This window comes from Mastigoproctus giganteus, chromosome 4 (genome assembly GCF_048544385.1).
Source record: "Mastigoproctus giganteus isolate SK-2022 chromosome 4, ASM4854438v1, whole genome shotgun sequence".
In the NCBI taxonomy this organism is placed as follows: Eukaryota; Metazoa; Arthropoda; class Arachnida; order Uropygi; family Thelyphonidae; genus Mastigoproctus; species Mastigoproctus giganteus.
The window spans coordinates 62,339,383-62,627,740 of record NC_143578.1 but is presented as its reverse complement, the minus strand read 5'-3'; the positions used below and the strand labels follow the sequence as shown (position 1 = coordinate 62,627,740).

General features: G+C 39.6%; 2 protein-coding genes across 2 annotated transcripts in view; both read left to right on the top strand.

Moving 5' to 3' along the window:
- Window positions 1-66,503: 66,503 nt before the first annotated feature.
- Window positions 66,504-238,981, top strand: PQBP1 (poly-glutamine tract binding protein 1). Its single transcript, XM_090372746.1, has 7 exons — window positions 66,504-66,893; window positions 89,415-89,703; window positions 104,691-104,791; window positions 119,052-119,128; window positions 129,112-129,214; window positions 213,143-213,209; window positions 238,762-238,981. Exons 1-7 carry the CDS (start codon window positions 66,824-66,826, stop codon window positions 238,928-238,930), a joined length of 876 nt encoding a protein of 291 aa, XP_090228872.1. The 5' UTR covers window positions 66,504-66,823; the 3' UTR covers window positions 238,931-238,981.
- A 26,339-nt stretch (window positions 238,982-265,320) lies between these two features.
- Window positions 265,321-288,358, top strand: part of LOC150086782 (putative protein-lysine deacylase ABHD14B) — a 56,214-nt gene continuing 33,176 nt past the window's right edge. Inside the window, exon 1 of the mRNA XM_090371574.1 lies at window positions 265,321-265,712. Coding sequence (XP_090227700.1) covers window positions 265,494-265,712 — 219 coding nt within the window. The 5' untranslated portion in view covers window positions 265,321-265,493. The remainder of the gene's footprint in view (window positions 265,713-288,358) is intronic.

The following is a 288,358-nucleotide window of genomic DNA, read 5'->3' as shown; positions in this document are numbered from 1 at the left end:
CAAAAATCACGAGTGTATAAAAATACTAGGCTGGAGACTAGGCACCTGCGCGGTGATCTGATTGAACAAGTGGATGGGATCCTTCCACTTGGTCAGATTACGAACCTAAGGGGGCATAAATTCAAATTAAGAAAAGACAGATGTAGAATAGATGTGCGGAAATTTGTCTTTAGCCAGCGGGTGGTTAATTGCTGGAACAAACTTCCATCTGTCGTTGTGGAAGTTGATAGGTTAAATAAATTTAAGGAGGAACTGGACAGGCATTTGGAGGGAATGGTGTGATTTTTTTTTTGGCGGGGGGGGGGGGGTTAAGGCTGCATAAGCTCATATACACTTGCTTTCTTGCAAGTGTATGAGCTACTACTACTACTACTACTACTACTACTGCCCTTGTGGCTAACACAGTGGATTCGATCTCTCCACTCCCACACCATATGGAAAGTTATGTAGTTCAAATACTACAGCAACTACAAGAATTTTTTTCCCCATATCCTAGTGTGTTTATTTGCTGTCATGAGTGGATTGTATGATTTGTTCAAGAGGAAATTCCTGGCTTTTCATCTTCCAAGAGAGAAAACGAAGCTATAGCAAGAAGGCTGTAGAGATTTACAGACTGCTGGACTGATACTTCACGGCCTTAATTTCTTAACCGAAAATATTAAGCAAACATAAAAGAAATTGCAAAAACGAAACAAAATTAATGCACAAAAATGTAATTAACTGCGTGATAGGCAGAAACGATCAAACTTTCAAAATCCTGTCGTATAAAGTTAAACCGAGATCTACTTTATGAAGTTAACTTCACCTTTCGTTAGTGGTTACTCAAATTGATTGATTGGCTAAAGAAGCTCCCTGTTTTTATTTTTATAAAGTTGGTTTATTTATAAGGATTTACCTAATGCTATAGAAAATGTATATTATTGTGGTACGGATAGTGTATAACATCATTTCGGACAGAGCTATCACAATTAAAAGCAAAACGATTGTGCAAAAGTAACGCTTCTACCTCAAAAATATTAGTTATTTTCAATATGAGAGTAAGGCAACTCGTTGTGAAACGTTTCATAAAATTTGTTATATTATAAGCCAAGCTTAAATCTGTATACATGTATCAGAATTTTCATGAATACAAATCGCGATATATCAGCTCATACAAAGTGTTGAAATGTTTCTCTCGTTGATACATTTTGTACATGGGGTAAAGGCATGTACACGATTTTACCATGTACATGAAAGTAGCAGTACTGGAGCGTGCGTAGTTTCCACATTTAATCAGCTTTCTCCAAAACAAAACGGAACTCTGTTTTTTGTTTTGCTTCGTGTTTTTGCAGTAATTGCGATAAACAGCTGGATATATATTTATACTAAAATCTCTCTAATTCAAAGTGCTGTGTGTTTGTTTTAAAAATCGAATTATTCGTATTTATTTGATATTCTTTGTGTTCTCTTTAATTAAAGTCATTGTACTCCATTCTGTTTTGGATATAAACAATTTCATTAATTTTTTACCATAATTGTTTTGTTCATATCTCTCTCTTTGTTGCGGCTTGTACATTTTCCTTTTTAATAAAGGGAAATCATCCGAATATTTTATCTATTTATTTATTTTTCTGTCTTATTCATAAAATAATTGCGATTAGTGTAGATAACGCTTGCTAAAAATATCGAATAGTGAAAGATAATAAAAAAATATTGCAATGTAAGCGATGAAATCATCATTACAAACTAATGAAAAAAAATGAACTGTTTGTATTGCAGTATTTATTTAAATCCTATAAATAAGGTTAATGTGACCAATTTCCGCCTTCAGCAAAAAGCAGAATGCAAGTAATGGATGGTTGAGGGCAGAGTTCTAAATGCACGGATAACCAGGATCTAATTTGTAACGTATCTTAGATTCGGTCAGCCGTAAAAGTTTACTTTAGTAAAAAAAAAAGAGAAAAAAAATCCTTTCTTTTCCGTATCCTCATTACAAATTAGCCATTCAAACAAAAATCGCGTATTTTTAGCATTCAAATGAGTAGGTGGTAATTATAAAGGCCGAACATTCTAAATGAAAAAAAGTGGAGAATTTCTATTAAGCTAGATACTCAAATAAGAATGATGTACTCAAGTGTGAAAAAGACTAAAGTTTGTATTCGCAAATGAAGAAAATTCAATGAGCAATAAGGATAAAAATTCAATGAGTAATAGAGAGTATAAAATACAAAATGGGACTTTGAAGACGCTCATTAAACATCCTTTTGTCAATTTATCAAGTCTTAAAAATAAAAATAAAAAAACAAATAAGGAAAGTTAGTTTTCGAGAGCCTGGCTCGTCCAGGAACTAGACATTCCTGTTAATAAAAAAAATAATAAATAAATAAAATAAAATCTTAATTAGTTTTTGTTTTTCCTGAAGGGGATTTATAACAGATTTGTGATACGACTCTTTTTAACAATAAAATCTCACTAACTCGAATTAGTTGATAAAAAAAGAGCTTATATTTTCATTGTAACGGTTTTATTGCAATCTGTATCAGCTCATGAACGATGATTTTTGTGACAGAGCTCAAAATTAAGAGGAAAATCATCGTTGTTTTAACATTCTTGCCTGAATGGTAAAAGAAAATGTAAATGACAAAAACCTTTTTCAAAATTTACAAATTTTGAGGATTTATCTCTCTTTCCCTCCCGTGACGAAACTACCATACGTCCAGGTCACTGTGAGACGGGGGGCCAGACGATTGCATTGGATTAATTGTAGAGAGGAGCCCGTTCATGAATTTCACTCGGGAGTCTGTAGACTCTCTCCCTCTCTCTCTCTTTCAATCTTATGTCCTTTGGTGCCAAGCGATTACAGCGAACACTACAATTTTGAAATAAAAGTTAAGGATACATAAATAAAAACAACATTTTAATACTGAATAATAATTAACAATGATGATAAGCCTAATAAAAGAAATACATTAATTTGTTTCTGTTCTGTTCCCAAAATTATAGTCATTACCACACCACGCCGCCTCCACTTGGAGGTCAATGACATTGGAATAGAAAGAGATACTTCCATGGCTTAATATGTGAATCTTCTTTGCTGGCCCAATGAAACCAGACATCTGACAAGAGAGAGAGAGAGAAACTAAGAATATTTTGTCTCACTTTCTTGAATCTTGAGCAACCACTCGTAAGATAGTCCAATACCTTAATGAACTAGGTAAAATGACAGAGAGAGTGTCATTCTGTTTAAATGAAAAATTATGATGGTAAAATAACAGAGAGAGAGTGTCACCCCTGAGAAGTGAATGAAAATTCGCTCATTCATCCTAATTCAGGGGCGGCAACCTTTTTCAATATGAGACTAATTAAATAACTTTTGATCTAATTAAAAAAAAGAGAGAGAGAGAATCCGAAGAGCTGCACAAGGGGGGGAGGGTTAAGAAATGGAATAGAGTGGAAAGGTGTTTTACTAAAAATATATATTTTTTGAAATATTATTTATTAATAATATTTCTAATTAGTGTGACTTTTGCTGCTGAACTTCTTGAGCGAGTCTCTCAACATCATGGAAGTATGCTGTAATTTTCATCTTTAAGGGAAGCCTTTTGCCTCTCCAAATTCTCAATTTCAGTTTTATGGAATTTCAGTCTTGCACCTTCACATGTCCTTGATTTTTAAGTCCTCTAACTCCATTTCAAACTTTGCTCTTCATATCGGCTAAAAGTTAAAGAGCCGCAGTTACACGCTCAAAGAGCCGCATGTGGCCCGCGAACCACAAAGAATCTGACAAAATTTTCATATCAATTATATCAATTTGTCCATAACAATTCAACGTATTTTTCCTCGACTTTGATGGAAGCGGCTTGTTTTTTTAAAAAAAAATCTCTCTCGACTAATGGAATCTCGTACACTAAAGCAGTTTATAGTTGAAATAAATCTATATCATTTATTCACGACTAATGTAATTTTGAAAGTAAAATAATAAGAATGGTTTCTATAACTGGTTGTTGTTGTTGTTTAAGATATGCAACAAGATAACAAAAAGCACTGAGACGCCAGCGTATTGTAACTACAAATTGAATGTACCCAATGGTCAGTTTATCTGCTTTTTGGAAGAAAGATCCACTTTTCAGGAAAGAAGAAACCGTGCTGCCCTCACCTCTCTGTCTTTGAAATGATTGCCAATGATAGTATCACAATATTGTTTAGTAGTAATTCTTTAAACTGTATTGTTGAGTCATCGATTATGTATAAATAAATGCATTAAATATCTTTAACTGTGAGATTCGATCAGGTATGTAATAAAACGGTAATGGTGGCCAGGCCACATTGTACAGGATATAATTCTTTCGTTTTTTTAAAGTATAAATAGTAATTATAATGACTGCAGTACATATATATAAATAATTTACTTCCTGCAATCGGATTGTAAATATTCCCAAATCTTGCTCTGTTGTTTATATTTCCTGCTCAAACAATAGAAGTTTTTAGTGGACGTCCTTTAGGGTAAATTGTCATATTTCAATGTGCATTAACATAATCCTTCTAAAATTATTGAAACATAACTTACTAGGGATTAAAATGTTTATTGCATTTAGGATTGTGGAGTTCGATTTTTAGATCCACATTCTTAAAATTAACAGAAACACCTGGGAGTAATTGTGCAGTCAGATATGAAGTTTTCTGAAAATGCAGAAGGCTGCCAGAGCAGGTCATGGGATATTGTCAATGATATACAGGAATTTTGCTAGCAGGAATACAGGAATCGTCTCCTTTTCCCTGCTAGCAGGGAAAATGAGATGATTATCCCTTTGTATAAGGCAATGGTCAGGCCACGCCTTGAGTACTGCGCACAGGTCTGGAGACCTATTTTAGGAAAGACGTAGAGTTTCTTGAGCGAGTACAGAGTAGGGCAACAAGATTGGTGAGGGGAACGAAGGCGTGGTCATACCAAGAAAGGCTTGAGTTCTGCAAATTGCAGCGTCAGGAGACTAGGCACCTGCGAGGTGATCTGATTGAGGTGACTCTTTCACAGCGTATGGAAAAGGACAAAGTTCAAATCAACGGGATTGACGGGATTCCAACTCAGGCCTTTTCCACTCAATGTAGGGAAGATTATGATTATACTAACCTTGCTACCCACGAGGGCTTCGAATCAGTGAAACTGGAAGGAACTTTTACGGCCTTTTTTTAAGCCATGGTAGAGGTAGGCCGTCTCGATAAAGAGGTTCATGGTTTTTCATCCTCAAAACAGATTAGATTGACATATAATACAAAAAATTGGAAACATAGCATACCGATGCCATTCTAATACAAAACCTAATTAAATAAAATCATTGCCTACACGAAAAATCGTCATAAAATAAGCTGATATTCTAAATTAAACTGTATGTTATTTTGTTATCGTACTGTGTAAATTGAAATTTAAGGTGGCAACATCTATACCAAATTTAAATTTATCTTTCTCGTTTTAGATACAACATTCTTGAACTATCTATTCGCAGTACAGCAGGCGTAGTATCAAGAAAAAGCACACTCATGACCACTGAGAGGAATCACGTTAGTCCTGAGATTATAATATTAGGAAATGAGCTACCAGAGTTGCTCGCTGAGGAACTGGGATCGCCCACTCCATTCGATGTAACGAAGAACGATGCTCTTTGCGGCGAAACAAGTTCTGCATTTTCTTCAAACAATGTCCTCTTTTTAAAACTTAAATGTGGTACAATAAAGAAAACAATTGTACATTCTGGTGCCCATTTAAATGACTCACGTTCGCGATTTGTTTATAATCGTTCTAAACAGGACTATAGCAAGGGTTTTCAGAGCTCTAACAACAAACAAAATTGTTCCTCGGTAAACTTAAGAATCCCTAAAGAGTTACAGTGCATGTTGTGTTGGCAACTAGTCGAGGATGCCTTGCTAAGTCGTTGCTGTGAAAGCAGTTTTTGCGACAAATGCATACAAAAAGGAATGGAAAGAAGTAGTGGACTACAATGTCCATACTGTGAAGAAGAGATTATTCATAAAAGGACATTCATTCCTAATATAAACTTACGGATGGTCGTATCAAGATTTAAACGTGAATGTGGCTTAGAATCGCAGCTTAATTCTGACGACAGTAGTGACTGTGAACAAAGACAGTCCAGAGAAACAGAGGAAGTCACAGCAACTGATTGCAACATTAACAATTCTGTCACTGACTTAACTGGCTATAATACTGACAGTTATCAAGAATATCCACCGTCCCCAGCCACCATCGCTGATAGAGCAGTACTTAACATTGTGAATGGACAGCCCCAATCTCTTTTAGCCAATTATTGTTGTAAATCTCCACAAAACAATGAAATGGAGTGCTCGCCGTATAACAACCACGATTATTCGAATCATTCATTACCTTATACAGATAGTATTTGGCCACCTGATTATAATAATTACTACGGGCCAATTGACGAAAATATCAGCGGATCTAATTACTACGATCACCATATGTGTAAGTACGGGCCGGACACGTTTTCTGTGGGAGAATCAGTAACCTCATTGCATTATAATTCTTTGCAGATAAGGAGAAATTCCGGTAAGAGTTCGTCAGAGAGAGGAAACTGCCCTGAAATTAAGGACATCAGACATTCAAGTAATAAGAGGCCAAGACTTGATAAGGACAATTGCACTGCACTGATATAAGCAGAGCAAGCTGTGAATCAAAAATATTTAAAATACAAATGGTGCCACCTTCCAGTGAATATATTTTTTTAATTAAATGCAATGTGATAAATCGTACTATTTAAGTCTATATTCAATTATTTTTATTATTTTTTTTGTAAATTTTTTGTTTGGTTTAATTTACATACGCAGATTTAGTTTTGTAAAATAACACTTTATTTGTAAATTTCCTTTGTGAATTTAAATAAAAACTTTTTTTATCTCGCTGGTACCAAAGATTATTTGTGATCAGCTGTTCGACATCAACTTATTGCATTGCTTTTGCTTGAAATACATTTTCCTTATTAGCATTAATTAATAACACTTGCTAATACTTAATGAAACTTACCATCCAGTCGATGACCTGGCGACTCCTGCTTTCCCATTGCGAGGTTGTCTTTGGTGGCAGCATTGGTTATATAATCAGTTTCTTCCCACTGGTAGAGGCTTGAGTTCGAAACTCGTGAGGAACTTTTATGTGATTTTTTTAACAGGTGAAGTGGTAAGGGTCTCCAACGAGGGTAGTAAGGTTTTTCTTTCACAATTTTGAGTTTTTCATCAAGAAAATAGACATGACCACCGCATATCCCCGGCGCAATATGGCCTTAGTTGCTAATTCTCCTAAAAACCAAATAAAAACAAAAACAATACCGATGTTCAATACTCCAAACTTACCAAAAACTGTTAAAGCTGGTTATCTAAATTGCCATATCTGCCCCTATATACCAAATCCAATACGGTGTTATAAGTGTCAGAAGTTCGGACACTCTCAGACGACATGGCGAGGAAACACAGTATGCCCAAAATGTGGATCCCAGGATCACACTGAAACAACTGTAACATCTCTGGTTTGCCCTAGTTGCAAGATCATCCTGCATATTCTAAAAATTGTGAGTTATGGAAACTTGGGGAAAAAAATGCAGAAATTTAAAGTTGAACACAAAGTGACCTATCAGGAAGCGAAACGACAAATACTGAAAGATACTCCTGCACGCATATATACATATGTCACAAAGAAATATCGTTGGTTGCTACAGAAACCAATGACTCAGTTCTACCTAACATATCGCTTTCTGAATGGGCTAGGGCTCAGTTTTCAGTTCCTCAGACATCTCTGCAGCAAAATAAGAAAGACCAGACTTGCAATACCCCAATTGCCATCCCCTGTACTAGAGGTATAAAGTCCCAAAGTTAGACCAAGATGGCAAAAGCTGAATCTTTTACTAAGAGCCAAATTAATACTGCAGAAATGGATACAGATGACAAAACTCAAGAAGAACCTTTATTAGAAATGTATGCTGAAGACGATACCAGCACTCGAATACTACCTTTCCTAAAAAAGATAAAATTAAAATAGATCGCTATAAGCCTACTGCCTCTAAAAAGCAACCGAATCATGCTACCACGAAAACTAAATGATGCAGTGCGTTTTACAATGAAATTGTCGAGGACTACGTACTAATACAGATGAGCTTAAAGACATAATCTGAGATTTCAATCCAGCAGGCATTCGTTTACAGGAGACATTTTTAACTCCACAAGTTATTCCCTCAATAAAGAAATATAATTTGCAGGAATGCAGCATCTGTAGCTCATGGAGGTGTAGCGGTTTTGGTATCCGTCTAGACAAATCCCCTTAAAAAATAATTTAGAAGTCGTTGCTGTAAGAATATAACTTGGAATAATTTTATCTCTTGTTTCTATTTATCTTCCACAGAACTAAACGTACTGAGAGACTTTGATGAGCTCCTTGCCCGGATACCACCTCCTATTTGTTTGACGGGTGGTGACTTTAATGGACACCACCCATTATGGGGAAGTCTACATATGGATAAAAAGAGGGAAGCTAATAGAAACATTACAGGACACACAGAATTTAACTCTGCCTAACACCAGGCACTTACTCACGTGCACTTCCCACAGGAAATATTTCTGCCCTAGATTTGTCTACCTGCTCCCCAGCTCTGTACCAAAGTGTACATTGGGCAGTATTGGATAATCCGCGCAATAGCGATCATCTTCCAATTACTTGTAAATTCCAAACTGCCTCCCCCTATCCTGAAACTCACAATGGCAAACTGGATAAAAATTTCCTTAAGTACAGTTTTAGATAAAAACTTCATTCTGAACCAGTCAATAGATGAAGCTAATGACGATATCACTAAATAGACACTAGCAGCAGGTGACAAAGCTATTCCTCAGCCGTCGACTCATCCATGCAGATGCAAAAACTACTAGTGTTATGACGAATGTAATAGAGCAAAAAAGAAAAGAATAAAGCTTGGAATATTTTCCGCAAGCATCCCATTACTATTAACCTTATAAATTACAAAAAAAAAAAAAAAAAAAAAAAAAAAACAATGCTAAAGCACGACAAATAAGAAGGAAAGCCATAAACGATACTTGGATACAGTTCGCCTCCACTATCACCAAAAACACTGATACTAGATTAATCTGGAGGAAAATCTAACATCTAAATGGCAAATATCCATTGTCATCCTCCTCTACATTGATCTGTAATGCACAGGAACTGTCTTCCCTCAAAGATATAGCAAACGCTTTTTCTGAAACGTTTGCAAAAATATCAGCAGCAAATTCATATGACGCTCCATTCCAATAAATTAAGTGGGTAGCAGAAAGGCATAAGTTAAATTTCAACACCGGTCTATCTCTTCCATATAATCAGCCTTTTTCAATCTCCGAATTAACGGAATCTCTTAAGAGAGCACTCAATAGTGCAGCTGGCCCTGATGGTATATTTTATATTATGCTAAAGCATTGAATGATACTGCCTTACAAACTCTTTTAATATTTTTAACAGAATTTTTCAGGAACATATTTATCCTCGCTCTTGAAGACATTCACTTGTATTAGCCATCCCCACCCCAAACCAGAAAAAGACCTCTATAATCCAGGAAGACCCCGGGTACCAAGCGATTATTGTGCGTATTTTTCACCAGAGACTGAGTTTTTCTCTGTTTTCTCTTGAATTTACTAAAATTTTCTTTAAGTAGCTCTGATTTCTTAAAAGAAATAAAAAGAGAGCCCAGAAGAAGGAAAGGACCTTTTTTCTTTAATTTAGCTTTCTAACCTCTACGCTTGGCCAAAAAGCAGCACTGCTCCTGCCTTACTCTGGCGGGGTCGGTAACCTGGGTGGTAGAGAGAAACAACCAGGAATAAAAGGAGCCAGTATGGATAAAAATAATTATCCATCCTTAGAGCCTTCAAGCTCAAGACCTGAAACCTACATTGACTATGACTTCAGTCATTACTTAGGTAATGACAATCCAAAGAGACAGAAGACTAATGAGATGGAGCAACCCTGCCCATCATTTTTAATTTTCCACTCCCTCACTGGTCAGCCTATGAGCAAATTGTCTCTCTTCGTAATACAAAAACATCTGGAAGGTATTGCAGCATGTCCTAAGACTGTCAAAGAGACTCAATCAGGAGACTTATTTGTGCACACTACGAACCACAGGCATTCGGAGAAACTTTTACACAGCAGGTTATTTATTTTTCCGCATCCGCCCCTATATTCCCAACCCATTACGATGTTATAAATGCCAAAAGTATGATCCCTCACAAACTGTATGCAGAGGAATTCCTGCCTGCTCTAACTGTAAGTCCTCAGATTATATACAAAAATGACCTGCCCAAATTGCAAAGGTGATCATCCTGCATATTCCAAAACTGTGATAAATGGAAAACTGAGAAAAAAAATAGCAAAATACAAGGTTGAGAACAAAGTAAGTTACCAAGAAGCGAGACAACTAGTTGTACCTCCTATAAACAAAAATGTAATCTATGTCAATGGCGTAAAAAAAGGATCAAACAGTCTCCACTCAAACCGATGTCACAGTTCCCACTAATTATCCTCTCTGAGCAACAACCAAGTATACGTAAGAAACAACCCAAACTCTTAGATCAGGCAAATAATACTTCTCTGACAATACCAGCGGCATCTCCTTCTCCAAAGAGTGCTACCACATCCCATATTACAAACTAAAATGCAATGAAAAATATCCAGGACACAACCATGGACACAGATGGCACATCTATATAGGAAAATCCTATTTTAGAAATCTATGCTGAAGAAGAAATGGACACTGGTCGGACAGTTTTAAAAAGATAAACAAAAATTGGACATAATAAGCCAGTCACCTTCAAAAAGCAGTCATATACAGCTCCATGAATTAAACACAAATAATGCCTTGGATTTAAAAATGGAACTGCAGAGGTTTTTGTTGCAACACAGATGACATCCATAATCTAATTAACCGATATTCTCCAGTTTCCCTTTGTCTTCAGGAAACTTACCTAACCTTGCAGATTTCTCCTTCAATAAAGAACAATTGCCTTTATCGAAGAGATCATAATACAGCTAATGCTGCCCATGGTGATGTGGCAATCCTAATAAATTCAAAGATCCCAACTAAACATATTCCACTTCAAACTGAAATAGAAGCTGTTTCTGTTCATATATCTCTCCATATTGCAATAACACTAGTTTCAATCCACTTACAACCAAACCATACTTACTGTTTAAAAGATCTCGAAGACCTCTTCATATAGATACCTCCACCTCTCTGTATATTAGGGGAATTTAATGGGCACAACCCTTTATGGGGCGCTTCTAAATTAGATAGACAGGGTCGACTCATTGAAAGCTTTTAAGAGGCACTTAATCTCGTCATACTCAATACTGGCGCACACACTCACATTCAGCTCCCAATTGGACAATAGATCTCCATTTGTTCTCCAGCACTGGTCTCGACCATAGAGTGGTATGTTGTTAATGATCCTATGGACAGTGATCACTTCCCAATTGTATGCAACATATTAATAGCACAGATTCCTCTAGCTCACCCCTGCAGGATATGGAAATTTGTCCGAGCAAACTGGGCAAAATTCCAGTCATCAATATCTTTTGATGAGGAAAAAAATCAGTCTCCAGCCTATTGATTATGTGACAGATTACATCATGTCGAATCTCCTAAATGTGGACAAAGAGACAATACCACTATCAAATCCCTCGGGCCGAAAGCACAATTATTGGTGGAATGAGGAATGCACAACAGCAAACAAAAACCAAAAAATAAAGCCTGGAATTTGTTTTAGCAGTATCCAATCACAACCAATCTGATAAATTATAAGGAATTGAGGGCAAAAGCACGTTTCATACAAAGGCAAACCAAGAAAGAATCCTGGACCCGTTTTGCGTCCAGCATCAACAGAAACACCGACAGCAAAATAATTTGGAAAAAAATTAGACAGCTATCTGGTAAGTTTCCAACCATACCATCTCCAGACCTCTCTTGATTTGTTTGTTTGTTTGTTATTTGGATTTTAGGAGCATTAGCAACTAAGGCCATATTGCTCCGGGGATATGCGGTGGTCATTCCCTGACCTTTCCGCATCCTCCGTATTTGGTGGTCACAACCCCAGTCTAATCAAGAAGCGTCTGCTACGCACTACTGCTCCTGCCCACCTGGCTACGGAGGCGCCTCCTCTCCTGGAATGAGCGAGATCTATCAAGTCCCTTGGATATAGCAAATGCTTGGGAAGTACCTTTTCTGAAATATCAACAGCATCAGCTTATACTACATCTTTCCAGCTAATTAAAAACAGTAAAGAACAGCATACTATTAACTTCCAAACTACTCTCACTCTACCATATGGACAGGCCGCCGTAGCCTAGTGGTCAGGCGCGCGGGTGCATAAGTACACGTGCCTTGAGTGACCGGGGTTCCAGCCCGTGACTGCTGAATATGGTGCTGTTTCTTGTATTCTGTCTATCTTGTTAACTCCTTTGACTGTTTGGTCGTCCCGGAGTATAAACAGAAAATTTATTTATTATTATTATATAACAAACTGCTGTAATATTCTGAAATTTTGCATGCCTTTAGAACAGCCCACAATGGTGCTGCCAGACCAGATGGGATCTATTATGTCATGCTGCAACATCTTGATGACAAAGCTTTGCACCTCCTTCTGCTCTTTTACAACCGTATTTTTTTAGAAAATGTTTATCCAGATTCTTGGCGTCTTTCTATTGTTTTGGCGTTCCTTAAAACGTGGAAAAGATCCATCCAACTCCCATAGCTATAGACCAATATCTCTCTCAAGCTGCTTCAGCAAAATCCTTGAAAAAGTTTTCACACTAGACTCGTCTGGATCATTGAGTCAGAACATCTAATGAGCCATAGTCAACACGGCTTTTGAAAAAACAGGTCATGCTTGGATCTCATGGTTAATGCTGAATTTTCCATTCGGAATGCCTTCGTTAAACTTGAACATCTAGTAATGGTTTCAATAGATATAGAGAAGGCGTTTGACAACACATGGCGGCATGACATACTTAGTGACCTTTACGCTCTCGGTTAACGGGGAAACCTTCCCAAATTTGTTCACAATTTTCTACATTCTACATCGTTCCAAGTGCCATACCAATATGCCCTCTCTGCAACTTTCATTCAGGAAGAAGGTGTTCCACAGGGATCAGTGTTGAGTGCCACTCATTTTTGCTCTTAGAATCGATTCTATCACTAAACAGCTTCCAAACACAGTTGAGACTTACCTTTATGCAGATGACTTTTCCATCTCCTTCCATTCCCAAAACTTGAGATCTATTGAGAGGCAGCTTCAGATATCGCTAAACAAAATACAACAATGGGCCAGCCTCAACAACTATCGATTCTCTCAGCAGAAAACAGTTACTATTCATTTTTGTAGACAACGAAAACTTCATCCGGATCCTGAACTTCAAATTTCAATGTTTTCATACAAGAACTGAAGGTTGGCAGGTACGTACTTTATTTCTTTCTAAATTGATTTCGAATTTATTTTCTTTAAATTAATAAAGTAAATCAATTTAGAATTTATTTCTTTCTAAACTGATTTAGAAGTTATTTTCCTTCTGAAATTTTTAACTTTTTTTTTTTTTTTAGAATTTGGCGTGATATTGGTATTTCAAAGCAATTTTCATTTTAAAAGTGGAACTTTATAATTAAATTTGCCTTTATTGAATTTCTTGTAGTTTTTTATAGAATAAAATAATTATAGTAGACATTCTGGTTGTGCAAAAAGACTTTCATTCCTAATGTAAATTTATGTTCCGTGGTATTATGATTTAGAAGCCAAAACGGTTTCTAATTAGAACTTTATTCTATCGGCAGTAGCGACTGTGAAGAGAAACAGGCAGGCAAAAGAGAGGAAATCAAATCCACTGGAATACTCTGACTAAATAAAAGCAGAAGAAACAGCAAGTTCTGTTTTGTTGGATCCCTATTCACGTGGAATTTCCGGAAACGAACAGGCCGACCTAGCTGCCAAAACTGCTACTGATCCTTTAGATCAATCCTTCACTACACCTGCATCTGACTACAAGTACTTTATAAAGAAACGATGCTTTGAACAATAGCAACACATCTGGCAGAGTCAAGACAACAATAAACTACTTCGTATAAAAAACAAAAGATCTAAAACCATGAAGATCTAGTATACGTGAGAACCGACACGAAGAAGTCGTAACAGCCCGATTACGGATAGACCACACGCACCTGACGCATCTTTGTTTGCTTGAGGCCCCTGACCCACCACAGTGAGCAAACTGCAGCACTCATCTTACAGTCCAGCATATACTCATTGATTGCCCCATTTCCAACTGTGAACGACAAACTCTCTTAGCCTCATTCTCAGCTACGAACACTCTGAGTATAGCTCATCTCCTAGCAGATACACCACAGGTGGACAAAATCTTTATTTTCCTAAAACAGATACAAATCTATAATGCACTCTAAACTTTAACCGTAATCCATATTGGTAAAAAACCAGTACTGAACTCGACCATAGTTAGGCGCATTATAGCCATGTTGCCCCTGCGCCGTAAAGCCCATAAACAAACAAACTGTTACTAAAAAGATAAATACCAGATTAATATGGAAGAAACTCAATTGAATGGAAAATACCCACCGAATCCTCCTGATTTTTAGTTGGAACCAGCAGGGCATATAGTATTCAACCCTCCCCACTTCTGGAAAATCAATGCCCGTGGAGGAATATTCTATAATATATCATCAATAATAATGTATAACCAATCTTTCAAACATAAAACGTTATCCGAGAGATGTAAAATAAACTTTAACGCCAACTTGTCTCCTGATATAGCTAACCTCTCAGAATAATTGAACTTAAAGAATCTCTAGTCATAGCATCCAACAGTGCTACAGATAGGATATGTAACATGTTAAAATTTAAACGAAATAGCCTTAAATTGGCTGCTGACTTTTAATAATCGAATCTTATTGAAAAATTCACACTACAATTCTTGCAACCATCTTTAGTCATAACTTGCCCCAAATCAGGAAAGTATTAATTGATCCTGAGAAACTATGGAACAATATCACTCATCTGCTGGTTAGACAAGCATTTGTAAAAAATGGTACATGAGTGGCTCACGTAGTGTATATAAACTGGAAATCTAATGCACGAAAATCAGTATCGATTTAGGCACAGCAGATTCACTCTTGACTTGAGGATCACAGCTGAATCAAATATCACTAATGCATTTATCAAAAACGAACGTGTAAGTATGGTGAGTCCTGATTGAGACACGCTTTAGATACCATGTGGTTATTTGGTAACCTACAAGATCTTGTCTAAGAACTTGATAATAGTAGATTAATTCGTTCCCTCATAAACCGACAAACCGAATCAACCCTGGGCTCTCGGAATATCCTCCTGTGAGGACTACTTTTAACTTTCAGAAAAAATTACTTTGCGACCCACAACCTGTGCTAACATGTGCTCCCCAAATTCCAAGCCTTATCTAGTTATCAGGCAATTGCTCTGTGATTTTAATTAAATTCTTCAGTAGAGAGAATACCTCACATTATATTTTGCAGCCAGTTCTCTACTGTGTGTACTCAATTGCATATTTAGCTTGTCCTCTACTTCTCAAGAATGGATTTGAAAATATTGGGATGGCAAAATGAAATGCACTAGCAACACAACTCCCTGATGTAATACCGCCCTTAGGCTATACTACTGAGATTATTGCGGTGTTAGAGGCTAGCAGGCTATGGGATGAAAGGCATAAATTTTTGGCACGTGACGTCATAGGTTTCGACCATCCAGTGGAGTCATACATTTCGACCAATCAAAAAGGTCATGTAAATTCCTGATCTTGTTAAGCCGTTCAGTTACTGAATTCAGACCATTTTTAGAGCTGCTCTAGTCTGGGTTGTCGTTCGTACAAGAACTGAAGGTTGACAGGTATGTGCTTAATTTCTTTCTAAATATTTTAGAATATTTCTTTCTAAATATTTTAGAAATTATTATATAATATAATACCAGTTATTATATTTTATTGTTTATTATATTATTTTTATTATATTGTATTGTTTCTTCTTATAGGTATCGTACTTTTGACGGAGAACCGAAATAAGCAGACAGATATTCTGTTCAATCAGATATATACCGAGAGCAACACGATGTCGGAGGTATCTCTCTTAGCAGAACTACTTGACGAGGATGTGGGATCTGCCATTCCATTTGTAGAAATGAAAGTGGATCACCTGAACGTTGGAACATGTCCACAAATTTCACAGAAGCCGAATCTTATTTTAAAGCTTAAAAGTGGTGTTATTAAGAAAACCGCTGCACGGAATTCTGCTTGTACAAGGGATTCCCGTTCCCGCTATCATATTAACATTCACAAAGAGGGCAGAGACAAAAAAACGTATTGCAATTCATCGCAGTCATCAATTCCTAACGAACTTCAGTGCATGATCTGTGAATATCTAGTGAAAGATGCAGTGCTCAGTCGTTGCTGTGAAGGTAGTTTTTGTAAAAAATGCATTGAAACAGGATTAGCAAGAAATGGAGGATTGAAGTGCCCATTCTGTGAAGAGGAGTTTATTCACAAAAAGACTTTCATTCCTAATGTAAATTTACGTTCCGTGGTATTGAGATTTAGAAGCGAAAACGGTTTCGAATTAGAACTTGATTCTAACGGCAGTAGCGACTGTGAAGAGAAACAGTCAAGCGAAAGAGAGGAAATCAAATCTACTGATTCCGAAATTGACGGTTTTAAATCTGGTGTGTCAACTTCAAACGCTTCCAAATTGACACAGCATAATAACGTCAATCAGCAAGAATACTCATTGTCTTATGCGACTCCGAATATAGCACAGTGGAGTTCTACATATGGGCATGCGCAATCTACTTTAGCATACGATTATTGGAAAACTCCAGAAAGCACCGCCGATGAATGGTCCCTGAACCAGAGCCAAAGTGTTTTTTCGAATAATTCTTATTCTCAATACGCCGAATATTCTTGGTATTCTTCTCAACCATCGTTATCGAATAAATCATATACTGAATACGCCGATTATTCTTGGTATTCTACTCAACCATCTTTATCACCTAATGTTCCAGAAAACACATGTGTTTGGAATCGTTCTTTACAGAATCCTCATGGAACAGGTAACGATATTTATTCGAATACTTCATTACCAAATCCACATTGGGCAGATATGACTTGCCATGAAAATTTAAGTAGGTCCAATTTGTCAATGCGCAATAAATTTTATCGTCATTCTTCTGGTGGACAAACGGCAGACACATTGCAATGCACTTTTTCTCAAAGCATTGGGAATAACAGTATGTATTATTCTAAGAGATCAAAAAGTAAGTATTATTCTAAGAGCAGGAGTGTAACTAAGAAGGAAAGATGTTCCAAGCGAAAGTGGTCAACTGATGATAAGCGAGAACGTCATCAGAGGTATAAGCAGAGGAAATACTATTAATAATAATAACGTTATAGACCGTGCCACCCTGCTTATTCAAGGTATTCTGGTTTGCAGTTTGTTCTCGACAGACTACCAATAGGATTGAAATAGGAATCCGCAAAAATCATGCATGATTGAAAAATTATCCCCCGCTACAGATTCCGAGTAATGATTTTTATACAATTTACAATATAATCAAGGTACGTTCATTGTACACCTTCCAGGTCTTATCGCTCATTTTGAGATCCGATGTTTTGTTTTATGTAATGTTTGATATTTCAAGGATCTATTGAGACGTCCTAATTATATGATCACCTATTATTACAGCATCACATGATAATTACTAACACTAAATATCTATGCCAAGTTTTTTCTTTTCCTTGCCAGAGAACAGAGCAACAATTCCGTCATCATTATACTTATCAATATTTGACTATGTGTTTTTGGTTTGAAAAGCTTTGTGACAAAGATGTATTCGAAAATCGGCTATGTGAAAATCTCATTTAGACTCTACGCAGAAGATTTTGAAGGATCTCTCCGAATCTGGTTTCGTTGACGCCGCCGTTTAGTTTGAAATGGCCAAGCTCTCTTTCAGTTTAAATTAAAATAATGGGAAATACATTTCTGTAGCTACTTTACATTAACTGTAATCTATAATTATTGTTTTTTGTTTGCTTAACAAAATTTCTGTTGCTACGTAAAGTTGCAACAGAAACTTAACTTTAGCCCACGAAGTGGCTATGACATCTGCCACATGTGCGGAGTATCCGACCTCCTCGTGGTGTGGGCTGGGCAGACTTGTCTGGCGAAAGTGATACACGCTTTTTGGCTAATCGGGGCTGCCAGCCCTGATTATTTGCCTGAATCTCTGTGAATAAATTTTTCAGAGTAATGTCATCGATTCTATCACTTGTACAGAATCATCCTGGTCCACCATAGTCTGCTTTGGCAATCACAAGTGAGGTAGATGTTGACCCTCAGAGTGTGCTTCATGGAAGTCACTGCTTACGTAAGATATGCCATAGAGCCTTTACCACCAAATCAGGCCTCAGTTTGCACTTTTGTAGAGAACACCGAATGGAGCGTCGTTCAAATACGAACAGGGTTAAAACCCGGTGTAGTGAAGAAGCGGGCGTCATTTTGGCACAAGCAGCTTAATATGGGGGAAGGGACCCCCCCCTAGAAATATTAACAATTTCTTCAGATGGCTTTTCGGTGTAAGTGATTAGGGGTTGAAGGCATTTGAGCACTTTCTCCGTGCTACTACTGAAACAGCTCTCTTTGGTGAGAGATCGAGTTTTGAGGGGTGGAATGATCCGTTTAATTTGGTTAGGATGCTTTATTTATCCCCTAATGCCGGATTTATCGTTTCCTAGGGTTGATGCGGTTGACGCTGGTGCAAGCTGCACCCATCCCTTGCTAGTAGAAGGAGTTTGGAGAGAACCATATTCGTAATCAGAGCGAAGGAGCTCTATGTGATGTTATAATAAACACGTTGACGGATCTCTTTCACAGGAAGCTTATAATTATCAGGTCTTTAAAGTCTCTTAGCGGAAGCTTTAGATAATCGGCTCGATTTTAAAATTTTCATTTTTAATAGAATAGAATCTTTAATTGCAGCATAATATACAAATGATATTTTGTCCTTCATTGTGGCATTAAGCGACTTCATAAGATCTTGTATAGAAGTATAACAATTTTTGTACCCTTTGACCATCGTTATAGAGCTCGTGTACATCAGATGGCTGTGCAGGGAATGTGTTTCTGCCATCAGCTCTGCTTCATGACTCCTGAAAAGAGCTAAGATACCTTGCTGCCACGGACCTTTAGACAGCATTTTACCAGGAGTCATTCCAAGCGACTAAAGAGGCGAGAAGCCCTGCTGCGAAAAGGCTTTCCTCAGACTTTCATTAATTATATTTTCTTGCAAGACAATTCCTTTATCGCGCTGTAAATCAACATTCTATCGGGCCTACTAGCGGGTGCGACAAGTAGACCCCCCCTCTTAATATTCTCATTCAACGCGGTCATTGACTTAGTAATAGTATTCGACATATAGTTCAAGGAAGCCACAGGCAGGCTTTAGCTGCAATGGCAAAAAGAAAAAAAAAAATAGTAGATGAGAAAATACAAATTATGTTTTCATCTCATGTATGTAACTATCCAGTTGACCTTTGAATTCATTCAAACTGTGAGCCCCGACTACTTCAGAAGACAACTTGTTACAACAAGTTGTCTTCGACTTACTTTTGCAAGAGTTACCAAACTTACTTTGGTAACTCTTACTTTTGCAAGAGTTACCAAACTGTGTTTGCTTTGAGTTACGAGCATTTAATATCGATGATATGGACTTCTCACAAGATTCAATCCTTATGGCTTCTACAAAGTTCGATTTTTAGCGGCTGTTGGACCGTTCTAACGGATTCTTCCGGAAGTGAGGTCTGTTGATTAATCTAGCAATATCATAGACTTTATCCTTTGCCCCTTCTGGTTGAAATAAAAAGATAAAGGTGCAACAAGTCAAGTTTTTCTGGAGTTTTCTTCTGAGGAGCAGATCAAAGTGAGATGTGATCTGGTCAGAAGTCTAGAGAAAGTAGATAGACTTCGGATGGTTCCACAGAAACAGCAATGTCTTTTCATTTTGAAAATGTACCTTATTCTTCTGTACATCACTGTCGATTAGGATTTTAAAGGTTGACAGGTATATATTTTATTTCTTTCTAAACTGATTTCGAATTCATTTTCGTACTAAAACTTTTAGCTGTTTCTAGAATTTGATGCTATTGTGTATTGGTATTTCAAAACAATTTAAAATGGAACTTTTTAATTATATTTTCCTTTATTGAGTTTCGTGTAGTATTCTTGAATAAAATACCCATAGCAGAGTCAGCTTATAAACCTGTTTTTGGTACGTTGAAAGAATGAAAGGAAAGAAAGAAAGTTGATCGTTGAAAGGATGTCAGCACAACATCAAGAATTGCACAGGATAGTTTTCATGCTCTAAACGTAACGAACTAAGCAACAGCGACCATCACATCAGTGTGTACAAGATGAAACATACACAACCACCGAGATCTTAGTAGGTCTAAGGGGATTGTGCACAGGAGGAAGCATCAGCAGACACTACATTCACGTTTGAGGCAGCACCATAATCTGCACACATAGTTTGTTGCTAATTGAAGACATGAGCAAGACGTTTGTTCCATGTTAGCTGCAGCCATACTTGGGGAGAGATTATTGAAATGAGTCATCAGATATTATATGCAGAAGTATGTCCTATCCGAAAAGTAGGCGAAGGTTAGGGCATTTCGCCCACAGGGTGTGCTCCCACTGTAATTAGAACGGACATCTCCCATTCTACACTTACCCATTTTGATACAAATCAAAAATCTAATGTCACAAACATAAAATGATCCGGTCGGAAATTAGATTATCTTGCATTTAACCTGTGTGTTCCTGTAATTGACAACCACACAAGTTGTAAACTCACTAAGGAAGGGAAGTTAACACTTCGAAGAAACCTGCACAACGCCAGGAATTGCACAGTATAGCTGTCACGAAGAAATGCCGAAATCGTTACGCCCTCAGCAACTAGAATCACTACATTACTGTGTACAAAAAACATATTCAAAACCCGAAGAACTTAGTACTACCTAAAAGGCTACTGAACTGTACAGGAAAACCCTCACAAACAGACACCATATTCACATTGAACTGCTGACATAATTTGTTTCTAACTGAACACAAGAGCAAAGTGTTTATTACATATTAGCAGCAATGATTCTTGTCGAGAGTTTAATGAAATTCACACTCATTGGCTCATCAAATACTGCATGCAGGAAACATGTCCTGGCAACCAGAATATGTGCTGGCTAGTTTTCATTCCTACCTCGAGAAGTCTTCATCAATTCACATGCTATATCAGGGTTAGCTAAGGTCTAGCCAAGGTCATAAACCAGGAATGCTCATGAACATATAGAAAATGAGCGGAGGAAGATAGGGAGGGAGGGCAGGCTTATAGAATAGAGAGAGAAGATGAAAAGAGTCTTTCTCCTAACAATAGGGAAAAGAAGAGATGAACTATAAAGAGTGTGGTCAATTGTCTATTACAGGAACGTAACAAGATCCTAGCGTTGGCAAAACGACAGCTGTCATGATGAGAAAACATGCAGCGAGTGGAGTTAGCAGAGAAGATATCACGTTGTGGAAAAGTGTTTCATACCGTTAGCAGTAATAAGATCCTGCACAAGCGAATAGTTGCCAGTTTCAGCAAAAGGAGCGATCCTGCGTTGTAGAAGAGTTTTCCATGCCATCAGCATTAGCCAAATCACTTATTAGCGACATTGTCAGCATGACGAGTGATGCCCTCTTTATCTGGGACTAACACTCACCCACAGTCTCTATATAATCAACATCCAATCGAAAAAATATGAGATCGAATTCCGTCACCGGCGCAAGGAATTTTTACCGGTCCTTTTCTCCAACATGTCTGAGTTAGTCGATCTCAGGCGAGGGTACCATGGTTTTTTTGTCCAGCAAATCGACAACAGAATACACGCAATTTATAGACATAATATTTATAGCGCAATACGGCCTGTACGCCTAAAACCTAAAAGCTCATAGGAGAGATTAATCGTATTGAACATAGCTTCCAATTTATAAGGCATATCTTAGAAAATTAACTTCTGTGGATAATATAAGGGCCACATAATGATCAATATTTTAATGAAAATGAATTTCCTAAAAGCTTTGTCAACAATAGCTTGTGGTGCAGATAGAACAAAGCTGCATGGACCAAATTGGACTATGGTATATGATTGGGACCTAGTGCCTTGAGTAGCTCTACCTGGTACATCATTGTGGTTCTGAAAAGCACTAGTAGGGCACCCGTGCAGAGTCTGTATGCCGAACATCATCAACCACCCATAGAGATCAGAAGACAAAACCTGTTATGGTCCTACAGATCCAAAACAAAATCCCTTCCGGATCATCCTTTGTGGGAAATGCTATCAACTGCTGAATGGGAGCAATACTATCAATTCGAAACCACGAATCAACAGACCAGCAAGACTAATTTTAAAAGATCTTCTACGAGTTCGCTAAGTTTAATATTGTCCCCTTGACAAAACAATACACCCACCTATGTCACTTCTCTTTCCACAGATGGGGAAAACAAATACTCCTCCACACAAACTGTCAACAGTTGCATGCTACATACAAGAAGTAATTTTAAAATCATTTCCTATGTACTCAAAAATAGAATTCATATGGGAGCAGCTCTCTACTTTCCAGACATCATTTAGTCCAAAAATTGCTGAACAACTGCAGCATTTATACCGATAATCCAAAATATTATGATCAGCAAGTCATTATGCAAATCGAAGGAAATGCTGGTGAACTACGGCAGGTTGGAGGGTTGGGATATGGTATAAAAAACACCTGATACTGAGCTCCGTTAATCATTGTTACTCTTGTTCTTCAGATGGAAAAGGCAGTGGACATAGGCGAGTTTGACAACGGCCAAATTGTAATGGCCAGACGACAGGGTCAGAGCATATCCGAAACGGCACGGCGGTAGGATGTTCACGGTCATTCGCCGTGACTAGTACCTACCGAAAGTGGTCCGACGAGGGAAAAACCCGAAACCGCACACAGGGTTTTAAACGATCACGGCTCATTGAAGCTCGAGGTGAACGAAGGCTCTCTCGGATGGTACGTGGCAACAGAAGGGCGACTATTGCGCAAATAGCCGGTAATTGGAATGCAGGTGACGGTAGTAATGTGTCACAACACACAGTACATCGAACCCTGCTGAAAATCGGACTGCGTTGTAATAATTTCTACCCACATGAAATCATGATTGTCATAACTAAGCCTGGTCACACGCATTCTTTTCCTTCCTGCAGAACAGAGCAAATAATTGCATTACTTTTATATTTACCAATAGTTGTCCCTCTATTGTTCAATTGCAAAGGTTTGCAGAAATATAACTTTTTCTCAGTAAAAGAAGTTATCGATTTTAAAAAACCTATATTTTGAAAATTTTAAATTACTATATCTTTTTCAAGTTCCAGTAAGTTCCGAATCATCCAATCGAAAATGGTCAACTTGCAACTGTCATTAAATTCAAATTGCATTTAGTTATAAATATTTTCTACTGAAATAACTTAACGTAACCATAAAATCAGAGTGGCTAGAAACAAAATCTGCTTCTCTATTGTTTCTATTCTAAGGCTGCTGACCAACCTAGCCCTCAGAGCAATTGCATATTTGGTTCCTCTTCTACTTCCCAAGCATGGATTTGGAAACATTGAGTCGGCTAGAATGAAATTCACTAACACCACTGCTCCCGGATGTTATAAACGCCTTAGGGTAAAACTACTGGAATTATTTTAATGTGAGAGGCTAGATTGCCATGGGATGAAAGTAATATATTTATAAGGCATGATGAGACCAACTAGAGACAAAATCTACCTTTCTATTGTTTCTATCTTAACTCTACTGACTAACCTAGCGTGTACAAAAATTGCATATTTAACTTGTCCTCTACTTCTCAAGAATGGATTTGAAAATATTGGGATGGCAAAATGAAATGAACTGGCAACACAACTCCCTGATGTAATACCGCCCTTAGGCTATACTACTGAGATTATTGTGGTGTTAGAGGCTAGCAGGCTATGGGATGAAAGGCATTAAATTTTTGACATGTGACGTCATAGGTTTTGACCATTCAGTGGAGTCATACGTTTCGACCAATCAAAAGGTCATGTTAATTCCTGATCTTGTTCAGCTGCTCAATTCCTGAATTCAGACCATTTTTAGAGCTGGTCTAGTCTAGTGCCTTTCGTACAAGAACTGAAGGTTGACAGGTATGTGCTTAATTTCTTTCTAAATATTTTAGAAAGAAATTTTTGATTTATAATTTATTTTCATTAAATTAATAAAGTAAATAAATTTAGAATTTATTTTAATTCCGATATTTTTAACTTTTTTTTAGTATTTTGATATTAGTATTTCAAAGCAATTTGCATTTTAAAAGTGGAACTTTATAATTATATTTGCCTTTATTGAATGAAATAATTACAGTAGACATTCTCTTTGTGTTTTTAGTACTTTTACAATTTATTATATTTTATGATTCGGTCATTAATTGAAAATTATTGTTTCTTCTTATAGGTATCGTACTTTTGAGGGAGCACCGAAGTAAGCAGACAGATATTCTGTTCAATCAGATTTATACCGAGAGCAACACGATGTCGGAGGTATCTCTCTTAGCAGAACTACTTGACGAGGATGTGGGATCTGCCATTCCATTTGTAGAAATGAAAGTGGATCACCTGAACGTTGGAACATGTCCACAAATTTCACAGAAGCCGAATCTTATTTTAAAGCTTAAAAGTGGTGTTATTAAGAAAACCGCTGCACGGAATTCTGCTTGTACAAGGGATTCCCGTTCCCGCTATCATGTTAACATTCACAAAGAGGGCAGAGACAAAAAAACGTATTGCAATTCATCGCAGTCATCAATTCCTAACGAACTTCAGTGCATGATCTGTGAATATCTAGTGAAAGATGCAGTGCTCAGTCGTTGCTGTGAAGGTAGTTTTTGTAAAAAATGCATTGAAACAGGATTAGCAAGAAATGGAGGATTGAAGTGCCCATTCTGTGAAGAGGAGTTTATTCACAAAAAGACTTTCATTCCTAATGTAAATTTACGTTCCGTGGTATTGAGATTTAGAAGCGAAAACGGTTTCGAATTAGAACTTGATTCTAACGGCATTAGCGACTGTGAAGAGAAACAGTCAAGCGAAAGAGAGGAAATCAAATCTACTGATTCCGAAACTGCTGGTTTTAAATCTGATGTGTCAACTTCAAACGCTTCCAAATTGACACAGCATAATAACGTCAATCAGCAAGAATACTCGTTGTCTTATGCGACTCCGAATATAGCACAGTGGAGTTCTACATATGGACATACGCAATCTACTTTAGCATACGATTATTGGAAAACTCCAGAAAGCACCGCCGATGAATGGTCCCTGAACCAGAGCCAAAGTGTTTTTTCGAATAATTCATATTCTCAATACGCCGATTATTCTTGGTATTCTTCTCAACCATCGTTATCGAATAAATCATATTCTGAATACGCCGATTATTCTTGGTATTCTACTCAACCATCGTTATCACCTAATGTTCCAGAAAACACATGTGTTTGGAATCGTTCTTTACAGAATCCTCATGGAACAGGTAACGATATTTATTCGAATACTTCATTACCAAATCCACATTGGGCAGATATGACTTGCCATGAAAATTTAAGTAGGTCCAATTTGTCAATGCGCAATAAATTTTATCGTCATTCTTCTGGTGGACAAACGGCAGACACATTGCAATGCACTTTTTCTCAAAGCATTGGAAATAACAGTAAGTATTATTCTAAGAGATCAAAAAGTAAGTATTATTCTAAGAGCAGGAGTGTAACTAAGAACGAAAGATGTTCCAAGCGAAAGTGGTCAACTGATGATAAGCGAGAACGTCATCAGAGGTATAAGCAGAGGAAATACTATTAATAATAATAACGTTATAGACCGTGCCACACTGCTTATTCAAGGTATTCTGGTTTGCAGTTTGTTCTCGACAGACTACCAATAGGATTGAAATAGGAATTCGCAAAAATCATGCAAGATTGAAAAATTATCCCCCGCTACAGATTCCGAGTAATGATTTTTATACAATTTACAATATAATCAAGGTACGTTCATTGTACACCTTCCAGGTCTTATCGCTCATTTTGAGATCCGATGTTTTGTTTTATGTAATGTTTTATATTTCAAGGATCTATTGAGACGTCCTAATTATATGATCACCTATTATTACAGCATCACATGATAATTACTAACACTAAATGTTTATGCCAAGTCTTTTCTTTTCCTTGCCAGAGAACAGAACAACAATTCCGTCATCATTATACTTATTAATATTTGACTCTGTGTTTTTGGTTTCAAAAGCTTTCTGAGACACAAGTTCCTTTCTGACAAAGATGTATTCGAAAATCGGCTATGTGAAAATCTCATTTAGACTCTACGCAGAAGGTTTTGAAGCATCTCTCCGAATCTGGTCTCGTTTACGCCGCCGTTTAGTATAAAATGGCCCAGCTCCCTTTCAGTTTCAATTATAATAATGTGAAATATATTTCTGTAGCTACTTTACATTAACTGTAATGTATAATTATTGTTTTTGTTGTTTGCTTAACAAAATTTCTGTTCATACGTAAAGTTGCAACAGAAACTTTAGCCCACGAAGTGGCTATGCCATCTGCCACATGTGCGGAGTATCCGACCTCCTCGTGGTGTGGGCTGGGCAGACTTGTCTGGCGAAAGTGATACACGCTTTTAGGCTAATCGGGGCTGCCAGCCCTGATTATTAGCCTGAATCTCTGTGAATAAATTGTTCAGTGTAATGTCATCGCCTCTAGGAATCACAAGTGAGGTTGATGTTGACCCTCAGAGTATGCTTCATGGAAGTCACTGGTTACGTAATATATGCCATAGGGCTTTTACCACCAAATCAAACCTCAGTTTGCACTTTTGTAGAGAACACCCAATGGAGCGTCATATAAATACGAACAGAGTTAAAACCCGGTGGAGTGAAGAAGCGATCGTAGTCTTGGCACAAGCCGCTTAAGTTTAGGAAAGCGACCCCTAGAAATATTGACAACTTCTTCAAATGTCTTTTCGTCGTCGCTCGGTGTAGGCGATTAGGGGTTGGAGGCAGTTGAGCACTTTCTCGGTGCTACTACTGAAACAGCTCTCTTTGGTGAGAGATCGAGTTTTGAGGGGTTGAATGACCCGTTTCATTTTGTTAGGATGCTTTATTTATCCCCCAATGCCGGATTTATCGTTTCCCAGGGTTGATGCGATTGAGGTTGTTGCGAGCTGCATCTATCCCTTGCTGGAAGAAGGAGTTTGGAGAGAATCCTATTGGTAATCAGACCGAAGGAGCTCTATATAATGTTATAATAAACACGTTGACGGATCTCTTCCACAGGAAGCTTTGGATAATCAGCTCGATTTAAAATTTTCATTTTTAATAGAATAGAATCTTTAATTGCAGTATGATATACAAATGATATTTTGTCCTTCATTGTGGCATTAAGCGACTTCATAAGATCTTGTATAGAAGAATAATGATTTTTGTACTCTTTGACCATCGTTAGAGAGCTCGTGTACATCAGATGGCTGTGCAGGGAATGTGTTTCTTCCATCAGCTCTGCTTCATGACTCCTGAAAAGAGCTAAGATCCTCATACCTTGCTGCCACGGACCTTTAGACAGCATTTTACCAGGAGTCATTCCAAGCGAGAAACCCTGCTGCGAAAAGGCTTTCCTCAGACGTTCATTAATTATATTTTCTTGCAAGACAATTCCTTTATCGCGCTGTAAATCAACATTCCATCCGGCCTACTAGGGGGTGCGACAAGGAGACCCCCCTCTTAAACCCCTCGACGTGGGCACCTGTACGTGGTGAGGGGACCTCCCAGTGACGCTGCTGGACTTCCAGACTAGCATCACTGGGATCCAACGCCCACGGCCTAGGTTCCAGGCTTACATCAATGGAATCCGGCGTGTTTGCCGTGCGCTGCGACCCGTGGAAATTCGGAAAGGGGGATCCTGGTGGTTGAGGGGCCCAGCTTCAATACACCACTTTGGCCCCTGCTTCGACAAGACGGGTGGTCCTGGAAGGCCCGGCTAGGATCAATCGGCTAGTAGGCTCGCCTGCGAGGGTCAACCGTGTCAATGCCACGCCCCTACCCTCATGGTCCGAGGGACAGGATTCAGGCTGGCGGCGGTGCGGGTATAGTGTCTGGGTAGCCCTGGCGTCCCACTCCCGAGCGCATTTCTTGCATGCCGGGTAGTGGGCGTCCCTTTGGGCTCCGTGGTGGGTGGGGAGCCCGGGCACTGAACAACTAAAAAATCTCTATGAATCCTGATAAACTTACTCCTTCAGGGGCCCCAACCCGGTCCCTATCTGAAAATTTAGACAGTGAAGCAGATAGCATTATTGCTACAAAGAGGCAGCGAACAGAAATATCATCAGGGCCTGTTCCAAGATTTTTAATAATTCATTCTACCACAGAAAAACCGATTGGCAAAATGTCGCCCTTCTTCATACAGAAAGGGTTAGATGGGTTGGTAGGTTCACCCAAGTCAGTTAAGAGGCTCCGTTCTGGAGACCTCTTAATCGAAACCAAAACTGACAGGCAATCTGAGCAGCTACTCCGTGCAACATCAATCGGAGGAATACCCATAACAGTAACACCACATAGAACACTAAACTCATCGAGAGGTGTTATTTCAGAATGGGACCTTCTCGACGTAACCGAGGAGGAAATCTGCTTGGAACTGAAACCTCAGGGAGTTATAGCCGTCAAGAGAATTAGTGCGCGTAGGGATGGGAAACTTGTTAAAACCAGGAGTGTTATCCTGACTTTTAACTCTCCCAAACCTCCTGATGAGATTAAAGCTGGCTACATCAACTGTCCAGTGCGTCCATATGTTCCAAACCCTTTACGGTGTTTTAAATGCCAGAAATATGGACATTCTCAAATGGCCTGCCGCGGAGTCCTTGCATGCGCCCGATGTGGCGCAAAGGACCACGATACAACATCATGTTCAGCCGCAAAACCCACCTGTATTAATTGTGAAGGCGAACATCCGGCCTATTCACGAGCATGCCAGAGGTGGAAAGAAGAAAAAGAAATTCAACGGCTGAAGGCAGAGCTAAACATATCGTATCAGGAGGCAAGGAAAGCAGTGAAACCTCTCAACATCAAAAAACCTACCTACGCCCAGAAGGTAGCAGGGAGATGTTCCGTCGGAACTCAGACGGACATGTCCATCCCCCCAAAAGAATCATTTACCCCTATCGCACGTTATCTCTTAAGCTCCCAAAAACCTGCACCAAAGGACCAATCAGCTGCCACTCCTATATCAGTACCTCCTACTGCTCCACAAATAACAAAAGCAATCACGAAAGAAAAGAATAAGAAAGGTGAAATACCACCTACAACCCAAGAAAACATGGATGTGGAGCAGAAGGAGGTACAAGAAGACTCAGTCTTGGAGCTCTTTGCTGGGGAGGAAATGGACACTGGACAGCGTCCGTACTTCCCCAGGGAGGATAAATCCAGGACTGAAAAAGGTAAGCCCTCAGCACCTCGGAAGCCGCCTGATGGACCCACCAAGCCAAAATAATGGCTAAATTCCTACAGTGGAACTGTCGTGGATTCCGGCGAAACAATGATGACATCAAGGCCCTTCTGCAAAAGCATGAGCCAGTCGGCTTTTGCTTACAAGAGACATACCTGAAGGCAAATGAAAACGCTTCGCTTCGTAACACCACTATCATTCGAAAAGACAGAAGTGACGATGGACCTGCTCATGGGGGTGTTGCTATAATTCTGGGCAACCATACCCCATATCAAACTATTGCGCTCACCACCAACATAGAAGCGGTAGCGGTTCGCCTTACGGTAGGTTTTTTAATAACAGTCTGCTCAGTTTATTTACCACCAGGGGCTGATATCTCCCAGACGGACCTTGATGATCTCATTGTGCAGCTGCCTACTCCTGTATTACTCCTGGGCGATTTTAATGGACATAACACCCTGTGGGGTAGTGCAAATGTTAACAGAAGGGGACGTGTCATAGAGCATATGCTCAATGACAATGACCTATCCCTCCTAAATGTGGGAAGTAACACCTTTTTCCACATGCCTACCCGTACGTTCTCTGCTATCGACCTGTCTATATGCTCCCCCTCTCTCCTTCCTTCGATCAACTGGGAGGTAGAGGAGAATCTTTATGGAAGTGATCACTTCCCCGTGATAACCAGCTTACTTAAAGGGATGCCATGCTCACCTTTTAGGTTACCGCGATGGAAGATTGATCAGGCTGACTGGAACACCTTTCAACACCTGGTAGACTTTAACATCAGTACAGTCAGTCGGGAGTCTATCAATGATGCAGTGGCGTACATCACAGAAAGAATTGTCCATGCAGCTGCAGCTACAATTCCGAAAACATCTAACCGGTTTCCACCATTTCCAAAACCTTGGTGGAATACTGAATGCACAGCAGCAAAAAAGGCACAAAATAAAGCTTGGGGGATATTCCGACGATATCCTACCACAGCCAATCTCTTAGCCTTCAAACGTGCACGCGCGAAAGCGCGATATATTCGTCGTCAGAGCCAAAAGGAATCGTGGGTCCGCTTTACATCCACCATTTCCCAGTCAACCAGCAGTAAAGCTATATGGGACAAAATCCGGAAAATGAAGGGTAAATATACATCGCACCCTTCATCGGTCCTGGAGTATAATGGATGCGTTATTGCAGATCCAACTGCAATAGCCAATGCACTTGGGGAGACCTTTTCTGCCATCTCGTCAACATCTGGTTACTCCTCAGAATTTCTGGTCTGGAAAGATAAATGCGAAAAACAGCCAATAAACTTTAAATCAAGAAGGTCTCATCCCTATAACGGGCCCTTTACCACGGAAGAGTTAGAAACAGCTCTAACTCTTACCAAGGCAAGTGCTGCCGGACCAGATCTTATCCATTATGATATGATCAAACATCTGTCTGCAAAATCCATGGACCAACTGCTTTTTCTATATAACAGAATATTTAAAGAAGAGCAGTTTCCGGATTCCTGGCATAAGGCAATCGTGCTAGCCTTTCCTAAACCAGGAAAGGATCCCAAAATCCCAACGAACTACCGTCCTATTGCTCTGACTAGCTGTCTGTGCAAAATTCTGGAGAGAATGGTCAATGCCCGCCTTATCTGGTATTTGGAGTCTAATGGGTTTCTCTCCAGATTTCAGTGCGGCTTCCGTAGGAATAGGTCAACTTTGGACCACTTAATCAGGCTCGAAACTTCCATTCGAGATGCCTTTTTAAAACGAGAACACCTGGTGTCAGTGTTCTTCGATATGGAAAAAGCTTATGACACAACTTGGAGATTTGGAATTTTAAAAGACATCTACAGCATCGGCCTTAGAGGTAATCTCCCCAATTTTATTAAAAACTTTTTATGTCACCGATCTTTCCAAGTCCGTGTAGGATCTACTCTCTCTCGCTCTTTTATCCAAGAGGAGGGAGTACCTCAAGGATCCGTTTTAAGTGTTACGCTTTTTGCCATTAAAGTGAATTCCGTCACAGAACAACTTCCTCCAACTGTAAACTGTGCCCTCTATGTTGACGATTTTAGCGTATTCTGTCATTCCTGCAACATGAGGGTAATTGAGAGGCAACTGCAACGTACCATTGACCATTTGAACTCATGGGCAACGAATAACGGGTTCAGGTTCTCTGCACAAAAGACTGTTTGCATGCATTTTTGCAGAAAGCGCAATCTTCACCCTGAACCTGAACTGAGGCTTGGACAAAATGCAATCCCAGTAGTACCTGAGACTAGATTTTTGGGGCTTATATTCGATAAAAAGCTGACCTTTCTGGAACACATCCGTCAACTACGTGCGAAGTGCACGAGAGGTTTGAACATCCTACGTGCAATCTCCTCACATTCTTGGGGCGCTGACCGGTGTACCCTTTTGCGCCTCTATCGTGCACTCGTACGATCTAAGTTAGATTACGGGTGCCAGGTATACGCATCCTCTAGACTCAGCGTACTCCGATGGCTGGATCCCATCCACCATCAGGCTATCCGTATTGCTACAGGAGCATTTCGAACTTCTCCTGTCCATAGCCTCTATGTCGAAGCGAATGAGCCCTCGTTATCGCTTCGTAGGAAACAGTTGTCTCTACAGTATGCTTTGAAACTGAAATCCCTGCCAGACCATCCGACGTGGACATCCGTTTTTGAGCCACGTTGGGAAAATCTGTATAACATTCGCCAGACTGCCAATCAACCATTCGGTATTCGTATCCAAAGGCTTCTCAACGATTTGAACATCACGTTAGACAATGTTGCCCCATCACCAGGGCAACCTTTTCCACCCTGGCATGCTCGTGTCCCAAACTGCAACTTCTCCCTTAACAACTGGAGAAAGGACAATACTTCGTCCACCGTCTACCTGCAGCTCTTTTTAGCTGATCGCTCTGAACATGCTGACTTCTTGCCCATCTACACAGATGGCTCGAGGTCAGAAATGTCTGTTGGATCTGCAGCTGTTTTCCCAGATGCCACGGTATCTGAGCAGATCTCCAACGAATGCAGTGTGTTCACTGCAGAGCTGCATGCGGTTGAGCTAGCCTTAGATCGCATACGAACCACCCACCACAAAAAATATATTATATATACCGATTCTCTGAGTTCATTGCAGGCTTTATCATCGATGAGGTTTAACCCTCATCCTGTCCTCACTCGGATACAGCAGAAGCTGCACTTCCTTGTACAATCTCGATTTGATGTTCGTTTCTGCTGGATCCCAGGCCACATTGGGATCTCAGGAAATGATCTGGCAGACACTGCAGCCAAATCAGCAAACCTATTTAACTCTTGCCTGTTAGTCCCCTATACAGACTACAGGTCGGTAATTCGAAAGAAACTTGTATCCCAATGGCAACACTCATGGCATGGACAGATTACAAACAAGTTATATGAGATTAAGCCTGTAATTGAACATTGGCAGTCTAGTCTGCGCAGGAACCGAAAAGAGGAAGTTGTTCTATCTCGACTCCGCATAGGACATTGTCACTTGACACACTGCTATTTGCTGAGGGCAGACGATCGTCCTATGTGCAGAAATTGTGACACCATTTTAACAGTCCGTCATATTTTAATTGAATGTCCGTCCTTTTATAATGACCGCCGTTTATGTTTTAGCCATCTGTCTGAACCTTATACACTCAGACAGGTTTTATCGGACAATGACAACGTGTCAGCTATTTTTAAGTTTTTACAACTTATTAATCTAAATAATTCTATCTAAAATATTTTTATTGTTTTATGCTATATGAACGATTTATGTCGTATATTATTTTACAATAATATACAAATAATTTTAATATTATAGTTTTATATTCTACAACCTTTTGACTTGGCGCATTATAGCCTTAGATGCTAATGCGCCATAAAACCCTAAAACAAACAAACAAACAAACAAACAAACAAACAAACCCCCCTCTTAATATTCTCATTCAACGCGGTCATTGACTTAGTAATAGTATTCGACATATAATGCAAGAAAGCCACAGGCAGGCTTTAGCTGCAATGGCCAAAAAGGGAAAAAAAATAGTAGATGAGAAAATACAAATTATGTGTTTTAATCTTATGTATGTAACTATCCAGTTGGCGTTTAATCTTATGTATGTAACTATCCAGTTGGCGTTTAATCTTATGTATGTAACTATCCAGTTGGCAGCTTGTTACAGGCTAAAGTTTCTGTAACTTTACAGAAAAGTTACTTCTGTAACTTTACAGAAGTCGTCGGGATTCAAACTGTGAATCCCGACTACTTCTGAAGGCAGCTTGTTACAGCAATCAACGACTTACTTTTGCAATAGTTACCAAACTGTGTTTGATTTGAGTTACGAGCATTTAATATCGATGATATGGTTTTCTCACGCGATTCAATCCTTGTCGCTTCTACAAAGTTCGATTTTTAGCGGCTGTTGGACCGTTCTAACGGATTCTTCCCGAATTGAGGTCTGTTGATTAATGTAGCAATATCATAGACTTTGTCCTTTGCCCTTTCTGGTTGAAATAAAAAGATAAAGGTGCAATAATCAAGTTTTTCTGCAGTTTTCTCCTGAGGAGCAGATTAATTCGAGATGTGATCTGGGCAGTAGTCTAGAGAAAGTAGATAGACTACGGATGGTTCCACAGAAACAGCAATGTCTTTTCATTTTGAAAATGTACCTTATTCTTCGGTACATCACTTTCGAACAGGATTTTAAAGTTGACAGGTATATGACAGAAACGTCACATGGCTGCCCCCCCCCCAAATCTGAACACAGTGGGGGTTAGCCCAAATTTTTGCTGACGAACTGCTCAGCCCCTATTTCACTTAGAAATTCGCGACAGATGTCAACCTCCGCCGAGCTACGGGCTCTATAACAGGAAACTCACGAAACCTCGCTAAACAGGACGGTCTCGAAAATCAGGATTTTACTCAACATGAAGGCAAAGCCTGAATACCAACGATGACTCCATTATCACAGAGAACCAGGATGAAGCGGCGGACCGTGGCACTGGAGCCCCACAGACTGGCAAGAGGAAATATAAAGTCAACAACAGTGCTCAAGTTGGAGCGGGTGACGCGCTCTCAAAACGAACCGAAAGAAATCCAAGGTAACCGGCCAAGAGAGAGAGAGAGAGATGCCAGCGATGAAAAACAACCGGAACCCCCCTCTGGACCCGTCCCTCCCGGTGGGCACCGTTCCTGAGAAGGCAATGTACCTCAAGGCCGCTCTTGAAACCCTGTTCAAGGAACAGACCAACCGGATAACTACAGCTCTCAGAGGGCAAATTGTCAATCTCTGGAACAAGCTAGATACACTCCTAACAGAAACATACATTAAGAGCAACAGCCAAGCTCCAGGCACATATTGAATGTGGTGAAAAACAAATGCAACAGCGTGCACCCACGTATGCAGAAACGCTGAGGAATTCCTCCAATGTACCCGGCAATATACAAACCAAAAACCAACCTGCCAAAAGTAAAACCTGCAGAAGTCCCTTCCAAATACCAACATGAAAGAACACGGTCACACCGAGATATGCGATTAAACCCATGACAGGAAACTCCAAGAACTGGGTCGTGGAACTTAGCCGTGCAGAATGGCAAGTCCTTGCCAAGAAAACAAGGATCTTTGTAAACTGGAGCAGCCACAGATTTCATGAACACATCGTGATCTCCAAATGTTATAGGTGCTGCAAGTTTGGCCACACCACCCATATTTCCAGCCAAACAGTCCAGACATGTGGCCACTCTGCCGAAAAAGGCCACGACTACAAAGACTGCCCTAAGAAAGATGAACAACTAATATGCGCCAACTGCAATGACCAAAAACTCGACGCAGTGCACTCAGTAAGAAATAACAAATGTCCCGTCTACATAAAAATCAAGAGTTTGAACCAATCCAGAATCGACTATGGCAGCACACCCTAAGCAACATGACACCACGATTGTCAAATTCTTCCAACACAATGCACAAAGGGCAAGGGCCGTAACAGACCAAATCAGGATTAAAGCGGATGAAGTAAATGCTGACTAACTGTTAACAAAACAGAACAATGGACCTATTAAACGTCAGGAGCTCAGACGAATTGGAAAGGACGATCACAGATATCATCACCGACGCCTCCAAAGCTGCAAAAGAAAGAAAACGACCTACACCTGCGCTATGCCGTGGTGGACCCATGAGTTGCAACGACCCTGGAAAGAAGTCCAAAACAGGAGGAAAAACTTCCAAACAGCGAGACGGACTTGTCCCACACAGGAAGTGGAGACATTCAGGGAACTCTATAGAGAGGCACGGAACTCATACACCGCTCTCATATGGAAAAAAAAAAAAACAAGAATCATGGGAACGACTTGTGACTAACATGGGGAATACAGACCCCTGGGGCACCGTCTATAAAATCGTCACGAACAAACTCCACAGGGGGGGAGTTTGTTCGTGGAGGTAATAACAACCACGATCACATCAGAAGGTGTTGCAACGCATCAACAAATAACATCATGGATACTGCCTTCCATCCTCGTTTGGACCCAAAAACAGAGGAACAGGTTAGGACATGTCGGGAAAACGACGCTTATCAAAGTGACGATGTGGAGCCACAGTTTTCTATAGAGGAGCTCTTGAAGGTTCATCACATATAACTGCTAGAAAATGCCCGGGCCCGGATCTCCTGGAGCCGAAGATCATTAAGAAGGTCACTGAAATTGACCCTGATCTATTGCTCCAACTGTTCAACCGATGCATGCTAGACAGATCCTTCCCACTCGACTGGAAAATAACCAATGTAAAATTAATAATCAAAAATCCGAAAAAACCACCTGAACATCCATCTTCATACAGACCAATCGCCCTTCTCACCGTCTGCCGTAAACTTTTTGAAAGATTACTACTAATAAGAATCCAACACTATTACCAACTAGTAAACCTACCTTCACCCGACCAATATGGATTCCGACAAGGTCGCTCCACTGTTGACGCCCTTCAAAGCTTAATCACAAAAGCACAGGAGATGGATAAAAAATACCTACGGGCTCTTTCCATTGATTTTGCCAGGGAGTTCGACACCCTATGCTGGCCGAGTGTCCTGGGCCGGCTCCGGGAGGCCAGGGTCCCCGGTAACCTGTACAACGTTATCCAGAGCTACCTCACCGACAGAACGATCATCGTCAACGCCCTCTACAAGGCAATACAGAGACAAATCCACAGAGGCTGCCCACAAAGCTCTGTGCTGGGACCAACTATGTGGAACTTGCTGATGGATGAGTTCCTGAACAAGGACCTGGAGGAAATTCGTTCACAGGCTTTCGCGGACGACCTTGTCTTGACAATTGCAGCCAACTCCAAACTACAGCTGGAGACCTAGGCAAACCCCACCATACAAACCCTCCAAAACTGGATTGGATTTCACTTTCTCCAAATCTCTCACACTGAAACTAACTCCATACTCTTCAAGGGAACGCTGGATATAAGCAGACCTCCCCAGATAAAAATAAGCAATACAACTATCCGATTCAGCAAGAACTGAAATATCTGGGAGTCATACTGGACACGCAACTATCGTTCAAACTACACCTGAGAAGGAAGATACACTTCTGCACTGCCCTGGTTAAAAGAATCGCCCGGCGAGACTGGGACTTAAACCAACGCACAGTGAAGCTGTACTACAAGGCAGCAGGTGCCAAACGAATGTGATCGAGCGTTTTCTCTGTGCTTAAAAAGTGATTATCTAAAAGCGATTTAAAGTTATATTAAATTCCTGTCCTTAAGGAATTTATTTTTTATATCAGCTACTGTCACAAAAAGTACTTGTACAGAGCAAGAAAGAAAAGCTACCTTTCTTTATTTTTCATACTTCTTTTACTAACACTTAATACTCTACGCTTGGTCACACCGGGCACTGCTCCTGCCTCCCCGTGGCGGGGCCGGAAATCTTGGCAGAAAAGCTAATCTGCCAAGGGCTAAAAGGAGCAAACATGGATCAACATGCCTTTCCGCCTCTCGAGCCGACAAGCTCTCGGCCAGAGTTAGACAATGAGCATAACACGTCGCAACCCAAGAGGTTGAAAACCACTTCCTCAGCGACAAATTGTCCTGCATTTCTAATAATGCACTCTCTTGGAGATCAGCCTCTCAGTAAGCTCTCTCCATTTGTTATCCAAAAACACCTGGAAAGTCTGGCAGGATCGCCTAAGAGTCAAGAGACTGCAATCAGGCGACCTACTAGTGGAGACAATAAACCATGGACATTCGCAGAAACTACTAAACCTTGCCAACTTTGCTGGAATTCCAGTAAAGGTTTCTCCCCATGCTACCCTAAATACATCCAAAGGGATTATATCCAGCTGGGATCTTTTGAATGTCACGGAGGAGGAGATAATGCAAGAACTTCAAGACCAAAATGTCATTGCAGTCAAAAGGATTACGACTAAAAAAGACAATATACTTGCACCTACAAGGAACATTATTCTCACTTTCAATACGCCAAATCTACCAACATCGATAAAAGCAGGCTATCTACTTTGTCGCATTAGGCCCTACATCCCTAATCCTTTGAGATGTTTTAAGTGCCAAAAGTATGGCCACTCTCAAATGGCATGCAGAGGAAATCAAGTTTGCCCCAATTGTGGGTCCTCTGAACACACTCAAAGTGATTGCTCAGCAAAAGAAATGGCCTGCCCCAACTGTAAAGGCAACCATCCTGCTTATTCCAGGTCATGCGAGAAATGGAAAACTGAAGAGAAAGGCCCCGAGTGCCAAGCGTTTCTAGTGATCAGGCGATATCTCTGCGATTATAAAGCAATTTCTAAAGTGATAGTGATACACGTTTATAGAGTTTAAAGAAAATTCTCTATTGTACATATATATATATAGTTGCTGAAAAGTACCAGCAAAAAGAATCCTAAGAAAGGAAAGACACCTTTCTTTTATTTATTTTCTAGTTTACTAACTACTAATCAACTTCCGCTTGGTCACTAGGTGGCACCGCTCCTGCCTCCCCGTGGCGGGGCCGGAAACCTGGGAGGAAAAGCTCTCACTCCCAGGGCTAAAAGGAGCAAACATGAATGATCCAAACATCACAACCACAGATCCCAAAGATCCGACTCCTTTGAGTCGGAAAAATGAGGATAATGAGACAAATGTTACCAAAAGACAAAAAAAGGAGATAACATCGCTTCATGCACCTACCTTTCTAGTCCTCCACTCAACATCAGAACAGCCATTGGGAAAACTGTCGCCATTTGTAATACAAAAATGCCTAGAAAGTGTAGCTGGAACACCAAAAAATGTCAAGAGACTGAAATCAGGCGACATTTTAGTCGAGACAGCCAGTGCCAAACATGCAGAAAGACTGCTTCAGATGAGAACTTTTGGAGGGATCCCAGTAGCAGTCTCTCCCCATAACAGCCTAAACACATCAAAAGGAGTAATTTCTGAATGGGACCTTATTAGTGTCTCAGAAGAAGAAATTAAAAATGAGCTAGAAGATCAAGGCGTCATTGCGGTGAGAAGGATTAATGTTACTAGAGATGGTATACTTACTCCAACTAGAAATTTGATACTGACCTTTAACACTCCCAAACCACCTACATCGGTAAAGGCCGGATATCTAAATTGTAACATCAGACCATACATTCCGAATCCTCTCCGCTGCTTTAAATGCCAAAAGTATGGTCATTCACAAATGGCATGCCGTGGAGTTCCTATCTGTTCCAACTGTGGATCTCAAGATCATACCAATCAGAACTGTCCAGCCGAGCAACCAAAGTGTCCAAATTGTAAGGGGGATCATTCCGCCTATTCTAAGAACTGCGAATTCTGGAAAAGAGAAAAGCAGATTCAACGATATAAAGTAGAACACTCCGTAACATACCAAGAAGCTAAGAGAACTGTACTCCCGACTATTTTAAACAGACCTTCCTATGCACAGGTCATAAAGAAATGGCGTACAATAGAGACACAAACAGATTTCACGATTCCCCCAAAGAAGTCTATTTCAGACTGGGCACGAGGTCTACTTCTCACATCCCAGCCAAAACAAAAAGAGAAAGTCACAAACACACCACTATCTGTACCTCCGAATGCAAAACACACAGAAACAAAAGCCACAGAAAAACTTAATGTCATAAGCCAGAAGCCAACAGAACAAATGGATACAGAATTGGCCAATCAAGCAGAGGAATCAGTACTAGAGATTTTTGCGGAAGAAGAGATGGATACCGGCAAACCATATTTTCCAAAGGAAAAACATAAACTTGAAAAGCTTAAAGCAACAGCTAAGAAACAGTCTGACACTTTCTCGAAAACCAAATAATGGGGATTATAATCCAATGGAACTGCAGAGGTTTCCGCACTAATATACATGATATATATGATCTGATTGCACAGCATACCCCGCTGTGTCTTTGCCTGCAAGAAACGTATCTCAGACCTCAAGACTCTCCCACAGTAAAGAACTATATCACATACCGTAAAGACAGAGTAACAGGTGGCACGACCCATGGTGGTGTGGCAATTTTGGTAAAATCACACATTCCTTCCCAAGTTCTTCCACTAAACACAACCCTTGAGGCGGTTGCAGTACGCATAGCCATTAAATTTCTCATAACCATTATAACAATTTACGTTCCCCCAAACCAAGAATTACAACAACAAGACTTGGAAGATATATTAACTCAGTTACCGCCACCCTACTGTATACTGGGAGACCTCAATGGACACAGTCCTATGTGGGGAAACACAGCCATAGACCGGAGAGGAAAACAGATCGAAAAATGGATAGAACAGAATGACTTAACCCTGTTGAATGATGGCACACATACATACACGCATCTTCCATCGGGAAACAGCACAGCTATTGACCTATCATTATGCTCTCCAACATTATTTCCAATACTTGATTGGTCTGTACACAGAGATCCTCTCAGCAGCGATCACTATCCAATAATCATTTCCATGATATCAGGAACCACATGTCAGTCACGTAGAAATCCCAAATGGAAAGTAAATGAAGCAGATTGGGAACAGTATAAATCCATTGTAAAATTAGATGCAGATATTATCAAGCAAAAGCCTTTAGATGCAGCAGTACAATATGTAACAAATAAACTAATCCAAGCTGCTGAGCAGACTATTCCAAAAACATCACCACACCTTCCAAGACATCCAAAACCATGGTGGAATGAAGAATGTTCACACGCTAAAAGAGAGAGAATTAAAACCTGGAATAATTTCCGAAGATGTCCCACTACAGAGAACCTAGTATTATTCAAAAAGGCACGAGCGCGAGCCAGGTACGTTAGAAGAGCCAGTAGCAAAGCAGCCTGGATAAAATTTGCATCCACTTTAACAAGTCCCACACCATCTCAAACTGTCTGGAATAAAATCAGAAAAATGAATGGCAGATACCAGATTAATCCACCCCCAATCCTAAACTGGAATGGACAAATCACCGCACAGCCTTCAGAAATAGCCAATGCACTGGGTGAAACCTTTGCCAAAACATCAGCAACCACATCATATACTCCTAATTTTCAAACATACAAGGCAAGAATAGAAAAACACAAACTGAATTTTTCCACAAGAAATGACGAACAGTACAACCTTCCGTTAACTTTCCATGAATTAAAAACAGCTCTGTCGCAGACAAAGCAAAGCGCTGTAGGACCAGACCAAATTCACTACATGATGATAAAGGAACTTGACCACCAATCCCAAATGGCATTACTTGAACTGTTCAACAAAATCTTTCTAGAAAACCAGTTTCCACATAGTTGGCATCATGCAATAATTCTGGCCTTCCCAAAACCGGGAAAGGATCTTTCCAATCCACGCAACTACCGTCCAATTGCTTTAACAAGTTGCCTAGGCAAAGTTATGGAAAAAATCATCAACGCTCGTTTAATGTGGTATCTGAACAGTAATAATCTTCTCGACCCGGCACAGCATGGTTTCAGGAAAAATCGCTCAACACTAGACCTACTTATAAAACTAGAAAACAGTATACGGAATGCCTTCATCCGCAAGGAACATCACGTCATGATCTGCTTTGATATAGAAAAAGCTTACGATACGGCATGGCGTTATGGAATCCTACAAAACCTACACCTCCTTGGTTTACGTGGACATCTTCCTAAATATATCCAAAATTTCTTGCAACACAGGACATTCCAAGTTAGGCTGCAGACAATCCTTTCAAAGGTTTTCATCCAAGAAGAAGGAGTGCCTCAGGGGTCTGTGCTTAGCACTACCCTGTTCGCTATTAAAATAAATACAATAACCGAGCACATTCCAAGAATCGTTGACGCTGCTTTATACGTTGACGATTTCAGCATTTCCTATCACTCTCAGAATATGCGAAGTATAGAACGTCAGCTACAAGGAACAATAAACAAAATAAGCAAATGGGCTCAAACAAATGGCTTCCGGATTTCCACACAAAAAACTGCGTGTATACACTTCTGTAGAAAACGAAACCTACACCCTGATCCCGAATTGAAACTTGACGGACATATTATCCCAGTAATACCAAGCATAAGATTCTTAGGACTTCTTTTGGATAAGAAACTAACATTCCTTGATCACATTAAACAACTCAGGCTTTCTTGCTTAAAGAAATTAAACATTCTCAAAGTTCTTTCCGCAACAACTTGGGGAGCAGATCGATATACACTTCTCAAACTTTATCGATCTATAGTTCGTGCTAAACTAGATTATGGAGCAGCTGTTTACGACTCGGCTAAACCAAGTGCTTTGAGATGGTTAGACCCCATACACCACAGTGCACTCCGTATAGCACTCGGCGCTTTTCGAACTTCACCTGTACAAAGCCTTTATGCTGAAGCCCATGAACCTTCATTACAGCTTAGACGACAGAACTTGTTATTGCACTATGCCGTCAAGATAAAATCTATCAGTGATCATCCAAATAGAGATTTTCTGTTTTCATATAACTGGGAAAACATATACCAAGCCCATCCACGGATGAATCGACCTGCCAACATCCGTCTGAAAGATTTACTGCTAAGCCGAGAGCTTGATTATGACAACGTGGCTACTGCAATTGCACAGACCATTCCACCATGGTGCATAGTTCAACCCATATATGATATGTATTTTCAAACCTGGGGGAAAAACACTCTATCCAGAAAAAACTACCAGCAGTTATATGCAGCATACAAAGAACAATATCCAAATCACACTTTCATATATACAGATGGGTCTAAATCAGAGACTTGTGTAGGAGCTGCAATTCATTTTGAGGATCGTACCTTCATCCAACAACTCCCAAAAGAATGCAGTATTTTTACTGCTGAATTACAAGCCATTTCAATGGCTATAAACCACATCAAACATAAACAGATAGCAAACAGCATTATTTTCACGGACTCGCTTAGCTCTGTTACTGCCTTGCAGAACGCAAATACCAAAGGACATCCAATCCTACAACATATCCAATTTTCAGTATCAAAGGTATTACAAAGAAAGCACAATATCAGATTCTGCTGGATCCCAGGCCACACAGGAATAACTGGAAACGAAAGAGCAGACAAAGCAGCAAAAGAAGCTTCCACATCTGATTATGCCTTTCATACAATGCCATATACAGATTACAAATCCTTGATCCACCAAAGCAGTATAAAACAATGGCAAAAACACTGGCTAGATCAGACTAACAACAAACTTCGCCTAATAAAAGAAACACTTCGACCATGGTCTACTAGCTTCCGATCGAATAGACAGGAAGAAGTGATCCTCGCTCGATTGCGAATCGGGCATACACATATGACACACTGTTACCTACTCAGAGGTGAAGATCCCCCTCAATGCCAAAACTGTCAAGTTCCGCTGACTATACATCACTTCATGGTGAACTGCCCAAAATTTCATAGAGAACGTCAAAGAGCCTTTCAATCAATAATGAATAAACAAAACAATCTCATGCTTAAAACAATTTTAGATGACCGGCCAAATATAACCGAAGTTTTCTCCTTCCTCAAGTTAACTGGATACTTTCAAAACATATAAAATTAAAAGTACACCTTTTATAGAGAAACTACACAATATATATAGCAAAGTATTGGTTCTGCCATAAACCACAAGTAAAGTGAAAAAAATGCTGATATACAAAACTCTCCTACCTAGGCTAGGCGCATTATAGCCTAAGCTGCTCTTGCGCCAACAGCTTTCAAATAACTAACTAACTAACTAACTGAAGAGAAAATTGTGACATATAAGATTGAAAATAAAGTAACTTTTCAAGAAGCAAGGAAAGTAATTGCTCTCAGTATGACTAAGCGTACATACGCCAGTATTGCGCAAAAGTATCAATCAGTGGGCACCCAAACCGATGTTACAGTACCTACAAACACTTCAATCTCTGACTGGGCTCGGGCTGTTCTCTCCCAGCAACAGTCCAATACCCCTAAGCATATGAACCAGGAAAATAATACTGCAATTATAGTACCAGCAACAACTCCTTCTCCTCCCACAGAGATTGCTTCTACATCAAATAATCGGAGCTCACATTTAAAAAAGAATATCCAAGCAACATCTATGGATACATTCGACTCATCTAGACAAGAAACTATATTAGAATTACATGCGGAATAAGAAATGGACACCGGTCAACCATTCTTCTCCAAAAAAGACAAACCAAAGCCTGAACGTCACAAGCCAACCACATTAGAAAAGCAGTCAGATACAGCTTCTTCTACTAAACAACAATAATGCCTTATATTCTACAATGGAATTGCAGAGGATATCGTAGCAACCTTAATGATATTCAAGTCCTAATTCATCGCTATTCTCCAGTTGGTTTCTGTCTACAGGAAACCTACCTAACTCCACAAATTTCCACCAACATAAAGAACAATGCAATCTATCGACAAGATCGTAATACTTCAAATGCTGCCCGTGGAGGTGTGGCCATCTTCATCAGCTCAAAGATCCCGACCAAACAAATTGTTTTGCAAACTGATATTGAAGTTGTTGCCGTACGTTTGATAACCCAGATTGCGTTAACACTAGCATCAGTCTATCTCACACCAAGTCATACTTTCTCTTACCAAGATCTTGAAAACCTACTAATGCAATTGCCACCCCCGGTCTGTCTGTTGGGTGATTTCAATAGCCACCATCCCTTATGGGGATGAACAAAAGTAGATACACATGGCCGACTAATTGAAACATTTCTAGACAAACAAAACCTTACTGTTCTTAATACCGGTGCACCCACTCAATTACCAACTGGACGGCCCCGGGTGCCAAGCGTTTCCGTGGCCAAGCGATTCTTGCGAGTTTATAAAGCGTTTTTCCTCCAAGTGACAGAGTTTTCCTTGTTTTTCTCTTAGAATTAATATTTTCTGTTAAGTAGCTCTACTTACTTAAAAACACTAAGAAGAGAGCCCAGAAGAAGGCAAGTACCTTTTTCTTTAATTTTGCTAGCTGTACTAACTTACTAACTCTACGCTTGGCCACCAAGCGGCACTGCTCCTGCCTCCCCGTGGCGGGGCCGGTAACCTGGGAGGTAAAGGCAAACCCCCAGGGCAAAAAGGAGCGATCATGGATAAAAATCATTATCCAAACTTAGAGCCTTTGAGCTCAAGAGCGGAAGATTCTAAACCTGACCATGACTCAAGTCAACCTAAAAGACTGCGAAGAGAAGCAGAATGTCATGACGATTGCCCAAACTTCCTGGTGATTCATTCCCTATCTGCCCAACCTGTGGGTAAGTTGTCACCATTCTTAATTCAGAAAATCTTGGAGTCAATTGCTGGATCACCAAAAATGGTTAAAAGACTGCAATCCGGAGACCTTCTGATAGAAACAGCCACCTCAAAACATTCTGAGCGGCTCTTAAAAACAACAACATTTGGTGGGTTGACAGTAGAAATTACTCCCCACAAAACACTAAATTCATCAAAAGGTGTCATCAGCGAGTGGGACCTAATTACAGTCTCCGAAGAAGAACTACTCCAAGAACTCAGCAGTCAGAAAGTAGTAAATGTAAAACGGATCATGACGAAAAAAGATGGAAATCTTACTCCAACAAGATCCATCATTCTGACATTTAGCACTCCAGACTTACCATCCTCTATTAAAGCTGGTTATTTAAACTGCCGGATTCGACCATACATCCCGAATCCTGTTCGTTGCTTTAAATGTCAGAAATACGGCCATTCCCAGCAGGCTTGTCGCGGGGAAGCCACATGTCCCATCTGTGGCTCTAAAGATCACACCCAAGCGGATTGTTCAGTCAAAACTCCTGTTTGTCCAAATTGCAAAGGAAGCCATCCAGCCTTTTCCAAAACTTGTGAGCTATGGATAACAGGAAAGAAAATACAAAAATACAAAATTGAAAATAAAGTCACGTTTCCTGAGGCACGTAGACAAGTTATGTCGACCATGCCTAGTGGTCGTTCTTATGCAGCTCGAACTAGAAACTTTGTTTCTACTGCAGCTCAAACGGATGTATCAGTTCCGCCTAATACCTCTCTAGCGAATTGGCTTAAAGTTACACTTTCAACCTCTAAAAAAGATAATCCTCCGAAAAAAACTAGCGAAGCCACAAATACTCCAATCAGTATTCCTACTCATACCCCATTAGTCTCAGTTGAAAAAGAACAATTAAAATCTCACTCAGTCTCAAAAAAAATGGAATCGCCTACCAATAATATGGATGTAGATGAGCTGCTAAGTAACGAGGAGCCCATTCTAGAACTCCATGCAGATGACACCATGGATATTGGACGCCCCACATTCCCAAAAAAAGACCGGAAGAAATGTCCCACGAACAAAAAACAGTCAGACGAATCATCCTCAGCTAAATCTAAATAATGTATAACATCATACAATGGAACTGCAGAGGACTAAGTAGTCATTCTGATGACTTAAGGGATTTACTAGCTCAATTCAATCCCATAGGTGTATGCCTACAGGAAACTTTCTTGTCACCCCAAATTTCACCAAAATTTTCAAATTATGTGATGTACAGACGAGATAGGAGTTCAAACTCTCCTGCTCGTGGCGGAGTAGCTATTCTTGTTAACTCCGACATTCCATCCAGGCCGATCCAATTGAGAACCACTTTAGAAGTTGTCGCAGCTCGTATTGCAGTTGGTATTTCAGTTACCCTTGTTTCCATCTATATTTCACCATCTCTACCATTTCCGCATTCAGAACTTGACAGCCTGATTTCACAACTCCCAACTCCAATTTGTCTCTTTGGTGACTTTAATGGACATCATCCATTGTGGGGGTCTACTACAATGGATAGAAGAGGCAAATTGATGGAGGAATTCATGAACAATAATGATCTTAATTTATTAAATTCTGGATCTCCTACTTACATACACCTAGCAACAGGATCTGTTTCTGCAATAGACTTGTCAATTTGTTCACCATCTATCTTTCCAATCATGACATGGTCAGTTTTAACCGATCCCTTTAACAGTGATCACTTTCCAATTATTTGCTCACTACAAACAAGAGTAACTCCGAATCCTGTTCAACGATCCAACTGGCAGTTTAAAAAGGCAAACTGGGGAGGGTATTCTGCAAAAATACTCTTAGACAGATGTTATGTTCAAAGGCAACATATTGATGAAGTAAATACTTATATAATCAATCAGATTCTCACTGCAGCTAATGGTTCCATTCCAAAATCCACGCTTTATCACAAACACAGAAATAACTGGTGGAATACAGAGTGTTCAATTGCCAAACAGGAAAAAAACCGTGCTTGGAATAATTTCCGCAAGTATCCCACCACTAGTAACCTAATTGCTTATAAAAAACTCAAAGCGAAAGCTAGACAAGTTAGGCGGAAAGCGAAACGGGATTCTTGGATTGCTTTTGCCTCAACCATTACCAAAGACACGGATACACGAGTCATCTGGAAAAGAATACAGGCATTAAATGGCAAATTTACTCGGCTGCCCTCTCCGATACTTCATTGGAGAGGGAAAGACATTTCTACTCCTGAAGAAGTTGCAAATGCATTAGCAGAATCATTTGCAAAAATATCAGCTTCTGCCACCTATGCGTCCACCTTCCAGAACATCAAAGCAGGTGCGGAACGATATAAAATCAACTTCTTCACGCGCCGCTCACTGCCGTACAACCAACCGTTTACATTAATAGAACTTCAAGAATCATTAAACAGATCTTCCAATAGCGCTGCAGGTCCAGATGGAGTTCATTACATTATGCTAAAGCATTTACTTGATGAAGACTTGAGAACTCTATTAATTTTTTATAATCGGATCTTCACCGAAAATGCCTATCCTTCTTCATGGCGCCATTCGTTCGTTATCGCCTTACCAAAACCAGGAAAAGATCCTTCCTGTGTTGAAAATTACAGGCCAATATCTCTTACGAGCTGCATGGGAAAAATTTTCGAAAGGATGGTTCATACTAGGCTCACCTACATCCTGGAGTCAGAGAATCTCCTTCCAGAACAACAATATGGCTTTCGGAAAAATAGATCAACACTGGACGTGCTTATCAAAGCCGAATCTCATATCCGCAATGCCTTTGTCATGAAACAACATCTAGTCATGGTCAATTTAGATCTTGAAAAGGCATTTGATACAACATGGCGTCATGGTATTATTAGGGACCTTTACCATCTGGGGCTTCGGGGCCATTTGCCGGAAACAATTCAAAATTTCCTGCAATTGCGCTCTTTTCAAGTCCGATACAAAAACGTCCTCTCTACATCTCACATACAGGAAGAGGGAGTTCCGCAGGGATCAATACTCAGTCCAACACTGTTTTCAATCCGAGTTAGCACAATGACACGAGATATCCCAAAAACTGTTCAAACTTATATGTATGCAGATGATCTTACCATTTCCTGTCAATCTCAAAGTATGAATACCATTGAACGGCAGCTACAACTAGCCATAACCAAAATAGAGGCCTGGACTTCACGGAACGGTTACAGATTGTCAGAAAAGAAATGCACTGTCACTCACTTTTGCAAGAAGCGAGCTCTCCATCCGGAACCTGAACTACAAATAAACAATACTCCAATCCCAATTGTTAATACCGTTAAATTTCTTGGACTATTACTAGACCGCAAACTAAATTTCCAAGCTCACATCAGTTATTTGAGAACTTCTTGTTTAAAGCATTTAAATATACTTCGTTCGGTCTCATCTATGTCATGGGGAGCTGATCGCTGTACTTTGTTGCATCTTTATAGAAGTTTAATCCGTTCACGATTAGATTATGGTTGTCCAGTGTACGACTCTGCCAGGAGCACTACTTTAAAACGGCTAAATATGATCCACCACAGTGCTCTGAGGACTGCGCTGGGAGCTTTCAGGACTTCTCCTATCCAAAGTCTATATATTGAAGCGCATGATCCCCCATTACATCTGCGTAGAAAAACACTATTGCTTCGCTACGCTGCTAAGATCCAGAGTCTACCATCGCACCCAAGTTGGGAGTATCTCTATAATACTCATTGGGACGCCTTCTATGAGAGCAAACCAAATGAAAATAGACCCGCATCTATCAGGATAAAAGAGATTGTTCAGACTTGGAATATCAATTTAAATGAAATTTTCCAAGACACAACTACACCTGTTGCTCCTTGGACATATGTGTCTGTCTCTCAAGATACATACTTCCTCCAGTGGGGGAAAAATATACCTTCCTGCAATATCAAACAGTTACATTCAGCTCATGCTATGAACAACCATGCCTGTAAAATTTATACGGATGGTTCCAAAACTGAGAGTACGGTAGGTGCTGCTGCAGTTTTCCCTTTATGTACAATTTCAGCCACACTACCGCTTGCCTGCAGCGTCTTCACAGCCGAATTATATGCCATTAAGTTAGCGCTTAGTAAGATAATTGAGCTTTCCATCTCATCTGCCATAATTTACACAGATTCTCTTAGTGCTGTCTCTGCCATAAGGAAGAATTCCTCCATTTCTCACCCTACATTGCAACAGATTCATTCCCAGCTATTCGTTTGCAGTGTGTCCAATCAGTCAGTCAGATTTTGCTGGATCCCTGGCCACTCAGGCATTCCGGGAAATGAAAGTGCTGACTTTGCCGCTAAACATCCGGAAACCGCTCTCTCACAACATCCTCAGGTTCCTTTCTCTGATTTTAAGTCTGTCATACGCAAAGCCTGCTACAATAAATGGTCACAGACCTGGAAAAGTGACAAAAACAATAAACTATACCAAATAAAAGAAGACCCAAAGCTGTGGCTGTCTGGCTTCCGAAGAAACAGACGAGAGGAAGTAGTACTGGCAAGACTGAGAATTGGACACACTCACCATACTCATCTCTTCCTATTATTGGGAGAAAGTCCACCACAGTGCTCATCCTGTCAGACGCAACTTACAGTCCGTCATTTTCTGGTTGATTGTCCCTTGCATTCAACCATCCGGTCAAACACTTTTCAGTCTCTCTCTAAATTGAATATATCACCTGATTTATCTCGCATCTTAGGAAATGAAGCAAATATTGAAGAACTTTTATTATATCTAAAACATATTGGTTTGTACAGAAGTATATAATTTAATCTCTCTAGCAATACGTTTTTTGTAAATTAACGATTAGGAGACACAATTTGGCCGTAGTAGCCCTTGTGTCGTTAAACCGAACAACAACAACAACAACCAACTGGACAAACTTCTGCAATCGCTCTATCAGTATGTTCCCCGATTCTGTTTCCAATCATAGAATGGTCTGTTTTAGATGACCCCTTGGGCAGTGATCATTTTCCGATTATTTGTGATCTGCTCACTGCACAACCACCATTAGTCAATCCCTGCACGAAATGGAAGTTCTCTCAAGCCAACTGGGTCAAATTTCAATCTTTTGTCACCCTGGATGAGCAATATATACGTACACAGTCGATAGATGAAGCCACAGATTATATCACTTCACACATACTATCTGCAGCTAAGTGTTCAATTCCATTGTCGAATCCTCGGTCCCGACGGCACCATAACTATTGGTGGAATGAAGACTGCACTAAAGCAAAGAAATTAAAAAATAAAGCATGGAATTTATTTCTCAGATCACCAACCACGACTAATTTTATCAATTACAAGAAGCTAAGAGCGAAAGCACGTCTCATTCAAAGGCAAGCCAAGAAGAATTCTTGGATTCATTTTGCATCTACCAGAAACAGAAACACTAACTCCAGGTTAATATGGAAGAAAATCAGACAAATTTCTGGAAAATTCCCTACAACCCCTTCACCAATTCTTTCATGGAATGGGCAGGAACTCTCTGCTCCTGAGGACATAGCAAATGCTTTGGGCAAAACGTTTGCTAAAGTTTCAGCGGCCTCAAATTATTCTGCGGATTTTCAGAAAATAAAGACTAAGATCGAAGAACGAGCGATAAACTTTCGAACCTCAGTTTTCCTTCCGTATAACCAGCCTCTTCAATATCACGAACTTCTACATGCCATGAAAACGACACACAACGGTGCTGCTGGGCCAGATGGAATATCTTATATCATGTTACAAAACCTTGGAGACAAAAATTTACAAATACTACTGGTCTACTATAACAGAATATTTATGGAAAACATTTATCCCATCTCTTGGCATCATGCCACAGTTCTTGCCTTTTTGAAACCTGGAAAAGACCCTACAAGGCCATACAATTACCGACCAATTTCCCTTTCCAGTTGCCTCGGTAAATTACTTGAAAAAATTATTCATAATCGACTTGTTTGGACCATCGAAACATAACACCTAATGAGTAATAATCAGCATGGCTTTCGTAAGAACAGGTCCTCCTTAGATCTCATGATTAAGGCAGAGTCTGCAATTGGCAATGCCTTCTTAAAAAATGAACATCTCGTTTTGGTTTCCATTGACATAGAGAAGGCATTTGACACTACCTGGCGTCATGGCATACTCAGCGACCTCCATGCCCTTGGTCTACGTGGCAACCTTCCTATATTCATCAGAAACTTTCTCCAGAATCGTTCGTTCCAAGTTCGATACCACAACTCGCTTTCTATGACATTTTTACAGGAAGAAGGAGTGCCACAAGGTTCTGTATTGAGTGGAACCCTCTTCGCCCTTAAAATTGATTCTATAACAAAAGAACTTCCAAATACAGTTGAGACCTATCTTTATGCGGATGATCTCTCCATTTCTTGCCATTCTCAGAATATGAGATCCATTGAACGGCAACTGCAGTTATCCTTGAATAAGGTGCAAAGGCGGGCAGGACTCAATGGCTATCGTCTATCTCAGCAGAAAACTGTTGCAGTCCACTTTTGTAATCTACGAAAAATGCATACAGATCCTGAACTTCAGATGTCAAATTTTGCCATTCCAGTGACCAAAAATATCAGATTCTTGGGATTAATCCTTGACAGAAAATTAAATTTCTTTGAGCACATTAAATCGCTACGTACTTCCTGCCTTAAAAAACTGAACATACTCAGAGCTTTATCTGCAATGTCTTGGGGAGCAGACCGTACATCTTTGCTTCTGCTATATAGAGCATTGATCAGATCCCGTTTGGATTATGGTGCTCCAATCTACGATTCTGCCCGAAAGAGTACACTACGCTGGTTGGACCCTATACAGCATAGTGCACTGCGGATTGCCCTTGGCGCATTCAGGACATCCCCTACCCAAAGTTTATATATTGAAGCACATGAGCCACCTCTTTGTCTCCGCAGGAAAACACTACTTCTTAAGTATGCAGCCCGAATACAAAACTGCTGTCAGCATCCTATTGGGCCGTATCTCTTTAATCCACCACTGCAAAACCTTTATAGAAATAAACCCAGTAAAATAAGACCGGCAGGCTTACGCCTAATTGAAATAACACAGAGTTGGAATATTCCTAATGTCAACAGGCTAGACGTAGTGAAATGCTTTCACCCACCTTGGACACCTCCTCCACAATTAACTTGTGATACTTATCTTAAAAAATGGGGAAAGAATCTTCTACCGTCACTCAACGTGAAACAACTCCATGCAAGCCATATTCAGAAATATGCTAGTTTATTGCCAGTATATACTGATGGCTCCAAATCACACTCAGATGTTGGAGCAGCAGCAGTATTTCCCTCTACAATCATTTCTGCTTCCCTTCCTCCTGAGTATATATACTGATGGCTCCAAATCACACTCAGCTGTTGGAACAGCAGCAGTATTTCCCTCTACAATCATTTCTGCTTCCCTTCCCCCTGAGTATAGCAGCTTCTCTGCAGAACTTCATGCAATAAAGTTAGCTACAGAAAACCTGAATCTCTACCCATCTCTAAAATATATTGTATACACTGACTCTCTAAGCTCAATTACAGCAATACAAAACTTGTCTTATAAGGTTCATCCTATATTAAACCAAATCAGAAGCCTATTATTAAAAATTGAGGAACATCATCAATCAGTGACCTTTTGCTGGATCCCAGCCCATTCGGGGATAAAAGGGAATGAACTCGCTGACAAAAGTGCCAAAAATCCATCAACTTATGATTTAACCCTTGCTCCTATTCCAATCTATGACTATAATCATATCATACAAACAACATATCTTGTGATGTGCGAAGAGTTATGGCACACCCAAAGCAATAATAAATTTTATCAGTTGAAACAGGATCCACAGCTTTGGCGCTCTAGCACCAAAACAGTACGAAGAGAAGAAGTAGTAGTGCTTGCACGAGCACGGATAGGACATACATATCTGACTCACCTTCACCTACTTGCAGGAGAGGATCCTCCTCATCGTCCACACTGTTCCTCGCACTTATCAGTCAAACACATTCTCGTTGACTGCCCTCACTATGATCAGGACAGAATATCCATCCTCCTTTCCCTAAAAAATCTTCCGGAACCGAAGACATTAAAAAATATTATAGGTGACGATGCAAACATCAACGAATTCTTCTCTTTTTTGAAAAAAATTGGATTGTATCATAAATTTTAAACATCACTCTATTAAACCATAAATTGATTCTATCTGAAATTTGATTTTTATTATTTTCCTATGAATAGGCGCACTATAGCCCCAGCAGCTCGTGCGCCATTAGACCCCCATCAGAACAACAACAACAACTACAAGGCAGCACTTCTGCCAATAGCAACATATGCAGCGGGTGCATGGTATAAAAAAGCAGGCACTGCTGTCAACCTAAGGATCCTGGATTCCACCCACAGAACTATGCTATTGTCCGCTACCCGCGCCTGCAGCGCGGTGAGCACACTCGCACTACAGATTATCGGCCCCGAGTGCCAAGCGATAGTGACAAGCGATTTCCTCTGAGATATATAGTGTGCTATTTCTAAGCGACAAAGTTCAATTTTATTTCTAGTGTCGTTTTCTCTTTTGTTTAGCTAAAGTGGTTCTGTGCTTCAAGCGTTAAAGTAAGAACCAAGAAAGGAAAACTACCTTTCTTTTTTCAGAGTATATATATTAATTACTAACAAGCTACTAAACTTTACAACCGCTTGGTCACTGGTGGCACCGCTCCTGCCTCCACGTGGCGGGGCCGGTAACCTGGGAGAAGAAAGCCACTCTCCCGGGGCGAAAAGGAGCAAACATGGAATTTGACAATTTCCCTCCAATTGAGCCTCGGCGCTCATGTCCTAAATCAAATGATAATGACCATGACACATCACAGTCGAAAAGACTAAGGACTGACACAGAGCATAAGGAATGTCCATCTTTCCTTATATTCCACTCCTTGTCAAACAAATGCATGAGTACACTCTCCCCGTTTCTGATACAGAAATGTTTGGAAAATACAGCAGGTTCACCTAAAATGGTCAAAAGACTTAGATCAGGTGATTTACTAATTGAAAGTGTGAGCCGTCAGCAATCAGAGACTCTGCTGAACCTCTCAGCCTTTGGTGGTTTTCCCGTGCAAGTTACCCCACATGCGACGCTAAATGCATCCAAAGGGGTCATCACTGAGTGGGATTTGATTAACGTCACAGAAGACGAATTAGTCGAAGAATTAAAAGAACAAAAAGTCACACATGCTAAGCGCATCATGATCAAAAAAGATGGCCAGCTGGTTCCAACGCGGAACATCATCCTTACGTTTGGCACACCAAATTTACCATCTAGTGTTAAAGCCGGCTATCTCAATTGCCGTATAAGACCCTACATTCCTAATCCCATCAGATGTTATAAGTGCCAAAAGTTTGGACACTCTCAGACCGTCTGTCGAGGGGATGCTGTGTGTCCAAACTGTGGTTCAAAATCCCACGCACAAACGGAATGTGATGCGGAAACACCACATTGTTCAAACTGTCAAGGCCAACACCCTGCCTACTCAAAGTCCTGTGAACTGTGGAAAACAGGAAAAAAGATCCAACAATATAAAGTAGAGCGGAAAGTCACATACCAAGAAGCAAAGAAGCAGATTATGCTTACTACAACTAAACACACCTACGCAGCAGCAACAAAGAAATATCAGTCAGCAGCCACTCAAACTGACGTGTCAGTTCCCCCATCCATGTCTATTGCAGACTGGGCTAGAGAAATACTCTCAAAATCAAGGCAAACTACTATGGAACAGCATGTGAATGACAGTGCCAATAACACACCAATTACAGTACCGCCAACGGCTTTGCAGTCTTCCTCAGAAACTATAAAAACTAAAACAGCAGTCCCAAGGCAGAAAAGTCAGCAAAATACAACAAATATGGATACTAATGAAAACATCAGCCCGGATGAGCCAATCTTAGAGCTGTACGCAGATGATGACATGGACACAGCGCGTCCTATCTTTTCGAAAAAAGAGAGAATAAAATTTGAGAGACAAAAACAGACTGGACCTAAAAAACAGACTGAATCAAACACAACCGCCAAAATCAAATAATGGATCACATAATACAGTGGAACTGTAGAGGTCTACGTAGTAATATCGATGATATCCATGACCTAATCCAACAGTACAGTCCAGTAAGCATATGTTTGCAAGAAACTAATTTACCTCCGCAAGTAATTCCAAAAATCAAGAACTATACTATATATCAACATAATAGAAATAATAATACCACCGTGCGTGGAGGTGTGGCCATTCTAGTAAACTCAAGAGTCCCTACTAAACACATTCCACTGCAAACTTCCTTAGAAGCAGTAGCAGTGCGTGTCTCCTTAGGAATCATGTTAACAGTAGTTTCAATCTACCTATCACCAAACAAAGAATATACTTATAATGACCTAGAAGTACTTCTACTACAGATCCCTCCTCCATTTTGTTTATTTGGAGATTTCAATGCACACCACCTGATCTGGGGCTCCCCACATACAGACAGACGAGGTAAAGTACTGGAGTCGCTGCTTGACAAACACAATCTAACACTGTTGAATACTGGTGCTGATACCTACATCCATTTCTCTACTAGAACAACGACAGCTATAGACTTGACAATCTGCTCTCCAACATTATATCCACTCATCCGCTGGACAATTCTGGACAATCCGCTAAACAGTGACCATCATTTTCCAATAATTTGCGAATTCCAAATAGCTAGAATCCCTCAGGTAAATAATTCCCGCTTAAAATGGAAATTTTCCAAGGCCGATTGGAAGTTATTTGCTCTCAGTATCTCATTCAATGATGAAATTATCAATTTCCAATCCATTGATGATGCCACACAGCACATCACATCTGAGATTCTGAATGCCGCGACCAAGGCCATACCAAAAATGCGTACTGGTTCGTTTAAACATGCCAATATTTGGTGGAGTGAAGCATGCCAACTTGCAAAAAAAGAGAAAAACAGGGCATGGAACCTGTTTCGTAAAAACCCAACTACCGAGAATCTTATAAATTTCAAAAAACTGAAAGCAAAAGCGCGATTCGTAAGGAAAAAGGCAAAAAGAGATTCTTGGATCCAGTTTGCCTCTACTATAACAAAGAACACAAACAGCAGAATAATCTGGAATAAAATAAAAAAACTAAATGGTAGATTTCTCCCAGCATCTTCTCCAATACTGAGATGGAATGGACAAGATTTATCATCTCCAGTTGAAATAGCTAATGCTCTAGCAGAAAACTTTGCCAATATCTCAGATACAGCTGCATATGAACCATCTTTTCAGCAACTTAAAAGAAGGACTGAGCAAAGCAAATTAAACTTCAGTACAAGAATAGAGCTCCCATATAATCAACCCTTTACAATGTTGGAGCTGCAGGTTGCTCTAAACAAATCAAGAAATGGGGCATCAGGACCTGATGGTCTTTATTACGTCATGATACAACACCTAGACAAAAAGGCTCTAAATTCCCTATTGCTTTTTCTGAATCGGGTCTTCTCCGAAAGCTATTATCCTCGCTCATGGTGTCATTCAACAGTGCTAGCTTTTCCCAAACCTGGGAAAGATCAGACGAATCCCTGCAACTATAGACCGATATCCCTTACCAGCTGCTTAGGCAAGACATTGGAAAAGATGGTACACGATAGACTTGTATGGTACATAGAATCCCACTCAGTCATCAGTAGTAATCAATACGGCTTTCGCAAAAACCGATCCACATTAGACCTTATGGTGAAAGCTGAGTGTAACATACGGAACGCCTTTATTCGGAAAGAACATCTTGTCATGGTGTGCCTGGATATTGAAAAAGCCTTTGACACCACCTGGCGCTATGGTATTCTGCAAGACCTATATGCTATAGGACTCAGAGGTCGACTCCCAATGATCATAGAGAGTTACCTTAAGATTAGAACCTTTCAAGTGAGTTATCGTAATGCTGTTTCGCAAGCTCTAATCCAAAGAGAAGGTGTACCACAGGGATCGGTACTCAGCGCTACCCTCTTTGCTCTTAGGATAAACAATCTAGCGCAGAACATCTTGAGTAACGTAGAAATCTATCTTTATGCTGATGATCTTGCGATATCTTGCCATTCACAGAATATGCGTTCAATTGAACGACATTTGCAGCTTGCAATAAACAAAATAATGTCGTGGACTTCACGTAATGGTTACCGTCTATCAGCAACCAAAACTGCAGCCATTCACTTTTGTAAAAAACGCCAACTACATCCAGAACCTGAATTATCACTGGAAAAACAACCGATACCAATTACCAGCAATATCCGATTCTTGGGCATAACTCTTGACACTAAACTGACATTCCAGAAACACATACTACAAACGCGAACTGTCTGTATGAAAAAGCTGAATATACTTAAAGTCATCTCATCTATGACATGGGGAGCTGATCGCTATACTCTACTCCACCTATACCGGGCCTTAATCAGATCTCGATTAGATTATGGTGCTCCTGTTTATGACTCCGCCCGAAAGACTCTGTTAGCCTGTCTCAACACAATACAACATAGTGCGCTCAGGATTGCTCTTGGGGCGTTCAGGACTTCGCCGGTCCAAAGCTTATATATAGAGGCCAATGAACCTCCACTCCACCTTCGGAGAAAGATGCTGCTCCTCAATTATGCAGTTAAAATATATAGCCTTCCATCTCATCCTATCTGGCCATACCTCTATGATCCACAATGGGTAAACCTTTTCAGAAATAAGCCTCTTGAAAACAAACCTACAGGAATCCGTCTACGAGAACTGATTCAGCAGTGGAATATGCAGTTGGACAATTTACATCAAGACAGAGAAATTGTACAGTCTCCATGGAAAGTGTGTATACCTTCGTGTGATGACTATTTCCGACGTTGGGGGAAACACTCCCTGAACAATTCAACCATTCAGAAACTACATGCAGCTCACTCTTTGGCAAATGCAGACACTTTGCAAATTTATACTGATGGCTCTAAAAATGACACAGCTGTGGGAGCTGCTGTGGTGCTACCAACATCAACAGTGTCTGTTTCATTACCACAAGAATGCAGCATTTTCACTGCAGAACTCTATGCCATTAAGATGGGTTTGACCTTGCTTGCTCATGTTTTCACTCCGAAGACTATTATCTATACAGACTCCTTGAGTGCAGTGACAGCCCTCCAAGGCAATTCTCGCTCTCCACATCCACTAATAAATCAAATAAGAACTCAAATATCCGAATTGCATAACAATAGGCAGACTGTCACATTCTGTTGGATTCCAGGGCACACTGGAATACCAGGAAATGAGAGTGCAGATAAAGCAGCAAGAAACCCCACCGATAATAATCACATCCGGATTCCTTACACAGACTACAAATCAATCATACGCCGCATTTGCAATGAAAAATGGCGAGAAATATGGCATAATCAGGAAAATAACAAGTTACGAAATATAAAACAGAATCCACAGCTATGGAAATCTAGTTTCCGTTCAAACAGACATGAAGAGGTAGTGCTTGCTAGAGCACGTATAGGTCATACCCAACTTACACATCACTATTTATTGCGAGGAAATAATCCACCACTGTGCTTCCACTGTAATTCAACGCTAACCGTAAAACATATCCTTATAGAGTGCACTCACTATCAGTTTGCCAGAAACACATCATTCCGATCCCTATCAAATTTAAATGAACCTCTTCAAATTAGACATATGATTGGAGACAACTCCAATTTACCTGAGTTTTTCCACTATCTAAAACAGATTAATATATTTATGCTCCTATAAACCCTTTTTTATTAATCATTACTGTGTCTCTCGACTAGAACAGGCGCAATATGGCCAAAGTAGCTCTTGCGCCAAAAAACCCAACAACAACTACAGATTATCGCAGGAGCCCTCCCCCACGACCTTCAGGTGGTCAAAAGAGGAATGCACTATAAGTTTACCAGGGGTACACCCTGAACACACCAGGATTTCAATGGAAACCTAGCAAACAACCATGCTGCAGAAAAAAATCCAGACTCATCTGCTGCAGGTGTGGCAGGTGCGCTGGGATGCCTCCACAAAGGGACAAATCACCAAAAATTCCTCCCAAAAGTTGACAGATTTCAGCCGAAAACACCGACCTGGTATTCACGACCTACCTATTAACAGGACATGGTGCCATTAAGGCCAAGAATTCCAGTCGATCTCAACTGTACCTGCGACGAGCAAAAAACCTGGCAGCACCTTATGTATGGCTGCCACCAATATGATGACCTTCGCTGCCAAATGGGGCCCCGGGTGCCAAGCGAATGTGATCGAGCGTTTTCTCTGTGCTTAAAAAGTGATTATATAAAAGCGATTTAAAGTTATATTAAGTTACTGCCCTTAAGAAATTTATTTTTTATATCAGCTACTGTCACAAAAAGTACTTGTACAGAGCAAGAAAGAAAAGCTACCTTTCTTTATTTTTCATACTTCTTTTACTAACACTTAATACTCTACGCTTGGTCACACCGGGCACTGCTCCTGCCTCCTCGTGGCGGGGCCGGAAGTCTTGGCAGAAAAGCTCATCTGCCAAGGACTAAAAGGAGCAAACATGGATCAACATGCCTTTCCGCCTCTCGAGCCGACAAGCTCTCGGCCAGAGTTAGACCCTGACCATAATACGTCGCAACCCAAGAGGTTGAAAACCACTTCCTCAGCGACAAATTGTCCTGCATTTCTTATAATGCACTCTCTTGCAGATCAGCCTCTCAGTAAGCTCTCTCCGTTCCTTATCCAGAAACAACTGGAAAGTTTGGCAGGATCTCCTAAGACAGTCAGGAGATTACAATCAGGCGACCTGCTATTGGAAACAGCGAACAGTAGACATTCAGAGAAACTGCTAAAACTTACAAGTTTTGCTGGAATTCCAGTAAAGGTTTCTCCCCATGCCACCCTAAATACATCTAAGGGTGTTATATCCAGCTGGGATCTATTGAATGTCACGGAGGAGGAGTTAACACAAGAGCTTCAAGATCAAAATGTCACTGCTGTGAAAAGAATTATGGTGAAAAGAGAAAATATACTCACACCTACAAGGAATATTATTCTAACTTTTAACACGCCAAATCTACCACCATCGATAAAAGCAGGCTACCTACTCTGCCGCATTAGACCATATATTCCTAACCCATTGAGATGTTTTAAGTGCCAGAAGTATGGCCACTCTCAAACGGCATGCAGAGGAAACCAGGTTTGTCCTAATTGTGGGTCCGCTGACCACACCCAAACTGACTGCTTGGCAAAAGAAATGACTTGTCCCAACTGTAAGGGAAACCATCCTGCCTACTCAAGGACGTGCGATAGATGGAAAACTGAAAAGCAAATCGTTAAATATAAGATTGAAAATAAAGTGAGCTTTCAGGAAGCACGGAAATTAATTGCTCCCAGTATGAATAAACGTACGTACGCCAATATTACGCAAAAATATCAATCAGTAGCCACTCAAACTGATGTTACAGTCCCTTCTACCACCTCAATCTCTGACTGGGCTCGGACTGTTCTCTCTCAGCAACAGTCCAATGTCCCGAAACAGTTGAACCAGGCAAGTAATACTGCACTTACAGTACCAGCTAAAACTTCTTCTCCTTCCCCAGTGATTTCTTCTATACCGAATAATCGCAACTCAAATTTAAAAAAGAATATCCAAGAAACGTCTATGGATACTATTGACTCATCCAGACAGGAAGAACCGATCTTAGAAATATATGCGGAAGAAGAAATGGACACCGGTCGACCATTATTCCCAAAAAAAGATAAACCAAGGCCTGAACGTCACAAGACAGTCACATTAAAAAAACAGTCAGAAGCAGCTTCTTCTACTAAACATCAGTAATGCCTTACATTCTACAATGGAATTGTAGAGGATTTCGTAGCAACCTTAACGATATTCAAGTCTTAATTAACCGCTACTCTCCAGTTGGTTTCTGTCTACAGGAAACCTATCTAACTCCGCAAATTTCCACCAACATAAAGAACTATGTAATCTATCGGCACGATCGTAATAATTCAAATACTGCCCGTGGGGGTGTGGCCATCTTAGTCAGCTCAAATATCCCGACCAAGCAAATTTTTTTGCAAACTACAATTGAAGTTGTCGCCGTACGTTTGATAACCCAGATTGCTTTAACACTGGTATCAGTCTATCTCCCACCAAGTCATACCTTCTATTACCAAGACCTTGAAAACCTGCTAATGCAACTAGAACCCCCTGTCTGTCTCTTGGGTGATTTCAGTGGCCACAACCCCTTATGGGGATCGACAAAATTAGATATCCATGGCCGCTTAATTGAAACCTTTCTGGATAAGGAAAACCTTACTGTTCTTAATACTGGTGCACCTACTCACATACAACTACCAACTGGACAAATCTCTGCAATCGATCTATCAATATGTTCCCCGATTCTGTATCCAATTATAGAATGGTCTGTTATAGACGATCCCATGGGCAGCGACCATTTTCCGATTATTTGCGACCTGCTCACTGCACAACCACCATTAATCATACCCTGCAGGAAATGGAAGTTCTCTCAAGCCAACTGGGTCAAATTTCAATCAGTTGTCACCCTGGATGAACAATATATACAAACACAGTCGATAGATGAAGCCACAGAGTATATCACTTCACATATAATATCTGCAGCTAAATGTTCGATTCCATTGTCGAATCCCCAGTCCCGACGGCACCTTAACTATTGGTGGAATCAAGAATGCACAATAGCTAAGAAGTTAAAAAATAAAGCGTGGAATTTATTTCGTAGATCCCCAACCACAGCTAATCTTATCAATTACAAGAAACTAAGAGCAAAAGCACGTCGCACTCAAAGAGAAGCAAAGAAGAATTCTTGGATTCGGTTTGCATCCACCATAAACAGAAACACTAACTCCAGGTTAATATGGAAGAAAATCAGGCAGATTTCTGGAAAATTTCCAACCACCCCTTCACCAATTCTTTCATGGAATGGGCAAGAACTATCTGCTCCTCAAGACATTGCAAATGCCTTGGCTAAAACTTTTGCCGAAGTTTCTGCGGCATCAAATTATTCTCCGGATTTCCAGAAAATAAAGACCCAGACTGAACAAAGAGCCATCAACTTTCGAACTTCAGTTTTCTTTCCATATAATCAGCCTCTGCAATATCATGAACTCATACATGTCATTAAAACAACACGCAACAGTGCCGCTGGACCAGATGGAATCTCTTACATTATGTTACAACACCTTGGTGAGAGAAATTTACAAATACTGCTGGTCTATTATAACCGGATATTTATGGAAAACATTTATCCCAGCTCTTGGCATCATGCCGCAGTTCTTGCCTTTTTGAAACCCGGTAAAGATCCTACCAGTCCTAACAGTTATAGACCTATTTCTCTATCCAGTTGCCTCGGTAAATTACTTGAAAAAATGATCCATAATCGCCTTGTTTGGATCATCGAAACGCAACAACTAATTAGCAATAATCAGCATGGCTTTCGAAAGAACAGGTCCTCCTTAGATCTCATGATCAAAGCTGAGTTTGCAATTCGTAATGCCTTTGTGAAAAACGAACATCTTGTTATGGTTTCCATAGACATAGAAAAGGCATTTGATACTACCTGGCGTCGTGGCATTCTCAGTGACCTCCATGCTCTAGGTCTACGAGGCAACCTTCCTATATTCATCAGGAACTTTCTCAGGACTCGTTCGTTCCAAGTTCAATACCGCAACTCGCTTTCTATGACATTTTTACAGGAAGAAGGAGTGCCACAAGGGTCCATACTTAGTGCAACCCTGTTTGCCCTAAGAATCGATTCCATCACAAAAGATCTTCCAAATACTGTTGAGACCTACCTTTATGCCGATGATCTCTCTATTTCTTGCCATTCTCTGAATATGAGATCCATTGAACGGCAGCTGCAGATATGTTTAAATAAAGTCCAAAGGTGGGCAGAGTTAAATGGCTATCATCTATCACAGCAGAAAACTGTTGCAATCCACTTTTGTAATCAACGGAAAATGCATACAGATCCCGAACTTCAGATGCAAAACTTTACTGTTCCAGTGACTAACAGCATCAAATTCTTGGGCTTAATCCTTGACAGGAAACTGAATTTCCTTGAGCACATTAAATCTGCGCGTATATCCTGCCTCAAAAAGCTGAACATACTAAGAGCTTTATCTGCCTTGTCTTGGGGAGCAGATCGTACATCTTTGTTGCTCTTATATAGAGCATTGATCAGATCCCGATTGGATTATGGTGCTCCTCTTTATGATTCCGCCCGTAAGAGTACATTGAAATGGCTGGATCCTATACAGCATAGCGCATTGCGGATTGCACTTGGTGCTTTCAGGACATCTCCTACTCATAGCTTGTACATTGAAGCTGATGAGCCCCCCCTTCACCTCCGCAGAAAAACGCTGCTTCTAAAGTATGCAGCCCGAATACAAAATTGTGGTCATCATCCTGTTCAGCCATACCTCTTTAATCCACCACTTCAAAACCTCTATAGAAATAAACCCAGTAAAATAAGACCAGCAGGCTTACGCCTCATTGAGTTAATGCAGAGTTGGAATATTCAGATTTTCAACAGGCAACATTTAATGAATTACTCCCAACCGCCATGGATTCCGCCTCCTCAGTTATATTTCGATACTTATCTTGACAAATGGGGAAAGAATCGTCTACCAACACTCAATATGAAGCAACTCCATGCAAGCCATATTCAGAAATACGTTGATTTTTTGCCCATATATACTGATGGCTCCAAATCACATTCAGCCGTTGGAGCAGCGGCAGTATTTCCCTCTACTATCATCTCAGCTGCCCTTCCACCTGAGTACAGCAGCTTCTCCGCAGAACTTCATGCAATAAAATTAGCTTTAGAAAACCTGAATCTCAACCCATCTGTAAAATACGTTGTATACACAGACTCTCTCAGCTCAATAACTGCAATGCAAAACTCCTCCTACAAGGCTCATCCTGTGTTAAATCAAATCAGAAGACTCCTATTACAAATTGAAGAACGTCATCAATCAGTGACCTTTTGCTGGATCCCAGCACATTCGGGGATAAAGGGTAACGAACTTGCTGATGAAAATGCTAAAAATCCGTCAACCTTTGATTTAACCTCCAGTCCGGTTCCAGCCTCTGACTACTGTCACATCATACGAACAGCAGGTTTCGCGAAGTGGAAAGAGCTATGGCACACACAAAAGAATAATAAACTCTATCAGCTGAAACAGGATCCAAAGCATTGGCGCTCTAGCACCAAAACAGTGCGAAGAGAAGAAGTGGTTCTTGCACGGGCACGTATTGGACACACATATCTGACCCACCTCCATCTGCTCAGAGGCGAAGATCCTCCTCAATGTCCATACTGTTCAGAAAATTTAACAGTAAAACATATTCTGATAGACTGCCCTCAATATCAACAGGACAGAACATCCGTCCTCTGTTCCCTGAGAAATCTACGAGAACCAATGACATTGCAACATATTATTGGAGATGATGCAAACATCAACGAGTTTTTCTCTTATCTGAAAATAATTGGACTTTATGATAAATTCTAAAGTATCTCTGTAAACGCAACCAAGCTGTTATGCCTAAATTATGTTTTTAGCTATGCTTAAATTTTGTGTTTAGCATTTTCATGTGAATAGGCGCATTATAGCCACAGCAGCTTATGCGCCATTAAACCCCCATAACACACACGCTGCCAAATGGTCACAGGAATACAATACTGTCCCAAAGACCATTTTATCACTCCGTGGCTGAGTTAATTGGTCTCAGGCGTAGATAGCAAGGTTTTTCTCCCCAGTAACTGGGGTTTTTTCGTCCAGCAAAACAGGCAAATCAACCATAGAACATACGCAATTTACAGACACAAAATACGGGTTAATGTATTTAGTTACAGGCAACCCTAAAATAATAATAAATGTCCCAAACACCAAGAACAACGTCTCTTAGAAGGCAAGGAGACATACATCGCCATTTCTGAATATTCACAGGAACTATTCGCGAGACGCCGAACCCTGGAAATTTTACTGTTTCGTTCAGCAAAATACAGTCATATTGTAGGGCCATATTGCTTCGTATATACTGTCTGTATCTGTAAATTGAGAATGTTTAGTGGTCGATTTTGCTTGCTGGATGAAAAATTTATCCCGAGTTTCCGATAGACAAAAACCATGTTACTATCGCCTAAGACCGACTAACTCAGCCACGTTGCGAAAAAGGCCCATACAAATTCTTCACCTTATCTACGGTACTGAACTCAGGTCTTTGACACTCCGTGTGGGGAGAACGGCGATTCTATGAACTGTGCTACCCATGAAGGCCAAAATACAGGCAAATCGATCACAGAATACACGCATTCTCAGACACAATATACTCACCCCTCATAGTCTTAGTTGCTTTGGGATGCTTAACACAGACATACATGCCCAATACGTACACACGATGTGAGTACCCTTCACAATGTCACAAGTGAATGATTCGGTCCAATTTTTGTAGAAGTACCCTCAACAGCTTCAAACATTTGATTATAAATGTCCCACACTTACCCTCAAAACCATATTGGAAGTGAGATAAAATGTAACAGAGGTTTTCAGGTTTTCCAGTTCTTTAAATAAATACAACCCCAGGGGCTCACATCTGGTGAGTATGGGCTTGGAACACTCAAGGTCCTGAGCTGGATATCATCATTCTCTTTCTTGGTGATTCCCTTCTCTCGGGGTAATTCTGAAAATTTTTTTGGCTGGTGCAGCATAAGCCTCAGGCCTCCTTACACCATATGGTTAATAATAATAATAATATAAACTTTTACAATAAGTATGAACCAGAGCATTGTCATGGCAGGTAAATCTAGCAGCAACTTGCCACTTGGAAATCTTTCTGAAGATAATTTGGAAAATAAAAATAATATGAGAAATAATAATATTATGATAAACTTTTCAGGTGCATTTTAGTAGCAGAAGTTTTTACTCAAACTCAGTACTTACAAGGGATAAGTCATAATACCTGTGGTAGTGGTGGTCTAATTGGTAGCGCGTACTTTTCGAATAGCAAGCAGTGATTTAGTAGCAGATACGTTTCACATATATCGTTTATTGGTACAGTGACAAAGTAACAGATACTGTCCGTGATTTTCGATCTATCTCTGCTCTCTGATTATTGCTGAGGGATTTTCTCTAATAATTTAACTGCTGTTTATTTTAATCAAGTTGTGCCTTAATCAAAGACAAAGATTTGTAGTTGTCATTTTACTGACTAGTATTTTAAAACGGCTAAAGGTGGTGTACGCTGCTGTGAATCGTGGGAAATTATGTTCATCTAACTGTTTTTAATTTGTGTTATTAATTGATATTTCTTTGAAGAATGCCTCTTCCTGCAGCTTTATTGGCTAGGCTTCAGAAAAGAGGGATAATAAAACTCGATCCTGAACCAGGTATGAAAGTGCTTCCCATATTTCCATTCTAGTAGTTTTAATTTATATCGTGTTAGGTCAGATGTGTAATAGCGACAGAATATTTGAAATATTACAACTTGCGAAACAATTATAAACGTTTTTTTTTTTTTTTTTCTGGATAAATTATTCTTATGAGTAATTTGTGTATAAAGTGAACTTACCTTCCGTTTATTAACGAATCGTTTTCTGTGAAAAAATTCTGCCTAGAAGGACGCTGTCTCAGAGAAAATTAATGCGTTGTTAGAATTAAAAAAAATATATCTATTAATAAAGGTGGTGGTCAACTGTGTTACAGTGCGATGTGGTTGGCTGTAACGTGAGCGAATTCGAACGGATTGAATTAATCTTTTTTTTTTTTTTTTGAAACTATTATTATTATTATCCATATGGTACAAAGAACTACTTTGCTGTAAAAACCAAAATAGATTCCTGGGAGAAAGAGAAAGAAAGAAAACAAGAGTCAGAAGTAGAAAGGAATCACCAAGAAAGGGAAGAATGATGATATTCAGCTCAGAACCCTAGGTGTGCCAAGCCCATACTCACCAGATATGAGCGCCTGTTATTATAACGGTTAAGATATTCAGACTATGCATGTCATAAATTGTTTGAGGAATATATGGGAAGCATTCAAAGAACTTATCTTGGAAGCTACTAGGCTTTACATACCAACTAAGAAATATTGTTCAAGGTTTAGGCCAAAATGGATGTCAGATGAACTAATGAGGCATATGGCAGAGAAGAAAAATGCATGGGATACATACAAATTAACACATGACACAGAAGCCTATGATAGATACAAGTTGATATGCAACCAAGTTACAAAGGAGGTTAGGCAGGCGAAGGCAGATTACGAGAAATCCTTGGCAAGGGATGCAAAGAAAAACAGCAAAGAGTTCTTTACTTATGTAAACTCTAGAAGGAAAGGGATGAATCAGATTGGTCCACTTGATATTGATGGGTCAAGTGTTGATGATCCTGCTCAGGTGGCTAACAAACTAAATGAATATTTTGCATCGACATTCACACATGAGGAGTTATTCAGCGAGGGGAATGCCAGAGGTGTATTCAACTCTAGCAGTAAGTTACAGAATCTTGAAATAACTGGGAGTAAAGTGGAGGAGAAACTGTTGAAGATAAACACAAGAAAGGCACCCGGGGTGGATGGGATCTATCCAGTTATATTAAAGGAGGCAGCAAAGGAAGTAAGCAAACCCTTAGCCATAATTATGAGAGCTTCCATGGACTCAGGGGAGGTACCCATAGACTGGAAATGTGCAAATGTGACCCCAATTCACAAAGGAGGATCAAAGGCTGACACAAGTAATTATAGACCTGTGAGCTTAACTTCTGTTCCAGGAAAATTAATGGAGGCACTGGTTAAAGACGCACTGCAGGATCATTTAGACAAGACTTCAGTTATAGCTCAGACACAGCATGGTTTTGGTAAGGGGAAGTCTTGCCTGACCAACTTGATTGGATACTATGATGCAGTCACAAAAGAACTGGATGCAGGGAATAACTTTGATATTATATACTTGGATCTTAGAAAGGCTTTTGATACTGTTGCACATGGAAGACTGCTACACAAATTGGAGCAGTGTGACATTGGAGGCAAATTGCTGCTATGGATAAAGGGGTGGTTGAGGGGAGAAGACAGAGAGTGGTAATCAATGGACACTGCTCATCGTGGACTGATGTTATTAGTGGAGTCCCTCAGGGCTCAGTGTTGGGTCCATTATTGTTTTCTGTATTTATAAATGATATTGATGATGGTATATCGGGATTAATGTCCAAGTTTGCAGACGATACAAAGGTTGGCAGGGTTGTCAAGGACACTACTGACACTATGCTGCTGCAACAGGATCTGGAAAGGTTGAGCAGATGGGCTGAGAGGTGGCAAATGAAGTTTAACATTGACAAATGTAAAGTACTACACATGGGAAACAGCAACCCCAGAGTAACGTATCAACTCTGTGGTACAACACTGACAGTGGTAGAGAATGAAAGGGACTTGGGGGTGGTTGTGCAGGCAGATATGAAGTTCTCTGAGCAGTGCAGACGGGCTGCAAGAGTAGCTCATGGAGTATTGTCAATGATATACAGGAATTTTTCCAGCAGGGATAAGGAGGTGATTATTCCATTGTATAAGGCGATGGTCAGGCCACACCTAGAGTACTGTATACAGGTCTGGAGGCCTCATTTCAAGAAGGATGTAGAGCTGCTGGAACGAGTACAGAGAAGGGCAACAAGATTAGTGAATGGAACAAAGGGGTGCTCTTACGAAGAAAGGCTTAAGTTTTGCAAATTACAGTGTCTGGAGACTAGGCACCAGCGAGGTGATCTGATAGAGGTGTATAAAGCCTTGAATGGTTTAAGCATGCTCGATGCTGATGGGATTCTTCCTCTAGCTCAGAATAATCACCTGAGAGGGCATAAATTCAAATTGAGGAAAGACAGATGTAGGATAGACGTGCGGAAATTTGTGTTTAGCCAGCGGGTGGTTGGTTGGTGGAACAGACTTCCATCCCTTGTGGTGGAGGTTGATAGCCTAAATAAGTTTAAGGCTCAGCTGGACAGGTATTTTGAACGAACAGAGGGGTGAAGTGGAAGTGGTTTTTTTTTTTTTTTTTTTTGGCTGATGCTGCATAAGCTTGCTTTCTTGCATCAAATGCCTCTGCTAATGCTAATGCTAATATAAACGATTGAGGTCTGAAAGTCAATTTTAGCAAGACTGAAATGTTGTCTTCAGGATCAGGACACGTTCTAAATATTGAAGGTTTTCAAATCAAACAAGTTGATAAATTCATATATTTGGGATCAATCTTACAAAGTACCGGATCATCCCAAGCAGAAATCAATAAGAGAATTGCAGATGGCAGAAAGGCTATCAGCATGCTAAATTCTGTTCTATGGAGTAAAAGTATTCTAAATAAAACAAAGAAACTTATATTTCAAACAAAATCTTTTATTGAATGGGGCAGAAACCTGGACTTTGAATAGGCAAGGGAAAAACGAATTGCTCTCCACAGAAATGAACTTTTGGAGATACTCAGCAAGAACTTCTAGAAAAGACAGAAAATGGAATGAAGACATAATAGCGAAAATGGAAGTAAAAAAGATTATTATTACAGCTATCGAAGAAAAGGGTTTAACATGGTATGGGCATGTAAAACGGATGCAAGAAACCAGATATCCAAAGGCTATCCTGGAATGGATACTTCCAGGAAGAAGGAGAATAGGAAGGCCGTGGAGGACATGGATGGATAGAGTACGGGAGTACATGACAGCCCGAGGTTTAACAGACGAAGACGCCCTGAACCAGACATTGTGGCAGGAAAAAGTTACTACAAAAAAAAAACTTGTAGGCTGAGGAAACCCATTGTAAATGGAAATACTCCTCTTGAAGAAGATATTTCGTAGTGACGAATGAGATTTTGTCTTTCAACACTGAGTTAACAACTTCAGAAATATTAAACAGGCAGTTTGGGTTGCATTGTAGGACCAGTGTTTATGATCCTTAGCTTTCTGTACAGGAAATTTGCAGTTGCCCACTAATGAAAAAAAACTACTAACACATTGGTTGAACAACTAATCCTTAAAATATCACTATATAATATATATAATGAGTTCGGAATGTGCCTCTTGCATAATCACCTACATTAAACAAATACAATAATTAAAAGCCTGTTGAACTTGTATAACTTAGTTTATGGACTTTTTTTTTTTTTTTTTTTTTTAGATTCAGTTTTAAGAAACTACAAAAATTACTAATAATTAAATAACATAACTTTGCTCATTATTTAATGGCTCATGCTCACTCTTAACCATTTGCTGATTCCATAATTGTATTTTTTTTTAGTAAGGCAACCACTGTTTACAAATGCTGATTTCACTTACTTATATAGGTGCACTATAGCCACAGCAGCCTGTGCGGCATTATACACCCATACCACACACACACACACACACACACACACACTTACTTATAACAGGCACCTAATATGTAGGTGGAGACTAGTGATTCATGTCTGCCATTGTCCATATGCTAATTGGTTCCTATCTATGCTAACATTTTCTACCTAACCATACGTAGAACATGCAAATGTTTGTTGCTATCATTATGGTAGGAAATAAGTTGTAGCTCAACGAGAATTTTTTATGCTGTCATTAAATAAGAAAAACAGTTTTTAGTTAAATTTGAAAACAGTATTTTTCTAGTTAATTGTTTAATGTTATAAAATACTGTAATTTTATTTTCCTTAGAACAGTGGGTTACACTGTATGCGACCATATAATCATAGAAATAATATGATACAGAACACATTTAACAATACTGAATAACACAGTCATACAGTACAAGGCACAATTCAAAATTTAATATTTCATTAATCAGTAAAATAATTAATAATTTAATATATAGTATAGTTAGGAAATACAAATCATTTTGAAGATGAACTCAAAAAGTTTTATGAAAAATTTATAAAGTTCACTGTGAATGTCATGGGTGGCTCCAACAATATTAAACTAATATTCAACTGGTTTTAGATATTCAACACATTACAGAACAGATATTGGCAGCTGCTGCTACTGCCATACAGCAAACATTCAGTGAAATATGCAGACACATCAAATACTGGTGGTAACACTGGTAAGAGAGAAAAGAACAAGGCACTGAATCAGTTTAAAAAGATTCCAACCACTGCCAATCTCATAAATTACAAGAAACTTAAAAGTGTATGCCCATTGCAGAAAGCTAAGAAAGAATTGTGGATTCGGTTTGTCTTCTCTGTCACCAAAGATGCAGACACAGGATTAATATGGTTAAAAAATTAAGATGACTTAAAGCTTCCATTATCTATAATGGACAGAGATTACCCTTCCTGAGGATAAAGAAAACATCTTTGAGCTTCTTTTCCTCGCCATTCTACATCAACTGCATATGATTCATCTTTTCTTAAAGACAAAGCGGCAACTGAAAAATACAAAATAAATTTCAGAATGAAGTTAGACCTCTCTTATAATAAACCCCTAAGTGTCTGAATTGGAAGAATCTTTAAAGAAATCAACTGACAGTGCACTTGGTCCAAATGGCATATGTTACCTAATGTTAAAGCATCTTAATGAGAGATCCTACTTTATCGTAAAACTCTTCAACCGAATTTTTGTTGCACATTACTTCTCTCCTGGCCACAGCAGCTTATGCGCCGATAAACACCCATAACACACACACACACACACACACACACACTTCTCTCCTGACATTCATTAATTCTACCCATTTCAAAGCCAGAAAAAGACCAATCAGATCTGCATAATTATAGATCAATCTCACTTACTATCTGCTTAGGTAAGACCCTGGGAAAAATTATACACAGTCGCTGCATATTGTATCTGGAAATTTAGAGTATTATGAACAAAGATCAATTCTACTTTGTAAAAATAGAACCACCCTAGACCTTTTGATGAAGGCCGAGACAAATGTGTGAGCATTCATAAATGAATAAAATTTTTTTATGGTGAGCCTAGATATAGAGAAAGCCTTTGACACTATGTGACATCTTGGTATCCTTTGTGACCTAAATGCCCTAGGACTGAGAGGACATTTATCATCATTACTTCAGAGCTTTCTCAAAGATCTAACCTTTCAGGTCCATTATCGAAATGTACTCTTTAGAATCTCCATGCAGAAGGAGTACCACAAGGATGAGTCCTCGGTGCCACTTTCTTCTTAGTTAGAATACACACAGGGCTGCGTGCAAAGGTGCTTGGAGGCCCGGATGCAAGAGGGGTTAAGGGGCCTCATTTATTTACGTTGAGACTTTGATAGTTCTCAATTGGGGTACCCTAGATAGGAGGCGCCTCCGTAGCCAGGTGGGAAGGAGCAGCATTGCGTAGCACACGCTTCTTGATTAAACCGGGGTTCGAGCCCGTCACCACCAAATATGGAGGATGCGGAAGGGTCAGGGAATAACCACCGCATATCCCAGAGCAATATGGCTTTAGTTGCTAATGCCCCTAAAAAAAAAAAGAACCCTAGATAGGGGGCCCTGGTGCAGTGCATCCGATGCACTGCACCAGGGCCCCCTACCTGAATACACACTCTAACAATAACCACCATCATCATCAGCCATTTTCAATCCACTGCAGGATGAAGACCTCTCCAGCAACTTTCCAGTTCCTTCTGTTTTGAGCACTGGCCATCCATTTACTACCCAAAAACTCATGAATTTCATCTATCCATCTCCGCCTTTGTCTTCCAGGTTTTCTTCTAGCTCCTCTTGGGTTCTATTCTGTTATTTTCTTAGTCCATCTGTCATCATCTTCGAGCTATGTGTACTGCCCAAGACCATTTTAGTTCTTTAGTTTTGATAAGAATGTCCTTTACTTGAGTTTGCTGCCTAATCCATGTGTTTCTCTTCTTATCTTCCCCAAAAAAGATAAAGCCAAGACTGATAAAATCAAGCCCTCAGCACTTCGGAAGCCGCCTGATGGACCCACCAAGCCAAAATAATGGCTAAATTCCTACAATGGAATTGTCGTGGATTCCGGCGAAATACTGATAACATCAAGGCCCTCCTGCAAAAGCACGAGCCAGTTTGCTTTTGCTTGCAGGAGACGTATCTAAAAGCAAATGATGATCCCACCATGTATAACATCACAATCTTTCGTAAGGATAGAATTGCGGATGGTCCTGCTCATGGAGGAGTGGCTATCCTTGTGAGTAATCAGACCCCAGTTCAGCCCTTGCTAATTACATCCAGCATAGAGGCTGTTGCAATTCGCCTTACAGTGGGATTTTTATTAACAGTCTGCTCAATTTATTTGCCACCTGGGACTGACATCTCCCAGGAAGACCTTGATGATCTTGTAACGCAGTTGCCACCCCCTTTCTTACTTCTTGGGGATTTTAATGGACATAACACCCTGTGGGGTAGTGCTAACATCAATGGAAGGGGACGGATCATAGAGCGTATGCTCAATGACAATGCCCTTTCCCTTGTAAATACTGGAAAAAACACCTTCTTCCACATGCCTACCCGTACGTTCTCTGCCATTGATCTCTCTATCTGCTCCCCTTCTCTACTCCCTTCTCTCACTTGGGAAGTGGAGGAGAATCCATACGGAAGTGATCACTTCCCTGTGCTAACCTTGTTACACAGTGGGAGACCATGTCTTCCTTTTAGGTTACCACGGTGGAAGTTTGATCAGGCTGACTGGAATGCCTTCGAACATCAGGCAAATTTTGACCTCAGTACAGTCAGTCAGGAGCCTATCAGTGACGCAGTAACGTACATCACAGAAATCATTGTCCAAGCAGCTGCAAATTTTGTTCCAAAAACATCTGCCCGGTTTCCACCATATCCCAAACCTTGGTGGAATTCCCAATGCACAGCAGCAAAAAAGGCTCAAAACAAAGCGTGGGGGATATTCCGTCGATATCCTACCACTGTTAATCTAATAGCCTTCAAGCGTGCACGAGCCAAAGCACGCAACATTCGCCGTCAGAGTCAAAAGGAATCATGGATCCGTTTCACATCATCTATTAACCAGACTACCAATTCTAAGGTAGTCTGGGATAAAATCCGGAAAATGAAGGGAAAATATACATCCCACCCTTCTTCAATCCTAGATTATAATGGATGCGCTATTGCAGATCCAACTGCAATAGCCAATGCTCTTGGGGAAACATTCTCTAACATCTCTGCAACATCTTCGTATTCCCCAGAGTTCCTGGTCCTGAAACATGAACTGGAAAAACAGGCTCTTAATTTTCAGTCTAAGAACATCTACCCCTACAATGGGTCGTTTACTATTCAGGAACTGAAAAGAGCCCTCGCCCTTTCCAAAGCAAGTGCTGTTGGACCAGATGGCACCCATTATGAAATGGTTAAACATCTTTCACCAAAATCTATGAATTATCTGCTCTCTCTGTATAACAGAATCTTCATTGAAGGGCAGTTTCCGGATTCCTGGCGCAAGGCAATCGTTCTTGCCTTTCCTAAGCCAGGAAAGGATCCAAACGTCACTAGAAATTATCGTCCTATTGCTCTGACTAGCTGTCTGTGCAAAATCCTGGAGAGAATGGTCAATTCTCGTTTAATATGGTACTTAGAATCGAATGACCTTCTCTCCAATATCCAGTGCGGCTTCCGAAGGAACCGGTCCACTTTGGACCATCTTATTAGACTGGAAACATCCATCCGGAATGCTTTCCTAAAACGCGAACACTTGGTGTCGGTGTTCTTTGATATGGAGAAAGCGTATGACACAACTTGGAGATTTGGCATCTTAAAAGATCTGCATAGCCTGGGTCTTAGGGGGCAACTCCCCATTTTTATTAAAAACTTTTTAGCCAATCGATCTTTCCAAGTTCGTATGGGATCCTCACTCTCTCGTTCCTTTAGCCAAGAGGAGGGAGTACCACAAGGATCAGTATTAAGTGTCACGCTTTTTGCCATCAAAGTAAATTCCATTACAGAACAACTTCCTCCAACCGTAAACAGTGCCCTCTATGTTGATGACTTTAGCATATTTTGTCAGTCATGCAACATGAGGGTTATTGAAAGACAACTGCAGAAAGGCATTGATCGTCTCAACTCCTGGGCACTTGCAAATGGCTTCAGGTTCTCGCCGGAGAAGACCGTTTGCGTACATTTTTGTCGTAAGCGTAATCTTCATCCTGAACCTGAATTAAGGCTCGGACAAAATTCTATTCCAATAGCAGCAGATACAAAATTCTTGGGACTCGTATTTGACAAAAAGTTGACCTTTCTGGATCACATCCGTCAACTCCGAACAAGGTGCACAAGAGGGCTGAATATTTTGCGCTCTCTTTCCTCTACATCTTGGGGTGCCGATCGATGCACCCTACTACGCATCTACCGTGCACTTGTACGATCCAGACTAGATTACGGGTCCCTGGTATACAATTCGGCCAGAGACAGTGTACTTCGTTGGCTGGATCCTGTCCATCATCTGGCTCTCCGTACTGCTATTGGAGCATATCGAACATCTCCAGTCCAGAGCTTATACGTCGAAGCAAACGAACCGCCGTTATCGCTTCGACGTAAGCAGTTGTCTCTAAACTACGCCTTAAAACTGAAATCCCTGCCAGACCATCCTACGTGGCTATCCGTTTTTGAGCCACGATGGGAAAATTTGTACAACACCCGTAAGACTGCCAACCGACCTTTTGGTATTCGTCTCCAAGAGCTACTCAAAGAACTTAATATCAAGGTAGACAAGGTTGCCCAAACACCGAAGCAACCCCTTCCACCCTGGCATGCTCATTTCCCGGCATGTGACTTGTCCCTTAGGAATTGGGGAAAGTCGGACACTCCATCGTCTGTCTACCTGCAGCTTCATTCAGCACACCGAGCTGAACATTCTGACTTCGCGCCAGTTTACACAGACGGTTCGAAGTCGGAATTATATGTGGGATCTGCTGCTGTCTTTACAGACACCACTACATCGGAGCAGATTCCCTCTGAATGCAGTATCTTTACTGCAGAGCTGCACGCTATAGAGTTAGCCTTGGAACACATTAGTGAATGCCAACACCAACGGTTCATTTTATATTCTGACTCTCTCAGTGTGTTACAGGCTTTAACATCTGTGATATATAATCTTCATCCGGTTCTGTCTTGCATTCAGCAGAAGATTCACTTCCTCCGGGAACGTGAATATGATATCCGCTTCTGCTGGATTCCGAGCCACGTTGGGATTAAGGGAAATGATTTGGCTGACGCCGCAGCCAAATCAGCAATCCCCAATAAAAATCGCTGCCTGTCAGTCCCCTATACAGACTACAGGCAAACAATACAGCAGAAGATACACTCCCAATGGCAGGACTCGTGGAATAGACAGACTGGAAATAAACTATATCGTATAAAGCCTGTAATTGAACCGTGGCAGTCTAGTCTGCGCGGGAATCGTAAGGAGGAAGTTGTTCTTGCCCGGACCCGCATAGGACACAGTCATTTGACTCATTCGTTTCTGCTGAGGGCTGATGACCCTCCTATGTGTGTGTCCTGTGGCACAATTTTAACTGTGAGACACATTTTAATTGATTGTCCAGATTTTGGTAATATTCGTTTTACCGCTTTTAATCATCTGACTGAGCCGTATACACTCAGTCAGATTTTATCTGACAATGACCATGTGTCTGCTGTTTTTACCTTTTTAAAGTCAATAAACATTTTTGATCTTATATAAAATTTACATGTTTCTTTTATACATCTTGACATAGTGACCTAACTATGTAGGTCACTGAAAGTTTAAAAATTTTTTATATACGACTTGGTCTTGGCGCATTATAGCCTCCGTAGCTAATGCGCCAATAAAAACAAAACAAAACAAAAACAAAACAATCTCTTCTTATCTAACAGTCTGATTCCCAATATAATTTGTTCCATTCTTCGCTGTGTAGTTCTCAGCTTCTCTTCCATTCTTTTGGTGAGTGCCCAAGTTTCACTTCCATAAGTCATGGTGGGGAGTATACATTGGTTCATTATTTTATGTTTCAGACAAACTGGGATATTGCTCTTCAGTATGTGACTATATTTCCTGAATGCTATCCATCCAAAATTTATTCTTCTCTTGACTTCCAGCCATTTATCATTATTACAGCTAATAACTTGTCCCAGATAAGTATATGACTCCACCTTTTCAATTACTGCTCCTTCAATCATTATTTGCCTTTCTGTGGCATGCTTGTTCATCATTACTTTTGTTTTAGCCATATTCATCTTTAGTCCAAAATCCTTACTAACTGTGCATAATTGATTAAGATTTTCCTCTGATTCTTTGGGATCGTGGCTTATGACCACAATGTCATCTGCAAATCTTAAATGGTTTAGGTACTCTCCATTTACATTGACTCCTTTCTGCGACCAGTCTAGTCTTCTGAAAGCTTCCTCAAGGGCAGTAGTAAACAGCCTCGGAGATATTGTGTCTCCTTGTCGAACTCCTTTCTCGATTTTAAATTTCCTACTGTCTTTGTCTAGTCTAATAAAGGAGGTAGCACTCTCATATATTTTCTTCAAAATCATAATATATGGGGTATTAATGCCTTGTCTTTCCAGTGCCCGAAACATTGCCTTATACTGTATGGAGTCAAATGCCTTTTCATAATCCACAAATGCCAGGCATAGTGGTGTTTCATATTCATTTGCTTTCTCCATTAGCTGTGATATTACATGAAGGTGATCCATAGTTGAGAATCCTGTCCTAAAGCCAGCTTGCTCTTTTGGTTGATTCTCATCAAGTATTCTTTTTAATATGTTAGTAATGACCCTTGTGAACAACTTGTAGATGTGGAATAACAAGCTAATTGGTCTATAATTTCCAATTTCTGATTTATCTCCTTTCTTATGCAGCAAAACTATGATTGCATTATTCCACTGCTTAGGCGTCACACCTTTTCTAATGCACTTTGTGAAGTGCCTTGCCAGGTTTTGTTTTATGTCTCTTCCTCCCAATTTTAACAACTCTACAGTAACTTCATCTTCCCCTGGGGCTTTCTGATTCTTCATTTTCTTCAATGCATGTTCTACCTCATCAGGAAGAATATCGGGTATGTCGTATGTGTTGCTACTTTGCAATCCATCTTCCCCACTGCTGGCATCATTCCCTTGCTCCTTGTATAATTCTCTATAGTAGTCTTCTGCTATTTGATGCCTTCTCTGCTGTTTGTAAGTACACCATCGCTATTCTTCAGTTTCAGTATCATTTGTCTTTCTGTATTACTGCTCATGGCTGCTGATTTAAATCCTTTGTTTTCCCTTAATGCTTGTTCTACTTTTCTTGTGTTAAATCTTATGTCCTCTCTGAGTCTCTTTCTAATGGCTTTGCATAACTCAGTATACTCAATTTTTTCCCTGTCAGTGTTTTTCTTGCTCTTCATTTGTCGTCTTCGGTTCTCATGACAATAACAATAACCATACTGAATCTTTAGAAACTTATCTTTATGCTGATGACCTCATCATATCTGATCACTCTCAGAATATGTATTCTATTGAAAGAAAACTCCAAATGTCAATAAATAAAATACTTTATTTATTGACATTAAGTACAATTATGGATGTTACAAAAAATGCACCTTGATCCAGAATTGCATTTGGAGAAAGGGTTATGCCACTAAATGACAACGTCAGATTTCTAGGTTTAATATTAGATAAGAAACTAAATTTCCTAAAACACATATGATATGTAGGAACTATTTGTCCAAAGAAAATGAATATTAGCATTAGCATTAGTAGAGGCATTTGATGCAAGAAAGCAAGCTTATGCAGCATCAGCAAAAAAAAAACAATAAAAAAATAAATAAAAAATAACCACTTCCACTTCACCCCTCTGTTCGGGCCCCAGGTGCCAAGCGATTTATTAGTGACTAAGCGATTCCCAGCGATTTATAGAGAGCTAGAAAAAAAAAAATATCAGTTTCTTTAATTTTCATCGTTAACTTACTTTCATTTTTTGCGAAACAGCTCTTTGTCTTACAAGCAGTAAGTGAAGACACAGGAAGGAAACTCACCTTTCTTATTTTTTCTCTTAATCTCACTTTACTAACCTAACACAGTAGCCGCTTGGTCACTAAGTGGCACTGCTCTTGCCTCCACGTGGCGGGGCTGGTAACCTGGAGAGGAAAGTAACACTCCCAAGGCCAAAAGAGCAAACATGAGTAGTAAAATAACTACTGATACTACAGGGCTTCAAGAGAAAGCCCTACCAAGTAGAGATACAGAAAAGACAAAGGCAAAGAGACAAAGGACTGATATGGACCCACCAAAAATACCGACATACATTGTTATACATGCGACAGGAGATCAGACATTAGGACATATGTCTCCCTTCGTAATTTAGAAAACGTTAGAGGGTCTAGTAGGATCTCCCAAGTCTGTTCGACGCCTGAGATCCGGGGACATACTAGTAGAAACAGAAAGTCCTAATCACTCCCAGAAGTTGCTAGCTACGACAACCTTTGGAGGATTACCAGTAGTTGTAACACCACACAACACGCTGAATTCTTCCAGAGGAGTGATCTCCGAGTGGGACCTCTTAAATGTGTCAGAAGAAGAGCTCACAGAAGAATTAAGAAGCCAAGGGATAACAGCAGTGAAGAGAATTAATATCCGAAGGGATGGAAATATAATTCCAACAAGAACTCTAATCATAACCTTTAATACTCCAAAACCTCCAACAACAGTCAAAGCAGGATATCTGAACTGCCAAGTAAGACAGTACATACCAAATCCATTGCGATGTTACAAATGTCAGAAATTTGGACATTCGCAAATGGCATGCAGAAACTCGGCTACCTGTGCAAAATGTGGTTCTAAAGAACACAAGACTACAGATTGCTCTGCCGACACCTTGAAATGTACAAACTATAAAGGGGAACATCCAGCCTACTCAGAAACATGTGAAAAATGGAAACAAGAGAAACTAATTCAGAAATACAAAACAGAACACAACACAACGTACCAAGAAGCAAGAAGAATAATACAGCCATGGCCTACAAACAAGCCATCATATGCACAAGCAGTGATCCAATACAAATCAGTACAAGTGCAAACCAAAATTTCCATGCTGCCAAAAGAATCATTTAGTGGAATGAAGGCACAAAAACAGGAGAAAATAGTGAATACTCCAATTTCTATTCACACAGAACAAATCCCAACAAATCAGCACCACAGCAAAGACCGAGGTAAACCTACAAACACCAAAGCAACCGAACAGATGGACATAGGAAAAATAAACACATCTGAAGAACCAGTACTAGAAATTTTCACAGAAGAAGATATGGACATGGACAGGCCTCAATACCCTAAAAAAGATAAGACAAAATATAAGAATGTTCCATTTCGGAAGCAACCCGAAAGCCCTAGAAAAACCCAATAATGGATCAGTTCATCCAGTGGAACTGTAGAGGACTATGAACCAATTACGATGATGTCCAGTATCTAATTATACACCATACGCCAATATGCTTCTGTCTTCAAGAGACATACCTTAGACAACAAGAAACTCTTTCAGTAAAAAATTATACAATATATAGGAAAGACAGAATAAGAGATGGGCCAACACATGGAGGAGTAGCCATCTTGGTTCATAACCACATCCCAACTGAACACATTCCTTTAAACAGCAACCTCGAAGTGATAGCTGTAAGAATAAAACTAAGATTTCAGGTAACCATCTGTTCAGTGTACCTTCCACCAGGACCAGATATAACATTTGAAGAAATAGACCAACTAATTTCCGAACTCCAATCACCTTTCTGTATAATGGGAGATATGAATGGGCACAGTCATCTGTGGGAAACACTGACATCAACAGACGAGGACGAATAATAGAAAGAATAATAGATCACCATAATCTTTCTCTACTTAACAACGGTAAGCATACTTATTTTCACTTTCCTAGTCGTACAACCTCAGCAATAGACCTAACCATATGCACCCCTTCACTCCTACCAGAATTAAAGTGGCAAGTAATAGAAAATCCATACAGCAGTGACCACTACCCAGTAATCACCACACTGATCAGGAACCTTCCCTGCCATCCCAGCAGACCATCCCGCTGGAAAATAGAAAAGGGCAACTGGGAAAAATTTAGAAAACTCGCAATATTTAATCCACAAAGCATTCAAGAAAAATCAGTCGATGAAGCTGTGAAATACGTCACGGATACCTTAATACAGGCAACTGAGCAAACAATACCCAGAACTTCAACTCGTTTTCCGCTACATCCAAAATCCTGGTGGAACGAAGACTGCATGACAAAAAAAAGACAACAAAACAAAGCATGGAATAAGTTCCGGAGATGTCCTACAACGGATAATCTCCTAAAATATAAACAAGCACGAGCGCTAGCCAGGTATACCAGGAAACAAGCCAAAAAAAATTCCTGGATCCAGTTTACTTCCTCAATAAAGAGAACAACAAATACACAGACATGGAATAAAATACGGAAAATGAACGGGAAATACAAAATCCAACTATCCTTAGTATTACACTGGAATGGAGAAAGCATTACTGAACCTTCAGAGACAGCTAATATACTAGGAGAAACATTTGCCAGAGTATCGTCAAAACAATCATATCGTGAAGAATTTTTGACCTATAAAGAGAAAACTGAAAAAAACAGAATTAATTTTAACACCAAACATATTGAATCCTATAACCAACCAATTACATTGCATGAATTACGTGAAGCATTATCAAAAACAAAACCAAGTGCAGTCGGACCAGACAACATACATTATGATATGCTTAAACATCTGAAGCAAAAAGAAATAGAAGACCTTCTTAAACTGTACAATCGCATTTTCCAAGAAGAGCAATATCCTGAAGCATGGCATCATGCAATAGTATTAGCTTTCCAAAAACCCAATAAAGATCAAAACAACTATCGACCGATAGCGCTCACTAGCTGCTTGAGCAAAGTTTTGGAGAAAATAATCAACAAACGATTAATCTGGTTTTTAGAAACAACCAACTGGTTCAAAAGTATGCAATGCGGGTTTAGAAGTAATAGATCCACCTTAGATCACCTTGTAAGAATAGAAACAGACATAAGAGATACATTTATAAGTTCAAAACATATGGTTACCATATTTTTTGATATAGAAAAGGCATATGACACAGCGTGGAGATACGGTATACTACAAGACATCCACGATGCAGGCCTCAGAGGACATTTACTGCACTTCATCCAAAACTTTATGAAAAATAGAACATTTCAGGTCAGAGTATAGAACACCATGTCAAAAACCTATAAACAAGAAGAAGGAGTTCCCCGGGGGTCTGTCCTCAGTGCTATACTATTCGTCATAAAAATAAATGGCATCACAAAACAACTGCCATCCACGGTGTCGCATGCACTATATGTAGATGACTTCAGTATATCGTATCAAGCACAGAATATGGGAACAATAGAAAGGCAACTACAATGCGCAATTAACAGAAATCAGTAGTTGGGCCCAGAAAAACTGATTTAGAATTTCACAACAAAAAACAGTCTGCGTACATTTCTGTAGAAAAAGAAACTTACATCCCGACCCTGAACTAACAATAGAAGGTCACAAAATACCCGTCAAACAAAGCGTAAAATTTCTTGGACTCATTTCAGACAACAAGTTAACTTTCGTAGAGCATATAAAGCAATTACGAATAAAATGTATGAGATGACTTAACATCCTTAAAGTCTTAACATCAGTATCTTGGGGAGCAGACCGTTATACCCTGCTCAATCTGTACAAATCACTAGTAAGATCAATAATAGATTACGGAGCACCTGTTTATGCTTCCGCCAAAAAGAGCGCCCTCAAATGGTTAGATCCAATTCACCATAGTGCAATACGAATAGCAACAGGAGCCTTTCGCACATCACCTTCCTGTAGTCTTTATACAGAAGCTAATGAACTACCATTGTTCCTCAGGAGACAACAGCTGGCCCTACTCTATGCATACAAGATAAGATCTACAAGAAACCATCCGACTTGGACATCATTATTCTCACCAAAATGGGAAAACATATAGGAATTGCAAAAGTGCGAACAAAACTCTAGGAATCAGACTACAAGAACTGCTGACAACATATGATCTCAACGTAGATAATGTTGCAAATCTTGAAAGGCACATAGTACCACCATGGATAAACCACACCACAACTTGTGAACTCTCCACACAAACATGGAATAAAAATAACTTGTCAGACATTAACTTTCAACAACTGCATGCAGCACATAGAACTAAATATCCCAACCATGTACCAATATATACAGACGGATCAAAATCAGAGAACCATGTAGGAGCATCGGCAGTATTCCCAGACACTACACTGGCACGCCAACTTCCAAAAGAATGCAGTGTCTACACTGCAGAATTAGTAGCAGTTCAGATAGCCCTGGAGTACTTCAGAACCACATATCATTTGAGAACAGTAATATATTCTGATTCATTAAGTGCAATACAAGCCATTCAAACCACGACCAATATAACCCATCCAGCTCTCGTGCAAATTAAACAGATATTAACAGACTTAACAAAGGAAAAACAAGAAATACTTTTCTGCTGGATACCAGGACACAAAGGGATAAAAGGAAACGAAGAAGCTGACAGAATTGCAAAATCAACAACTAACCTTCAGAAACAACCTTTCCCAGTGCCGTATCAGGATTACAAACCAATCATTCAAAACCGCTCTTTAACACAATGGCAAGAACTCTGGCAAAAACAAACTTCAAATAAATTATATGAAATAAATCCAAAAGTTGAACTTTGGAAAACAAGCACAAGGAAATCAAGGAGAGAGGAAGTCATTCTGACCAGACTACGAATTGGACATACACACATTACACATGGCTATTTACTACGTGCCGAAGAACCTCCAAGATGTCAAACATGCAATACTACCCAAACAATCAGACATACCATAGAATGCCCAACCTATGAAAATGATCGACGAAAGATTTTCTCATCATTATATAAAGGAAATCAAGACATCACCCTCAGAGATATCCTAGGTGACAAGGAACGGGTATCAGATATTTTCAGAATCATGCAGAAAATCAACGTCTACCATCTACTGTAAATAATGACAAGGTATATAATCACAGAAAATATTTACTCCCGTGCTTTCGACCAAGATATAGAGAATGAATATCCATACAAAGACATAATATAACAAATGAACTGGCGCACTATGATCTCCGTTGTCAATGTGCCAATAAACAACAAAACAAAACCCCTCTGTTCGTTCGAAATACCTGTCCAGCTGAGCCTTAAACTTATTTAGGCTATCAACTTCCACAACAAGGGATGGAAGTCTATTCCACCAACCAACCACCCGCTGGCTAAAGGCAAATTTCCTCACGTCTATCCTACATCTGTCTTTCCTCAATTTGAATTTATGCCCTCTCAGGTGATTTTCTGAGCAAGAGGAAGAATCCCATCAGCATTGAGCATGCTCAAACCATTCAAATATTCTTAGAGTACTCTCTGCAATGTCATGGGGAGCTGACTGTGCAATGTCTAGTGATAGAATATTATAACCAGTGCTTTTTTGGGACGGTACGGGGTACCGGCACCTTTATTAACAGTGACATTTGGATGCAGTGCACTTCGAAATTTGTAATATTCCATAATTTTTTTTCACATGTTTACCTACTATTCAAATAAGCTTAAAATTACTTAACTAAATTTGCATTTTTTACTGTGTATTTTTAAGATATTTTCTATATAAAACTGTCTAACCATTTTTATAATTCTAAATTACTCAGTCGGGCCTCTGTTTAACGAGATCCTTTTATAGTGAATTATTTTGAATTCCCCTTGGAAGTTACATTTAAAATAGTTTCCGTTGAGTGAAGAAAATTTTCATATAGCGAACGGATTAAGAGAGAATTAACTCAGTATGCACTGTTTGTGCTGACCGGGCTAGTTGGGTGGATAAAGTGCCTGCCTGGCAACCCAAAGGTCGTGGGTTTGAATCCCACCTCGGGCTTGGATCAAAGTACTGCAAAATCCTTGGGAGGTGCATTATGGCCACAGAAGCCGATGCGCCAACAACTACCCAAAAAAAAACAAAAAAAAAAAAAAAAACGCACTGTTCACATTTCTGGCCTTCAGGCAATTAGTGTTGCTGCGCAAATTAAGAGAGCTAACGCATTCTACAACTTAGTGTTACCTGGTAAAACCTATCCAACCACCTGTCCCACATATGGAGGAGTTGCGCTAGTCAAGAGTGAGCAGATCAAGGTGTATTCCCAATGGGCTCTAGCCCACCTTCTATTGCAGTGGTGCCCAACCTTTTCCCGTACAGGGGCTATATTCAAAAAAATTCACTTAGATTTCTTTAGTGTGTTATATTTTCCCTATTTTGTTGCATGTAAAAGTAAAATTGAAATATTTGAAAATTTTATTAATTACAATACACAATTACATTTACTGAACATTACATTTAATGAGAAAATGTTTTTGATAATTAACCAAATTTAAAATGCTGTTTTAGTTCACCTTCCTCGTGGGCCGTAGGTTGGACACCTTTGTGAATCAACTGTAAGCGCCCCGTTTGAGAATTAGAAAAGTGATTTTCTTTTACCCCGACAAATAACCATCTGTTGTTTCGCGGAAGTACGTTATCCACATTTTTCCGTAAAATTTCCCTATTTCTGTTTACATGGTCACAGTACCTGAATATCCGAATGACACCGACATTTTGGACAGCTTCAAAAAAAAGAAAAGAAAAAAATTCAAATTTAAGAACTAGTGACAATACCGATGAGGAGAGAAGGAAAACAAGGACAACAATGGTATTAAGCCTTCTAAACATGAATTGTTGGCATTTGGTGAAAGTGAAGTTAGAAAATTGTCAATTAGGTTACAGTTAAATGAAAGAGAGGCAATTCGTGGATACCCAAATGATAAGGTTTCAGAAGAATTGAAGCATTTGATGAACGCTCTGAGTACGATACCAATTTCATCAAGTGAATGTGAATGAGGATTTTCACAAATGAATCTGATCACCAGCACTTTGTTGATGACAAAAACAATTTCTTCACTACTGTTTCTTAAAATTGTAGGCTCGCTGCTGACCCGCTTCGATCCAGCAAAATATGTCAATTTGTGGCTGCTTCGGAAACGTCATTCAGCAACCGACACACAAAGAGGAAGAAAATAAGTCGCCATAGGACAGGGGTCGGCAACCTGTGGCTAGAAAGCCACAGGCAGACTTTTAATATGTAACTGCAGCTCTTTAACTTTACAGCTCACATGAAGCACAACTTGAAATGGAGTTAGAGGACTGAAAAATCAAGGACATGTGGAGTGAAAGACTAAAATGCCTTAAAACTGAAATTGGGGATTTGGAGAGGCAAAAAAAGGGCTGTCCATGCAATTCTACACAAATGGACAGTGATAGATGAGTTTAAAATGCAGACCAAATTGTGTTCGATGCATGATGTAGGTTACCGGACCCATATAAAAATTTGAAAATACCGTATTTGCGTTTGGATTTCTCTCAAATTTTGGTTCGACGTATTTCTCGGAGCAAATATTTTTGAACATGAACTATATTAAAAATAAATCAAGAAACCGTCGTCTGAACAATGTGAGCATGTTTAGCGCTCAGCATGTTTAATTACGACATACTTGCATGATGTTGGAAGACACTTGCTCAAGAAGTTCATCAGCAAAAGTCACATTAATTTGTACCTAATTGGATGTTTGTTACTTTTTTCAGTATTAATAAATAATATTTCAAAAAATATATATATTTTATAATAAACACCTTCCTACTTTATTCCATTTCTTAAAAAAAATCTCGCCCCCCCTCCTAGCTTGAGCTGAGGTGCGGCTCTTCGGATTCTCTCTTTTTTTTTTTTTTTTTAATTAGATCAAAAATGGCTCGTCACTCAAAAACGGTTGCCAACCCCTGGCATAGGGTGTGGATGAGAACTTAATAAAAATTTGGAATATTCTACAAAAACTTTATCATGAAATTATTTTTACTTATGTTATTATTTTTTACTTATTTTACTTATTTTTTTATATACTTGAATAATAAATTTATGCTTAATAAATTGTATATTAATACACTTAATTTGTTGTTCTTATTCTGAAAATATTACTACTAAAGTAACAACATCAGGAGAAAAAAAATTTCAGAGTACTTTTCATATCCTTTTAATTTTCAATTTTTTCTGATAGTAAAGAATGAGTACCGGCACCTATTTTTTTTTACAAAAAAAGCACTGACTATAACTGATGTTTTCAACTTATTAATTAAATAAACCTTACAATACAATGAGATATAAAATGGCAACAGGCACTATTTAATGTGAAAATGAAAAAATTATCAAAAAATTAATAGCAAAAAAAAGGTCAGAGGGTCTCAAAAAAACCACTCTTTGATCCAAGAAAATATCTTGTCAGAAGATATTGTGTATTTAAAATATATATATATATATATATATATATACAGGGGGTTCAAAATGTGATACAAGTAATGATAGACCTGTTAGTTTAACTTGTGTTCTGGGGAAAATAATGGCATCACTAGTTAAAGAAGCATTGCAGGATCATCTAGACAAGACTGCAGTAATAGTTAAGACACAGCATGGGTTTGTTAAAGGGAGGCCTTGTCTGACTAATTTGATTGGATACTATGATGTGGTCACAAAGGAACTGAATGCCAAAAATAATTTTGATATCATATACTTGGATTTCAGGAAAGCTTTTGATACTGTTGCACATGGAAGACTGCTGTACAAATTGGAGAGGTATGGCATTAAGGGTAAGTTGCTACAATGGATAAAGGGATGGTTGAGTGGGAGACGACAGAGAGTGGTAATAAATGAACACTGCTCTTCGTGGACAAATGTTATTAGTGGAGCTCCCCAGGGTTCAGTGTTGGGGCCATTGTTGTTTTGTATATTTATCAATGATATTGATGATGATATATCAGGTTTAATGTCCAAGTTTGCAGATGATACAAAGTTCGCAGGGCTGTTAACGACAGTAAGGACAGTATGCTACTCCAGCTGGATCTAGATAAGTTGGGCAAATGGGCTGAGAAGTGGCAACTGAAGTTTAACATTGACAAATGCAAGTACTGCATATGGGTAGCAATAACCAAAGAGAAACCTACCAACTGTGTGGTACTATGCTCAGGGAAGTGGAAAGTGAAAAAGACTTTGGGGTAATTGTGCAGTCAAATATGAAGTTTGCTGAGCAATGCAGATGGGCTGTCAGGGCAGGTCATGGAGTTTTGTCCATGATATATAGGAATTTTGCTAGCAGGGACAGGGAGGTATGATTATCCCATTATACAAGGCAATAGTATAACCTAGAGTACTGTGTACAGGTCTGGAGGCCTCATTTTAGGAAGGATGTAGAGTTGCTAGAACGAGTACAAAGAAGGGCAACAAGATTGATGAGGGGAACAAAAGGATACTCTCATGAAGAAAGGCTTAAGTTCTGAAAATTGCAGCGCCTGGAGAGTAGTCACCTGCGAGGTGATCTGATTGAGGTGTATAAGGCCTTGAATGGGTTGAGCAAGCTGAATGCTGATGGGATTCTTCCTATTGCTCAGATTAAGAATCTGAAGGGGCATAGATTCAAATTGAGGAAAGACAGTTGTAGAATAAATGTGTGTAAATTTGCCTTTAGCCAGTGGATAGTTGATTGGTGGAACAGACTTCCATCTTTTGTTGTGGAAGTTGATAGCCTAAATAAATTTAAGGCTGAGCTAGGTAGGCATTTGGAACAAATGGAGGGGTGAAAAGGAGGGTTTTTTTTTTTTGGCTGATGCTGCATAAGCTTGCTTTCTTGCATTCTGTGCCTGTGTTAATACTGTATATTAAATGCACTATGGTTTGGTACATTATAACCATAGTAGCTGATGTGCCAGTAATATCCAAAATAACAATGGAAATATTTGATGTATTTTTATTAAACAGAATTTAGATAAACTATTTATTCCTCCCAATTTCAGAACCAGAAGAAGAAGTTATAGCGGAAGACTATGATGATCTCACCAAAAGAGTTGAACCACAAGAAGAAACAAAAGATGAAGAAGAAGAGGAAGTGGAAGAAAACAAAGAAAATGTAGTTCTTAGCTGCCCAAATAAGTGGTGTATATACCATGAGTGCACAAATTTTTGCAAAGAAATGTGGAAAGAAGGTAAACAACAGCCATCACCTGCTACAGAACGTAAACGGTTAAAAATGTTAAAAAAATATCCTCTTCCTGAAGGGTGGCATGAAGTGTATGATATAGGAACGTAAGTAATGTTATGCATGATTTTCTTTAAACCAATAATAGTATATTAATTTTGTGCCAGTGTGTATATATATATATATACCCCACCAAAATTATTTAACAGCCACTATTAAAGCAAAGTTAGGCATGAGTGTGTAATAAAGATTGAATTCAGAATGAATTAATAGAAAATGCCAGAGATGGACCAGTATAGAACACAGTATAAGGGAATGGTCAGGCCACACCTGTAGTACTGCATGCAGGTCTGGAGGCCTCATTTTAATAAGGACATAGAGTTGCTTGAACGAGTACAGAGAAGGGCAACAAGATTGGTGAGGGAGAACGAAGGGATTCTCTTACCAAGAAGGGGCCCCAGGTGCCAAGCATTTGTGACTGAGCAATTTCTATGTGCCTTTCAGTGCGATTTCCAAAAAGAGATATATAGTTATTTTACGTTCCTCTTATTAAGCAATCTATTTATTTTAAAGTACTTGTACAGAACAAGAAAGGAAAGCCACCTTTCTTTTTCTCATAGTTTTATTATTACTAACCCCCTACTACTTTTTGCTTGGTCACACCAGGCAGTGCTCCTGCCTTCCCGTGGCAGGGCCAGAAACCTTGGCAGAAAAGCTCATCTGCCAAGGGCCAAAAGGAGCAAAGATGGAGCACAATGTTTAGCCACCTTTAGAGCCGACAAACTCTCAGCCACAGACTGAAAATGATTATGGCAGTTCACAACCCAAGAAGTTGAAAACAAATTCAGCAACATAAGAATTTCCTCCCTTTCTAATTTTACATTCACTTTCAGAACAACCTCTCAGGAAATTATCTCCTTTCCTCATCCAGAAACACCTGGAGAATATTGCAGGATTTCCTAAGACTTTTTTTTTTTTTTTTGGAGCATTAGCAACTAAGGCCATATTGCTCCGGGAATATGCGATGGTCATTCCCTTGACCTTTCTGCATCCTCCGTATTTGGTGGTGACGGGCTCGAACCCTGGTCTAATCAAGAAGCATGTGCTATTCACTGCTGCTCCTTCCCACCTGGCTACGGAGGCGGCCCTAAGACTGTGAAGAGGCTGCAATCTGGAGACCTACTTTTAGAAACAACAAACTGTAGACATTCAGAGAAACTCGTACACAACTTTCAAATTTTGCTGGAATACCAATTAAAGTATCTCCCTATGCTACCCTAAATATATCCAAAGTTGTGATTTCTAGCTGGGATCTGTTGAATTTAACAGAGGATGAAATAACTCAAGAGCTTTACAATCAAAATGTTATTGCATCAAAAAGAATTGTGATTAATAAAGACAATAACCTTACACCTACCAGAAATATTATCCTTACATTTAATTCCCCAAACCTACCGTTGACGGTAGGTTTGGGGAATTAAAAAGCTGGTTATCTGCTTTGCCGTGTTCTTCCATATATTCCCAATCCCTTGAAATGCTACAAGTGCCAAAAGTATGGTCACTCTCAGACGACATGTAGAGGAAACCCAGTTTGTCCCAACTGTGGATCTTCCAATCACATTCAGTCTGAATGTTTGGTGACAGAAAAGACTTATCCCAACTGCAAAGGTAACCATCCTGCATATTCTAAAACTTGTGAGAGTTGGAAAATTGAGAAAAAAATTGTTAAATATAACGTTGAGAATAAGGTAAGTGTTTAAGAAGCAAGCAAAATAATTGCTCCTACTATGCCCAAATGTACCTATGCAACTGGTGCTCAAAAACAACAAACAGTGTCAACCCAAACTGATGTCACCATCCCCTCAAACATATCAGTCTCTGACTAGGCTTGAGCTCTCCTCTTTCAGCAAAAGTCCAGTATCCCTAAGCACTCAGACCAGGCAAGTAACACTCCTCTTACAATACCAGCAACATCTGCTTCCCCTCCAGTGATTGCTAGTACATCACATAGTCAAAGTTGCAATTCAAGAAAGAATATCCAAGAATCATCCATGGATGCTGATTATTCTTCCAACCAGCACAATCCAGTTCTAGAAATATATGTGGAAGAAGATATAGACTCTGGACGGCCTACATTTCCAAGATACAGCATCTTGTAATCATCTCAAGTAATGCATTACATTTTACAATGGAATTGAAGAGGACTTCATAGCAATATCGATGATATTCATTACCTTATTCATTGCTACTCTCCGATTGGTTTCTGCTTACAGGAAACCTATTTAAATTCTCAAATTTCCACCTCCACGAAGAACTACTCTATATATCGAAAATATCACATTACATTGAATACTACCCATGGTGGTGTGGCCATCTCGATCAACTCACAAATCCCAGCCAAACAAATTGTTCCTCAAACAGAAATTGAAGCCGTTGCTGTACGTTTCATTACGCATATTGCAATAATGCTTGTTTCGATCTATCTCCCACCAAATCACACCTTCTCTTACAAAGATCTTGAAGACCTTCTAATACAATTACCTCCCCCAGTTTGTCTTTTGGGAGATTTCAATAGCCACAACCCCTTATGGGGATCTTTTAAATTAGATAGATATGGCCAACTAATTGAAACCCTTCTGGATAAGCAAAACCTTACCATCCTTAATGGACCCTGGGTGCCAAGTGTTTTTCGAGACCAAGTGATATTACTGTGACTTATAGAGTGCTTTTGAAAAGTGATTAAAGTTATTTTTAAGTTCCCATCTTTCTCTCAACAGTCTTATTTAAAACAGTTCTATACTTTAAAAACCAAAAGTTAGAACGCAGAAAGGAAACTCACCTTTCTTTACCTTTTTTATATATTTCTAGTTTCCACTAACCAACTAACCCTTCAACCACTTGTCCTCCTAGCGGCACTGCTCCTGCCTCCCCGTGGCAGGGCTGGAAACCTTGGCAGGAAAGGCCTCTTGCCAAGTCAGTATGGTTTCTGGAGAAAAAGATGTACGCTTGATCTCATTATCAAGGCCGAAACAAATATCCGGAATGCATTCCTGAGAAATGAACACCTAGTCATGGTATGTGTTGACATCGAAAAAGCCTTTGATGCAACTTGGCGATATGGGATTCTTCAGGATTTGCATAAATTTGGACTTCGGGGTCATCTCCCAAAATTTATTAAGAATTTTTTAGGCAATAGATCCTTTCAGGTCCGATTCCACTCTTCATTATCTCGTGCATATGTACAAGAAGAGGGAGTTCCCCAAGGATCGGTGTTGAGCGCCACACTCTTTGCCATTAGGATTGATTCTATTACCAAGTGCATACCTAACACAGTTGACGCATACTTGTATGCTGACGATCTTGCCAAGTCATGTCATTCTCAAAATATGAGACTTATTGAAAGACAACTACAAGGCACCATTAACAAAATAGTCTCTTGGGCCAAAAACAATGGATATCGGCTTTCTAAACCAAAAACGACTGCTGTGCACTTCTGTCGCAAACGTTCTTTACATCCGGATCCAGACCTTCATTTGGGTTCTCATTGTATTACTTTCCAACCTAGTATTAGATTTCTTGGTGTAATATTTGATAAAAAATTAAACTTCCTGGAACATATAAAACATATTCGTACAAGCTGTCTCAGAAAACTAAATCTTCTCAGAGTAATTTCTTCTATGTCATGGGGTGCAGATCGTTACGTGCTGTTACATCTATACCGCTCACTGATCAGATCCCGGTTAGACTATGGGTCTCCTGCATATGACTCAGCCAGGCCAAGTGTATTGTGAAATGGCTCGATCCTGTACATCACAGTGCACTAAGAGTTGCACTGGGGGCTTTTCACACATCACCAATCTTAAGCCTCTATACCGAAGCCTATGAACCACCGTTACACCGTAGGCGAGAAACACTACTACTAAATTATGCAGCCAAAATCAGCAGTCTCCCACGTCATCCCATGTGGCAATGCCTCTTCATGCCAAAATGGAGAGAAATCTATCAAACTAAACTGCGTTACAACAAACCATCTGGCATTAGGCTTCAAGCTTTGATCACAAGCTGGGGTCTGAAGTTTTCTAACACTATCCAGGATACTAGCATGGAAACCCAGCCATGGCTTTCCATGGCTCCAGTACATATTGATAGACTTTTTCAGCAATGGGGAAAGAATAACTTCCCCGATATCAACATTAGACAGATACATATGGCTCACTCCACCGAGTTTAGCAGCTTCATTCAGCTATACACAGATGGATCCAAAACTGGTAATAAAGTTGGCACAGCTGTAGTACTACCAAATGCCACCATCTCTGACAGCTCCCACCAGAATGCAGTACTTATACCTCCGAGTTATATGGTATTCTACTAGCCCTAGAGAATATAAAAGAAGCCTCGTATGCTAAATCCATCATATATACGGACTCGTTAAGTGCTGTTAATGCTCTACAGTGTAAATCCTTCCCTAGTCATCCTCTGATACAGAAAATTTTGGCACAGTTAGTTACACTTCATGGACGTGGACAGCTCGTAATATTTTGCTGGATCCCTGGACACGTTGGAATCCCAGGAAACGAGCAAGCAGATTTAGCTGCTAAAATTGCTACAAATGTGATGCCATCTAATTTCAGGACTCCTTATAGTGATCATAAGTCCTTTATCAAACAGACATATAAAGAAGTGTGGACACGCTTGTGGAAAGATCAGACAAATAATAAACTTTTTGAAATCAAGAGAGAACCTAAACAGTGGCAATCCAGCCTGAGCCTGAGACGAAACAGAAAGGAAGAAACTATTCTAGCCAGATTATGCATTGATCATACTTTCCTCACTCATAGCTATCTACTAACAAACAGTGACCCTCCACAATGCAGTAATTGTTTATGCCCACTAACAGTAAAGCATATCATCATAGAATGCCCGCAATATCAAAAAGAACGGAAAACAGCCTTTTCCTCTAATTTTCATAATTACAATAATTTAACACTACAGTGTGTCCTAGGAGATCGAGAGAACATGGATGACATTTTTCTTTTTCTAAAATTTATTAATAAATATCACCTTATCTGAACCGCTATCTCTTGTAAGAAAAACGAAGGAAATATAAGACAGTAATTAGTGCATTATAGCCTAAGTTGCTGATGCACCAATAAATCTAACAAACAACAACAACAACAACAACAACCTCCCCTGAGTCCAAAGAAGCTCTCATAATTATGGCTAAGGGTTTGCTTACTTCCTCTGCTGCCTCCTTTAATATAAATGGATAGATCCCATCCACCCCGGGTGCCTTTTTTATGTTTATCTTCAACAATTTCTCCTCCACTTTACTCTCAGTTATTACAAGATTCTGTAGCTTACTACCAGAGTTGAATACACCTTTGGCATTCCCCTCGCTGAATAACTCCTCATGTGTGAATGTTGATGGAAAATATTCATTTAGTTTGTTAGCTACCTGAGCAGGATCATCAACAGTTGATCCATCGATATCAAGTGGACCAATCTGATTCATCCCCTTCCTTCTAGAGTTTACATAAGTAAAGAACTCTTTGCTGTTTTTCTTTGCATCCCTTGCCAAAGATTTCTCGTAATCTGCCTTTGCCTGCCTAACCTCCTTTGTAACTTGGTTACAGATCAACTTGTATCTATCATAGGCTTCTGTGTCACGTGTTAATTTGTATGTATCCCATGCATTTTTCTTCTCTGTCATATGTCTCATTAGTTCATCTGACATCCATTTAGGCCTAAACCTTGAACAATGTTTCTTAGTTGGTATGTAAAGCCTAGTAGCTTCCGAGATAAGTTCTTCGAATGCTTCCCATTTTGAATTTGCTGTTGGTAACATCATCAGTTGGTCCCACTGTATAGAATTATAGATAATAGATAATAGAGGTCAAATTCTAGAGAAACTACTTGATAAGCTCAACCTAGTACTCTTGAATGACAGGACACTCACATATATACGTTTAACCACAGGAACTAGCACAGCTATAGTGCTAGTTCCTGTGGTTTTTATATGCTTTACCACTTTTCTATATGCTCTCCATCAATATACCCTCTACTGGAGTGGGCAGTTTATAATGATCCCCCGAGTAGTGATCATTATACAATAAGGATTACTTTAAATGAACCTATCCCTTGTCAGCCAGAAAGAGCTCCAAAGTGGAGATTAGATAAGGCAAACTGGGCAAGATACAAGCAGCTGCCAATATTAGAACAGCAACAAATCCAGCAGGTATCAATTGACTCGGCAGTGAAATATGTGACTGACAAACTCCTCCAGGTTGCAAAATTAACAATACCAAAAACTTCATCAAAATTTCTCATACATCCAAAACTGTGGTGGAACGATGCATGTTCCCTGGCAAAATTCGAGAAAATCAAAGCGTGGAATATTTTCCGAAGACACCCTACCACAACCAACTTGATACTTTTCAAAAAGGCAAGGGCGAATGTCAGATGCATTACTAAGATTAGTAAGAAAAAAATCTTGGATCCGTTTTGCATCTACGATTACTAGGAAAACAGACAGCCAGAAAGTTTGGGACAGAATAAATAAAATAAACAACAAATATCAAAAAATTTCTCCTCCTTTTATAAAATGGAATTGACAAGATATAGCCAAACCTAAAGACATAGCAAATGCTCTTTTAGATGGTAGAAGTTTTAAATGGTAGAACCTTTGAAAAAATATCAGATAGTAACTCCTATGAGGTAGCTTTCCAAAAACATAAAGCCCATGCAGAAACATATAAATAAATTAAATTTCTCTAGTAAAAACAAAGAATGCTATAACCAACCTTTCACCTTCAGAGAATTTTATAAAGCCATTTCACAGACAAAGCAAAAAAGTGCAGCTGGTCCAGATGAAATAGTATATAGGATGGTACAGAAATTAGATGAGAAATCATTGATATCATTACTCCTCTTATATAACAGAATATACCTGGAAAATTCCTTTCCGAACCAATGGTGCCATGCAATAGTCTTATCCTTTCCACAACCAGATAAAGATCGCACAAATCCAAATCACTATCACCCAATAACCTTAATCAGCTGCCTTGAAAAAATGGCAAATGCCTGACTAATGTGGTTTTTAGAAACCTATAACCTAATAAACTCAGCCCAGTGTGGTTTCAGAAAAAACAGGTGCACCTAGACTTAATGATAAAAGCGGAAAACAACATAAAAACTGCCTTCTTAAGAAAACAGCACTTAGTAATGATATTTTTCAATATTGAAAAGGGCATATGACACAGCATGGCAATACGGAATACTTAGAGACATTTATAACTTTAGAAAGAGAGGACATCTACCAATGTATATCCAAAATTTTTTGCAACAACGAACTTTCCAAGTTAAGATATTAACCACACTATTCGAAGTCCTTGTGCAGCAAGAGAGAGTACCACAGGAATCAGTACTCAATGCTACCCTGTTTGCCATAAAAATCAGCTCAATAGCTAAACAAGTACTGAATACCATAGATGCAGCACTTTATGTTGATTATTTCAGCATTTCTTGTCAATCACAAAACATGCGAACAATAGAGCGTCAATTACAAACAACAATTAATAAAATAACTGCATGGACTGAAAACAATGGATTTAAAATCTCTAAGCAAAAGACAGTAGGAATACACGTTTGCTGGAAAAGAAAAGCTAGAAGAAGTAATCCAAATAACATCCAGTACAAATTTTCTCAGATTAACCCTAGATAAGAAACTGACCTTTTTAGATCACATAAAGCATCTTAGAATAAACTGTCTAAAGAAATTAAATATTCTGAGAGTCATATCTGCAACAAATTGGGGAGCAGACAGGTACACCTTGTTACATCCATATAGAAGCTTGATAAGATCCAAACTCGATTACGAAGCACCTGTTTACAGCTCTGCAAAACCAAGTACATTAAGATGGTTAGACCCTGTACACCATAGTGCACTATGCATAGCCTTGGGAGCATTCCGTACTTCTCCAGTTCAAAGTCTCTATGCTGAGACTTATGAACCACCACTTCACCTCAGAAGACAAGAACTCCTATCTTATGCAGCTAAAATAAAGTGTTTTCCAAACCATCCTGTGTTCAAAACATTATATACACCAATATGGGAAAATTGTATAGAATACACCCAACAGTTAATAAACCAGCAAACATATGCATCAAGGAGCTACTTCCAATTTGGTCTCTTGATTTCAACAAACTAGCTATCATACAAAATGCACCAAGACCTCCCTGGGAAATAATATCACCACTCTTGGGGAAGACATTCCTTACCAGGAAGCAGCTTTCAACAACTACATGCTGCATATCTAGAGAAATATCCACAGTATGTGCAAATATATACAGATGGATCGAAAACCAATACAAAAGTAGGTGCGGCAGCAGTTTTCTCTGATACTACAATAATCCAAGTTCTCCCAACAGAATGTAGAATCTTCACAGCTGAGCTACAAGCAGAATTTAGCAATAGACCAAATATGGCAGCAAAAGCTGCCCCATAGTCTAACCTTAACAGATTCCCTCAGTATAATGTAAGAAATATAATGTGACACAAGGGATTTCCATCCAACTCTGAGACAAATCCAAGTCACCCTAAACAAAATCCTTAAAAACAAAACAAAACAAGATGTTACCTTTTGTTGGATTCCTGAACATATGGGAATTAAAGGAAATGAACAAGCAGACCATGCAGCAAAAATGTCAACAGGCACCATTTCTTCAACCACCAAAGTACCATTTACAGACTACAGACATAGTATCAAAGTGAACAGCAAAAAACAGTGGCAAAGAATATGGAGCGAGCAAACTCATAATAAACTTTTTCAAATTAAACCAATTTTAAAGCAGTGGAAATCCAGTGAAAGAGATGTCCGAAAAGAAGAAGTAACCCTTGCCAGGTTACAGATAGGGCACACATACCTAACCCATTCCTATCTACTTAAAGCCGAAGAACCACCTCAATGCAGTCAGCGCCATGTACAACAAACAGTTAAACATTTACTACTAGATTGTACAGCCTTTATAAATGAAAGAAAAATAGCTTTTAGGTAACTAAAATTCAAGGCGCTCTAGTTTTGGAAAACATTTTAAGTGAATTAGATAGTATGAATCAGAGCTGTAATACTCAATATGTTCTACGTTGATAATAATATTAGTAAATTAATAAGAGGAGTTTACCTCAATATAGTACGTGGAACACTTCCGTATGATACCCTCCAGAAATTAAAACGGAAAAAACGAAAAAATCGACAACTTACCGGTCCATTAAAGTAAAATATAAATAATTAAAGTAAAATATAAATAATTAAATAATCAATTTAACACAATTCAAAATCAATTCAAAACAATTAAAATTAAAATTAACGCAATTAAAAGAATAACGAAAATATATAAGGAAGGAAGATCGTTTTGAATATTTTCGTTATTCTTTTAATTGCGTTAATTTTAATTTTAATTGTTTTGAATTGATTTTGAATTGTGTTAAATTGATTATTTAATTATTTATATTTTACTTTAATTATTTATATTTTACTTTAATGGACCGGTAAGTTGTCGATTTTTTCGTTTTTTCCGTTTTAATTTCTGGAGGGTATCATACGGAAGTGTTCCACGTACTATATTGAGGTAAACTCCTCTTATTAATTTACTAATTTTAAGTGAAGAAAATAATATGAGAAGTTTTTTACTACCTAAAATCAATAGGCTTATATAATCAGATTTAAAACACAAAAATCACTGCAAGTCAATGAATCCATTTGAACTCTATCTCTTCATGAAGTCAGGTATTACTTAGATCTAAAATTTGAAAGAAACCAGACTAGGAAAGCAAAACCAAGAGAGGTGCATTATGGCCACAGAAGCCGATGCGCCAACAACTAATAATTAACAACAACCATTCTTAATACTTGTGGACCTACTTACATAAAATTGCCAACTGGACAAACTTCTGTAGTTGATCTCTTGATATGCTCCCCGATACTGTTTCCAGTCATGGATGATCCAGTGGGCAGTGACCTTTTCCAATTATTTGTAATCTGTTACCAAAACCTTGCAGGAAATGGAAATTCTCTGTAGCCAACTGGGTCAAATTTCAGTCAGCAATTACACTGAATGAAGAAATTAAGCGATTACAACCCATAGATGAAGTGGCAGAATATATCATATCCCAATTATTATCAGCTGCTAAAAACTCAATTCCATTGATAAATCCTCCGGCTCGAGCGAAATTTTAACTACTGGTGGAATGATGAATTCACAAAAACAAAGAGGGAAAAAAATAAAGCGTAGAATTTATTTAGACGAGCCCCAACCACAGCTAATCTCATTAACTATAAGAAACGAAGGGCAAAAGCTCGTTTCATACAAAGACAAGCCAAGAAAGATTCCTGCACTCGGTTTCTTTCCGCTGTAAATAGAAAACTGATTCCAGATTAATATGGAAGAAAATTAGACAGCTTTCTGGCAAGTTTCCAACTATCCCTTCCACAATTCTTTCATGGAATGGGCAAGAACTCTCTGCTCCTCGAGATAAAGCAAATGCCTTGGGAAAAACTTTTGCCCAAGTCTCATCAGCATCAAGCTATTTGCAGGAATTGCAGAAAATTAAGACCATTACTGAATTGCAACCCTTCAACTTTCCCACCTCTTTAATCTTACCATATAACCAGCCTCTTCAGTATTTGGAACTTGTACAAGCCATTAGAACAACACACAACAGTGCAGCAGGGCCCGATGGAATATATTACATCATGTTACAGCACCTTGATGGCAAACAATTGTGGCTGCTGCTGTTATTTTATAATCGAATATTTCTGGAAAGTTTCTCTTCACAGCAGTCAACAGGTAATGAATTACTTTCATCCACCTCAACTGAGCTTTGATACTTATTTTCTTCAATGGGGTAAGAATCTTCTACTGATTCTTAGCAGTAGTGGAAAGTGTGCCTTGCACAGTGGAAAGAATCTTCTACTGATTCTTAACCTGAAACAATTCGATGCAAGTCATATTAAGAGCTATATTGATTTCCTGCCTATTTATACCAATGGGTCCAAATCTCAATCAGCCTTTGGAGCAGCAGCAGTGTTTCCTTCTACTATTATTTCAGCTTCCCTTCCACCTGAGTATAGCAACTTTTCTGCAGAACTACATAGAATGAAACTAGCTCTAGAAAATCTGAATCTTTACCCATCTCCAAAATATTTAATTTACACTGACTCTCTCAGCTCAATTAAAGCCATACAAAATCCCTCCTATACAAATCGTCCTGTTTTAAACCAAATCAAGAAGTCGCTCTTGAAAATTGAACACCGTCAACAATTAGTGAACTTTTGTTGGATTCCAGCACATTCAGGGATAAAGGGAAATGAATTGTCATATATATCTGCAAAAAATTCGTCAACATTAGATTTGACCTCTGTCCATATTCCAGACTCGGACTGGAATGTCATGATAGCAGCAGCATGCCTTGCACAGTGGAAAGAACTATGGAACACCCAGACTAATAATAAACTTTTGCAATTGAAACAGGAACCAAAATTTTGGCACTTGAGCATCCAGACAACAAGAAGGGAAGAAGTGGTACTTGCACGGGCAAGAATAGGGCATACTTATCTGACCCATCTCCATCTATTTACCGGTGATGATCCTCCTCAGTGTCTACGCTGCTCAGCAGAACTAACAGTCAAACATATTCTTAATGACTCTCTTCGCTATCAACAGGACAGAGCATCAGTCCTGCTTTCTTTAACAAATCTTCAAGAACTGAGATCACTAGAGCATATTATTGGCGATCAGGCAAATATTAATGAACTTTTCAGCTTTCTGAAAAATATTGGAATAGTTATATAAAATGAAATTGAAACGGCTTTATTTCTGAATTATTTCCTAACACATCCCTATGTACAGGTGCACTATAGCCAGTGTAGCTTATGTGCCATTACACACACACACACACACACACACACACACACACACACACACACACACACACACACACACACACACACACACACACACTCTCTCACTCACTCACTCACTCTTACCAAGAAAGGCTTAAGTTCTGAAAATTGCAGCATCTGGACACGAGGCACCTGCGAGGTAGTCTGATTGAGGTGTATAAGGCCTTCAATGGGTCGAACAGGCTCAGTTCTGATGTGATTTTTCCTCTTGCTCGATAATGAACCTGAGGGGTCATATAACCTGTAGCAGTTATACTGCAGAATTATATGCAATAAAATTAGCCTTAGAGAATATAAACACTTACCACAATGCTAGCAGTGTAATACAGTCTATTCCGGTTATTTGGGACACATCGGGCTAGTTTTTGTGCATTTTGGCACATTAAGCGGCTGCCCCAATTATCCGAAGTTTCACGTAAATAGTTAAAAATACAATGGATCCCTGCTTTACATTTGATTCACTGTACAATAAAAATAACATTATCACGGACTCACCATAGTAAAGTACCATTCACTATACGATGTGTAGAAGCGCCATCATTGTGATCACGTTTGTGAATTGAATTTTAATTCTCTTAAAACGGCGATTCTAATTAGCAAAAATAGGAGGAAATTTATCCACATGCTATAAAAGTAAAGATATATTAAGCACAAATTTACCTTTTATTACCTTACCAATTAAAAAATTAAATGATACATGAAAATCGGAAGAATATACATGATAATCGGAATAATTAATACGTACTGTAATATGTACATACTAACTAGTTGATATTTCTGTTCACAGACATTTGTGGAAGGAGGTTAAAATTTAAAACAGTAAAAAGATAAGCAATCAATAACAAAGAACACAGCACACACAAATTGCAAGTAACACGATATGCGCAAGTGAGAACGGAGTGAGTAACGAGTTACAAAGCTTTAAAAATAGGAATGAAGAGAAGATTCTGAAAATAAATTTTTTTATATGATTGAAGATTCCATGGAAGTGTAAACACATTTCAGCACAATAACCCACAGAATTCTAGCTGTTGGTATTATCGCAAATTCAATAAGATTGAGTTTACTATTCGTTTATTGATAGATTGCACTAACAGAAAAGCCTAATTAACAGGTAACTGCTAATTGTTTTATGGTTGTGACCTCCACAAATCCGACCGAGGTACGGTCGGAGAAAATCGTAGGGTAATCTTCAGCGCTGCGGTCTCCTGCCCCGATTAAACGGCATGTTGTCCCAATTAAGCAAAGTAAACCCTGGCAATTTTCTCGTTTGGGTTCTGTTTTTTAAGATTTGCCCCAAATAAACGGCTGCCCCGATTAACCGGAATCCACTGTATATACCGATTCCATGAGTGCAGTATCTGCACTGAACAATAAGTATTCAATATCGCATCCCATCATAAAACAAATCTTATCCCGTTTAAATCATCTACAATGTAAAAATCACTCATTGAAATTTTGCCGTATCCCATGGCATTCTGGTATCACAGGTAATGAGAGAACAGATCAGGAAGCCAAACAACCGAACAGTACAACACCAGCAAAATACCAAGTGCCATATATAGATTATATAAAGCATATTAAAAAAATCTATACATTTCAGTGGTCCGAAACTTGGAAGTCACAAATAAACAACCAGTTGCTCCAAATAAAAGAGAAACCAGAATTATGGAATTCTAGCTGCAGACAAAACAGACAGGAAGAGGTTGTACTAGCGAGATTATGCATACACACTCAACCCTGTACCTGCTCATGGAGGATGACCCACCGCTATGCATGCACTGTTCATTGCCACTTACTGTAAAACATATACTCCTAGATTGTATGTATTATGCTCATATCAGAAAAAGTGCTTTCATTCACTGTTGAGATTACAAGAACCTATATCACTTGTCCATATTATTGGAAATCATGCAAATATAAATGAGGTATTCAGTTTTCTCAAGCAAATATAAATATATGAATTCCTATGATACAAAAATCGGACCGATTAAGTACATAAAATTATAATAAAAGAATAGGCACATTTTGGCCCCAGTTGCCATTGTGCCCAAAAACATCCATACCAATCCAATACACAAACTCAGAATGCAGAAAATAAACTTAACAAACTATATTAGAATGTGGGTAATAATATGGAACAACTTTGGGAGTGGGGGAGAAGAATGCAAGAAAACACAACGGACTGTCAACTATCTGTATTGGAGTTCGCTAAAATGTAAGTTTAACATGATGTGATCAAATAGTGATTTACAAAATTAAATGCTAGTATACCATATTAAAGGAATTGTAAATTGCAACAAGTAGTGTCAAAGGGGGTGCCAACAAAAAATGAAAAATCAAATTACCAATAAAAAAAAAATTCAATTAAAGTATAGAATAGGGTGAATGTAGCCTCAGCTTACCTGTTCTGTATTTTAATTTTATTTTTTGTTTGATTTTTAATATTTTCTGGCATGCAATAGACATTGGCACCTCATCAGCACTACTTGTTGCAATTTGGAATAATTCCTTTAACAGTATAATGTTAAATTTTGTAAATCGTTATGTGATTACACTATGTTTAATTTACACTTTAGCGTGCATGTGTCGGTGAGTGTTTTTTATTTTTTATTTGCCCTGACTTTGATTCAAACCATTCTGTTCACAACTCCATGCATTTAAAAGTAATTTTGTCAATTGCTAATAATTTGAGAAATATATTGAATAAGAACAAAAACAATATGCAAAATTGGCTATATCTAGTATATCATTTTGAGTTACTACTGGGAATCAGAATACCAGTACATTCTCTCTCTCTCTCAGATGAATGTATAGGCTCTCCCCCTACCCCAATTTCCACTGGTTTCCAGAGCCCTCCCCTATCTTCTCTAAAAAGACATCTGATTCCCCTTCTTGGAGAGGTGTAGGGAGGGGAATGATGGAATGAAAAAATCTAATTACTCCAGTAAGGCATGCACTAGGGTTTCGGTTGAAAAATTTGCGGCAAAAATGCATGCACAGTATTCAGATAAATTTAGTATGTAACAGCTTAACATTTTATGTAAATTTGTGTTTTTTGTTTTTGTTTTGTTTCATTTCCTGATTATAACAGGTTTTTTTTTTTTTTTTCTCTATTAATATGTCTGTTATAGCGGGAGGCATTACTATTGGAATACAGCTACTGATGAAGTATCTTGGCTTCCACCTGGTCATGTACGTGCAAGAGTTTCTTTACCAGCTGAAAAATTGCGTGGTATGTATGTTCTATTTATAAAAATATGATAAAAGCATAAAATTCAATGTTAATTGCATTTTATGTATTTTATTATATATATATGCAGTTAAATTGCTCAAGCAAGATATAGCCCAGAATAAAATATAAAAAGAATGCATGTCTGAATGCCAAAGTGATATTCAGTAATTAATTGTCCTTAGAATGATTAAGTACCTCTATGAAAAAAGTAGCTCTGGGTGCCAAGCAATTGTGACTGAATGATTTCTCTGTGCTTTCATTGCGATTTTCTAATTGATGAATTTTAGTTATCTTTTTCGTTTCTCTCCTTAATAAATTCTTTTATTTAATAGCAGCTCTTTTATCAAAAGTACTGGTAGAGAGCAAGGAAGGAAAGTAACTTTTCTTTATTTTTCATATTTAATAGACTAACTCCTACTAATTTCGCTTGGTCACTCCAGACACTGCTCCTGCCTCCCCATGGTGGGGCCGGTAATGTTGACAGAAAAGGTCATCTGCCAAGGACTAAAAGGAGCCAACATGGAACAAAATATGTTTCCCTCTTTAGAATCAACAAGATGTCGGCCAGAGACAGAACACAAGCATAACTCTTCTCAACCAAAGAGGTTAAAAACCAAAAACCATTTCCTCTGCAACCGAGTTTCCTGCATTCTTAATAATGCATTCATTATCAGAACAGCCTCTTAGTAAGCTATCCCCCTTTCTAATCCAAAAACACTTGGAAAGTATTGCAGGGTCTCCCAAGATGGTTGAGACTGCAATCAGGGGACTTACTTGTAGAAACTATCAACTGCAGGCATTCTGAAAAACTCTTACAAATGACAAACATTGCTAAAATTCCAGTGAAAACTCCCCATGCAACTCCCCAACCCTAAATACGTCTTCTAAGGGTGTTATATCAAGTTGGGACCTTTTGAATGTGACAGAGGAAGAAATTAAAGAAGAGCTTCAGGAACAAAATGTAATTGCTGTCAAAAGAATCATGATCAAAAGAGACAATATACTCACACCTACCAGAAATATTATTCTCACCTTTAACAGTCCAAACCTACCCTAATCAGTAAAAGCAGGTTATGTACTCTGTCGCAGTCGTCCTTTCATTCCTAATCCATTGTAAATAAGAATGATAATGAATAATGTAAATGAGAATGATGCTTCATTACCTCAAGACATAGCTAACACTCTCGGAGAATCCTTTGCTCTAACCTCTGCCATATCCTCATACTCACCAAACTTTCAGAAATTAAAATCCCTTGCTGAAAGCAGACCCTAAATTTTAACACTGACCACCATCAAATGTACAACTGTCCCTTTACCATAATTGAACTACGGCTTGCTCTTAACAGCTCAAAACATAGTGCTGCTGGACCTGACGGAATTCACTATGTCATGTTAAAAGAGCTGAGCGAAACGTCGCTTCATGTCTTACTCCAGCTATATAACTGGGTATTCACAGAAAATACTTTCCTTGATAGCTGGCGACACTCGCATGTCATAACATTATTAAAACCTGGCAAGGATCCAATCAACCCGTGTCACTATCGACCTATTGCCCTCACCAGCTGTATGGGAAAAATAATGGAAAAAATGGTAAACTCTCGTCTCACCTGGGTGCTGAGCAAATACAACCTCATCAATCCATCGCAGTGAGGATTTTATACAGGTAGATCAACTTTAGACCTCTTGATACAAATGGAAAACCAGATTTGCCATGCCTTCTTAAGGAAGAACCGGGGTTCAAGCCCCTGACTGCTGAATACGGTCGATCTGCCAACCTGCACTGGACCAGCGTGGCAGATTGTGGTCCATTTCCCTCAGCATGAATTGTTGAGGAGGCTTCCGTCCTGCAGTGGGTTGATAATGGCTGCACTATACCTTTTTTTACCTTAAGGAAGGAACATTTGACTACAGTTTATTTTAGACATTGAGAAAGCTTTTGATATAGCTTGGTGATACGGAATTCTCCGTGATCTATATGTATTAGGCTTCAGGGGTAATATTCCAAGATTTATACAGAACTTTTTGAAGCAGCGATCCTTTCAGGTCCGCATTCAATCCACTCTTTTTCGAAAATTCATCCAAGAAGAAGGTGTTCCACAGGGCTCAGTTTTAAGTGCCACTCTATTCATTATAAAAATCAACTCAATTACCACGGTCATTCCAGCCACTGTATTTACTACTTTATATGCAGATGATTTTAGTATATCTTGTCACTCACAGAACATGAGAATGATTGAGAGACAACTGCAAGGAGCTCTTAATAAGATTATAACGTGGGCTACAGATAACGGGTTTCGCATATCATCTGAAAAAACTGTTTCAGTTCATTTCTGTAGAAGATGTAATCTCCACCCTGACCCACTTCTAAAGCTGGGGAACCATGATATACCTGTTGTGCCTACCATTCAATTCCTTGGGTTAACTTTAGATAAAAAATTTTCCTTTCTTGACCATATTAAAAAACTTAGAACCATCTGTTTCAAGAAATTAAACATTTTGAGAGTGTTATCAGCTACAACATGGGGTGCTGATCGTCATACACTCCTTCATTTATATCATGCTATTGTAAGATCAAGGTTAGACTGTGCATCACCAGTTTACAACTCTGTTAGACCTAGCATTTTGAGGGCTTTGGACCCTATTCACCATAGTGGCCTATGCATTGCTCTTGGAGCCTACCGCGCATCTCCTGTGCAGAACCTGTACGCTGAAGTTCACGATCCCCCACTCTCTCTACGAAGACAAATTTTACTGCTAAATTATGCTGTCAAAATAAAAAGCCAACCCCTGCATCCATCGTGGAAACATCTATTTACACCAGATTGGGAGAACTTGTATGCTGTTTATCCATCAATAAATCAACCCGCTGGCATACGTCTTTGCTCACTACTTGATAATTGGCAGCTTGACCTTTCTAAAATAGCCACCACTAGTTTCACGACTCCTCCATGGGCTTTTTGCCCTGCCACCTGTGATCTCACCCTTCAAGAATGGGGGGAAAGTGCTCTTTCTTAATAGAATGTAAACCAGCTTCATAAATCTCTATTTGAGAATTATGAATGTTATACTAGGATATACACAAACGGCTCCAAAACTGATCACCATGTCGGTGCTGCTATTGTTCTTCCATCATCTGTAATCTCTAATCAGTTACCTTTAGAATGCAGTATCTTTACTGCTGAACTACATGCCATACAAATGGCGCTAGAAACTATAAAATTGCATCAATTTACCCATAGTATTATTTTTACCGACTCTCTCAGTGCCCTTCTAGCTTTACAGCAACCAAGAAAGCATCATAACTACCTACTTGGTAATATTCAAAACTTGCTGGCTCATCTAGCTAAGAACACAATGAGAGTGCTGACCACGCAGCCAAATCTACTGTGTAACCAATTGATGACTCTATCAAAATTCCTTTCACCGACTATAAAAGTCTTATAATAAAAGCGAAGTATGAATTACTGGCAAACCATCTGGCAAAACCAAGAAGGTAACAAACTCCTTCGGATTAAACTGAAACTCCAGTCTTGGCCATCTAGTTTCACACTTGCAAGATTACGAATAGGACATACACACCTTACTCACCTTTATCTGCTTTCTTCCTCAGACCTGCCTTCTTGTCTGAACTGTGCCATGCTCAAATCACAGTCCAGCACATCATTGTTGACTGCCCTCTCTATAATGGAGTACGGCAAACCACTTCTTATCAAACTATGCAGCCCAAATCACACCTACTTTGCAACAAATATTAGACGACAGATCTGATATTGATGCAGTTTTCACTTTCCTAAAAAGGATAAAATGCTATGACAGAATATAATGCTTAAATCTCACATAATGCACATATCTCACTTTTAATAACGCCTGTTACCTCCTACCATTGTTTAGCGCATAATGGCCTTTAGCTGCCGTTGCACCGTAAAACATACAACAACAACAACTCTCAAAATAATCATCATATTTTAATGAAAATCGGGAGTTTGCTATTGCAGATTGATCATCATCAACAAATAGTGAAGTTTTGCTGGATTCCAGCACATTTAGGCATAAAAGGGAATGAACTGGCTGATATATCTGCCAAAAATCCATCAGCTTTATACCTAACCTCTGTCCCTATTCCAGTGCCTGATAATTCAAGCAGCATGCCATGCACAGTGGACAGAGCTGTGGCATAACCAAACAAATAACAAACTTTTCCAGTTGAAACAAGATCCAAAGTTCTGACACTCGAGCAATCAGACAGTGCGGCGGGAAGAAGTGGTACTCACATGGATGAGAATAGTACACACCCATCTGACTCACCTCCATCTACTAATGGGCGATGATTCTCCTCAGTGTCCACACTGCTTAGAATATCTAACAGTTAAACATATTCTGATTGACTGTCCACACTATCAACAACATCGAACTTCAATACTTCAAAATCTGGCTAATATTCGAGAACCGTTGGAGAGGAGGCAAATGTTAATGAACATTTCTGCTTTTTGAAACAAATTGAAGTGTATAATCATTTATGAATAGGTTTCAGTACTGAAATTAAATTGAACTGATTTCATTGTTAATTATTTTCTAATATTCCTACAAATAGGCACAATATAGCCATAATAGCTAATGTGCCAATAAACAACCATATCTCCCCCCCCCCACACACACAAAAAGTTTTTCAGTTTGTTGATTAACACACTAATTGCCATGAGAAACCAAGACACAGAATTTGTCTTGGTTTATTAAGCATAAGCCTCATGACAGTATTTATGCACAGTTCATGTACTGTGCAACCAGCATAACTGTACTGTAGTAGGCTTATTCTGCTTGAACAGCATATTCTTTAATGTAAAATGAATCTTGGATGGCCTGGCAGACCAAATATAAATTTGTCTTCAATTTTTTTTTTTGGATTGGTCATAGTATAATTATATTTTTGAGAAAATACAAGTTGAGGCCACTAGGATCAATTTTTTATTAATGTTATGGCAGTTAGCTTGTTAATCTGTCTAAATCCTCTTATGTGGCATTTAGTCTTTTGCACTTTTTTCTGACTTTGAAGCATTTTGTTAATGTAATTCCAATGCATCAGTCCCCAGTTCATGAAATAAGTTCTGTGACATAAGCATTGGGAGATCAAAATTGAGAGTAGGAGTGTGCTATAGGCCTAATGACTCTGATGAGTATAATAAGAAACTGTACAGAGAAATAGAGTGGGCCAGTACATCAGAGAGTCTTATAATGGGGGATTTTAATTTCCCAGATATTGACTGGAATTTGTGGGTTGGTCACTCACACACTAGCAAGGCTTTTGTGGATTTATTGGATGATTGTTTTCTACATCAGCATGTTCGGGAGGCAACTAGAGGGAGTAATACTCTTGATTTGATTATCAGTAGTGATTCTTCATGCATTAAGAATCTGCAGATAAATGAACCACTAGGTGGCAGTGATCACAGTGTGCTGAAGTAGGATTTACTCAAAGAGGTGACTACCATTAGGGGTAAAGGAAAGGGTTATTGCTTTCATAAAGGCGACTACGGTGGACTGAGACAGTATTTAAATTCTATACAGTGGGACCAACGGAAGATGTTACCAACAGCAAATTCAAAATGGGAAGCATTCAAAGAACTTATCTTGGAAGCTACTAGGCTTTACATACCAACTAAGAAATATTGTTAGGGCCTAAATGGATGCCAGATGAATTAATGAGACATATGGCAGAGAAGAAAAATGCATGGGATACGTACAAATTAACACGTGACACAGAAGCCTATGATAGATACAAGTTGATCTGTAACCAAGTTACAAAGGAGGTTAGGCGGGCAAAGGCAGATTACGATAAATCTTTGGCAAGGGATGGGATGCAAAGAAAAACAGCAATGAGTTCTTTATTTATGTAAACTCTAGAAGGAAAGGGATGAATCAGATTGGTCCACTTGATATCGATGGGTCAACTGTTGATGATCCTGCTCAGGTAGCTAACAAACTAAATGAATATTTTGCATCGACATTCACACATGAGGAGTTATTCAGCGAGGGGAATGCCAAAGGTGTATTCAACTCTGGCAGTAAGCTAGAGAATCTTGTAATAACTGAGAGTAAAGTGGAGGAGAAATTGTTGAAGATAAACACAAGAAAGGCATCCACGGTGGATGGGATCTATCCAGTTATATTAAAGGAGGCAGCAAAGGAAGTAAGCAAATCCTTAGCCATAATTATCAGAGGTACCCATGGACTGGAGATGTGCAAATGTGACCCCAATTCACAAAGGAGGATCAAAGGAGTTTAACTTCTGTTTCAGGAAAATTAATGGAGGCACTGGTTAAAGAAGCACTGCAGGATCATCTGGACAAAACTTCAGTTATAGCTCGGACACAGCATGGTTTTGTTAAGGGGAAGTCTTGCCTGACCAATTTGATTGGATACTATGATGCAGTCACAAAAGAACTGGATGCAGGGAATGACTTTGATATTATATACTTGGATCTTAGAAAGGCTTTTGATACTGTTGCACATGGAAGACTGCTGCACAAATTGGAGCAGTGTGGCATTGGAGGCAAATTGCTGCTATGGATAAAGGGATGGTTGAGGGGGAGAAGACAGAGTGGTAATCAATGGACACTGCTCATCATGGACTAATGTTATTAGTGGAGTCCCTCAGGGTTCAGTGTTGGGTCCATTATTGTTTTCTGTATTTATAAATGATATATTGATGATGGTATATTAAGCTTAATGTCCAAGTTTGCAGATGATACAAAGGTTGGCAGGGTTGTCAAGGACACTACTGACACTATGCTGCTGCAACAGGATCTGGAAAGGTTGAGCAGATGGGCTGAGAGGTGGCAAATGAAGTTTAATATTGACAAATGTAAAGTACTACATATGGGGAAACAGCAACACCAGAGCAACGTACCAACTCTGTAGTACTACATTGACAGTGGTAGAGAATGAAAAGGACCTGGGGGTAATTGTGCAGGCATATATGAAGTTCTCTGAGCAATGCAGACGGGCTGCAAGAGTAGCTCATGGTGTCTTGTCAATGATATACAGGAATTTTTCTAGCAGGCATAAGGAGGTGATTATTCCCTTGTATAAGCAATGGTCATTCTACACCTTGAGCAGATGTACAAAGTATTGATCTGCTTATGTTCAATCTCTGTTGAAGAGGACTGAGAAACCCCATTAACCAATTGGTTGAGTTGGTACATAAGATGAATCTGGATTCAGATTTGTATATCAGAGATGCTCAATATAAGAAGGAAGTTTTATTAAGATTTTGTGCTTATTGGATTATTTGTATTATGTGACGAGTCTGCATTGAGCTGTTGCCTTTATTTTTATGGCAGTAAAGGATTTTATATATTTAAATATCTTCAGTTGTGATAGGAGGACTTTGTAAAATTTAATTTAGTTTTTTTTTTTTTTTTTTTTTCATTTGAATAAAAGTTTATAAGGAAAAAAAAAGAAGAAAATTGGGACAAAGTTATCCGTAGGTTGGATAACTTTGTCCTACGCATGAATTTCTATTAAAATCACGCACAAATTCAGTTGTAAAACAAAGGTAGTGTAGCAGTTATTGGACAAATCTGTGCTATTAATGTGCATTTATTTTTACACTTCTGTGATAAATATGAATAATAATGATATTAAAAACATATTTATGCGATATGTACACATTTGTTTATTTCAGACATTTAAAAAGACCTCTCTTTGACATTTTGGGCATTTTATTTTGACTTTTTTTTTTTTTTTTTTTTTGGACCATGGTTAATTTTATCTTCACAACACCAGCTATCGAATAAAATATGTTTCTTCCTGGGCCATTTCCAAAACTTCTTATATTGCACTATAATACCTTTTTCCTTTTGTATTGAATGATAAAGGTGTGATCTCTGGTATCCGAGTATTCATTATCCGTGTCGCCGCAGTTACGAGGATTTGAAAATTAAAAAATGAAAGATTTTCCCTTGAGAAAATTGACCAAGCACTTGAATATTTTTTTTGTGAGAACGATCATGATCGTGTAACAAATGTTAAGTGCAAAGTTAAAGATATAACTAAATGCTACAACACAATTTTATCTGAAAAAAATATGATAAAAAAAAAAAAGAAGAACACGAACAACTCTGGATTCAGTCTATTTGTAGAACTGAAAAATAGTGTAACTTCAATAAACTTTACTTAACCTTACATTGTGTGACATATTATAATAAAAAATGCCTAATAAAATAATTTTGTCATTTTTAATTTCCTTCATCCATTTTTTACTATGTACAAGTACATAATAAAAATTACTATATAATATTGGTGTAGATACACCATATCTACTCATCCTTCACAACGAGTTGCCCATGTATTGCACTACCTTGAATAAGAAACACTTCATTTGTGATACCAGGGTACCTGCCCACCCAACTAGCTTTGAAATGGTGCCATCTGGGTGGTGGTGCCCACCGTTCCAAAACCGCTTCAGAATAATGGCCTCCCAGACTTCCATCCATATGCCACTGAAACTTGTTTTAACCTGAGTACTTTAAAATCAATAATAGGGAAATTTCAAAAGAATGGTTACTAAAAAGACCCTTGAGCCTGAAAACAAGTAAGGATTCCAGGGTAGATTGCAAATATCCAGTTATTTTACAGGCAGCAGTGAAGGAATGTAGCATAAGATTAATAATTAAGATTAATTATAAGGAGCTTATTAGACTCACTTCATTCACATCCCCAATCCAAGGGAATCACTTCATTTCCTTGGATTGGGGATGTTCAAATAAATTAATAGTCCATAAAGCTGGTACACTACAGATTGATCAGGCCGACTTCTGATGGGAAAATCATGGAAGCGATCATGCTTGGGCCATTCCTGTTTCTGGTTTTCTTAAACAACATTGACAGAAGAGTACAGGATATGATCACAAAATTTGCAAAAAATATTGTGAGTATAATTAATGGCCTGTGTCAGAAACAGCACTTCTTTGGAATGATATTGATAGGCTTTGGTGATGGTCAGATCTAAGTGCAAGTTAAGTTTTAATGTTGCAGAATGCAAGGTTTTACTCTGGAGAAATAGCAACACCAAAATAGTATATTTGGTGGGAGTGAATTAAAAATGTTAGGGGGAGAAAGGAGTTTGGGGGGTTGATATATATATACAGAAGAAAAGTTCTTAGTGTAGAAAGATGGCAAGGAGGGCCCATGGTGTCCTGTCAATGATTTTTTGACATAATAATAAGATAAAACCGTGTAACCCTCACCCAAGACTGAATAACTTAGTTGTGTGGAATTAAAAAAGAAAAAACCTATAAAAATAGTTCCCATTTCAATCATATTTCCTTTTCCATACAGTTTTGAAGAATGGCATTTGTAGCCTTTATGCCAGCCATGTAATTTAACTGGTGCATTGAAACCTAATTGAATCAGAATGTCCTTTAATTTCGTGATTGCAGTATGATTACACTCACGGCACTGCAGAAAGAAGTATGTGAATGTGGATAGTGACTATGGTAAAAAGTATTTATTTAGTGTATTTTCACAAAAACGGTGCCTCATTTTTAAAGTATATACGATTTTTTTTTTTTAACAGTTATTTTCCCCTGTCCCTGATAAAATATAATAGAGTCTAATGTACTATCTGTATAAATGAATGTTATGAACAAAAGCATTAATTTCAGTTACTTTTTTCAATCTTAAGTTTTGTTTCAGATGGGCTTTATAAAGTAGTGAACCATTTAACTGTTAAATGGTCCCTGAGTGCCAAATGATTTTCTCTGAGATATATAGTATGCTCTTTCTAGGCGATAAAGTTTAATTTCCTTTCTAGTGTCATTGTCTCTTTTGTTTATCTAAAGTGGTTCTGTGCTTCAAGTGTTAAAGTAAGAACCAAGAAAGGAAAACTGTTTCTTTTTTCAGAGTATATATATTAATTACTAACAAACTTAACTTTTACAGTCGCTTAGGCACTGGTGGTACTGCTCCTGCTGCCACATGGCGAGGCCAGTAACTTGGAAGAAGAAAGCCCCTCTCCCAGGGCTAAAAGGAGAAAACATGGAATTTGACAATTTCCCTCTAATTGAGCCTCGATGCTCATCGTGTCCCAAATTAAATGATAAAGACCATGACACATTACAGTCAAAAAGATTGCAGACTGACACAGAGCAAAAGGAATGTCCATTTTCCTTATCTTCCACTCCTTGTCAAACAAATGCACGAGTATACCCTCCCCATTTCTGATACAGAAATGCTTGGAAAGCTCGACAGGTTCACCTAAAATGGTGAAAAGACTAATTGAAAATGTGAGTCATAAGCAGTCAGAGACTCTGCCGAATCTCTCAACTTTTGGTGGTATTCCCGTGCAAGTTATTCCACATGCAACACTAAATGCCTCCAAAAGGGTGATCACTCAGTGGGATTTGATCAGTGTCACAGAAGATGAACTAGTCCAAGAGTTAAAAGAACAAAAAGTCACACATGCTAAGCAGATATGATCAGTAAAGACTGTCAGCTTGTTCCCACGTGGAACATCATCCTTACGTTTGACACACCAAATTTACCATTGAGTGTTAAAGCCGGCTATCTCAATTGCCGTATAAGACCCTACATTCCTAATCTCATCAGGTATTATAAGTATCAAAAGTTTGGGCACTCTCAGACCATCTGTCGAGGGGATGCAGTATGCCCAAACTGTGGTTCAAAATCCCACAAACGGAATGTGATGCTAAACACCACATTGTCCAAACTGTCAAGGCCAACACCCTGCTTATTTAAAGTCCTGTGAACTATGGAAAACAGGAAAAAAGATCCAAAAAAACAAAGTAGAATGGAAAGTGACTTACACTCTAAACAAATTAACAAATGGGGCATCAGGTCCTGATGGTCTTTGTTACCTCATGTTGCAACACCTAGACAAAAAGGCATTAAATTCCCTATTCCTTTTTCTGAATCGGACCTTCTCCAAAAGAGCTACTATCCTTACTCATGGTGTCATTCAACAGTGCTAGCTTTTCCAAAACCTGGAAAAGATCAGACGAATCTGTGCAACTATAGACCAATATCCCTTACCAGCTGCTTGGGCAAGACATTGGAAAAGATGGAACACATTAGACTTGTATGGTACATAGAATTCCACATTAGACCTTATGGTGAAAGCTGAGTGTAACATACAGAACACCTTATCATGGTGTGCCTGGAAAAAACCTTTGACACTACCTAGCGCTATGGTATTCTGCAATACCTGTATGCCATAGGACTCAGAAGTAATTCTCTCATAGAGAATTACCTTAAAAATAGAACTTTTCAAGTGAGTTATTGTAATGCTGTTTCGTAAGCTCTTGTCCAAAGAGAAGGTTTTGGAGCTACAGAACACTCTAAACAAATTAACAAATGGGGCATCAGGTTACCACAGGGGTCAGTACTCAGTGCTACACTCTTTGCTCTTAGGATAAACAATTTAGCACAGAACATTTTGGGTAATGTAGAAATCTATCTTTATGCTGATGATCTTGCAATGACAGTATGCTGTTGCAACGGGATGTAGAAAAGTTGAGCAGATGGGCTGAGAGATGGAAAATGAAGTTTAACATTAACAAATGTAAAGTACTACATATGGGAAGCAGTAACTCCAGAGTAACGTATGAACTCTGTGGTACTACACTGACAGTGGTAGAGAACAAAAAGGACCCGGGAGTAATTGTGTAGGCAGATAAGAAGTTTTATGAGCAGTGCAGACAGCGTGCAAAGAGTAGTTCATGGTGTCTTGTCAATGATATACAGGAATTTTTCAAGCAGGGATAAGCAGGTGATTATCCCCTTGTATAAGGCAATGGTCAGGCCACACCTTGAGTACTGTATACAGGTCTGGAGGCCTCATTTTAAGAAGGATGTAGAGCTGTTGGAATGAGTACAGAGAAGGGCAACAAGATTAGTGAAAGGAACAAAGGGTTGCTCTTACAAAGAAAGGCTTAAGTTTTGCAAATTACAGTGCCTGGAGACTAGGCACCTGCGATGTGATCTGATTGAGGTGTACAAAGCCTTGAATGGTTTGAACATGCTCAATGCTGATGGGATTCTTCCTCTTGCTCAGAATAATCACCTGAGAGGGCATAAATTCAAATTGAGGAAAGACAGTTGTAGGATAGATCTGCAGAAGTTTGCCTTTAGCCAACGGGTAGTTGGTTGGTGGAACAGACTTCCATCCTTTGTTGTGGAAGTTGGTAGCCTAAATAAATTTAAGGCTGGGCTGGACAGGTATTTGGAATGAACGGAGGGGTGAAATGGGAGAAGTTTTTTTTTTTTTATTTTTTTTTTTTTTTATTTTGGCTGATGCTGCATAAGCTTGCTTTCTTGCATCATGTGCCTCTAGTAATGCTAATATCTTGCCATTCACAGAATGTGTTCCATTGAAAGGCACCTGCAGCTTGCAATAAACAAAATAGTGTCATGGACTTCACATAATGGTTATTGTCTGTTGGCAACCAAAACTGCAGTCATTCACTTTTGTAAAAAACAGCAACTACGTCCAGAACCTGAATTATCACTGGGAAATCAACCGATACCAATTACCAGCAATATCCGATTCTTGGGCATGAACCTTGACACTAAACTGACATTCCAGAAACATACTACAAACACGAACTGTCTGTATGAAAAAGCTGAATTTACTTAGTCATCTCATCTATGACATGGGGAGCTGATCGCTATACTCTACTCCACCTATACCGGACCTTAATCAGATCTCGATTAGATTATGGTGCCCCTGGTTATGACTCTGCCAAAAGACTCTGTTAGCCTGTCTCAACATAATACAACATAATACGCTCGGGATTGCTCTTGGGGCGTTCAGGAATTCGCCAGTCCAAAGCTTATATATAGAGGCCAACAAACCCCCACTCCACCTTGGGAGAAAGATGCTGCTCCTCAATTATGCGGTTAAAATAAATAGCCTTCCATCTCATCCTATCTGGTCATACCTCAATGTGATCCTCAATGGGTAAACTTTTTTAGAAATAAACCTCTTGAAAACAAACCTACAGGAATCCGCCTGCGAGAACTGATTCAGCAGCGGAATATGCAATTGACCAATTCACATTGACAGAGAGAAATTGTACAACCTCCATGGAAAGTGTGTATACCCTCATGTGATGACTACTTCCGACGTTGGGGGAAATACTCCCTGAACAATCAAACCATTCAGAAACTACATACAGCTCACTCTTTGCAAATGCAGACACCCTGCAAATTTATACTGATGGCTCCAAAAATGACACAGCTGTGGTGCTACCAACATCAACAGTCTGTTTCATTATCACAAGAATGCAGAGTTTTCACTGCCGAACTCTGTGCCATTAAGATGGGTTTGGCCTTACTTGCTCATGATTTCACTCCGAAGTCTATAATCTATACAGATTCTTTGATTGCAGTGGCAGCCCTCCAAGGCAATTCTCGCTCTCCACATACATTTATAAATCAAATAAGAACACAAATATCCGAATTTCATAACAGTAGGCAGACTGTCGCTTTTTGTTGGATTCCAGGGCACACTGGAATACCAGGAAATGAGAGTGCAGATAAAGTAGCAAGAAATTCCACTGATAATAACCACATCCAGATTCCTTGCACAGACTATAAACCAATCATATGCCGAATTTGCAATGAAAAATGCAGTGAAATTTGGCATAATCAGTTAAATAAGTTACGAAATATAAAATAGAATCCACAGATATGGAAATCTGGTTTCTGCTCAAACAGATAAGAGGTTGTGCTTGCCAGAGCACGTATAGGTCATACTCATCTTACACATCTATATTTATTGCTAGGAAATAATCCGCCACTGTGCTTCCACTGTGATTCACCACTAACCATAAAGCAAAGCATATTCTTATAGAGTGCACTCACTATCAGTATGCCAGAACCACATCATTCCGATCCCTATCTAATTTAAACGAACCTCTTCAAATTAGACTTATTCATGGGGTCAACCCAATTTACCTGAGTTTTTCCACTATCTAAAACAGATTAATATATTTGTGCTCATCTAAACTCTCTTTATTAATCAGTACAGTCTCTCTCCACAGGAGCAGATGCAATTTGGCCAAAGTAGCTCTTAGGCCAAAAAAACCCAACAACAACTATTAAATGGTTTATTACATTTTGTTAAATTTTCATTTAGTTTTAAGTTTTAAATTAACTTTATAGACAATCAGTAATTTTTATAATTAAATATTTGATATGAAAGGTGTATTGTATTCCTGTATTATTATTTTATTATTTCAAGCTTTAATGAAAGAAACTTATGTTGATGATGGAGAAGAAATGGATGAAGAAGAGCATGGAGATGAACCGAGTGAAAGTGTAAGAAATTAAGAGGTTGCATTTTTTGTTGTTTTAATTTAAAATCATTTGCCATGAAAGTTGATGAACACTTTGGTGAGAGACAGTAAATCAGAGGGTTACTTTCCAGTTTGCTTTCCACAGTCTTTAGATAAGAATATAAATATTTCTTTAACACTTTGACTGCCACATCGGCCCTATGTGTCCAACACCATTAAGTTTTTTAGGTGCTGCATCAGACATATATGGCTGATACCCTATGTTTCAGTCATATCTGTGTTAGCTGTGTAGCACTGATGATTGATGTGAATTTATACTAATTTTGAAAAGCATGGCTTCTAGTGATACATGTGATAAAATTTGCATGGGACTGTGAGAAAAATAACCGAGTAACTGCTGACCATTTAAAAATTCTTTATTATGCGAATTTTACAATTACAAAGTGATTGAGGTATAACAACAATTCAAATCTTTTGGAGAGATATAATTTTAGTTACTAAGTTATTTTATAGATAGGTTTGGTTAACCAGTAAGATGAAGTACCCCCAACCTTACTAGTACCATCCACATAAGAAACCCAAAAACTTTATCTTTTAGCAGTTGTTGAAACCCACTTTTTCAGACAACTCTGCCGTGAAGCCTGGATACTTTGAATTTTCTGTTCGGCATATCTGTTTGTTTCTGTTATAATAAGATTTATGACTTCTTCATCAAAAGGCGTGCCTCCGTAGCCAGGTGGGAAGGAGCAGCAGTGCGTAGCACACGCTTCTTGATTAGACTGGGATTCGAGCCCGTCACCACCAAATACGGAGGATGCGGAAAGGTCAGGGAATGACCACCGCATATTCCCGGAGCAATATGGCCTTAGTTGCTAATGCTCCTAAAAACCAAATAACAAACAAACAATCTTCATCAAAAAATAATAAAAAGGCCTCAAAATGAGTAATATTTCTTGCTACATCTATTTGCAGTCCTGATTTGCATATAAAATCAAATTGTTTATGGCATCCTTTGTATTCAGTCCATTCAATAACTTCATTTGTTTCAGTCACTTCAATCTCATATTCTTCAGTCTTTTCAATTTTCTCATCACTGTTTTCTTCTGCTACACAGTCTTGAAGCACTTTTTCAATATTTTCCGTTATTTCAGTATCTCCTCCTTCGTTTGATGAAATATCCCAGTCAGGATGTTTTACCGAATCATCAGCCAGAGTCAATCTTGTTTTTCCTCTTCAGAAGTAGTAAGATTTTCAGCAATTTCCCACAGTTCCTCTTCTTTTAGTAATTTTCTTTTAGCCATTACTTTTTAGAGTTTTTTATTACAACACACTTGTTCTTTGTTATTTGGTTTTTAGGAGCATTAGCAACTAAGGCCATATTGCTCCGGGGATATGCGGTGGTCATTCCCTGACCTTTCTGCATCCTCCGTATTTGGTGGTCACGGGCTCGAACCCCGGTCTAATCAAGAAGCTTGTGTTTTGCACTGCTGCTCCTGCCCACCTGGCTATGGAGGCGCCTAACACACTTGTACAAACTTATGAAGCAACACAATACAATGTAATGGATAATACAATGCACTACCACTCTTTTTTTAACAAACTTGTTTTGACAAAAGCTTTAACAATACTGACAAACTTATTTCAACAAGTTTGTGGTAAGTTTATTGCACAGCACATGTGCAATAAACTAATCGTAAATTACCTTCATATGTGTGACCTAATACGGTCACACGTATGTGACTGACATGGCTTCTCAAGAGATAAGAAATTCTTATATTCTTATCTTCTCAAGAAAACCACGCCAGCAACATATATGCATGACACAAAAGACTTTTTTGAGTTTTTAAGCAAAAAAACGACATAACATTGACATTACAATGTTTATTTTAGAATTATTAATAAAATTATTTACTAAATAGTTTTGGCCCCAAGGGGAAAATTTTTCTTAAACTAGTTTGGCAGTCAACCTGTTGATTGACTCAATCATATCAGGAGGCAAGAAAACTAGTAATGTCAAGTAAGTAGCAATATGCCCACATGTGCTCAGAAGGCTGCAGGGAAGCAATCTGTTGGACCTCAAACAAATATGACAATCTTACTAAAAGAACCTTTTGCTCCTATTGTACACTACTTATTGAGCACTCAAAAGCCAGTACAAAACACCCAATCAGCTGCCACTATTGATACCACTCACTGCTTTGCCTCTAACTAAACAAGATAATATGGAGAAAACTAAAAAAACCTGACTTTCTGCATGCAACAAATGATGAGGTCTTGGAACTTTTTTCAGATAAAGACGTAGACACTGGATAATGTTGATACTTCCCAAAAAGGGTAAATCCAAGACTAAGAAAGCAAACCCATAAGATGGAAGCTTGTTTAGAAGACCTTTATGCCAAACATGATCAAAAGCCCTTGAGATGTCAAGAGCAACTGCTTGTGTTTCACCGAACTTTTACATTGAATTAGTCCATAAATGGCTAACATAAGCCAGAATATCACCAGTGGATCGACACTGACGGAATCCATACTGGCAATCGTTGATCAGACGGAAGGGTTCCAGGTAGTTTAAGAGTTGGCAGTTAATTGATTTCTCCATTACTTTAGAAAGAGTAGAAGTAATCGCAATGGGATGATAATTGGATGGGAGGGATTTGTCACCCTTTTTAGGAACTGGCTTGATATGAGCAAATTTCCAAGCAGAAGGAAAAACACCTTTGGAATAAGAAAGTGAAAAAAGGCGGCAAAGAACAGGAGTAAGTTCAGGAACACAGGTTTTGAGAACAAGTGGAGAAATACCATCAGGACCTGGAGCTTTCTTAGCATCAAAATCCTTCTGGCATCCTTTTGACAGAAGACCACAGGAGGCATTGGGAATGGTGAGGGGGTGTTTTACCAAGATCATTAATATGTGAGTTGGAAGAAAAAGGGAATGCTAGCAGGTCAGCTTTATCCTTGGCTGAAGTGACAACAGAACCGTCTGGTTTGGACAGAGGTGGGAGCAGAGATGGGCAAACGTTATGGCCAATTGCTTTGGCAAGAGACCAGAATGCTCGGCTACCATTAGGGCAAGAAGCAAGTTTTCTCCTCTTAGCCTGTTCATTTTTACTGACTATTGTCTGACTATATACAAAATGTCAATTCTAATAAACACTTCCTGCAACAACAAATGCAATGTTGAGTAACAAGCAGACAAAGCTGCTAAAGCCAACAGCAACGTTTCTGCACCCGAATCCATTCCTTCCACAGATTACAAAAAAGTTATTCATCACAGCAGGATACACCACTGGCAACAGCAATGGCAAATACTAACATAACAAATTGCAACAAATTAAATGTTTACTCCATCCATGGAAATCCAGCATGCAACAAAACAGACATGACGAAGTGATACTCGCAAGGTTAAGAATAGGACACACTCATTTCAGCAGCTGTTGTCTCGTGTGAGGAGAGGATTCCCCTGGCGCCTCTGTAGCCAGGTGGGAAGGAGCAGCAGCAGCAGCAGCAGCAGTGCGTAGCACACACTTCTTGATTAGACCAGGGTTCGAGCCCGTCACCACCAAATACGGAGGATGCAGAAAGGTCAAGGGAATGATCACTGCATATTCCCAGAGCAATATGGCCTTAGTTGCTAATGCTCCTAAAAACCAAATAACAAACAACATAACAGGATCCCCCCCCCCTCTATGTCCTACCTGTCACACACACAACAAACAGTTGAGGGTCAAAATTACTTCAAAGAGTTAACAAGCAAACATCAATTTCTCACTCTCAAAACCATACTGGAAGATAGGAAAAATATAGCAGACATTTTTCAATTCCTCAAGGAAATAAATTTCTATAATCTAATATGAGGCTAAATGTAATCTGTGCAGTAAGCTATAGTTATTCTGTGACTCGTGAAAACTATTCGCAGCAAAATACAAATACAAACAAAATTGTTATGAAAAACCTTCCAGGCACATTTTAGCTGCAGTAGCTCTACGGCAAGAATTTCTAAATCAATCAATCAGTCTCAGGTTTATGCTTCTGCTAGAGAGTGTACTCGGTGGTTAGATCCAGTCCATTACCAGGCCATCTGGACTGCCACTTCACACAATTCGCGCATCTCCTGCCCAAAGGCTTTGTGGTGAAGTATCTTTGTCTCTTCAACGTAAGCAGCCATCCTTACGTTATGCTTTTAAGTTGAAACCCCAGCCTGACAACCTCACTTAAGCATCTGTTTTTGGGCCTCGATGGGAAAATCTGTATATCACATGTCTTACTGCCAACCGACCTTTTGGTATTCGAATCCAAGGGCAGTTAAGTGAACTAAACATGGCAGTAGATAACATTTCCCAGTCACCAAGGCAATTCTTTCCACACTAGGATGCTCATTTACTAACTTGTGACCTCTCCTTGAAGATCTGGGAGAAGGCTGCCATACCTGCAACTTTTTGCATCACATCGAGCGCAGTATTCTGACTTCCTCGCAAGCTACACAGATAGCCTGAAGTCAGAATCATATGTGAGATCAGCTGTCATCTTTCCACGCAAAACAGTATCTAATAAGTTTCTGAAAGAAACTAGCATATATACTGCAAAGTTATGTGCAATAGAAATAGCCCTTGATCATATTAAAGATAGCAATTACCAAAGGTATATTATATTAAAGATTGATCATATTAAAGATAGTAATTACCAAACAAATCAGTGTATGATATATACTGATTTGTTGAGCATTTTATAGGCTCTGTTATCAGTGAGATATATCTCTCATCCATTCCTCTCATATATCTCTCATCCATTTGGCAGATGCTTTTTACTCTTGTTGAATCAGAATTTGACATCCCCTTCTGCTGGATCTGGCCCCGAGTGCCAAGCGATATTAGTGACCACAGTGACTTTCATAGTGATTATCTTGTACGCTTTACTGTAAATACGTTTCACCTAAGTTAAGTGAAATTTCTTGAGTATTATAATTAAATACATTATCCAAATACTATAACCTAGAAAGGAAAATCACCTTTCTTTAATCCCTTTTTCTTTTTAGTTTATACTAATCCTTTCTTCTTTGCTTGGGTCACTAAGTGGCACCGATCTTGCCTCCATGTGGCAGGGCTGGTAACCTGAGGGCTGCTAGATGCACCCCAGACATCCAAAATGAAAGACAGCTCCAATGCAGGAACTGCCAAACACCAGAAAACTGAGGCAGAGAATTACCCTATTCCAACTTTCTTAATTATCCACTTAACTGGTGAAAACGCAATTGGCAGACTCTCACCATTTAGAGTCAAAAAGAATTAGAAAGTAGAGCTGGATCTCCCAAGTCTGTAAAAAGACTGAAGTCAGGAGATATCTTCATAGAGACCTCTAATGCAAAACATTCAGAGTGACTTTTGAGCATTAAACTCTTTGCAGGACTACCAGTAATTGTGACACCCCACAGATCTTGTTCTTGCTCAGCTCCACATAAGTCATACTCATGTGGCACACTCATTTTTGCTGAGCATTAGCATTAGTAGAGGCATTTGATGCAAGAAAGCAAGCTTATGCAGCATCAGCCAAAAAAAAAAAAAAAAACCACTTCCACTTCACCTATCTGTTCGTTCAAAATATCTGTCCAGCTGAGCTTTAAACTTATTTAGGCTATCAACTTCCACGACAAGGGATGGAAGTCTGTTCCACCAACCAACCACCCGCTGGCTAAAGGCAAATTTCCGCACGTCCATCCTACATCTGTCTTTCCTCAATTTGAATTTATGCCCTCTCAGGTGATTATTCTGAGCGAGAGGAAGAATCCCATCAGCATTGAGCATGCTCAAACCATTTAAGGCTTTATACACCTCTATCAGATCACCTCGCTGGTGCCTAGTCTCCAGACACTGTAATTTGCAAAACTTAAGCCTTTCTTCGTAAGAGCACCCCTTTGTTCCATTCACTAATCTTGTTGCCCTTCTCTGTACTCGTTCCAGCAGCTCTACATCCTTCTTGAAATGAGGCCTCCAGACCTGTATACAGTACTCTAGGTGTGGCCTGACCATTGCCTTATACAAGGGAATAATCACCTCCTTATCCCTGCTAGAAAAATTCCTATATATCATTGACAATACACCATGAGCTACTCTTGCAGCCCGTCTGCACTGCTCAGAGAACTTCATATTTGCCTGCACAACCACCCCCAGGTCCCTTTCATTCTCTACCACTGTCAGTGTAGTACCACAGAGTTGATACGTTGCTCTGGGGTTGCTGTTTCCCATGTGTAGTACTTTACATTTGTCAATGTTAAACTTCATTTGCCACCTCTCAGCCCATCTGCTCAACCTTTCCAGATCCTGTTGCAGCAGCATAGGGTCAGTAGTGTCCTTGACAATCCTGCCTACCTTTGTATCGTCTGCAAACTTCGACATTAAGCTTGATATACCCTCATCAATATCATTTATGAATACAGAAAACAATAATGGACCCAACACCGAACCCTGAGGGACTCCACTAATAACATTAATCCACGACGAGCAGTGTCCATTGATTACCACTCTCTGTCTTCTCCCCCTCAGCCACCCCTTTATCCACAGCAGCAATTTGCCTCCAATGCCACACTGCTCCAATTTGTGCAGCAGTCTTCCATGTGCAACACTATCAAAAGCCTTTCTAAGATCCAAGTATACAATATCAAAGTTATTCCCTGCATTCAGTTCCTTTGTGACTGCATCATAGTATCCAATCAAATTGGTCAGGCAAGACTTCCCCTTAACAAAACCATGTTGTGTCCGAGCTATAGCTGAAGTCTTGTCTAAATGATCCTGCAGTGCTTCTTTAACTAGTGCCTCCATTAATTTTCCTGGAACGGAAGTTAAACTCACAGGTCTATAATTACTTGTATCAGCCTTTGATCCTTCTTTGTGAATTGGGGTGACATTTGCACATCTCCAGTCTGTGGGTACCTCCCCTGAGTCCAAGGAAGCTCTCATAATTATGGCTAAGGGTTTGCTTACTTCCTTTGCTGCCTCCTTTAATATAACTGGATAGATCCCATCCACCCCGGGTGCCTTTCTTGTGTTTATCTTCAACAATTTCTCCTCCACTTTACTCTCAGTTATTACAAGATTCTCTAGCTTACTGCTAGAGTTGAATACACCTCTGGCTTTCCCCTCGCTAAATAACTCCTCATGTGTGAATGTCGATGCAAAATATTTATTTAGTTTGTTAGCTACCTGAGCAGGATCATCAACAGTTGACCCATCGATATCAAGTGGACCAATCTGATTCATCCCCTTCCTTCTAGAGTTTACATAAGTAAAGAACTCTTTGCTGTTTTTCTTTGCATCCCTTGCCAAAGATTTCTCGTAATCTGCCTTCGCCTGCCTAACCTCCTTTGTAACTTGGTTACAGATCAACTTGTATCTATCATAGGCTTCTGTGTCATGTGTTAATTTGTATGTATCCCATGCATGTTTCTTCTCTGCCATATGCCTCATCAGTTCATCTGACATCCATTTAGGCCTAAACCTTGAACAATATTTCTTAGTTGGTATGTATAGCCTAGTAGCTTCCAAGATAAGTTCTTTGAATGCTTCCCATTTTGCATTTGCTGTTGGTAACATCATCAGTTGGTCCCACTGTATAGAATTTAAATACTGTCTCAGTCCATCGTAGTCGCCTTTACGAAAGCAATAACCCTTCCCTTTACCCCTAATGGTAGTTACCTCTTTGAGTAAATCCCACTTCAGCACACTGTGATCACTGACACCTAGTGGTTCATTTATCTGCAGATTCTTAATGCATGAAGAATCACTGCTGATAATCAAATCAAGAGTATTCTTCCCTCTAGTTGCCTCCTGAACATGCTGATGTAGAAAACAATCATCCAATAAATCCACAAAAGCCTTGCTAGTGTGTGAGTGACCAGCCCCCAAATTCCAGTCAATATCTGGGAAATTAAAATCTCCCATTATAAGACTCTGATTTACTGGCCCACTCTATTTCCCTGTACAGTATCTTATTATACTCATCAGAGTCATTAGGCCTATAGCACACTCCTACTCTCAATTTTGATCTCCCAATGCTTATGTCACACCAAACTGACTCGACACTGCACTGTCCAGCGATGTCCACTGGCTTCACTTCCTTGGATTTTATGTATTTCTTAACTAATAGCATAACCTCTCCTCCCTTCCTATCCAGTCTATCCTTTCTGTAGACGTTGTACTCCCCAAATTCCAGTTCTGCATTCCTTATATCTGTGTAACACCATGTCTCTGATATCCCAACAATATCTGCCTTTGATGTTTTGAGCAATACCTCAAATTCATCAATTTTATTTACTAAACTCCTAGCATTGGTGTACACGCAAGTATACATGCACCTATTTCTATTCTTAGCTACCCTAAAACAACCCATGTGTTTACTTGTACCGCAATGACTCCCGGCAGTCTCTGAAATATCCTGCATCTTGTTTTTCAGGCTTCTGCTCATTCCAATAGAAGCAGTGCAAGAATCTCTTTCACCTCTGCCAGTGGCTACTGTTAATCTATTCGTCTTTGTCTCCCCCCAAGCTAGCAGTTTTCCGACCCACCTAACACTGCCTCGATAGCATCAGCAAATATTCTTGCACCCTTTCTATTTAAGTGTATCCCATCCCTGTAGAAGCAATCTCTCCTGTTAACAAGTACAGTCCAGGCTGAAAAAAATTCTACCCCTTGAGCCTTGCACAATCTTTCCAGGGCCGAATTGATCGACAAGGCTCTCATCATATACTCCCTCCTATCGTGTCTGGGCAGAATTGCAGACACTTTCAAATTCAACCCTATTTCACGGCTTTTTTTCAACAGTGACCTGTACTTGTTAAGCAATTCTGCCGGTCTCCTACTCTTGATATCATTAGTGCCAATGTGTACAACTATATCATCTTTTGTGCCCTGAGGTTTGATGAACCACCCATGTGTAAGAATCACAAAGCTGTTTTAACCACTTATCATATTTTTATTGAATATCCTTTGTTTAGGGATGCACATCTTTTATGTTTTACTTTACTGCTTTTAATAATCTTGCAGAATCATTTACACTCAGCCAGGTTTTAGATGATAGAATATGTCTAAAGTTTTTAACTTTCTACACTCTGTTAATCTATATGCAAAGATTTAAATTTATACTTTTATATTTTGTTATTTAAATTTATTTTTACCTTACTGCTCTATATATATATATATCATAGGACATCAAATTTTCCTTTTGTTGTGGTAGCCAGTTAATAGGTTACAAACATTTAGTACTATTTTTATTTTTGATTTGATGCATTATGGCCTAAGCTGCCAATGCACCATAAAAAATTAAACCAACCAGCCAACCAATCAGCTGGTGGGGCATGGACATCTTGTCTGTCTAAAAAGCATTTTGAGTAAATCTTTTCCCGAGAACTTTTTTTTTTTACATTGAAACTCCTTAATTAATCTGCAAACTTATGCAGATTAATTAAATATATCCTTGGATATCCTTCATAAAATATATTCTACTTACCCACTTCCAGAATACCAGATCATTTGTTTCAACAATCAGTTATTCTCTAGATGAAAGCAAATTTTTGCACATCTATCCAGCAATTATCCCTTTTCAATTTAAATTTATGTTCTCCCTGTTTGTGTCACCCTTAAACAAAATAAGTGTTTCTCGCTTAGCGTTATCTACGCTTAAACGTCAACCTGTATAACAACTGCGAACAAACTTAAATTATATACTGAGACTTAAACTGAAACAAGAGCTTCAGTTTAAGTATCAGTTGGTATTGTAAACATTACACACATTTATAGGATTTAAATAAAACTTGGTTTGAACACACTTCTTTCTGCTTTAAATTGCCTAGTAAAACTAGTAGGTATTAACTCTTGAACAATTTTAAGATATTTACTAGTATTTGAATTTTTGATTTTGGTTGAGTTAGCAGTAGATTTTTTTATTATTATTTTGTGGAATATGCACAAATCTTTATATATTGAAGTATATTTAAAGAGTGTTAACCAACCATTTTAGGAATCTGAAGAAGAAGTAGATGATGAGGAAAAGATGGATGAAGAAGAGGAGATAGATCACCGAAGAGGGAGGCACCTAAGAAGAGAGCATGAACGAAGCAGGGGTATGAATTAGTTTGATGAACTATTTATATATATTTATGTTATACCCCACGTGTTGGCATAGCATAGCCTTGGGGATAGGTTGCTTGAGGATTTGGCTGAGTGATATACAGTGGATAAAGGGATGGTTAACTGGTAAAACATAGCAGTTATAGTTCATAAATGTAAATACTCTGAAACAATGTTATGGGTGGGATTCCTTGGGGTTTTGATGATCCAGTCTTAGCACTCTTTATGGAGGAAGAAATAGGCACAGAACAGCACCAATACTCCTGCAAAAAGGATAATCTCCAAGACTATAAAAATAAACCATGAACACTTCAGAAGTTGGCCTCTGGAGCAGCCACCAAGCCCAATTAATGGCCGAATTCATACATTGGAATTGTCATGGATTCTGAAGGGATTTTGGTAACTTTATGCCCCTCCTCCATAGGTACATGCTAGGCTGCCTTTATTTGAAGGAGATGTACTTGAAGTCGAATGAGAACCTTACTTTTCAAATTGCCAGTATGATACCCAAAAACTGAATGGAGGATGGGCATTTGTGGTGGATTTTCTATCCTGTTAGGCAATCATTTTTCTCATAAGAATCTGTTCTGTATATTTTCCACATGGGATTAGTATCTCCCACGACTGATCTTGATGATATTAAAGGAAAAACAGCTGCTTACTCCTTTTCTTTTATTATGGGATATCAATGAACATAATATCCTGTGTAGTAGTGTGGCCAACAGTGGGAGGGACTATATAATAGTGCACACACTTTAAATTCATAAGCTCTTCCTCTTAAATGTAAAAAATATCCCTTTTTCAAATGCCTGCCTCCTACATTTTCTGTTTGCTTACCTCTCTTTTGTTTACAACCCAATGGGAGTGATCATTTCCCTTGGTATCTACTTTGGCTGAATAAAGACCTTGTGAGCTATCAAGGGTAACACAGTAAAAGTTTGATAAGGCTGAATGGATGACCTTTGAACAATTGATACAGTTTGACATCACAAGAGTCATCTGGCAGCCTGTCAGTGGTATAATGTATGTACATTTCAGAAGATATTGTCTATGCAGCAGAAATTCTTATTCCAAAAAGATCTCATGGTTTCTATCATTTCCAAAACCTTGATGGAATCTAGGATGCATTGCAGCAAGAACACTCTGGTTTCATGTGATTCAAAATGATCTCTATAATGCATTTGCACAGTGAATAGATAATTTTTGTTTTAAATACAGTTTCCTTATTTAGTTATACAAAGTGTGTTGAAGTTACAAAGAACTTCAACACACCTTGTATGACTTTGGAACTCTCCAAATTTAATTCCTTGCATACCTTCAACACTCCAAATTGAATTTAAAAAAATAAAGTACAGTAAAACCCTGCTATTCGCGGTATCTGTATTCGCGGTTTCGCGTATTCGCGATCGCTGATTTAATATAAAATGAAACCTAAAAAAATGTGAATTTTAAAGTGCTGTGAATATTTTCCGCCATAAAAAAACATGGGCTTGGCTAAAATTATCTTTCCCGGTCAAAACAGCGCTCAGTGGGTGGGGGGAGAGGGGTGACAAAATCGCGAGCGTGGATGTTTCTCGCTAATCCTTGTTCAGTATGTGTTATGTGCTTGTCATGGAAGGTTTCGTCGTTTGCTTTTAATTTATATGCTTATAAATTGAATAAATTTATCAATTTATAAATTGATATGCTTACAAAAGTGATAAATCTACCTTTTTGCAGTGTAAAACACTTTTTCGAGTGTGTTAACGGAAGAAAGTGACTTTATTGTGGACAAGTTCTTTCTGATCCCTACAAAAATATGGCTACGAATAACAAGGGAAATGTGAAAAGATCAAAGAAGGTGATACCATTAGCAAATAAAATTGAGTTGTTAGATAAATTTCTAATGGCGAAAGTGTCTCCTCAGTGGCAAAACATTATAAAATCAATGAGTCAACGGATCAATCAAAAAATCGGAAGAAAAAATCCGCCGTAGTGTCCGTGAAAATGCACTAATTGCTTCAAAAATTTGCTCTGTAACTCGTGATGTTAAATTAGAAAAAATGGAAAAAGCTTTAAATCTGTGGATAGAAGACCGAACTCAAAATAAAATTCCGTTAAGTTCACTCATCATTCGTGAAAAGGCAAAACTCCTTTATCAACACTTTAGCGAAACTGGTGATAGCACTGGCGGGATAAGTTTTTTAGCTAGCAAAGGCGCTGGTTTGAAAGATTTGTTTGAAATTTCTAATAAATATTACAATTTAATATTAACTTGTTTCTTATTTTCATTTCGATGCCATATGCTTGCATTTCACTATGTACTGTCTATGTACATAGTTATATTATGAAGGTACATATAATACATACATAGACAAAATTTTAGACTAGTTTTTCTTATATATTACATACTTTGGAATGGAACCCCTTTATTACTATGGGATCCATAACTCAGTATTCGCGTTTTCGGTATTCGCGACATTTCTCAGGAACGTAACCCCCGCGAATAGCGGGGATTTACTGTATATACAGTGGAATCTCGTAAATACAAAGTTCAAGGGACCTAAATTTTCACGTTTTGTAATAACGAGGTTTGTAGTAATGAGGTCCCCCAAAAGTGTCAAAATGTTACCTTTTTTTTTTTTTTTCTTTCTTTTGGTACATACTGTATATCTAATAATAATAAAAATAAAATAAAAGCAAAAGCCTTGTCTAACAATACAGTAATAGGAATAACATATTTTTTAAAGATCTTATTTTATTTGTAAGATAAACTAAGAGAAAAGCAATATTAACAGAAATGAAAATATTGTACAGTATATATTTTGATATACTGTATACAATATTTTAGTATCACAGTAAAAAGAATTACAATCTTAATATAAAAGGAGACATACAAACCATTAACTTTTTAATAAATTAATCTGATTTAAAGAAAGAATCCAATGCACAGTTTTTGTCCTATATGCATTTTTAACTACAGCATAGACATTATCAAATGCAATAGTTGTTTCAAATGCAATGTTACTGTAGGCCAACACATTCTCTATTATGTTCAATGCATTTTGGGCATCATTTTTGGATGGCTTTGTGTGCACTTCTTTACTTTCACTGTTGCTGGTAACAAAAACATCATCGTTTTGTTTGGTACCCAGCAGCTCCTCTGGTGTTGGCATTGCTGTGGTAGCAACTCATCATCCACCTTCACAAACTCTTCAAATTCGCCAACAAAATCCATATGTTTCTTCAAATTCCTCCATTCCTCACTGTTGCTATCACATTCTTCTCCTGGACCATGTTTTTCGATGATGTTCTCTCCAAAGCCACTCTTTCTGAAGCAATTGATTATTACACTTGATGTAATACTTTCCCAAGCAATAACAAGATTACGGATAGCATCCAAGACATTCCAATTTGGCTGCAAATTGTTCCCTCCTATGTTGTGGATCAAGCACCTTATCAGGCAGGCTCTATATGCTCTCTTGAGGTTATAAATGCCTTGATCCAGTGGTTGCATTAAACTGGTGGTCCTCATCATCAGCCATTTTCGATCCACTGCAGGATGAAGGCCTCTCCAGCAACTTTTCAGTTCCTTCTGTTTTGTGCAATGGCCATCCATTTACTACCCACAAACTCATGAATTTCATCTATCCATCTCCGTTGTTGTCTTCCAGGTTTTCTCTTAGCTCCTCTTGGGTACAATCCTGTTATTTTCTTAGTCCATCTGTCATGTCTTTGAGCTGTGTCCTCCCCAAGACCATTTCAGTTCTTTAGTTTTGATAAGAATGTCCTTTACTTGAGTTTGCTGCCTAATCCATGTGTTTCTCTTCTTATCTAACAGTCTGATTCCCTATATGATTCGTTTCATTCTTCGCTGTGTAGTTCTCAGCTTCTCTTCCATTCTTTTGGTGAGTGCCCAAGTTTCACTTCCATAAGTCATGGTGGGGAGTATACATTGATTCATTATTTTACGTTTCAGACAAACTGGGATATTGCTCTTCAGTATGTGACTATATTTCCTGAATGCTAGCCATCCAAAATTTATTCTTCTCTTGACTTCCAGCCATTTATCATTATTACAGCTAATAACTTGTCCCAGATAAGTATATGACTCCACCTTTTCAATTACTGCTCCTTCAATCATTATTTCCCTTTCTGTGGCATACTTGTTCATCATTAATCTTGTTTTAGCCATATTCATCTTTAGTCCAAAATCCTTACTAACTGTGCATAACTGATTAAGATTTTCCTCTAATTCTTTGGGATCGTGGCTTATGACCACAATGTCATCGGCAAATCGTAAATGATTTAGGTAGTCTCCATTCAAATTGACTCCTTTCTGCGACCAGTCTAATCTTCTGAAAGCTTCCTCAAGGGCAGCAGTTGTTTACTGCTGCCCTTGAGATATTGTCTCCTTGTCGAACTCCTTTCTCAATTTTAAATTTATTACTGTGTTTGTCTAGTCTAATGAAGGAGGTAGCATTCTCATATATTTTCTTCAAAATCATATATGGGGTATCTATGCCTTGTTTTTCCAGTGCCCGAAACATTGCCTTATGCTTTATGGAGTCAAATGCCAGGCATAATGGTGTTTTATATTCATTTGCCTTCTCCATTAGCTGTGACATTATGTGAAGGTGATCCATAGTTGAGAATCCTGTCCTAAACCAGCTTGCTCTTTCGGTTGATTCTCATCAAGTATTCTTTCTAATCTGTTAGTAATGACCCTTGTGAACAACTTGTAGACGTGGGATAACAAACTAATTGGTCTATAATTTCCAGTTTCTGATTTATCTCCTTTCTCATGCAGCAAAACTATGATTGCATTATTCCAGTCCTTAGGTATCACACTTTTTCTAATGTATTTTGTGAAGAGTCTTGCCAGTTTTTGTGTCATGTCTCTTCCTGCCAATTTTAACAACTCTACAGTAACTTCATCTTCCCCTGGAGCTTTCTGATTCTTCATTTTCTTCAACGCATATTCTACCTCATCAGGAAGGATATCAGGTATGTTGTATGTGTTACTAATTTGCGTTCCATCTTCCCCACTGCTAGCATCATTCCCTCGCTCCTTGTATAACTGTTTATAGTAGTCTTCTGCTATTTGAATTATGCTTTCTCTGCTATTCATAAGTACACCATTGCTATTCTTCAGTTTCACTATCATTTGTCTTTCTGTATTACTGCTCATGACTACTGATTGAAATCCTTTGTTTTCCCTTAATGCTTGTTCTACTTTTCTTGTGTTAAATTTTCTTATGTCCTCTCTGAGTCTCTTTCTAATGGCTTTTGCATAACTCAGTATACTCAATTTTCTCCCTGTCAGTGTTTTTCTTGCTCTTCTTTTGTCGTCTTCGGTTCATCATGACAAGTGTTTCTTGAATGATTTTTTCTTCTTTGGATTTCTTTTTATTTATAGGTTTCTTGGGCTTTATCACTTTCAGAAAGTTGTAATATTCCTCGTCGATATCTCGGTCCTGAACAGTCTGCAGGAGCTCAAACTTGTTCTCAAGTTCCAGTACATACTGCTTTTTCTCCTCTTCTGTTATCTCATAGACCTTTGTATTATTTACTTGAGTCAGTTTTTTTCTTTCTTTTCTTACATCTATATCAAGTGTGCATCTTACCATTCTGTGATCACTTCCAACATTTACCTTATTCAGGATAGTAACATCATTCACGATATATCTTCTGTTAGTAAGGATGAAGTCGACTTCATTAGTTGTTAATCCATTTGGGTTCTTCCCTGTCCACTTTCTGTTCACCCTTTTCTTGAAAAAAGTGTTCATTACTGACAGTCTTGAGATTCTGCAAATTCCACAAGTCTTTCACCTCTTTCATTTCTTTCACCAATTCCAAAATTTCCTATAGTTCCCCTTTCTGCACTGTTTTGTCTCTTTCCAACCTTAGCATTGAAGTCCCCCATAATGATAATGTAGTGAGTTTTCTGTTCATCTAGAAGACTCTCAATTTTGATGTATATTTCTTCAACCTCTTCATCATCATGGCTCGATGTTGGTGCATAAATCATTATAAACTTTAGCTTATACCTCTTAGAATCCTGAGTAGTAGTCTTGGCACCCTTGGAGATGTACTTTTAAATTCCAAAATGTTGTTTTTTATATCTTTATGGACCAGAAAGCCAACTCCACCTTCACTCCTTTCACTGTTTCCATTGGTGTACAGCAGATTTCCACTTGATAAACTTATAAGTGATTCATTTCTTCTTCTTGTTTCATCCAAACCGATGATATTCCAATTTACATTTTCCAATTCCTTTTCCAACTCTAGTATCCTGCCTTCACTGATGAGTGATCTTACATTGTAACAGGCCAAGTTCAGTTTCCGTGCATGGCAGCCTGATCATACCCAGAGATTCTTAGCATCCTCTGCTTCCACTCTGATCCTCTTGCTGCTGTGAGAGGGGGAGTGAAAGCCGCTGGGGACTGAGGGCCATTTGTTTTGTTGTGCTGTCATGTGCTGGAGGGTTTGGTCTTTTTCTCTTTACGCTGACCAGGCATCTTGAAGAGAACCACTCTACACGTTCGTTTCCACCTAAGTGACATAACAGGGCTTACCATCGAGAAGGTGTGCATGAGTGGATTTTAGGGAGGCAGGCGAACCAGACTTCTCCTAAATCTTCTGAAATAGAAAGATATTGGATCTATCAGTGTTTTAGACTGAGTGTCTGATGACACACAGAATGCCTATTCCCCTCTAAGCCCCTTGTGGTTCTTGTGGTATTGGGAGGTAAAAACAACAGCCATATATTTGTCAACTTAATTGTCTCGGCAGAATATGCTGTACAACAGTCTAAAATCATCAAAATGTTCCTTTTTTCTGAAGCCATTCTTCTGTCCAATTTTGATAACCAAGACTGAAAAATATTGACTGAAAGCCATGCACTTCTATTGGCCTTATAATCACAGAGAAGTTGGTTAACTGCTTTAAATCATCTTGGCTTGGTAAACTTGCCAATCACAAGTGGGCATAGTTTTGTACTGCCATCTGGATTGCAGCATAACAGAACAGTGAGTCTTTGTTTACTTAATTTTCCACCATGACAAGACTCTCCTCGAACAGCAAATGTTTCGTTTGGCAGCAAATTATAAAATAAACCTGTCTTGCCAAGATTAAAAATATCCTTTGCCTCATATTTTTCAAGGATGGACCATACAGAACATACCCAGTCTGTAGCCTTTTCTTTGTTGACTAATCCAGACTCATTGCAAACATTTTGCGAAACCAAGTTATTCCTGTCTTTAAATCTTTGGAGCCAGCTATGGCTGCATTTGAAGTGGCTAATCCCATGTTGCTGAGCTAGATAATTTGCATTTTCTTGCAAAATCGGACCTGATATTGGCAAATTAGATGTACGCATTTGTTGGCACCACTCAAAATGTTTTGCACCATGAATTTGTTTCCTGTTTTTCATCGGGATGTTGTATTCCTTTGGAATGTCTGTTTTGCTTCTTTCCATCCTATCAGCCTCTTGTATAATTTTTAGTTTAATTTCCAGGCTTAATTCTGTCCATCTACATTTTTTCACTAGACAAGATTTAATATAAACAAATTTTTAATTAATTATTATTATTATTAGCTATATGGTGCAAGGAAGCCTGAGGCTTATGCTGCACCAGCCAAAAAAGAAATTTATGAAGTACCCCAAGAGAGGATCAGAAGTAGAAGGGAATCACCAAGAAAGAGAAGTATGATGATATCCAGCTCAGGACCCTGGGTGTGCCAAGCCTATACTCGCCAGATGAGAGCCCCTGGGGTTAAATTTTAAAGACAAGTTCTGAAAAAGACGTCAGCTCAGATAAAATGGCACAAAAAATAGATTTTTGTATACAATAGCAAAAGATTCTTTGAACTGGGGTAACAATTGAAAATGACCTTATTCCCGTGGAGAGTGAGGGAGTGCATGTAAAACAACTTAGAAAAACTTTTTATTCTTTTGTTAATTTAGCAACTCATCCTTCAGAAAGATGTTTTTTTCAGAGTGCACTTGACATTGTAGCTATCATAAACTGCTTTTGTTTATACAAAACTAATTTCTAAAAGTCAGGACCATCCTCCGAGAAGTAGGGAGCCAGGCGGCTGGGGGCAATATTCGGATTGCTCTGCCAAGATTTGTATTAAACATACAAAATGACAATATTTATTTCTCATGGGGTGAAAAAGAACTTTGTAATACATATTAACTAAATTTTGTAATAAACAAATATATTTACATAGAAAAGCTTATCCTTTCACAGGGGAATGGTATGTGCTTCATATAAACGAGTACTTTGTATAAACCAAGTTTGTATTAACGAGATTTTACTGTATGTATATTGCAACTGCTTTAAAAATAGTGGGAAGCTTGTTTAGAATGTTGTCAAAAGATGGCATCACAATAGAACACGACACATTGATGCAGTGCTGCAAACAGCATAGTATGTAATACTTAAAATGGCATTCTTCAGCCATTGAGAACAATGTGTTATCCAGTATTTGTATTTATCAGAGTACACTACTATTGAAATTCATTAGGATATGCTGACATTCTGGATATGAAAAATTTGGGAATGCACTGAGTAGTCTTTCACCTTTTAAAATTCAAAAATACATAGAAAACCTAATAGGACCTCCCCCCCCCCACCAAAAAAAACAACCAAGCACCTGAGATTTGGCAATTTTCCTGTGGAGGTCTAGGATAAACATGTCAAAAGAGCCCCAAACAGTCACATCCTTTGGAGGAATATCCATTAATGTTTTCCCATTGCTACTTTAGAGTATCCCTAGGAGCATGATAGCTGAGTAGGGTCTCATAACCATATTAGAAGAGCTGAAAAACTGAATTACAAGACCAGGGAATTATGCATTTAAAGCACATATTTACTGGTGTCATAATTCAGTTATCTGATGTAGTGATGTATATTTCCCTATCTCTTCCATCATGCAGTATGATTGATGACTTTTGAGGTTATGATGAACGTCGTGGCAAGATCCAATATTCCTTACATTTCGAGGGTACAGCTCTAAAACGGTTTTCGCAGGCCGGCCGCTAGTTAGTACACCGGACCGAACCTATTGGTAACTCTCTAGAAGGCTTCCAGATCAGCTAGTGTATAATCTTGCTACCTCTACTCTGCCAGATAGTGACTGGAGGGAGTCCGAGTAGTGTGTATGCGGGGAGCATTGTCGAGGCCACGTTATGTCAAGGATCTGGGTATATTCTTACCACATGTACGCCATATCCAAAAATTTCATTACTTCATACAGCATGTCCCACCCACTTTTTCTTACTATTGAATTCACCATGAATTGTCAAACTAATAGAACAAGCTTATCTGCGAAAAGATCTAAACCTCCCAAGGACTTCCTAATTCATTTCACAAATATACGTAGTCTCAATTCTAATCTCAACGATGTCCATTTCCACTTGCAGTCTGCCAAACCCCATGTACTTTTTCTGACAGAATCTCAGTTATCGGTTGATTCAACTACCGCTCATCTCAGATGCCCAAATTATTCGCTGTATGATTTCTTTCGCCTCAAAGGTGGTACTCGTGCATATGTCCGTTCTGATATTCCCTGTCAGAGACTTGGCAATTTGGAATCTCCTCTCTTTGATCTTCTCTGGCTTAAAATCTCTCTACCTCATTGTGTCAAATTCATCTGTTATCTCTACCGTTCTCCTAACTCCACTAATCACTTGGAGCTCTTTGACTTCCTCTCGTTGCAACTTGACTTTCTCCAGTCCAACTTTCCTAACAGTGAGGTAATTTTCCTTGGTGATTTTAATGTTCACAACTCCAGCTGGCTTCCGTTTTCTAGTCACACCGACCCAGCAGGTCGAGATGCTGAGGCTTTTGCAATTACTAATGACCTAGCACAGATTGTTCATTTACCTACAAGAATACCGGACAATCCGAATCATACAGCCAATACGCTTGATCTTTTTCTCACAAACAACCCTTCTAAGTACACGGTCGAAGTGAGAGGTCCTTTAGGCACTTCAGATCACAACTTGGTGATTGTCTCTTCTCCAATGGAACCTTTATCTCATGGCTATTCCCAACCTCGTGTTGTTTGGCATTACAAGAATGCAAAATGGGATGACCTGCGAGACTTCTTTTCTTCTTTTCCTTGGTCGGATTACTGTTTCAAAACTCCTGATGTCAACGTTTGCTCAGATCGTGTCAGTGAAATTATTCTTGCAGGAATGGAATCCTTTATCCCACACTCTGCTTTAAAATCTCGTCCTTTATCTAAACCTTGGTTTTCCAATAAATGTGCTAAGGCTGTTCAAGAGAAGAATGTTGCATATCGTAATTGGCTTGTTTTTAATTCTTCAGTTTCATTTTCTGCCTACACCAAAGCTCGCAACAATTGTAAAGCAGTTATTAATCAGTCCAAACTAGAGTTTGAACAGGCTAAGAGTAGAAAACTTGCTTCTTGCCCTAATGGTAGCCGAGCATTCTGGTCTCTTGCCAAAGCTATTGGCCGCAACTTTTGCCCATCTCTGCTTCCACCTCTGTCCAAACCAGATGGTTCTGTTGTCACTTCAGCCAAGGATAAAGCTGACCTGCTAGCATCCCATTTTTCTTCCAGCTCATGTATTAATGAACTTGGTAAAACACCTCCCACCATTCCCAACACGGTCCATTCAATGCCTCCTGTGGTCTTCTGTCAAAAGGATATCAGAAGGATTTTGATGAATCTTGATGCTAAGAAAGCTCCAGGTCCTGATGGTATTTCTCCACTTGTTCTCAAAATCTGTGCTCCTGAACTTACTCCTATTCTTTGCCGCCTTTTTTCACTTTCTTATTCCAAAGGTGTTTTTCCTTCTGCTTGGAAATTTGCTCATATCCAGCCAGTTCCTAAAAAGGGTGACAAATCCCTCCCATCCAATTATCGTCCCATTGCAATTACTTCTATTCTTTCTAAAGTAATGGAGAAATCAATTAACCGCCAACTCTTAAACTACCTAGAAACCTTCCGTGTGATCAACGATCGCCAGTATGGATTCCGTCAGTGTCGATCTACTGGTGATATTCTGGCTTATGTTACCCATTTATGGACTACTTCAATGGAAAGGTTCGGTGAAACACAAGTAGTTGCTCTTGACATCTCAAAGGCTTTCGATCGTGTTTGGCATAAAGGTCTACTAAACAAGCTTCCATTTTATGGTTTGCCAACTGTTTTTAGTAATTGGTTATCCAGTTTTCTCTCTGATCGCTCACTGAGGGTGATGGTAGATGGCTCTCTATCTTCTAACTTCTCCACTAATGCCGGTGTCCCCCCCCTCGACGTGGGCACCTGTACGTGGTGAGGGGACCTCCCAGTGACGCTGCTGGACTTCCAGACTAGCATCACTGGGATCCAACGCCCACAGCCCAGATTCCAGGCTTACATCAATGGAATCCGGCGTGTTTGCCGTGCGCTGCGACCCGTGGAAATTCGGAAAGGGAGATCCTGGTGGTTGAGGGGCCCAGCTTCAATACACCACTTTGGCCCCTGCTTCGACAAGACGGGTGGTCCTGGAAGGCCCGGCTAGGATCAATCGGCTAGTAGGCTCGCCTCCGAGGGTCAACCGGGTCAATGCCACGCCCCTACCCTCATGGTCCGAGGGACAGGATTCAGGCTGACGGCGGTGCGGGTATAGTGTCTGGGTAGCCCTGGCGTCCCACTCCCGAGCGCATTTATTGCATGCCGGGTAGTGGGCGTCCCTTTGGGCTCCGTGGTGGGTGGGGAGCCCGGGCACTGAACCACTTTAAAACTTTCATGAATCCTGATAAACATATTCCTTCAGGGGCCCCAACCCGGTCCCTATCTGAAAATAATGACGGAGAGGCAGATAGCATTATTGCTACAAAGAGGCAGCGAACCGAACTACCATCAGGGCCTGTCCCAAGGTTCTTAATAATGCATTCCACCAACGAAACACCGATTGGTAAAATGTCGCCCTTTTTTATACAAAAAGGGTTGGATGGGTTAGCAGGTACACCCAAGTCAGTTAAGAGTCTCCGTTCTGGGGACCTCTTGATTGAAACAAAAAATGACAGGCAGTCTGAACACCTACTCCGAGTAACATCAATCGGAGGTATACCCATAACAGTGACACCACACAGAACACTAAATTCATCGAGAGGTGTCATTTCGGAGTGGGACCTTCTCGACGTCACCGAGGAGGAAATCTGCTCCGAATTAAAACCACAGGGAGTTACTGCCGTCAAGAGAATCACTGTGCGAAGGGATGGGAAAATTGTTAAAACCAGGAGTGTTATCCTGACTTTTAACTCTCCCAAACCTCCTGATGAGATTAAAGCTGGATACATCAACTGTCCAGTACGTCCATACATTCCGAACCCTTTACGGTGTTTTAAATGTCAGAAGTATGGACATTCTCAAATGGCCTGCCGTGGAGTCCTTGCATGCGCCCGGTGCGGTGCAAAGGACCACGAAACAACAGCATGTTCAGCCACGAAACCCACCTGCATTAACTGTGAGGGAGAACATCCGGCCTATTCAAGGGCATGCCAGAGGTGGAAAGAAGAAAAAGAAATTCAACGGCTGAAGGCAGAGCTAAACATATCGTACCAGGAGGCAAGAAAAGCAGTGAAACCTCTTAACATCAAAAAACCTACCTACGCCCAGAAGGTAGCAGGGAGGTGTTCGATTGGGACTCAGACGGACATGTCCGTCGCCCCAAAAGAATCATTTACTCCCATTGCACGTTATCTTTTAAGCTCCCAAAAACCTGCACAGAAGGACCAATCAGCTGCCACTCCTATATCGATACCTCCTAATGCTCCACAAGTAACAAAAGCAAAAGAAAAGAATAAGAAAGGGGAAGTAACACCTAGTACCCAGGAAAACATGGATGTCGAGCAGAAGGAGGTACATGATGAGTCAGTTTTGGAACTCTTCGCTGAGGAAGAAATGGACACAGGACAGCGTCCATACTTCCCCAAGAAAGATAAATCCAAGACTGACAAAATTAAGCCCTCAGCACCTCGGAAGCCGCCTGATGGACCCACCAAGTCCAAATAATGGCTAAATTCCTACAGTGGAATTGTCGTGGATTCCGGCAAAATACTGACGACATCAAGGCACTCCTGCAAAAGCACAAACCAGTTTGCTTTTGCATACAGGAGACTTATTTAAAGGCAAATGATGACCCCACCATGCATAACATTACCATCATTCGTAAGGATAGAATTGTGGATGGTCCTGCCCACGGAGGAGTCGCAATCCTCGTCGGCAACCAGATCCCATTCCAGCCTTTGCAGCTTACAACTAGCATTGAAGCTGTAGCAATTCGCCTTACAGTGGGGTTCTTATTAACTGTCTGCTCTGTTTATTTGCCACCTGGGATTGACATCCCCCAGAAAGACCTTGATGATCTTATCATGCAGTTGCCTTCCCCTTGTTTAATTCTTGGGGATTTCAATGGACATAACACTCTGTTTGGTAGTGCTGACATCAATGGAAGGGGACGAGTCATAGAGCACATGCTCACTGACAATGATCTCTCCCTCCTAAATGTGGGAACAAACACCTTCTTCCACATGCCTACCCGTACATTCTCTGCCATTGATCTTTCTATCTGCTCCCCTTCTCTCCTTCCTTCACTTACTTGGGAGGTAGAAGAAAATCCATATGGAAGCGATCACTTCCCCGTGATAACCACCCTAACTAATGGTAGACCCTGTCTGCCATTTAGTTTACCGCGGTGGAAGATTGATCAGGCTGACTGGACTGCCTTTGAACATCTGGCAAACTTTGATATCCGTACAGTCAGTCAGGAGCCAATCAATGAAGCAGTCATTCATGTCACAGAAACGATTGTCCAAGCAGCTGCAATTGCAATCCCAAAATCATCCAGCCGGTTCCCACTATTCCCGAAACCTTGGTGGAATTCAGAATTCACGGCAGCAAAAAAAGCACAAAACAAAGCCTGGGGGATATTCCGCCGATATCCCACCACTGAAAATTTAATATCATTCAAACATGCACGTGCAAAAGCACGCTATGTACGACGTCAGAGCCAAAGGAAATCCTGGATTCGTTTTACATCTTCTATAACTCAGGCTACTAGCTCAAAAGTAGTCTGGGATAAGATCCGGAAAATGAAGGGAAAATATCCACCATGCCCTTCAGTGATCCTCGAGCACAACGGATGTCCAATTGCAGATCGAACAGCAGTTGCAAATATTTTAGGGGAAACATTTGCAAAAATCTCTGCAACAACATCTTTTCCCGCAGAGTTTTTGGCCCTGAAAAAGAAAATTGAGAAAAATCCACCGAACTTCTCTTCAAAAGGGCTTGAATCATATAACAAGCCCTTTTTACATCAAGAGTTAAATGCAGCACTCGCTCTCACGCATGCAAGTGCTGTGGGGCCCGATGACATCCACTACGAAATGCTAAAACATCTCTCACCACAATCTAAGGATCACCTGTTAATTCTGTTTAACAGAATTTTTATTCACAAACAATTTCCGGATTCCTGGCAAAGGGCTATCGTCCTTTCTTTCCCAAAACCAGGAAAAGACCCTAGCAATCCAAGTAACTATCGTCCTATTGCTCTGACAAGCTGTTTGTGCAAAGTCCTGGAAAGAATGGTTAATGCACGCCTCGTATGGTATTTAGAAACAAATGGTCTGCTTTCCAGGACACAGTGCGGCTTCCGAAGAAATAGATCCACTCTGGATCATTTAATCCGATTGGAAACGTCCATTCGTGATGCTTTTATTAAATCCGAGCATTTGGTAGCAGTTTTCTTTGATATTGAAAAAGCGTACGACACAGCCTGGCGATTTGGGATTTTAAAGGACCTCTATAACTTTGGTCTTAGAGGTAACCTTCCTGTTTTTATTAAAAACTTCCTTTCGAATCGCCAGTTTCAAATCCGTTTAGGATCCACCCTCTCTCGAGTTTTCTCTCAGGAAGAGGGAGTCCCACAAGGATCCGTTCTAAGTGTCACGCTTTTCGCAATCAAAATAAACTCTATCGCAGAACAACTTCCACCCACTGTAAACAATGCCCTCTACGTTGATGACTTTGCTATATTTTGTCATTCATGCAATATGAGGGTCATTGAAAGGCAACTGCAGAAAACCATTGACCATCTTACAGCTTGGTCTTTGGCTAATGGGTTCAGATTTTCATCACAGAAGACTGTTTGTGTACACTTCTGTCGCAAACGTAATCTTCATCCTGACCCAGAATTAAGGCTTGGGCAAAATAACATCCCAGTTTTAGCAGAATTCAAATTCCTTCGACTTATTTTCGACAAAAAGCTGACATTTTTACAACACATTCGTCAGCTGAGGACAAGATGTGGCGCCTCCGTAGCCAGGTGGGAAGGAGCAGCAGTGCGTAGCACACGGTTCTTGATTAGACCGGGGTTCGAGCCCGTCACCACCAAATACGGAGGATGCGGAAAAGTCAAGGAATGACCATCGCATATCCCGGAGCAATATGGCCTTAGTTGCTAATGCTCCTAAAAACCAAGCAACAAGGACAAGATGTGTCAAAGGGCTTAACATCCTTCGTGCCCTTTCGTCAACCTCATGGGGCGCAGATCGTGCTACCCTTCTTCGTCTCTACCGGGCACTTGTCCGTTCCAAACTCGACTATGGGTCTCAGGTCTATGGTTCTGCTAGAGATAGTGCACTTCGGTGGTTAGATCCAATCCACCATCAAGCCATCCGGACAGCCACTGGAGCATTTCGCACATCTCCTGTCGCCGACCTGGCTAGCCGAGTGGGTAAAGTACCTGCCCGGCAACCCAAAAGGTCGCGGGTTCGATTCCCGCCTCGGGCTTGGATCAAAGTACTGCAAAAACCTTGGGAGGTGCAATATGGCCACAGAAGCCGATGCGCCAACAACTACCAAATCAAAAAAAAAAAAAAAAAACATCTCCTGTCCAAAGCCTCTACGTTGAAGCAAATGAACCATCTCTGTCTCTTCGACGTAAGCAGTTGTCCTTACAGTACGCCTTCAAATTAAAATCCCTGCCCGATCATCCCACGTGGCCATCCGTCTTTGTGCCGCGCTGGGAAAACCTCTACAACACCCGTCGGACTGCCAACAAACCTTTTGGTATTCGCATTCAAGGGCTGCTGAATGAGCTAAACTTGACGGTAGACAACGTTGCCCAGTCACCAAGGCAATTCTTTCCACCCTGGCATGCTTATTTTCCAAATTGCGACTTCTCCCTTAAGATCTGGGAGAAGGCTACTACACCGCCATCTGTCTACCAGCAACTCTTTGCATCACATAGAGAGCAGTATTCTGACTTTCTGCCAATCTATACAGATGGCTCAAAGTTAGAATGTCATGTGGGCTCTGCTGTTGTGTTCCCTCACAAAACATTATCCTATAAGATCCCACAAGAATCTAGCATTTATACTGCAGAGTTGCATGCAATACAAACAGCCCTAGATCACATTAAAAATCGCGACTACCAGAGGTATATGATTTATTGTGATTCATCGAGCATGTTACAGGCTCTGGTATCGGTGAGTTTTAACCCTCATCCGATCCTGTCTAGGATCCGGCAGATTCTTTTTTCTCTCAAGAAATTAGAATTCGATATTCGTTTTTGCTGGATCCCAAGCCACATTGGGATCCGGGAAAATGAATCGGCTGATGCCGCTGCGAAATCAGCCATTTCCCTGGATAATTATTGCCTGTCAGTCCCCTATACAGACTACAGGCAAATAATACGTTCTAAACTGCTTTCCCAATGGCAAGATTCTTGGCATGGACAGGATACAAATAAATTACATCACATCAAGCCTGTAATTATGCAATGGCAGTCCAGTCTACGCAGGGTCCGAAGAGAGGAAGTTGTTCTTGCTCGGCTCCGCATAGGTCATAGTCATCTAACCCATTCCTACTTGCTGAGGGCGGATGACCCACCTATGTGCGAGATGTGTAATGTTATTTTAACCATCCGTCATATTTTAATAGAATGTCCTGTTTTTATAGAAGCCCGTCGCTTGTATTTTACCGCTTTTAATAATTTGACTGAGCCATTTACACTCAGTCAGATTATAGGTGACAGAAACAATATGTCTGACGTTTTTAATTTTTTACAATTTATGAATTTTTATACAAAGATATAAGTTTTATGCTTTTACTTTTATACATTTTTAACACAATAATTGTTAGACGTGGTAGCCTTGGCTACCAAAATATTTAACAGCATTTTAAAATCTGACTTGGCACATTATGGCCTTAGCTGCCAATGCGCCATAAAAAACCAAACCAAACCAAACCAAAGCCGGTGTCCCCCAAGGTTCGGTTCTTTCCCCCACTCTTTTCCTCTTGTATATCAATGACCTTCTTCCATTGACTGGAAATCCTATCCATAGTTTTGCCGATGATAGCACATTGCATTCAACTTTCCATTTTGAGAAACCTTGCCCTGCTCAATCAGTTTCAACTTCTCGAAAATCTGCTACCAATTCCTTAAATGCCGATCTTCAGGTAATTCTCCAGTGGGGCAAAGACAACTTAGTTGATTTCAACCCTTCTATAACTCAGTCTTGTCTTATATCTCGCAAAAAGGATTCTTCTGCTCCTATGCTTATCTTTAGTGACACTCCAATTTCTAGGCAAAAGGATATATCTCTTTTGGGGATTACCCTGACTTCTAATCTCTCTTGGCACAAGCACATTACAAATATTGCTTCCTCTGCATCTAAAAAACTTGGTTTTCTCTTTCGCTCTCGGCGTTACTTTTCTTCCAAACAGCTGCTCACTCTGTATAAATCGCAAATCCGCCCTGCCATGGAATATTGTTCCCACATTTGGGGTGGTGCCCCCAAAACCTCTCTCAGGCTTCTTGATTCCATTCAGAAGAGGGCAGTTAGGTTAATTAATGATTCATCTCTAACAGAGTCTCTCCACTCGCTTTCTCATAGACGTACTGTTTCTGCTGCATGCCTCTTCTACAGATATTTCCATGGGCACTGTTCTTCTGAATTGGCTTCTATAATTCCCGTGGCGGCACATGTGCTGGTGGCGGCACATGTTGGCTGGTGGCGAACATGTGCCGCCACCAGCCAACATCCATTTACTGTCCAACTTCAAACCCACAGAACCAACTTTTCATCTTCCTCATTTATTCATTCAACTGCCGTTTTCTGGAACGACCTTCCTTCATACGTATTTCCTGAAAATTACAATCTACAGAAGTTCAAGTCCAATGTCAACAAATATCTTCTTTCGTCTTCTCAACCTCCAACCCAAGCACGGTACTAAGTACTATAGGTTCTAATACCTCTCGTGTTTGGGGTTCACATAAAAAAAAAAAAAATATTACAGAGGATACTGTCTGTTCATTAGCATGTGCACAGCAGCATCAGAACATATTCCTACACCTCAAAACTACAACATCAAATAAAACAATACATTTCTAACCCAACATTTTACTTAAATGCCAAATATTTGCTAACTCCCAGAATGTCTGCAGTGGTTTCATCAGTTGTACTACTTGCAGTTCACTTAAGCACAATCACATAGACTGTAAAGCAGATCAACCAAAATGTCCAAATTGCAGTATATTACACACTGCATGCTGCAGAGATTATCCTCTCTGAAAAACTGAAACAAAATCTAGCAGCTGAAACTGAGCAAAATATCACATATCAAGAAACCGAAAAATCAATCCAGGCTATCTGACACCGCACTTACTTTTGCTCAAGAGATCAAAAGAACAACGATTGCTACTCACGCAGATCAATATCAGACTGAGCTTAGTCACTATTGGAATATTTTTCCTTTACTCAGTGAAACAAGACAAATAGGGCTGTTAACACATCAGCCACTGCTTCATTCACTACTGCTGTTTCTTTTCAAAAGTGTTAAACCATCGGTCCTTTGGAACAAGCTCAGGTTAACACTAAACCAAAATAACCCCTCTACAATTCCATTGAGGTTTTTTGCAATGGAATTGTAGAGGATATTGCATCAAGCTTGATGGCATTTGGGATCTCCTTGTCTAGTATAATCTAGTTTCCTTTTGTCTACAAGAAACTAACCCCATTACTACATTACATAAACATTATGTCACTCTATAAGAAAAGATTGTGTTTCCCACATGAGCAGTTCAACTCATGGTGGAATTGCCATTTTAATCAACTGTCATGTTCCTGTCTAACCAAGCCCCGGGTGCCAATCGAATATTGAGGCCAAGCGATCTTCCCTGCGACTTCTACTGCGATTACATTAGAGAGATAATTTTTTCCCTTTTGAGGTCAGGTGTTTTTTTCTTCCATTATTCTAATATATAATAAGAGTATTCTTTCTTAAAGCATAAGGAAGAAGTTTCCAGAAAGGAAATTTTTCTGTTTACTAACCTTCTATTTTACTCACTTGGTGGCAGTACTCCTGCCTCCCCATGGCAGGGATGGACCTGGGTGAAAAGACACCACCCAGGACTAAAAGGAGTTTAAAATGACCAAACTAACAACACAAGATTGGAAAGTGTTGTTAGTTCCCATTGGGTTGTGTAGTTAACCCAAATAAATCTGATGACTCACAACTGAACATGTCTCAGGCTAAGAGAATGAAAATCAACAGCTCTCAGCCTACTGTTCCTTTCTTTTTGGTGATGCATTTGTTATCAACACAACCCATTGGGAAATTATCCCCATTCTTAGTCCAGAAGACTATAGAGTCCATGGTTGGATCACCAAAAATGATAAAACGATTGCAATCAGATGATCTCCTAGTAGAAATCTCACTAAGTCAGCAATCTGAGAAATTGCCAGAAATAAAGACCTTTGCAGGACTACCAGTTGAAGTTACCCCACATAATTCCCTGAATACATCAAGAGGTGTTATTACCGAATGGTACCTTTTGACTCTTTCAGAGAATTACTGCGTGAACAAACGGAACAACAAGTGATACATGTTAGAAGGATGATGATGAAGAAAGATGGCATTCTCACTCCAACCTGATCAGTTATTCTCACCTTTAACAATCCTTCTTTTCCCCATTCAGTTAAAGCAGGATATTTAAATTGCAAAATCCAGCCATGTATACCGAATCCAATAAGGTGTTATAACTGTCAGTGATACGATCTCAGGCACAATCAAGCACATTGCACCTCCTCTACACCACTCTGCCTAAACTGCCACGGAAATCACCCTGCTTTTTTAAAGACATGCAAAATGTGGATATTGGGAAAACAAATACAGAAATACAAAATAGAAAATAATAAAGTGTCTTACTCTGAAGCAAGAAAACAGTACTTGCAACCAAATCTTCGCATTCCTATGTTTCAGCAGTGAAACAACAGCAAACTATAGCCACTGAAACGGACGTGGTAATACCTCCAAATCAAAAGATAGACTGGAGTAAAGTAATATTAATGACAAAAACAACTTCACGAGGAACATTCAGTGCTAAAGAGCAGGATATTTCTGTGCCTGGGAAGCAGAAATCAGAATTAACATCTTCAAAAACAAAGCAAATAGTGTCTAGTAAACAGAAACAAACATAGACGAAATGGATACTGATGAATAGGCAGAGAATGGATGAACTTCACCCTGCAGAAGATATTGATACACCTCATCCTAATTTTCGGAAGAAAGACAGACCCAAATATGATAAATGAAAAAACTCAAAAAGTGCAGTCGGATTCAACAAATAGTTTCGAGACCTAAATAATGCAGCATATTATTATACAGTAGAACTCTCATGGTTTACATGGAAGATTGGATGAAATAAAAGATATTATTCAGCAGTATAAACCGGTCTGCATTTGCCTTCAGGAGGCCTATCTAACACCTCAATCTTCACCCACATTTCAAAACTATACACTTTTCTGGAGAGACAGAAATGATAATACAACTACCAAAGGAGGAGTGGCAATTTTGGTGAATACTAATATACCAGCTAAGCAAATAACATTAAAAACTAACCTAGAGGCAATGAGAATAGCCATTGTAATGTCTATCACAATCACATCCCTTTATCTTCTGCCAAACCTTTCTCTCTCCAGATTGGAATTAAGCAATCTTTCTATGCAGCTCAACCTCCCTATTGCCTCATGGGAGATATGAATGCCCATCATCAACTTTGAGGATCTTCTCACATGGAGCCTAGGTTCCGGGCTTACATCAATGGAATCCGGCGTGTTTGCCGTGCGCTGCGACCCGTGGAAATTCGGAAAGGGGGATCCTGGTGGTTGAGGGGCCCAGCTTCAATACACCACTTTGGCCCCTGCTTCGACAAGACGGGTGGTCCTGGAAGGCCCGGCTAGGATCAATCGGCTAGTAGGTTCGCCTGCGAGGGTCAACCGTGTCAAAGCCATGCCCCTACCCTCATGGTCCGAGGGACAGGATTCAGGCTGGCGGCGGTGCGGGTATGGTGTCTGGGTAGCCCTGGCGTCCCACTCCCGAGCGCATTTATTGCATGCCGGGTAGTGGGCGTCCCTTTGGGCTCCGTGGTGGGTGGGGAGCCCGGGCACTGAACCACTTAAAAAAACTCATGAATCCTGATAAACTAACTTCTTCAGGGGCCCCAACCCGGTCCCTATCTGCAAACATAGATGAAGATCCAGATAGTACTATTAGTACAAAGAGGCAGCGAACAGAAGTAACATCAGGGCCTGTACCCAGGTTCCTAATTATGCACTCAACCGGTGAAAAACCGATTGGTAAAATGTCGCCCTTTTTCTTTCAAAAAGGGTTAGATGGGATAGCAGGTTCCCCCAAATCAGTTAAGAGGCTCCGTTCTGGAGACCTCTTAATTGAAACCAAAACTGACAGGCAATCAGAACATCTACTCCGAACAACATCAATCGGAGGAATCCCTATAACAGTGACACCACACAGAACACTCAATTCATCTAGAGGTGTCATTTCGGAGTGGGACCTTCTCGACGTATACGAGGAGGAAATCTGCTCCGAATTAAAACCACAGGGAGTCATTGCCGTCAAGAGAATCACTGCGCGAAGGGATGGAAAAATTGTTAAAACCAGGAGCGTTATCCTGACTTTTAACACTCCTAAACCTCCTGAGGAGATTAAAGCTGGATATATCAACTGTTCAGTGCGTCCATACATACCAAATCCTTTACGGTGTTTTAAATGCCAAAAGTATGGACATTCCCAAATGGCCTGCCGTGGAGTCCTTGCATGCGCTCGATGCGGTGCAAAGGACCACGAAACAACAGCATGTTCAGCCGCAAAACCCACCTGTATTAACTGTGAGGGCGAACACCCGGCCTACTCACGAGCATGCCAGAGGTGGAAAGAAGAAAAAGAGATTCAACGGCTGAAGGCAGAGCTTAACATATCATACCAGGAGGCAAGGAAATCGGTCAAACCCCTGAATATCAACAGACCTACCTACGCCCAGAAGGTAGCAGGGAGATGTTCCGTTGGAACTCAGACGGACATGACCATTCCTCCAAAGGAGTCTTTCACTCCCATCGCGCGGTATCTATTAAGTTCTCAAAAACCTGCACAAAAGGACCAATCAGCTGCCACTCCTATATCGGTACCTCCTAATGCTCCACAAGTTCCAAAGTTAACTATTAAAGAAAAGAATAAAAAAGGGGAAGTACCCCCTAGTACCCAAGAAAAGATGGATGTCGAGCAGAAGGAGGTACCCGAAGAGTCCGTCTTGGAACTCTTTGCGGAGGAGGAAATGGACACGGACAGCGTCCATTCTTCCCCAAAAAAGATAAATCCAAGACTGATAAAAGTAAGCCCTCAGCACCTCGGAAGCCGCCTGACGGACCCACCAAGCCAAAATAATGGCTAAATTCCTACAATGGAATTGTCGTGGATTCCGGCGAAATATAGATGACATCAAGGCCCTCCTGCAAAAGCACGAGCCAGTTTGCTTTTGCTTGCAGGAGACATATCTAAAGGCAAGTGACGATCCCAGGATGCATAACACCACAATTTTTCGTAAGGATAGAATTGCGGATGGCTCTGTACATGGGGGAGTGGCTATCCTTGTGGGTAACCAGACCCCAGTGCAGTCCTTACTAATTACATCTAGCATAGAGGCTGTTGCAATTCGCCTTACGGTGGGATTTTTATTAACTGTGTGCTCTGTCTATTTGCCACCTGGGACTGACATCTCCCAAGCAGACCTTGATGATCTTCTAACGCAGCTGCCTCCCCCTTTCTTACTTCTCAGGGATTTTAACGGACATAACACCCTGTGGGGTAGTGCTAACGTCAACGGAAGGGGACGAGTCATTGAGCGTATGCTCAATGACAATGACCTTTCCCTTCTAAATACTGGAAATAACACCTTCTTCCACATGCCTACCCGTACTTTTTCTGCCATTGATCTATCTATCTGCTCCCCTTCTCTACTCCCTTCACTCACCTGGGAAGTGGAGGAGAATCCATACGGAAGCGATCACTTCCCTGTGATAACCTTGTTACACAGTGGGAGACCATGTCTTCCTTTTAGGTTACCACGGTGGAAGATTGATCAGGCTGACTGGACTGCCTTCCAACAACAGGCAAATTTTGATCTTAGCACAGTCAGTCAAGAGCCGATCAATGACGCAGTAAAGTTCATCACAGAAATCATCGTCCAAGCAGCTGCTAATGCTGTCCCAAAAACATCAGCCCGGTTTCCACCATTTCCCAAACCTTGGTGGAATTCACAATGCACAGCAGCAGAAAAGGCTCAAAACAAAGCGTGGGGGATATTTCACCGATATCCTACCACGAACAACCTTATAGCCTTCAAACGTGCATGAGCTAAATAAATCTGATAAATCTGATAAATCTTTTTAATCTTTTTAGATATAAAACATAAATTTATTTGAACAACCTTTTTTTTTAATTATGCCTTTTATAATAAAATTAGTGCTCAGTAAAATTATTATGTTAACCTTGGTTAGTCATCATCAGGTGGTCTTTTTAAACGTTACTTTCATGTTAATGTTTATTTGAAATAAAAAGAATTCATTGACAAGATCTCGTCACCTTCTGATAAACTGTCATCTCATTAGAGAGCAGTGGAACTTAGTAACTGCTGTTTTTAATTTTGAAAATAGGATGATTTCACATCATATTTATATATGCCCAAGATTCCTAGTCTCATAAAGTACACCATGTTTGGAATATTTGTGGTCAGTGCAAACCACAGGCAATTCGGCCTGTTGTATTAGGTTAAAGGAACTAGCAGAAGATTGGAATATAGACTTCAATAAAGTCCTCCAAGATTCTACAGGTCCTGACCCTCCATGGTCTGTCGTGATATCATCTTGTGAAAATTATTTCTACCAATGGGGAAAACACTCTCTATCAGGCATTAACATCCAACGGCTGCACATTGCGCATACTCAATGTTATCCTGACTTCGCTAAAATATATACTGATGGAAGGAAGTCTGAGAGTGGATCGAGTGCAGTAATGGTATTCCCCGATAACTACCATTTCTCTGTCTCTTCTCACAGAATGTAGTAGTTACACCACTGAATTATATGCCATAAAGCTTGCCCTAGAAAATATTTTCCATCTGTCAATACAAAAGAGCATAATATGGTTTCTAGGATGTTTATACTGGCATAGCCATACAAAACACTTCCCCACCTACTTATCTGCTCATCAGAACAGAGTGATTCGTCTCAGACAGCATCAGCAAAAGGTAGTCTTCTGCTGGATCCCAGGTCATACTGGAATACCAGGAAATGAAATCGCGGATGATGTTGCAAAACATCCATCCAGCACAGCCCCAACGAATTTCCTAGTATCGATTACAGATTATAAAAGGAATATTCGAAATATATGTAAAGGTCGGTGGACACTTTAATGACAAGCACAATTCGTAATAACTCCTTCAAATTAAACCTGTACCAAAATTATGGGCTTCCAGTTCATTACAAACAAACAAGAAGTAATTCTAGCCAGAACCCAAATAGGCCTTACCTATTTAACCCATTTGTTCCTTTTGTCAGGAAATGACTCTCCTCAGTGTAATCGCTGCCACACAACACTTCCAGTCAAACATATACTTCTGGAATATACCCTTGTAGCTTAGCCTGAATGAATCTACAAAATTAAAGGGAAAAAAAGTTTGTCATAGGCGAAAAATCAAATCCATAGAATTTTTCTCCTTCCTATTTTGTCGTTGAATTGTTGCATGCTGGCAAAACTGGCGATTTTGCAGCCTGGGGGGTGATTGATACTCGGTCGGTCGTCCCCTTGACTCCCATCCTGCCGTGAGGAGGCGCGTCAGGTTTCGGGAGCTCCCAAGTGTGGTGTTGGAAAGGAGAGGATGACAGCAGATGAAGTGTGGGGGGATTGGGATTGGGTTGGGAAAGATATGGTGCAGTTAGAGATTAGAGTAAGAGGCATCTCTGTAAAGTATGAAGATGTGAGGTAGAAAGAAAGCAGAACGAGGATGGACCGTGGCGATGCTCGTTGCTCAGAAGGTATGAGCTAGAGCGCCATTAGGTATGACCAGACCGAGGTCACCAGGTGCGGAAACATCTCACCCCTTGCAGAGTCTTAAAAAAAAAAAAAAAGTACTGGGAGAAATTCAGTACTAGCCAGCACCACAACAGTGATGCAAAGATCCCACCCAGGGATATTCCTTGGTCAGCAATCAAGTCCGAGTTTGTTTAACGCTGGAATTCCAGGGCCTGGTTCCGAAAGTAGATCCCAATCGGTGTGTCAGTCATGACAGTTGTCATCCGTTGGTCTTTTCGGTGCATAAGTATGGAATCAGTGCTCTCGAGTTTTGTGGATACAGATTATTGAGCAGATTGTAGAGATAACTGGTTAGTATTGCAATTTACAGGCAACAATATTGAATTATTCTGAGCCTTTTTTTGAATACTTTTATTGGCATAGGTAGAGAAGGCTTGGAAGCACTCTTTGGAGGAAACGAAGAGTGGGGCAGTATCCTCAGCGATGTTGGTGATTATTGTGTAGAGTTATGTTTTTCGAGTTTACTTTTTTCGGAGGGAGGTGGGGGACTGACCTGGGCGACAAACGTAGCCTTATGCAATAGGGTTTTTAGCTGTTAATGAATCTACAAAAAATAATAAGAAATAAATAAAATGTCTTGGCACACGTAGAGAAACAAATGAAGCACGCTACATCCGTCGTCAGAGTCAAAAGGAATCTTGGATCCGTTTTACATCATCTATTAACCAGTCTACCAACTCTAAGGTAGTCTGGGATAAAATCCGGAAAATGAAGGGAAAATATACCTCCCACCCTTCTGCAATCCTAGATTATAATGGATGCGCTATTGCAGATCCAACTGCAATAGCCAATGCTCTTGGGGAAACATTCTCTAAGATCTCTGCAACATCTTCGTATTCCCCAGAGTTCCTGGTCCTGAAATATAAAATAGAAAAACAGGCACTTAACTTTAAAACTAAGGGCATTTATCCCTACAACGGGGATTTCACTATTGTGGAATTGAAAAGAGCCCTCGCTCTTTCCAAAGCAAGTGCCGTTGGACCAGATGGCATCCATTATGAAATGATTAAACATCTTTCACCAAAATCTATGGATTGTCTGCTCCTTCTGTATAACAGAATCTTTACTGAAGGGCAGTTTCCGGACTCCTGGCGAAAGGCAATCGTTCTTGCCTTTCCTAAGCCAGGAAAGGATCCAAAAGTCACCACCAATTATCGTCCTATTGCTCTGACTAGCTGTTTGTGCAAAATCCTGGAGAGAATGGTCAATTCTCGTTTACTATGGTATTTAGAATCAAATGACCTTCTCTCCAACATCCAGTGCGGCTTCCGACGGAACCGGTCCACTTTGGACCATCTTATTAGAATGGAAGCATCTATCCGGGATGCATTCCTAAAACGGGAACACTTGGTGTCGGTGTTCTTTGACATGGAAAAAGCGTATGACACAACTTGGAGATTTGGCATTTTAAAAGACTTACATAGCCTTGGCCTAAGAGGGCATCTGCCTTTTTTTATTCAAAACTTTTTAGCCAATCGATCGTTCCAAGTTCGTGTGGGATCCTCACTCTCTCGCTCCTTTAGCCAAGAGGAGGGAGTACCACAAGGATCAGTATTAAGTGTCACGCTTTTTGCCATAAAAATAAATTCCATCACAGAACAACTTCCTCCGACTGTAAACAGTGCTCTCTATGTTGATGACTTTAGCATTTTTTGCCAGTCGTGCAACATGAGGGTTATTGAAAGACAACTGCAGAAAGCCATTGATAGTCTGAATTCCTGGGCACTTGCTAATGGCTTCAGGTTCTCGCCGGAGAAGACCGTTTGCGTACACTTTTGTCGCAAGCGTAATCTTCATCCTGAACCTGAATTAAGGCTCGGACAAAATGCCATTCCAGTAGCAGCGAACATAAAATTCTTGGGACTCATATTCGATAAAAAACTGACGTTTTTAGATCATATTCGTCAGCTCCGCACAAAGTGCACAAGAGGCCTTAATATGCTTCGCTCGCTCTCCTCTACATCTTGGGGAGCAGAAAGATGTATCCTTCTTCGGCTCTACCGTGCACTTGTGCGATCCAAACTAGATTATGGGTCCCATGTATATTCCTCAGCCAGAGACAGTGTCCTGCGATGGCTGGACCCCGTCCATCATCAGGCCCTACGTATTGCTACTGGAGCATATCGCACATCTCCTGTCCAGAGCTTATACGTCGAAGCAAACGAACCACCGTTATCACTTCGACGTAAGCAGTTGTCTGTAAAGTATGCTTTAAAATTGAAATCCCTGCCAGACCATCCTACGTGGCCCTTCGTTTTTGAGCCACGATGGGAAAATTTATACAATACCCGTAAGACTGCCATTCGTCCTTTTGGTATTCGTTTCCAAGAGCTACTCAAAGAACTTAATATCAAGGTAGACAAGGTTGCCCAAACATCAAAGCAACCCTTTCCACCCTGGCATGCTCGTGTCCCGGCATGCGACTTGTCGCTTAGAAACTGGGGAAAGTTGGACACGCCATCATGTGTCTACCTGCAGCTTCATTCAGCTCACCGAACTGAATATTCCGACTTCGCGCCAGTCTACACAGACGGTTCGAAGTCGGAATCATATGTGGGATCTGCTGATGTCTTCACAGACAGCACTATATCAGAGCAGATTCCCTCTGATTGCAGCATATTTACTGCAGAGCTGCACGCTGTAGAGTTAGCCTTGGATCATATTAGTAAATGCCAATACCAACGGTTCATTTTATATTCCGACTCTCTTAGCATGTTACAGGCTTTAATATCTGTGAGGTATAATCCTCATCCAGTTCTGTCTAGCATTCAGCAGAAGATTCACGTTCTCCATGAACGCGAATATGACATCCGCTTCTGCTGGATTCCCAGCCACATTGGGATTAGGGGAAATGATTTGGCTGACGCCGCAGCCAAATCAGCAATTCCCAATAATAACCGTTGCCTGTTAGTCCCCTATACAGACTACAGGCAAACAGTACATCAAAAGGTACATTCCCAATGGCAGGATTCGTGGAATAGACAGACTGCGAATAAATTACATCGTATAAAGCCTGTTATTGAACCGTGGCAGTCTTGTCTGCGCAGGAATCGTAAGGAGGAAGTTGTTCTTGCCCGGACCCGCATAGGACATAGTCATTTGACACATTCTTTTCTGCTGAGGGCTGTTGACCCTCCTATGTGTGCGTCTTGTGGCACAATTATATCAATTAGACACCTTTTAATCGACTGTCCAGATTTTAGCAATATCCGTTCTAGCATTTTTAATCATCTGACTGAGCCGTATACACTCAGTCAGATTTTATCCGACAACGACAACGTGTCTGCTGTTTTTAGCTATTTCAAATTAATAAAAGTTTTTAATTGTATATAAAAATTTACGTTATTGTTACGTATTTATTGGTTTACTTTTTATATCTTTGTTATTATACATATGGACATGGTGGCCTAACTACTTAGGTCACTGCATTTTTTAACCTTTTATATATGACCGGTATTTGGCGCATTATAGCCTCAGTTGCTGATGCGCCAATAAAACACAAACAAACAAACTTCTCACATGGACAGTAGAGGTAACTTGATTGAAACTTTCCTAAATTACTAACAACTGAATTTGCTGAATACCGGATCTCACACTTATATCAGTTTGACTACAGGTATTACTTCTGCAATAGACTTAACAATATGTTCTCCATCAGTTTATCCCAATATAGAATGGTTTGTATTAAATGATCCTTACAACAGCGATCATTTTCCTATAGTATGTTCCATACAGATACAATTGACTCTTTCAGAAGAAACCAGAACAGTATGGAATTTTAAAAAAGCTAATTGGAGTAAATGTATACAATTAATCAAGCTGGATAAGCAGTTAATAGAAACCCTGCCAATAGATGATGCTGTCTTATATATCAATGACCAACTGTTAGAAACTTCAAAAGCAACACTACCTCAAACGAGTAAGGCAAAACAGGCACTGTATAACTCTTGGTGGAATGCAGAATGTGCGATGGCAAAATCAAAACGAAATCGTGCATGGACTGAATTTCAGAAATATCCAACTACAGTCAATTTGATTTCATATAAAAAAGCCAAAGCGGAAGCTAGGATAATTCAGAGAAAGGCAAAGAAAATTTCTTGGATCATGTTTGCTTCCACACTTACTAGGAACTTGAGTCCTGGTTTGGTGTCGAAAAAAAATTAGGATTTTAAGTAGGAAATATCCAAGCATACAATCTCCAATCTTCCATTGGAAAGCCCCTCGACGTGGGCACCTGTACGTGGTGAGGGACCTCCCAGTGATGCTAGTCTGGAAGTCCAGACTAGCGTCACTGGGATCCAACGCCCACAGCCTAGGTTCCAGGCTAACATCAATGGAATCCGGCATGTTTTCCATGTGCTGCAATCCGTGGAAATTCGGAAAGGGGGATCCTGGTGGTTGAGGGGCCCAGCTTCAATACACCACTTTGGCCCCTGCTTCAACAAGATGGGTGGTCCTGGAAGGCCCGGCTAGTAGGCTCGCCTGCGAGTGTCAACCGTGTCAATGCCATGCCCCTACTCTCATGGTCCGAGGGACAGGATTCAGGCTGGCCGCAGTGTGGGTATGGTGTGTGGGTAGCCCTGGCATTCCACTCCCGAGTGCATTTATTGCATGCCAGGTAGTGGGCGTCCCTTTGGGCTCCATGGTGGGTGGGGAGACCGGGCGCTGAACCATTTCAAGACTTCATGAATCCTGATAAACTTATTTCCTCAGGGGCCCCAACCCAGTTCCTATCTGAAAATATAGACGAAGACACAGATAGCATTATTGCTACAAAGTGGCAGCGAACTGAAATATCATCATGGCCTGTTCAAGGTTTTTAATTATACATTTTACCAGCGAAAAACCGATTGGAAAAATGTTACCCTTCTTTATACAGAAAGGGTTAGATGGGTTAGCAGGTTCACCCAAATCAGTTAAGAGGCTCCGTTCTGGTGACCACTTAATTGAAACTAAAACTGACAGGCAGTCTGAGCAGATACTCCGAGCAACATCAATCGAAAGAGTACCCATAACAGTGACACCACATAGAACACTCAATTCATCGAGAGGTGCCATCTCAGAGTGGGATCTTCTCGACGTTACGGAGGAGGAAATCTGCTCAGAACTGAAACCACAGGGAGTTATTGCCATAAAGAGAATTAATGCGCGTAGAGATGGGAAACTTGTCAAAACTAGAAATATAATCCTGACTTTTAACTCACCTAAGTCTCCTGATGAGATTAAAGCTGGCTACATCAACTGTCCAGTACGTCCACATGTTCCAAACCCTTTACTGTGCTTTAAATGTCAGAAATATGGACATTCTCAAATGGCCTGCAGTGGAGTTCTTGCATGCACTCGATGTGGTGCAAAGGACAACGAAACAACAGCACAGCATGTTCAGCCACAAAATCCACCTGCATTAACTGAGAGGGAGAACATCCAGTCTACTCACAAGCATGCCAGAGGTGGAAAGAAGAAAAAGAAATCCAATGGCTAAAGGCAGAGCAGAACATATCATACCAGGAGGCAAGAAAAGCGGTGAAACCTATAAATATCACCAAACCCACCTATGCCCAGAAGGTAGCAGGGAGATGTTCCATCGGAACTCAGACAGACAGACATGACCATTCCTCCAAAAGAGTCATTCACTCCCATCACACATTACCTCTTAAGCCCACAAAACATTACCTCTTAAGCCTTCACAGAAAGACCAATCAGCTGCCACTCCTATATCAGTACCTCCAAATGCTCCACAAGTAAAGACTAAGGAAGTTGAAGTATCCCCTAGTACCCAAGAAAACATGGATGTCGTGGAGAAGGAGGTACATGAAGATTCAGTCTTGGAGCTCTTTGCTGAGAAGGAAATGGACACTGGACAGCGTCCGTTTTTCCCCAGGAAAGATAAAGACAAAAGTAAGCCCTTAGCACCTCGGAAGCCGCCTGATGGACCCACCAAGCCAAAATAATGATTAAATTCCTACAATGGAACTGTCGTGGATTCCAGCGAAAGAATGATGACATCAAGGCCATCTTGCAAAAGCATGAGCCAGTTTGCTTTTGCTTACAAGAGACATACCTGAAGGCAAATGAAAACCCTTCACTTCGTAACACTACTATCGTCCAAAAGGACAGAATCGGGAATGGACCTGCTCATGGGGTTGTTGCTATACTTCTAGGCAACCATACCCAATTTCAAACTATTTCCCTCTCCACCAACAAAGAAGCAGTAGTGGTTCGCCTTACGGTAGGGTTTTTATTAACAGTCTGTTCAGTTTATTTGCCACCTGGGACTGATATCCCCCAGAAAGACATTGATGATATTAAAGGAGGCAGCAAAGGAAGTAAGCAAACCCTTAGTCATAATTATGAGAGCTTCCTTGGACTCAGGGGAAGTACCCATGGACTGGAGATGTGCAAATGTGACCCAATTCACAAAGGAGGATCAAAGGGCGACACAAGTAATTATAGACCTGTTAGTTTAACTTCTGTTCCCGGAAAATTAATGGAGGCACTGGTTAAAGAAGCACTGCAGGATCATCTAGACGGCTTCAGTTATAGCTCAGACACAGCATGGTTTTGTTAAGGGGAAGTCTTGCCTGACCAATTTGATTGGATACTATGATGCAGTCACAAAAGAACTGGATGCAGGGAATAACTTTGATATTATATACTTGGATCTTAGAAAGGCTTTTGATACTGTTGCACATGGAAGACTGCTGCACAAATTGGAGCAGTGTGGCATTGGAGGCAAATTGCTGCTATGGATAAAGGGGTGGTTGAGGGGGAGAAGACAGAGAGTGGTAATCAATGGACACTGCTCATCGTGGACTAATGTTATTAGTGGTGTCCCTCAGGGTTCAGTATTGGGTCCATTATTGTTTTCTGTATTTATAAATGATATTGATGATGGTATATCAAGCTTAATGGCCAAGTTTGTAGACGATACGAAGGTTGGCAGGGTTGTCAAGGACACTACTGACACTATGCTACGGCAACAGGATCTGGAAAGGTTGAGCAGATGGGCTGAGAGGTGGCAAATGAAGTTTAACATTGACAAATGTAAAGTACTACATATGGGAAACAGCAACCCCAGAGCAACATATCAACTCTGTGGTACTACACTGACAGTGGTAGAGAACAAAAAGGACCTGGGGGTAGTTGTGCAGGCAGATATGAAGTTTTCTCTGAGCAGTGCAGACGGGCTGCAAAAGTAGCTCATGGTGTATTGTCGATGATATATAGGAATTTTTCTAGCAGGGATAAGGAGGTGATTATTCCCTTGTATAAGGCAATGGTCAGGCCACACCTAGAGTACTGTATACAGGTCTGGAGGCCTCATTTCAAGAAGGATGTAGAGCTGCTGGAACGAGTACAGAGAAGGGCAACAAGATTAGTGAATGGAACAAAGGGGTGCTCTTAAGTTTTGCAAATTACAGTGTCTGGAGACTAGGCACCAGCGAGGTGATCTGATAGAGGTGTATAAAGCCTTGAATGGTTTGAGCATGCTCAATGCTGATGGGATTCTTCCTCTTGCTCAGAATAATCACCTGAGAGGGCATAAATTCAAATTGAGGAAGGACAGATGTAGGATAGACGTGAGGAAATTTGCCTTTAGCTAGCGGGTGGTTGGTTGGTGGAACAGACTTCCATCCCTTGTCGTGGAAGTTGATAGCCTAAATAAGTTTAAGGCTCAGCTGGACAGGTATTTCGAACGAACAGAGGGGTAAAGTGGAAGTGGTTATTTTTTATTTATTTTTTTTTTATTTTTTATTTATTTTTTTTTTTTTGGCTGATGCTGCATAAGCTTGCTTTCTTGCATCAAATGCCTCTACTAATGCTAATGATGTCATTGTGCAGCTGCCTACTCCTGTCTTACTCCTGCGCGATTTCAATGGACATAACACCCTGTGGGGTAGTGCCAACCTTAATGGAAGGGGACGTGTCATAGAGCATATGCTCACTGACAATGACCTTTTCCTTCTAAATGCAGGAACTAACACCTTTTTCCACATGCCTACCCGTACATTCACTGCTATTTACCTCTCTATATGCTCCCCCTCTCTCCTTCCTTCACTCACTTGGGAGGTAGAGCAGAACCTTTATGGAAGCGATCACTTCCCAGTGATAACCAACTTACCTAAAGGGAGTCCGTGTCCACCTTTTAGGTTACCGCGATGGAAGATTAATCAGACTGACTGGAATACCTTTCAACAACTGGTGGATTTTAACATTAGTGCAGTCAGTCAGGAGCCTGTCAATGATGCAGTGGCGTATATCACAGAAAGCATTGTCCCTGCAGCTGCAGCTACAATTCCAAGAACATCTAGCCGGTTCACACCATTTCCAAAACCTTGGTAGAATGCTGAATGCACAGCAGCAAAAAAGGCACAAAATAAAGTGTGGAGTATATTTAAACGATATGCTACCAAAGCCAATCTTTTAGCCTTCAAATGAGCATGTGCGAAAGCACGATATACTCGTCGTCAGAGCCAAAAGGAATCCTGGATCCATTTTACATCTACTATTACCCAGTCTACCAGCAGTAAAGCTATCTAGGACAAAATTCAGAAAATGAAGGGTAAATATACATCCCACCCTTCATCGGTCCTGGAATGTAATGGATGCGTTATTGCGGACCCAACGCACTTGGGGAGACCTTTTCTGCCATCTCGTCTACATCTTACTCCCCAGAATTTCTGGTCTTGGAAAACAAACTTGAAAAGAAGCCAATTAACTTTAAATCAAAAAAGTGTTATCCCTATAATGGGTCCTTCACCATGGAAGAGTTAAAAACATCTCTAACTCTTACCAAGGCAAGTGCTGCTGGACCAGATCTTATCCATTATGATATGATCAAGCATCTGTCGGCAAAATTCGTGGACCAACTGCTCTTTCTATATAGCAGAATATTTCAAGAAATGCAGTTTCCGGATTCCTGGCATAAGGCATTCGTGCTTGCCTTTCCTAAGCCAGGAAAAGATCCTAAAATCCCAACGAACTACCGTCCTATTGCTCTGACCAGCTGTCTGTGCAAAATTCTGGAGAGAATGGTCAATGCCCGCCTTATATGGTATTTGGAGGCAAATGGGCTAATCTCCAGATTGCAGTGCGGCTTCCGTAGTAACAGGTCAACTTTGGACCATTTAATCAGCCTCGAAACTTCCATTCGAGATGCTTTTTTAAAACAAGAACACCTGGTGTCCATGTTCTTCGATATAGAAAAAGCGTATGGCACAACTTGGAGATTTGGAATTTTAAAAGACCTCTATAGCATTGGCCTTAGAGGTCATCTCCCAAATTTTATAAAAAATTTTATATCTCATCGTTCTTTCCAAGTCTGTGTAGGATCTCCTCTCTCTCTCGCTCTTTTAGCCAAGAGGGAGCACCTCAAGGAGCTGTTTTAAGTGTTATGCTTTTTGCCATCAAAGTGAATACCATCACAGAACAACTTCCTCCAACTGTAAATTGTGCCCTCTATGTTGACGATTTTAGCATATTCTGTCATTCCTGCAACATGAGGATAATTGAGAGGCAACTGCAACATGCCGTTGACCATCTGAACTCATGGGCAATGAATAACGGATTCAGGTTCTCTCCACAGAAGACTGTTTGCATGCATTTTTGCAGAAAGCGGAATCTTCACCCTGAACCTGAATTGAGGCTTGGACTTAATGCTATTCGAATAGTACCTGAGACTAGATTTTTGGGGCTTGTATTTGATAGAAAGTTGACCTTTCTACAACACATTCATCGACTACGTACAAAGTGCACGAGAGGCTTGAATTTCCTACGTGCAATCTCTTCACATTCTTGGGATGCTGACCGGTGCACCCTTTTGCACCTCTATCGTGCACTTGTGCGATCAAAGTTAGATTACGGGTGCCAGATATATGCATCTTCTAGACTAAGCGTAGTCTGATGGCTGGATCCCATCCACCATCAGGCAATCCGTATTGCCACTGGAGCATTCCGAACATCTGCTGTCTAGAGCCTATATGTCGAAGCGAATGAGCCCTCATTATCATTTTTCTTAGGAAACAGTTGTCTCTACAGTATGCTTTGAAACTGAAATTCTTGCCACAGTATCTGACGTGGACACCCATTTTTGAGCCACGTTGGGAAAATCTGTATCTCCAAAGGCTACTTAGTGATTTGGACATCACATTAGACAATGTTGCTCCATCACCAGAGAAATCCACTCCACCCTGGCATGCTCATGTCCCAAACTGCAACCTCTCCGGGGCCCCGGGTGCCAAGCGAATCTTGAGGCCAAGCGATCTTCCCTGCGAATTCTATTGCGATTATATTAGAGAGATAAGCTTTTCACTTTAAGTTCACACGTTTTTTTTCTTCCGTTATTCAAATATATAATAAAAGTTCTCTTTCTTAAAGTATAAGGAAGAAGTTTCAGAAAGGAAAGTAACCTTTCTTAATTTTTCTGTGTACTAACCTTCTATTTTACTCGCTTGGTCACTTGGTGGCACTACTCCTGCCTCCCCGTGGCGGGGCTGGACCTGGGTGAAAATACATCACCCAGGACTAAAAGGAGTTGAAAATGGACCAAAATACTAATAACACAAGATTGGAGAAAGCTAACTCCAATAAATGTGACGACTTACAGCTGAACATGTCTCAGGCTAAGAGAATGAAAATCAACAGCTCTCGGCCCCAGGTGCCAAGCGATTTATTAGTGACTAAGCGATTCCCAGCGATTTATAGAGAGTTAGAAAAACAATATATCCGTTTCTTTAATTTTCATCGTTAACTTACTTTCATTTTTTTGTGAAACAGCTCTTTGTCTTACAAGCAGTAAGTGAAGACACAGGAAGGAAACTCACCTTTCTTATTTTTTCTCTTAATCTCACTTTACTAACCTAACACAGTAGCCGCTTGGTCACTAAGTGGCACTGCTCTTGCCTCCACGTGGCGGGGCTGGTAACCTGGGAGAGGAAAGTAACACTCCCAGGGCCAAAAGAGCAAACATGAGTAGTAAAATAACTACTGATACTACAGGGCTTCAAGAGAAAGCCCTACCAAGTAGAGATACAGAAAAGACAAAGGCAAAGAGACAGAGGACTGATATGGACCCACCAAAAATACCGACATACATTGTTATACATGCGACAGGAGATCAGACATTAGGACGTATGTCTCCCTTCTTAATTCAGAAAACGTTAGAGGGTCTAGTAGGATCTCCCAAGTCTGTTCGACGCCTGAGATCCGGGGACATACTAGTAGAAACAGAAAGTCCTAATCACTCCCAGAAGTTGCTAGCTACGACAATCTTTGGAGGATTACCAGTAGTTGTAACACCACACAACACGCTGAATTCTTCCAGAGGAGTGATCTCAGAGTGGGACCTCTTAAATGTGTCAGAAGAAGAGCTCATAGAAGAATTAAGAAGCCAAGGGATAACAGCAGTGAAGAGAATCAATATCCGAAGGGATGGAAATATAATTCCAACAAGAACCCTAATCATAACCTTTAATACTCCGAAACCTCCAGCAACAGTAAAAGCAGGATATCTGAACTGCCAAGTAAGACAATACATTCCAAATCCATTGCGATGTTACAAATGTCAGAAATTTGGACATTCGCAAATGGCATGCAGAAACTCGGCTACCTGTGCAAAATGTGGTTCTAAAGAACACGAGACTACAGATTGCTCTGCCAACACCATGATATGTACAAACTGTAAAGGGGAACATCCAGCCTACTCAAAAACATGTGAAAAATGGAAACAAGAGAAACTAATTCAGAAATACAAAACAGAACACAACACAACGTACCAAGAAGCAAGAAGAATAATAAAGCCATGGCCTACAAACAAGCCATCATATGCACAAGCGGTGATCCAATACAAATCAGTAGAAGTGCAAACCGAAATTTCCATGCTGCCAAAAGAATCACTTAATGAAATGAAGGCACAAAAACAGGAGAAAATAGTGAGTACTCAAATTTCTATTCACACAGAACAAATACCAACAAATCAGCACCACAACAAAGACCGAGGTAAACCTACAAACACCAAAACAACCGAACAGATGGATATAGGAAAAATAAACACAACGGAAGAACCAGTATTAGAAATTTTCACAGAAGAAGATATGGACATGGACAGGCCTCAATACCCTAAAAAAGATAAGACAAAATATAAGAATGTTCCATTTCGGAAACAAACCGAAAGCCCTAGAAAAACCAAATAATGGATCAGTTCATCCAGTGGAACTGTAGAGGACTACGGACCAATTACGACGATGTCCAGTATCTAATTACACACCATACGCCAATATGCTTCTGTCTTCAAGAGACATACCTTAGACATCAAGAAACTCTTTCAGTAAAAAATTATACAATGTATAGGAAAGACAGAATAAGAGATGGGCCAACACATGGAGGAGTAGCCATCTTGGTTCATAACCACATCCCAACTGAACACATTCCTTTAAACAGCAACCTCGAAGCGATAGCTGTAAGAATAACACTAAGATTTAAGTTAACCATCTGTTCAGTGTACCTTCCACCAGGATCAGATATAACTTTTGAAGAAATAGACCAACTAATCTCCGAACTCAAATCACCTTTCTGTATAATGGGAGATATGAATGGGCATAGTCATCTGTGGGGAAACACTGACATCAACAGACGAGGACGAATAATAGAAAGAATAATAGATCACCATAATCTTTCTCTACTTAACAACGGTAAACATACTTATTTTCACTTTCCTAGTCGTACGACCTCAGCAATAGACCTAACCATATGCACCCCTTCACTGCTACCAGAGTTAAAGTGGCAAGTAATAGAAAACCCATACAGCAGTGACCACTACCCAGTAATCACCACACTGATCAGAAATACTCCCTGTCATCCCAGCAGACCACCCCGCTGGAAAATAGAAAAAGGCAACTGGGAAAAATTTAGAGAACTCGCAATATTTAATTCACAAAGCATTCAAGAAAAATCAGTCGATGAAGCTGTGAAACACGTCACAGATACCTTAATACAAGCAGCTGAGCAAACAATACCCAGAACTTCAACTCGTTTCCCGCTACATCCAAAATCCTGGTGGAATGAGGACTGTATGACAAAAAAAAGACAACAAAACAAAGCATGGAATAAGTTCCGGAGATGTCCTACAACGGAAAATCTGATAAAATTTAAACAAGCACGAGCGCTAGCCAGGTACACAAGGAAACAAGCCAAAAAAAATTCCTGGATCCAGTTTACTTCCTCAATAAATAGAACAACAAATACACAGACAATATGGAATAAAATACGGAAAATGAACGGGAAATACAAAAACCAACCATCCTTAGTATTACACTGGAATGGCGAAAGCATTACTGAACCTTCAGAGACAGCTAATATACTAGGAGAAATATTTGCCAGAGTATCGTCAAAACAATCATATCGTGAAGAATTTTTGACCTATAAAGAGAAAACTGAAAAAAACAGAATTAATTTTAACACCAAACATATTGACTCCTATAACCAACCAATTACATTGCATGAATTACGTGAAGCATTATCAAAAACAAAATCAAGTGCAGTTGGACCAGACAACATACATTATGATATGCTTAAACATCTGAAGCAAAAAGAAATAGAAAACCTTCTTAAACTGTACAACCGCATTTTTCAAGAAGAGCAATATCCTGAAGCTTGGCATCATGCAATAGTATTAGCTTTCCAAAAACCGAATAAAGATCAGAAGGACCCAAACAACTATCGACCGATAGCGCTCACTAGCTGCTTGAGTAAAGTTTTGGAGAAAATTATCAACAAACGATTAATCTGGTTTTTAGAAACAACCAACTGGTTAAGCAGTATGCAATGCGGGTTTAGAGGTAATAGATCCACCCTAGATCACCTCGTAAGAATAGAAACAGACATAAGAGATACATTTATAAGTTCAAAACATATGGTTAGCATATTTTTTGATATAGAAAAGGCATATGATACAGCTTGGAGATACGGTATACTACAAGACATCCACGATACAGGCCTCAGAGGACATTTACCGCACTTCATTCAAAACTTTATGAAAAACAGAACATTTCAGGTCAGAGTACAGAACACCATGTCAAAAATATATAAACAAGAAGAAGGAGTCCCCCAGGGGTCTGTCCTCAGTGCTATACTATTCGTCATAAAAATAAATGGCATCACAAAACAACTTCCATCCACGGTGTCGCATGCACTATATGTAGATGACTTCAGTATATCGTATCAAGCACAGAATATGGGAACAATAGAAAGGCAACTGCAATGCGCAATTAACAAAATCAGTAGTTGGGCCCAGAAAAACGGATTTAGAATTTCACAACAAAAAACAGTCTGCGTACACTTCTGCAGGAAAAGAAATTTACATCCCGACCCTGAACTAACAATAGAAGGTCACAAAATACCCGTCAAACAAAGCGTAAAATTCCTTGGACTCACTTTAGACAACAAGTTAACCTTCGTAGAACATATAAAGCAGTTACGAATACAATGTATGAGACGGCTTAATATCCTTAAAGTATTAACATCACTATCTTGGGGAGCAGACCGTTATACCCTGCTCAATCTGTACAAAACACTAGTAAGATCAAAAATAGATTACGGAGCACTTGTTTATGCTTCCGCCAAAAAGAGCACCCTCAAATGGTTAGACCCAATTCACCATAGTGCACTACGAATAGCAACAGGAGCATTCCGCACATCACCTTCATACAGTCTTTATACAGAAGCGAATGAACTACCATTGTTCCTCAGGAGACAAAAGCTGGCCCTACTCTATGCATACAAGATAAGATCCACAAGAAATCATCCGACTTGGGCATCATTATTCTCACCAAAATTTGAAAACATATATAGGAATCGCAAAAGTGCAAACAAGCCTCTAGGAATCAGACTGCAAGAGCTACTGACAACATATGATCTTAACGTAGATAATGTTGCAAATCTTGAAAGGCACATAATACCACCATGGATAAACCACTCCGCACCTTGTGAACTCTCCACGCAAACCTGGAATAAAAATAACTTATCAGACATTAACTTTCAACAACTGCATGCAGCACATAGAACTAAATATCCCAATCATTTACCAATATATACAGATGGATCAAAAGCAGAGAACCATGTAGGAGCATCGGCAGTATTCCCAGACACTACACTGGCACGCCAACTTCCAAAAGAATGCAGCGTCTACACTGCAGAATTAGTAGCAGTTCAGATAGCCCTGGAGTACTTCAGAACCACATATCATTTGAGAACAGTAATATACTCTGATTCATTAAGTGCAATACAAGCCATTCAAACCACGACCAATACAACCCATCCAGTTCTAGTGCAAATTAAACAGATATTAACGGATTTAACAAAAGAAAAAGAAGAAATACTTTTCTGCTGGATACCAGGACACAAAAGGATAAAAGGAAACGAAGAAGCTGATAGATTTGCAAAATCAACAACTAACCTTCAGAAACAACCTTTCCCAGTTCCGTATCAGGATTATAAACCAATCATTCAAAACCGCTCTCTGACACAATGGCAAGAACTCTGGCAAAAACAAACTTCAAATAAATTATATAAAATAAAACCAAAAGTTGAACATTGGAAAACAAGCACAAGAAAATCAAGGAGAGAGGAAGTTGTTCTGACTAGACTACGAATTGGACATACACACCTCACACATGGCTATTTACTACGTGCAGAAGAACCTCCAAGATGCCAAACATGCAATACTACCCTAACAATCAGACATATACTCATAGAATGCCCAACCTATGAAAATGATCGACGAAAGATTTTCTCATCATTATATAAAAGAAATCAAGACATCACCCTCGGAGATATCCTAGGTGACGAGGGACGGGTATCAGACATTTTCAGATTCATGCAGACAATCAACATCTACCATCTACTATAAATAATGATAGAGTATATAATCACAGAAAATATTTAACTGCAGTTAATACGACAAGATATAGAGAATCAATATACATACAAAGACATAATATAACAAATGAACTGGCGCATTATGATCTCCGTTGTCAATGTGCCAATAAACAACAAAACAACCAACCAACCATCAACAGCTCTCAGCCTACTGTCCCTTTTTTTTTGGTGATACATTCGTTATCATCACAACCCGTGGGAAAATTATCCCCTTTCTTAGTTCAGAAGACTATAGAGTCCATGGTTGGATCACCAAAAATGATAAAACGATTACAATCAGGTGATCTCTTAGTAGAAACCTCATTAAGTCATCAATCGGAAAAATTACTACAAATGAAAACTTTTGCAGGACTACCAGTTGAAATTACCCCACATAATTCCCTGAATACATCGAAAGGTGTTATTACTGAATGGGACCTTTTGACTGTTTCAGAGGAAGAACTACTGAGCGAGCTAACAGAACAACAAGTAATTCAAGTTAGGAGGATAATGATGAAGAAAGACGGAATTCTCATTCCAACCCGATCAGTAATTCTCACATTTAACAATCCTTCTCTTCCCCATTCAGTTAAAGCAGGATATTTAAATTGCAAAATCCGACCATATATACCAAATCCAATAAGGTGTTACAACTGTCAGCGATACGGACACTCTCAGGCGACATGTCGCAGTGATCCCATCTGTCCACTCTGTGGATCAAAAGACCACAATCAAGCAAACTGCACATCCACTACACCACTCTGTCCCAATTGTCACGAAAATCATCCTGCTTTTTCGAAGACATGCGAAATGTGGGTATTGGGAAAGCAAATTCAAAAATACAAAGTAGAAAATAAAGTGTCTTATCCGGAAGCAAGAAAACAGATACTTGCAACCAAACCTTCACGTTCCTATGCTTCAGCAGTGAAACGACAGCAAACTATAGCCACTCAAACGGAGGTAGTAATACCTCTAAATCACATTATAGACTGGAGTAAAGTAATATTGATGACAAAAACAGTTTCACAAGAAACATCCAGTGGTAAAGAGCAGGATACTTCCATGCCTGGAAAGCAGAAATCAGAAGTAAAATCTTCAAAAACAAAGCAAACATCATCTAATAAACCGTGTGAACAGAAACAAACAAATATAGATCAAATGGACACTGATGAACAGAGAGAGAACATACTAGAACTACACCCTGCAGAAGATATTGATACACCTCGTCCTAATTTTCCGAAGAAAGATAGACCCAAATATGATAAACGGAAAAACTCAAAAGCGCAGTCAGATTCAGCAAATCGTCCCGAGACCTAAATAATGCAACATATTATTATACAGTGGAACTGTCGTGGTTTACGTGGAAAATTGGATGAAATAAAAGATATAATTCAGCAGTATAAACCGGCCTGCATTTGCCTTCAGGAGACCCATCTAACACCTCAATCTTCACCCACATTTCAAAATTATACACTTTTCCGGAGAGACAGGAATGATAACAGAACTGCCAAAGGAGGAGTGGCAATTTTGGTAAATACTCATATACCAGCTAAGCAAACAACATTAAGAACCAACTTAGAAGCAGTAGCAGTAAGAATAGCCATCGGAATTTCTATCACAATCTCGTCCATTTATCTTCCACCAAATATCCCCCTCTCCAGATCGGAATTAAATGATCTTACTATGCAGCTCCAACCTCCCTACTGCCTTATGGGAGATATGAATGCCCATCATCATTTGTGGGGATCTACTCACACAGACAATAGAGGTAACATAATCGAAACTCTCATAGATGATCAACAACTGAATTTACTGAATACCGGATCTCACACTTATATCAGTTTGTCTACAGGTATCACCTCTGCAATAGACTTAACAATATGTTCTCCATCAATTTATCCTAGTATAGAATGGTTCGTGTTGAATGATCCTTACAACAGTGATCATTTTCCGATAGTATGTTCCATACAGACACAATCAACTCTTACAGAAGGAACCAGAACAGTATGGAATTTTAAAAAAGCTAATTGGAGTAAATATATGCAATTAATCAAACTGGATAAGCAATTAATAGAAACCCTGCCAATAGATGATGCTGTCTTATATATCAACGATCAACTGCTAGAAGCTTCCAAAGCTACAATACCTGAAATAAGTAAGGCAAGGCCGGCACGGTACAACTCTTGGTGGAATGCAGAATGTGCAACAGCAAAAACAAAACAAAATCGAGCATGGAATAGATTCCGTCAATACCCAACTACCGCCAATTTAATTGCATATAAAAAAGCCAAAGCTGAAGCAAGGAGAATTCGGAAAAAAGCAAAGAAAAAGTCTTGGATCGTGTTCGCTTCTACACTTACTAGGAACTCGAATCCTGGTTCGGTGTGGAAAAAAATTCGGATTTTAAGTGGAAGATATCCAATCACACAATCTCCGATCTTCCATTGGAAAGGGCAGGACGTTTTTCAAACAGACCAGATATCAGAAATTTTGGCTGAATCTTTCGCTTCCATATCAGCAGTTACAAGCTACAGCACTGACTTTCAAAAATATAAAGAGCAAGCTGAACGGAGTAAATTGAATTTCTCTACCAAGATATCTCATTCTTATAATCTACCATTTCTAAAAGAGGAATTACTTACAACCATTACAAAATTACCAAATAGCGCACCAGGTTCCGATGGCATTTATTATACTATGATACAACACCTAAACTCTGATTGTCTGGAAATCCTGCTTGCTCTATATAATAGAATTTTTCTGAACAACCTGTATCCATCCATATGGAAGCATGCAATTGTCCTTGCATTTCCCAAACCCGGAAAAGATCCTTCCTATACATATAATTATCGCCCGATTTCACTGACCAGCTGCTTGGGAAAAATCCTTGAACGAATGGTGCATAATAGACTTACGTGGTTGCTGGAAAAAGAGAATATTTTATCACCCCACCAATTTGGATTTAGGAAAAATAGATCAACACTTGATCTACATGTCAAAGTAGAAACAAATATTAGAAACTCGTTTATAAGAAAGCAGCATATGGTGATGGTAAATCTAGATCTTGAAAAAGCCTTTGACACAACATGGAGATTCGGAATTCTACGAGATCTATTTCAATTAGGATACAGAGGACAACTTCCACAATTTATAGAAAACTTTCTTGCCGACAGAACATTTCAGGTACGATACAAAGGCTGTTTCTCTACAATCTATATACAACAGGAAGGGGTTCCCCAGGGCTCAGTATTAAGTGCAACCCTGTTTGCACTGCGGGTGAACAATATCACAAAGGTTATACCCCCATCATTGCAAATATATATGTATGCAGATGATCTTTCCATTTCATTTCAATCACAAAGCATGAACACCATTGAAAGACAGCTGCAATTATCCATAAACAAAATAGAAGTATGGACTCAAAATAATGGCTATAGAATATCTGAGAAAAAATCTGTTGTTATCCACTTCTGTAAAATGCGTGGTCTTCATCCTGAACCGGTCTTATACTTAAATAAAATTGCTCTACCTGTTGTTCAAAATTTCTCCTTTTTGGGCTTAACAATAGATAGAAAACTAAACTTTCAGGAACATATACTAAGACTTCGAACCAGTTGCCTCTTAAAACTTAACATCTTGCGCACAGTATCTTCAATGGCCTGGGGAGCCGACAGGTCCACATTATTACTATTATATAAAACTTTGATTAGATCTCGTTTAGACTATGGATCTCCTGTATATGCTTCAGCAAGAAGGAGCATCTTACGTCGTCTAGATACCATTCACCATAATGCTCTCCGCATAGCTTTAGGAGCATTTAGAACTTCACCAATCTACAGCCTGTATGCAGATGCTTCGGAACCCCCGCTGCATCTTCGACGAGATTATTTACTGTGCATGTATGCGGCAAAAATATACAGTCAGCCATCACATCCAAATTGGTCCATTATTCACAATCCACCATGGACGAGTAATTATGATCACAAGCCAAATGAAAATAAACCAGTAGGACTGCGCCTCAGACACTTAGCTCAAGTTTGGGAAATACATTTCCAGCACATTTCTGCAGTAGATATAAACTCAGAACCTCCTTGGACTCCGACTGTGCCTTTATCCATATCACATCTTACAAACAGGAATAAAAAAGAGATCTCTCCAATCGTTATACAGAAGCTTCATGCACTACACAGTTTTGAAAATAGAAACAGTCATCAGATTTACACAGATGGTTCAAAATCGAACAACTCAGTAGGTGCCGCAGTAGTTTTACCGGAATATATTATATCTGTCTCCTTGCCTCATGTTTGCAGTATTTTCACAGCAGAATTATATGCTATTAAACTAGCACTGGATGATATTACCCAGCATCAACTTCTACCTGCTCTAATCTATACTGACTCCCTTAGTGCAGTAGCAGCTTTGCAGAACAGCAAACATTCCTCAAATTCCTTGATTCAGCATATCAAAAAACAACTCGGAGTTTTTCATAAAGCAAGAAAACAAGTGTCTATCTGTTGGATTCCCAGCCATGCTGGAATTCTAGGAAATAATCATGCAGACCACGCCGCAAAAAATCCAGATCTTGATATACAAGATAACTTTCAGTTTGTACAATTTACAGATTATAGGGATGTATTTCGTACCAAATATACTTCCATCTGGAAACAATTTTGGAGGGACCAATCATGCAATAAACTTCGCAGAATAAAAAAAGATCTATGTTTGTGGAATTCTAGCTCACGTACAAATAGACAGGAGGAAGTTATATTAACCAGACTGCGCATTGGACATACCTTCCTTACTCACAAACATTTACTTTTAAGAGAAGATCCACCGCTCTGCTCTGTCTGTCAGATACAACTTACAGTAAGGCATATCCTGATTGATTGTCCATCATATTCAGCCATTCGAGACAGATCCTTCCAATCATTAGCAAACTTGCAAGCACCTCTAACCCTCACTCATGTACTCGGTGACAAGGCAAACCTAACTGAGCTCTTTATATATATTAAACATCTAGGAATAATAAATACACTCTGATATATCCATCCTAAATCATTAAAATGAACGTAATGACGCTGACAGACACATATTGGCCACAGTTGCCCTTGTGTCGTGAAATTTTCATACCAACAACAACAACAGCAACCTCTCCCTTAACAATTGGAGAAAGGACAGCACACCATCCACTCTCTACCTGCAGCTCTTTTTAGCACAGCGCTCTGAACATTCTGACTTCTTGCCCATCTACACATATGGCTCGAAGTCAGAAGTGTCTGTTGGATCTGCGGCTGTTTTCCCAGACACCACGGTATCTGAGCAGAACTCCCACGAATGCAGTGTGTTCACTGCAGAGCTGCACGCAGTTGAGCTAGCCTTGGATCGTATACAAACCACCCATCACAAAAATATATTATATATACCGATTCTCTGCTCTGAGTTCATTGCAGGCTTTATCATCGATGAGGTTCAACCCTCATCCTGTCCTGACCCGGATACAGCAGAAGCTGCACTTCCTTTCACAATCTGAATTTGATGTTCATTTCTGCTGGATCCCAGGCCACATTGACAGACACTGCAGCCAAATCAGCGAATCTATTTAACTCTTGCCTGTTTGTCCCCTATACAGACTACAGGCAAGTAATTCGAAAGAAACTTGTATCCCAATGGCAATGCTCATGCCATGGACAGGCTGCAAACAAATTATATGAGATTAAGCCTGTAATTAAACATTGGCAGTCTAGTCTGCACAGGAACCGAAAAGAGGAAGTTGTTCTATCTCAGCTGCGCATAGGACATTGTCACTTGACACATTGCTATCTGCTGAGGGCAGACGATCGTCCTGTGTGTCGAAATTGTGACACGATTTTAACAGTCTGTCATATTTTAATTGAATGTCTGTCTTTTTATAATGATCATCATTTATGTTTTAGTCATCTGTCTGAGCCTCATACACTCAGACAGATTTTATCGGACAACAATAACATGTCAGCTATATTTAAGTTTTTACAACTTATTAATCTAAATAACTTTATCTAAATGTTTTTTATCGTTTTATGTTTTATAAACTTTTTATATTGTATATTTCTTTACAATAATATATAAACAATTATAATATTATACTTTTATATTTTACACATTTTGACTTGGTGCATTATAGCCTTGGATGCTAATGTGCCATGAAATCCTAAAAAAACCAACCAACCAGTCCATTGGAAAGGTCAGGACTTTTCTGCAACAGACGAGATATCATAAATTCTGGCTGAATCTTTCACTTCCACATCAGCGGTTACAAGCTATAGCACTGATTTTCAAAAATATAAAGAGCAAGCTGAACAGAGCAAGTTGAATTTCTGTATGACTACATTTCATTCATATAATCTACCATTCATAAAAGAGGAATTGCTTACAACTATTAAAAATTTGCCCAATAGCACACTAGGTCCCAATGGCATTTATTATACTATGATACAACACCTAAACTCTGATTATCTGGATATCCTGCTAGTTCTATATAATAGAATTTTTCTGAACAACCTCTATCCATCCATATGGCAGCATGCAATTGTCCTTGCATTTCCCAAACTTGGAAAAAATCCTTCATATACATATAATTATCGCCCTATTTCACTGACCAGCTGCTTAGAGAAAATTCTTGATCGAATGGTGCAACAGACTTACTGGTTGCTGGAAAAAGAGAATATTTTATCACCCCACCGATTTGGATTTAGGAAAAATAGATCGACACTTGATCTACATGTAAAAGTTGAAAAGGCCCCGGGTGCCAAGCATTTCCATGCCCAAGCAATTATTGTGCGTTTATAGAGTTTTTTTCTCCCCAGCAACTGAGTTTTCCTCTATTTTCTTTCACGCTTATTAAAGTTTTCTGTTAAGTAGCTCTACTTTCTTAAAAGCACTAAGAAGAGAGCCCAAAAGAAGGAAATCACCTTTTTCTTTAATTTAGCTAGTCTTACTAACTTACTAACCTCAACACTGGTAAAGACAAACTCCCATGGCCAAAAGGAGCCATCATGGATAAAAATGATTATCCAAACTCAGAGCTTTCGAGCTCAAGAGCAGAAACTTCTAACATTAACCTTGACTCAAGTCAGCCTAAAAGACTATGAAGAGAAGCAGAATGTCATGACGATTTACCAAACTTCCTGGTGATTCATTCCCTATCCACCCAACCTGTGGGTAAGTTATCACCATTCTTAATTCAGAAAATCTTGGAGTCTATTGCTGGATCACCAAAAATGGTTAAAAGACTGCAATCCGGAGACCTGATTTTGAAAAAGCCACCTCAAAACATTGAGCGGCTGTTAAAAACAACATTTGGTGGGTTGACAGTATCAATTACTTCCACAAAACGCTAAATTCATCAAAAGGTGTCATCAGCGAGTGGTACCTAATTACAGTCTCCAAAGAAGAACTACTCTAAGAACTCAGCAGTCAAAAAGTAATAAATGCGAAACGGATCATGACAAAAAAAATGGAAATCTCACTAAATCCATCATTCTGACATTTAACACTTCAGACTTGCCATCCTCAATTAAAGCTGGTTATTTAAACTGTCGGATTCGACCTTACATCCTGAATCCTGTTCGTTGTTTTAAATATCAGAAATATGGTCATTCCCAGCAAGGCTTGTCGAGGGGAAGCCATATGTCCCATCTGCAGATCTAAAGAGCACACCCGAGCGAATTGCTCAGTCAAACCCCTGTTTGTCCAAACTGCAAAGGAAGCCATCCAGCCTTTTCCAAAACTAGTGAGCTATGGATAACAGGAAAAAAAAATACAAAATAGAAAATAAAGTGATGTTTCCTGAGGCACATAGACAAGTTATGTTGACCATGCCTAGTAGTCCTTCTTATGCAGCTCGCACTCGAAACTTTGTTTCTACTGCAGCTCAAACAGATGTATGTTCTGCCTAACACCTCTCTAGTGAATTGGCTTAAATCTACACTTTCAACCTCTAAAAAAGATAATCCTCCAAAAAAAACTAGCAAAGCCACAAATACTCGAATTAGTATCCCTACTCGTACCCCATCGGTCCCAGTTAAAAAAGAACAATTAAAATCTGACTCAGGCTCTAAAAAAATGGAATCTACCACCAACAGTATGGATGTAGATGAGCTGTTAGATAATGAGGAGTCCATTCTAGAAAGAACTCCATGCAGATGACACCATGGATATTGGACGCCCCACATTCCCAAAAAAAGACCAGAAAAAATGTCCTGCATACAAAAAACAGTCAGATGAATCATCCTCAGGTAAACCTAAATAATGCATAAATCATACAGTGGAATTGCAGAGGACTAAGCAGTCATCCTGATGACTTAAGAGAATGATTAGCTCAATTCAATCCCATAGGTGTATGCTTATAGGAAACATTCTTGTCACCTCAAGTTTCGCAATATATTCAAATTATATCATGTACAGACGAGATAGGAACTCACAATCACCTGCATGTGGAGGAGTAGCTGTTAACACTAACATTCCATCCAGGCTGATCCAATTGAGAACTATCCTAGAAGCTGTGGCAACACACATTGCAGTTGGTACATCATTTACCATTGTTTCCATTTATATTCTGCCATCTGCTCCACTTCTACTTTCAGAACTTGACAAATCCCAACTCCAGTTTGTCTTTTTGGTGACTTTGATGGACACCATCCATTGTGGAGGTCTGTTACAATGGATATAAGAGGCAAATTGATGGGGGAATTTATGAATAATAATTATCTTAATTTATCAGATTCTGGATCTCCTACCTACATCCACCTACCAACTGGATCTGCTTCTGCAATAGGGGTGCCTCCGTAGCCAGGTGGGAAGGAGCAGCAGTGTGTAGCACACGCTTCTTGATTAGACCGGGGTTCGAGCCCGTCACCACCAAATATGGAGGATGCAGAAAGGTCAGGGAATGGCCACCGCATATTCCCGGAGCAATATGGCCTTAGTTGCTAATGCTCCTAAAAGCCAAATAACAAGCTTCTGCAATAGACTTGTCAATTTGTTTACCATCCCTATTTCCAATTATTTGGAGTTATCCCTGTTTTGATTCAGCTAATGCACTAGCAGAATCAAAACAGGGATAACTCCAAATCCTGATCAACAATCCACTTGACAGTTTAAAAAGGCAAACTGGGGTGGCTATTCTGCCCAAATACTCTTAGACAGATTTTATGTTCAAAGACAACATATTGATGATGTAAACATTTACATAACTAATCAGATTCTGACTGCAGCTATGGCCTCCATTCCAAAATCCATGCCATATTGAAAACACAGGAATCACTGGTGGAATACAGATTGTGTTTGGAATAATTTTTGCAAGTATCCCACCACTAGTAACCTAATTGCTTTTAAAAGAATGAAAGCAAAAGCTAGACAAATTAGGCAGAAAGCAAAACAGGATTCATGGATTGGTTTTGCCTCAACCATCACCAAAGACATGGATATGTGGATCATCGGGAAAAGAATACAGACGTTAAATGGCAAATTTGTTCGGCTGCCCTCCTATACTTCATTGGAAAGGGAAAGACATTTCTACTCCTGAAGAAGTTGCTAATGCACTAGCAGAATCATTTGCAAAAATCTCAGCTTCTGCCTCCAATGTGTCCACCTTCCAGAACATCATAGCAGGTGCAGAATGGTATGAAATCAACTTCTTCACATGCCGCTCATTTCTGTACAACCAACCCTTTACATTAAAAGAACTTCAAAAATTCATTAAACAGATCATCCAATAGCACCGCACGTCCAGATGGAGTTCATTACATTATGCTAAAGCATTTACTTCAGGCAAGCAAAGGCATATCATGAGAAATCTTTGGCAAAGGAGGCAAAGAAAAACAGCAAAGAGTTCTTTACCTATGTAAACTCTAGAAGGAATGGGATGAATCAGATTGGTCCACTGGTTATATTGATGGTTCAATATATGATGATCCTGCTCAGGTGGCTGAAAAACTAAATGAGTATTTTGCATCTACATTCACATATGAGGAGTTATTCAGGGAGGAGAATGCCAGAGGTGAATTAAGCTCTGGCAATGATCTAGATGATTTTGTAATAACTGAGAGGAAAGTGGAGGAGAAATTGTTGAAGATAAACATAAAAAAGGCACCCGGGGTGAATGGGATCTATCCAGTTATATTAAAGGAGGCAGCAGAGGAAGTAAGCAAACCCTTAGCCATAATTATGAGAGCTTCCTTGGACTCAGGGGAGGTACCCATGGACTGGAGATGTGCAAATGTGACCCCAGTTCACAAAGGAGGATCAAAGGGTGACACAAGTAATTATAGACCTGTTAGTTTAACTTCTGTTCCAGGAAAATTAATGGAGGCACTGGTTAAAGAAGCACTGCAGGATCATCTAGACAAGTCTTCAGTTATAGGTCGGACACAGCATGGTTTTGTTAAGGGAAAGTCTTGTCTGACCAATTTGATTGGATACTATGATGTGGTCACAAAGGAACCGGATGCAGGGAATAACTTTGATATCATATACTTGGATTTCAGGAAAGCTTTTGACACTGTTGTGCATGGAAGAGTACTGTACAAATTGGAGCAGAATGGTATTAAGGGTAAGTTGCTACAATGGATAAAAGGGTGTTTGAGTGGGATAAGACAGAGAGTGATAATCAATGGATACTGCTCTTCATGAACTAATGTTATTAGTGGAGTCCCACAGGGTTTGGTGTTGGGCCCACTGTTGTTTTGTATATTTATGAATGATATTGACGAAGGTATATCAGGCTTAGTGTTGAAGTTAGCAGATGATGCAAAGGTTGGCAGGGTTGTTAAGGACACTAATGACAGTACACTGTTGCAACAGGATCTAGAAAAGTTGAGCAGATGGGCTGAGAGATGGCAAATGAAGTTTAACATTGATAAATGTAAAGTACTACATATGGGAAGCAGTAACCCCAGAGTAACGTATCTAATCTCTGGTACTACACTGGCATCATCATCACTATCCTAACACCTACTTGTACCTGTGCTTCCTGAGCAATAAGCTCATCTGCACTTTATTCCTCTATCCTATCAATTTTAATCTTTTGATCCTTAATCATATCCTCCATATGATAAATCAAACATTGAGGATATGTTACCGCCCCTGCCCCGAAGAGGCGGACATCGACTATCTAGAGCTCAATTAAACTTTAAACTTCAAAGACAAAATTCAATAAATTGTAATTCTTGTTCCAGCCAAATTAAAACTCTAAACATTTAAAATTCATCAATATATTTTTGTATTTTATACTTTTTACAACATTTTCTTTTATACAACTATAAACTCTAAAATCAATATAAAATCCTAAACAATAAAATTAATCAATATATTTTTGTATTTTATATTTTATACTTTTTTTTTTTTTTTTCATCATTTCCTTTTTATACAACTATAAACTATAAGATCAATAAATTCCAATTCCAACTAAATCTCAACTCCATAAAAACACTATTTACATATATACAAACTTTTACAATTGTCTAATCCTGTTTACTTCTCTAGCGAACTCAGCAAAAGCTTCATTCCATTCTCTATTCTTAAACAAGTCACTCGAGGTGTATGAGTCAGAGCCAATCTGCCTAATTAACATATTCCTTGGTATATCATATCTTACACAGTGTCATAAAATATGCTCTGTATCCTCTACCATCCCACAAATACACATTGGATTTTCTTCTACACCAAGCTCTACCAGTCTTTTCTTTAACTCATGTCCAGTTATTAACATTGTTTGGAACATTCCTAGACCAGACCAAGATGAAATCTCTTTCATAGTTTTCACCCCAGGCAGAAAGGCAAAGGTAACACGCCCCTTAGCAGAACCGTTCCATCTTTCCTGCTAAATACAATCTATATCTTGCTGCAACCTTTTTTTTTTCTAGTTTCAAATTGTGTCTTCCATACTCTCTTCCCTCTTCTCTACAAGATTTTATTCCCATAAGTTCTATTCTCTTATTATTCTTAATCGCATATTCCATTGTCCTTTTAAGTATAATCAGATCCACTGGTTCCTTTTCTGCAATAACTTGCAGAGCATCATTTGAAACGGTTCTGCAGGACTACGGTACTGCCTGAAGGGCAAATCTCTGTGCTGATATAAGACTTCTTATAACGTGGCTGTTAGTCACTCTATGACCCCAAGCCCCACATGCATATGTCACAATCGGTAGAAATATACATTTATAGAGGAGGTATAAGGACTGGTCTTTCACTCCCCATTCTACCCTTGTGACTTTCCTAATTTTAAAATAAATCATCCTCACTTTATCTCTTAATTTCTGCACGTGAGGCAAAAAGGACATCCTTTCATCCACATAAACTCCTAGGTACTTGACCAAGGGAGCATATATGCTATTGTCGTACCAAATATTTTTGCAGTTCGCCTTCTTCTTGCACTGAGCTTCCCTTTGAGCAGAACCATGTGAGTTTTTTTAATTGATATTTTCATTTTATGGACCTCAGCCCATTTCTCCACTTGTCCCATAGCCCTCTTAATTCTCTCCTCAAATTCTTTTCTAGACTTTCCCACCATCATTATTAACAAATCATCAGCATATGCTACCAGTTCACATCCTACCCACTCCTGAACCAGCAGCTCATCCAATACAATATTCCAACTATAGAGACCTATGATTGAACCTTATGGAGCACCTCTTGTTACTTCCTGAGTAACTTTCCCATATTTTGTTACAATTGTAACTTTCCTATCTTTAAAATAATCTTTTAAAATTCCATATAACTGCCCAGTACACTTCATTTTTCTCATTCTTGCTAGAAAGCTCGGCCACCACATACGATCAAATGCCCCCTTAAAGTCAAGAAATATACCCAGGACATAATTTTCTGAAGTCTCTTGTACATTTGACACCATTTTAACCACAGCATCTTCAGTAGATCTGCCCCTCCGAAAGCCAAACTGTCTTGGGCTGCTCATTCCACTACTCTCATAATATCCCTCCAATCTATTCATCAACACTCTTTCAAAAACCTTTGCGATAACTGGCAATAATGCCATTGGTCTATATGATCCAGGATCCATCCTCTCTTTTTCTCTATTCTTTAATAATATTTTAATGTATGCCTCCTTCCAACAACTAGGAAAGATTTTCTCATTTAAGCACACATTATGTAACTCTACCAATTCCTTTCCAGGTACTACACTGACAGTGGTAGAGAATGAAAAGGACCTGGGAGTAATTGTGCAGGCAGATATGAAGTTTTCTGAGCAGTGAAGACAGTCTCCAAGAGTAGCTCGTGGTGTCTTGTCAGTGATGTACAGGAATTTTTCTAGCAGGGATAAGGTGATATCCCCTTGTATAAGGCAATGGTCAGGCCACACCTTGAGTACTGTATACAGGTCTGGAGGCCTCATTTTAAGAAGGATGTAGAGCTGTTGGAATGAGTACAGAGAAGGGCAACAAGATTAATTAATGGAATGAAGGTTTGCTCTTACGAAGAAATGCTTAAGTTTTGCAGATTACAGTGCCTGGAGACTAGGCACCTACGAGGTGATCTGATTGAGGTGTATAAAGCCTTGAATGGTTTGAGCATGCTCAAGGTGCCTCCATAGCCAGGTGGGCAGGCGCAGCAGTGCGTAGCGCACGCTTCTTGATTAGACCGGGGTTCGAGCCCGTGATCACCAAATACGGAGGATGTGGAAAGGTCAGGGAATGACCACTGCATATCCCCTGAACAATATGGCCTTAGTTGCTAATGCTCCAAAAAACCAAATAACAAACAAACAATAAAGCATGCTCAATGCTGATGGGATTCTTCCTCTTGCTCAGAATAATCACCTGGAGGGCATAAATTCAAATTGAGGAAAGACAGTTGTAGGATAGATGTGCGGAAGTTTGTCTTTAGCCAGCAGGTAGTTGATTGGTGGAAGAGACTTCCATCTTTTATTGTGGAAGTTTATGGCCTAAATAAATTTAAGTCTGAGCTGGACAGGTATTTTGAACGAACAGAGGGGTGAAATGGGAGCATTTTTTTATTTTTTTTTGCTGATGCTGCATAAGCTTGCTTTCTTGCATCGTATGTCTCTACTAATGCTAAAGACGCTAGTCAAAGGGCGAAGTGAGTAATTACAGTCTTGTTAGCTTGACTTTTGTTTCAAGAAAAATAATACTCACTCGTTAAAGAAGTAAAAAAAAAAAAATTTTCAAATTATTCACAATAACTGGCTCTAAATAATATAAACAACTATCATATAGTTCTATATGGTAGAAACAACTACCAGTAGTTCAAATGTTGAACTATTGGTAGTTTCAAATAGTTCAAATACCAAAATGTTGGCATTCAAGGTGAGCGGATGCGCTTAGTCAGGGCTCCGCAGTTAAGTGGTTTACTTTTGGATAGTGCTTTTAAATATTTGATTTATTTAGATAATGTTGGATTATTTTGTTATAGGTTTCCTGTAACAGTTTGATTTTAATAATATTATAGATATATTTTTTTAAAGTTACTTTCATTGATATTTATTTAATTTTATAATGGTAGTTACGAGATCTGCACATCACAGGGTATCGTGACTCACACGGAAATAGCCGATGGTGATTTACGGGTGAGTCGTGATATAATCCGTTGTGGAACCTGTGGAATGTTTTCCATGGTCGACCTGGTGACTAATCCTACCTCACCTGGGGATTCTTTTCTTTGTGATCGATGTAAGGAGTGCACCGATTTAAAATTACAATTTGATGCACTGATGGAACAATTTGAGTCCCTGAAAAAACGGGTTCTTGCCCTCGAGAATAATGAATCTGGGAGCTCGTCAGGGACTCAAGACTCCAGCAATCTACCAAATGATGCACACCCGATTCGAGCCTCAAAACAGAAAAACCAAGTGCAAACTACTCTGGTTAAAAAGGACTTTGTTTTATTAGGAGACTCCATTGTCAGGGAAACGGGGAATATTTTTTGTAATAAGGATAGGTGGAGTAGAACCAGCGTATGTCTGCCGGGAGCAACTATTGATGATGTCACCAACAGATTGTCAGATTTTAAAAGGGGTAAAGAGAATATTATTATTCATGTGGGGACTAATGATATTAAACGTACACGCTCTGACGATTTGTTGGAAAAATACAGGACCATGCTGAGGAAATGCCGCAAGCTAGGCCACAATGTCTATGTGTCTGCAATTCTGCCCAGACACGATAGTAGGGATTATATGTTAAGAGCCTTGTGGATTAACTCAAGACTTGAAGGAATCTGCAAGGCTTTAGGGGGGAAATTTCTATCAGCATGGCCCACACTTGTAGGTAGAAGGAATTTGTTTTGTAGAGACGGGATACACTTAAACAAAGGTGGTGCAAAAGTTTTTGCCAGTATTATTGAGGATACCTTAAAGGTTCAGGAAAACTGCTAGCTAGGGGGGATGTGGGTAATACTGACACGCGTTTATCTGATAATATTGGGCACAGTAACTCTTGCACATATCTTAAGAGTTCTTATCTGCTACCCCAACTGGATGTATTATCTAGATGTTCTGGGGACAGAAACGTTTCACGTGAGCGGGTAGCTAATATCAGGGAAGAGAGCCTAAAAAACTTCAAGGGTTGTGTTAGGGTTGTTAAATATACAAGAACAGTAAATCTTAATTGTTTATACAGTAACGTTAGAAGTGTCGTCAATAAAATGAGCGAATTCGAACTTCGAACTGCTGGTTAAAACAAGTAACGCGGACATAATAGGGTTTACAGAGACGTGGTGCCATCCGGAAATTGGGGATGATGAGTTTCAGTATGGCTTGTATAATGTATTTAGGAAGGATAGGGTAGATAGAAGGGGTGGTGGGGTAATGCTTCTTATCAGAAGCAGCCTGAGTGCGACGATAGCTTTCCCGGATTCAGACATTTCACATGCTAGTATAGAGTCTGTATGGTGTGAGATAGTTGGAAACAAAGGTATAATGCGAGTAGGAGTAATCTACAGACCAGGTGATTGTGAAGATTATGACAAAAGCCTCTACATGGCTTTTGTCATAATGAAATGGAATCGGCAAGTAAGCGTCAATGCCCTATTATGGGTGATTTCAATTTGCCTCTAATTGATTGGAGTAAATGGGAAGGAAACTCGACATAGGGAACAAAATTTTTAAATCAACTAGATGACTGTTATTTGTATCAACATGTCAGGGAAAGTACTAGAGAAAAGAATATCCTAGACCTCATCATCACACATGAATCGAATGACATAACAGGGTTGACAGTAGAGGAACCAGTAGCAGGAAGTGATCACGGAGTTCTATGGTGGATGATGACGAGAGAGGTAGCAGAAGTAAAAGGCAAAGGAATGGGTTTTAATTTCAGAAAAGGAAATTACGATGCCTTAAGATACTACATGGCCTCTATTAACTGGGTAGATATCATGCAGAAAATGAATACATTTGAACTGTGGTACGCTTTTAAAACATTAATCACAGATGCCTTGAATGCGTATATACCATTTTAAAAAAATGCTCCATGAGGAGGGTTCCAAGTTGGATGAATAGTGAAGTTGCCACATTACTTGAGCAGAAAAAGGTAGCATGGAAAGGTTACAGAGCAATAAAAAGTACTGAAGCCTATAACAGCTACAAGGTGATGTGTAATAGAGCCACAGAAAAGGTTCGACAGGCAAAGGCAGTTTATGAGAAATCACTAGCAAACAGAGCAAAGAGGGGGGATAAAGAATTCTTCACATATATAAATTCCAAGAAGAGCAGGACAAACCAGATCAGACCTTTACGTAAGGGAAAGGGGTTAGTATTAAATACACCAGCTGCCGTTGCAGATGAACTCAACAGTTATTTTGCATCGATATTTACAAATGAAAAACCATTTGTGGCAATGGGAAATTGTGGGAGCGAAGTTAAAAAATACACCTAATTCTGTTTTTACATGATAGATAGGTTCCTGAAAAATACGTGTAAAAAAAATTCGTGTAAAAAAAGACATTGTATTTATGGAAGAAAAGAAGATTGGTTCCGGATCTAAAAAAATCAGTAAAAATAATTTTAAAAAAACACATAAAAATAATTAAAAAAAAAACACATAAAAATAATTTAAAAAAAAACACATAAAAATATTCGTTTTAAGCTTATTATTTTATTTAAACAAAATACACATGTAATAATATGTAATTAAAATGTATTAAAATAAATTTGTATGCATATGAAATGAAAAAAAAATCTTCATGAACAAAAAAAATCTGTTTTACACATAACAAGATTTTATTCATTTTCACTTTCTGATAATAAACGGCGCATATGTCTGCGTACGACTGGAATATCACTGCCATCACTAGAAATGTTGTGGACATCGTCTTCTTCCTCTGTTAATGAAATTCTTTCTGTGATCTCTTGAGCAAAATCAGCACGAGTCTCCTCTGGTGCTGATGTTTCACCGGTTTTACGAACAAATTCAGTTATTAATCGTTGTGTTCGTGTTTTGGTTAGGCCGTTATATAATTCTCTGTAAGAGGCTGTCAACAACTTCAGTTCACGTTGAAACTTCCCAGCGCGTTCCTCATTAGGGTCATTTTTGACAAAATGATTACCTAATTTTCTGGCCAGTTCCAGACCTTCTTTTATTAAATCTGCATTTAGAACAGGATCATTTTCTTCATTATCACTACGTTCTGTGTGATAAGGAGTCCCAAGGACAACCTCTAATATTTCATCTTCGCTTAGGGCTTTGTCGGTTAACAATTCATCAATATCTTCAAACGATAGATCATCGAATCCTTCTCCACCAATTTTGTGTGCCATTGTAATGATGTTGGGAAATTCGGTCGTATTAGGGATGATGGGATCTTTGCTTTTTACACATTGTGGCCAAACCGCTTTCCAACACGCATTTAAAGTTGCTGGTTTTAATTCAGTTAACGCTAATCCAACTTGATTGATACAATCCATAATTGAGAATTTCTTCCACACATCAATGATTGTTAGTGTTTCATCATTCAGTTTGTCCAAAACGTGGTGGAATGTTCGTTTTACGTAGTATGTTTTAATTGTCGCAATTATACCTTGGTCTAGCGGTTGTATCAAAGATGTAGTATTAGGTGGCAGAAATAAAATTTGTATGTTTGGGTGTTCCAAGACAGGATGGCCGGGTGCATTGTCAAGAATCAGAAGAACTTTAAATTCGAGACCTTTCAAATTCATGTAACGTCTGACTTCTGGGACGAAACATTTGTTCAACCATTCTGTAAAAATAGTAGTGGTCACCCAGGCCTTCTTGTTTGCCATCCAGTGAACAGGCAGTTTATTGATATCTACACCTTTCATTGAACGTGGGTTTAGGGCTCGATTTACCAGCAGTGGTTTCACCATACGATCTCCTGAAGCATTGGAGGAAAATAATAAGGTCACGCGATCCTTAGCTACCTTAAAACCACCAGCAGTTTTCTTCGATTTGGCTACATACGTTCTGTTGCATTCGTTTCCAGAAGAAACCAGTTTCATCTGCATTCCACACTTGATCAGGAGTGTATCCTCCATCTTCAATAATTTTTGCAAGTTCCTGCGGGAATACTTTGGCAGCCGATTCATCTGCAGATGCAGTTTCACCTTTAATTTTTATATTATGAAGAGCATTCCTTTTGAGAAACCCTGTCATCCAACCTGTACTCGCAGAAAATTCATACTTTCTGTTTAACTGAGATGAAATGCTTGGCTCCTTTTCTTTAATCTGTCTGTAAATTCTTAGTGCTGTTTGATTGATGGCATTTCCATCTACTGGTACTCTTTTTTTGTGACTGATCTTCTATCCATATTACCAGAACCTTTTCCATTTTTTCCTTGACAATATCTCTTGTATATGATGATGAATTAACACTTACTTTTGTTCCAGAACATACCGACTTCCTAATTGCAGCTTCATTTTTCTTAATAGTTCTTACGGTAGCTTCATGTACACCAGAATGCTTTCCTAGAGACGTAGCCACTTGTCCAGTTGCAAGACGATCTAAAATTTGAATTTTAAGTTCCAAAGAAATCGTTTTCCTTTTCATTTTGGTAATAGGCGAATTATTCGACATTATATAAGGGCTACCGAAAAATATCTCAGTTATAATTAATAAAAAAAGGTATGAAAAATTTGTAAACTTACAATTTATTGACTATTGGCAAAATTAATAAATTTATATGTGCACAAATTTAGCATTAGCATTAGCATTAGTAGAGGCATTTGATGCAAGAAAGCAAGCTTATGCAGCATCAGCCAAAAAAAAAAAAAAAAAAAAAACCACTTCCACTTCACCCCTCTGTTCGTTCAAAATACCTGTCCAGCTGAGCCTTAAACTTATTTAGGCTATCAACCTCCACCACAAGGGATGGAAGTCTGTTCCACCAACCAACCACCCGCTGGCTAAAGGCAAATTTCCGCATCTATCCTACATCTGTCTTTCCTCAATTTGAATTTATGCCCTCTCAGATGATTATTCTGAGCTAGAGGAAGAATCCCATCAGCATTGAGCATGCTTAAACCATTCAAGGCTTTATACACCTCTATCAGATCACCTCGCTGGTGCCTAGTCTCCAGACACTGTAATTTGCAAAACTTAAGCCTTTCTTCGTAAGAGCACCCCTTTGTTCCATTCACTAATCTTGTTGCCCTTCTCTGTACTCGTTCCAGCAGCTCTACATCCTTCTTGAAATGAGGCCTCCAGACCTGTATACAGTACTCTAGGTGTGGCCTGACCATCACCTTATACAATGGAATAATCACCTCCTTATCCCTGCTGGAAAAATTCCTGTATATCATTGACAATACTCCATGAGCTACTCTTGCAGCCCGTCTGCACTGCTCAGAGAACTTCATATCTGCCTGCACAACCACCCCCAAGTCCCTTTCATTCTCTACCACTGTCAGTGTTGTACCATAGAGTTGATACGTTGCTCTGGGGTTGCTGTTTCCCATGTGTAGTACTTTACATTTGTCAATGTTAAACTTCATTTGCCACCTCTCAGCCCATCTGCTCATCCTTTCCAGATCCTGTTGCAGAAGCATAGTGTCAGTAGTGTCCTTGACAACCCTGCCAACCTTTGTATCGTCTGCAAACTTGGACATTAATCCCGATATACCATCATCAATATCATTTATAAATACAGAAAACAATAATGGACCCAACACTGAGCCCTGAGGGACTCCACTAATAACATCAGTCCACGATGAGCAGTGTCCATTGATTACCACTCTCTGTCTTCTCCCCCTCAACCACCCCTTTATCCATAGCAGCAATTTGCCTCCAATGTCACACTGCTCCAATTTGTGTAGCAGTCTTGCATGTGCAACAGTATCAAAAGCCTTTCTAAGATCCAAGTATATAATATCAAAGTTATTCCCTGCATCCAGTTCTTTTGTGACTGCATTATAGTATCCAATCAAGTTGGTCAGGCAAGACTTCCCCTTAACAAAACCATGCTGTGTCTGAGCTATAACTGAAGTCTTGTCTAAATGATCCTGCAGTGCGTCTTTAACCAGTGCCTCCATTAATTTTCCTGGAACAGAAGTCAAGCTCACAGGTCTATAATTACTTGTGTCAGCCTTTGATCCTCCTTTGTGAATTGGGGTCACATTTGTACATTTCCAGTCTATGGGTACCTCCCCTGAGTCCAAGGAAGCTCTCATAATTATGGCTAAGGGTTTGCTTACTTCCTTTGCTGCCTCCTTTAATATAACTGGATAGATCCCATCCACCCCGGGTGCCTTTCTTGTGTTTATCTTCAACAGTTTCTCCTCCACTTTACTCCCAGTTATTTCAAGATTCTGTAACTTACTGCTAGAGTTGAATACACCTCTGGCATTCCCCTCGCTGAATAACTCCTCATGTGTGAATGTCGATGCAAAATATTCATTTAGTTTGTTAGCCACCTGAGCAGGATCATCAACACTTGACCCATCAATATCAAGTGGACCAATCTGATTCATCCCTTTCCTTCTAGAGTTTACATAAGTAAAGAACTCTTTGCTGTTTTTCTTTGCATCCCTTGCCAAGGATTTCTCGTAATCTGCCTTCGCCTGCCTAACCTCCTTTGTAACTTGGTTGCATATCAACTTGTATCTATCATAGGCTTCTGTGTCATGTGTTAATTTGTAAGTATCCCATGCATTTTTCTTCTCTGCCATATGCCTCATTAGTTCATCTGACATCCATTTTGGCCTAAACCTTGAACAATATTTCTTAGTTGGTATGTAAAGCCTAGTAGCTTCCAAGATAAGTTCTTTGAATGCTTCCCATTTTGAATTTGCTGTTGGTAACATCATCAGTTGGTCCCACTGTATAGAATTTAAATACTGTCTCAGTCCATCGTAGTCGCCTTTACGGAAGCAATAACCCTTCCCTTTACCCCTAATGGTAGTTACCTCTTTGAGTAAATCCCACTTCAGCACACTGTGATCACTGCCACCTAGTGGTTCATTTATCTGCAGATTCTTAATGCATGAAGAATCACTGCTGATAATCAAATCAAGAGTATTACTCCCTCTAGTTGCCTCCCGAACATGCTGATGTAGAAAACTATCATCCAATAAATCCACAAAAGCCCTGCTAGTGTGTGAGTATCCAGCACCCAAATTCCAGTCAATATCTGGGAAATTAAAATCTCCCATTATAAGACACTCTGATTTACTGGCCCACTCTATTTCCCTGTACAGTTCCTTATTATACTCATCAGAGTCATTAGGCCTATAGCACACTCCTACTCTCAATTTTGATCTCCCAATGTTTATGTCACACCAAACTGACTCAACACTGCACTGTCCAGCGATGTCGACTGGCTTCACTTCCTTGGTTTTTATGTGTTTCTTAACTAATAGCATAACACCTCCCCCCTTCCTGGCCCCGGGTGCCAAGCGTATTTCGAGGCCAAGCGATATTTGCGAGATTTATAAAGTGCTCTTCAAAGGCGATTAAAGTTATTTTTAAGTTTATACGTTTATCTAAAGCCTTATTTTTTTAAAACCGTTCTACACTTGAAAAGCCACAAGTTAGAACAGAGAAAGAAAAGCCACCTTTCTTTTTATTCATTTTTCTAGGTCACTAATCAACTAACACTTTAACCGCTTGGCCTCCTAGCGGCACTGCTCCTGCCTCCCCGTGGCTCGGCCGGAAATCTTGGCAAGTAAGTCCACTTGCCAAGGGCTAAAAGGAGCAATCATGGATAATACAGACCATAAGGATATTGAGAATGATAATCCAAAGAGACAAAAGACTGATCGGATGGAGCAACCTTGCCCGTCATTCTTAATCATCCACTCCCTTACTAGTCAGCCCATGAATAAATTGTCTCCGTTTGTAATACAAAAACATCTGGAGGGTATTGCAGGATCTCCCAAGACGGTGAAGAGACTGCAATCAGGAGACTTACTAGTAGAAACCACCAACCACAGACATTCAGAGAAGCTGTTACAACTCACAAGCTTTGCTGGCATTCCAGTTAAAATATCTCCACACACAACCCTAAATTCATCTAAGGGTGTGATATCCAGTTGGGACTTACTGAATGTCACCGATGAAGAAATAACCCAAGAACTGCAGGGACAGAATGTAATTGAAGCAAAAAGAATAATGACTAAAAAAGATAATCAACTGACACCTACAAGAAATATTATTCTCACCTTCAATACACCCAACTTACCCTCCTCTGTAAAAGCAGGTTATTTACTTTGCCGCATCCGACCTTACATTCCAAATCCTTTAAGGTGTTACAAATGCCAAAAATATGGCCACTCACAAACTGTATGCAAAGGAGTTCCTGTCTGCCCTAATTGTGGATCTGCAGACCACATACAAAGTAACTGTACAGCTACAAAAAGGACCTGCCCAAATTGCAAAGGTGACCATCCTGCATATTCAAAGACATGTGAAAAGTGGAAAACGGAGAAAAAAATAGTAAAATACAAGGTTGAGAACAAAGTAAGTTACCCAGAAGCGAGAAAATTAGTAGCTCCTACTATAACCAAAAATATGACCTATGCCAATGCTGTAAAAAAATATCAGACAGTCTCCACTCAAACTGATGTAACAGTTCCCACTAACAAATCAATTTCTGACTGGGCTAGAAATGTTCTTTCTAAGCAACAATCCAAGTTCTCTGACCAGGCAAATAATACTCCTCTGACAATACCAGTGGCATCTCCTGCTCCAGTCATAGATACCATATCTCATAGTTTAAACACAAATGTAATAAAAAATTTTCAAGATACAACCATGGACACAGATGGCACACCCATACAGGAAGATCCCCTTCTAGAACTCCATGCAGAAGAAGAAATGGACACAGGTCGGCCAGTTTTCTCCAAAAAAGATAAATCTAAATTAGAACGTCATAAGCCAGTAACCTTCAAAAAGCAGTCAGATACATCTCCATCAATAAAACACAAATAATGCCTTGTATATTACAATGGAATTGCAGAGGCTTTCGTTGCAACACAGATGATATCTGTGATCTAATTAACCGATATTCTCCAGTTGCCCTTTGTCTTCAGGAAACTTACCTAACCTCGCAAATTTCTCCTTCAATAAAAAACTATTGTCTTTATCGAAGAGATCGTAATACAGCAAATGCTGCCCATGGTGGTGTAGCAATCTTAATAAATTCAAAGATCCCAACTAAACATATTCCACTTCAAACTGACATAGAAGCTGTTGCTGTTCATATAACTCTCCATATTTCAATAACACTGGTCTCAATATACCTACCACCAAACCATACTTACTGTTTAAAAGATCTTGAAGATCTACTCATACAGATACCTCCACCTCTCTGTATATTAGGGGATTTTAATGGACACCACCCCTTATGGGGCGGTCCTAAACTAGACACACGTGGTCGACTCGTTGAAAGCTTTCTAGAGTCACAAAACCTCACCTTACTCAATACTGGTGCGCACACTCACATACAACTCCCAACTGGACACACCTCAGCAATAGATCTCTCAATTTGTTCTCCAATACTCCTCCCAACCATAGAGTGGTATGTTTTAAATGATCCTATGGGCAGTGACCACCTTCCAATCATATGCAATTTTTTAATATCACAGTCTCCTCCAAACAAACTCCGCAGGAAATGGAAATTTGTTCGTGCAAACTGGGCAAAATTTCGATCATCAATCTCTCTTGACGAGGAAAAAATCCAGCTCCAGAATATTGACAATGTAACAGATTACATCACATCACATCTCCTAAAAGTGGCCAAGGACATAATACCATTATCAAATCCCCCTGGTCGCAAGCATTATAATTACTGGTGGAATGACGAATGCACAAAAGCAAAGAAAGCAAAAGTCAAAGCCTGGAATTTATTTCGGCAATGTCCAACCACAAACAATCTCATTAATTATAAGAAGCTAAGAGCAAAAGCACGATTTGTACAAAGGCAAGCCAAGAAAGAATCCTGGACCCGTTTTGCATCGACCTTTAACAGAAATACTGATCCGAAAACTATATGGAAAAAAATTAGACAGTTATCTGGTAAGTTTCCTACTATACCTTCTCCAATCCTCTCCTGGAAAGGGCAAGATCTATCTAGTTCCTTAGATATTGCTAATGCTTTGGGCAATACGTTTGCTGAAATATCAGCGGCATCAGCATATTCTTCGTCATTCCAACGAATTAAAAAAACTAGAGAAAAGCATGCCATAAAATTTCAAACCGCACGTACTCTTCCATATAACAAACCTCTGCAACACTCTGAACTTCTGCATGCCATTAGAACAGCCCAAAATGGTGCTGCCGGGCCAGATGGGATTTATTATGTCATGCTTCAACATCTCGATGACAAAGCTTTAAGCCTGCTTCTGATTTTTTACAATCGTATATTCTTAGAAAATGTTTTTCCAACTTCTTGGCATCACTCTACTGTTTTGGCATTCCTAAAACCTGGAAAAGATCCAACTAACCCCTATAGCTATAGACCGATCTCTCTCTCAAGCTGTCTGAGCAAAATCCTTGAAAAAATTGTCCACAGAAGACTCGTATGGATCATTGAGTCACAACATCTAATGAGCCATAGCCAATATGGCTTTCGTAAAAATAGGTCATGCTTAGATCTTATGGTCAAGGCTGAATTCGCCATTCGAAATGCCTTTGTTAAACGTGAACATCTTGTAATGGTTTCAATAGATATCGAGAAGGCTTTTGACACTACCTGGCGGCATGGCATACTCAGTGATCTTTACTCTCTTGGTCTGCGAGGCAACCTTCCTATATTTGTCCAGAACTTCCTACGTACCAGATCGTTTCAAGTTCAGTACCAACATGCCCTCTCTAAAACATTTATACAGGAAGAAGGAGTACCACAGGGATCAGTACTGAGTGCCACTTTGTTTGCTCTTAGAATAGATTCCATCACCAATCAGCTTCCAAATACAGTTGAGACCTACCTTTATGCAGATGATCTTTCCATCTCCTGCCATTCCCAAAACATGAGGTCTATTGAACGACAGCTACAGATATCACTTAATAAAATACAACAGTGGGCCAGCCTCAATGGCTATCGACTCTCGCAGCAGAAAACAGTTGCCATCCATTTTTGTAGACAGCGCAAACTTCATCCGGATCCTGAACTTCAAATTTATAATGTCTCCATCCCGGTCACTAATAGCATCAGATTTCTAGGATTAACATTTGATAATAAGTTAAATTTTATAGACCACATAAAAAATGTACGTACTTCCTGTCTAAAAAAGTTAAATATACTCAGAGCTTTATCCTCCCAAACATGGGGCGCAGATCGTACATCTCTGCTTCGGCTATATCGGGCATTAATCAGATCCCGTCTTGATTACGGAGCTCCCATCTATGATTCAGCCAGATTGAGTGCATTACGCTGGCTTGATCCAATTCAACACAGTGCCTTGAGACTTTCACTCGGTGCTTTCAGAACATCACCAGCACATAGTCTCTACATTGATGCCCATGAACCCCCACTAACTTTACGTAGGAAATCACTGTTATTGAAGTATGCTGTCAAGATACAAAGCTGTGCCATGCATCCGACTCAGTCATACCTGTTCAATCCACCATTAGAAAACCTTTTCAGAAATAAACCAAGCATAGTAAAGCCAGCTGGTCTTCGCCTTCTTGAACTGATGCAAATTTGGAATGTTTCCATCCTTTCCGTACAACAGACAACAACTTGTACTCAACCACCATGGGTTCCACCTCGTATACCGACCTGTGACACTTACCTCTCTCAATGGGGAAAGAACATTTTACAAACATCAAATATCAAACAACTTCACGAAGCTCACACTCAAAGATACTTTGACTTTTTTCCAATTTATACAGACGGCTCTAAATCTAATTCAAACGTCGGAGCGGCTGCAGTGTTTCCAAATACCGTTATTTCAGCATCCTTGCCATCTGAATTCAGTATCTTCTCAGCTGAATTATATGCAATCAAACTAGCTTTACAGAATCTCTCTTCTGACTGTGCTTTAAAATCTGTTATTTACACTGATTCCCTCAGCTCAATTTTGGCTTTATGTAACCCCTTAGATAAAGTACACCCTGTTCTAGATGAAATAAAAAGCATATTACTACAAATTGAAGAACGCAATCAACTGGTCACCTTCTGCTGGATTCCAGCTCATTCTGGCATTTTGGGCAACGAACTGGCTGATAAAGCCGCAAAAAATCCAACTAGCTCCGACTTAACTGATATCCCTGTTCCGCCATCAGATTATGCATTAATCATTCAGGCTGCATGCCTGTCAAAATGGACAGCAATATGGCACTCTCAAATTAAAAATAAACTCTTTCAATTTAAACATGATCCAAAAATTTGGCGCTCCAGTGTCCGCACATCAAGACGAGAAGAGGTAGTCCTTTCAAGGGTAAGAATAGGCCATACATATCTGACCCACCTTTATTTACTCACAGCGAATGTCCCGCCACAGTGTCCACTTTGTAATATAAATCTGAGTATTAAACACATTCTCATTGACTGCCCTTACTATGAACAAGACAGAACTTCAACCCTACTATCACTGGTTAATCTTCGTAGACCAATAACTTTAGAGAATCTCATTGGAGATGATGCAGATATTTCCGAATTTTTCAACTTCATAAAGCAAACAGGACTTTTTAATCAATTCTGAATTTATGGAACTTTTTCATCTCTTTTTATAATAAATGAATAGGCGCATTATGGCCAAAGTAGCCTATGCGCCATCAAACCTCCATATCAACAACAACCCCCCTTCCTATCCTGTCTATCCTTTCTGTAGACGTTGTACTCCCCAAATTGCAGTTCCGCATCCCTTATATCTGTGTGACACCACGTCTCTGATATCCCAACAATATCTGCCTTCGATGTTTTGAGCAATACCTCAAATTCATCAAATTTATTTACTAAACTCCTGGCATTGGTGTACACGCAAGTATACCTGCACCTGTTTCTATTCTTAGCTACCCTAACACAACCCATGTGTTTACTTGTACCACAATGGCTCCCAGCAGTCTCTGAAATACCATGCATCTTGTTTTTCAGGCTTCTGCTCATTCTAATAGAAGCAGTGCAAGAATCTCTTTCACCTCTGCCAGTGGCTACTGTTAATCTATTAGTCTTTGTATCCCCCCAAGCTAGCAGTTTTCCGACCCACCTAACACTGCCTCGATAGCATCAGCAAATATTCTTGCACCCTTTCTATTTAAGTGTATCCCATCCCTGTAGAAGCAATCTCTCCTGTTAACAAGTACAGTCCAGGCTGAAAAAAATTCTACCCCTTGAGCCTTGCACAATCTTTCCAGGGCCGAATTGATCGACAAGGCTCTCATCATATACTCCCTCCTATCGTGTCTGGGCAGAATTGCAGACACTTTCAAATTCAACCCTAATTCTCGGCTTTTGTTCAACAGTGACCTGTACTTGTTAAGTAATTCTGCCGGTCTCCTACTCTTAATATTATTAGTGCCAACGTGTACAACTATATCACCCTTTGTGCCCTTAAAAGATGATATTCGCTCTACTACGTCATCAACCTTTGCCCCTGGATACCCTGGTCCTGTTCCACCTATCTTTTTTACAAAGCATGTTCCCCGTTTTCCTGACAATAGAGTCACCAACAACTACTAGTTCCTTCGGGACCAGCGCATTCTGCCTTGGGGGTTGTCTCTGTGTCACACGATGCCCAAGTGCAAGCTCTTGCGTTGATGTGGGCAGCTAAAGATTTCACTAAAGATTCTTTCACTTTGAAATAGAGCTTACTACTACATGTCTTCCGAAGGTACAATGCACGAATACCGTAAATGTGCACCAAATTCAATAAAAACGTTGATGATTCATAGATACCTAGACGTACACATTGGTAAGCAAAAGCACGCGTTTCAACACGCACACACTAGCTGTTATCCAATCTATTGGTGCGTGTAATATAGAAATGATACTAATATGCGACAAATAAAAAAAAATTCTTACAATTTAGGCAAAAAAAAATTTCATAGAAATCGTGTTAAATCAAAATGACTCGTGTAAAAAGAGAATGAAATATTTATTTTGAATTCGTGTTAAATCAAATTCGTGTAAAAAAAGTTCGTGCAAAAACAGAATTAGGTGTATGTAATTAATGATATTGAAATTTCGCAAGATTATTTATTGAAAAATCTTTCGAGCCTGCAGACCAGTAAGGCTCCTGGAGTTGATGGAATATACCCTATAATCTTAAGGGAGGCGGCAAGTGAGTGCATTGAACCATTGAGGCTAATAATGCGAGCATCACTAGACTCTGGGGAGATTCCCTTGGATTGGAAAAGTGCCAATGTATCTCCCATACATAAAGGTGGCTCTAAAAGTGAAGTTGGAAATTATCGACCTGTCAGTCTGACTTCAGTAGTAGGGAAAATCATGGAGGCAATGATCAAGGGTGGAATTCAGGATCATTTGGATCGAATTGAAATTCTCAAGGATTCTCAGCATGGTTTTGTAAAGGGAAAATCATGTTTAACAAATCTAGTTCGCTATTTCAAAAGGGTCACTCACGAGCTGGATTTAGGGAATAATTTCGACATTGTTTATTTAGATTTCAGCAAAGCTTTTGACTCAGTCCCACATGAGCGGTTGCTTTATAAGCTGGAACAGGTTGGACTCACTGGGAAAATCCTTAGATGGATAGAAGGCTGGCTTCAGGGCAGGAGGCAGAGGGTTGTGATAAATGGATATTCCTCAGATTGGGTTGATGTAAGAAGTGGGGTTCCCCAAGGATCAGTATTAGGACCACTGTTGTTTTTAATTTTCATAAACGACATTGATGAGGGGATAGAGGGCGTGATGTCTAAATTTGCAGATGATGTTAAAATTGGTAGAGTAGTTAATGATCACTGTCAAGCTGAGCTTCTTCAGAGAGACCTAGATAGACTTCAGGAATGGTCAGAAAAATGGCGGCTATGCTTTAATCCGAAAAAATGTAAGGTATTACACCTGGGAAACAGTAATCCCAAAATAACTTATTCACTTGGTAGAGTTCAACTAAACCCAGTACTGGAGGAAAGGGACTTGGGTGTTATGATACGGTCAGACATGAAATTCTCTGAGCATTGTAAACAGGTTGCAAGGAAGGCCCATGGTGTCCTATCGATGATTTATCGAACTTTTGCAAGTAGAGATAGGGACATGATAATCCCATTATATAAGGCTTATGTTAGACCACACTTGGAATACTGTGTTCAAGTATGGAGACCGCACCTAAAGAAAGACATCGAGCTTCTTGAAAGGGTGCAAAGAGTTTGGAAACTAGACACCTTCTAAGGTGTCTAGTTTCCAAACTCTTTGCACCCTCTAGGAGATTTGATTGAGGTGTTTAAGGCTCTGAGAGGCATCAGTAAAATGAATGAGGACGAAATTTTCAAGATTATAAATGATGCTAGAACTAGGGGACATAAATTCAAGTTACGAGGGGGAAATGTTTAGATTGGACTGCAAGAAGTTTTATTTTAGCCAGCAAGTTATAAATTACTGGAATAAGTTGCCTTCATGGGTGGTAGAGGCCGACATTTTGGGGAAATTCAAGGTCATCTGGATAGTATCTTCGGGTAAGGGAAGTGCATAGGATGATAGGTTTAATTTCCTTTTTTTTTTTTTTTTTTTTTATTAATTATTATCATCTATTTATTTATTTTTTATTTTTATTTTTTTTTTTGTTTTTATCATAGTTTTGTTCGGATATTTTTTTTTGTTTTTTTTGGCTGGTGCAGCATAAGCCATAGGCTTTCTTGCATCATGCAGCCATTATAATATCAAGGAATTTTTGATATATACAGGCTCCTTAAGCGCAATCACTGCCATTCAATCTACCTTTTCTCCCTGTCATCTTATTCTTAAAGAGATCCGATCTGGTCTCCAAATTCCCCAGACATCAATCCCATCAAGCATCTGTGGTTTGTATTAGGTTTGTGTTGGAACAGCAACTCCGGTCTGTGGCATCTCAACCACAGACCTTACAGGAATTAAAGGATCTGCTGGTTACGTGTTGGTACCAGATACCACAAGACACATTTAGAAATCTTGTAGCATCTATGCCTCACTGGGTACAAGCTAATTTGGCTGCATGTGGAGGACCAACATCATATTAGGTAGATGGTCATAATGTTTTGGCTCATTGGTATAAGTGCCACTCTCTTTATTATAAAAATCAGCTCAATAATTCGGAATGTTCCAGCCACAGTTCTTAATAAACTGTATACACAGATGACTTTAGCATACCTTGCCACTCTCAAAACATGAAAGTGATTAAGAGACAGTATCAAGATACCCTTAAGAGGATCACAACTTGGGCTCCAAAAATTGGTTTTCACATCATCTGAATAAGCAGTTGCAGTTAATTTCTGTAGAAGATGTATTCTCCATCCTGGTCCACTTCTAAAATCTGGTGATTGTTTCATACCCATTCTACCTACTGTCTGATTTCTTGGCCTACCTTAGGCAAAAATTTAGCTTTCTTGATCATATCGGACCACTTAAAATCACCCGTTTCAAGCAAATTGCTTAAAACAAGAGGCTTTTTCAATTACTAATGATCTCAAACAGCTTCTTAAATCACTAACTGCAAAATGTGTCTCATGCCCAGATATACACAGATGGTTCAAAAACTGACTGTCATGTTAGTGCTGCTATTATTCTTCCGCCTCTAAAGAAGGCAGTTCACTATATTATAGTTGACTGTTTCTTTATAATAGAGTACAGCAAACTATTCTCTTATTAAAGTATGCAGCCCAAATCACTCCTACCTTGAAACTAACTTTGGATCTGATATAAACTGAGTTCACTTTCCTAAAAAGAAATACTAAATTCTACATAATATATACATCTGATCATAATAACAAGCTATTTCTAAACTTGAGGTTTTTATGTTTGGTTCATAAAAACCTCCAACAACAACACCAAGTGTGGGTGATTTTTCAGAAATATCCCACTGCAGAAAATCTAATATCCTTTAAATGTACATGTGCCAAAGGCCAGTTCACATGTCAGAGCCAAAAGGAATAACCCAAAATCCAGCCTGCTGACCCAAAGGTAATCTGGAAGAAGACCTGAAAAATTTTGTGAAAGTACCCATTGTACCATCAGTGTTCTTAGAACATAATGGATATACAGTTGCCTATCTGGCTGCAGTTGGAATCCCTCTAGGGAAAAAATTTGCAAAAGCAACATTATCCTACTCAGAGAGTTCTGGCTCTAAAACAGAAAATTGAAAACCATGATTTAAATTTTTACTCATGTGTTATTAAGCCTTAATTTTTTGCACAGGAAGAACTACAAACAAGTGCTGTTGGACCAGATGTCTTTCACTGTGAAATATCAAAACACCTGTCAGTAAGGCCTGCAGATTATCTAATAATCTTATTTGAAATAATTTTTCTTGAATAGGCAGTTTCCAGATTCTGGGAAGAAAAGCAAGTTCCTGCCTTTGTAAATCTAGAAAAGGATCTCACAGATTCATTTAACTGTCATTCAATAGCTCTGAAAGTTGCCTATGTTAGACCCTAGAAAGAATAGTTGATGCTTGCCTTGTATTTAAAAATAAATAACCTCTTTAGGACACACTGGGTTTCCCAAACAGTTGTGACTGACTGATCTCTAATGTGCCTCTAGCTTAATTCCTGTTGCTTTTCGTTCAGTGTACTACTTCCTTATGCTTGCAACTTATTTCACATCCTTTTTGCTCACTCAATCATAGGTAGGATCATTCCTACCTCCACACAGCTGGGACTGGAAATGGCAGAAAGAACATCCCCCAGGGTAAGAGCAAAACAATGAGTAACACATTCTCTTTCTTCTTGCTCCACCTAACCAATTTTAAGATACCAGAGAAATTATCTCTGCAAAATTAGCACTAATTCATCAGTAATGCCATATTCCTTTCTATTTTCCTTCTTTTCATTTTAAGTTATTCTTAACAGGATTCAAGGTCAAAGAAAATTTCTTTTTCCTGGAACAGGAAATTTTTCAGGAATATCACAGGAACTTTTTCCTATGATATTCACCCTGTATAATGGAAACTGTCACCTGTAGTAGTTGTTACTGTGGAAGACAGATCAGGCTGTCTGGAATGACTTCAAACAGCTGGAAATGTGACATCCCAGAATCTGTTGTCCAGGCAGCACCAGTTTCATTTCTTAAAATATCCATCAAATTCTCACCATTTCCATGCTGTGGTGGAATACAAAGTTCACAGCAGCAAGAAAAGCATAGAACAAGAGTTGGAGGGAAGGGGGAGGATGTTCTAGTGAAATCCCACCACAGATATAATCTCATGGCTTTTAAATGTGCTCATGCCAAAGTGCATTATATTCATTCCCAATCCAGTAGGAATTTTGAATCTGCTTTGCATCTATAACCTATTTAACTCTTTCTGAAGTACATATGTGTACATATGTCTTTCATGTGTGAGCCTTGAGGAGTATGTACATATCCATCCATACCTTTTTAAGGTTGTTTCAAAGTATGTTAAACCCATACAGTAAGTGTTACCTGAGTTTATAAGCAGTTGTAGACAATTTGTAATAGATTTCAGAACAAAAATTGGAGTAGGAGATTATGCTTATCTCTCATTGTTTTCCAGACAGAATGGAATTCTCCCTCAACATGGGCACCTGGACATTTGAAATTCCCCCTCAACATGGGTGAATTAGTGGGGACCTCCCAGTGATGGTGCTGGTCATCCAGATTAGCATCACTGGGACCTAATGTCCACAGCATGGGTTCCCGGTTAGCATCACTGGAATCCAGCAGGTTTGCTGTGTGCTGCAACCCATGGAAACTCAAAAAGGGGGATCCAGTAGCTGAGTGGCCCAGCTTGAGAATCCTGAGACTGCAATTCTTTCTTCTAGGATGCCAACAAGGTCTCCACCAGAACATTTTGGTGAAGAATCTGATGTCACCACTTCAGCAAAGAGACCAAGGATGGAAGCTATATCAGGTCCAATCACTGAGTTCCTGATTATTCACTGGACAAATGAACAAGCAAATAGGGGAAATGTCACCATTTTTTATACAAAAGTATCTTGAAGGTTTCAAGACTTCTGTATTTTTAGACATTTGTACTGTTCAAATTTCTTCCCTGTGTGATATGTAACTTTAATTAAAGTAGTTCCATTTGTTTGTTTGTGTATGATAAACCTTCATGAGCATACTTTTAACTTGTATTGAATTTAGTTAAATTTAAAAAATTTAAGCTTTGGTTTCTCCAGATCATAATTTACATACCTCTTTCAATGTAGTAACTGCCCTACAACATATCTTCATATTGTGTTATGAAACAAATCTTATCTTGGTTGATGCAGTTTGCCTGTCAGTGTAATTCTGAGTTACAGGGCTTGCTGGAATTCATGGAAATCAAAAAGTATGCCACAGTAAATGGAAACAACTGTGGTGATCTTTGAAAGAATTGACAGGAAGAAGTTCTTTCCAGAACACAGTTTGGTCACACCCTTTGGATGAATTTCTTTCTTCTTATGGAAGGTAGACCATGTATATACCCTGCCATCCCTTGTTAACTATGACACACATCTTTGTGACTGCCCATACTTCCAAGCTGATTGGGCTGTAGTCTTTAAATCTTTGTTAAATTTATCTGAACTATTTGCCTGACAGGGAATGACCACCGCATATGCCTGCAGAAATATGGCCTTAGTTGCTGATGCTCCTAAAAACCAAAATAACAATAACAACAACAGCCTGACAAGAAACATCAATTTGATTGAATTCTTCAGTTACTTAAAAACAAATTCACTTATTTGATTGGTTTTTAATTAATCTTTACGCCTCTTTCTTTCAGTAGCATGTGAATGGGTGCAAAGTGGCTCTTTCCCCATTAACTGCAATCTTAACAACAGCAGCTTACTTGCACTGTTTAGTGATCCAGAACTGAGGACTAACTCAATGTTCTTTCAGTGCACACATACAATACATAATCAGTACTGATGACACTGACAATACAGAAAGATACCAACTGCTCCTTGTATTTAGCTAAAGTTTTAAAAGAAATTTATTTGATTTCAATTCTAACCAGGTTAGACAGTATGTAAATAAAGACTGACTCTGCAAAAGAGGGCCCCTCGACGTGGGCACCTGTATGTGGTGAGGGGACCTCCCAGTGACGCTGCTGGAGTTCCAGACTAGCATCACTGGGATCCAACGCCCGCAGCCCAGGTTCCAGGCTTACATCAATGGAATCCGGCGTGTTTGCCGTGCGCTGCGACCCGTGGAAATTCGGAAAGGGGGATCCTGGTGGTTGAGGGGCCCAGCTTCAATACACCACTTTGGCCCCTGCTTCGACAAGACGGGTGGTCCTGGAAGGCCCGGCTAGGATCAATCGGCTAGTAGGCTCGCCTGCGAGGGTCAACCGTGTCAATGCCACGCCCCTACCCTCATGGTCCGAGGGACAGGATTCAAGCTGGCGGCGGTGCGGGTATAGCGTCTGGGTAGCCCTGGCATTCCACTCCCGAGCGCATTTATTGCATGCCGGGTAGTGGGCATCCCTTTGGACTCCGTGGTGGGTGGGGAGCCCGGGCACTGAACTACTTAAAAACTATATGAATCCTGATAAACTTACTTCTTCAGGGGGCCCAACCCGGTCCCTATCTGAAAATTTAGGCGGAGAAACAGATAGCATTATTGCTAAAAAGAGGCAGCGAACCGAATTACCATCAGGGCCAGTCCCAAGGTTCTTAATCATGCATTCTACCAATGAGACACCGATTGGTAAAATGTCGCCCTTTTTTATTCAAAAAGGGTTAGATGGGTTAGCAGGTTCACCCAAATCAGTTAAAAGGCTTCGTTCTGGAGACCTTTTAATTGAAACTAAAAATGACAGGTAATCAGAACATCTACTCCGAACAACATCAATCGGAGGAATCCCTATAACAGTGACACCACACAGACCACTAAATTCATCGAGAGGTGTCATTTCGGAGTGGGACCTTCTCGACGTAACCGAGGAGGAAATCTGCTCCGAATTAAAACCACAGGGAGTCATTGCCTTCAAGAGAATCACTGCGCGAAGGGATGGAAAAATTGTTAAAACCAGGAGCATTATCCTGACTTTTAACTCTCCTAAACCTCCTGACGAGATTAAAGCTGGATACATCAACTGTTCAGTGCGTCCATACGCTCCGAACCCTTTACGGTGTTTTAAATGCCAGAAGTATGGACATTCTCAAATGGCCTGCCGTGGAGTCCTTGCATGCGCTCAATGCGGTGCAAAGGACCACGAAACAACAGCAAGTTCAGCCGCACAACCCACCTGTATTAACTGTGAAGGCGAACACTCGGCCTATTCACGAGCATGCCAGAGGTGGAAAGAAGAAAAAGAAATTCAACGGCTGAAGGTAGAGCTAAATATATCATACCAGGAGGCAAGGAAATCGGTCAAACCCCTGAATATCAACAAACCTACCTACGCCCAAAAGGTAGCAGGGAGATGTTCCATCGGAACTCAGACGGACATGACCATTCCTCCAAAGGAGTCTTTCACTCCCATCGCGCGTTATCTTTTAAGTTCTCAAAAACCTGCGCAGAGGGAACAATCAGCTGCCACTCCTATATTGGTACCTCCTAATGCTCAACAAGTAACAAAGGTAACTATGAAAGAAAAGAATAAAAAAGGGGAAGTCCCCCCTAGTACCCAAGAAAAGATGGATGTTGAGCAGAAGGAGGTACCCGAAGATTCAGTCTTGGAACTCTTTGCGGAGGAAGAAATGGACACGGGACAGTGTCCATTCTTCCCCAAAAAAGATAGACCCAACACTGATAAAAGTAAGCCCTCAGCACCTCGGAAGCCGCCTGATGGACCCACCAAGCCAAAATAATGGCTAAATTCCTACAATGGAATTGTCGTGGATTCCGGCGAAATATTGATGACATCAAGGCCCTCCTGCAAAAGCACGAGCCAGTTTGCTTTTGCTTGCAGGAGACATATCTAAAGGCAAATTACGATCCCACGATGCATAACACCACAATTTTTCGTAAGGATAGAATTATGGATGGCTCTGTACATGGGGGAGTAGCTATCCTTGTGGGTAACCAGACCCCAGTGCAGCCCTTGCTAATTACAACTAGCATAGAAGCTGTTGCAATTCGCCTTACGGTGGGATTTTTATTAACCGTCTGCTCTATCTATTTGCCACCTGGGACTGACATCTCCCAGGAAGACCTTGATGATCTTCTAACGCAGTTGCCTCCCCCTTTCTTACTTCTCGGGGATATGAATGGACATAACACCCTGTGGGGTAGTGCTAACATCAATGGAAGGGGACGAGTCATAGAGCATATGCTAAATGACAATGACCTTTCCCTTCTAAATACTGGAACAAATACCTTCTTCCACATGCCTACCCGTACTTTTTCTGCCATTGATCTCTCTATCTGCTCCCCTTCTCTACTCCCTTCACTCACTTGGGAAGTGAAGGAGAATCCATACGGAAGCGATCACTTCCCTGTGATAACCTCGTTACACAGTGGGAGACCATGTCTTCCCTTCAGGTTACCACGGTGGAAGATTGATCAGGCTGACTGGACTGCCTTCCAACATCAGGCAAATTTTGATCTTAGCACAGTCAGTCAAGAGCCTATCAATGATGCAGTTAAGTACATCACAGAAAATACTGTCCAAGCAGCTGCGAATGCTGTTCCAAAAACATCTGCCCCGGTTTCCACCATTTCCTAAACCTTGGCCCCTCGACGTGGGCACCTGTACGTGGTGAGGGGACCTCCCAGTGACGCTGTTGGATTTCCAGACTAGCATCACTGGGATCTAACGCCCACAGCCCAGGTTGCAGGCTTACATCAATGGAATCCGGCGTGTTTGCCGTGCACTGCGACCCGTGGAAATTCGGAAAGGGGGATCCTGGTGGTTGAGGGGCCCAGCTTCAATACACCACTTTGGCCCCTGCTTCGACAAGACGGGTGGTCCTGGAAGGCCCGGCTAGGATCAATCGGCTAGTAGGCTCGCCTGCGAGGGTCAACCGTGTCAATGCCACGCCCCTACCCTCATGGTCCGAGGGACAGGATTCAGGCTGGCGTCGGTGCTGGTATAGTGTCTGGGTAGCCCTGGCGTTCCACTCCCGAGCGCATTTATTGCATGCCGGGTAGTGGGCGTCCCTTTGGGCTCCGTGGTGGGTGGGGAGCCCGGACACTGAACAACTTAAAACCTATATGAATCCTGATAAACTTACTTCTTCAGGGGCCCCAACCCGGTCCCTATCTGAAACCATAGACAAAGATTCAGATAGCATTATTGCTAAAAAGAGGCAGCGGACGGAATTACCATCAGGGCCTGTCCCAAGGTTTTTAATCATGCATTCTACCAATGAGACACCGATTGGTAAAATGTCGCCCTTTTTCATTCAGAAAGGGTTAGATGGGTTAGCAGGTTCACCCAAGTCAGTTAAGAGGCTCCGTTCTGGAGACCTTTTAATTGAAACTAAAAATGACAGGTAATCAGAACATCTACTCCGAACAACATCAATCGGAGGAATCCCTATAACAGTGACACCACACAGACCACTAAATTCATCGAGAGGTGTCATTTCGGAGTGGGACCTTCTCGACGTAACCGAGGAGGAAATCTGCTCCGAATTAAAACCACAGGGAGTCATTGCCTTCAAGAGAATCACTGCGCGAAGGGATGGAAAAATTGTTAAAACCAGGAGCATTATCCTGACTTTTAACTCTCCTAAACCTCCTGACGAGATTAAAGCTGGATACATCAACTGTTCAGTGCGTCCATACGCTCCGAACCCTTTACGGTGTTTTAAATGCCAGAAGTATGGACATTCTCAAATGGCCTGCCGTGGAGTCCTTGCATGCGCTCAATGCGGTGCAAAGGACCACGAAACAACAGCAAGTTCAGCCGCACAACCCACCTGTATTAACTGTGAAGGCGAACACCCGGCCTATTCACGAGCATGCCAGAGGTGGAAAGAAGAAAAAGAAATTCAACGGCTGAAGGTAGAGCTAAATATATCATACCAGGAGGCAAGGAAATCGGTCAAACCCCTGAATATCAACAAACCTACCTACGCCCAAAAGGTAGCAGGGAGATGTTCCATCGGAACTCAGACGGACATGACCATTCCTCCAAAGGAGTCTTTCACTCCCATCGCGCGTTATCTTTTAAGTTCTCAAAAACCTGCGCAGAAGGAACAATCAGCTGCCACTCCTATATTGGTACCTCCTAATGCTCAACAAGTAACAAAGGTAACTATGAAAGAAAAGAATAAAAAAGGGGAAGTCCCCCCTAGTACCCAAGAAAAGATGGATGTTGAGCAGAAGGAGGTACCCGAAGATTCAGTCTTGGAACTCTTTGCGGAGGAAGAAATGGACACGGGACAGTGTCCATTCTTCCCCAAAAAAGATAGACCCAAGACTGATAAAAGTAAGCCCTCAGCACCTCGGAAGCCGCCTGATGGACCCACCAAGCCACAGGGTGTTATGTCCACCCTGTGGGGTGGACATAACACCCTGTGGGGTAGTGCTAACATCAACGGAAGGGGACGAGTCCTAGAGCATATGCTAAATGACAATGACCTTTCCCTTCTAAATACTGGAACAAACACCTTCCACATGCCTACCCGTACTTTTCTGCCATTGATCTATCTATCTGCTCCCCTTCTCTACTCCCTTCACTCACTTGGGAAGTGGAGGAGAATCCATACGGAAGCGATCACTTCCCTGTGATAACCTCGTTACACAGCGGGAGGCCATGTCTTCCCTTCAGGTTACCACGGTGGAAGATTGATCAGGCTGACTGGACTGCCTTCCAACATCAGGCAAATTGTGATCTTAGCACAGTCAGTCAAGAGCCTATCAATGATGCAGTTAAGTACATCACAGAAAATACTGTCCAAGCAGCTGCGAATGCTGTTCCAAAAGCATCTTCCCGGTTTCCACCATTTCCTAAACCTTGGTGGAATTCACAATGCACAGCAGCAAAAAAGGCTCAAAACAAAGCGTGGGGGATATTCCGCCAATATCCTACCACGACCAACCTTATAGCCTTTAAACGTGCACGAGCCAAAGCACGATATATCCGCCGTCAGAGTCAAAAGGAATCGTGGATCCGTTTTACATCATCTATTAACCAGTCTACCAACTCTAAGGTAGTCTGGGATAAAATCCAGAAAATGAAGGGAAAATATACATCCCACCCTTCTTCAATCCTAGATTATAATGGATGCGCTATTGCAGATCCAACTGCAATAGCCAATTCTCTTCGGGAAACATTCTCTAACATCTCTGCAACATCTTCGTATTCCCCAGAGTTCCTGGTCCTGAAATATAAAATCGAAAAACAGGCACTTAACTTTAAATGTAAGAGCATTTATCCCTACAACGGGGATTTCACTATTCAGGAACTGGAAAGAGCCCTCGCTCTTTCCAAAGCAAGTGCCGTTGGACCAGATGGCATCCATTATGAAATGATTAAACATCTTTCACCAAAATCTATGGATTGTCTGCTCCTTCTGTATAACAGAATCTTTACTGAAGGGCAGTTTCCGGACTCCTGGCGAAAGGCAATCGTTCTTGCCTTTCCTAAGCCAGGAAAGGATCCAAAAGTCACCACCAATTATCGTCCTATTGCTCTGACTAGCTGTCTGTGCAAAATCCTGGAGAGAATGGGTAATTATCGTCTAATATGGTATCTAGAATCAAATGACCTTCTCTCCAACATCCAGTGCGGCTTCCGAAGGAACCGGTCCACTTTGGACCATCTTATTAGATTGGAAGCATCGATCCGGGATGCTTTCCTAAAACGCGAACACTTGGTGTCAGTGTTCTTTGACATGGAAAAAGCGTATGACACAACTTGGAGATTTGGCATTTTAAAAGATTTACATAGCCTAGGCCTTAGAGGGCATCTCCCCTTTTTTATTCAAAACTTTTTAGCCAATCGATCGTTCCAAGTTCGTGTGGGATCCTCACTCTCTCGCTCCTTTAGCCAAGAGGAGGGAGTACCACAAGGATCAGTATTAAGTGTCACGCTTTTTGCCATCAAAATAAATTTAATCACAGAACAACTTACTCCAACTGTAAACAGTGCCCTCTATGTTGATGACTTTAGCATTTTTTGTCAGTCGTGCAACATGAGGGTTATTGAAAGACAACCGCAGAAAGCCATTGATAGTCTGAATTCCTGGGCACTTGCTAATGGCTTCAGGTTCTCGCCGGAGAAGACTGTTTGCGTACACTTTTGTCGCAAGCGTAATCTTCATCCTGAACCTGAATTATGGCTCGGACAAAATGCTATTCCAGTAGCAGCGAACACAAAATTCTTGGGACTCATATTCGATAAAAAAACTGACCTTTTCGGATCATATTCGTCAACTCCGCACAAAGTGCACAAGAGGCCTTAATATGCTCCGCTCGCTTTCCTCTGTATCTTGGGGTGCAGACCGATGCACCCTTCTACAGCTTTACCCTGCGCTTGTGCGATCCAAATTAGATTATGGGTTCCAAGTATATTCTTCAGCCAGAGACAGTGCCCTTCGATGGCTGGACCCTGTCCATCATCAGGCTCTACGTATCGCTACTGGAGCATTTCAAACATCTCCTGTCCAGAGTTTATACGTCGAAGCAAACGAACCACCGTTATCGCTTCGACGTAAGCAGTTGTCTTTAAAGTACGCTTTGAAACTGAAATCCCTGCCAGACCATCCAACGTGGCCATTCGTTTTTGAGCCACAATGGGAAAACTTGTACAATACCCATAAGACTGCCAATCGTCCTTTTGGTATTCGTGTCCAAGAGCTACTCAATGAACTTAATATCAAGGTAGACAAGGTTGCCCAAACACCAAAGCAACCCTTTCCACCCTGGCATGCTCATGTCCCGGTATGTGACTTGTCTCTTAGAAATTGGGGAAAGTTGGACACTCCATCATCTGTCTACCTGCAGCTTCATTCAGCACACCGAACTGAATATTCTGACTTCGCGCCAGTCTACACAGACGGTTCGAAGTCGGAATCGTATGTGGGATCTGCTGCTGTCTTTACAGACACTACTACCATCGGAGCAGATTCCCTCTGAATGCAGCATATTTACTGCAGAGCTGCACGCTATAGAGTTAGCCTTGGATCACATTAGTGAATGCCAATACCAACGGTTCATTTTATATTCCGACTCGCTCAGCATGTTACAGGCTTTAATATCTGTGAGATATAATCCTCATCCAGTTCTGTCTAGTATCCAGCAGAAGATTCACTTCCTCCGTGGACGTGAATATGATATCCGCTTCTGCTGGATTCCCAGCCACATTGGGATTAGGGGAAATGATTTGGCTGACGCCGCAGCCAAATCAACAATCCCCAATAATAATCGCTGCCTGTCAGTCCCCTATACAGACTACAGGCAAACAATACAGCAGAAGGTACATTCCCAATGGCAGGATTTGTGGAATGGACAGACTGGGAATAAACTATATCGTATAAAGCCTGTAATTGAACCGTGGCAGTCTAGTCTGCGCAGGAATCGTAAGGAGGAAGTTGTTCTTGCCCAGACCCGCATAGGACATAGTCATTTGACTCATTCTTTTTTGCTGAGGGCATGACCCTCCTATGTGTGAGTCCTGTGGCACAATTTTATCAATTAGACACATTTTAATTGAATGTCCAGATTTTAGCAATATCCGTTTTACCGCTTTTAACCATCTGACTGAGCCATATACACTCAGTCAGATTTTATCTGACAATGACAATGTGTCTGCTGTTTTTAGCTTTTTAAAATCAATAAATATTTTTACTCGTATATAAAATTTTTACATTTTTCTTTTATATATTTGTTATACATTTTGACATAGTGACCTAACTAATTAGGTCACTATGTCAAAATTTTAAACTTTCAGTGACCTAACTAATTAGGTCACTGAAAGTTTAAAATTTTTTATAAATGACCTGGTCTTGGCGCATTATAGCCCTAGTAGCTGATGCTCCAATAAAACCAAAAAAAACCAAACCAAACCAAGCAAAAGAGGAGCACTTTAGCAATTTTCTCACCAATAGAAAGGGCTTCTTAATTTTAAGCTATTTCTAATTTTATCTTTCAGGTAGGACTAGGTTACAAGAAAATGATTTGGATCCAATGGACCCAGCTGCATATTCAGAAGCTCCAAGGTAAGCTTGGATTTTATTATTTATAATGTGTTTCTAATTATTTCTTTCTCCTGATAAAAAAATCAACAGAATATTTCACTAGATTTTATTTAAAAGAGAAAAGAAGCTTGTATAATTGAAATTGATATTACATATGAAAACTGTTGAAATTATATGAAAATGGAAAATTATCAACATAATAAAAAATTTGATGTCAGTAAAGGCAAGATCTAAAAAGTAATATTTTGCACCAAGCACCATAGAGCCTCTGTTGTTTTCTGTGTAAGCATAGTTAAAATTTAATGGAATAAAGAATAATCTTATGGAATAATCTCAATAGAAAAAAGAGCAGAATAGAACTGGTTGGTTACTGCAAATTATGGCCATTGAAAGCCTTTAATTTCCATATTCATGTATTTATCTCTTTACCACACATATAATGACAAATAAAACATTCAGATTTTTGCATATATTAGTGCAGTGTTTGATTAAATTTCTTCAATGAGTATTTTATTATTATTATTTTTTATTTTCTCTTGAATTCATTCAAGAAGAATTTTAAAACATGTTACTTAATGTGCACAGTGCATTATCAAACAGTAATAATTCATTATTTATAACGGGGGAAAAAAAAGACGGGTGAAACAAGAATGTTTCATTTCTACACACCCACCACACTACCCATTCATTCCTCCAAGCAGTGCATAGTAATAAATATAATATCCAGTGCATCACCTAGATTATGTGGTATACTGATAGCTTATGTGTATATACATATATGAAATAAATAATAATTGCTGGATTCTTTTGCTTCAATTTTAACGAAACTTGGGATGTATCACAAATCTTTCTGAAAGGCCCAAATATAAAATTCATAAAAATCCATCTGTTGGGAGTCAAGATATTACATACAGATGGATGGACAGAGAAATAACTATCAGTTTTCTTTGGTATGATTTTAATGAAATTTGGAATAATACTACAATTCTTTCTAAAAAGCCCAATTAGAAATTTTTGTGAAAAGCAATCTACTAGGAATCAAATTATTACAAGAGAATGAATGGGAAAAAAAAATGACTGCCAAATATTAATTCTTCTGATTTTAATGAAATTTGGAGTGCTCAACAAATCTTTTTAAAAGGCTGAAATATAAAAATTTCACGAAAAGCTGTCCACTGGGAGTCAAGTTGATACATATTGATGGATAGACGAACAGACATGAATAGAATAGGCACATTATGCATACACTGCCCTACCATTAATATCTGGACACCTGCCTTTAGATAAAAAAAGAACTTTTATTGTGTCATTTAATATTTTGTGCTGAAACCTTTTGCTTTTATGACAGCCTTCAGTCTTCACGGCATACTCTCAACCAGATTTTTATAAAAGTCAGGTGATATGTTCCTCCACTCAGCCTTTAATGCAGCCACCAGTTCAGCCTTGTTCTTTGGGCGATCTCAACGTGCAAGTACCTGACAATCCAATACATCCCAAAGATGCTCGATAGGGTTCAGATCATCAGTACTCTGGGCTGGCCAATCCAACTTTTCCACACCCACATCCTCAAAGCACTCTATTACAACCCCAGCAGTATGCATGGCGCGTTGTCTTGCCAATACAGGTATGGGCCTTCCCCAAAGTATTACCATGACGTTGGAAGTGCATAATTGTCCAAGCTGTCTTGTTATTGCACAGCATTCATGCTTTTGTCGATAATGACTAATGGGCCCAAGCCAAACCATGAAAAGAGCCACATACCATGACACTTCCTCCACCAAACTTCATTTTTGGGAGGATACAACCAGAAAGGAACTGTTCCCCTGGCATTTGCCACACCCAGGAATGGCCATCAGACTGGTGGAGTGCGAACCTCAACTCATCTATCCATAGGACTGTTTTCCACTGCTCTACAGTCCAGGATTGGCGCTCTTTGCATTATGCTAATCGACCCTAGCATTTGTTGAGGTGATTAACTATGTTAAACTGTTGAGGTAATTCTGTTGAATGTGTCATCTTGCATGCCCACTTTTGCAATTGTCTGTTCGAAGCCCAATGTGCATATTTATAGCAGGTTCTGTGATGTGTTGCATACATAGGACCTGTTTCCTCATCCATGGAGGGGTGTCCAGATATTAATGGTAGGGCAGTGTATATGCTAATGCATCTAAAATTGCTATTAACCTGTTGGTGGTTGTGTGGAACCATTGACAAAACATTATGACCTTTATAGCACATATTTGCTATGTTGAATAGAGATACTCAAATTTTTAATAGAGGAACTATAACAAAAAATTATCTTGGGTGATGCTGCAAGTTACTCCAGAGTAAACAGAATGGTTTTCAAGCAAAAAAAAAAAAAAAAAAACAACCAGAGTTGAATAAAATTGCTGCCCACTACGAACAGCAGTGGGTTAAAAATAACTGTTGAACTTAAATCAGTATTCTTTATACTAATAAATAATAACAATAATTTTGTTATAATGGAAGAACTGTGTTTCTTTTTGTCTTTGTCTTCCATTCTCAAAAATGGAAAAGAATATATTTTTAAATTCAGAAAAGTGCTATTTCATGGTGAGCAACAGTTCTTTTTTATGCTAATTGGCATTACTCTACTTTTTCCTCTTACAGAAGTTAACATTCTGTTTACAGGGTTAGTTCTAAGAAAGAATGGTATTGTGTAAATTTTTATCACATCGTCGTCGTCATCAATCTCACAGAAATCTAAACACCAAGTGGGTGTGCAAGTCACTGTGGACACAACAGTCCCTTTAGACCCTTAGCTTTCCATTCAGTAGTTTCTCTCTTGCTGTCTTATTTCTTGTTTTTAACTGTATTTAGAGTAAACCTTCTTTCCTCTAATTCTTGTATGACATCATTAGTCTGCCCTTTCTTGGTCTGCTTCTGGGTAGACTATTTGTAAGTTGCAGCTGCAGTAGCTTTCTGTTACCATTCAGTTTTTCTTCACATATCTCTTTAGCTGACAATCACGTTGGTGCAGTAGCACTATTTCCCAACATTGCTATATCCAAGAAGCTCCCCACGAATGTAGCAGCTATACTGCAGAACTCTGTGCTATCCGCATAGTCTTAAATTGCATACTCTGAACAGCCATAGTGCACAGTGTTATATACACTCACTCCATTAGTGCCATCCAAGCTATACAGCAGAATAAAAATCATGATAATCCCTTACTCATGCAGATCTGGAATACTCTGACTATTATTTAGTGTTTATTTCAATGTGTAGTCTTTGATCTTCATTAAAGGCTATTCCTATATATGCAAAATTACTCTCACATCAGTGGTTTCCAATTTTTGGTTATCTAATGTAAAACCTAAATGTGCCTCACCTTTCCCAACTTTTGTTTTTGTGTAACTGCTTTTCATCCCAAAATTTTGTACAACCTTTATCTACTCTATTCAAAAATTTATTTTTATCGAATATTTTGCAGGCTGTTATTTGACACTATCACATGCATTAGCGTTAGGAGTGGCAAATGATGCAAGAAAGCAAGCTTATACAGCATCAGCAAAAAAAAAAAAAAAAAAAAACACTTCCATTTCACCTATCCATTCCCTCTAATAGTATGTCTAGTTCCTCCTTGAGTTTATTTAAGCTATTAACTTCCACAACAATGGATGGAAGTTTGTTTCAGCAATCAATCACCCACTGTCTAAAGGCCAACTTGTGCGCATATATTCCACAGCATTCTCTCTTTAGACTTTACCAAACTTACTGCTTCATCCAAATTAATTCCAGCAATTTTATGTAAAATCTCCCCCTCCCCTCCAGCCACTGCTTCAATTTTAAATTGAAAAAGATGATTTTTCCAGCCTTGGGTGGCAAGCATATTATGAGGCCAAGTGATATTCTTGTGATTCTTAGACTGCTCTTGATAAGCGATTGAAGTTATATTTTAAGTTTCTAATTTCTTCCAACAGTCTTACTTTAAAAACAGTTCTATACTTGAAAAGCCACAAGTTAGAACACAGAAAGGAAATACACTTTTCTTTACATTTTCCTGTATTTCTAGTTCTACAAATCAACTAACACTTCAACTGCTTGGCCTCCGAGCGGCACTGCTCCTGCCTCCCCCGTGGCCGGGGCTAGTAACCTGGGGGAAAAGTTATCCTCCAGGGCTAAAAGAATAACCATGGATATAAACTACTATCCAACACTGGAGCTTTCAAACTCAAGGCAAGACAAACTCAATGATGAATGACTTGAACCAACCAAAAAAGGCAAAGGGCTTCGACAAGAAGTGCAGTGCAGTGAGATGCCAAACTTTATGGTGACACATTCTCTCTCTCTCTCTCCAACCAGCCTGTCAGCAAGTCACCGTTTGTTATCCCAAGATATTTGGAATCCATTTCTGGAACACCAAAAATGGTTAAACGACTGCAATCCAGAGATCTGATTGAAAGAGCTACCTCAAAACATTCTGAGTGGCTGCTCAAAACAACAGCATTTGCTGGGCTGCCGGTAACTGTCACTCCCCACAATATGTTAAATTCGTTTAAACGTGTCATCACCGAGTGGGACCTGATTACATATCAGGAATTAGTGCAGGAACTGAGCAATCAAAAAGTAATTAGTGGAAAACTAATTACCAAAATGACCAAAAAAGATGGAAATCTTGTTCCAACTCAGTCCATAATTTTAACTTTCAGCACCCCAGATTTTCCATCCTCAGTAAAAGCTGGCTATTTAAATTGCCGAATTTGGCCTTATATCCCTAATCCCATTCATTGTTTTAAATGCCAGAAATATGGACACTCCCAACAAGCATGTAGAGGTGATGCCATTTGTCCTATTTGTGGTTCCAAGGAGCATACACAAGCAAATTGTTCAGCCTCAAGTCCCATTTGCCCCACCTGCAAAGGAAGTCACCCAGCCCTTTCCAAATTATGTAAATGTGGAAAACGGAAAATATAATTCAAAAATATAAAATAGAGCACAAAGTCACATACCCTGAGGCAAGCAGACAGGTTATGTTGACCATGCCCAGTCATTCATATGCATCTCATGCTCGAAGCTTTCACTCAACAGCAGTTCAAATGGATGTATCAATATCTTCCAGCACCTCTTTAGCTAACTGGATTAAAAGTACATTATCAAATGCTGGAAAAGACATATCAAACTAAAACCAGTAAAGTGACCAGTACTCCAATAAACATCCCAACTGATACTCGGATGATCCCACATGACAGAAAAATTGAAAACTACTAAAGACAGCAAGAAATCTGAATCATCCACCAATAGTAGATGCCCACTCAGAATATGAGGAACCCATACTAGATTGATTTGATTTGATTTAAGAATTCTTGGTGCAAGAGCTACTGCGGCTAAAATGTGCCTCCCATACTAGAACTTCATGCAAATGACACCATGGATACCAGAAGCCCAATCTTTCCAAAAAAAGACCGAAAAAAATGCTCCTCAAACAAAAAACAGTCTGATGAATCATCCTCAGCTAAACCTAAATGAACTACATATTACAATGGAATTGCAGAGGCTTTCATTGCAACACATGATATTCAAGTTGACCTCTGTCTACAGGAAACTTACCTAACCTCACAAATTTCTTCTTCAATAAAGAACGATTGCCTTTATCAGAGGGATAATAACAAAGCAAATTCTGTCCAGGTGGTGTAGCAATCCTAATAAATTCATTTCCCGATTCACACTGAATCAGAAGCTATTGCAGCTCGTATAACTCTCTATATTACAATAACACTTCTCTCAGTCTACCTACTGCCAAACCATGTTTACTCTTAAAAGATCTTGACGATCTCTTCATACAGATACCTCCACCTCTCTGTATATTAGATTTTAGGCACCATCCCTTAGGGGCACTCCTAAATTGGATAGACTGGGTTGAGTCGTTGAAAGCTTTCTAGAGGCAAAAAAACCTTACCATACTCAACGGTGGTGCACACACTCACGTACAGCTCCCAAATGGACACACCTCAGCAATAGATCTCTCAGTTTTTACTCCAGTACTGGTCCCGACTATAGAGTGGTATGTTATAAATGATTCCATGGGCAGTGACCATTTCCAATCTTATGCAACTTTTTAATAGCACAGACACCTTCAACTCAACCATGCAGGAAATGAAAATTTGTTTAAGCAAACTTGGCAAAATTTCAGTCCTCAATCTCTCTCGATGGGGAAAAAATCCGCCTCCAACATATTGATAATGTGACCAATTACATCATGTCACATCAACTAAAAGTGGCCAAAGACACAATACCATTGTCAGATCTCCCATGCCAAAAGCATTATATTACCCCTCGACATGGGCACCTGTACGTGGTGAGGGGACCTCCCAGTGACGCTGCTGGACTTCCAGACTAGCATCAATGGAATCTGGCATGTTTGCCGTGCGCTGCGACCCGTGGCAATTCGGAAAGGGGGATCCTGGTGGTTGAGGGGCCCAGCTTCAATACACCACTTTGGTCCCTGTTTCGACAAGACGGGTGATCCTGGAAGGCTCGACTAGTAGGCTTGCCTGCGAGGGTCAACTGTGTCAATGCCATGCCTCGACCTTCATGGTCAGAGGGTCAGGATTCAGGCTGGCGGCAGTGCGGGTATGGTATCTGAGTAGCCCTGGCATTCCACTCCCGAGCACATTTATTGCAGGCCGGGTAGTGGGCGTCCCTTTGGGCTCCGTAGTGGGTGGGGAGCCCTTGCACTGAACCACTTCACAAACTCCATGAATCCTGATAAACTTACTTCTTTAGGGGACCCAACTCGGTCCCTATCTGCAAACATAGACGACGACACAGACAGCATTATTGCTACAGAGAGGCAGTGAACTGAAATACCATCAGAGCATGTCCCAAGGTTCTAATTATACACTCCATCAGCAAATAACCAATTGGTAAAATGTCACCTTTCTTTATACAGAAAGGGTTAGATGGGTTAGCAGGTTACCCAAATCAGTTAAGAGGCTCCATTCTGGGGATCTCTTAATTGAAACTAAAAATGACAGGCAGTCTGAACAGCTACTCTGAGTAACATCAATCGGAGGAATACCCATAACAGTGACACCACGCAGAACACTCAATTCATCGAGAGGTGTAATTTTAGAGTGGGACCTTCTCGACGTTACAGAGGAGGAAATCTGCTCGGAATTGAAACCACAAGGAGTTATTGCCGTTAAGAGAATTAATGCGCGTAGGGATGGGAATCTTGTTAAAACCAGAAACATTATCCTGACATTTAACTCACCTAAGTCTCCTGATGAGATTAAAGCTGCCTACATCAACTGTCCGGTGTGTCCATATATTCCAAACCCTTTATGGTGTTTTAAATGCCAGAAATATGGACATTCTCAAATGGCCTGCCGTGGAGTCCTTGCATGTGCTCGATGTGGTGCAAAGGACCACAAAACAGCATGTTCAGCTGCAAAACCCACCTGCATTAACTGCGAGGAAGAACATCCAGCCTATTTATGAGCATGCCGGAGGTGAAAAGAACAAAAAAAATTCAACGGCTGAAGGCAGAGCTAAATATATCATACTAGGAGGCAAGGAAAGCGCTGAAATCTCTGAATATCTACAAACCTACGTCCAGAAGGTAGCAGGGAGATGTTCCATTGGAACTCAGACGGACATGACCATCCCTCCAAAAGAATCATTCACTCCCATCGCACGTTATCTCTTAAGTCCTCAAAAACCTGCACAGAAAGACCAATCAGCTGCCACTCCTATATCGGTACCTCCTAATGCTCCACAAGTAAAAAAAGCAATTGCGAAAGAAAAGACTAAGAAAGTTGAAGTATCCCCTAGTACCCAAGAAAACATGTATGTCGAGGAGAAGGAGGTACAAAAATATTCAATCTTAGAGCTCTTTGCTGAGGAGGATATGGACACTGGACAGCGCCCATACTTCCCCAGGAAGGATAAAGCCGGGACTGAAAGAGAAGCTCTCAGCACCTTGGAAGTTGCATGATGGACCCACCAAGCCAAAATAATGGCTAAATTCCTACAATGGAATTGTCGTGGATTCCGGCGAAACAATAATGACATCAAGGCCCTTCTGCAAAAGCATAAGCCAGTGTGCTTTTGCTTACAAGAGACATACCTGAAGGCAAATGAAAACCCTTCGCTTCGTAACACTACTATCATTCGAAAGGACAGAACTGGGGATGGACCTGCTCATGGGGGTGTTGCTATACTTCTGGGCAACCATACCCCATTTCAAACTATTGCGCTCACCACCAACATAGAAGCTGTAGCGGTTTGCCTTACGGTAGGGTTCGCCTTACGGTAGGGTTCTTATTAACAGTCTGTCCGGTTTATTTGCAACCTGGGGCTGATATCTCCCAGAAAGACCTTGATGATCTCATTGTGCAGCTGCCTACTCCTGGCTTACTCCTGGGCGATTTCAATGGACATAACACCCTGTGCGGCCCCGGGTGCCAAGCGTTTCCGTGGCCAAGCGATTCTCGTGCGATTAAAGAGTGTTTTTTGGTAAGCGACTAGGTTCTCTTTTGTTTTCTCCCTTACTTATTAAATCTTTTTGTTAAGTAGGTTCATTTTCTTAAAAACACTAAGTGAGCCCAGAAGAAGGAAAGAACCTTTTTCTTTAATTTAGTACTCCTACTAACTATACTAACTTCTACGCTTGGCCACAAGCGGCACTGCTCCTGCCTCCCCGTGGCGGGGCCAGTAACCTGGGTGGTAAAGGTAAACCCCCAGGGCCAAAAGGAGCTAACATTGATACAAATAGTTATCCACCTTTAGAGCCATTGAGTTCAAGACAAGAGACTTCTGACATTGACCATGACTGTGTTCACTCAAAAAGGCTTCGAAGGGAAGCAAAATGTCCAAATGAGATACCGAATTTCTTGGTGGTACATTCGTTATCTGCCCAACCTGTAGGCAAGTTATCACCATTCTTGATACAAAAGTGTTTAGAGTCTATTGCAGGGTCACCAAAAATGGTGAAGCGACTACAATCCGGAGACCTCCTGATCGAAACAGCCACCTCAAAACATTCTGAGCAGCTGTTAAATACATCATTTGGGGGGCTGACAGTATCAGTTACTCCCCACAGAACCTTAAATTCATCAAAAGGTGTGATCAGTGAGTGGGACCTAATTACAGTCTCCGAAGAAGAACTACTCCAAGAACTTAGTAGTCAAAAAGTAACAAGTGTGAAAAGAATCATGAGTAAAAAAGATGGGAATCTAACTCCAACTAGAACCATCATTTTAACATTCAGTACTCCAGACTTACCATCCTCAATCAAAGCTGGCTATTTGAATTGTCGTATTAGACCATATATTCCAAATCCCGTTCGTTGCTTCAAATGCCAGAAATATGGTCATTCACAGCAGGCATGTAGAGGTGACCCCATCTGTCCCATCTGCGGATCTAAAGAACATACTCAAGCTGATTGCTCAGCGGCAACCCCTGCGTGTCCAAACTGCAAGGGAAGTCACCCTGCCTTTTCCAAATCTTGCGAATTATGGATTACAGGGAAAAAAAATTCAAAAACATAAAATAGAAAATAAAGTTACTTTTCCTGAGGCACGTAGGCAAGTTATGTTGAGCATGCCTAGCAGTCGATCCTACGCTGTTCGCACTAGAAACTATGTATCTACTGGAGCACAAACAGATGTATCAATTCCACCTAATACCTCAATGGCTAATTGGCTTAAATCTGCTCTTTCAAATTCAAAAAAAGAAAATCTTCAAAATAAAACTAATGAAGCTACAAATACCCCAATCAGTATCCCTAGTGATACTGCATCAGTCCCATATGACACAGAGCAAAGGAAATCTGACACAAGTTCAAAACAAATGGAAATTCCCATCAACAGTATGGAAGTAGATGAGCGTTTAGATAATGGGGAGCCCATTTTGGAACTCCATGCAAATGACACCATGGATTCTGTATGCCCCTATTTCCCGAAAAAAGATAAAATAAAGCAAGACAGACCGAAATGCTCCAATTCTAAAAAACAGTCAGACCAATCGACCACAGCTAAACTCAAATAATGTCTAATATCATACAGTGGAACTGCAGAGGACTAAGAAGCAATTCTGATGACATAAAAGATTTACTGATTCAATACAATCCGATAGGAGTATGTCTACAAGAAACTTTCTTATCATCTGAAGTTTTACCAAAATTTACAAACTATACAATATATAGAAAAGACAGGATTTCAGAGTCTCCTGCTCGCAGAGGAGTAGCTGTGCTTATAAAATCAAACATACCGTCCAGGCAAATTCAGTTACAAACTAGTCTAGAAGTTGTGGCAGCACGTATTTCAATCGGTATATCAATTACCCTAAATTCCAGATATATATTTCCCCTTCTTAACCATTTTCAAGTACAGAACTTGATAATTTGGTTATGCAACTACCATCTCCAATCTGCCTTTTCGGTGACTTCAGTGGCCACCATCCATTATGGGGGTCACCTGCGATTGACACAAGAGGCAAATTAATTGAAACATTCATGAATAATAACAACCTAACTATAATAAATTCTGAATCTCCCACTTATATTAACCTATCTACAGGATCTACTTCTGCAATAGACTTGTCCATCTGCTCACCAGCAATTCTCCCAAGTATGTCATGGTCAGTGCTAAACAATCCTCTAAACAGCAATCACTTTCCAATCCTTTGCTCATTACAAACATGGGTAACTGCAAATCTCCAGCACCGATCCACCTGGAAGTTCAAGAAGGCAAACTGGGAGAGCTACTGTACCCAGGTCCAGTTAGACAGGAGTTATGTTCAGCAACATCCAATTGAAGACGTAACTAACTACATTACCAATCAGATACTAAATGCAGCAAAAAATTCAATTCTAAAGTCACAACCTCACAAGTGCTCCCACCATAACAACTGGTGGAATACAGATTGTTCTAATGCCAAGCGTGAGAAAAACCGTGCTTGGAACAAATTCCGTAAGTTTCCTACAACCAGTAATCTAATAGAATACAAAAGACTTAAAGCCAAAGCAAGGCAGATTAGGAGAAAAGCCAAACGTGACTCCTGGATCTCATTTGCCTCAACTGTCACCAAAGACACTGACCCACGATTCATTTGGAGAAGAATTAAAGTGCTAAATGGAAAATTCACTCGACCGTCCTCTCCAGTACTCTGCTGGAATGGGAAAGATCTATCGGCACCTAAGGAAATCGCCAATGCGCTAGCAGAATCATTCTCTACAATATCTGCTTCTGCTTCCTACTCCATCTCCTTTCAGCGCATCAAGTCAGATGCAGAACGCCGCAAAGTTAACTTCTCCACACAGCTCTCACTTCCATACAATCAACCATTTAATATAACAAAACTCAAAGAATCCTTAAATAAATCTTCAAATGGTGCTGCCGGCCCAGGCAACGTTCATTACATCATGCTAAAACAATTACTTGAAGAGGACTTATGTACCCTATTGATCTTCTATAATCGAATCTTCTCAGAAAATGCTTATCCGCTTTCCTGGCATCATTCTCTCATACTTGCCATACCAAAACCAGGCAAAGACCCTTCTTTGGTTAACAATTATAGGCCAATATCTCTCACAAGCTGCATGGGGAAAATTTTTGAAAGAATGGTACATATGAGGCTTACCTGGATCTTAGAAGCAGAGAACCTTTTAACAGATCATCAGAGTGGCTTTCGTAAGAACAGATGCACTCTTGATGTCCTTATCAAAGCTGAATCGAATATTCGCAATGCCTTTGTCATGAAGCAACATCTAGTCATGGTCAATTTAGATATTGAAAAGGCATTTGATACTACCTGGCGACATGGTATTATTATGGACCTTTATCACATAGGACTAAGGGGTCATCTCCTTCAGATAATTCAGAATTTCCTGCGCCACCGCTCTTTTCAGGTCCGTTATCAGAATGTATTGTCTACACCCCATATACAGGAAGAAGGAGTACCACAGGGATCTATACTCAGCGCAACGTTATTTGCAATTCGAGTCAACAGCATAACTAGAAACATCCCCAAAACTGTGGAGGCTTATATCTACGCAGATGACCTCGCCATCTCCTGCCAATCACAAAGCATGAACACCGTTGAGCGTCAACTCCTTGCCATTAACAGAATTGAATCCTGGATGTCACGCAACGGATATCGACTAGCTGAACAAAAGTCTACCACCACTCTCTTTTGTAAGAAACGTGCTGTCCACCACCATCCTGAATTACGGCTAAACAATTGTCCAATACCAGTAGTAAACAGCGTCAGATTTCTCGGTGTGATATTAGATAGTAAGCTTAACTTCCAAGCACATATTACATATCTATGAACTACTTGTCTAAAACAGTTGAACATGCTTGTTGTTGTGTTAGGGTAGCTAAGAATAGAAATAGGTGCATGTATAGTTGCGTGTACACCAATGCTAGGAGATTAGTAAATAAATTTGATGAATTTGAGGTATTGCTCAACACATCAAAGGCAGATATTGTTGGGATATCAGAGACGTGGTGTCACACAGATATAAGGAATGCAGAACTGGAATTTGGGGAGTACAACGTCTACAGAAAGGATAGACTGGATAGGAAGGGAGGAGGGGTTATGCTATTAGTTAAGAAATACATAAAATCCAAGGAAGTGAAGCCAGTGGACATCGCTGGACAGTGCAGTGTCGAGTCAGTTTGGTGTGACATAAGCATTGGGAGATCAAAATTGAGAGTAGGAGTGTATAGGCCTAATGACTCTGATGAGTATAATAAGAAACTGTACAGGGAAATAGAGTGGGCCAGTAAATCAGAGAGTCTTATAATGGGAGATTTTAATTTCCCAGATATTGACTGGAATTTGGGGGCTGGTCACTCACACACTAGCAAGGCTTTTGTGGATTTATTGGATGATTGTTTTCTACATCAGCATGTTCGGGAGGCAACTAGAGGGAGGAATACTCTTGATTTGATTATCAGCAGTGATTCTTCATGCATTAAGAATCTGCAGATAAATGAACCACTAGGTGGCAGTGATCACAGTGTGCTGAAGTGGGATTTACTCAAAGAGGTAACTACCATTAGGGGTAAAGGGAAGGGTTATTGCTTTCGTAAAGGCGACTATGATGGACTGAGACTATTTAAATTCTATACAGTGGGACCAACTGATGATGTTACCAACAGCAAATGCAAAATGGGAAGCATTCAAAGAACTTATCTTGGAAGCTACTAGGCTTTACATACCAACTAAGAAATATTGTTCAAGGTTTAGGCCTAAATGGATGTCAGATGAACTAATGAGGCATATGGCAGAGAAGAAACATGCATGGGATACGTACAAATTAACACATAACACAGAAGCCTATGATAGATACAAGTTGATCTGTAACCAAGTTACCAAGGAGGTTAGGCAGGCGAAGGCAGATTACGAGAAATCTTTGGCAAGGGATGCAAAGAAAAACAGCAAAGAGTTCTTTACTTATGTAAACTCTAGAAGGAAGGGGATGAATCAGATTGGTCCACTTGATATCGATGGGTCAACTGTTGATGATCCTGCTCAGGTAGCTAACAAACTAAATGAATATTTTGCATCGACATTCACACATGAGGAGTTATTTAGCGAGGGGAAAGCCAGAGGTGTATTCAACTCTAGCAGTAAGCTAGAGAATCTTGTAATAACTGAGAGTAAAGTGGAGGAGAAATTGTTGAAGATAAACACAAGAAAAGCACCCGGGGTGGATGGGATCTATCCAGTTATATTAAAGGAGGCAGCAGAGGAAGTAAGCAAACCCTTAGCCATAATTATGAGAGCTTCCTTGGACTCAGGGGAGGTACCCACAGACTGGAGATGTGCAAATGTGACCCCAATTCACAAAGGAGGATCAAAGGCTGACACAAATAATTATAGACCTGTGAGTTTAACTTCTGTTCCAGGAAAATTAATGGAGGCACTAGTTAAAGAAGCACTGCAGGATCATTTAGACAAGACTTCAGTTATAGCTCGGACAGCATGGTTTTGTTAAGAGGAAGTCTTGCCCGACCAATTTGATTGGATACTATGATGCAGTCACAAAGGAACTGGATGCAGGGAATAACTTTGATATTATATACTTGGATCTTAGAAAGGCTTTTGATAATGTTGCACATGGAAGATTTCTGCACAAATTGGAGCAGTGTGGCATTGGAGGCAAATTGCTGCTGTGGATAAAGGGGCGGTGAGGGGGAGAAGACAGAGAGTGGTAATTAATGGACACTGCTCGTCGTGGACTAATGTTATTAGTGGAGTCCCACAAGGCTGTGTTGGGTCCATTATTGTTTTCTGTATTTATAAATGATATTGATGATGGTATATCAAGTTAATGTCGAAGTTTGCAGACGATACAAAGGTAGGCAGGGTTGTCAAGGACACTACTGATACTATGCTGCTGCAACAGGATCTGGAAAGGTTGAGCAGATGGGCTGAGAGGTGGCAAATGAAGTTTAACATTGACAAATGTAAAGTACTACACATGGGAAACAGCAACCCCAGAGCAACGTATCAACTCTGTGGTACTACACTGACAGTGGTAGAGAATGAAAGGGACCTGGGGGTGGTTGTGCAGGCAGATATGAAGTTCTCTGAGCAGTGCAGACGGGCTGCAAGAGTAGCTCATGGTGTATTGTCAATGATATATAGGAATTTTTCTAGCAGGGATAAGGAGGTGATTATTCCCTTGTATAAGGCAATGGTCAGGCCACACCTAGAGTACTGTATACAGGTCTGGAGGCCTCATTTCAAGAAGGATGTAGAGCTGCTGGAACGAGTACAGAGAAGGGCAACAAGATTAGTGAATGGAACAAAGGGGTGCTCTTACGAAGAAAGGCTTAAGTTTTGCAAATTACAGTGTCTGGAGACTAGGCACCAGCGAGGTGATCTGATAGAGGTGTATAAAGCCTTGAATGGTTTGAGCATGCTCAATGCTGATGGGATTCTTCCTCTCGCTCAGAATAATCACCTGAGAGGGCATAAATTCAAATTGAGGAAAGACAGATGTAGGATAGACGTGCGGAAATTTGCCTTTAGCCAGCGGGTGGTTGGTTGGTGGAACAGACTTCCATCCCTTGTCGTGGAAGTTGCTAGCCTAAATAAGTTTAAGGCTCAGCTGGACAGGTATTTTGAACGAACAGAGGGGTGAAGTGGAAGTGGGTTTTTTTTTTTTTTTTGCCTGATGCTGCATAAGCTTGCTTTCTTGCATCAAATGCCTCTACTGATGCTAATGCTTCGATCAGTCTCATCCATGTCGTGGGGAGCTGATCAGTACTCCTTACTTCACCTCTACAGATCTCTGATCTGTTCACGCTTAGATTATGGTTCTCCCGTATATGACACAGCTAGGAAAAGCACATTAGATCGGCTAAATGTCATCCAGCACAGTGCCCTGAGGACTGCTGTGGGCACATTCAGGACTTCTCCCATGCAAAGTCTTTATATTGAAGTCCACGAGTCTCCATTACATCTTCGTAGAAAAACATTATTGCTTTTCTATGCTTCTAAGATCCAGAGTCTTCCATCGCACGCCAGTTGGGAGTATCTTTATCACACTCGGTGGGATTCTTTTTTTGAAAATAAGCCACATCAAAATCGACCTGCTTCACTCAGGATCAAATATCCTATTCAGAGTTGGAACATTGATTTAGCTGATATTTTTCAGAACACAGCTGCACCCGTTCCACCTTGGACGTATGTTTGTGCCTCACATGACACTCATTTTCTCCAGTGGGGGAAGAATGTGATACCTCCCAATAACATGAGACAGTTGCACTCAGCTCATGCTACTCTTAACTCCGATTCCTGTAAAATATATTCCGATGGGTCGAAAACTGATAGTATGGTAGGTGCTGCAGCTGTTTTTGCTACATGTACAATTTCAGCCACACTACCTTTATCATGCAGTGTCTTCACTACTGAACTTTATGCCATCAAGTTAGCACTTAGTAAGATTATTGAACTTTGCATCTCACCCGCAATAATTTACACGGATTCCCTCAGTGCTATCAATGCCATAAGGAAGAATTTCTCCTCTTCTCATCCTACATTGAAAGAAATTCATTCCCAACTATTTTCCTGTAGCGTGTCCCATCAGTCAATCAGCTTTTGCTGGATCCCTGGCCATTCTGGCATTCCGGGAAATGAAAGTGCAGACTTTGCTGCTAAACATCCTCAACCCACTCTCTCACAACATCCTTAGGTTCCATACACTGATTACAAGTCTGTTATTCGTAAAGCTTGTTACAACAACAGGTCACAGATATAGAAAAGGAATACTAACAGCAAACTTTACCAAATAAAACAAGAACCAAAGCTGTGGCTCTCTTGCTTCAGACCAAACAGACGTGAGGAAGTGGTGTTGGCAAGGCTAAGAATTGGACGTACGCATCATACCCATCTCTACTTGCTATTGGGAGAAAGCCCACCTCAGTGTTCATCCTGTAACAGTCGGCTTACGGTCTGCCATTTTCTGCTTGATTGTCCCTTGCATTGGACCATCTGGTCAAACACTTTTCAATCAGAGTCCAGGCTTAACGTATCACCTGATTTATCTCATATCCTAGGAAACAATGCAAATATTGAAGAACGTTTAATATACTTAAAATGTATTGGCCTATACAAAAGTATATAATTTAACAACTATAAAGATAGGGTCATGCAATTAAACGATGAATAGACACAAATTGCCCTCAGTTGCCCTTGTGTCTTTAAACCCAATAACAACAACCTGTGCGGTAGTGCAAAGGTTAATGGAAGGGGACGTGTCATAGAACATATGCTCACTGACAATGACCTTTCCCTTCTAAATGTGGGAACTAACACCTTTTTCCGCATGCCTACCCGTGCGTTCTCTGCTATTGACCTCTCTATATGCCCCCCCCTCTCTCGTTCCTTCAATCACTTTCAAGGTAGACGAGAACCTTTATGGAAGTGAACACTTCCCCGTGATAACCAGCCTACTTAAAGGGATGCCATGCCCACATTTTAGGTTACCGCGATGGAAGATTGATCAGACTGACTGGAATACCTTTGAACACCTGGTAGACTTTCACATCAGCACAGTCAGTCAGGAGCCTATCAACGATGCAGTGGCATACATCACAGAAAGCATTGTCCATGCAGCTACAACTACAATTCCGAAAACATCTACCCAGTTTTTGCCATTTCCAAAACCTTGGTGGAATACTGAATGCACAGCAGCAAAAAAGGCACAAAATAAAGCTTGGGGGATATTCCGACGACATCCTACCACAGCCAATCTCTTAGTCTTCAAACATGCAAGCGTGACAGCATGATATATTCGTTGTCAGAGCCAAAAGGAATCGTGGATCCGCTTTACATCCCCTATTACCCAGTCAACCAGCAGTAAAGCTATCTGGGACAAAATCCGGAAAATGAAGGGTAAATATACATCGCACCCTTCATCGGTCCTGGAGTGTAATGGATGCATTATTGCAGACACAACTGCAATAGCCAATGTACCTGGGGAGACCATTTCTGCCATCTCTTCAACATCTGCTTACTCTCCAGAATTTCTGGTCTGGAAAGATAAACATGAAAAGCAGCCAATTAACATTAAATCTAAAATGTCTCATACCAAAACTGGCCCTTTACCACAGAAGAGTTAGAAACAGCTGTAACTCTTACCGAGGGAGGTGCCGCTGGACCAGATCTTATCCATTATGATATGATCAAACATTTGTCTGCAAAATCCATGGACCAACTGCTCTTTTTTATATAACAGAATATTTCAAGAAGAGCAGTTTCCGGATTCCTGGCATAAGGCAATTGTGCTTGCCTTTCCTAAGCCAAGAAAGGATCCTAAAATCCCAAAGAATTACCGTCCTATTGCTCTGACTAGCTGTCTGTGCAAAATTCTGGAGAGAATGGTCAGTGCCCGTCTTATCTGGTATTTGGAGGAAAATGGGCTCCTCTCCAGATTGCAGTGCGGCTTCCATAGGAATAGGTCAACTTTGGACCATTTCATCAGGCTCGAAACTTCCTTTTGAGATGCCTTTTTAAAACGAGAACACCTGGTGTCCGTTTACGCTTTTTCCATATTGAAGTGTTCTTCAATATGGAAAAGGCGTATGACACAATTTGGAGATTTGGAATTTTAAAAGACCTCTACAGCATCGGCCTTAGAGGTAATCTCCCCAATTTTATTAAAAACTTATGTCATCGTTCTTTCCAAGTCCGTGTAGGATCTACTCTCTCTCGCTCTTTTAGCTAAGAGAAGGGTGCACCTCAAGGATCCATTTTAAGTGTTACGCTTTTTGACATCAAAGTGAATTCCATCACAGAACAACTTCCTCCAACTGTGAACTGTGCCCTCTATGTTGACGATTTTAGCATATTCTGTCATTTCTGCAACATGAGGGTAATTGAGAGGCAACTGCAATATGCCATTGACCATCTGAACTCACGGGCAACGAATAACAGATTCAGGTTCTCTCCACAGAAGACTGTTTGCATGCATTTTTGCAGAAAGTGCAATCGCAAACCTGAACTGAGGCTTGGACAAAATGCTATTCCAGTAGTACCTGAGACTAGATTTTTGGGGCTTATATTTGATAGAAAGTTGACCTTTCTACAACACATCCATCAGCTACCTACAAAGTGCACGGGAGGCTTCAATATTCTACGTGCAATCTCCTCACATTCTTGGGGTGCTGACCAATGTACCCTTTTGCGCATCTATCGTGGACTCGTACGATCTAAGTTAAATTACGGGTGCCAGGTATACACATCCTCTAGACTCAGCGTACTCCGATGATTGGATCCCATCTACCATCGGGCAATCCGTATTGCCACTGGAGCATTTCGAACATCTCCTGTCCATAGCCTATATGTCAAAGCGAATGAGCCCTCGTTATCGCTTCGCAGGAAGCAGTTGTCTCTACAGTATGCTTTGAAACTGAAATCCCTGCCAGACCATCCGACATGGATACCCATTTTTGAGCCACATTGGGAAAATCTGTACATTTGCCAGACTGCCAGTCAACCATTCGGTATTCATATCCAAAGGCTACTCAATGATTTGAATATCACATTAGACAATGTTGCCCCCATCACCAGGGCAACCTTCTCCACCCTGACATGCTCGTGTCCCAAACTGCAACTTCTCCCTTAACAATTAGAGAAAGGACAGCACACCATCCACCGTATACCTGAAGCTCATTTTAGCCCAGCGCTCGAAACATACGGACTTCTTGCCCCTCTACACAGATGGCTCGAGATCAGAAATGTCTGATGGATCTGCAGCTGTTTTTCCCGGACACCCCCTCGACGTGGGCACCTGTACGTGGTGAGGGGACCTCCCAGTGACGCTGCTGGACTTCCAGACTAGCATCACTGGGATCCAACGCCCACAGCCCAGGTTGCAGGCTTACATCAATGGAATCCGGCGTGTTTGCCGTGCGCTGCGACCCGTGGAAATTCGGAAAGGGGGATCCTGGTGGTTGAGGGGCCCAGCTTCAATACACCACTTTGGCCCCTGCTTCGACAAGACGGGTGGTCCTGGAAGGCCCGGCTAGGATCAATCGGCTAGTAGGCTCGCCTGCGAGGGTCAACCATGTCAATGCCATGCCCCTACCCTCATGGTCCGAGGGACAGGATTCAGGCTGGCGGCGGTGTGGGTATAGTGTCTGGGTAGCCCTGGCGTCCCACTCCAGAGCGCATTTATTGCATGCCGGGTAGTGGGCGTCCCTTTGGGCTCCGTGGTGAGTGGGGAGCCCGGGCACTGAACCACTTCAAAACTTCATGAATCCTGATAAACATATTCCTTCAGGGGCCCCAACCCGGTCCCTATCTGAAAATAATGACGGAGAGGCAGATAGCATTATTGCTACAAAGAGGCAGCGAACCGAACTACCATCAGGGCCTGTCCCAAGGTTCTTAATAATGCATTCCACGCCCGAAACACCGATTGGTAAAATGTCACCCTTTTTTATACAAAAAGGGTAGAATGGGTTAGCAGGTACACCCAAGTCAGTTAAGAGGCTCCGTTCTGGGGACCTCTTGATTGAAACAAAAAATGACAGGCAGTCTGAACATCTACTCCGAGTAACATCAATCGGAGGAATACCCATAACAGTGACACCACACAGAACACTCAATTCATCGAGAGGTGTCATTTCGGAGTGGGACCTTCTCGACGTCACCGAGGAGGAAATCTGCTCCGAATTAAAACCACAGGGAGTTACTGCCGTCAAGAGAATCACTGCGCGAAGGGATGGGAAAATTGTTAAAACCAGGAGTGTTATCCTGACTTTTAACTCTCCCAAACCTCCTGATGAGATTAAAGCTGGCTACATCAACTGCCCAGTGCGTCCATATGTTCCGAACCCTTTACGGTGTTTTAAATGCCAGAAATATGGACATTCTCAAATGGTCTGCCGTGGAGTCCTTGCATGCGCTCGATGTGGTGCAAAGGACCACGAAACAACAGCATGTTCAGCCACGAAACCCACCTGCATTAACTTTGAAGGCGAACACCCGGCCTACTCACGAGCATACCAGAGGTGGAAAGAAGAAAAAGAAATTCAACGGCTGAAGGCAGAGCTAAACATATCGTACCAGGAGGCAAGGAAAGCAGTTAAACCTCTTAACATCAAAAAACCTACCTATGCCCAGAAGGTAGCAGGGAGGTGTTCCATTGGGACTCAGACGGACATGTCAGTCCCTCCAAAAGAATCATTTACTCCCATCGCACGTTACCTTTTAAGCTCCCAAAAACCTGCACAGAAGGACCAATCAGCTGCCACTCCTATATCGGTACCTCCGAATGCTCCACAAATAACAAAAGCAAATACAAAAGAAAAGAATAAGAAAGGTGAAATACCACCTAGTATCCAAGAAAACATGGATGTCGAGCAGAAGGAGGTACAAGAAGACTCAGTTTTGGAGCTCTTTGCTGAGGAGGAAATGGACACTGGACAGCGTCCATACTTCCCCAGGAAGGAGAAGGGCAGAACTGAAAAAGGTAAGCCCTCAGCACCTCGGAAGCCGCCTCATGGACCCACCAAGCCAAAATAATGGCTAAATTCCTACAGTGGAACTGTCGTGGATTCCGGCAAAATACTGATGACATCAAGGCACTCCTGCAAAAGTACAAGCCAGCTTGCTTTTGCATACAGGAGACATATTTAAAGGCAAATGACGACCCCACTATGCATAACATTACCATCATTCGTAAGGATAGAATTGTGGATGGTCCTGCTCACGGAGGAGTCGCAATCCTCATCGGCAACCAGATCCCATTTCAGCCTTTGCAGCTTACAACTAGCATTGAGGCTGTAGCAATTCGCCTTACGGTGGGGTTCTTATTAACTGTCTGCTCTCTTTATTTGCCACCTGGGATTGACATCTGCCAGAAAGACCTTGATGATCTCGTAATGCAGTTGCCTCCCCCTTTCCTACTTCTTGGGGACTTTAATGGACATAACATCCTGTGGGGTAGTGCTAGCATTAATAGAAGGGGAAGAGTCATAGAGCGTATGCTCATTGACAATGACCTCTCCCTTCTTAATGTGGGAACAAACACCTTTTTCCACATGCCTACCCGTACGTTTTCTGCCATTGATCTTTCTATCAGCTCGCCTTCTCTTCTCCCTTCGCTTACTTGGGAGGTAGAAATGAACCCGTATGGAAGTGATCACTTCCCCGTGATAACCACATTAATTACTGGGAGACCTTGTCTTCCTGTCAGGTTACCGCGGTGGAAGTTTGATCAGGCTGACTGGAGTGCCTTTCAACACTTGGCAAAGTTTGACAACTCTGCAGTCAGTCAGGAGCCTATCAATGATGCAGTTACGTACATAACAGAAAATATTGTCCATGCAGCTGCAACTGCGATTCCAAAGACATCCACGCGGTTTCCTCCCTTTCCAAACCCTGGTGGAATCCAGAATGCACAGCAGCTAAAAAGGCTCAAAACAAAGCCTGGGGGATATTTCGACGATATCCTACCATGGTCAACCTATTAGCATTTAAACGTGCACGAGCCAAAGCACGCTACATCCGCCGTCAGAGTCAAAAGGAATCGTGGATCCGTTTCACATCATCCATTACCCAGACGAACAGCACTAAGGTGGTCTGGGAAAAAATCCGGAAAATGAAGGGAAAATACACAGCACACCCCTCATCGGTCCTTGAATATAATGGATGTACTATTGCAGACTCTACTGCAATAGCCAATGCTTTTGGGGAAACATTTTCTAACATCTCTGCAACATCATCTTACTCCCCAGAGTTTCTGGTCTTAAAGCGCAACGCTGAAAAACAGGCCCTTAAATTCACATCGAAGGGTTCCCACCCATACAATGGGCCATTTAATATCCATGAGCTGAAAACAGCACTCGCCCGTACAAAAGCTACCGCTGTTGGACCAGACAACATCCATTATGAAATGATCAAACATCTTTCACCAGAATCCATGGACCGTCTGCTCTTCCTGTACAACAGAATCTTCCTCGAAGAGCACTTTTCGGAAACCTGGCGCAAGGCAACTATTCTTGCTTTTGCTAAGCCAGGAAAGGATCCTAAATATCCAAAAAACTATCGTCCTATTGCTCTGACCAGCTGTCTGTGCAAAATATTGGAGAGAATGGTCAATGCTCGGCTCTTATGGTATTTAGAATCGAATGACCTTCTCTCCAGCTTTCAGTGCGGCTTCCGAAGAAATAGGTCCACATTAGACCACTTAGTTAGACTGGAAACATCTATCCGAGATGCTTTCCTAAAAAGAGAACATTTGGTGTCCATCTTCTTTGATATGGAAAAAGCGTATAACACAACTTGGAGATTTGGTATTTTAAAAGACCTTTACAATCTCGGTCTAAGAGGTCACCTTCTCGTTTTTATTAAAAATTTTTTAACCTGCCGTTATTTCCAAGTTCGTGTAGGATCCTCCCTTTCGCGGCCCTTTTGCCAAGAGGAGGGGGTACCACAAGGATCTGTCTTAAGTGTCACGCTTTTTGCCATTAAAATAAACTCTATTTCCGAACAACTTCCTCCAACTATAAACAGTGCACTCTACGTCGATGACTTCAGTATATTTTCTCAATCATGCAATATGAGGGTTATTGAGAGACAACTGCAACAAGCTATTGACCATCTTAACTCCTGGGCCACGGCCAATGGTTTCAGGTTCTCACCGGAGAAGACCGTTTGCGTCCATTTTTGCCGCAAACGTAACCTCCACCCTGAGCCTGAATTATGACTTGGACAAAGCACCATTCCAGTCTTATCAGAGACGAAATTCTTGGGACTCGTTTTTGACAAAAAGCTTACATTTGTTCAACATATTCGTCACCTACGCACAAAGTGCACGAGAGGGCTTAACATTCTCCGCTCTCTTTCTTCTACCTCTTGGGGTGCAGACCGATGCACTCTACTCCGCTTATACCGTGCGCTAATACGCTCAAAATTGGATTATGGGTTTCAGGTCTATTCATCTGCCAGAAATAGCGCTGTTCGTTGGCTTGACCCCATCCATCATCAAGCCATCCGTATTGCTACTGCTGCTTTTAGAACTTCGCCTGTCCAAAGTCTGTATGCCGAAGCAAATGAACCATCTTTGTCACTTCGGCGAATGCAGTTGTCTCTGCAATATGCCTTCAAGCTGAAGTCCCTACCACACCATCCCACGTGGACATCCATTTTCGAGCCACGATGGGAAAATCTTTATAACACACGACGTACTGCCAATCGGCCATTTGGCATTCGTGTTCAAGAGCTACTCAATAAGCTTAACATGTCGCTAGACAAGGTTGCTCAATCACCAAAGGAGCCCCTTCCACCCTGGCATGCACAAACACCAGCATGTGACTTCTCGCTCAAACTTGCGACGAAGTCTAATACTCCAGCCTCTGTCTACCTTCAGCTCTATTCACAACACCGTGCAGAACATTCTGACTTCTTGCCAGTTTACACAGACGGCTCGAAGTCAGAATCGTATGTGGGATCTGCTGCTGTTTTTCCAGATAAAACCATATCAGAGCAGATACCCGTTAACTGCAGCATTTACACTGCAGAGCTGCATGCGATAGAGTTAGCTCTAGATCACATAAGAAAACACCGATACCAACGGTGTATTATATATGCCAATTCAATGAGTGCACTGCAGGCTTTATCAGCGGTGTCACGCACTAATCACCCAACCCTGTCCCGAATTCAGCAGATAATATACAATCTCTATACAAGTGGATTCGATATCCGCTTCTGCTGGATCCCCAGTCACATCGGGATTGGAGGAAATGATTTGGCTGACAATGCAGCCAAATCGGCAGCCCTGATGGATAATCTTGACCTGTTAGTCCCCTATACAGACTACAGGCAAGTGATCCGTAGTAACTTGCATTCTCAGTGGCATGATTCGTGGCATCACCTGGTTACTACGAACAAGCTGTGTCGAATTAAGCCTGTGATCCATCCTTGGCGGTCTAGCTTACACAGGGATCGCAAGGAGGAAGTTGTTCTTGCTCGGCTCCGCATAGGACACTGTCATTTAACACACTCCTTTTTGCTGAGGGGTGATGACCCTATGTGTGAGCAATGCGACACCATTTTAACCGTCCAACACATTTTATGTGATTGTTCCAGTTTTATAAATGCTCGTTTTACTGCTTTTACGCATCTGACTGAGCCGTATACACTCAGTCAGATTTTAAATGACAACGACAATGTGTCAGCAGTTTTTAAATTTTTAAAGTTGATCAATATGTATACACTCATATGAAATATACAATTTGCTTTTATCATTGTACTGATTTTATTTATTTATATGATTGTATGTATTTTTAGGCGAAGTAACATTTTTACAAGTTACCAGTATTACCTTTTTATATTTTAACATTTTCCTGGCGCACTATAACCCTGCTGTTTTTGCGCCACAAAAATCAAATCAATCAATCAATCAATCAATCCCGGACACCACGGTATCTGAGCAGATCTCCAACGAATGCAGTGCATTCACTGCAGAGCTGCACACGGTTGAGCTAGCCTTAGATTATACAAACCACCAACCACAAAAAATATATTATATATATCGATTCTCTGAGTTCATTGCAGGCTTTATCACCGATGAGGTTCAGCCCTCATCCTGTCCTGACCCGGATACGGCAGAATCTGCACTTCCTTGCACAATCTAAATTTGATGTTCGTTTCTGCTGGATCCCAGGCCACATTGGGATCTCAGGAAATGATATGGCAGACTTTGCAGCCAAATCACCGAACCTCTTTAACTCTTGCCTGTTAGTCCCCTATATAGTCTACAGGCAAGTAATTCGAAAGAAACTGGTATCCCAATGACAACACTCATGCCATGGACAGGCTGCAAACAAGTTATATGAGATTAAGCCTGTAATTGAACATTGGCAGTCTAGTCTGCACAGGAACCGAAAAGAGGAAGTTGTTCTATCTCGGCTCCGCATAGGACATTGATATACATTTTGTTCTGGATTGCACTATTTTTTTAAAGATTTTTTGGGGTGTATCCCCAAGTCATATGATTCAATAAATATATGCACAAATTTATGCTTAAAAATTGACTAGTATTTGCAGATATTAGTTTATTTACCATTTTCTTTAACAGAGGAACGTGGTCTTCGGGATTGGAGCGTAAAGGTGAAGCCAAAACAGGAGCTGATACTACAGCATCCGGTCCTCTTTATCAAATGAGGCCATATCCTAGTCCTGGTACTGTCCTACGTATGAATGCAGAGATGAAAACACCTAAGGATGGTACTCCTCTCAAGAAGTAACCTTTAACTTTGTCTGCTGTACATAAATAAATCTTTTTTTCCTTCATCGTAGCTGAGTGGTAGTATCTAACTTGCTTGTGTATTGTGTAACATTCTTATTCACTACAAATAAAATTGCACCATACATTCATGGTAGGGGGGGAAGAAGGGACATAGATTTTTTTTTTTTTTTTTTTTGTTATATCAAAGAGAATTGGTCATTTAGTAATAGCCAACTACATAAGTAGTTATAAATTGACATCATTAAGTATTGTGAATACGTTCACGACGAGTTTCCATGGTATTGTACTACCTCAAATAAGTAACGCTTCACCATAGGAGAAGACTATTGTTACTTATTCTCAGCGGATATCATCACCTATACGACACCGTTTCGGAGCTTATTGGCTCTTCATCAGTGGGTGGGCAGGTACCCGGTGTTGCAGGCGCCTCCGTAGCCAGGTGGGAAGGAGCAGCAGTGCGTAGCACACGCTTCTTGATTAAACCGGGGTTCGAACCTGTCACCACCAAATACGGAGGATGCGGAAAGGTCAGGGAATGACCACCGCATATCCCCGGAGCAATATGGCTTTAGTTGCTAATGCTCCTAAAAACAAAATAACAATAACAAACAAACCCGGTGTTGCAATGATGACAACCCAGTTGCGAATTATAAATCCACAATATGAGAGATGTCAGATAGTGGGGAGTAATTTAGATTATGGTATAGTTTAGGGCCAAAACCTCAGGTTATGTAAATAGGTTATGTGAATACCTTCACAGTATCTCATATTGTGAAGGTATTCACAATATGTGATATACCTAATGATGCCTATTTATAACTATTTTTAAATTATGCCTATTTATAACTTTTTTAACTATGACATAGTTGGCTATGTACAGAAATGATTTCCTTTAGAAGTGAAACTCAATTGGCACATGGGACCTCTGGTACATCTTCTTTGCATTTCTGAATGGTCCAGGTTACATGTCCATTCTTGCAAACCATCTGCATCCCTTCACAGTCATCGTGCAGCCATTAGGCAGTGGACTCTTCCAGCAGGATAATGTGCCTCCCCCCAGAGCCATTGTGACTACTACATGGTTCGAAGGGCATTTCACAGATTTTTCTGCCATGAAATGGCCTCCCCGTTCACCAGACACGAACCCTGTGGAGCATCTTTGGGATGCTGTGGAAAGGTCCATTCAAGCTTTGGATCCTCCACCCAGGAATGCAATGGAATTATGGATAGCGGTGCAGAAAGCATGGATGGAAATACCTATGGAACGCTTTCATGAACTGGTAGACTCAATGCCTCGTGTGTGACTGACCTTATCTGCACAAAAGGTGGGTCTACCCATTACTAGGTTGGTATCCCGTGATTTCTGTCCACTCTGTGTACAGTGTGTATAGACAGGTCAGTTGGGTAGGGAATTATGCTCCCAGTTAAACACATAAAATCTAAGGCAGTGCATCCAATCAATATAAGTAGCCAATGCAATGTTCAGTTGGTTTTGTGTGACATAAGCACTGGAAAAACAGCATCGAAATTAGAAGTGTTTTGATAAGTTTAATGAAAAACTATACAGACGAATAGAGTGAATGAGAAAAACAGAATATCTTATGATGGGATATTTTTAACTTTCCAGATGTTGACTTGAGCTTATGGTTTGATCACTTGTGCAATAGCAAGACTTTTGTGAATTTATTGGATGACTGTTTTCTACACCAACATAGAGGAAACAAGAAAGCAATACTCTTAAATCTGATTATTAGCAGTTACATTTCATGAATTAAGAATCTGCACATTAAAAACCACCAGGTGGCAGTGTTCACAGTGTACTAATGTGGGATTTACTTAAAGATGTAACTACTATCAAAGGTAACAGGAAGAGATTTTGCTTCCATAAAGGTAACTTCATAAATACAATGGTCTTTTCCACAATTGTGTAAATACAGTGGTCTCAAACAAAATTTTTAAAATTTGTTCAGTGGGAACAACTGATGATGTTAACAACAGTAAATTGTAAAAATGCCTTCATTTTTACTTTTTTATTCGCATTTAAGAGCAGTCACCCTATACTTCTGCCACTACTATACTTGTAAAATAACATTCACTTCTTGTCGAAGGCTGTTTTCTTTTGCTCTAACATGCGCTCGTTGACGCCGCGCTAGGGAAAACAGCAGTTGAAACACTATGCCATCTTTATGAGTCCGGCTGATTCACAGCGAGAGATTGTTACTCGATCGGATCGGACGAACATCGTGGAGGTAGTGTTTATAAAATGGTGAGAAGGTATATGACTTTTGTCAGAGAGAACTGAGTAATGTCAATTAAGGAATGTACTTTTTGGTGAAATCTGAACCAGATAACCATGGGGTGATTGTTGTCTGGAGATTCCTTGTGTAGGAGTGAGCAGACTATATCTAGTGACTACCACTGGGCCGTCTGGAAATACAACCCCATGTGGATGTGAAGTTCCTCTTACTCATAAATTCCATTTTTACTGTGTCGGGTCTAACAGTCCCTGGGATTTTCTTTTCCCCACGAAACTAGCCTTTTGACCAATGGAAGGATTGGAAACTCAAAAGGGGGGGGGACATACATATATGCAGATGGGAGACAAAGAGGGGGAAGAAAAAAGAGCGTGGATGCAGAGAGACAAGACAGTACGGAGAGAACAGAGACAAGATGGAGAGAAGAGCAGAAATCTAGAGAGCCGAACCCTGAGAGTTTCTGGTGAGATCAGCTGACGAAAAAAGGACATCTTGAGAGTTTGATATCGTAGCTCCTACTACTCTGAACCACCAACCACGGAACGTACCAAGGAGTATTCTGGTAAATTCACCCCATGTTTCTGATATGATAGTGGAATGAAATTATCAAACATTAAGACCTAACCCCTTATTGACTGAGTCATCAACAAACATCCCTCCTCCTAGGTGCACACTATGATAAGTATCTATTTTGTCACACATAGGCCCTGGAATTTAAGACCAACAAGACCCATTATTATAAATGTGTTACTATCGGTTATTGTCAAAATTACATGCCATCCTTACACTGCTACCCAAATACTTGAACAGCGAGATGTCTGTCGGCCACATTGAGTATGAGCAAGAGGGTTGACCAACGGCTACATGAAGAATGCAGACAAATTTGCATACATGCACCATAACCATACTAATCTATTCGGTGATAAAGTTATAGAGTTTTATTGTACTATACTAAAGATGCAGCAATTTGTTTCTTTTATCTATTTTGTATGCTATATTTAATAAATCATGTTTTGTTTATTCATTCTTGCCTCAGCCACTCTCTTGCTACACATTAGCCACAGCACAAGTTTTATAATAAAAGAATCACGTTTCTGCGGCACTGAGGTCTAACTTCAGGGAGGATTTCAGAGTGAATAACACAGCGCCGATCTTGATGTTGCGAATCTATTCTCCACATTTCAGAATAGATCTTGAGAACACGAGTTTGTTGTCCTAATATATAAACCACTAGTCGATCATATAAAACAGGTGTTTTCTGGAATATCGATACCCGAATGAACTTGCTTGGAAACCATATGGTACACATTGAATGTTGAATAATAGTAAGAGCTAATGGCCTTATTCTCCATTGGCATGATGTTCAGCAAGCAAGCACACAATAACAGAAAGACTTGTGGAACAAAATTCGAATTTGGAAGCATTCAAGGTAGTGGAAGTAGTAGAAGTGACTAGGATTTTTATACCAATAGATATTGTTTAAGGTTTAGACCTAAATGAACGTCGGAAGAGTTGTGCCATAGAAGAAAAATGCATCTATGTTCATACAAGGAATGTTTTAGGGATGGGGATGCTGGAAGTGCATTTAAGCACTCACATGCAGGAGTGACCTAAAAATATCAGTCAATGGCAAAGGCAAATTGAAGTAATTTCTGCTAACCTTTGCAGATTGGGCTTGAATAATGTTCTGGTCATCTTCAAAACAGGTCGTAAGGAACCATGCATGGTAGATGTTAGCCAACAAAATTCCACTTGAGTTCTGACAATTGCGTGTCATATACCAACAGACATAAAATTAAAAACTAGCCCAAATTTTGAAACCAGACAAATATAGCTGTCGATTACAGTGCTAGTTTAGATGAACGAATCTTATCCTTTCCAAAAAAGGACAATCTGAACTTTAAAAAAAAAAAAAGAAAGAAAGAAAGCAGACTGAAGAATATCGAATAAAACCAAATAACGCATCACATCATGAAGTGGAATTGTAGATCTCTACATAGCAATATTGATGATACATGTGTTGTTATAATAGTGTTTTAAGAGAATCAGTGACTTAGGCCATTCGTGCCGTATGTATTATGTCTATAAATTGCGTGTGTTTTGAGGTCGATTTTCTGTTTGCTGAGAAACCCGAGTTTCCTGGAGTCAAAAACACCATGCTACCCTCCGTCTGAGACTGACATTCTGCCACGTGAAAAGGCCTTTAAACATTCCCCCTGTCATCGATGGAACTCGAATTCAGGTCTTTTCCACATATTCCTAATAACTTGGAAGAACTCCAACGGCAACTTACCTCTCTTTTTACTTAAGGGATTTTAACGCAATATATCCGCTTAAAGTGGATATGTTGCATGTCAGGATAACGTATCGATCTATTTTCTACAAGTGCAGGGAATCTTACACTTCCAAATACTGGTGATCATTTTCCACAAAATACAAACATTTGGTATTGCAGAGAGAGAAATTCACATAAAATGGAAATTTTCCAAAACAATTGTGGATATATTCACTCGTGTCAAATCCTTTAGTAACAAAATTATTAAGAAGCAACCTACTGATGATTTACTGAACACCACTACAGTTTATAACTGCCACAACCAATTCCATACTGCAAGCCCATTCTGGCCTTTTAGACACGCTGATCACTGGAACAAAACTTAAAGCAAAGAGAAGTTTTGTTTCTGGAAGAAGGAAATGAGGATATGGATCCAGTTTGAATAATACAGAATACAGAAACTGAATAATTTGAAAATAAAAAAATTGAATAGTAAATTACTACCGGTGTACCTACTAGAAATGAGAAAACTAAGCGTAAATTCAGTGTTATAATGGGTTTTTATGAGAGTTTGAAGAACAGGAGTGACCATCGAAGGAATAAAAATGGAGCTCATCTAGCTCTCAGTTGCCCACCTCAATGCCAGAGGTTACACTTGTGCATCAAAGAAAAAAGGTAATCCCAGAGGCAAAATGTGCAATTCCCACAGAAGGTAGCTATGGTCGGTGACGCTGTTGTCAAGGGAACAGAAAATACACGTATATTGTGCAAAAAGGATAGGTAAAATAAGACAAGAATATATTAAGGGAGACAGCAAAGGAGGTAAGCAAACCCTTAGCTGTAATTATGAAAGAGCATTCTTGTAACTACCATCAAGGGTAAAAGGAGTGGTTTTGTTTTGTTTTTTTTTACGTAAAGGTGACTACAGTGGTCTCAGACAGTTTTTAAATTCTATACAGTGGGATCAACTGATGATGTTTTTAACATCATCAGTTAAGAACAAATTCTAAATGGGTAGCCTTCAAGGAATTAATCTTGGAAGCAATTAGGCTTCTCATACCAACTAAGAAATACTGTTCAAGATTTTGACCTAAATGGATGTTAGATGAACTAATGAGGCTCATCGCAGAGAATAAAAATGAGTGGGGTACATATAAATTATCAGGCGACACAGAAACTATGGCAGATATAAGCTAGTCTGTAATCAAGTCACAAAAGATGTTAGGCAAGCGAAGGCAGATTACGAGAATGAGGCTCATCGCAGAGAATAAAAATGAGTGGGGTACATATAAATTATCAGGCGACACAGAAACTATGGCAGATATAAGCTAGTCTGTAATCAAGTCACAAAAGATGTTAGGCAAGCGAAGGCAGATTACGAGAAATCCTTAGCAAAGGATGCAAAGAAAATCAAAACAGACTATTTTACCTATGTAAACTCTAGAAGGAAGGGGATGAATCAGATTGGTCCACTTGATGTTGGTAGTAGTACTGTTGATGAACCTGCTCAGATAGCTCACAAACTGAATGAGTATTTTGCATCTACATTCACACATGAGGAATTCTGTAAGGACAGGGAGGAAAGAAGTTTACTAAACTCTAAAAGGGAGCTAAATGATTTTGTAATAACGTAGAGCAAAGTGGAGGAGAAATTGTTGAAGTTAAACATTAAAAAGGCACGTGGGGCAGATGGATTCTATCCAGTTGTATTAAAGGAAGCAGCGAAGGAAGTAAGCAAACCCTTACTCATAATTATGAGAGCATCCTTGGACTCAGGGGATGTCCTCACAGACCAGAGATGTCCAAATGCATCACCAATTCACAACAGGGGTTCCCAGGGTGACGCAAATAATTATAGACCTGTTTAGTTTAACTTCTGTTCGGGGTTAAATAATGAGTCACTGGTTAAAGAAATGATGCAGGATCACCTAGACAAGACTGCAGTAATAGTTCAGACACAACGTGGATTTATTAAGGGGAAGTCTAGTCTGACCATTTTGATCAAATTGAACGAGAAGCACGAACTGAGGCCGCGTGTTGATTAACACGAAAATTCAGAGGAAACAGCTAGAACCCTGATAAGACGAGTTGCAATCTCCGCAAGAAATGTTGTATGCCAGGTCATTTATTTGTATTGCGAACGAGGAAAGGACGATTGTTCAGTATAGTATGTAATTTACGTATTGGCCTGGCTACAATTTTAAATTCAGCATCTTTAAAGAATCTGTTAAGTTGTTTGTGCCACTGTTCAACATATGGGACAGAAATAGTGTTTTTTGATATTACTATTGTTGATTGGTGTATTTTTTTTATTCTGTCCTTAGCTTGTACCCTAATTCTATTTATTGTAGCAAGTGGATAACCCCTGCATCCCTTCCTGAAGCTGACCCACTTGGGTCAGCTTCAGGAAAGAAAATCGTTTTGCAATATTTTTCGTTAAATTAATTTTTTGCTTAATTTTTAATTGTGTTCATTTGATTTTAATTATTGTTAATTATTTCTTACTGTAATGTACGATTTTCGATAGCAAGGGAAGTTAGCAAACACTTAGCCATAATTATGAGAGCATCCTCAGATTCAGGGGAGGTCCCTATGGACTGGAGGTGTGCAAATGTATCACTAATTCACAAAGAGGTGACCCAAGTAATTATAGACCTGTTATTTTAACTTCTGTTCCGGGGAAAATAATGGAACGACTGGTTATAGAGGTGATACAGGATCACCTATACAAGACTGCAGTAATAGTTCAGACACAGCACGAGTTTGTTAAGGTGAAGTCTTGTCTGACAAATTTGATTGGATACTCGATGTGGTCACAAAGGAACTGGATGCAAAAAATAATTTTATATCATATACTTGGTTTTCAGGAAAGCTTTTGATACTGTTGCCCATGAAAGACTGCTGTACAAATTGGAGTGGTATAGTATTAAGGGCAAGTTGCTGCAGTGGATAATGGGATGGTTGAGTGGGAGGTAGCAGAGAGTGGTAATGAATGGACACTGCTCTACATGGACTAATGTTATTAGTAGAGGCCCCAGGGTTCGGTGTTGGGCCCATTGTTGTTTTGTTTGTTCATCAATGATATTGATGAAGGTATATCAGGCTTAATGTCCAAGTTTGCAGATAATACAAAGGTTTGCAGGGTTGTTAATGACAGTAAAGAGAGTATGCTACTGCAACAGGATCTAGAAAAGTTAGACAGATGGGCTGAGAAGTGGCAATTGAAGTTTAACATTGACAAATGCAAAGTACTGCATATGGGTAGCAGTAACCCAAGAGAAACGTACCAACTGTGTGGCATTACACTCAGGGGTGGGTGTAGAATTAAAAAGACATGGGTATAATTTTGCAGTCAGATATGAAGTTCTCTGACAGTGCAGACAGGCTGCCAGAGCAGGTCATGGAGTTTTGTCAATGATAATTTTGTTAGCAGTGACAGGGAGGTGATTATCCCTTAGTATAAGGCAATGGTCAGGCCGCACCTTGAGTACTGTATACAAGTCTGGAGGGCTCATTTTAGGAAGGATGTAGAGTTACTAGAACGAGTGTCCCCGAGTGACAAGCGATTTTCTTACTGCGATGATAGAGTGCTCTCTAAAGTGTTATAGTTTTGTTTCTTTCTAGTGTGTTTATTCTTTTGTTTACTTGAAGTGGTTCTGCGCTTTAGAGATCAAAAATAAGAACCAAGAAAGGAAATCCACCTTTCTTTTCTTAGTCTTTATATTTATTACTAACAAACTGTATTAATTTAAACAACCGCTTGGTCACTGGTGGCACCGCTCCTGCCTCCACGTGGCGGGGCCGGTAACCTGGGGGATATGACAACCCCCGGGGCTAAAAGGAGCAGAGATGGAAACAAGTGATTTTCCACGCTTAGAGCCGAAGAGCTCTCAACCAAATGATACACAAGACACTGACCATGACTTCTCTATCTCAAAGAGAATGAAGAAAGACACTAGCAGACAGGAATTACCAGCATTCCTGATTATACATTCTCTGTCAATGCAACCTGTCGGCAAAATATCCGCCTTCATCATTCAGAGATGCCTCGAACATGCTGCATGTTCACCAAAAATGGTGAAACGTCTTCAATCCGTAGATTTGTTAATAGAGACCATCAATTCTAGACACTTAACTACTACGTCTGACATCCTTGAGTGGAATCTCAGTTCAAATCACGCCACATACCACCCTCAATTCTTCAAAGGGAGTGATCACTGAATGAGATTTATTGAACGGCCCTGAAGACGAAATAGTTCAAGAACTTAAAGAACAAAACGTCACTCAAGCAAAAAGGATCATGATCTGAAAAGATGGCAATTTAGTCCCTACCCAGAGTATAATTTTAACTTTCAGTTCTCCAAACCTACTATCTTCAGTCAAGGCAGGATATTTAAATTGTCGCGTTCGGCCCTATATCCCGAACCCTCTAAGATGTTTTAAATGCTAGAAATTTGGCCATTCCCAGACAGCATGCCGTGGAGATGCAATTAGTGCAAACTGTGGGTGTAAAACTCATACACAAACAGAATGTAAGGCACCAACTCCACAGTGTCCAAATTGCAAAGGCAACCATCCGGTATATTCCAAAGACTGCGACCTCTGGAGGTTGGGGGAAAAATACAAAAATATAAAATTGAAAATAAGGTTTCCTATCAAGAGGCAAGAAAACAAATAAAATTAAGTATGCCACCAAAACACACCTATGTTTCTGCTACTCACAGTCACCAATCAGTAGAATGTCAGATGGAAGTGACCATTCCTCCAGACACATCGATCTCCAACTGGGCTCGATCAGTCCTCTCGCTCGAACATCCATCTCCACCAAATGTAGTAGACCAATGCAATAATACAACACTAACAGTTCCATCCCAGAGACCTCCCCGTTGTCAAGCAGTGGATAATATGCAGAAATCAGATCCTGTTGAAGCAAAGCAATCTCATCTATCAAGCATGAACACAGATGACGTAGATCTGCTAAAAATACATGCAGATGACGATATGGAAGAAAGCAATGATTCAGAACACCCTAATTTTTCAAGAAAAGAAAAATCAAAACTCGAAAGATATAAACAAGCTACCCACAAAAAACAGATAGACTCAACTTCCACCCACAAAACTAAATAATGGAGCAAATCATACAGTGGAATTGCAGAGGTTTTCGCAGCAATATTGACGATATCTGTGAATTAATTCACCATTTCAAACCTGATGTCATATGCCTACAAGAAACGAATTTATCACCAAAAATCTTCGTTTCAGTCGAAAATTACACCATCTTCAGAAAAAGATCGATCTGAAACTAACAGCCCTCATGGAGGAGTAGCTGTACTTGTGGAATCACGAGTCCCCTCCAGGCGCGTTCCTTTGAAAACACCATTAGAAGCTGTTGCTACACGTATAGTTATCGGTATCATATTGACAGTGGTCTCGATACATCTTCTGCCAAACCATCCATGCACATTTCAGGATTTGGAAAACCTTATTTCTCAATTACCATCTCCGATCTGTCTATTAGGCGATTTTAATGGACACCATCCATTGTGGGGTTCTCTGGTCTCAGATGGACGTGGTGAACTTATTGAAATGTTACTTGATAGAGAGTTGACCAGTGTTGACACTGTTGAACACTGGTATACCCACCTGCTTCCATTTTCCTACTAGGTCAAGCACTGCTATCAATCTCTCAATCTGCTATCCGATCCTGTTCCCAACCATAGAGTGGATAGTATACGACAACCCTCTAAACAGCGATCATTTTCCACTGATTTGTAGCATTCAAACCACCCATTCCAAACAAACAGAAACAAAAACTCAATGGAAAATTTCCAAAGCAAACTGCACAAAATTTACCAATCATGTATCTTTTGATGAGGATATCATTACGTCTTCTGCTATTGACGATGCCACCGAATATATTACAAAGCAGATACTAACAGCTGCAACAGCCGCCATCCCACAGTCTCAAATAAGAAACCATCAGCATACCAATCACTGGTGAAATGGTGATTGCAATAAAGCGAAAAAGGAAAGAAAATGCAGCATGGAACACCTTCCGCAAATATCTGACCATTGCCAACCTTATTAACTTCAAGAGACTTGAGAGCCGAAGCTCATTTCATCCGGCGAAAGGTCAAAAAAGATTCATGGGTAAAATTCGCCTCCTCAATCAACAAAGATACTGATACTCGAATAATCTGGATAAAAATAAAGAAGCTAAGTGTAAAATATCATGTATCACCTTCTCCTATTATTAACTGGAATGGGAAGGAGATCGCCTCTCCTGGAGAGATTGCCAATGCCTTAGGAACTGTGTTCTGTGAATTGTCGGCCTCAAGCGCATATCAACAGTCTTTCCAAAAAATTAAAGCCGAAACTGAGAAAAGGAAACTGAACTTCAAAGCTACATGCCATTTACCCTATAACCAACCATTAACAATATCTGAACTGAAAGAATCTATATATATCTCAAGAAACAGTGCTCCTGGCCCTGACGGAATTTACTACATAATGCTTCAACATCTCAATCAGAAATCGCTATCTTCATTGCTTAAATTTTACAATCGGATATTCTCAGAACATATATTCCCCACTTCCTGGCAACACCCTTATACAGTATAATAGCTATACCGAAACCTGGAAAAGATTATTCGATTCCACACAATTATAGACCAATCTCTCTAACCAGCTGCTTGAGTAAGACTTTCGAAAAAATGGTTCGCCATCGTCTCACCTGGTATCTTGAATCCCGAAATATAATCAGTAAAAATCAGTTTGGTTTTCGAAAGAATAGATCTTCCCTAGACCTCATGACAAAAGCTGAATCAATCATAAGGAACGCATTCATCAGAAATCAACATCTCGTCATGATATGCCTTGATATAGAGAAGGCATTTGATAGCACATGGCGATACAGCATCCTAAGAAATCTCCATTCTATTCATATGAGAGGGCATTTACCATATTTTATTCAAAGCTTTCTTCGACACAGATCTTTCCAAGTTAAGTACCTGCAGGTTTTATCTCAAACATATATACAAGAAGAAGGAGTCCCACAGGGCTCTGTTCTCACTACGAATAAACAATATCACAAACTGCATTCCAAACACCGTTGACTCATATCTCTATGCGGATGACCTTACCATATCCTGCCATTCCCAGAATATGGACTATATCGAGAGGCATCTACAAATATCCATAAACAACATTGAATTATGGATGGCACAAAATGGATACGGACTGTCAAGCCACAAATCTACAGCCGTACATTTCTGCACAAAGCACAGAATGCATCCTGAACCTGAGTTGCTCTTGAATAATCATCCTCTACCAATCGTGAACAGTATTCGTCTCCTAGGGCTAATTTTTGATAAGAAATTAAACTTCCAGGAGCACATAAAATATCTAAGAACCACTTGCGCAAAGAAAATGAATATACTCCGGGTCATCTCCAGTACATATTGGGGTGCAGATCGTTATACACTGCTCCACTTATATAAGTCCCTAATTAGATCTCGACTAGACTACGAAGCACCTGTTTATGACTCAGCTAGGGAAAGCACCTTAGCGCGTCTTGCGCCCATCCAACATTCCTCTCTTAGGACAGCCCTAGGTGCATACAGAACATCACCAGTTCAAAGTCTTTACGTTGAGGCTCACGAACCTCCACTTAGCATCAGAAGAAAGATATTGCTGATGAATTACACAGCTAAAATTAAAAGCCTGCTTACTCATCCTGTTTGGCAACTCCTGCATGATCCTCAGTGGAAAACCCACTATACAAATAAAGCAAGAACAATTCAGCCTGCTGGTATCAGACTGCAGAAAGCTGGAACATCCAATTTGATAATATCCTCAGAGAATCAAGATCCAGGTCCCCCGTAGACTACCTTCTTCTAATGAATACCTTGAGCAATGGGGTAAAAGTTCCATAGCAAAGATTAACATCTAACAACTACATTATGTTCATACACAAAAGTACCCCGAATTCACCAAGATATAAACTGATGGTTCAAAGTCTGACAATCAAGTGGGTGCAGCTGCTGTCTTCCCTAATTCAACTATCTCGTTTTCACTTCCAGATGAATGTAGCAGATATACTGCTGAGATTCATGCCATTGTACTTGCTCTGAAAAATATCTCACAGCTGTCAATAAATAAAAGTATAATATATACTGATTCACAAAGTGCTGTTTTAACTTTGAAAGGCACTTCCTCACCTAACAATCCTTTATTAAAACTCATAAGACATAAGCTGATGCAGCTTCATGAGCATCAACAAATTGTTATATTTTCTTGGATCCCTGGCCACAGTGGTATTCCAGGAAAAGAAAGTGTACATGGATGTGCATATGAATGTGCAGATGGATGTGCAGATGAATGTGCAAATGAATGTGCAGATGGATGTGAGATGAACTAATGAGACATATGGCAGAGAAGAAAAATGCATGGGATACACATTAATTAATACGTGACACAGAAGCCTATAATAGATACAAGTTGATCTGTAACCAAGTTACAAAGGAGGTTAGGCAGGCGAAGGCAGATTACGAGAACTCTTTGGCAAGGGATGCAAAGAAAAACAGCAAAGAGTTCACTACTTATGTAAACTCTAGAAGGAAGGGGATGAATCAGATTGGTCCACTTGATATCGATGGGTCAACTGTTGATGATCCTGCTCAAGTAGCTAACAAACTAAATGAATATTTTGCATCGACATTCACACATGAGGAGTTATTCAGCAAGGGGAATGCCAGAGGTGTATTCAACTCTGGCAGTAAGCTAGAGAATCTTGTAATAACTGAGAGTAAAGTGGAGGATAAATTATTGAATATAAAGCACCTGGGGTGGATAGGATCTATCCAGTTATATTAAAGGAGGCAGCAAAGGAAGTAAGCAAACCCTTAGCCATAATTATGAAAGTTTCCTTGGACTCAGGGGAGGTACCCATAGACTGGAGATGTGCAAATGTGACCCCAATTCACAAGGAGGATCAAAGGGAGACCTGTTGCTGTTGTTGTTATTTGGTTTTTAGGAGCATTAGCAACTAAGCTAATGTCCGGGATATGCGGTGGTCATTCCGTGACCTTTCCGCATCCTCCATATTTAGTGGTGACGGGCTCGAACCCCGGTCTAATCAAGAAGCGTGTGCTAACGCACCGCTGCTCCTTCCCACCTGGCTACGGAGGCGCCTAAAGGGAGACCTGTGAGTTTAACTTCTGTTCCAGGAAAATTAATGGAGGCACTGGTTAAAGAAGCACTGCAGGATCATCTAGACAAGACTTCAGTTATAGCTCGGACACAGCATGATTTTGTTAAGGGGAAGTCTTGCCTGACCAATTTGATTGGATACTAAGATGAAGTCACAAAAGAACTGGATGCAGGGAATAACTTTGATATTGTATACTTGGATCTTAGAAAGGCTTTTGATACTGTTGCACATGGAAGACTGCTGCACAAATTGGAGCAGGGCATTGGAGGCAAATTGCTGCTATGGATAAAGGGGTGGTTGAGGGGGAGAAGACAGAGAGTGGTAATCAATGGACACTGCTCATCGTGGACTAATGTTATTAGTGGAGTCCCTCAGGGTTCAGTGTTGGGTCCATTATTGTTTTCTGTATTTATAAATAATATTGATGATGGTATATCAAGCTTAATGTCCAAGTTTGCAGACGATACAAAAGTTGGCAGGGTTGTTAAGGACACTACTGATGCTATGCTGCTGCAACAAAATCTGAAAAGGTTGAGCAGATGGGCTGAGAGGTGGCAAATGAAGTTTAACATTGACAAATGTAAAGTACTACATATGGGAAACAGCAACCCCAGAGCAACGTATCAACTCTGTGGTACTAAACTGACAGTGGTAGAGAATGAAAAGGACCTGGGGGTGGTTGTGCGGGCAGATATGAAGTTCTCTGAGCAGTGCAGGCGGGCTGCAAGAGTAGCTCATGGTGTCTTGTCAATGATATACAGAAATTTTTCTAGCAGGGATAAGGAGGTGATTATTCCCTTGTATAAGGCAATGGTCAGGCCACACCTTGAGTACTGTATACAGGTCTGGAGGCCTCATTTCAAGAAGGATGTAGAGCTGCTGGAACGAGTACAGAGAAGGGCAACAAGGTTAGTGAATGGAACAAAGGGTTGCTCTTACGAAGAAAGGCTTAAGTTTTGCAAATTACAGTGTCTGGAGACTAGGCGCCGGTGAGGTTATCTGATAGAGGTGTATAAAGCCTTCAATGGTTTGAGCATGGTCAATGATGATGGGATTCTGCTTCTTGCTCAGAATAATCACCTGTGAGGGCATAAATTGAAATTGAGGAAAGACAGATGTAGGATAGATGTGCGGAAATTTGCCTTTAGCCAGCGGGTAGTTGATTGGTGGAACAGACTACCATCCCTTGTTGTGGAAGTTGATAGCCTAAATAAGTTTAAGGCTCAGCTGGACAGGTATTTCGAACGAACGGAGGGGTGAAGTGGAAGTTTTTTTTTTTTTTTTTTTTCTGGCTGATGTTGCATAATCTTGTTTTCTTGCATTATATGCCTTTATTAATGCTAATGCTAATGATGCTGCAAAGCATCCTTCCAATATAGCCTCATCAAATAATCTAGTCCCATATCCTGATTATAGACACAAAATACGGAGAGCATCTGTGGAACAATGGACACTTCTGTGGAAAATGCAAACAAATAACAAGCTATTTCAAATAAAACCCGAACCACAATTATGGACTTCGTAAAAATATAAAAGAAGTAATCTTAGCCAGAATCCGAATAGGTTACACTCACCTGACTCATCTATATTTGCTTACAGTGAATGATCCTCCTCAGTGTGCGCACTGCTCGCAACCACTTACAGTAAAACGTATACTCCTGGAAATGTAACTTGTTTAACAACCCCCGACGAATGGCTTTTAGTTTCATCTCAGATCTGCAACAACCTCTGTCTCTCGATAGCATCATAGGTAAAGAAGCAAATCTCTCTGAATTCATTCTCTATTTAAAACAAATTCAAATGTATGACCGTTTCTAACTGCTGTACAAGCAGTTCCTGTATGTGAAGTCAATTTATTTGGGAGGTGCAATATGGCCTAAGTTGCCCTTGCACCAGAAACACCACAAGAACATCAACAACAACAATAACAACTAGAACGAGTACAGAAAAGAGCAACAAGGTTGGTGAGAGGAACAAAGGGGTGCGCTTACGAAGAAAGCCTTAAGTGCTGCAAGTTACAGCATCAGGAGACTAGGCGAAGTGATCTGATTGAGGTGTACAAGGCCTTGAATGGTTTGGCAGGCTCAATGCTGACGAGATACCTCCGCTTGTTCAGATTAAAAACCCGAAGAGGCATAGATTCAAATTGAGGAAAGACAGTCGTATAACAGATATGCGGAAGTTTTCCTTTAGCCAGCGGATAGTTGATTCGTGGAACAGACTTCCATCTGTTGTTGTGGAAGTTGATAGCTTAAATAAATTTAAAGTTGAACTATAGGAACATTTGGAGTGACCAGATGGGTGAAATTGAAATTGGAATTTTTTTTTGGCTAATGATGTATAAGCTTGCTTTCTTGCATCACTTCCCTCAAATAATGCTAAATAAAAGGTTTAGGAAACAAAAGATACGTTATCGACTGAGAAAGGAGGAATGCAGAAATTTAGAAAAAACAAAAAATAATATATTTTTTGCCCATTTATTTTTTTACAGAAAGATTCATGCCGATCATTCTCACAGTCAGGTTAAAACGTCAGTGCGTGCCTACTGCAGCCTGGACCATCATATTGTAATACTTTTAATCCAGATAAGATTATTTATTAATTTTTTTAAACTTACCTTCTCACCTGAATCCAATTCTTTTTCCAGGAGCATGATTAGGTTGAAGGTTGGTAGGCTAGAAGAAAATCACGGGCACAGAAACAACACACTGTTTTAGTAACATGGACTTGTTGAGGGTTTTCAAAGGAAAGGAAAGGAAAGATAATGAAGGTAGGTTCCTTTTTTATTTGACGACATCTCTGAAGCTTGCTCTATGCTAGCAACATGGATTTGTGAGGTTTAGAAAGTTGCAATTCATAGGCATTATATACCAACGTCTCACAACCTTAGTTGTTTGATGGAAAAACAAACACTTTCTTAACTTCCGTCCTCAAAGCTATCCAAGTGTTTTGGAGTAACCCTTAGCTTTAGGGGCGTCGAGAATCGCTACAGGTCTCGTGAAAAAGCCTCAACGGACCAGAATGCTTTTCCGGGGGACTTGGACTCCAATTTCGACCCCTACAAAATCTCCAGGGAAACTTTCCCGCCTACCCCCAGTACTAGCGTACTACTAGGTTGGTTTTAATGAGAGTTTATTGGCACAAGGGCAACTAAGGTCAAATTGTGCCTGTCACAGTAATTCTGCAGGGTTTTTTTTTTCTGTCATGTGTCAGATAAGTTCATATAAATGAATTTCTTTTAAAAAATTAAATAAGTCTGACAGATTTGCGTGATCACTGAGAATATGGTTCCTCTCTAATGATTTGTTTCTGGTTAAAGCTGATTTAAAATTTGTTAATCGCGCATCATGATTGTGGGGACACTCGAGAAGGATATGTTTCGCTGTAAGTAGGGTGGGACAATGACGGCAGTGAGGAGGTTCATCACCTGTCAACAAGTGGAGGTGGGTGAGATGGGAATGCCCAATGCGTGTCCTTGCATGGACAACCTCTTCTCTTCTGTTTAATCGTGAAATAGATTTCCAATATTGTGGTTTTTTCTTTATTTGGCAAAGTTTATTATGGGTCTGTTGCTGCCATACTGATGCCCATTGGTTAATACCTAACTGTTTTATGATGAGTTTGCAGTCCATATAAGGAATCAAGGCAAGTGAAGACGCGGGGTTGACTGGATGTTTTGCTGCTTGATCTGCTTTCTCATTTTTCTGAATTCCAGCATGCCCAGGAATCCAGCAGAACTTTACCTCTGTGTTATATTCTATGAGAATAATTACTGGGCTCTGATTTCTTTCAAAATAGAATGTTGTAAAGAAATCACTGCATTCAAGGAACCGCTACAGATTATTATTTTTTCATTACACCTGTTGTTGAGGTGTTCGATAGCCATTTTTATTGCAAGGAGTTCAGCTGTGTAAATACTGCAACTTGGGAAAAGTTTTTCAGAGATTGCACAAGTGGAAAGAACTACTGCAGCGCCTAGATCTGTATCAGATTTGGATCCTTCAGTATATATTTGCAGACAGTGCGTGTTTGCTGATGCATGAGTTGAATGTAGCTGCTTTATACTTTGATTGTCCAATGCCTGTTTTCCCCACTTTTGAAAAAAATCACCAGATAAAGGTTTGAAACTGTACCACGGAGGCTACATTTCTCCAGTGTCTGGGTGGATATTATCTAGTGGGACACTCCAATTCTGCGCAACATCCTTCAATCTGATTCTAGCAGGTTTATTTTGGAAAGACGGAGTAAACATGTAAGGCCAGATGGGATGTGAGGGCATACTACGAAATTTGGCTGCGTACATAAGCATCAGCATCTGTCTCCGAAAGGATAATGGGGGTATATGCATCAATATAAAGACTCTGGACTGGCGACGTTCGGAAGAACCTAGAGCTATCTAAGTGCATTTTGTTGAATGGTATTGAGGGAATGTAATGCTGATTTTCTATTCGAGTCATATAGACGGGTGCACCATAGTCTAGTCTCGATCGGATTATAGTTTTATACAGGTGAAGAAGGGAGTGTCGGTCATCTCCCCATGACATCGCAGAAAGCACTCTAAAGATATTCATTTTCTTAAAACAAAAAGTTCGTACATGCTGTATGTGTTTCAGGAAGTTTAATTTCTTATCTAATATTAAACCTGGGAATCTAATGTTGTCATTATTATTATTATTATTATTATTATTATTTCTCCCCGATTGGGGGTTACACCTCGTGACGGGTATTGCTACCAAGTACACAGGGTGGCTGTTGTTACTGTTGGTCGAGGAACTCTCTGACTATTCTACAGGTGTTCAGGATTGTGACTTTCTGGAGTTCCTTGTAGGTGTTCGCTGGGAGACCTATTGCTGCTAGGCTGTTATCCCGCACAACAGACCGGACATAACCACAAGGGTTATGTCCGGTCTGTTGTGCGGGATTGTCCTATCCGTTATTATGGCGCGGTCCCAGTACAGCTTGTGAGTTGGGGTCTCTAGTACTGCCTGAGGTTCGTACTTGTAGTACGATACACTTTCCTAGACCAACTGGTATTTACTTGCTAGCTTCTCATGTATTATCCTGGCTACCTGGTTGTGTCTATGAGTGTACTCAGTCTGTGTGATCACCTTGCATCCCGCGGTGACGTGTTGGATGGTTTCTGAGACCAGGTGGCATCGTCGACATGTGTCATCGAACATTCCGGGTTCCTTGGCGATGTATTTTCTATAGTTTCTGGTTTTGATTACCTGGTCTTGGATGGCGAGCATGAATCCTTTAGTCTCGGGGAAGAGCGTTCCGCTCGTGAGCCATGCATCGGAAGCAGTTTTATCTATGTGATCTTGATGGAGATCATTGTAGTGTCCACCATGGAGTGTCTTCTCTGCTCATCTTTCTAGCTTCGTTTTTACCTCCTGGTTGGGCGGGGACTCTTCCCTTAGGTTGAGTGGGGTATACCGCTTACCTATCTTCCTTATGGCCTGGTGGAGTGCTGTTGTGTGTTTCTGGAAGTAATCTTTCAGGTTAACTATCGCTGTCTTCTGTTGCTCAATGAGGTCTATCAGGCCCCTTCCTCCTTCTTCCCGGGCAATTGTCAGTCTCTCCACGGCAGATTTCGGGTGGTGTTGGCGACTCTTGGTCATCATTGTCCTTGTCTTTCTTGTGATATCCTCCAGCTCGGCGTTAGTCTACTCTATGACTCCGAAGGAGTATGTTAGCACTGGGACTGCATAGGTGTTTATGGCTTTAACTGTGTTCCCTCCGTTCATCTTTGCTTTCAACAGGTTTCTGTGTCTCTGATGGTATTTTTCCGTCAGGCATGCCTTAATTTCCTTGTGCTGTAACTACTAAGCCTGCATCATCCCCAAGTATTTGTAGGACTCTCCGTCTGCCATGGCTTCGATCTCTTTACCACTCTGCAGCTAGTAGTTTCGGTTGACTACATTTCCCTGACGTAATCCGTGGGTCTTGCATTTGTTTAGACCAAATTCCATCCTAATATCTTTGCTGAATTCTTCGGTGATCTGGAGTAGATGCTGGAGATGCTTTTCGGTTCCCGCGTAGAGCTTGATGTCATCCATGTGCATCAGGTGGCTGTGGGTGTACAGGTTCTTCCTTCCTTCTTTGAGATATTATTATTATTATTATTATTATTATTATTATTATTATTATTATCCATACGGTGCAAGGAAGCCTGAGGCTTATGCTGCACCGGCCAAAAAAAAAAAATTAGTTATCCTGAGAGAGAGAGAGAGAGAGAGAGAGAGAGAGAGAGAGAGAGAGAGAGAGAGAGAGAGAGAAGTAGAAGGGAATCACCAAGAAAGAGAAAAATTATGATATCTAGCTCAGGACCCTGGATGTGCCAAGCCCATACTCATTAGATGTGGGTTTTTCAGGCACAGTTCAGGATCAGAATGCACTTTTCGCTTCTTGCAGAAGTGTATAGCAAATGTTTTCTGTGGAGATAGTCGGTAACCATTCAGTAACATCCATGATTGTGTTTTATTTATTGATAGTTGGAGTTTCCTTTCAATAGAGTGCATATTTTGTGAGTGACTGGATATAGTGAGGTCATCGGAATAAAGATAAATTTCTACTGAATTCGGGATGGTTGTTGTTAGAGTGTGTATTCTAACTGCGAAGAGTGCGGGACTCCTTTCTCCTGTATGGAGTTTTTGGAGAGTGTATTTCGATAACGAACCTGAAAAGTTCGATATTCGAGAAAGCTCTGAATTAATTATGGTAAATGTCCTCTTAGTCCCAGGGCATGTAGGACACGAAGGATGCCATGACGCCACGTGATTTCAAGTGCTTTCTCTCTGTTCAATCTCACCATGACCAAATGTTCATTCTTTATGAATGCATTTCGCACATTTTCCTCAGCCTTTATCATAAGGCCTAGGGGAGATCTGTTTTTACGAAATCTAAACTGATCGTTGTTCATAGTAGTTTGAGTTTCCAGATACCAGGTGAGGCGACTATGTACCATTTATTCCAGAGTCTTACCTAAGCAGCTAGTAAGAGAGATTGGTGTATAATTATGTGGGTCTGATTTTTTTTTTTTTTTTCCTGGCTTTGGAATGGGTAGAACTACAGAATTTCGCCAGGATAAGGGAAAGTACTTTGTGACAAATATTTGGTTGAAAAGCTTTTGGAGAGAGTAACGAGTTCTCTTATTTAGATTCTTTAACATTAGGTAGTATATGCCCTCTGGACCAGGTGCACTATTGGCTGATTTTTTTAAAGAATCTTCTAATTCATACATGGTTAGTGGTTCTTTATAAGAAAGGGCTGACTTCGTTCTGAAATTTATATTTTTCAGCTATTGATTTGGCATTTAGGAAAGTTGGATCACATACGATTAACGTAAAATGGTGAGCAAAAGATTCCGCGAAGATGTTTGCAATATCCTCGGGAAGGGTTATCTCCTGTCCTTTATAGACGATGATTGAGGAAGGAGATGGAAACTTTCCAGTAAGGCACCTTATTTTCCGCCAGATTAGTCCTGCACTTGTGTCTTTAGTGACAGATGAAGCAAAACGAATCCAAGACTCTTTTTTTTTAGCTTTTCGCCGTAAGAGGCCTCGGCTTTAAGTTTCTTGTAGACAATCAGATTGGCAGTGGTTGGATTCTTACTCGAACTGATTCCATGCCTTGTTTTTTTTCTCCCTTAGCAGTGTTACATGCCGAATTCCACCAGTAATTTTTGTGTTTGGATCCTTTAATTGAAGTTTGAGAAATGGTAGTAGCAGAAGCTGCCAACATTTGTTCTGTAATGCGTTTAACGTCGTCATCTATAGAATGATGCTGGATAATATCATCATCTACTGTAATGCTGGATGTATATTTACTCCAGTTAGCTTTTGAGAATTTCCATTTTGTTCGACCGCTTACTGGTAAGTTTCTTCTTGTGCAGAGTTTACAGATTATAGGAAAATGGTCACTATTTAATGGGTTGTCTGAAACTCTCCAATCAAAGTCTGGAAATAACGCTGGTGAGAATATCGATAAGTCTATAGCAGAGGTTGAGCTTGTTGGAAAATGGACATAGGTGTGACAATCTGTGTTCAGCAGTGTGAGATTATAGTTTACAAGAAAAGCTATCGTACGTCACCAATTGTCTGTCTATAAAGATCCCCATAACTGGGTGATGCGCATTAAAATCACCCAGCATGCAGAAAGGAGAGGGTTTGTAGGATAAGATCATCTAGTTCAGTTATCGAGCAGTTCTGATTTCATGAGATACACTGGTGTCAGGTTTTCACCTGTAGCTTCTCATAGGAGTGGCCTGGATATGGGAAAAGCATACCAAAGTAACCTCGTGAGGTACAGAAATGATGAAGGAAACAACACTGAAACAACAACGGAAACAAAACGGTACAGAGGGACTTTATTCAAAAGTGGCAACATAGCACTGGCTGTGTTGATCACCTCTTCCCTTCGTTCCATCACTGCCAAAGATGGAACGAAGGGAAGAGGTGATCCTCAATAAGAGATATGGCCACTCCTAATGTCGGTGCAGGCCAGGCTTTGCACCGCCTGTCCATACTTAGAACAATGTTGTTGATAAGTTCTTGCGGTAACGTCGTCCATTCCTCTGCCAGCGCTCTCTTCAGCTGGTGAACATTTTCTGGTGGGCGTGCCGCTAGGCGTCTCTCCAGAACGTCTCATATTTGTTCGATGGGATTTAGATCGATGGAAACGGGCAGGCCAAACCATAGAAACAATGTCCCCACTTTCTAAAAGCATATCAACAGCTGCAATGCGATGGGAGATGGCGTTATTATTATTATTATTATTATTATTATTATTATTATTATTAGCTGTATGGTGCAAGGAAGACTGAGGCTTATGCTGCACCAGCCAAGAAAACAAATAATTCCCGAGTTACCCTGAGAGAGAGAGAGAGAGAGAGAGAGAGAGAGAGAGAGAGAGAGAGAGAAGTAGAAGGGAATCACAAAGAAAGAGAAGAATGATGATATCCAGCTCAGGACCCTGGATGTGCCAAGCCCATACTCACCAGATGTGAGACCCTGGGGTTATCATCCATAAACACGAATTCGGGGCCAATGGCACCTCGAAACAGAAGCACATGGGGAAGGATTTCCTCAGTACAATAGCGGACACTGGTTACAGTATCGCCTTCCAGTATCTGGAGTTGTGTACGTCCATCCAAGATAATGCTTCCCCAGAGGAGAACACGTTGACCGCCATATCGATCCCTTTCAGTGATGTTTGCGGGGTATTACTGTGTGTGTGTGTGCCAACCTCTCGCCAGATTAGCTGATGTCCAGAATTGCTGTTGAGACCGAATTTACTGTCATCAGTGAAGATTACCTTAAGTAAACATTTTGTGGTTGTAACCTTTAGAAATAGTGTTGGTCCTTAAGTTTGACACACCAGTGTATTATGATATTAGGGTCTCCCGTAAATGATTACATCCAAGCCCATACTCACCAGATATAAGCCCCTAGATATTGAATTTTGCTCGTAGATTTTCTCTTCTAGGGGTGTCTCACTAATCCCTATAAAACTACCCTGTGTTACTTGTTTAATATCATTACCCCAGGGGCTCACATTTGGTGAGTATGGGCATGGCAAACCCAGGGTCCTGAGCTGGATATTATCATTCTTCTTTTTCTTGGTGATTCCTTTCTACTTCTGACTCTCTCTCTCTCCCTCTCTCAGGGTAACTCGGGAATTTTTTTTTTTTTTTTTGTCTGGTGCATCATAAGCCTCAGGCTTCCTTGCACAATATGGTTAATAATAATAACAATAATAATCACACTCACCAGTGCCTGACAATGGCCCTCATAGGTGGCACAGGAGGTAGAATCGCAGTGCTCCCACACCGGGTGGAAAAGATCCGAGCTCGCATCCCGTCAGTGACGTGAGTAATATTTATGAACCTGTTTCACAACGTGGCTGAGTTAGCCAGTCTCAGGCAAGGGTAGTATTTTTTTTTTCTTAACGGAAACTATGATTGTTCATCCAGCAAACAGGAAATCTACCACAGAAAATACCCAATTTACAGACATAATATATATGGCGCAATATGGCCTAAGTTGCTGATGCTCCAAAACCTTGCAACAATCAACCAACTAGCCAAACAATATTTCAAAAAATATAGGCATTCAAAACTGTTGTGTCTTCTTGATGACCTTGTATATTTTACTATTCTCGCTGTCTAAAAGGCAGTACCGGTTTTCAGAACACAAAGGTGGAATTTTGTGATTTTTCTCCCATCCCCAGAAATACTTCCGGTTACACCCATGTGCATGAGTGTAACTAAAGATAACCTAATAATCAGAGTAGCTCTAAGCCCGTGATTTTGCCACTGTTTTAAAAGCCCGGGTAGAAAACGTCTTTTTTTAAAACCTCTTTGTACGCACAGTTCACAGAATGCAAACTCCAGTAGGAGGACGTTTTTTATGGGAAATTTCTCCATGTTTAATGCAGTCAGTTATTTCAACTCTGCAATAACTGCAGCCTTTGCAGCAACACGCAAAAATGCAACGCAATATTATTATTGACAGAAAAACGTATTTTGGTTTTAAAATAATTATTTAAATCAAACACAGAGGTAACTGAGAACATTGTGCTAGTTACGAAAAACTACAGAAACTTTAAATCTTTTACAATGTAAGTGTATCATCTTAATGTTTGTAATCCAGTGTTAATCGGATTACGAGACCCCTTCTCGTAATTTCTGAACCAGAACTGTCAGAAAAGCATGTCAAAGGGGACTGAAAAGATTTCACAACATAGGGGAGAACTGATAGTCGGCATTCACACCTTTTTTTGTCTTTATTACTGATTGAATGCTAATATTTTAATCTCTCGTATTCTTTGGATACATTACTCGTTCTGAAATTCAGCTAATGCACTCAGAAAAGTTTTTATTTCGTACTGTGCAATTTTTTATATACAGTATATCCAGTTTTCTTTCATTTATGATTTTCTTGTAAGTATGTCATTTCGCAATAGTATGGTTACTGCAGGTTAGCTTTTTCATGCCATGATCGAATTAGGTCAGTTTTGGGCACGAGTTGCATTGATTTTCCACCACAAAATCTCAAAATAATTCAAAATACGTCATGAATTAACTCCAGGGACTCAAATCTGGTGAGTATGGGCTTGGCACACCCCCGAGTCCCGAGCTGGATATCATCCATGGACGCCGGCAGCATGGTGCAAGGTGAAGCAAGTGCACCACTTTTGGATTTCGAAATAATACACAATTTTTAATATTTTCATTAATTTAGTGAAACATAAGATATTGTATGTATTCGAAAATTTGGCGAACAAAAATTTATTCCCAACATTGCAAAATATCCTACCGGCGCCCATGATATTATCATTCTTCTCTTCTTGGTGATTCCCTTCTACTTCTAACTGTTGAATTTCTTTCTCTCTCTTTGTCTCAGGGTAACTCAGAATTTTTTTTTTTTTTTTTTGGCTGGTGCAGCAAAAGCCTCAGGTTTCTTTGCACCATATGGCTAATAATAATAATAATAATAATATCATAATCACGAAATAATCTTATGGCTCCTTAGAGCCCACATCTAGAAACATGAGTCGGATTTATGGCAGACAGATAACTGACAAAAATCACAACCGGTTATAAATTATTAATTTACACTTATTAAGAGATTTAACGTTATTAGGGAGATTAGGGAGAGAATTCATGGTGGCGAGACTTCATACGTCGATCCGTGGAATAGAGGAACGATGACAGATGATGAATTCTTCTGAATAGCTGCTTTGGGTACAAAAATACCTCGTCTGTTCTCTTCATTTAATCACAGATCAAAACAAAAAAACTTGTAGATCAGCTGTTGGAGAAAATACTGATTCTGACAACATGGGTATGAATGAATAAGAAGGAATAATCTTGAAATGCTGCATATATAAAACGTTCAACAACTGGATAATTTATGTCTTTCTCTTAAAATATTTCTGATTATTATTTATAATATTACATAATTTATGGCCCAAAAGGACAAAATTAAAAACGTAAAAAAATTTAATAAATAAATAATTATTTATTATTATTATTCGTTTCCAAGTCAGCAACACGCAGTCTGATTTTCTACAATAACTACGCCATAAAAACTAATTCACCGTTTTAATCGTTTGCAACACATTTAAAAGTATTGAAAATAATAATATTAATTCACACAAATTAATATCCCATTCGATAAAAGAAGAATACAGATAAAAGCCTTATTCTTCGATGCACTGCTTTTATTCACTCGCTAAAAATCCACGTTGCAGAAGCTATACACCTGCGTCCCATATCGCCAGAGCATAAAACCTCTTCCGGAAGTAACCGCTTTCGTACTTCCTACTTTCGTTGCAACAGCCATCCCATCATTGGCTATAATGCACGCGGCCCGTTGCATAATGCTTTTAGACTTTGCATTCCCTATCAGTTTGGTATTAATGCGCTATCGTCATTTCTGGAAACTATTGTAAACACGAAGAGCAGTTGACTATTAGTTGGCCTATATCTCTGCTCACCCTCCCCTCCCCCCTAAAAATGGGTTCCAACCTTGTAAAAGTTCTCCAGTGCCTTATTCGTACTGCTCTTATCGGACTTTACTAAGTGCTGTCGAAGGCTCGTGCGCATGATTTTGCGAAGAGTGTGAGTTTCTGAAAGTTTTTTTTTTTTTTTCCTTTCTTTTTGTTTTTTTCTTAAAGCAACGCATGATTTTTATATGCGAATGATGTTGCTTTTTATGCTTAAAGCGAATATGCGTAATCCGTTCTTCTTTAATGATGATTAAAATTAATTATTTAAAAATAATTATGTAATTTAGTTCCGTCCTAGTTTAAGGACATGATTTTGCTGTCCTATCAAAATCTTTTAAAGAAAATTGTTCTTCTAACGGTAATTGTGGTCGGTGTGGTATATTTACTTTCTTCTGTTCATCGAAGTGTGATAAAAAGTTCAAGGGGTAACGATGATGTATTGCTGAGGGATGAGCCACCAAATTCAGCTCAATTTGTTATTCAAGCCTCTGAGGTTCCAGTGAAGGAATTCAATATAACCGTAAATGTAAGTTTTATCATTTTTTTATAACATTGATTATTCAGTAGGTGTTAAATAAAGACTGATCTCATGATTCAAATGATTTATATTTATTTTTCTATAAAATAAATTATTTAGCCACTAAATAATTAGTGTTTTGTAATAAAATAATAATTAATATTTTGATTTAGTAAAGAAACTTATTATTGTATGGCTGTTTTTATTAAAAATTTCAGTAGAGAATTTTTATTATTTGAATTAAAATTCTCTTTGATTTCATTGATATCCTCCCTTCCCCCGTTGTAATATTCTATTTTTGGAGTTCAATGCGTGCTGTATTCTGCGGTTTTTTTTTTTTTTTTGCAGTATTTTAAAGGGGGAAAAAAGAAGTATGTTGCACCCAATTCGAGAATAATTTTTTGGCATAGATTTCTAATTTTATAGTTATCTGTTTTTAAAAGTACCATTGAAGATTACTGTGTATATTGGGAATCCGAAGAAGAGTTGATAGCTGTTATCAGTTGCTGCAGTATGTTTGTTTATTTATTTATTATTGCAGCTACTGATAACAGCTACTTTTATTATTTATTTTTATGTTAAATTTTATTTACTTAATTTTTGAGTTAAAGAGCCCTGGACGACGCTTGCAGAGTTTCTCGTTATTATTATTACTAGCCATATAGTGCAAGGAAGCCAGGCTTATGCTGCACCAGCCAAAAAAATTTTCCGAGTTACCCAGAGAGAGCGAGAGAGAGAGAGTGAGTCAGAAGTAGAAGGAAATTACCAAGAAAGAGAAGAATGATGATATCCAGCTCAGGACCCTGGGTGCACCAAGCCCATACTCACCAGATGTGAGCCCCTGAGGTTATGCAGCTGGAGAGACTGCTCCTATCTTGTTCATCGGAGTACATATTTGGCACGTCGGCTACTCAGGCCATAGTGTGTCAGTTCCTGTGGAACCCTGGTTCAGAGGTGTCAGTTCAGAGGTGTAAAACACTCCGTTTTGAGATTGGAACTCATTTGGAGGGAGCCAAAAATACGGTATTTCACAGATAACATAATCGAAAGGAGCCCTTAATGGGAAAGGGAGGGGTACGCTGTTATTCGTATTATAATAGCAAGGAAACTTGGGACGTTACCAACGTATCAATCTCTACCACTGTATCAAGCAATTTATTCCAGTAATCTTACAACGCTCTGTAATGTGAACTGCATAGGATCAGCCTTCTGTTACCCCCCCCCCCGCCCAAATTTTATGCTTGTGGTTCGTGATTCTTCTCTTCTGTCAGTGAAAATATACTTCCCACGTTCATTTTACTGATTCCCTTCAGGGCTTTATGTACCAATATAAAGTTCCCTCTGAGATTATTGGAAGGCCTGTCTTTGGGTAGACAATGAGTGTATAGAGAACATTCTGAAGCCTTCTTGTGAGACTTTATGTAAGTCCAGTAAGTAACAATTTCATCTTGCAGAACAGGACATCGTGTCAGACTGAGTTTACATCGTTATCTGTATGGTTTGATAGTGAGATCTTCAGACTTCAATCGTATAGAACAGTAGTTCCCAAACTGTGCTACACGGATCCCAAGGGACGTGAACAGTTCCTAGGGGTTCCGTGGATAATTTCTGTAATGGCTACTTTGAATTTACTTCTTTTTTTTTAAAACAAAATCTAAATGTCATTGTAGACTGGATGTCGCACCTGATATGAGAATTCAATTGTCTACAATCACTCCCAACTTTAAAGGACTTTGCGAGACGAAAAAACTCCATTCTTCACATTAGTAGCCTCTAAGGTACGATTGATTGTATACTCAAATAATGACAATTTATTATTCAGTAATGTTTTGTGTCAGTCCGAAAAAGGTAGATTGTAAACATATAATAAATCAGTTCTGAGATAAAATTTTTAAATTGGATGTATATCGTCCGAACACGCCATATTTAAGTGAGCTAGGATGTGAGGATCCATGGCTATTGTCCGCGAGCAAAGAAGTTTGGGAAACACTGGTATAGAATGGAGTTTCCCAATGTCTAGCGTACGAGCTACATATGAGTCATGGAACCATTCTGAGTGGCTCTCGTAGGTAAATGCATTTACCGAAACTGCTAAAGGTATTAACTTTTTTCCAAAAGAGGGGGGAAGCTTATCGTAACTTTCCAGTAGAAAGGCGTGTAGGTGCGGGAAAGTGTGCGGTGTTGTATAATACGATAGACTTCCTTGGGTAGCAATTCTAAAAGATAAGAAGCTGGAAAGTTAAAAAGTTCATAATGCTATAATCATATAAATTAAAGTTTAAGTAAAAGGTTCTTTACAGTAAATTCAGTGGCAGTTTTTTATTGTAGTAATCTGCCTATTTCATAGTGGCTCGCCAGATATTTTAAATGTGACGCTTCCAGTCGGCAAAAGGTTGGGTACCCCGGTTTTAGAATATTTTTATGGTGCAGTCACCATAGGAATTTTAAAAGATACGGTTGTAAACCAGTGGGCGCCATTTTCCATCTGTGATTCTTTGTAGCTTTATCAACAGTATGTAGCTTTAGAGTCCTGCATTGGAGGCAAGGGATCACCATTCTATTGATAATAAACTGATATTTCATCTACAAAAGATCGAGACTTAACCACCTCAATGGTAGCGTATTTCTACATCGAAGACTTCACTCGTAACCGGTATTGTCCTTCACGATTTATGCGTGTGTATTAATTGTCATTTTCTGTTAGCCATTTGACTTTTTCCGTTGAAAACGTCAAATCATCTACTGGTGAAATAGTTCCATGGGTTTCCGCGATATGTTCCGTTTTGTGGCTGTTGCGAAAGTTTTGGAAAATGTGTACTGAAATGACTTAGCCACATTCGTTATTAACGCAGAACTAATAAAATTGATTATATTTACGCATTACTAAATTAACAAAGCGTGTTCGCCAACCAGCTGTTTGAAAGTTTTGCTGACCTTGCATGTGATGCTGCATAATAAGTGTGCGATGTTTGGGTTATGTTGTTTTATAATTTGTAGTGAGATAACTAAGGTCTTGAGATCATATTAAAAAAACAATCATCTATTACTACACAAGCCATGGAAATTTTATACGTATATAGACTTACAGTAATGGGAATAGGTTAACAATCTGTCCAAAAATAAAAAATAAATAATAAATAAATAAAATGTGTTGGTCCATCTTTTAGCTTTAATGACTGTTTCAACATGTGGAAGATTATCAACTAATTTCTGGTAGGAAGTTGGTAGGACTCTGCTCCACTCCTTTAAATTATTACTAAGCCTCACTAACGAAGAGAACCGTTAGTTCTTTGCTTTGCTCTGATTTGCGTTCCAGCTCATTCCAAAGTCGTCCATTTGGGTGGAATTCTTGCTGTCTTCTAGCCAGTGCGATGTACCGATGTTATTCTCTTCAAAGCATGCGCTCACAGTCCTTCCTTTATAACACGGAGAGCATTGTGGTATGGGGCCCTTCTGTAGAATTTACACGGTGTAGGAGAAGTATCTAGAATATAAAGCGTAAGGCACAGCAGTTGTTGTTACATGCATTGCGAGCAGCGGACCATGACACAGAGCCTCCCAACTTCACAGGTGAAACACAACAGGGGTTCCACAGCATCTGTCGAATTGGTTCAGTCTTTCTTAACCGAAGCCTTTCCTTTTAGGTTTAAAAAAAAAAAAAGGGCGATAGAAAGGTTGTAGTATATAAACAATAAGCTTGCTTTGGTTTTCATACTGTTTTCTTTATGACCTTCACTACTTTCAAAATAAATCATATTTATTGTTGCTAGCAGTATTACTCATCATTTATAACTCTTATGTGAAAACTATTATAGGAAATAACCTGTTTTAATTGAAGAGTACAATCTTATTTTCTAAAGCGAAAATAAGCTAAGAACATAAGCAGTGCTCCCTTTAAACGGTACTTGCAATCTTAGCAACAAGAGAATGCCATATCCACAAGAACAGACAGTCTAGAACACTTGTCTATGCAGTGCTTTTTTTTTTTTTTTTTGTTCGCTCTAAAGGTTATCGCTCTGCTATCAAAATATATTCGTCTTGGATTCCCAGACAAAACACCGAATAACATTTCTGTTTCTTGAAGAAAAAGAAAGAGACGTTCCAATTACTCGGTCTGTAATTTTAAAAACGTATGCCTTGAATGAAATATCCATTTATTAGTACCAATTGTGGTCACGCCATTTGACATCCTTCTGTCAGGACGGTGTACATTTGAATAATTTTCTTCATCACAACAGTAAATAAGCTATTTTTCTTTTGAAAGTGCCAACAGTTAACTCAAAATAATAAAAATATTGAATATGGCGGATTAACAGTAAGCTAGAGCACCTACGCTGCTCCAGCTTACTGTTGAGTTGGAAGACGAATGATGTGTAGTTGAGCTGGAATCGAAGACGCATTGTATAAAGACCGATTAGTGCCTTTTAGAAGATTTCTGGTTGACGATTTCTTACTAATGACTCTGTGAAGGTGCAGAAGCTTCTCATTGGAAAATACTGTGGTGACAAGGTAGGTAGGAGAGATTTGTTAAATAGCTTTAGTAGATAACAGCTGATTGGAACTGGGCCTTGAGAGGTTTTTAATTTTTGGTACGACTTTATATAACACGGCTTTCAGACTTTTGGGGTCACCCCAATTTATAGAATTTCATCAAATAATTGAGCTGAACGATCTACATAAATATCGTAGGTCGTTATTATAAATAGCTTTGCTTTCTTTTATCAAATTAGTAAATCCGTGCGCGCGCATTCACCCACACAGACCTTTTACACTGTCGGATGGATTGCCATTGGTATTATCTTTGGCATTTTTATCACTAAAAAGGTTGATGAGAGTCGGCCAGTTTGTTATTTTAACGAAACTGTCATAAGCATTCAGTTTGATCTTTATATTACGCTTTTATTGCAAACTTAATATAAGATTTCTTAATGCATTGTTAAATTAGATGTATAGCTCTATTGAAGATAAAAATTGCAAGTACTTGTTAGTTATCTTCATGTTTTATTCTTGTAGACAAGGGGAAGGTGACAGGGTTCTTCACGTGGCTTTCTTTTATTCAACACTTGCATCTATAATAAGATTCTGAAATGTAAAATTTTCATAATTTAATTATCATCTTGTGCCGATCGCTTTAAATTATTCTCGACAATATTATTTTAGACAGACTACATAAACTTAATTTTCAAATACACTGTTCTACCATTAATATCCGGACACCTGCCTTTAGACAAAAAAAAAAAACAAAAAAAAAACCTTTTATTGTATATTTAATATTTTGTGCTTGAAACCTTTTGCTTTTATGACGGCTTTCAATCTTTGCGGCATACTCTCAACCAGCTTTTTTATAAATGTCAGGTGATATGTTCCTCCACTCGGCCTTTAACACAGCCACCAGTTAGGCCTTGTTCTTTGGGCGATCTCGACGTGTACGTACCCGATGATCCAATACATCCCAAAGATGCTCGATAGGGTTCAGATCATCAGTACTCTGGGCTGGCCAATCCAACTTTTCCACACCGACGTCCTCAAAGCACTCTGTTACGACCCCAGCAGTCCGCTTGGCGCGTTGTCTTGTTGATACAGGTATGGGCCTTCCCCGAAGTATGCCATAATGTTGGCAGTGCATAATTGTCCAAGCTGTCCTGTTATTGCACAGCATTCATGCTTTTGTCGATAATAACTAATGGGCTCAAGCCAAATCATGAAAAGAGCCGCATACCATGACACTGCCTCCACCAAACTTCATTTTTGGGAGGATACAATCAGAAAGGAACTGTTCCCCTGGCATTCGCCACACCCAGGAACAGCCATCAGACGGGTAGAGTGCGAACCTCGACTCATCTGTCCATAGGACTGTTTTCCACTGCTCTACAGTCCAGGATTGGCGCTCTTTACACTATGCTAATCGGCGTCTAGCGTGTGTTCAGGTGATCTATTCTGTTGAAATGTTGAGGTTGAACGTGTGTCATCTTGCATACCCACTTTTGCAATTGTCTGTTCGAAGCCCAGTGTGCATATTTATAGCAGGTTCTGTGACGTGTTGCATGCATAGGACCCGTTTCCCAATCCATGGAGGGGTGTCCGGATATTAATGGTAGGACAGTGTATATGCTCTCCACATATTGGAAATTGGGCATTATGTTAAATGCTACTAAGTATGGAATTTTACATTTACCTATTTAAATGGAGGAAAAAAAATTCGAAAATTTGAATATGACTGATAGATAATCACTTTTTACGAAGGTTAAGATATCATAACGATATCTTGATAGCTTATTTTTTTATTCTGCTTTTGAATTATTTTACTTCCTAAGCATTCAAAAAAAAAGTAAGCATGTGGGTTGGTAGGATTTCTTAAATCGTTTTGCACTTTTATTAATATGTATGGCGTAAAGGTCGTTTAAACAAGCTCCCATCTTATGGATTCCCACCTATTTTTTACAACCTGGGTATCCAGTTTTCTGGACGGTTCTGTCTTCTAACTTCTCAATTAATGATAGTGTTTCCCAAGCTTAAGTTCTCTATCCCACGCTTTATCCCTTGTATGCTAATGATCTTCTTCCACTGTCTCATAATCCTATCTATAGTCTTGCTGATGATAGCACACTACATTCCTCCTTCCAGTTTAAGAAAACGTGCCCTGCACGAACAGCTGCAACTGGGTATCCAATTGCAGTTTTGTGCTTCTCGAATATCCATCGCCAATTCCTTAAATGCTGATCTCCAGGTAATATTCCAATGGGGCAAAGAAAGCTTAGTTAACTTCAGTTCTTCGAAAACAGTTCTGTCTTCTTTTCTCACAAAACGCCTACTGCTCATGTGGCTCATCTTCGATGGCACTCGGATTTCTGAACAAAATCGCATCACAAATATCGCTTCCTCTGCACCTAAAAAAAAAAAAAAAAAAAAAAAAAACTGGTGGGTTTTCTCTTTCATCCTCAGTGTAACTTTACTTTTCTCTTAAACAGCTACTCACTCTGTACAAATCCCAAATAGGCATGGCACGAAATACTGTTCCCACATTTTGGGTGGTGCCCCCAAAATCTCCCTCAAGCTTTTTGACTCCATTTAAAAGAGGGCAGTCAGGTTAAGTGAGGACCCATCTGTTAACAACGTCTCTCTCACAGATATTCAGTTTCTATTGCTTACCTTTTCTATAGATACTTCGACAGGCACCATTCTCCTGAATTGGCTCTTCCTCGTTTATCTCTTATATTTTCTGGAGCCACCTTCCTTCATATGTATTTTACAAAAATTAAAACCTACAGAAATTAGTATAATGTCAACAAGTATCTTCTGTTGTTCTTAGCGGCCAATCCATGTAAGGTACTATAGGTTCTAATATCTTTTGTGTTTGGTAATTTTACACAAAAAGTTCTATACCTTTTTTTGTTTCACTGCGGTTCCTGTTTTGCCTCTGTAAACCAGAAATATTTCTTCTTTGGTGGAAGTACATCCGAGAGCAAGCACCATTTGGATCGGATAATCTTATGTTAAGTGGATTCCAAATCGTTTAATTATTTTGTAGATTTTTTTTAACTAAGACTCTTTTTATCAATCACTTCATAACAAATGTGTTACCTATATTCTTGTTGCTCTACTATGATATTCATCGGTTTCTTTTAAAATTACTCTAGCTCATAAGTAGTTTCTGCCTTTTTATTGCACAGTTTCTGAGCTTAATCCATTTACAAGAAGGAAGAATAACAAATTGATACGCATACGTTGATTTAGAAATAAAGTTCAGTATTTCAAGATGTTTCGCTCGAAAATACAAGTCTAGAGACGTTTAAAGCGTCTCAAACGTTCATGACGAATTTTCTTTCAGATAGCCTAGCCTCACATAAAGATAAACAATAGACGAAGTAAACGTAGTTCAAAACACTGACTATGTATGTAAATACTTATATCGTCCTGTACAATTCAAAACATTCTTTTTCAAGATGTTCAGCAAAATGGCAGTGACGAGCTTTGCAACCATTTCTTATAGCAAGGTACGACAGTGTTATTTCCTCTCCCCCCTTCCGACAAAGTATCCCTCAAAGTTTCAGAGCGGTGAATTAAAGGAACCACAGGCTCAAGGTGTCAAAACCTGGAGACATTCTTAACTGGGTTAAGCACATTTTGTATTCCTGAAGAACTTCTGAATACAGTTCTTTATGAAACAAAGCAGACTCTCCACTTAGAGATCTACATAACATTTCTTAGTCCAAAGTTTTTATTCATCTCTTCTAGAACATCCAAAAGTTATTTGTATAACAACGAACTTTCAATGGAGAATATCCAGCGACTATAATGTAGATTCTACTAAACACGGCTTAAATGAGGACGTAGTGGCACGGACACTTGAATGTTGCCTACACTGTTATATTCCGTAACATTTATACAAAAATTGAAGGCACTGTTCTGTGTTCAAACGCTCAGGCAATTCGTGAGTCCAATCAAACTTCGTTCCCACAACGCTAGCCCGCACACTTTAACTTAACTTCTTCTAGATCAAACTTTTTTAACGTGTGTGTGCATTCTGCATTGATCAGAAATTAAAATTTGGAATGTTAAGCATCCTCTTGGCCTGTAAAATTCGACTGTTCAGTCCACAGTATGTTAAAGAGAACGTCTCGATTGTCATGATGTCAAAAGATTCACCGAGAATTTCACCAGAGCCTGCTTATCCTCTGGTTTCAAGCGCATGATTCTGTTGCACGTAGTATGAATGCAAATTTGACGCACTGCCATCTTCCACGAAGCCAACCATGGATCAAATATTGGTACGATTAGCTGTGCCATTCCTTCCTGTTAGGAAGCTTATTCCTTAAGGTTGTTATCGAAGATCATTAAAGCGAAAATATTTACGGTGAGGAAATCAATGTATTGAACTCTGGCACTTTCTTATGTGCCATGAACTAGGGGGAAAATCGTGTACTTGACTGATGTTAATAAATTTTATTTAGCGAGAGGGAAAAAGAATAATTTATTGCTGCAGCACTATAATTTGCTGTCGCTTATTCTGTTACACCTTACAATGTTTTGTGTACTTTCTGATAATCATAAACCTTGTAAATAAATATAAATTTATGTATACAGTATATTCAAAGTAACATTCTAAATAGCTCATTATGATGTTTTATGATTATTTAAATCTTTACAGATCAGTTATCTTCTTGGATTCGACAGTTTATTTTAACTGATTGAACTAGTAAAAGAATTTCGGTCATATAAAAATTGTTTAATGCATACAGTACTTGATCTGATTAATCATTTCCGGCAGATCAAGGTTTCTCTTGGTAATTATTATTCCGTACAATTGAAGACATGGCAGATTATACTGAATAGTGTCAAAACCAAGGCCTATTTTACCGAGTTGTGGTGGCGCAGTTTATTTAGGGTGTCGGACCAACACAATTATTGTTGCTATAAGGCCCACGAATTCGTTTTTGGGAGCTCCAAAATATGTGCCAAGGCCTAGACTCCGGCATTAGTCGGAACAGTTCGTCTGAGACATCTGAAGTTGAGACATCCTTGGGGGTCCTGGTTTTTCATAATTTCTTTTAACGGTTACTTCAAGGATTTGAAGTGACATTTTTCCTCTGTAGTGTAGGGACAAATTACGGTAATCTCTGATGGCTACATCAATTTCCACTTTAAATTCGGGTTCGGATTTCATGAGCGACTCAATTAATTCAGAATTTATCCGAAGAATTAACTTAATGGTCAAGGTCGTTGTAGTTCCAGTATAGTTATGTTTTTATTATTTTTTTTTAATCCTGTACTAAGTAAACTCATTGTCACTTTGCCATGTTTATTCGATTGAAGACATTGAATCGTTAGTTTTAAGGTCAGCCGTATGCACTGAATTTTAAAATCATAGCTTGCACAAAATTTTTCTGCTTAATCTCGCCAAGATTAGTTTAAAAATTTTTATTAAGGATAAAAAAAAGAACATAACCTCTCATTTAAATTAACGGATATCATATTTGCATTTGGCTGAAGCTACGTGGCTCACAATTGTTTCGTATTCATTAAAAAAGAGCTGGCACTCGATAAGTCACTTTACTGATGACAATTCATGTCACAAGAGAATAACAAGCTGGCATAACATACAAACTGCTCATCAAAATAGTTACTAGATAGGAACTTTGTACTCTCTGTGTAATATGCTAAAACATATTACATAAAACGTGTTTTAATGCGTCTCTGAACTTAATAGTAGAGTTGTAAAAGTTGAATCCTGTGAACATATTTTTTCGTTCCATTTGAATTAGTCTTTATTTCTTGACTTTTTTTTCGATTGGTAAAATTTTATCACAGATTAGATGAAGGAAACAGAGAGTCACTTTTAAACAGAACTTCGCACGATCAGAGAGGAAATGATGGGGAAAATTCAACATGTGGATCGCGGCTAATTCTGCATCATCGTTGATTCTAGAAAGTACCTCGGCTGGAGTCATTCTGTAATGTTTCTGTTGTCTGATTTAGACACGAGACCCTAAGTCAAGGCATGTGAAAAGGATAAAAATATGTAACTATACAGTTTTTTATCCTTATAAAAGGAAATGGCCACTCCCACTGTAATTTAGACCCGAAAGCCATGGTTTATTTGGATTAAGCCTGAATCTGGCATTGTTGTTCCCAACGGTTGAATATTTGGTAAAATTTCTACCTTTATTTGAATGCCACTCTGTGTACACCTCGCCCCTGCATGCATCTGTTGTGCAGTACCAGTCACATTCTTGTATTACCAACTTTTGCAGCTTTCAGTTGAACGTTTAAACTTTGTACCTATTTGAAAGGCTACCTGAATGCTCAGATTTCTTGCATTTATATAGATGACGTTTCGGATTACTTGGTTCGCTATGAACTGCAGCATTTAAGCTTTATATTAGTGCAGTGTGTCAAGAATAACCAGTTCGGGTAAGCACGTGTCCTCCTTGCTTTACATATTCTGTGCGAAATTAGCATGTAATCGCTTAAGAAAACTGATGCAGTGGTATTTTAATTGTGTTATGGAATCTAAATTTTTTTAAATTTGCTTCTCAGACAGTACAGTTTTCAAGCGTATGATAAATTACGTGTAAAAAGAAAACTTTATACCGCGTGATATGAATTTAATTTAAATTACTGGAAAAATATTTGTATATTTTTAAAATTACGACCTTAAGGACTAACAAAATCACTCTAGTCTAAACTAAGCTATAACATCACACACACACATTGACGGTCTAAATTCTCTCTCTTCAGTATAAAATATCACTTGTAAACAGTATCATTTTACAAAGTTTTGAAATCAGTTAAAAGGGCAGAAATGGGATGAAATTACATAAATGACGTGGTATTTAGTCTCTTCATGGATGAAATGCTATTTGTACAGTCTGGCATGTTGTTGCTAGACTGTGTACATGTAAATTGAGGATGTTGTATCACAAGTAACTTTTTATTAAAAATTAATTATACTGTTCGCATATACATCAATTTTAATTTAATTTTCCTATGGACACAGTAATGTGTTAATGTGTAAATTTTTTTTTTGATAAGAAGTATTATCGATGCCATATTTATTCAGACTCATCTCCTGGAATTATTTGATAAAATAATCAGAGGATATACGGCCCTTGTATAAATTTCTTAATAATTAAAAATTAATAAAAGCAGTATATTATTCGAAATTTGCTTTAAAAACCAACTTACAAAAAAAATTTCTGTACTTGCACATACAAATAATGTAGTTATATGGTAATTTATCTATGTTTTCCAATATTTATAATGCCACAAGCACTTTTTTTTTTCTTAAGGCAAACTTTGTTCATGTAATTCTGAGACAAGGTCTTGCAAGTTCTGTCATTGATTGACTTCTTATTCGATCCTGCCCTCTAGATTACAGTTCTTATTTTATTGTTACGTGTTTGTTCTCGATTAATCTTACTGTTATTATCTCTTCGCTTTCGGCAGTTAATGATCGTGCAAATATTACTTCAGCAAAATATTGTTTCAAATATTACTTCCTCACCCCCTCCTCCTGTTCACAAGATCTCTAACTGTGCAATCTATGGAGTTCATTCTTGGCCATTGTTAACAGATTACGCTCCGTTTTATTTTGTCATTTTGTAAGACAGTACAGTAACCCTAATCTTTCTCAGTGTTTATTGGATCGAGGAGGAGACTGGCTTTTTGAAGTTAGCTATCAATTCTGTTCGTTTTAATTCTTTGTTTTGGCTTAAAGAAAACAAAATATGATGAACGAAACAGTGTATTTTGTGGTTCTGCAGTTTTTATTTAGTTTCAGATAGTTTTTTATATTCTGGGACGACACCACGGTCAGAAGAGTTCACAAGATAGAGAGAATACAAGAAACAGCACCGTATTTAGCAGTCACTGACTTGAGTCCCGATACTTTATCGCATATTGCTTAATTCGAATGTGGAGTTGCTTTTATTTAAACTCTTTTCTTTCAAAAAAAAAAAAAAAAATCAAGTTAGTCGTATGGAAATTACGATTTTTATCGTATATTTTCTCTTTTTAATTCTTTGTAAAAAAAAAAAAAAAAAAGACTTATCCAATAAATTTGGAGAGATCAGTTTTAAAAGCAATTGCATGATAAAAACGATTTCATTGAAATTTTTAGTTAAATAAGAAATACGTGTAGAAATTAAGAGTAGCCAACTTTTTTTATTTTTTATGCAATTGTAGCATTATCGTGTCCGTTAGGTGGCGCTAAACACGTCTTCACAATATAAAAAAATGCGTTGTCAAAATGGTGATAATTTTGTTTTATAAATAGACTCTGAAGTGTAAGTGTTTCTCATAAAAGAACTGGTGAACTCGTGCAATCGCTGTTAAAATACCACTGCACTGTTTAAAAATATGCAGTTAAATACTTTTTTTTTTCACTAATTGTGATTTAATTAATGATTTAACAATTCTAATCGTTGGGGGAAACATCGGGCGAAAATTCATAATGCTCGAGAGCACATTGGCCAAGCAGAAGTCCAAAATAGTTTCTTTTTAATTGATAAAATACCCATTGCATTACATTATTAATAGTGAAAATATAAATTGGTTATGAAATATATACTGTATTAAATTTTCCACTACTTTATTCATTTATATACTTTTTTTTCGAAATTGTAATTTTCGTCAGTGCATACTGCTTTTGTCAACTACAAACTTCCTAGCGCAAGTCTATTTTATAAAATATAACATGTGTTTGAACATATGCGTGCAAAATAAATATTACGATTCCACGAATTAAGGATATAATAAGATTTGTAAGGAAAATTCCCTCATCTGCACAAATCACGCACTTGTATTTAAGACCAACACTAAAACGATATTTACTGCTTTCGCAAAATAGTTTTATTCGAATACTCAATTTATTCGATTAATAAATTGTAAGAAATGTAAATAAATATAATCAAAAAACGCATTTAAACAGACTTGAGGAGAATGCTTCAAAAATAATGAAACGCTTACTTTCTCAGCCATGGATTCTTGAAAGAACGAGTTCTCTGCAAATCGGTTTCATGGCTTCATCTCTTAAACCAGCGCATTATGAGATGTTGGCCTCCTGGTGAAAAAACAAACAAATATTTATGAAACTGTTTTTGACCAAAAACTATATTCTGGCTTGATCATTCATTCTCATTCGTCAGACTTTACTCCGACTAACCTATTTCCACCCTCAAAGGACAAAGACTTGTCATCGTTGAAGATATTCAGACTTCATATACAGTTTGGAACTTTGGCGAAATTGATTATAAGGTATGTTCGTGTCAAACGGCACCCGGGATTTCTCCCAACTCCGCTATTGATTATCTGAGCTGAGAATGAAGTTGAATCCAGTTTCCCTCTATTTCGTATCTTGGCTATCATCTTTCAATTTCTGCTGCTATCTGTCATCGCGATTAGCAGCTAACTGTTTGACATCTTGATGCTCGCGTATCTGTTCGTGTGACTTCATGGTACATAGAAGAATGTTTAGTTACCACATTGTCTGCCGTGGTTTCAAGCCATTAACTATGAGATGATGACATCTAAGCGTTGATATCATTTTGGAAATTGGAACGTGTCTACGTATTAAAAATAGCTACCTGATACGTCCCACAAAATGGAAAGAAAAAAAATTTGAGGAAACGTTTAATCACACTCATTAGTTTTCTACATGAGCATAAATTTCGCTAAATATTGCAAGGCTTACGACCGGGTTTGAGATGAGAAATTGTGAATAAAACTCTCACGGGGGAGGGGGGGGTGCGAAAACTGCCCTTATGTTTTTTCTGTGAAATCGATGTCAAGCTGCCTCAGTGTTGCACTATAAATAAATCTGTTCTAGTCGAAATACACATGAAAAAGAGAAGAGATTAATTTCATGTTTTCGCAAATTTTAATAGAATGAAAAGGGTATTAAACATACTATTGGTATGTTAACTATTGAACGATCAGATTTAACCCTACTCAAGACAATGTGATAAGTTAGTTCAGAGAAGTAAACTGAAATTTGGACTATTCACGTCCATTCCAGATAAATGTCCTGTCCTCATTATTTTCTATTATCTTAACAGTTGGTTGTTTTCATTAATGCACTTTCAGACAGCCAGAGTCTGCGGTCATCGACCAGTTTATCAAATAAGCATTAGCAGTGACGTAGTATCATATACTGCTCTGGTTGCGTTGTAAGTTAATAGAGCGAAAGAGAAACTTTGACATTTCGGAGACTAAATCGGAGATTTTTTGTTATTCCAGAATAAATGTCTAAGCCGTGCATACAGGAAACAATTGTACTGAAACTCTTTCTGGAAGAAATTCCCCCATCGGAAACTGTCTCCCCCCTGTTCTTGGGAGATGTAACAATGAAGACATCTTATCATGAAATTCTGAATATGCATTCTCTTGCCGGTTGCTGCAGATGGATTGGTGTTCATCTTTACGACGTGCTAACGTGCATGATTATGTGATCAAATATATCAGCATTTCGCCTTCGAGTCTTTCAACTTGAGAATAAAGGCAGTGATTTATTGCATCGTTTATACGTCCTCTTGACGAAGATGGACTTTCGTCACGTGCGTGTTTTTCAGAGCTCCATTAACTTTGTTAACTAGAAACATCCATTCTTGAAGAAACATGATCTGACGAAAAATATAACGCATTATTAACCACTTTAAAAAAACAATCGAATTTTTTTAAGGATCTGAAAATAATAAGATAGCACACTAGTTCAGGATTTGTTTTCTCTCAATTGGCGAGACGAGTTCTTTAACCTTCGATAGTTAATATGCCAGAGTCCAGGTTTCTAAGTTATTTTCTGATAAGTTTATTATTATTAGTTTGAGGTGGGCAAGATGAATACACCTCTGAGGAATTAAAAATGTTTTCTGACGAGAAACAGATAAGCATTAAAAACATTTTCACTGCAAGTGATACGATTTGTTGCTTCAACTTAAGAAATTATTACATCAAAAATTATCTAAAGATTTTCAACTCTACCTTATTGAAGTTAAGGGTGTGATTAAGGGTGGAAGATAAATTTTATTGGAAAATTCATGTCTTCCAATTAGCATGACCTTCGTTAGGATCTCCTTCGCACATACTTTGGTCATTACTTTGATCATAAATATCAATGATCATACATAGATGGTCCTGGAGTCGCAAATACACATCGAATCTATAGACTTTCGCAAATAATGCGCTGCCCATAATAAAGCATAAATATGATGCCAAAAAAATTACAAAAAACTGCGCCCCTAGACAAATAGTCAACTTGTTCATTACCAGATAAAATTTACCTTGTACATCAAAAATTATCTAAAGATTTTCAACTCTACCTTATTGAAGTTAAGGGTGTGATTAAGGGTGGAAGATAAATTTTATTGGAAAATTCATGTCTTCCAATTAGCATGACCTTCGTTAGGATCTCCTTCGCACATACTTTGGTCATTACTTTGATCATAAATATCAATGATCATACATAGATGGTCCTGGAGTCGCAAATACACATCGAATCTATAGACTTTCGCAAATAATGCGCTGCCCATAATAAAGCATAAATATGATGCCAAAAAAATTACAAAAAACTGCGCCCCTAGACAAATAGTCAACTTGTTCATTACCAGATAAAATTTACCTTGTATATCCCATTACCACTAAAATGAAATTCATATGGGATAGTACTGGTCAACTAACATCTCTGGTTTCATAATGAAAAACGAATAGCCTTATCATTCACCATAAGAGAAACAATCTTCGATTGTTTGCGAGAATGTAGGGTGGAGATCACCACGCTCTGATACACTTCGCTTAGTAAAACATAAATATTTATATTGTGGCAATTTGACCTGTATAAATTTTTATCATACTGCTGATGCCCTTCTTTTACCAACCCGTTCTCGCTGCTGCTACTTGTAATCCGCAACCTTGTAATCTGTATGCAGGACGTCTTTGAATCCTCTGTAATTTAATACAGAGGGTTCAAAATCGAGAGCTGAAAAAAGTGTGCGTGTTTATTGTGATTTTCATTTGTTTATTTATTAAAATTTGTCTAGACGGCAACTGATTCCGAGTGTCAAGCGATTTACAACGGAGGCTTACCGGGAGCTCCCCCATACGAAAGCGTTCTATTGTATATTGCTCTGAGAAAGACTTTAAAGACAAATTTCTTCCTAATAACCTAAAGGAAACCACTTTTTTTTTTTTTCCTTCGTTCGTTAATAAGAGTAACTTCCAACCAATGGTCATTAGGTGGCACTGCTCCTTCCTCCGCGCAGTTGAACCGGAAACCTGGGAGAAAAAGTTAACACCTAAGGCCAAAAGGAGCTTAACTATACTAGTTTATAACACGGATCTAATTGCTCAACAAGTTTAGCCGATTTAATTACAGCTCACTAGCCAGGAAACATAAAAGAATAAGTTTTCTTTTGTTTTACGAAGGTTTAATTGTATACATTTATTATATATAAATTTAATCAGCAGGCGAATCTCTATGGTCGATTATTGTATAATTTCTCTGGTAATTTTAGACAGTGGGTACAAGCGGTTCTTTGCTTGATATCCTTCGTGGTTAGCACAGTTGGTAGCATCGCTGTCCTCCCCACACCGAGTGAAAAAGACAGAGTTCGAGTCCCGTCGACGATGAAGTTTTATTTTTATGGGCTTTTCTGGCTGAGTTAGTTGGTCTCAGGCGAGGGAAGCATGGTTTTCTCTCCCGGAAAGTCTGGATTTTCGTCCAGCAAAAACAAATCGACCACATAATACACGCAATTTACAGACAGCATGTACGGGAGCAATATGGCCTTAGTCGCTGATGCTCCTAAAACCCTACTATTGCAACAACAACTCTGCCTGTTAGGCACTAGCGTAGCTACCTTTTTTTGGGCCCTGAGGCAATGAACATGTTCGGGCCCCTACTTAATGAAAATTGCAAAAACAGGAGACAGCCAAAGACGCCGGCCCCTAAAGGGCTCGGAGGCAATTGCCTTGCCTGCCTACATGTAGCTACGCCACTGCTGTTAAGTCTGGGAACACTTCTGCATACTATAAGCCAAAGTAATGGAATCGTAATGATGTCACATTTTCTTATAATTCCAGTAATTATTCATCCACTTAAGATTCTCTTTTTGTTCCTTCTGCTGCTTTGGCCAAAAGAATATCATAGACAGTATGATATTGGAAACAGTGAGATTCTGCTATGCACTGTACAATACTAACAGTTCTATGAAGGCTTGACCAGTTCGTCTTGACTAGCTTACCGCCCACACGTTTCCTCTGACTACTTGTTTTCTCTACTATGAGAAATTGCAGGCGTACCACATTTCCATGCGTTCTAACCTCTGCTCTCTTTAAGCCTCCACCATTATTCTACCATTGAAATCGTGGGATAATGATGGAGGCTTAGAGATTACCATTGTATATTATTATTTTACCGGTCTATTTTTACCTTAAAGCAGACTAAAAACAAAAACTGCCTCGCCAGAGCTGTCTGTATATAATTACATAGTCATGCAAACGTGACACTCATGTAGCAGTATTTCGATTTCTTCCCAGCAGTGATGCTCCTAATTTTTACAACCAAACATATGACGAAATATTAAACCTGTATTTAACTTAGCGTAAGGACTCTTATAAGTTGCGTATTGGTTACATAGTTGAACTGGTGTTGTTAAGGGCTTATGAATTAACAACATGATCCTTTAAGTCGACTAAACTCATCTGACTGACTTCAGTGTGCATAGGTGAATTCAAATAACCGAAGTCACAGATGGAGCGCTTAGTAATACAAAGTATTTAAGGTGAATCGTTTATTTTTGTAATAGAAAGACTTGACCAGTTCGTCTAGAGGAAATTCTACACATGCAAGTTTCTAACATTTGACAAATGTTAGAGAAATTGTTGGCTCTCGACCAGTGAAGACGACTGCTCGTTGTCTCTTAGCAGTTTTTCTGCCTCAGTGAAACAGTTAATTATTGGCAGAACATTTTATTCTTAAATTATGTATGCCTCTCTTGCCCATTTCCCTGATCAATGATGTTGGCAGGACTCGTGAATAACGAGTGAAGCAGTCACTGTTAATTTACATCTGGAGAATATCAAATACTTGTAATATTGCTTAGTAGACGAGCGCTAAACCGGTTAGTAGTCGCTTTAGGTTGTTACAGTAACCCTAATATTCGTCCACACTGGACATCCCCAGTGCTGTTTTGTTGTTTATAGAAAATCATTTATCAGTTAATCGTGTTTTACAGATGGTTTCACAGATGCGATGATATCTGCGTGCAACCTGTGAAATTGTACTCGTTTACCTGTACATGGAGCGAGATCTAACAGTTCGATCAAACACTCGTATTCACCCAGGCACAACGGCACATACTGCACGCATTCTGCTAGATTATTAAACTTTTAGGATATTCATTTTACTGCTCTATTAGATACGGCGTATTTTGTAGAGCGTGTGACTTGATTAAAATCAATACCTGGCGAATTGATTTTAGAAATGTTTATGTACGTTTTTTACATAGTGCTGTTTGATTTGCATGACTCTCCATAGCTAAAATGTACGTACTTGTATTCTTAAAAACAAAATCCTTCAGTAATGTTTAAGCTTTAGGAAACGAGTACCCCTCCCATGGAAGTATTTCTCCTTCTTCAGAACAGTTTTGTGTACATTTTCTGCTTGAAAATATCTTTGGTGCTAAAGAAGTTTTGCTTTTATGGAGGTACCCACGTTTTGAACCTGCTTGGCATAAAGAATGGAATTAATCTGAAATGGTTTGCGACTGCAGAAAGGAGAGAAGAATAGGAACACAGACTACGCTGTGGAAGCTTTTTGTACTTGGCCGCCGTAGCCTAGTGGTCAGGCGCGCGGGTGCATAAGTACACGTGCCTTGAGTGACCGGGGTTCAAGCCCGTGACTACTGAATACGGTGCTGTTTCTTGTATTCTGTCTATCTTGTGAACTCCTCTGACCGTTTGGTCGTCCCGGAGTATAAACAGAAAATTTATTTATTATTACTTGGGCAGTGTCTTCCGTGATAGTGTATTACGTTTGCCACTTCTCACCCTTTTCGAAACGTCTGTGTTCAAGTCTCGCAGACACGAGGAATTTCTCAAGGTCCTCTTCTGCCTTAGTTGTAGTAATTCGATCTTAGGGGGTAGGAGTAAGGAGGCTTCCCCCGAGTTATTCAGATTTTTGAGTCCCCCACCTATCAAGTCTTCTCTTCTTTGTTTGTTTTGCAGATGGCATTATTGTTAGGCTCATCTCGTTTTCGACCGAAGGCCAACTATTTGCCAATGACCTGAAAAATCGACAAAGCCGCCACTAAGCTTTCACTGGATCCTATGCTTGATTGCTCACGCAAGAATCCCTTAACATCTTTAGCTGTGTTAAATGAAAATTTTGTCGATTTAGTACCTGAGCAAAATAATTTAACTACTTCATTGATGATAAAAGTATAAACGACATCAGATTTGTTGTTCACTTAAATATGTTTCAGATTGGCTGTTCATGTTTCCTTTCGGGTCTCATCTGTAGTTCCGCCTGCTTTTCAAGCTCATGGACTTTCTTAAATCTCATGCAGTACATTCCTCCTGTAGCCCCACTCTGTTTCTCTGCAAACAGCTGGTCCTCTGCGGTTTTAGTTATTAGAACGTAATGTGTTCTCATCTCAACTGTTATAAATAATTAAATTTCAGCGCAAATTCCTTACATAATTGTCGCTTAGATTACCATGGTATTCACTATCTGCATCTTTTAAAAATGCTTTGTTTTACTACCCATAGCTGCGTGTCTTTCCTGACAGCTATGCTCGTACAAGGGCGAATCTCTCTTTAAGCATAAGTTTCAGTACGTTACTATATACTTATAGACCAAGTAGCCCTATCGACTCTTCACTTACCCAATTGGAATACTGTAAAATAAAATTTTGTCTTGTCTTTCAAAAAAGAGGTGAAACATTATTGCCTGGGTTTCTCTTCCTGAAGTTACATGCCACCCATCATGATCAATTTTCAACCCAATTGCTGTACGCAGTTGGTTCGAAGTCAGAAACCATGGTAGAAACAACAGAAAAACTTTTGTTTCTACCATGGTTTCTGACTTCGAACCAACTGTGTACAGAATACCTAGATATCACCTTTTTGTTGTTACATTCGTGTAGGAGCTGTCGATTTTCAGATAGTCCAAAGAAATTAAAATAGCTCTGGACTATCTGAAAGTCAAGCAAATACTGAAAGTCAAGCAAATACAAAAACGCGTTATCTACACTCACTCCAAATATACTACAAGCATTACATAACAGAACTTCTCATCCAGTTCTTTTTCAGATTCAGTACACTAACAAAACCACTGGAAAACAGCAGGCATCTATTTGTGTTGGATCCCAGGAAACGGGTTACTGATAATGAATTAGTCTCGTAGATGCCAAATTACCTGTTGCTGACGGCTTCCTAATTCCATATACAGACTTTAGGCTAATAATTCAACGCTGCTACCTAAGACAGACAAATGAATTGGCAAGAACAGACTGGAACAAACTATATCAGGTGAAACCAAAATAAAATCATGGAACTGCAAGCTGTCCTCAACAGTTGAGTCCCACCTTAAAGATAATTTCAGACGAACCTGTAGTCAGCTAGTCTCAGGTAAAAGGGAGTCAAGTTTTCTCTTTTTCCCCCGTGAGTTAGTCTGGGTTTTTCATCCGGTAATATCAATACAAAAATACTAATATAAAACTACTAACAAAAAGCACGAAACACTTCGGTGTCGGCTCTATTTGTACATAAAATCCTTCATTATAAGATTAACTTCTCTTATTTGCTCATTCTTACAGTTAAATCTCCCAAGAATTAATACCGATTAATGAAATGGAAATGTTTCTTAAGAAAGCCATACACGAAATCTCAGTTTCAGAAGTGGTTCTGTTTTGAAACGGAAAACTGATCAAAGACATGCTGCTACCGTAGTATAATATTACATAGTCTTGCTTAATGCCTTGGCTCTTATTGCACTGAAGTTCGATTATTTTGAAATGATCTTTTCGTAGGCATTGCACGAACTGGAACTAAAAATACATTTTATGGTCAATAAAGAATTTATGAACGTTTTTTCATTCGTGCCACTTAAAAGAAATTGAATATTTTCTATGAAATTATCATGGATCAAAAGTGACCATGAATAAAAAATGATTTTGAAACCATCTTTTTCTTTCTATTCATAGAATAATCGAAAAGCTGATAGCTTTAATTTCCTTCCATTTCTTCTAACCTGAAACAAAAGAAATATAATCTAACCGAAAGGGAGAAAGAGATTTAAATTGCGAATATGAACTTACTGAGCTTACAAAGCGCGACCTTTGAGTCCCTCCTACTTTCCAACACCCTTATTAGTTTTCTGAACTAATATAATTCTATAGCGCTCAAACTCGGGGAGATAATTAACTGAAATAGTTATTTCCTGCTACTAAAGGACGGACGTTGAAAGCTCGACACGAGGAGTATATTTGGAGAGTCCCCTTATGCTTTCCTGAAATCCGAGTACAGTAGGTTCGTGTTTGAACTTTGGAGCTTGATTACAATCTTTGTTCTAAGTAGAAAAAAACTAAATGCTGTGTTTTTTACAGGTAATGAAATCATATATAAGGAATAAAAACACTTACGATTTAGTAAATAAGAACAAATGAAAGGTTTAAGTCAGTTTTCTAATGCATATAGGAGATCGAAGGCGAAATGCTTTGCTCTTGTTGATTGGCTTTGCTTCACTAGTCTCACTGCGGCACTGTAATGCGCTGAATTAGGTCACCAGTCAGCTTACTGGTAGAGGTACTGGGTTATAGTGGAGAGAAATTTTATAGGTAGATGAAGGTTATTCGTTAGATAATCTCCTCTCCGTCTTTCACTCCTTATACGTTTCAACCACAATTTGTGGTAACGGCTGCTTTGTTTCTTATACCAACAGTTTGTTGATGACAGTAGGTGGAACTTCCGCGTGAATGATCTTAACTCGCCTATAGAAATTCTCTCTAATATAGTCGCCATTAAGGCAAAGATATGCGATTGAATTTTGTGCGAAGCTGAAAAAATTGGACAGGAAAACGCTGTAGCTTATCCAATATTAAAACGACAATGAAGTGTTCAGAAACATCGTAACCTTCCTAAAAATTTTCTTACAGTTCTTT

What these genes read in the sequence shown, in the direction of transcription:
- PQBP1 (XM_090372746.1), top strand. Translation starts at nt 66,824, where the DNA reads ATGCCTCTTCCTGCAGCTTTATTGGCTAGGCTTCAGAAAAGAGGGATA. An exon ending in ACCAGCTGAAAAATTGCGTG is followed by an intron (nt 104,792 to 119,051) that starts GTATGTATGTTC and finishes TATTATTTCAAG; the next exon opens with CTTTAATGAAAGAAACTTAT. An exon ending in GCATATTCAGAAGCTCCAAG is followed by an intron (nt 213,210 to 238,761) that starts GTAAGCTTGGAT and finishes TTTCTTTAACAG; the next exon opens with AGGAACGTGGTCTTCGGGAT.